General features: G+C 40.1%; 1 protein-coding gene and 1 long non-coding RNA gene across 3 annotated transcripts; one reads left to right on the top strand and one right to left on the bottom strand.

Moving 5' to 3' along the window:
• Nucleotides 1–49,495: 49,495 nt before the first annotated feature.
• On the bottom strand, nt 49,496–52,438 carry LOC110129790 (uncharacterized). Its single transcript, XR_002311612.2, has 4 exons — nt 52,270–52,438; nt 51,950–52,035; nt 51,091–51,241; nt 49,496–49,737 (listed from the first exon to the last, which is right to left on the bottom strand). It is a non-coding gene; the product is annotated as an uncharacterized lncRNA (long non-coding RNA).
• A 16,430-nt stretch (nt 52,439–68,868) lies between these two features.
• Nucleotides 68,869–259,065, top strand: ITGA8 (integrin subunit alpha 8). Of its 2 annotated transcripts, XM_020881335.2 has the most exons (30): nt 68,872–69,421; nt 70,028–70,161; nt 99,729–99,829; nt 103,028–103,151; nt 108,950–109,011; nt 110,232–110,277; nt 113,571–113,696; nt 115,133–115,177; nt 117,579–117,622; nt 119,031–119,087; nt 122,394–122,446; nt 127,523–127,728; nt 133,321–133,512; nt 160,670–160,715; nt 164,453–164,560; nt 170,861–170,916; nt 171,545–171,699; nt 174,178–174,315; nt 174,807–174,874; nt 178,218–178,365; nt 185,926–186,018; nt 191,079–191,158; nt 194,968–195,048; nt 207,647–207,752; nt 210,247–210,405; nt 226,574–226,702; nt 231,569–231,682; nt 242,363–242,464; nt 253,635–253,757; nt 255,991–259,065. In XM_020881335.2, exons 1-30 carry the CDS (start codon nt 69,216–69,218, stop codon nt 256,075–256,077), a joined length of 3,189 nt encoding a protein of 1,062 aa, XP_020736994.2. In that variant the 5' UTR covers nt 68,872–69,215; the 3' UTR covers nt 256,078–259,065. The 2 variants fall into 2 exon arrangements, with proteins under 2 accessions (XP_020736995.2, XP_020736994.2); XM_020881336.2 differs by lacking the exons at nt 242,363–242,464; nt 253,635–253,757; nt 255,991–259,065 and adding an exon at nt 238,992–239,358 and having other exon boundaries at nt 68,869–69,421.
• The last annotated feature ends 29,293 nt before the right edge of the window (nt 259,066–288,358 follow it).

The following is a 288,358-nucleotide window of genomic DNA, read 5'->3' as shown; positions in this document are numbered from 1 at the left end:
CTTACTGCAATTTAAGTCTGAATTTGGCAATAAGGAGTTCATGATCTTAGCCACAGTCAGCTCCCAGTCTTGTTTTTGCTCTATAGAGCTTTTTCCATCTTTGGCTGCAAAGAATATAATCAACCTGATTTCAGTATTGACCATCTGGTGATGTCCACATGTAGAGTCTTCTCTTGTGTTGTTGGAAGAGGGTGTTTGCTATGACCAGTGCATTCTCTTAGCAAAACTCTATTAGCCTTTGCCCTGCTTCATTCTGTACTCCAAGGCCAAATTTGCCTGTTATTCCTGGTGTTTCTTGACTTCTTACTTTTACATTCCAGTCCCCTATAATGAAAAGGACATCTTTTTTGGGTGTTAATTTTAAAAGGTCTTGTAGGTCTTCATAGCACCATTCAACTTCAGGTTCTTCAGCATTACTGGTCAGGGCATAGACTTGGATTACCATGATATTCAATGGTTTGCCTTAGAAATGAACAGAGGTCATTCTGATGTTTTTGAGATTGTACCATATTAAAAAAGTTGAAATATCACCTTGGCAATAAAGGTCTGTCAAAGCTACAGTTTTTCCAGCAGTCATGTACAGATGTGAAAGTTGAACCTTAAATAAGGCTAAGCACCACAGAACTGATGCTTTCAAATTGTGGTGCTGGAGAAGACTCTTGAGAATCCCCTGGACTGCAGGGAGATCAAACCAATCAATCCTAAAGGAGATCAACCCTGAATGTTTATTGGAAAGACTGATGCTGAAGCTCCAATACTTTGGCCACCTAATGTGAAGAGCCAAGTCATAGGAAAAGACTCTGATGATGGGAAAGATTGAAGACAAATGGAGAAAGAGGAGAGGATGAGATACTTAGCATCACCAACTCATTGAACACCAATCTGAGCAAACCCCACGAGACTGGAAGACAGAGAAGCTGAGTGTACTACAGTCCATGGGATCATAAGGAGTTGAACTGACTTAGTGATTGAACAACACTTATCATATCAGATATCTGACTTAACAATTTTCTAAGCATGAACAAAAAAAAAACCTGTTATGCTCTGCAGGTTTTTTATCTGAGTGTAAGATTGACAGTACAATTTTTTTTCACTATATTCCAAATCAGAGTTAACACTAAACATCTCTGCTGAAGAACACTAACTCATTCTATCAACACAATAGTCACATTATACAACAATATTTTCTTCCCTGTCAACTGCACTTTTTTCCTTATTCACACTAACTGATGTTGCATATTAAATCAATTGACTAATTCCAAACAAATATTTTGAGCGAAAAAGCAAATGTGAGCAATTTCCAGCTGTCTCATAGAATTAAATTGAAACATTTTGTCTATAAGCACATATAATCTTGTTAAAATTTAATAGGGAAATATGCCATGTCAAAAATCACACTGCTCTGGAAGAAAATGTTTCTTTTCATTTAATACTTATATACTTGTATTTGTTTTCTGTTACACTTATTATCTACTTGCTTTTATAAATCCTAGAAAGTCAGTGGTTAGCATTATCAACTCAATTGACATGAATTTGAGCAAACTCTGGGAGATAGTGGAGGAGAGAGGAACCTGGCGTGCTGCAGTCCATTGGGTCACAAAGAGTTGGCCATGACTTAGCGACTGAACAACAGAAGAAAGTCAGTACCATATTTTTCCCATGTGGAAAAATTCCAAAAGAAAGCAGAGACATTACTTTGCTGATAAAGGTCCAGCTAGTCAAAGCTATGTTATTTTTTTCCAGTAGTCATGTATGGATGTAAGAGTTGGACCATAAAGAAGGCTGAGTGCCAAAGAATTGCTGCTTTTGAACTGTGGTGTTAGAGAAGACTCTTGAGAGTCCCTTGGAATGCAAGGTGATCTAACCAGTCCATCCTAAAGGAAATCAGTCTTGACTATTCATTGGAAGGACTTATGCTGAAGCTTCAATACTTTGGCTACCTGATGCAAAGAGCTGACTCATTGAAATAAGACCCTGATGCTGGGAAAGATTGAAGGCAGGAGGCGAAGGGGATGACAGAGGATGAGATGGTTGGATGGCATCACTGACTCAATGAACATGAGTTTGAGTTGGTTCTAGGAGTTGGTGATGGACAGGGAAGCCTGGTGTGCTGCAGTCCATGGGGTTGCAAAGAGTTGGATATGACTTAGCGATTGAACAACAAGTAAAATACAGGTTATTTCCTTGCAAGAGGCTGGAGCCAGAAGTTGACATAATGGATGCTTCTGAAGGCAGTATAGATCCTTGACAAATGTCCTATCACTCAGCTACAAATCATTGAATTAGTTCCTTGGTTTCCATACCAGTTTCATCATCCAAGAAATGGGTTGTAAGAGTACTAAACATGAATAAATTTTCTGGCTTAAGTAAGTAGTGGTATTTTTTTTTTTTTATCCCGCATATCTCATGACTTCTTGGATCTTAGTTACCCCACTGGGGATTCAACCTGGGCCTCAGCAGTGAAATGGTCAAGTCGTAATCACTGAACCACCAGGAATTCCCAATGATGGGTATTCTAATTGTTCTTAATTGATGATCAGCTACCTCACTTGCCAACCAACAATTCAGGATCCTGATCAACCGAAAATACTAACTTTCTAAAGGAGACAGTGCACAAACCTGTTGGGAATAGACAGAAAGCCATAACTACACTTAAAATATTCCAGCTCCCAAACCAACTTTTTATGGAAAGGGGCAACAGTTTTCAGTAGAAATGGGCTTGTGACCCACCTACTTTGTTAATCAGTTCAGTTCAGTCACTCAATCATGTCCGACTCTTTGTGACATGGACTGCAGCACGCCAGGCCTCCCTGTCATCACCAACCCCCAGAGTTGACTCAAACTCATGTCCATTGAGTCAGTGATGCCATCCAACCATCTCATCCTCTGTCATCCCCTTCTCCTTCCTCCTTCAATCTTTCCCAGCATTAGGGTCTTTTCAAATGAGTCAGCTCTTTGTATTGGTGGCCAAAGTTCCTGAACACAGGAACAAATATTAAACTGAGTCTCAACACTGTATCCTAAGCCTAAAAATGACCATCTTGCACAGCCATGGTGAGCAAACAGGCCTTGATGTATGAGTGGAAATTCATTTGCCATATTGAAGAGGAAGGCAAAGAGCATATTCTGCTGACATCAAGATTACAGAACATTTTCAGAGAATGATAATAAATAATGATGAACACTATGCTAGAAAAAGATAACATTAACATCTTCATGTGTGAAATTATTATTTCGTTTAAAAGAATAAAGATATTTATCTGTGCCATGCAGCTTGCAGGATCTTAGTTCCATGAACAGGGATTGAACCTGGGACCATGGCAGTGAAAGCCCGGAATCCTAACTACTAGGCCACCAGGGAACACTCATCATGTGTAAAATTAAAGGGACTCATGCATAAGCATACTGAACATGGGATCCATCCCTCAGGAAAAAAGGATACCAAACCAAGAAAACCTAGCCAACCAAAGAGAAAGAACTGGAAAGTTAGATCTATTTATATTTTACCCCCAGCTTTCTCTAGGTATAACTGGCAAACTAAAAAACTGTTTCTATTTAAGCTGCCTCATGTGATGTTTTGATATATAGGATCTATTCTTATATAAATGAAAAGAGAGGTAAGATGATCACCCCTTCCAATGTAGGGCCATCTGGCACCACAAGAGTCCTTTGAACTAGAGACAAACCAAAGTCAACCGCAAACCAGATGTGGCAGACTTGCCACCTACCACTCAGTGAGAAGCCCACGCACCGCAACTAGAGAGTAGCCCCCAGTCACCGCAACTAGAGAAAGCCCGCACGTAGCAATGAAGCCCTAGTGCAGCCAAAAGTAAACAAACCTTTAAAAAATGATAAGAAGGTTCAAACAAATAATGACATTTCTTCACTTTAACAATAACTCAGAAACACCACCTCCTGCAGACAGAATTTCAAAAGTTAAACCTTTTTAGATTATTTTCTACCAAAATTTAAATCTGTATACCCAAATAAAAGCTGAGACTTGAAGCAATGATAAAGAAGGTGACTGATATTCAAAACCTATAATCCTGGAAAACTTACAACAAAATACGGAATTTTGGTCAGGATGGCTAGTGAAAGTGAAACTGGATATATATAATATACAACCTTGAGATTTATACAGGTGAAGGAAAGAAATTGCAAGAAGCAGTATTATTGGTCCTATGACTTTATCTTGGTTCATGGCATCATATTTACCAAGACAAATATAGCAATAATGTGTCCATGTCTGAAATATTGTTGAAAAATAAAACCAGAGTTCATGGGATTATAAGAGAGAATCGTGGTCTACCAAACCAATTACAGGAGAAATCTAAAAATCTACAGAGGGGAGATATGACAATCTTACAGAAGGGAGACATGATTCTTCTTATATGGAAAGACAAGAGTCTAGTCTGCATGGTGACAACTTTTCATGATGGCAACCCACCCCAGTATTCTTGCCTGGAAAATTCCATGGATGAAGGAGCCTGGTAGGCTACAGTCCATGGGGTCATAAAGAGTCGGACACAACTGAGCGACTTCACTTTACTTTCCATAGCATCTACAGGAAAGGAAGACAGGAGGACTGGCCATCAGATAATTGAGCCTGTTTATGTATTAGAGTATAATAAATATGTGAAAGGAGTTGACTGATCTGACAAAATTCAACATCTTTTCATGATGGAAAGTCTCAAGAAAGTGGGTATAGAGGAAATATATTGTCAACACAATAGAAGCCATATATGACAAGCCCTCAACTAACATCTTACCCAAAAAATGAAAATCACTGTTTTTTCTCTAATATCAGGACCAAGACAAGGATGTCTACTGTCACTGCTTTCCTTCAGTACAGTACTGTGAGTTCTAGTCAGAGCAGTTATGCAAGAAATAAAAGGCATTCAAATTCTAAAGGAAGTAGTAAAACTATCACTACTATACTACTTTTGCAGTATACAAAAATCAGTACAAAAATGATGTTGCATTTCTATAGACTAATAAACTATAGAAAGAGAAATTAAGACAACAATCCTATTTACAGTCACATCAGAAATAATAAAATACCCAGGAACAAATTTAACCAAGAAGGTGAAAGACTGGTACACTGAAAACCTTAAGACATTGATGAAAGAAACCTAAGACACAAATAAATGAAAAGACGTTCTGGGCTTATAAACTGTAAGACTTAACAGTATTAAAATGTCCATAAAACCCAAAGTAATCTGTACTTCAATGTAATTCCTATCAAAATTCCAATCACATTTTTCACAGACACAACAGAAAAAACAATTCTCAAAGACATATGGAACAATAGAAGACCTCAAATAGCCAAAGCAATCTTGAGAAAGAAGAACAAAACTGGAGGCTTGCTGCATCCTGATTTTAAATTATATTACAAAGCAACAGTAATCAAAACAGTAAAATATTTGCATAAAAATAGACACTTAGGTCAATGGCACAGAACAGAGAGCCCAGAAACAAATTCACATATATATGATCAACTAATTATGGCAAAGAGGCCAAGAATATATTGATACAACAGGGAAAGAACAGTCTCTTAATAAATGGTATTGGGAAATCTGAACCACTACATGCAAAAGAACAAAACTGGATCACTATTTTACACCATACACAAAATTAACTCAATAGATGAGAGATTTGCACATAAGACCTGAAACCATAAAACTCCTGGAAGAAAACATAGGCAGTAAGCACCTTGACATCAGTCTTGGCAATGATTTTTTTTTTTTTTTTTTTGGACTTGACACCAAATGCAAAGGCAACAACCAAAAAAGTGGGATTCATAAAACTAAAATCTTCTGTACAGAAAAGGAAACCAACAAAATGAAAAAGAGCAACTTATTGAATGGGAGAAAATATGTGCAAATCATATCTGATTAGAGGTTAATATCCAAAATAAATAAAGAACTCATAAAACTCAAGAGCAAAAGACCAAACAATCTGATCTGTTTAAAGAGGCAGAAGAGCCAGGTGGTCTGGTGGTTAAGAATTGACCTGCCAATCCAGGGGGACATGGGTTTCATCCCTGGTCCCGAAAGATCTCACATGCCTCAGAGCAACTAAGCCTCTAATGCCTCAACCACTGAAGCCTGTGTGCCTAGAGGCCATGATCTGCGATAAGAGAAGCCCAAACAATGCAACTAGAGAAGGACGGCACAGCAACAAGAGCCAGCACAGCCAAAAATAAATAAAAGAATAAATAAAACTGTTTAAAAAGGGCAGAAGAACTGAAGAGACATTTTTACAAAGAAAACATACAGATGACCAACGAGTACATGAAAAAGTGCTCAAGATCACTAGTCATCAGGGAGGTAGAAATCAAAATGCAATACCCCATCACAGCTGTCAAAAAGGTTATTAACAAAAAGACAAGCAGTAACAAGTGTAGGTGAGGACATATGAAAAAGCAAACACCTGTGTACTGTTGATAGGAATGTAACTTGGTGCAGCCATTATAGAAAATAGTATGGACTGTCCTCAAAAAATTAAAAATAGAATTACAGTACCATATGATTTAGCAATTCCCCTCTGGGATTTATCCAAAGAAAATGAAATCACCAAATGAAAGGATATATGCATCCCTATGTTCACACTGTAACATTGTTATAATAGCCAAGATGTGGAAACTACTCAGTGTCCATTGATGAATAATGAAAATATGGTATACATCTAGAAGGGAAAATTATTCAGCCATAAAAAAGATGTTGCCATTGTGACAGTGTGGCTGGATCTTGAGGACATTATGCTAATTGAAATAAATCAAACAAGAAATACAAATACCATATTATTTCATTTATATGTGAGTTTAAAAAAATTCAAGCTCACAGATGCAACACACAGATTGATGGTTACCATAGGCAAGTGTTGCAGGGTGGGTGAAAAGGTCAAACGGAAGAATCTTAACGAAATGAAAAGACAGCATACAGAATAGGAGAAAATATGGGCAAATGATGCGACTGACAAGGGCTTAACTTTCAAAATACAAATAGCTCATATAACTCAACAACAGAAAAAACAACCCAATCAAAAAACAGGCAGAAGGCTTAAATAGACATTTCTCTGAAGAAGATACAGAGATGGCCAATAGGCTCGTGACTAGATGCTCATCATCACTACTTAGACACACAAATCAAAACAACAACAAGGTACCACCTCACACCTGTCAGAATGGCCATCCTTGAAAAGTATATGAATAATAAATGTGGAGAAAAGGGAACCCTCTCACACTGTTGTTGGAAACATAAACTGTGCAGCCACTGTGGTAAACAGTATAGAGGTGCCTCAGAAAACTAAAAACAGAATTCCCATATGACCCAGCAATCCCACTCCTGGGATATACCCAGATAAGGTTATAATTCAAAAAGACCCATGCACCCCTATATTCATAGCAGCACTATTCACAATAGCCAAGATATGGAAGGAACCTAAATGTCTACTGACTGATGAATGGATAAACAAGACGTGATACATAAATACAATTGAGTACTACTCACCCGTAAAAAAGAACAGAAGAATGCCATTTGCAGAAGCATGGATGCAATCAGAGATTATCATACAAAATGAAATCAGAAAAATAAAGACAAATATAATATGATTTCACTTATATGAGAATCTAAAATATGTCACAAATGAACCTATATACAACACAAAAACAGGATTATGGACACAGAGAACAGACTGATGGCTGCCAAGTGGGAGAGTGTTAAAGGAGGGATGGAGTAGGAGGCTGGGGTGATATAAGCTATTTTATATAGAATGGATAAACAACAAGGTCTTACTGTATAGCACAAGGAGCCATATTCAATATCCTATGATAAACCATAATGGAAAAGAATATATAAAAATAGAAAAGTAATGTGTGCATATATATATATTTAGTTATATATACATATAACTGAATCACTTCACTGAATAGGAGAATTTAACACTGTAAATCAAGTATTCTTCAATTTAAAATTTTTTAAAGGTACAAACTTCCAGTTATAAAATACGTAAGTCTTGGGAAGTATTTACAGCATGGTGACTAAAGTTAATAATAGTGTACTGCATATCTGAAAGTATTAACATTAACAGAGTAGATCTCAAAAGTTCTCATAACACAAAAAAACTGTTATCATGTATGGTAATGGACACTAACTAGACTTACACTGTGGCGATCATTTTGCAAGATATACAAATACCGAATCATTTTGTGCATACCTGAAACTAACATGTCATAGGTCAATTATGTCTTAATTTTATTTTTTAAAATGTTTATTGGAGTATAGCTTTTCACATGTTGTGTTAGTTCCTACTGTACATCAAGGTGAATCAGTTGTATGGACACATGACTCCTCTTTTTTGGGTTTCCTTCCCATTCCCATCCCCACCGAGCACCGAGCAGGGTTCCCTGAGCTGTACAGTGGGTTCTCGTTAGTTAGTTATTTTATGCACAGTATCAGCAGCGTATATAAATTTTCAGTCTCCCAGTTCATTCCAGCCCTACTGCTTCCCCTCTTGGTGTCCATACCTTTGTTCTCTTTGTATCTTATACCTTTAAAAAAAGAAAGAAAATGAAGAGGGAAAGAAAAGGAGCAGAGAGGTTCAGTTGTCCATCCGTGTGGGAAGGTATCACTCCTGGTGAAATAGCATTCTCTCCTCACACCAAGTCTGGGAGTAGATGAAGAAGGGTCTCCCCTCCCTAAAACCAAGTAAGTGAGGCACCAGGAGAAACACATCTGACTGAGACAGTGGGTGCTTGCCAGACGAGGCACCTTCCAGACAGAAGCTACAGGGATGTGTCGATATGCTGTTCTGAACAAGAAAACGGAGCCTTGGAACAGGGGTGACGAGATGGTGGAACAGCCATCACTTCTATTTTCTGGAGGCACCAGGGGATGTAGCTGTGCTCGAGTTATCTCCAGGTGGTCCAGCTATAGTGGCACTGCAGGGTAAATACAAATGCACAGAAAGGAGCTCCTCAGCACAGTCTAAAGAACTCACCCACATGCCCTCTTGAGAGGGCAGCATTTGGGAGCCCACTGAAATGAGTGTATCAATGGATTACTGATAGCCAGGGCTTCCCTGGTGGCTCAAGATGGTAAAGAATCTGCCTACAATGCAGGAGACCTGGGTTTGATTTCTGGGTCGGGAAGATCCCCTGGAGGAGACATGGCAACCCACTCCAGTATTCTTGCCTGGAGAATCCCATGGACAGAGGAGCCTAGCAGGCCACAGTCCAAGGGGTCCCAAAAAGTTGGACATGACTGAGCAACTAACACTTTCACTTTCAGTGATAGCCAGGAAACAGGTGACAATCAACCCGGAGGGGACTGCACGACTTTCCCATGACATCCCTCCCTCTCCGCTCCTTCCTTGATCTGCACTTTCCAGCATCTTTCCGAATACTTTCCCTACCTCCAATCCGAGAGGTCTGAGTCCCCAGTTCAAGCCCATACTGGTCTAGTGAGGTTAGGGAATAGAAGGAGATGAGATTGCCACTGAGTTTGAAATTAAAGTTTGAAACTGGATTGATTTAACAACTGTAAGTGATGTGTGAGGTACCAAGAAGAGTTGAATTCATAGTGTCAGAAAGTACACTGGTAGATATTAGGGGCCTGGGCATAGAGGGTGGGGAAGGGGGATGGGGAGTTGATGTTTAATGGAGACAAGGTTTCAGTTTAGGAAGGTGAAAAACTGGGGGGATGGATGATGGAGACAGCTGTACAACCACATGAGTGTACTTATGGCCACTAAATGATACAGCTAAATGTGGCTAAAAAACATAAAATGTTTTATGTTATTTTTACCACAATAAAACTTTTTTAAACTGTAAGTGAGCTAAAAGGTAAGGAATCTTAAAAGTTATCTTTAATTCCCTTTCTTTCTCTCTATACCAGGATCAAACCAAAGGAGCCTGCTTGTTTTACCTTCAAAATATGTCCATAATTCAACCACTTCTCACCACCACCATACTACACCACACATTCTAGTACTAGGTACCATTCTCTTTTGCTTGGATTATTGTGAAAATCCTCCCCACTGTTTCCTGATTCCCAATCCTGCCCCACTACAGCCTATCTCTAACAGGGCTGACAGACATCCTACTGAAATGCAATTCTGTTCATGTCACTATCCTGTTCAACTCTCCAGTGGGTGCCCTTCTCACTCAGAATCAAATCTGAAGTCTTTGCAGCAGCTCATATAGCCACACATGATCTATACCCACACCACCCCCATTTTCTCTCTTCTTTCTTGTTCTTCAAGGTACCACACATGCCCCTGCCTCAGGGCCTTTGCACATGCTTTCCTTTTCCTTAAAACTCCCTTTACCCAGAAAACCCAAACCTCACCCCCTTCTACCCTTCAAATCTTTGCTCAAATGTCACTTTCTAAACAAGGTCTCCCTTGACCATGCTATTAAAATGCATTTCCTTTCCCAGAACCCCAGTGGGTCTCCTCCTCATTTTCTTTTTTATTTTTCAACTTAGCCCTTGTCTACATCTAACATATTTTGCTAGTTGTGGTAGGGTATGTTCCCAATCATTTGCAGTCAGGGTTGTTCATGTGTCAATAAAACATGAGAGGCAGTAATGCATGGTGCTGCTGAGCTGAAGCTGTAAGGGGCATTGGATAGTTCCACCATCTCTCATTTCCCTCTTCCACAAGATCAGTATGTCCCAGAAAGGGATTTCTCCTTGACCTTGAAGGAGGAGTGGAGCAGAGAAGCAGCCAACCTACAGAGACCATATCCAGTACGTCCCCTACATATAAACCTTCAAATGCCGACTTTCAAAAATGTGAACAAGTATTCGCATGTCAAATCACGTAATGGTGTAAGTGATATTACAGCTTGCCCTGACTCCTATTGCTGATGATCCTTCAGTCCCATCTCCTATCCCTCCTCCAGCAGTAACTCTTCCTGCCTGTTCACTCGATGCCAGCCCGTGTGTACTGTACTACTGTACTTTTCAAGGTTCTGTACGGTAAGATTAAATTTTTTTTGTTTTTTATGTATTATTTGTGTGAAACTATTATAAACCTATTACAGTATAGTACTACAGCTGACTGTGTTAGTTGGGTACCGAGGCTAACTCTGTTGGACTTAGGAACAAATTGGACTTAACAAATGCGCTCTCAGAATGGAACTAGTTTGAATGTAGAGGATTTACTGTTAACTCAGTCCCTGTTTACATTATATGCAAACTACCTTACTAAGCTAACTGATATACTTGTTTATTATCTATATTTTCCACCAAAATGTAGGTTCCATGAGAGCCAAGATTTTTACTTGCTTCATTCACTGCTGTATCACCAGTGTTTAACATACAGTGGGAACTCAATAAGCATTTGTTGAACGAATTACTCTAGCCAAGAATTTGTCATAGGATGGGAAAGACAGATTAACAAATTATGATTTTAACTGGTGATTGGGGGGAAAATACCACAGCACTGAGATCACACAATAGTAAACCAGATCACACAAAAGTAAACCAGTGTCCTTAGAGAAAGAAGGTGAAAGTGTTAGTCACTCAGTTTTGTCCGACTCTTTGCAACCCCATAGATTGTAGCCCGCCAGGCCTCTGTCCATGGAATTCTCAGGCAAGAATACTGGAGTGGGTTACCATTTTCTTCTCCAGGGGATCTTCCTGACCCAGTGATTGAACTCTGGTCTCCCTCATTGCAGGCAGATTCTTTACTGTCTGAGCCACCAGGAAAGCACATGGTGCACAGAAAATGCTGCATAAATGTTTGTTATGACGTCCACTGTTGTTACTTGCAGGTCAAGGAGTGTATCCAGTTGAAATTAGGATGCAGTATAAATGCTGAAGGTATTTTGGGATGGGAAAATTTTGTGTTGGGGCTAGAACACTGGGATGGTGCGAACTTCCAAATGGCCTTGCTCACAGCGCTGAGAGCTGGTACTGCTTACAGCTGGGAGTTCAGCTGCGGTTGCATTCAGGGCTCTCAGTTCTCTGCCATGTGGCCCTCACCTTACAGCTGCTTGCGCTTCTACATAGCATGGTAGCCAGTTTCTAAAAAGGGACATTCTGGGACCTCCCTAGTAGTCCAGTGGTTAAGAATCTGTCTTCTAACACAAGGGAACATGGGTTCAATCCCTGGTTGGGGAACTAAGATCCCACATACTGCAGGGCAACCAAGTCCATGCACCACAATTATATAGCCCATGTGCCACAACTAGAGAGATGCCCACATGCTGAAATGAAAGATCCTGAGTGCCGTAACTAAGACCTAGTGCAGCCAGGAATAGATATGTATTAAAAAGAAATTCTCTTAAAAAAAATAAAAAGGAAAGGAATATTCCAGAAGGACACATTTCAAACTGTAAGTGCCAAGCCAGTCTCCATGCATGCTTCATTTGCTGATGTTCCGCTGGCCAAGGGTAGACATGTGGCCAAGCTCAGAAGCAATGAGGGAGGCGACTACACCAGGATGTGATCACTGGGGAATACAGGTCATGGTGGGGAGCCAAGGGAACATCTCGGAGTGACTGGACCAAAGGCAGGCTGAACATCCAGCATCTCAAATTTATCACTGTATCTAAATGAGAACTAATTTGGGTGTTCACTTCACACAAACCAACTTTCCAAGAGCATGGTTTATAAGTGATAATGCCAATTCATTTTTCTTGGGAAATCTGCCTGCATCAAAACTTGGAACCACACACACAAGGGCAGCAGCAGGTCCTTGTGGTGGGAAGGGTCAACAGGAGACCAAATGGTAGTTCACACAGTAAGCAAAGAATCAGAAAAAAGCAAACCCTGCATTGTCAAAAGGGCATTTTCAGCAAACTAGTAATACCTAATGCGTTACTCTCCAAGTCCAATATTTCCATCTTGACCCATGGAACTGGCCATTAGGTTTAAAGTAATGAGCCCTCTGGATAGTGCTAGTCAGAGAAGCCAGATTTCACTCTCTAAATTTCTTCTTTAAAGACTCAGGGTGGGCCTTCCCTGGGTGGTCCAGTGGATAATCCACCTGCCACTGCAGGAGACATGGGTTCAATCCCTGGTCTGGGAAGATTCCACATGCTGCAGGGCAACTAAGCTTGCACACCACAACTACTGAGCCCAAATGCCACAACTACGAAAGCCTATGCACCCTAGAGCTTGTGCTCAGCAACAAGAAAAGCCACCACAATGAGAAGTCCGCATACCAATCAGAGAGTAACCCTCACTCACCACTAGAGAAAGCCCACTTATAGCAACAAAGACCCCACAGAGCCAAAAATAATCAATTTAAGAAAGAGTCAGCGTGACTGTATGCAATTATTATTTCAAAATTAAATAACACCAGGTTACCAAGGACACACCGCCTGCTAGTTTAAATTGCTGGTTTCTGGATGAAATTCAAGGATATTGGTATCAATGGCAAAATACATACATAATACCGCCCAGTTGATTAGTTGCCCAAATACATTCACTTCTTGATGCTTCTACTTAGCATCAGTTATGGAGACTGGAATGTGCCCTATTTGGGCACAAAATTTGGAAACAAGTGTTTAGAAACATCCATCTGGCATCACCCTCCAGAATGTTAGGAAAATATAGAAAGACAAAAGGAGGAAAAATAGATCCATGATGTGGGCCATGACTAGGTGCAGGAAAAAGGAATCTGAAAAATCAGAGGAAGGAAAGATCAACAGGTCTTGCTTTGAGGACTGCATTGGATACAGGGTACACAAAGAGAGAGCAAATAAAGATGACTCCAAAATATTGATTTAGGAGTTTGAAAAAACTGGAATTCGAGGAAGAAAATCATTTGGAATTGGATGGAAAAACACAGGATGATGACTTATTGGCAGAGGGGAGGGGCTGTGAGAGGCTGTATGTATTTACTCTACAGATATCTATTTTTAATTTTATTTATTTTTGGTTGCACTGGGCCTTCACTGCTGCATGCAGTCTTTATCTAATTGAGGCAAGCAGAGCCTACTCTCTAGTTGTGGTGTGCGGGGGCCTCTCATTGGCACCTTCTCTTGTTGCAGAGAACAGTCTCAGTAGTTGCAACATGTGGGCTGAGTTGCTCCATGACATGTGGGACCTTCCCAGACCAGGGATTGAACCTGTGTCCCCACGTTGGCAGGTGGACTCCCAACCACTGGACCACCAGTGATGTCCCTTTCATTCTACAGATTTTTTTGAGCTCCCACCATGTACTAGACACTGCCCTAAGCTCCAGGCTCCGGTGGCGAGTAGGACAAGAATCCTGTCCTCAGGGAGCTCACGTTTTACCGAAAAGTGACAGACAGCAAACATATAAGCAAATAATTTGGGGTAATAACTTATGAATGCCACAAAGAAAACAAAACCAGGAAATGGGAGAGAGAGTGGATGGGACTGTCAGGGGAGGTGGGAACCACATTACCTCGGGAGGTCAGGGAAAATCTGAGTCCTGAAGGGTGAGGATGAGCTGGCAAAGGGAGTGTTTGTGGAAAGCATTCCAGGCAGAGGGAATAGCAAGTGCAAAAGCCCTGGGTGGGAACTAGCTTTGCAAGTTTGAAAGTTGGAAATGAAGAGAGGCAAGGTAAGACACTGGTTTAGGGAAGGGAGGCAGAGGTCAGATAATATAGGGGCTTTAAGTAATGGTGAGAAAGATCAATTTTATTCTGATAGCAATGGGGCACCCCTGAAGAGTATTATGTAAGAAAGTGAAAGGATCTGCTTTTAAAAATCACTCATGTTGCAATATGCAGGTGTACGAAATCAAGATGTTGTACACATATCTCAATTATACCTGAATAAAGCTAAGGGGTAAAATATCACTCTGGTTGCTCTATGGAGGATGCATCATTAAGGAGTAAACATGATGAACTTATTTGCCAAATGGAAATAGAGACACAGTTGCAGAGAACAAAGGTATGAATACCAAGCGGGGAAGAAAGGATGGGATGAATTGGAAGCCTGGGGTTGACACACACACACACTACTATGTATAAAATGGGCTTCCCAGGTGGTGCTGATGGTAAAGAACCTGCCTGCCAATGCAGGAGACATTGGAAGATTCCCTGGAGGAGGGCCTGGCAACCCACTCCAATATTCTTGCCTGAAGAATCCCATGGATAGAGGAGCATGGTGGGCTACAGCCCATGGGGTTGCAAAGAGTGGGACATGAATGAAGTGACTTAGCACACACACATGCACGTATAACATAGATAACTAATGAGAACCTACTGTATAGCCCGGGGAACTCTACTCACTCTGTGGTGACCTGAATTGGAAAGAAACCCACGGAAGAGGGAATATATTTATACACACAGCTGTTTCACTTCGCTATACAGCAGAAACAGACACAACAACATACAGCAACAATACTCCAATTTTTTTAGAAAAAGAAGTAAAAGTGGAGGTGAGAGACCAATTTGGAAGCTACTACAGGTCTCCAGGGAAGAGGTATTGGTCTAGACGAGAGTTCCAGTAGGAGAGGAGTTGAGACATATTAATATCCTGTCAGTGGATATAGTTTGATGGAAGATGTGCTGATGGATCCAAGGTGGGGTGTGAGGGAAAGAAAGTAACCTTGCAAGACTAGCACCTGCAGAGCCCAGAGGGAGAGACACGGAAAAGGAAGGAGAGACAGTGAAAAGGATTGTAAGACGTTCAAGATGGGGCCATTCTCTAGGTACCTAGGAACACAGGGCTAGAATTTAGGTGAAAGGTTAGGACTGGAGCTATGAGTTTGAGACTTCTTAGACTAAGTAGGATGGTTGCACTGTTCACACATTCTGATAGACTAACCACAGAGTGGGAACAGGAAGTCATGGCATTCTTATTTAGAAACTAGCAGGATAGGGCTTCCCTGGTGGTCCTGTAGTTAACAGTCCATCTGCCAATGCAGGGGACACAGGTTCCATCCCTTGTCCGGGAAGATCCCACAAGCAGTGGTCAACTAAGCCTGTCATCATGACTACTGAGCCCGTGCACCCCAGAGCCTACAGTCCACAACGAGAGAAACCACCACCACGAGAAGCCCAGGCACCACAACAAGAGAGCAGGCCACACTCCCCGCGACCAGAGAAAGCCTGTGTGCAGCCATGAAGACCCAGCATAGCCAAAAAAAGACACTAGCTGGATGGCTTTGGGACAAGGATGGTGAAATAGAAGGACCTGAGCTTACCTCTTCCCATGAAAACACCAGAATCACAACTAACTGCTAAACAATGATTGACAAAAAATGACCGAAACCTACCGAAAAAGATATTCCACTTCCACAGAAACTAGTAGAATGAAGGAGAGTTAGGGGGCCAGTTCCAAGAGAGAAACGACCAGAAGAGGGAGAGTCAAGTGGACCGAAGCTGCAGGAACAGAGGTTCTGGGTGACTTTGTCCACTAGCGATGACCTTGTCTGTCAGTTTGTCTAATTTGAGATGACGCTCCAAAGGCCTTAGTGATGCAGGAGGATGATGCCGTGGAAAGGGTCAATCTATTTTTAAAAGGACTTCTTAGCAATCATTGAAAATGGAATCAGTTGAAATAGTGAGATACATGGAACATCCTAACACTGGAATATTATTCAGCACTAAAAAGAGCTGACAAGCCATGAAAAAACATTGCTGATCCTTAAATGCATACTGCTAAGTGTAAAAAGCTAATCTGGAAAAGTTACATAGTATATGGCATTCTGGAAAAGATAAAACTATAGAGACAATAAATAGATAAGTGGTTACCAGGCATTAGAAGTGAGGAAGGGACAGAGCACAGAGGATTTTTAGGGCAGTGGAACAATTCTGTAGGATACTACAAGGGGGATACACCAGTGTTTATTCTACAGCGATGTCCTAGAGGCGTTCTGCCACATAATTTTAGAACAAATGCCATATTGCACTATTTTATTAACTACAGAAGTTCTGTCCCTTTGATGATTCTGCACTGACTGACCAACCTGATATATGTTTTATGTCTTTCATATTTAAAAAGAAAAACTTTTAAGCTCATTTGCTTAACACAATCTTTAAGGACCAAATTAAGCTTTTAGAATGCATGGAACTGATTATCAACTTCAACAAAGCCTGAACTGTAGAAAACCTTTGCCATTCAGTGTGATATTTTTGGATGTTTTTACTTGAACATTGCAACAGAAATGACCACAAAACAATGCTTGTATATATTAAAACCTAATAAACTTTTCAAACTACATTTATCATTAGTCTACAGCCAAAGCAAATTGCAAACAGGCCAAGTATGCTTTTGGTAAGACATGAATTTGCTGCCACCAAGAAATTATAGCAAAATGAGAAATCACTTGTCTTTTTTTCCCCATGCTTTAAACAAGTGTAAAATAGCTTAAATTACACTTACTGAGCAAACAGATAAAACTGGCTCAAGGCATCTAACAGCACCACTAAGCAAGGGGAAATATTTATCACTGCAATTAAGCAATGCCACTAATATTTTTATCTTTAATTATTGTTAGCATCATCACTAAGGATAAAAAGGAAACCTTGGACTACTCCATTGAGACACTGGAGAATGGGACCACAATTCCAGACTGGGTGATACCCTTACAATTGCAGCTATTTCTTTTCTGTAGTTTTGATATTGCTGTTCTGTCCCCACCATCCCCTCAAGCTCCTTTGTTTAGCCATAAAATACATGGGACCTAGTAAAATAAAAACAGGTGAAAGTATCTCAGTATTCTCAATGTGAAAGAACACCAGAAGTTCAGATGTTCTGTTTGTTGGGCTGTGTAGCAATAAAACAGGCAGGCTAGAATAAAATAAATAAAACAGGCTAGAAGTTGTCTGTTATAGCTATTAAGAACGTTACAAGGTAAAATCTTATTGTAGGACTTCACAGTCTGTCTCTATGGGAACTACAAAATATCAACACATGACTTTGAAATACATAGTGTTCCTCTCACTGAACACAACAAACCACATTGGAGTTAGAAGAAATCTTTCATGGCTAAATTGTTATTTATAGTCCAAACTTACTCTCATGGTTCCTAAATTAGGGTTAGGTTTAATTTACATGTCTTGTACTCATCCGTGCTCATAAGAGAACTACAATACCTAACACAGGGTGATACAGACCCAGGCACAGAGAAACGAATAAAGCAGGATGGAACATTCAGAAATGAGCTCATCTGTGTGTGTAATACATAGTATTTCAAATCAAGGGGAAAAGGATGGTTGATTCAATTGCATGTCAATATACATATATTTAAGAAAAAATTAGATCCCTGCCTCACCCCCTGTAATAAAATATATTTCAAAGGATTTGTGACATTGGATTTCCCTGGTGGTGAAGCATCTGCCTGCCAATGCAGGGGACTTGGGTTCAATCCCTGCTCCTAGAAGATTTTACATGCTGTGGGTCACCAAGCCTGTGCCCCACAACTATTGAACCCACATGCTGCAAATATTGAAGCTCACTTGCCCTAGAGCCCATGCTTTGCAACAAGAGAAGCCGCCATAATGAGAAGCCTGCACACTGCAGCTTGATCTGCCACAGGAGACCACTCCCTTAAGACTGGGAGTGGTGACTTTTATCTAATGCACAAAAACCACACAGAGTCTAGGAAAAAGAAGAAACCGAGGAATATGTTCCAAACAAAAGAAAAAGAATTCAAGGAAAAAAATTTAATGAGACAGAGATAAGTGACTTACCTGATAATGAGCTCAAAATAATGGTCAAAAGGATGCTCACCAAGCTCAGAAGAATAATGTATGAACAGAGTAAAAATGTCAACAAAGAGGTAGAAAATATAAGAAAGTATTGAACAGAAATCATAATGCTAAAAAATATACTAATTAAGCTGAAATTTTTAATTGAGGGATTCAACAGCAGAAAAGATGAAGTAGAATGAAGATCAGGGATTTCCCTGGTGGTCCAGTGGCTAAGACTCCACATTCCAGTGCAGGAGATCTGGGTTTGATCCCTGGCTAGGAAACTAGATCCCACATGTTGCAATTAATAGTCTGCATGCCTCAACTAAAGATTCTGCACACTGCAAAGAAGACTGATGATCCTTCATGAAGCAACTAAGACCTAGTGTGGCCAAAATATCAACTATTAAAAAAAAAAAGAATGAAACATTAGCAAAATCAAAGACAGGACAGTGGAAATCACTCAACTGGAGTAGAAAAAGAAAGAAAAACAGAATTAGAAAGTGTAAAGATAGATTAAAGGACTTATGGAACAAGCAAGGACACCAATACTCACAGGAATCACAGAAGGAGAAGGGAAGGCATAAAGCTTATTTCACAAAATAATGGCTAAAATTTTCCCTAAGTTGGGGAAAGAAATAGACATATAGATCTAAGAAGCCCAAAGTATTCCAAAAAAGATTAATTCAACAAGACACACATGGAGACACATTATAATTAATACAGTAAAAGGTAAAGACAAGAAGAAAGTTTTTAAAGAAAAAAAAAGAAAAACATTATACACAATGGCATCTCCACAAGACCATCAGCAAATCTTTCAACAGAAACTTTGCAAGTTGAAGGGAACAGCACTATACATGCTAAGTGCTGAAAGGCAAAAAATTGCCAATCAAGAGTACCCTACCCAGAAAAGCTTTTCTTCAGAATTTAAGGACAGAAAATGAGTTTTCCAAACAAGAAAAACTGAAGTTCATGACCACTAGACTGATCATACCAAAAATAAGTTTTTAAAAGTAAAAGCAGGTTCTTTAAGCTAAAACAAAAAGGTACTAATTTGTAACAGAAAAACATGAAAGGATATAAATGTCCAGTGGTAAAGATAATAATAAATTCAGAATATTCTAATGTCATCATGGTGGGTAAATCACACATAAATCTAGCACAAAGCTTAAAAGATAAAAGTATTAAAATATAATACATAATTTGCTAAAGTATAACAAGATAAAAATGAAAATTGTGACATCTAAACAAGGGCGAGCATTTCAAAATGTACAGCTTCAGTACATGCATTCTAAGTCAAGTCATTATTAGCTTAAACTAGGCTGCTATAAGACGTTTTGTATAAGCTTCATGTAACACAAAGCAAAAACCTATAATAAATACACAACAGATAAACAGTGAGGAATCTAAACATACTATTAGAGAAAATCATTAAATCACAAAAGAAGAGAGTAATAGAAGAAAGGAACAAAGAACTTTTAAAACAGTGAAAGAACAATTACAAAATGGCAATAGTAAGTTCATACCTATCAATAATTACTAAGATGACGTTGTTAAAAGTGCTGTACTCAATATGCCAGCAAAATTGGAAAACTCAGCAGTGGTCACAGGAGAAGACTCTTTTTTTTTTCCATTTATTTTTATTAGTTGGAGGCTAATTACTTTACAACATTGCAGTGGTTTTTGTCATACATTGAAATGAATTAGCCATGGATTTACATGTATTCCCCATCCCGGTCCCCCCTCCCACCTCCCTCCCCACCCGATCCCTCTGGGTCTTCCCAGTGCACCAGGCCCGAGCACTTGTCTCATGCACCCAACCTGGGCTGGTGATCTGTTTCACCCTAGATAATAATACATGTTTCAATGCTGTTCTCTTGAAACATCCCACCCTCGCCTTCTTCCACAGAGTCCAAATGTCTGTTCTATACATCTGAGTCTCTTTTTCTGTTTTGCATATAGGGTTATCATTACCATCTTTCTAAATTCCATATATATGTGTTAGTATACTGTAATGTATTTATCTTTCTGGCTTACTTCGCTCTGTATAATGGGCTCCAGTTTCATCCATCTCATTAGAACTGATTCAAATGAATTCTTTTTAATGGCTGAGTAATATTCCATGGTGTATATGTACCACAACTTCCTCATCCATTCGTCTGCTGATGGGCATCTGTTGCTTCCATGTCCTGGCTATTATAAACAGTGCTGCGATGAACACTGGGGTGCACGTGTCTCTTACAGATCTGGTTTCCTCGGTGTGTATGCCCAGAAGTGGGATTGCTGGGTCATATGGCAGTTCTACTTCCAGCTTTTTAAGAAATCGCCACACTGTTTTCCATAGTGGCTGTACTAATTTGCATTCCCACCAACAGAGTGAGAGGGTTCCCTTTTCTCCACACCCTCTCCAGCATTTATTGCTTGTAGACTTTTGGATAGCAGCCATCCTGACTGGCGTGTAATGGTACCTCATTGTGGTTTTGATTTGCATTTCTCTGATAATGAGTGATGTTGAGCATCTTTTCATGTGTTTGTTAGCCATCTGTATGTCTTCTTTGGAGAAATGTCTGTTTAGTTCTTTGGCCCATTTTTTTGATTGGGTCATTTATTTTTCTGGAGTTGAGCTTGAGGAGTTGCTTGTATATTTTTGAGATTAATCCTTTGTCTGTTGCTTCGTTTGCTATTATTTTCTCCCAATCTGAGGGCTGTCTTTTCACCTTGCTTATAGTTTCCTTTGTTGTGCAAAATCTTTTAAGTTTCATTAAGTCCCATCTGTTTATTTTTGCTTTTGTTTCTAAAATTCTGGGATGTGGGTCATAGAGGATCCTGCTGTGATTTATGTCGGAGAGTGTTTTGCCTATGTTCTCCTCTAGGAGTTTTATAGTTTCTGGTCTTACATTTAGATCTTTAATCCATTTTGAGTTTATTTTTGTGTATGGTGTTAGAAAGTGTTCTAGTTTCATTCTTTTACAGGTGGTTGACCAGTTTTCCCAGCACCACTTGTTAAAGAGGTTGTCTTTTTTCCATTGTATATCCTTGCCTCCTTTGTCGAAGATAAGGTGACCATAGGTTCGTGGATTTATCTCTGGACTTTCTATTCAGTTCCATTGATCTATATTTCTGTCTTTGTGCCAGTACCATACTGTCTTGATGACTGTGGCTTTGTAGTATAGTCTGAAGTCAGGCAGGTTGATTCCTCCAGTTCCATTCTTCTTTCTCAAGGTTACTTTGGCTATTTGAGGTTTTTTGTGTTTCCATACAAATTGTGAAATTATTTGTTCTAGTTCTGTGAAAAATACCATTGGTAGTTTGATAGGGATTGCATTGAATCTATAGATTGCTTTGGATAGTATAGCCATTTTGACAATATTGATTCTTCCAATCCATGAACACGGTATATTTCTCCATCTGTTTGTGTCCTCTTTGATTTCTTTCATCAGTGTTTTATAGTTTTCTATGTATAGGTCTTTTGTTTCTTTAGGTAGATATACTCCTAAGTATTTTATTCTTTTTGTTGCAATGGTGAATGGTATTGTTTCCTTAATTTCTCTGTTTTCTCATTGTTAGTGTATAGGAATGCAAGAGATTTCTGTGTGTTAATTTTATATCCTGCAACTTTACTGTATTCATTGATTAGCTCTAGTAAGTTTCTGGTAGAGTCTTTAGGGTTTTCTATGTAGAGGATCATGTCATCTGCAAACAGAGAGAGTCTCACTTCTTCTTTTCCTATCTGGATTCCTTTTACTTCTTTTTCTGCCCTGATTGCTGTGGCCAACACTTCCAAAACTATGTTGAATAGTAGTGGTGAGAGTGGGCACCCTTGTCTTGTTCCTGATTTCAGGGGAAATGCTTTCAATTTTTCACCATTGAGGGTGATGCTTGCTGTGGGTTTGTCATATATAGCTTTTATTATGTTGAGGTATATTCCTTCTATTCCTGCTTTCTGGAGAGTTTTAATCATAAATGGATGTTGAATTTTGTCAAAGGCTTTTTCTGCATCTATTGAGATAATCATATGGTTTTTATCTTTCAATTTGTTAATGTGGTGTATGACATTGATTGATTTGCGGATATTAAAGAATCCTTGCATTCCTGGGATAAAGCCCATTTGGTCATGGTGTGTGATTTTCTTAATATGTTGTTGGATTCTGTTTGCTAGAATTTTGTTAAGGATTTTTGCATCTATGTTCATCAGTGATATTGGCCTGTAGTTTTCTTTTTTAGGAGAAGACTCTTGAGAGTCCCTTGGACAGCAAAAGATCAAACCAGTCAAATCTAAAGGAAATCAATCCTGAATGTTCACTGGAAGGACTGATGCTGAAGCTGAAGCTCCAATACTTTGGCCATCTGATGTCAAGAGCTGACTCATTGGAAAAGACCCTGATGCTGAGAAAGATTGAAGGCAGGAGGAGAAAGGGATGACAGAGGACGAAATGGTTGGATCGCATCACTGACTCAATGGACATGAGTTTGAGCAAGCTCTGGGAGTTGGTGATGGACAGGGAAGCCTGGCATGCTGCAGTCCATGGGGTTGCAAAGAGTCAGACACAAATGAGCAACTGAACTGAACTGAGACTAAATTCACCAACTGAATGTGACAGAATGGCTGAATCAATAATAATAATAAAAACCTCAACTACACATGGCCTATAAGAGTCTCACTTCACCTTTCAGGACACACTCAGACTGAAAGTGAAGGAATGAAAAAACATATTTCTTGCAAACAGAAACCAAAAGCAAACCGGGATAGCTGTACTTATATTTTAACACAAGCTATAACAAGAAAGGTCATTATATAATGATAGAGGAGTCAATTTGAAACAGAGCAGGACCCCTCCGTGGTGCCCAGCTGGTACAAGTCCTTTCTGTCCCCCATTGTTTGTAGGAAAGAGACTCCATTCGGCCTCCTTGGCAGATTCAAACAGTGGCTAATCAGAAAATGGAGGGAATACAGAAACAAAGGGAGGGCAAGCAAGTAACAATAGTGTAGGCTTGTGGCTCCTTCTCAAGGAATATATACATACTCAATATGAATTCTTTTTTTTATTTTTGATGTGGACCACTTTTTAAGTCTATTGAGTTTGCTACAAATATTGTTTCTGTTTTACCTTTTGGTTTTTGATCTCGAGGCATGTGGGATCTTGTCTCCCTGAATAAGGATCCAACCTGCACCCTCTGCATTGGAAGGCGAAGTCTTAAACAACTGGACCACCAGGGAGGTTCCTCAATATGAATTCAGTATCTCTGAATTCTTCTGCAGGAACTAAGATCCCCATCCAGGTGCAGGATGGTAACTTCAAACACGATACAAGATTTGTAGATTTTGTCATACATTGAAATGAATTAGCCATGGATTTACATGTATTCCCCATCCCAATCCCCCCTCCCACCTCCCTCTCTACCCAATCCCTCTGGGTCTTCCCAGTGCACCAGGCCCGAGCACTTGTCTCATGCACCCAACCTGGGCTGGTGATCTGTTTCACCCTAGATAATATACATGTTTCAATGCTTTTCTCTTGAAACATCCCACCCTCGCCTTCTCCCAGAGTCCACAAGTCTGTTCTATACATCTGAGTCTCTTTTTCTGTTTTGCATATAGGGTTATCGTTACCATCTTTCTAAAGTCCATATATATGTGTTAGTATACTGTAATGGTCTTTATCTTTCTGGCTTACTTTGCTCTATATAATGGGCTCCAGTTTCATCCATCTCATTAGAATTGATTCAAATGAATTGTTTTTAATGGCTGAGTAATATTCCATGGTGTATATGTACCACAGCTTCCTCATCCATTCGTCTGCTGATGGGCATCTGGGTTGCTTCCATGTCCATGGCTAATTCATTTCAATGTATGACAAAAACTACTGTAATGATGTAAAGTAATTAGCCTCCAACTAATAAAAATAAATGGGAAAAAAAAAAGAAAATAATAAAATAAAATAAAATAAATAAATAAAAAAAAAAGAAAAGAAAAAAAAAAAAAGATTTGTAGAACACCACCCTATTACCTCCCCATCAACCAATCAGAAAAAAATCTGCACATAAGGGAAAATAATGAAGACCCTGATCTCTTTCCCAAATGATTAACTGTGATTCACTTCTCCTTTCTCCCTTTAGAATTTTCATGGCCAAGTAGAATCTATGAGTAGGCTCTTGGATATGAGTCTGCCTTCTCCCCAGGCTGTTAGTCTCCTGAATAAAGCAAACTCCCAATTAATACTTGTATTGGCTTTCAAGTAGCAAGCAGCCAAACCTGAGTTTGGTAACAAATTTGACCAAAGCATATAACATGCTTTGTTATACACAACCAACAAAGGAACACCTAAATATATAAAGCAAATAATAACAAACCTGAAGGGATAAGTAGACAGCAATATAATAATAGTTGGTGGACTTCAATACCCCCACATTCAACAATAGTTAGATCATCCAGACCAAAAAATCAATTAGAAAACACTGGACTGGAACTACATGTAAGACCAGATGGAATTACAGGACATTTTATACAATATTCCATCCAAAAGCAACAGAAGACATTCTTCTCAAGTATACATGGAACAAAACCCAGGATAAATCATATGTCAGAACATAAAAGAAATCTTAATAAACTGAAGGCTGAAATTATGTCAGGCATCTTTTCTGACCACAATGGTATGAAACTAGAAATCAATTACCAGAAGAAAGACAAATGAAAACATAAATACAACATACAAAAACTCAACGGGATTCAACAAGTTCTAAGATAAATAATGATAAATACCCACATTAAGACACAAGAAAAAATCTTAAACATCCTAACTTTATGCCTCAAGAAAAAGAAATAAACTAAGCCTAAATTTTGTAGTAAGATGGAAATAATGAGATCAGAGCAATAATACATAAAATAAGACACTGAAAAGGCAACAGAAGAGATGAAATTAGGAGTTGGCTTTTTGAGAAGAAAACTGAAAGACTCTAGCTAAACTTACCAAGAGAAAGAGTGGACTCAAAATCAGTAAGAAAGGAGGAAACACTAAAAGTGATACCACAGAACTACAAAAAAAGAAAAAGAGAACATGAATAATTATGCCAACACAGTGGACAACCTAGAAGAAATGGAAAGATTCCTAGATGCACACATGATACCAAGACTCAATAATAAAGAAATAGAAAATCTCAACAGAATGATCACTAGTAATAAGATTGAATCAGTAAACAATAATCTCCCAACAAACAAAAATACAAGACCACCAACTTCATTGAATTTTATCAAACATTTAAGAATTAAACAATCCTTCTCCAACTCTTTCAAAAAAACAGAAGAGGAGGGAACACTTTCAGAATGGTTTTATAAGGCCAGTATTGCCCTGATATCAAAATGAGACAAGAACTTCCCTGGAGGTCCAGTGGTTAAGAATCTGCCTTCCAACGCAGGGGACTCCGGTCCGATCTCTGGTCTGGGAAGATCCCACATGGTGCAGAGCAACTAAGGCCATGCACAACTACTGAGCCCACGCGCCCTAGAGCCCGTGCTCCACGAGAAGAGAAACCACGGCGATGAAGACCGTGCGCTGCAACTAGAGAGCAGCCCCCGCTCGCGGCAACTAGAGAGAAGCCTGAGCAGAACAAAGTTCAGCACAGCTGAAAATAAATAAATTATTATTATTATTTTTTAAATTATAAGGTTAAAGCTTGGGGAAAATACCCCGGAAGAGACAATATCCTTTAAAGCCTAAGGCTCTGAAGGGAATTCAACCACTGCTCAGCAAATTCCTAAAACCCGATCCATTAGGCCCTGCCAGGCCCCTGCAACACCCTGACCCTCCCTGTGCAGATGCCTAGCAGGGAGTTATTGGTTTGTGCAAGACTTACGAGCAGTGAATGAGGCCGTCATCCCTGTTCACCCAGTGGTACCAAACCCTTAACATCCTCCTCACCCAAGTGCCAGGGAACACCGAGTGTTTCTCTGTTTGGACTCAGAGATGCATTTTTCTGTATTCCCCTACATCCAAACCCTCAATACTTTTCCACCTTTGAAAGGAGGGACGCTGAAACCCTGGAGGCTACCCAATATACATGCATGGTGCTTTCTCAGGGTTTTGGAAGGGCCCCCACTTTGTGGAAAAGCATGAACACGAGAATTGAGGGATCTGAGCGTTGAGAAGGGAACTCTGCTCCAATATATTGATGATTCAGTGATAAGTAGTGAAACCAAACAAAATTCGGATTAAAATACTGTTGAGTCCTAAATTGTCTAGCAAAACCAAGGCTTAGGTCTCACAGCAAAGGGTTTAATATTTAGGATTTGTTTTCACCTGGGAAGGCGGGGCGTGGCACCAGCCCTGGTCACAGATCGGAAAAATAGCAATGTGTGCATTACCAGCTCCAACCACAAGGCGGCAACTCTGAGGCTTTCTCAGGACGGCTGGGTTCTGTCCTCGTGAGTGAAAGTGGCTCAGTTGTGTCCGACTCTTTGTGACCCCATGGACTGTAGACCACCAAGCTCCTCTGTGCATGGAATTTTCCAGGCAAGAATACTGGAGTGGTTTGCCATTCCCTTCTCCAGGGGATCTTCCCGATCCAGGGATCGAACCCAGGTCTCCTGCGTTGCAGGCAGATTCTTTACCGTCGGAGCCACCAGGCAAGCCTGGGTTCTGTCCTTTCTGGATTCTAAATTATGGCCTTAGAGCCAAAAACCCTACATGAGGCTCTACAGGGAGGAGAAAAGGAGCCCCTTCAATAGAATAAGGCCCACCAGCTTGGGAGGGGGGATCTTTGAGACTCTAATGCCTGAGCTGAGTAGACACGAACACTGGGGCTTCCAAATTTGGACAAGCGCTTTACCCTCTATGTTCACCAGAGGTCAGGGATAGCAGTAGGAGTCCTGACACAAAGCCGGAACCGGATTAGAGACCAGTGGCTTACTTTTCAAAACAACCGAACTTGGTTGCCCTGGGTTGGCCAAGCTGCCTGCGGGCTGAAGCAGCCACAGTCCTGTTGGTTAGTGAGGCTTACAAGCTCCCCCGGGGCAACACTTAGATGTGTTAACCCCTCATCAGGTACAATCTGTGTTGGACACCACTGGTTGACTGGAGGAAGGTTAACAAGATATCAGGCCCTCCTAATGGATGCCCCTGAAATTACCTTAAAAGTGTGCAAAACCCTGAACCCAGCAACTCTGCTTGTAGCAGTCAAGAGAAGAGACTCGGAGCATCAGTGTGTAGAAAGCCTAGAATAAACTCGGTCCAGCAGGTCTGATCTTCTAGATGAGCCTCTTGACACCCTTAAGGTCATTTGGTTTACTGATCGAAGCAGTTTTGTAGAAATGGGACCCAAAAGGCAGGGTCTGCCATAGTTAGTCTAGATGAAGTCATAGAAACCAAGGCCCTGCCACCCTGGACATCAGTCCAGAAGGCTGAACTGACTGCATTCACAACAGTTTTGTAGTTAGGGAAAGAGAAGAAATATTTTTACTGACTCTAAATGTGGGTTTCATGTGCTATATGCTCATGCTGCCGTTTGGAAACAGAAATGTTAACCACTAGAAATTCTGCCATAAAACATCAAGATTTGGTCCTGACTGTTTCAGAAGCAGTGCAGCTCCTGAGCCGGGGAGCAGTAATTCACTGTGGGGGCCGTCAGAAGGAGGGATCCTTCGTGAGCCAAGCACATGGCAAAGTTGATCAAACTGCAAAACAGGCAGCTCGACTGCAGGAACCTGAACAAGTTATGGCTCTAGTGACGGGCCGCCCGCACACTCCCCAGCCTCCCCCAGTACTCCCCACAGGAGCACAAACATGCTGAGAAATGGGGTTCTGAGAAAGGAAGCACAGGCTGGTATAAGAAGGAGGATAAGGTTCTAATTCCTGAGGCCCAACAATGGAAACTCACTGAGAGCTTACATCTCATCCACTATGGGAGGGATTCACTATGGGACTTAACACAAAAGGATTTTTTAGGGAAGGGGCTTGAAAGAACAGTAAAACAAGTAACACGTGCCCATGATTTATGGACCCATAATAACCCACGTGTGTGTGCATGCATGCTCAGTCATGTCCAACTACTTGTGAACCCCATGGACGACAACCTGCCAGGCTCCTCTGTTCATGGAATTTTCCAGGCAAGAATACTGAAATGGGTTGCCATGCCCTCCTCCAGGGGCTCTTTGCAACTCAAGACCAAACCCACATCTCCAGTGTCTCTTGCACTGGCAGGCAGATTCTTACCACTGAGCCATCTGGGAAGCTCTGTGATAACCCACAGATCCATCTAATCCCTCCTTCATTACTCAGGTCAGTTCCATGCCAACGGCCATATCCAGGGAAAGACTGGCAGCTCGATTTCACTCAAATGCCCCCATGATCAGGATGTATTAATATCTTCTCATGTTTGTCGATATTCTCATAGGATTGGGTGAAGTCTTCCCCACCTGACCTGAAAAGGTTATGGAAGTCTGTATGTATCCCCTGGTTTTCTTTTTTTCAGATTTTTTAAATGTGGAACATTTTTTAAAAGTCTTTATTGAATTTGATACAATACTACTTCTGTTTTATGTTTTGGTTTTTTGATCACGAGGCATGTGGGATCTTAGTTCCCCAACCAGGCATCGAACCTGGATCCCCTGCATTGGAAGGTGAAGTCTTAACCACTGGACTACCAGGGAAGTTCCTGTAAGTCCCTTTTAAAAGAAAGAATTGCTTGGTTTGGACTTCCAAAGTCCTTGCAGAGTGATAGCAGGCCCTCTTTTAAACCCAAAATCACACAGAGGCTCACAACAGCCCTAGGGATAGATTCCTAGCTACACACTTGGTGGCACCCCAGTCTTCACTGAAGGCAGAGAAAATGAACCATACTTTAAGGAAAACCTCAGCAAAAGCTCTGCGAAGAAACTCACGAACCCTGGACCAACTTGCTTCCTACTGCACTCCTCAGGGTCTGTGTAGTCCCCACGAGTGAGTCTGAGACTTAGCCCATTTGAAGTGACCTATGGGAGGCTTCTTCTTAATGATATTCTACCAGATGAGGATGTGAGCCAGGCCCTGAGAGATATTATTAATCTAGGAACATCCTTTCCCAACAACACAAGAGATGACTCTGCACATGGACATCACCAGATGGTCAATACCAAAATCAGATGATTACATTCTTTGCAACTGAAGATGGAGAAGCTTTATATAGCCAGCAAAAACAAGACCTGGAACTGTCTCTGGTTCAGATTATCAGCTCCTTATAGCGAAATGCAGGCTTAAACTAAAGAAAGCCAGGAAAACCACTAGACCAGTCAGGTACAACCTAAATCAAATCTCCTATGAATAGATGGAGGTGATGGATAGATTCAAGGGATTAGATCTGCTAAACAGAGTGCCTGAAGAACTATGGACAGAGGTTCATAATATTGTATAGGAGACACTGAGCAAAACCACCCCAAAGAGAAAGAAATCCAAGAAGGTAAAGTGGTTGTCCGAAGAGGCTTTACAAATAGCTGAGGAAAGAAGAGAAGGGAAAGGTATATCCAACTGAATGCAGAGTTTCAGAGAATAGCAAGAAGAGATAAGAAGACCTTCTTCGACGAACAATGCAAAGAAATAGAGGAAAACAACAGAAGGGGAAAGACTAGAGATCTCTTCAAGAAAACTGGAGTTATCAAAGGAACATTTCATGCAAAGATGGGCACAATAAAGGACAGAAATGGTAAATACCTAATAGAAGCAGAAGAGATCAAGAAGAGGTGGCAATAATACACAGAAGAACTGTACAAAAAAGCTCTTAATGACCATGATGACCACAATGGTATTGTCACTCACCTAGAGCCAGACATCCTGGATTGTGAAGTCAAGTGGGCCCTTGGAAGCACTGCTGCCAATAAAGCTAATGGAGGTGATGGAATTTCAGCAGAGCTATTTAAAATCCTAAAAGATGCCGCTGCTAAAGTGCTGCACTCAATATGTCAGCAAATTTGGAAAATCCAGCAATGGCCACAGGACTAGAAAAAGTCAACCTTTATCCCAATTCCCAAGATGGGCAGTACTAAAGAATGTTCATACTACCAGACAATTGCACTCACTTCTCAGGCTAGTAAGGTTATGCTCAAAATCTTTCAAGTTAGTACTTGAATTGAGAAATCCCAGGAGTACAAGCTGGGTTTAGAAAAGGCAGAGGAACCAGAGATCAAATTGCCAACATTCACTGTATCATACAGAAAGCAAAGGAATTCCAGAAAAACATCTGCTACATAGACCACGCTAAAACCTTTGACTGTGTGGATCATAACGAACGGTGGAAAACCCATAAAGTGACGAAAATACCGGACCATCTTACCTATCTCCTGAGAAATCCGTATGTGGGTCAAGAAGCAACAGTTAGAACTGGACGTGAAACAATGGACTGGCTCAAAATTGAGAAAGGAGTACCACAAGGCTGTATATTGGCACCCTGTTTATTTAACTTATATGCAGAGCACATCATGTGAAATGCTGGGCTGGATGAGTTACAAGCTGGAATCAAGGTTGTCAGGAGAAATATAAATAACCTCAGATGTGCCGATGATACCAATCTAATAGCAGAAAGCGAAAAGGAACTAAAGAGTCTCTTGATGAGGGTGAAAGAAGAGAGTGAAAAAGTTGGCTTAAAACTCAATATTAAAAAACTAAGATCATGGCATCTGGGCCCCATCACTTCATGGCAAATAGGAGGGTAAAATTTAGAAGCAGTGACAGATTTCCTTTTCTTGGGCTCTAAAATCACTGCAGATGGTGACTGCAGCCATGAAATTAGAAGACGATTGTTTCTTGGAAGGAAAGCTATGACAAACCTAGACAGTGTATTAAAAAGCAAAGACACTACAATATTGTAATAATTAGCCTCCAACTAATAAAAATAAATGAAACAAAAAAAAAAAAAAGCAAAGACATCATTTTGCCAACAAAGACTCATAAGTCAAGGTATGGTCTTTCCAGTAGTCATGTGCAGATGTGAAATTTGGACCATAAAGAAGGCTAAGCACCAAAGAATTGATGCTTTTTAGTTAGTGTTAGAGAAGACTCTTGGGAGTCCCCTGGACTGCAAGGAGATCAAACTAATCAATCCTAAAGGAAATCAATCCTGAATATTCATTGGAAGGACTGATACTAAAGCTGAAGCTCCAATACTTTGGCCACATGCTGCGAAGAACCCACTCATTGGAAAAGATCCTGATGTTGGGAAAGATTGTGTTGGGCAGAAGGAGAAGAGGGTGACAGATGATGAGATGGTTGGATGGCAAAACGGACTCAATGGACATGAACTTGGGCAAGCTCTGGGAGATGGTGAGGGATAGGGAGGCCTGGCGGGCTGCAGTCCATGGGGTCACAAAAAGGCAAACATGACTTGGCAGCTGAACAACAACAGAACAAGTTCAGAAAGTTATCGAGGACCATGCCCACAAGGCATTGCCAGAGTCCACTAAAAATACAGAGAAAGGAGCAGTTCCTTTGGAAATAAACCCTGGGGACAAACTTCTTAAAACCTGGAAAGAGGGGTTTCCTGAAGATCAGTCATTGCCAAAATGGAAGGGCCCCATAATGGAACTTTAACCATTCCCTCTGTTGTCAAGTGGCAAGGGATATCGAGTTGGGTACATTTGTCCAGACTAAAAGTTTTTACCTCCAGAAGCCCCGCAGATCACAACAGAAGAACAATACACCTGTGAGCCAGTGGAAGACCTGTTACCTGTTCAGCAGACAGGCACCATCCTCATAAGTAAAATGACGCAGTGGGTGGGCTCCTTTCTGAAGCTCTATTGGGACTTGGGATGTCTCTTGTTTCCTTGGCTGATGTGGTGCTTGACAATCATCTGGCCCTTGAGTACCTTTTGGCAGAACAAGGTAGAGTTTGTGCAATAACTAATACTTCCTGCTGCACTTGGATCAAGGCAACAGGACAGGTAAAAGCTGATGTTAAAGAAATATACACCCAGGCAGAGTGGTTTCATAATTTTGGCAGGGGTGATGTCACTTTCCTTGTTTGGTCAACAGTTAAGGAAGCCCAAAATTAACCTGGTTCCTTTCCTTGCTAGGCCCTTCAATGACTATTGTTGTTATTCTCCTTTACAGCCCTTGTTTTGTTTAACCTTTTAGTTAAGTTTGTGTCTTTTAGGCTCCGACAGTTTGAAGTGAGGCTCGTGATGGCTCAAAGAACTGAGCCCAATCCAGTGGAAAATAGCCCAGATCCCTACAGGTCATTAGAACAGTCAGTGAGGGGACTTCTACACCTCTAGGGAAGGCTGGGGTCTGTGGCCCCTGTCCAGCAGAAGGAAGTTTCAGAAGGCAAGACCTTCGGCCCTTTAAGAAGGGAGAATGAGACAGGCCTAGGACCTTCTGCTGCAATGCTCTCTCTGGGCACACCTCTCCTCCAGCAACAAAATACAGAGAAACTATATGGGACTAAAAATAACTGTGCAGGCATAGTCAGGGCAAATTCTGGAAGGAAAAAAAACAAAAACATACAAAGAAACCAAAAAACCTAACTGCCACTTCTGAAGAGCCTGGGGCAAAAGCAGGGTACTGTACATGCCCCCATCCACACAATACCACCTAAGGGGTGGGCAAACCACCCCTCTGGCCTACCCCTGGACACACCCCTACCCTCAGCCCATATAAATAATAAGCTCACTGCCCTCCCCCAGGGAGCCAGTGAGCAAGGGAACCCGATGTTTTTCCTGCTCCCTTTGCTGCAGCAGGAGCCCCAGGAAAGGCTTGCCTGAATTTCTTGTCTGGCCTCTAGTCAATTTCTATTGATTAAAGAGGTCAAGAACCCTAGTTGGTAACATAATTAGCTAAGAAAAAGAAATAAAAGGCATTCACATTGAAAAGGAGGAAGTAAAACTTCTCTATTTGCACATGATACAATATATTTTATACTGAAGACTAAAGACTGCACTAAAAAATTGTTAGAACTAATAGAAGAATTTAGTAAAGTTGCAGTTACAAAATCAATTTCCAAAAATCTGTTGGGTTTCTGTACACTAACAAGCTATCAGAAAGAAATTAAAGGGGGAAAAAATCCCATTGTAATTGCATCAAAATAATAAAATATCTAAAAATAAATTTAACAAAGGAGGTAAAGACCTGTACCTGGAAAATATACAATACCAGTAAAAGAAGAAGATTCAAATAAATGTTTATAGGTTGGAAGAATTAAACTGTGAAAATTTCCATGCTACCCAGAACAATCTACAGATTCAATGAAATTCTTATCAAAATTCCAAAGAGATTTTTAATAGAAACAGAACAAATGATCCTAAAATTTGTATAGAACCACAAAGACCTTCGATAGCCAAAGTAACCTCAAGAAGAACACAGCAGGAGGTACTATGCTTCCTGATTTCCAACTATATCACTTACATTGCTATATATATTATCAGATAATATGTAATTATTTATTATACATATAATAAATATATATTATATATATTATTATAGCAATCAAAACAGGATATATTGGCATAAAAAACAGACACATAGATCAATGGGACAGAGAAAAGGGCCCAGACATAAACCCATGCATATGTAGTCAATTAATTAACAACAAAGGAACAAGAATACAGGAGAGGGGAAAGAAGAGTTTCTTCAATAAGTTATACTGGGAATACTGGACTGCCTCATGCAGAAGAATAAAACTGGACCACTCACTATCTTACACTGCACACAAATACCCACTCAAAATGAAAGACTTAACAGAAACTTTGAAATCATAAAATCCTAGAAAGAGACATAGGATAGTAAGCTCCTGGACATTGGTCTTGGCTATGATTTTTTGGGGGATTTGACACCAAAAACAAAAGAAAAATCGAAAATAAACAAGTGGAACCACATCAAACTAAAAGTTTCTGCACAGTGAAGAAAATCATCAACAAAATGAAAAGGCAGCCTATGGACTGGGAGAAAATGTTTGCTAATCATATATCTGATGGGGATTAATATCCAAAATATATAAAGAATTCATACAGCTCAATAGCCAAAAAAAAAAACCCAAAAAACAAAAACCCCCAAACAAAACAATCTGATTAAGCTATAGGCAGAGGATCTGAACAGACATTTTTTCCAAAGAAGAAGACATACAGATGGCCAATAAATATGTGAAAAGGTTCTCAACATCAATAATCATTACAGAAACACAAGTCAAAACCACAATGAGACACCACCCACACCTATTAGAATGGTTATTATCAAAATGACAAGAGGGAACAAGGGTTGGCCAAAATACAGAGAAAAGTGAACCCTTGTGCACTGTTAGTGGGAATGTTAATTGGTGCAGCCACTATGGAAAACAGTATGGAGATTCATCAAAAAATTAAAAATATAGCTACTATCTGATCCAACAACTCCACTTCTGGGTATTTATCCAAAAAAACTAAATCACTACCTCCAAAAGGTTATCTGTGTCTGCATGTTCATTGTTATTCACAATAGCCAAGACACAGAACATCTCAAGGGTCCATGGATGTATAAACAGATACAGAAAATGTGAAATATATATATATATATGTATGTATATATAAATGTTATTCAGCCATAAAAAAGGGAAATCTTGCCTTTTGTGACAACATGGATGAACTTCAGGGCATTATGCTAAGTGAAATATGTCAGCCAGAGAAAAACAAATACTGTGTTATTTCATTCACAGGTATCTAAAAACACAAACTGAACTCATATATACAGAGAACAGACTGGTGTTTATCTGAGGCAGGAGTAGAAGTGAAATGGCAGAAAGTGGTCAAAAGATGCAAACTTAACAATTATAAGATAATAAGTCTTGGGGTGTAATGTATAGTATAGTTACTATAGTTAATAATAGTGTATTGCATATTTGAAAGTTGCTAGAAGAATAATCTTAAAAGCTCTCATTAAAAAAATTGTAACCATGTGACATGATGCATCGATGATAACTAAACTTATGGTAAACATTTTGCAATACATACATATGTCAAATCATTATATTTCATATCATGGACTTATGCAATGTTATCCATCAAATATATCTCAGTAAAAAACTAGAAGAAATATTTTAAGAGTATTAGTAAAACTTCTAAGTGACTTTATATAGCCTTGGGATGGAAAGAGATTTTCTAAACATTACCTAAAGTGGGAAAATAATAGCACTGACATAAAATTTTACAATTTCTGTGTGTAGACAACCATAACTAAATTTAAAAAGGAAATGACAAACTAGGGAGAAATACACATCTGTGGCTGACCACCACCCTGCCCCAATGAGAAAACAGGCTCAGGATACAGCAGGAAAATGCCTCTCTAAGTTTTAGTTGCCCTCATGAATACTGGGAATCACGATAATGCCTGTATAGAATTCATAGCTGGTCCAACACTTGAAATTCCTAATGAAAATGATTTTATTTATTAATGCATGTGTATGGTGTGGATTTATATTTGTGTCTGTGTGGGCGCACACACATGCACATGCACAAATGCATTTACACGACCAAGGCATCTCTCATTTGGCCTAGAACTGATCATTTTGAAAACTGAAAGCCCTAAGAAATGCCTCAATCCAACTGGGACAGCTGGTCACCCTACTACAGGCATATAGAGAAAAGGGGATGGAAGAATATGCACAAAGATTTTAAAAGGACACATTTCTGGGGAGGAAGTCTTATAGATAGTTTTTCTTCTCTTTGTTATGCTTAGTTGTACATTCTAATTTTTTCATAAATGTTTTAGGATAAGAAAAAAACCACATTTATTCTAATTTGACATTTAAAAATGGAATATAGCCTCTAGAACTATTCACAGCTATGGAATAATTTCCAAAATATAGATTGGGTCAAATATGAGCAGTGCTTATAATATGGGAAAATCTTCCAGCTCCAAGACATGACATGCTATCAACTTGCCAGAACTTAGGGAATGTTCCCTGTGCATGTTTTCTGTACTTTCATGTCTTGACAATTAGCATGGAAAATACAATATAAGTGTTTCAATACAAGGCATGTTAAACAGTAATATTAGCATGCAATGCTCTTAGTGCTGTCAGTAAAAATGGAAGATTTTTCATATTTCTATCCCATTGACTGCACTGACATTTGTGATATCATCATTTCAAAGACTGACTTATATGTTAAAGCTTTATTCATTAGTTACTAAAATTATGATTATGCGATGAACTTGATATTATAAGGATAGATTTTTTAAATTTATTCTTAAGTTGAGGGGGTTTATTTTTATTTAATTTCCTTAAAATTGGAACTGTCCCTAACTTCAATACATACTTGGAATTGTCTCTCTCTCTCTCTTTTTTTTTTTTTTAATTTGGTGGAGGAGCTAGGTCCCAGAACTTTGAGGAGGGGGGAAAAAACAACAACAACAGGATATTTACATTATTCTTTTAGTACCTGGGCACTGCGAGGTGCATGGAATACAGATGTGGGAGAGCATGACAAACCATGGGGCAACCTCTTCTTGTGACCAGAAAGAGTTTCACAATCCACAAAAAATTCCCCCAGTACCAGTGGGATCGCCTTGCATTTCCTTATTTAGGGCCAGCAAGCTGTGAATGGCTCAACTCAAGTCTCTCCAGTTATTGTATTTTTTAAGTTCTTAAGTTCCACTTAAGAACTAGAATGTCTGAGTTATTAAAAGAAAAAAAAATTTTTTTGGAGCAGTGGAAGCACTCAAGACAGCCTCTGATTGCCTAACTGCTTCCTAGAACTGAACTCAAAATACAGGCACATGTAGACAGAGACACACACACACACACATCTGCTGCCAGGACCTCATGGAAACAGACCTAACCCAGTAACTCGGCCCTATTCAGGAACCCAGGCTCTCTGATTTAAACAGCTCACCTACATCACTTGAATCCTTTGAGCCATAATTCCAGATACATTTGAAATCCCATCTTTGGAATCTAGCACCATTTTCAATCAGGCCCTTATACTTAACTGCCTCAGCCCACTCTTCGGACAATTGTCTCCTCTTATCACTGCTGGCCTTCATTAGGGAGCCCAGATTACATACCTGGGATTATATTACTGCTGTATATCAACTCCTCAAGACAAAGGGTCTCTTAGCCCAAGACAAAGGGCCTCTTTTCGGCAATAGCAGTTAATCAAAACCAAATTGAGCTGCGGGCTTTCCTGCTCTTCAAAACAAAACAAAAACAAAAGCCAAGCCTGACCAGAAATTACCCCTCTTCTGTCATTCCAAATGCATCTCCCATTCCTTCTTTCTCAGTCCCTCCCCTTACCCCAGTACCCTCCATACACAAACTGTAAAAGAAAGCCACCAGGCAGACTTTCTGATGAATTCATGAAAAACTTACTTGCTGTCTACTGTTATACTTTTTAGAGGAGCTCTACCAGATGTATATGGAATACCCCTTCAAGAACAGGCAACTTTGTGTTTTCACAGAACCGCATCAGAAAGGAAGTCACTGAGTCCCTGAAGACACACACAGGCTGACAGCAAGCTGAGCTCTAAGAATGGCTGGGATCAAGTCTAGAGGAAAGTAAGCAGCAAGCAACACTTGGCCCAAAGTGAAGCTCTGGGGCTCAGGCCAACTCAAGAACTCGAGATTGAGGAAACCGTGAGCTAATGAGCATGTTGACCTCTTGTTAAAAAGGCTGTCACAAAGGCAGCTTGTTAATGCATGAAGAGTCCACTTTCACACTCTCTGGTTTCCAGGTATCGGCTGTCACAAAGGCAGCTCGTTAATGCATGAAGAGCCCACTTTCACACTCTCTGGTTTCCAAGTATCGGCAGCAGCAGTCATGGTCTTTTGGACGATGTGGTACAAAAAGCTTCTCTCCGTTCCAATCTGGTACCTGGTGGTAACCATTTCCTTTCTCCACAGTGAAGCAGCCACAGGCCTGGCTCCTGTAAGGGCTCCTTCCCAACCTTCCTGCCTCTGTCTCCCCCTATTTTATCTCATGCCTAGAAATAAGAATTAAATGTCCTTAATGCATTTTTATTTACTTGGCTGTGGTGGGTCTTTGTTGCAGCACTCGGGTTCTCTCTCTAGTTGTGGCATACAGGGGCTATTCTCTAGCTGCAGTGCCTGACTTCTCATTGCTGTGGCATCCCTTGTTGCAGAGCCCGGGCTCCAGGGTGTGGACTTTAGTAGTTGTAGCATGTGGGTTCAGTAGTTGTGGTTTACGAGCACAAGGGTCAGTAGTTGGGGCACACGGGCTCCGCTGCTCCACGGCATGTGGGATCTTCCTGGACCAGGGATCAAGTCAGTGTCCTTTGAAGTACCAGGCAGATTCTTAACCACTGGTCCACCCAGGAAGCTCCTTAATACATTTCTCTTTAACCTCTCCTGCCCCAGAATTGACTGCTGGCTCTACATTTATTAAATTTATTAAATTGTATGTGTTGTTTTGATTTTACAAAACTGTTTATGGTTTAAAGGGCTGTTCATGTTTTGACTTTACAAAGCTGTTTATGGATTAGAGGGTTATTTATGTTTATGGATTAAAGGGCTACTATGCATTCCTTCCCCCCATCATGAAGCCAGCTTCATCTCCAATTACAAACAACAGCTCACTCTCCTTCCCATCTTCTATCAACCACAGCTCCCGCAGGTCTGTCTTCAAGTCCAACCGGAGTGCATGGAGACAATGCATCGGAGCTATTGGATTCTGAGATACAGCAACAGTAGCACTGACAGAAACCCATTTTCAATTCAGACTCAAAGCAGAAAGTGATTACCCTGCCTCTCTCCCCAAAGCTGATAAAACAACCCAGAGTATGATAGTTGGACAGAGAGAACCACAGTGCCCAAAGAGAATAAAGTCTGCAAGGAGAACCCAAACAGGTTAATCCATAGAGAAAAGAAAGAGAGATGTAATGTCAATTTAATGGGTCTAGCCAGCATTTGCAGAATCCAAGAAGACAAGCAAAATCTTTTCTAAAAAAAAAAAAAAAATCAATTCATGAAGATTCATCCGTTAGAGACTATATTGGGAGCAATGACATTAGACTAGTTATTTTCTGTGTTTAGGAACTTGGAAGCCAAAAAAGGAAAAAAGTCACAGCATAGCAGGTGCAGATCAAATTGCTGGAGAAAGAAGATCCTACACAAGAGTCTTTAACCCACCTAGGTGACTGCTGTCACAGGGTCATGAATGAGGAACTAAAGTTTGTTACCATAACCCACTAGATGTTCCTTATAGCTCTGAGGGAGAGATTTGGAAAAATATATTGCTGCTTCCCAGGTGGCAGTGATAAAGAACTCACATGCCAGTGCAGGAGACGTAAGAAAAGCAGGTTCCATCCCTGGGTTGGGAAGATTCTCTGGAAAAGGAAATGGCAACCCACTCCAGTATTCTTGCCTGAGAAATCCCATGGACATAGGAGCCTGGTGGGGTAGTCCATAGGGTCACAAAGAGTCAGACATGACTGAAGTGACTTAGCACATACTCAATTGTATATAGCTCTCATTTCTGAGCCTGAGTTCAGCCATTCTTAGTAAATTCTTCTGATGGGTTTGTAAGATACCTGCTCCCCTCCTAAAAGGGCTGGATAGATTCTTATGGACTCTTCCCTAGAGGCCTCTTATTATTCAACTAGTACATTTCATCAACCTAGATGCCCATCAGCAGACGAATGGATAAGGAAGCTGTGGTGCATATACACTATGGAATATTACTCAGCCATTAAAAAGAATTCATTTGAATCAGTTCTAATGAGATGGATGAAACTGGAGCCCATTATACAGAGTGAAGTAAGCCAGAAAGATAAAGACCAATACGGTATACTAACGCATATAGATGGAATTTAAAAAGATGGTAACGATAACCCTATATGCAAAACAGAAAAAGAGACACAGATGTACAGAACAGACTTTTAGACTCTGTGGGAGAAGGCGAGGGTGGGATGTTCTGAGAGAACAGCACTGAAACAAGTATGCTATCAAGGGTGAAGCAGATCACCAGCCCAGGTTGGATGCATGAGACAAGTGCTCAGGGCTGGTGCACTGGGAAGACCCAGATGAATCAGATGGGGAGGGAGGCGGGAGGGGGGATCGGGATGGGGAACACATATAAATCCATGGCTGATTCATGTCAATGTATGGCAAAAACCACTACAATATTGTAATAATTAGCCTCCAACTAATAAAAATAAATGAAAAAAAAAATCACAGATATTCCTCTGAGCCCACCCCATTTATGTCTCCTTCTGCATATAGCAGCCGCCTGCCAAGGAAGGAGATGCAGGTTCAATCCCTGGGTCAGGAAGATCCCCTGGAGAAGAAAACAGCAACCCACTCCAGTATTTTTGCCTGGGAAATCCTACAGAGGACAAAGGAGCCTGGTGGGGCACGGCCCATGGGGTCGCAAACAGTTGGACACAACTGAGTGACTAAAAAACAACTGTATGTAGCACTAGTTATATATTTATCTGTCTGTTTCTTCTTTAAAAAAAGTTATTTTGGCTGCAGTGGGTCTTCATTGCTGCAGCATGCAGGCTTCTCATTACTACGGCTTCTCTTGCTGTGCGGCACAGGCTCTTAGGTGCTCGGGCTTTAGTAGTTGCAGTGCACGGACTCAGTAGTTTGGCATGTGGGCACACTGCCCCACAGCACGTGGGATCTTCCTAGACCTGGGATTGAACCATGTTTCCTGCATGGGCAGGTGAATTCTTTACCAATGAGCCATCAGGGAAGCCCTCTGCATATTTCTTAGTGTTTAAATATATTGACGTAATTTGGTCCCATATTCCAAGTAAAAAACTTTACCAGATACTATGGGGACACAGCATATACACATAATACATCATTCTTACCCCAAAGGGCTAAACATCTAGTAAGATGAAAGAAACAGGAAGTCAAGAGTTAAATAATGATGCAGCAATTAAACACTAGCTTGGTCCTGGTGTAGCTGCTATGGGAATCACAGGAAGAAATCCCATTGGGACTGGGTGTTCTTCTGTGGTTTCTTTCCTACATGCAGGAAGTTGTAATAATTTTATTACTAAGTCTTACAGGACATTTTGGGTGTAGCTCCTTCACCTACACCCAAAAATGGAAGTTTAGGTGTTGGGCATGAGTTGTGATGCTCCATCCTCCAAATGTGGAGAGGGTGTTGGGGAGAAGGTCACTGACCTCTAGAGACCCAAGAACTAGCACCTTTGCATGCATGTATGCTAAGTCACTTCAGTCGTGTCTGACTCTGTGTGAGCCTATGGACAGTAGCCCACCAGGCTCCTCCATCCACAGGATTCTCTAGGCAAGAATACTGGAGTGGGTTGCCATTGAGAGGAATTTAAATCAGAATCCTGTAGAATCTCAGTCCCCAACCTTTTTGACATCAGAGCTGGTTTCGTGGAAGAAATTTTTCCCACAGATGGGGTGGGGGAATGGTTTTGGGATGATTCAAGCACATTATATGTTCCATGCACTTTACTTCTATTTTTATTACATCAGTTCCACCTCAGATCATTAGGCGTTGGGTCTGAAGGTTAGGGACCCCTGCTGGAGAACATCCAATCAGAAATTCCATCCAAAGAGGCTAGAAGTAGAGAAAAAGAAGAGATGGAGAGAAAGTTTAGGTATGAGGGTGACCACTGGCTAGAATGCAAAGAAGCCAGGATAAGTGAAACCAGAGGATAGGCACAGAGTTTAGGAACATTCCCCATGTCAAAGACAACAGCTGCAGTAGCTTTTATTAAAAAGAACTGCACCTACAGGTTTTAGTGGGCTGAGTCATCAAAGGGTTCACTCAATCTAGACATCACCTCCCACCAGGTATGACACTTTCCCATCAAGAAGGACAGATGCACTCTACCCAGGGTCAACCCTAGTGTATCATAGAACATTTCTAAGGTGAGAGAGGATTTCCCATGCCTATGTCTCTGACTGATTTTAGTGCCATTGCATGCTCAGAACCTATTCCAGCACACACTCATGGATCTGAAGTGGAGAAGGGAGTCTGGGTCTTAGTGGTCTAGATGAATTTTAACAGAATGCATGGAGGTCTGAAGACCTTGAAGACAGCGTCGCCTGTTACCCTGGAGACCCAGAAGTTGCGGTCTTCTAGCAGCTGGCTCGAGCAGAATTACATTGTGTCTGGAGGCCAGCCCAGACTCACAAATCCCCCCAGCTCCTTCCCCCAGAGCCCAGCATTAGTTCTAAAACTCCTTATATGTATATGGTGACAGCTTCCTTAATACTGACCAGCTGTTAGGGTAACAGTAGTGCCAGGGATGACAAAGGACCAGCAGGAGTGAAACACTGATGGATACCAAAGGGAGGGTTCTGGCCAGTGAGCCATGGTGAGTCATTACAACTGAATTCTGTTGTGAACACAAAGAGCCCATGTCTTTTTCAGCAAGAGGTGCTACTCTAGAGTTCTCACTTGCGTAGTAACTGATGCAATCCATATGGCTGACAGTCTGTGTAGAGCGGGCAGATGGAACCAGAAGGTCTAGGACAGTCAGCTGTTTGGTCTGACCACAGAATCACCTGGGATATTAACACTACAGATGACTGGGACCCATCCTTGACCTACTGAATCAGAATATTCAGGGGTGGAGCCTTTGCGTACACACATTTTCAAACTCCACAAGTGATTCCCAGGCATAGTTTGGGTGGAGAACTACTATTTTTGAACTGTGCTCTACAAAATTAGGGTACAAAATGAGGATTGAATTCTGGTATTATGCAGTCAGCTAAACTGTGGAGATATATGGGGCCAGGTAATCCATGGTCAAATGTGGTAGCAGAAGACCTTAACAAAAAGAGTGACAGCTGTTTGATACAGTGGTAAGTAGATAAATATACCTTCACCATGTGGCTAGAAGGCAAGTACTGGGTTAGCGAAAAAGCTCACTTGGCTTATTCCATGACATGTTACAGAAAAAACCAAACGAACTTTTTGGCCAACCCAATACTTAATTCTGTTTGAGATTATCTCCCTTTAGATGGTACCAGGGAAAGAATAATAAATTTTAGTCTGTGCTCAAGCATTTCCCCAAGAATATTATTTCAATTATCTTTCTTGGAAGAGACAAGAAGGACATGGTTAAAGTTAGGTATCAATAATTTTTTGAAATATATCATTAATCAGAAAGAACCTTCTCTGGTCATCTTGAGCTAGCCAAATATATCTCTTATCCCTAAGTGTTTAATTCCCTAAGTTAAATAAGGTGGTACCAACACGATTTGAATCACTGCTCTTCTGAATGGATTTGACTGAATAAATAAGTCCATGGCTTGTACACACCCATCAGAACAAGAACCAACAGCGGAAACAAAGTTCAACTCTGATAATAATGGGAGGAGAGGGGAAGGAGGAGAAACAGAACAGCTGTAAGAAGGCAAAGCTCTTTGACAAGGGAGATGACTGCAGGGAAGATTAGCTGAGAGTCACCTTCTTCTGAAGAATATCCCCATAGGAAAGACAACGAAAAAATGTAATCTCAGCACCCAGGGTACAAGGAGATTGTTAACCTTTGCCAGCCACCTTACACCCCCACCCATGAAAACATCCTCCTTGTGAGCTTGGGTAGAAGAATAGCTCATTGACAGTTTATTGTTGCCACCACATCCTTCTTTGTCAGTAGGTCACATTTCATTTCAAAGTTCCTGATGTTGACTGCTCAATTTGATCAAGACAAGAATGGGTTCCAATGGTTCAGATTCTAACCAACTCTATCAATCAATCCATGGACTTGTCCCTGAGTTGGCAGCATAATGTAATGTCATGACAGATATAAGGCCACTCAAAAGGCTGGATCGCATTTAATGTTTTGAATGGGATCAGGGGTCAGCTGAGGTACTGCCACCACACAGGCAGAGGACATGGGCTCAGCCTCCCTAGGTGGCTGTGTGGAACAATCCTTCATCCATATTCTTTTTTTCTTTTGCACCCTCCAAATTCCATGGCTGCCTCTTCATTTCAGGGAAGGGCCATGATACATAAGCCATCACTGAGAGTTATCTCATCACAAAGATTTGGGCCTAAAAGACTCCCTGGGAGGACACTTGATAGCCCAAATATCTGTTGACTAAGTATATCAGAGTTCCTTAGAGAACAGAACCACTAGGATATACTGCAGGTGTGTGTATAGATCATGTGCACATGGGACAGTGAGAGCAGCACGGTGAGACGGAAAGAAATGTATTTTAAGGAATTGGCTCACACAATTATGGAGGTTAGCAAGACCAAAATCTGAAGGGTGGGCTCGCAGGCTGGAGACTCAAGAAAGAATCAGTGTTGCAGTTGAAGTCCAAAGGCTGTCTGCTGGCAGAATTCCCTCTTACATGGGGGAAGTCAATCTTTCATTCTATTCAGGCCTTCATCTGATTAGATGAGGCCCACCCACATGATGGAGGGCAATCTGTTTTACTCAAAGTCCACCCATTTAATGTTAATCTCATGCTTAAATACCCTCACAGACACACCCAGGTTAAGGTTTGACCAAATATCTGGGCACTACAGTCCAGCTAAATGGACACATAAAATGAACCATCACAGTGCCAAATGGATACCCTAACCAGCCTAGAAGACCATCACTCCCCAAGCATCAGAGAGTATCAGGTACAAGGAGTCAGTGGCAAGGGTGTCCTTCCCCAGGTTGTAGGGTGGTGGCTAAAAGAACTAGGTATAGATAGACCCCAATCCATTAAAACACCACCTGGCCAGAACGGGAGTCATTCTCTCTGAAAGTCATAGTGTTAGAAACAATGAGAGAGACTAACACTGCCATCTGAATAGAGTCCTTATTTCTAGCACACATTAGCACAGGGTTCTGAATAAGGATGGAGGGATATGTCATGTTCTCAATGAATTGGAGCAAGGCATCATCTCTACTAGGGTGAGGCCAAGAGTGGACTCTCACATACTTCAAACCCCACTCTGCTGGAATATTGCCTTTTTAATACTTTGAGGGCTGTATCCCAGGCTTTTGTTTACCATTTGTTTTCCCAGAAATCAAATTAAAATCTCTCTGGAAAAACTCTTAAAAGTAACATTGTGGATCATTTCCACCTTTATGAGTTTCACAGGACTACACATGAATAGGAGAGTCTATCCTGTAGAAGATTTTGGTAGAAGAAGATTATTGTGTCTCAATTTGGGGCAGTTAAGGTTACCACTGTCTCTCTACTGAAAAGTGACCCACCCAAAGCCAGTAACAGGCTTCCCAGGTGGTGCCAGTGGTAAGGAATCTGCCTGCCAATGCAGGAGACATAAGAGATGCAATTGAACCCAGGTTCAATCCCTGGGTCAGGAAGATCCCCTTGAGGAGCTAATGGCAACCCATTCCAGTATTCTTGCCTAGAAAATCCCATGGACAGAGGAGCCTGGCAGGCTACAGTCTATGGGGTTTCAAAGAGTCAGACATGACTGAAGCGACTTAGCATGCATGCACAAAGCCAGTAAAACCAACAGGAGAGCAGAGGACCCATTGTCACTGATGCAGACTGAGGGGTCTTGTCATACCCTGCAGATTTGGAAGCTCTGAGTTCCAAGTTCGCTTGCACTGAGCGAACCCAACCAGTGATCTAAAGAACTTACATGATGTGAAGTAAATCAGACCAAGCCTAAGAAAACTGAGTTCGAGGACAATATAACAGATCCCCCATCTGGCCCCCCAGCGCGTTGCAGACCCCTGAGAGCAGGGTCTTGGTTTGGTTCTCTGTGGTGTCCCCAGAATCTGGCACATAACAACCTCCTCTCAGGAAACTTTTGTAGACTGACTGATTGCTAATTAAATCAAGTCCAAAGCAATCTTTCTGTAAGCATGAACATGTATCATCACAGTGGTCAAAAAGGAATGGGACTTTTTCATAGGAAAATTGGAATGATCTCAGAGTGATAAATTTTTGAAATGAATTCATTTATAAAATAGTCACCATCTCTGCCTATCTAATTGGCCTTCTGTAAAATGAGACTGGGGGATGGCATTTTTAGTTAGTACCCATACAACACCTGGGGGCACATGCGATAGTTAAAATTTGGCAGGGGAGTGACACCTAAATTTTTCATTCACAGCAACCCTTTTCCTTCCTAGTAGAGAGACAGCATCCTAGAAGATTCTACCAGGCTGTTTAATCTATCTGGATTTTCAACTCCTTGGTAGCAGAGACTGCATCTTATCCCCAAACCTACCCCACTGCTTGACATCTATAGAGTCGATGCTCAGATGATGACCATCAAATGCTTATATAGTCAATGTTTTCTTGCCCAGTAAAGAAACTGGAGCATGGGGGAATTTCAGGAAGCCTCTGATAATAGAAAGTTGGTAAAGTGCACAAAGCTGATTACAAGGGAACATCAGAAAGAATTAAAAGGATTAACAGGATATTGACAAGGATATGCAAGGATGGGAATGATAAAGGACAGAAATGGTAAGGACCTAACAGAAGCAGAAGAGGTCAAGAAGAGGCGGCAAGAATACACAGAAGAACTGTACAAAAAAGTTCTTAATGACCTGGATAACCACAATGGTATGGTCACTCACCTCGAGTCAGACATCCTGGAGTGTGAAGTCAAATGGGCCTTAGGAAGCATTACTACAAACAAAGCTAGTGGAAGTGATGCAATTCCAGCTGAGCTATTTAAAATCCTAAAAGATGCTGCTGTCAAAGTACTGCACTCAATATTTCAGCAAATTTAGAAAACTCGGTAGTGGCCACAGCACTGGAAAGTTCAGTTTTTATTCCAACCCCAAAGAAGTGAAAGTGTTAGCTGCTCAATCATGTCCTACTCTTTGTGACCCTGTGGACTGTAGCCCACCAGGCTCCCCGTCCATGGAATTCTCCAGGTAAGAATACTGGAGTGGGTTGCCCTTCCCTCCTCCAGGCTATCTTCCTGACCTAGTGATCGAACCCATGTCTCTTTCATCTCCTGCATTGGCAGGCATATTCTTTACTGCTGTGCTTTGGAAGCCCTGCCCCCAAAGAACGGTGATGCCAAAGAATGTTCAAACTATCATACAACTGTGCTCATTTCACAGGATAGAAGGGCAATGTTCAAAATCCTTCTAGCTAGGCCTCAGCTGTACATGTACCAATAACTTTCAGATGTGCAAGTTGGATTTAGACAGGGCAAAGGAACCAGAGATCAAATTGCCAACATCCATTGGATCATAGAAAAAGCAAGGGAATTCCAAAAAAATCTACTTCTACTTTATGGACTATGCTGAAGCCTTTGACTGTGTGGATCACAAAAACCTGTGGACAATTCTTAAAGAGATGGGAATACCAGGACATTTTACCTGCCTCCTGAGAAATCTGTATGCAGGTCAAGAAGCAACAGTTAGAACAACAGACTGGTTCAAAATTGGGAAAGGAATACTTCAAGGCTGTATATCGTCACCTTACTTAATTTAACTTATATGCAGAATAAAAAGTATGAAAGTCACTCAGTCCTGTTTGACTCTTTGTGACCCCATTGACTAAACAGTCCATTGAATTCTCCAGGCCAGAACACTGGAATGGGTAGCCGGTCCCTTCTCCAGGGGATCTTCCCAACCCAGGGATCAAAACCAGGTCTCTCACATTGCAAGAGGATTGTTTATCAGCTGAGCCACCAGGGAAGCCCTATGTGTAGAGTATGTCATGCATAATTCTGGGCTTGATGAAACACAAGCTGGAATCAAAACTTCCAGGAGAAATATCAGCAACCTCAGCTATGCGGATGATATCACTCCAATGGCAGAAGGCAAAAAGGAACTAAAGAGCCTCTTGATGAAGGTGAAAGAGGAAAGTGAAAAAGCTGGCTTGAAGCTCAATATTCAAAAAACAAAGACCATGGCATCCAGTTCCATCACTTCATGGCAAACAGATGGGGGAAAAATGGAAACAGTGACAGACTTTATTTTTCGGGCTCCAAAATCACTGTGGATGGTGACTGAAAACTTGTAATTAAAAGATGCTAAAAAAATAATAAAATAAAAGATGCTTGCTCCTTGGAAGAAAAGCTATGACAAAACTAGACAGTGTTCTAAAAGAGCTGAGACATCACTTTGCCAACAAAGGTCTGTATAGTCAAAGCTTTGGTTTTTCCAAGTAGTCATGTATGGATATGAGAGTTGGACTATAAAGAAAACTGAGCACCTAAGAATTGATGCTTTCAAATTGTGCTGTTGGAGAAGACTCTTGAGATTCCCTTGGACTGGAAGGAGATCAAACCAGTCAATCCTATAGGAAATCAACCCTGAATAATCATTGGAAGGACTGATGCTGAAATTGAAGCTCCAATACTTTGGTCACTTGAGGCAAAGAGCAGACTCATTGGGAAAGACCGTGATGCTGGGAAAGATTAAAGGCAAAAGGGGAAGGGGGCAGAAGAGGATGAAATGGTTGGATAGCATCACCAACACAATGGACACGAGTTTGCACAAACTCCAGGATTTAGGGAAGAACAGGGAAGCCTGGCATGCTGCAGTCCATGGGGTCACACAGAGTTGGTCACACAACTTAGTGACCAAACAACAACAGGATATTGACAAAGAGAGCAACACCCAAGGAGAATAACTAGAACATTAAGTAGGTGCTGCTGGTTCCCTGGCAGTCCAGTGGTTAGGAATTTGAATTTTCATTACTGAAGGCCCAGGTTTGATCTCTAGTTGGCAAACAAAGATCCCACAACTCACATGGCAAAATAAATAAGCTAATGCATCCCACAACTCAAACAATTCCACAAGGACTTTGTCTTGAGGCAATTCTCATAGTTTGGGATGTGAAAAAGTACTTTATGTATACTTCTCATTAAAAAAAAAACATGTAAAGAAACGTAACCAGGCCTTGAGTAAGCACTTATACTATCAAGATGTTGAATAGATTCTGATTTATATGAAAGGATATAGAGTAAGAAGTTAGGTCTTACAGGACTTCAGAGAACACAGAAGGTAGAGCTCCCAGTTTTAAAAAGCTTACACATTATACTTTTTTTTTTTTTGGCCTGTTGAGGTACTTTATTTGCACAGATGTTTTACATCCTTAGCGAAAGAATCACAGGATTTTCCCTCCTGTGTGTTTTTGTCTTGCTTCTTCATGGTCCATGATGCAAGTCGAGGCTGTCAGTACAGTGAAACCAAACTGATACGACAGGAGCAGGTCATTCTGCCCTTTTTCTAGATCTCTGAGATGCACATCAAATCTGGGGCTGATCACTCCACATTTGCTTCGCCTGCCTGTAAGATTCCCAACAATTTTCCCAACTCTGTGATCATCAGTGATTTCAAACTCGGCAATACAACCATGCTTCACCATCATAATTAGAAACCAGATGATGACTTTGGAGGACAGACTAATAAGAACCTGGGGTTTGCCTCTCTTGCTGGCATTGTTGGTACCCTTGAGAGCATCAGCCAGACCTTCCTCCGTACCATGATGGCAGTATGGAAAGATGGCGGAAAGCTACGCTTTTTCCTTAACAATAACCTGGACCAAGTGTTATAGCAAGAAATAATAATAATCAGGGATTATTATCTGCTCAGATAACTGATATGTATAATTATATATATAGTCTTTAAATATCTAAAATATCATGTTATATACAAATATATATTACAAACATTATTTCTCTTTCATAAACCAAGTCACAGATTAAAACTCCATAGGTAAACAACAAGGTCCTACAATATAGCACAGGGAACTATACTCAATATCCTGTGATAAACCATACGGAAAATAATATGAAAAAGAATGTGTATATATATATACATATATATATATATATATATATATATATATATCACTGAATCACTCTGCTGTGCAGCAGAAATGAACACAACACTGTAAATCAATACTTGAATAAAATAAATTTTTAAAATAAAAATTCAAATAAAGGAAATCAACCTTGAATATTTACTGGAAGGGCTGAAGCTGAAGCTCCAATACTTTGGCCACCTGAGGCAAAGAGCTGACTCATTTGAAAAGACCCCGATGCTGGGAAAGATTGAAGGCAGGAGGAGAAGGGGACAACAGAGGACGATATGGTTGGATGGCATCACGGACATGAGTTTGAGCAAGCTCTGGGAAATGGTGAAGGACAGGGAAGCCTGGCATTCTGCAGTCCATGGGGTTGCAAAGAGCTGGACATGACTGAGCAACTGGACAACAACAAAAACCCACAAATATATTGTCATCTTATAATAGGAATGGAGGGATTTACTACTTTCAAATGAGTAAGGCTTAAAGTCATCATACTGAATGCTGCCAAAAAATCTCCAGCTCCTCTCAGAACCCACTCATCCCATTATAACTATAAAGTGGACCCATTATTAATGACTGTATTTTCATTCTTGTAGGGCAATGAATCTCACCTGTTGAGGTGCATGAATGCTTCAAGGAGCTCATGAAAGGTGTGGACCTTTCTCCCAAGAAAAATGCTTATATATTTTACTTCATTGTAGATGAATTTTGTTTGCAAAGATCCACTACTTCAAAGATGTATAGCTGTGTTTTTCATGCAAAAATTAATGCATACTTCCTGAAATAAAAATTGAACTAAACTAAAATTCACAAACAAAAGAAAATCTTACCTCTGCTCACATTTCAGCAAGCAGCTGAATTTTGTTTGGCCTTGAATAAGAAGATGAAATTATAATGAGGTCCTGGTTACAGTGATGTTCATGTCGAGGTAATGTTTGACGTCTATTCAATTTTGGCTTTTCTTTTTGATGGCCGTAATGACTGAAAATCCCAATACACAAAAATCTGATGAGGTGTTCAAAGTCAGAGTTCCACAGTTCATTTTGAAAAAGGCCTGGGACCTGGGATCCTTTACTGCTTTGCTGCAATGCTTGTACCTGGACAAACATCTCCTCAAGCAACAAAATGCTAAGAAATCATAAGAGACTAAAAATAATTATGTGTATGCACAGTTGGGGCAAGTTCTGGACAAAAGATACACAGAGACCAAAAAAAAAAAAACAAAACACAACTGCCAGACTGCACATGACCCCTGCACACAATGGCACCAAAGGAGCAGGCAAATCACCTAAATCACCCCTCCAGCCCGACCTCTGGACACATTCCCACCCTCACCCTATGTAAGGAATCAGCTCACCTCTCCTTGGGGAGTGAGCAAAGAAACTTGTTTTTTGTTCTTCTTCCCCCACTGCTGCAGCAGGGACCCCAAGAAAGCCTTGCCTGAACTTTTTGTCTGGTCTTTGATCAATTTCTATTGATCAAGGAGGCCAAGAATCCTGGTCAGTAACAACTGTGTCAGAAGAGCCCAGGCTTACATCAATTCCTAAGATTCCAGGAAACCCCAATTCTCTGAATTGAATTAATGCCACATCATCTCCTTTGTCTGTGAGGTGACTTTAGGAAACTCTGCATCCTTGTTATTATCCTCAATAATTTTTTTTTAAAAGGAGACAAATCATAAGCAGAGACCTTAGGGCTTAGGAGCATCTGGATTTCTCATCCCCTGGTTCTTTACTCCCCTCGTTCACAGTCCCTCAATCCTGCTGGCTTCCATACTTGAAAGTGAAAAACAGTGACAGTCAGTCATGTCTGATTCTTTGCAGCCCCATGGACTGTAGTCCACCAGGCTCCTCTGTCCGTGGGATTTCCCAGGCAAGAATACTGGAATGGGTAGCCATTTCATTCTCCCAGGGGATCTTCCCGACCCAGAGATCAAACCCCGCAATGGCAGGCGGATTCTTTACCACTGAGCCACCGTGAGTCCTTGTCTATTCCCACCCATCAACAACCTTCTCCACACAACGGTGTTTCTAAGCAACAGCCAAAGAGGATCCCAAATCTACTGCAGCCAAACAGAAGGACAACAACCCGAGTGTGGTCTGCACCATTTCCCCCGGAAGCTCCGTTAACAGCGTGGTTGGGTTTTGTAATAAATGGCTCCCTTATGAGGCCATTATGAGCACACCAGGTGGGCTGGCCTTTCGCTAATCCCGTTTGTTCCTATGAAAGAACACGTTCCAAGTTCCACACAACCCATAAACACTGGCTTTGGTAGCACCATGTGTTCAGAGCTCAGGCACTGCTTGCAGAGGAAGCCACACTTGAACCTGACATGAGTTTCACCCTCTTAAGTTTTAATAGAACAGGGCAGAGATCCAAGTATATTTTATTCCTATGGGAATAAATACATGATTTACGCCTATTCACAGCCCAATCGTCAGACACAGACGTTAACATATTTTAAAGTTTAAAATTAAAAATGGAAGGTAAGAGGAATTCACACTCTGGAAGTGCACTTAAGCCCTTCAAATATTTTATCAAAATCTTTACAAGAAATTTGACTGATCACAAAGAAATCTTAGCAGTAAGTTTTCATTTCATTTCATACTCTATTCAATACTCTGTAATGACCTATATGGGAATAGAAGCTAAAAAACAGTGGCTATGTGTATACGTACAGCTGATTCTCTTGGCCATACAGCAGAAACGAATGCAACATCGTAAATCAACTAGCGCTCAGTCACGTCTGACTCTTTGGGACCCCATGGACTGTAGTCCACCAGGCTCCTCTGTCTTAGGATTATCCCCATGAGAGTAATGGAGTGGGTTGCCATTTCCTCCTCCAGGGGATTTTCCCGACCCAGGGACTGAACCTGTGTCTTCGGCATCTCCTGGATTGCAGGTGGATTCTCTACCACTGAACCACCAAGGGAGCCTGTAAAATCAACTATACTCCAATAAAAATTAAAGAAGGAAGATAAGGGCTTCCCTGGTGACTCACTGGTGAAGAATTCACCTGTCAATGCAGGGACACAGGTTCAATCCCTGGTGCCGGGAAGATCCCACATTCCGTGGAGCAACTAAGCCTGTGTGCTAGAAATATTAAGCCTGTGGTCCAGAGTCTGGGAACTGCATCTACTGAAGCCTGAGTTGCCTGAGAGCCCATGGTCCACAACAAAGAGAAGCCACCACAATGAAAAGCCAGTGCACCACAACTGGAGAGTAATCCCCGCTTGCCGCAACTAGATAAAAGCCCACACAGCAGTGAAGAGTCAGCACAGCCAAAAATTAATTAATAAGTAAATAAGGAAGGCAAAGGCTTCTAACCATCTGTTTTTTCACTGCTAGCCAGACCTCTATTTTCTCAACATTTTGTTTTAAGAGCAGACTGGAGAGCTGCCATATTCACTGTGTTATCCTACAGGGCCCTCCTGGGCCAACCAAGCTAACAGGGAAGCTGAAAACACTGTGATTTGTCTCAGATTAGAGACAACTGCCATCTCTCCAGACTGCCATCTCCCCAATGTGGTCAAAGTTGAGCCTTGCTATGCAACAACTGATTCCTGATTAGCTTTGGCCTTGTGTCCTCAGAGGCTAAAACCTCGGTGGAACATTAAGTTGGACACAGAGAGAATGTCCTTGGAAGGGTGGGTGCACAGTCAGCCAGAATGCAACTTCCTGTGTGCTTTCAGGTCCTAATGCACAGCTAGTATCCCCACTCTTAGCAGTTAATGAGAACGAAGCCGCTGTGTCAAAACTGTCTAATGTGTGATTAATTGAAGACACACAGGCTGACGTGTTGCCTCTCGCATTATTACAATATAGTGGTGTTTTCTGGTCTCACCAGTGGCACAAATCTTCATCACAGCAAGATCTCTGTGTTTGGGGTGGCAAATCTCCAGAACAGTGTTGTTTGGCAAAAACAGGCGTGTTTTTAGCAACAAAATCCAAGACAATTGTGTACTACAACATGAACCCAGCTGAGTGAGGGCCAATTAACTGAGCATCTGGTACATCTGGGCCCAAGTTATTAACCAGTCTTGATTGCCTTCACGTGTAAAACAAATGAATCTACCACGGTCTAGGTGTATTTTACTTTATTTTTTCCCACATAAGTCAGAGATTCAAATTTGTCTGCAAATGTTCTCTGGGCATTCAAAGTCCTCTGGATAATTCAGTGGGGGAGTTGTTTGTTTCTTTTTTTTTTTTTAATCTTCTTAAATATTTAGGTTTATATGCCTAATATAAGCAATTATTTGTGTCGGATAGCATGTTTTTGAATGAAACAGAAAGAACCTACAAGTCAAAGTGACTTCAACATTAAAGAGTATTTAGGGCTCACTCACCTGAAATGTCAATGAGTGAGGATGACGTCAGACATGGTGCAGTCAGAACTTGAGCTCCATGAATCCAAGTTTTCAGTTCCTCCTCCAGAATGGGGGCCAACAGAGACTGGAGTTAGGTACCACCTCCTCCTACCCTGGAGGAGAAAGCAAGTGTCTCACCTCGCGTCTATAGTTCTATAAACCAATCACGTCAGCTATTAGAATGATAGGCACTGATTGGCTTATGCCCGAGGTATGAGCTCCTTCCCAACCTATCATGTGGCCAGAAAGATACAAGGGGGCTGTTAAATTATGCCAATCTATCCGAGGAATTCCTGCTGGGTTCATCCCACCTGAAACACCTGAATACTCTGCAGAGGGGTGGGGAGGTTCACGGTTCACTATAGAAATAGGAAAGAGAGGTAGTGCATGCTACAAAAGCAAATATTGAGTGCGAACTGCACCATTTTCTTTAAAGAAAAGAGCCGCTTTTTCTTTTTATAATTGTCATTAGACATTACAGATATTTTTTAGAAGCAGCATATTTTTTAAGAGTAGAAAGAGCAAGATAGAAATCAGACAGTATTTACGCAAAAGAACAATTTTATCAATATTATCATGGTTAGGAATCCAAGTGTTCTGGAATCTGAGAATCTCCAGGGACTACCCTGGTGGCTTAGCGGTGGAGAGTCTGCCTGCCAAAGCAGGAGACACGGATTCGATCCTTGGTCCTGGAGGATCTTACATGCCCAAGGGCAACTGAGCCTGTGCGCTTGAGCCCAGGAGCCACAACTTCTGAAGCCTGCGCACCCTAGAGCCCATGCTCCACAGCAAGAGAAGCCACTGCAATGAGAAGCCCACAGCATAGCAACTAGAGAGTGGCCCCCCACTCACCGCACCTAGAGAAAACCTTGTGCAGCAGCAAAGACCCAGCACAGCCAAAAAAAAACCATAAACAAATAAAATCACTCAAAGAAAATAATTGTATCTCCATCACTAACTAGCTGTCTGATGTTGGGTAAGTCATTTGGCATCTATGTCTCATAAGTGAGAATAACAATTAGCATCTCCATCATCAGGACTAATGAAAACATTCATTCAAGTAACTCTCCTAGCAGTAATAAGTGCGCCATGAAGCTATCCATCCTTCAGAACGTGGCTTCTATGGGCAGGGACCTCACTTGCCTTATTTACTGCTCTAAGCTCAGTGACTGGTGCTCAATAAACACTTGCAAATGAATCTCCTTTGCTCTAACTCTCAACACCAGAATAAAGGAGAGGAAAGAGTTAAAGAAGTTAGGGGCCAGTACAGCTGGAGCCAGGTCTTGGTTGGCGGCCAGCACGAAAATCCAGGAGGAATGGGGTTTGGAGTTGTAGATCCACTTTGACTGCTGTTGGAACACTGCAGCTGACAGGGTCTGGAAGAGAAGAGAGTGAAGTGTTTGCTAAATCCCACAGCACAGGCTTTTTTTTTTTTTTTTTTTTTCCTTTCTTTTTGAGCCTGAGAAGCAAAAAGTGAAACTGGATCATCTGGTTTAGTAACATAATCGTAAAATAAAATGAAAAATCTGGGAGTTTCTCTGTGGGAAAAAAAGAACAAGAGGATTCAAAGGAAAAAAAAGACAATAGAGGATTCAACCCCAATCATCTAAAAGCAAATATTGTTTTCTGGGATTTTCAGAGGTCGTCTACAGAAAGAGAAAAAAATTACAAGAGGAGGAATAAAACTGTGAAGATGTTTCAAATATGGGGACTCACATGGATCTTTAAAATATACCTACAGGAATTCCTTACTCATACAGATAAACATGCTCAATCTATGCTGGTCCTCCCCTGCCTCATCTGCTGGCTTCCTGCCAAGATGTGGCAGAATACTGACTGCAAAAAGGGGTCCCGTTTTGTGAGAAGAAACAAAACTAAGCTAAGCTCTGTTCCCAAGATAAGTGAATACTCACTTTGGAATATTCAGAGAAACAATATAAGACAGAAGTCATATGGAAGATATAACAAAAACACCGTTTTGCATATTTGTTTAAAATAGACCTTTAAAAATATTTATTTGGCTATGCCAAGTCTTAGTTGTGGCATGTGGGATCTAGTTGCCTGACCAGGGATCAAACCTGGACCCCCTGCTTTGGGAGCACAGAGTCTTAGCCACTGGACCACCAGGGAATTCCTTTAAATAGACTTTTCATTTAGGATAGTTTTATATTTACAGAAAACTTACCAAATACATAAATATCTAGGCAGTTTCCATATATATCCTGTACCTAGTATCCCCTGCTACTGATCAAGCATGAGTTTGATACATTTGTCAGGACCAATGAACCAATATTGACGCATGGTTATTAACTGAAGCTCATACCTTATTCAGATGTCTTCAGTTTTTACCTAGCCCTTTGTCTGCTACAAGATTCCATCCAGAGTGCCACATCACATTTAGTCATCAAGTCTGCTTAGGATCCATTAAACTGTGACAGTTTTAGACTTTGCTTCATTTGGGTGACCTTGACACTTTGGAGAAATCTGGTCAGGTGTTTTGTAAACTGTCCCTCAATTTGGGTTTTTCTGATGTTTTTCTTTTGATATGACAGGAATTTTAGTTTGGAGGAGGAAGACAAGTGCTGTTCTTACCAGGTCATATTGAGGATATGTTATTAGCTTGACTTACCACTGATGATGTCAATCTTCTGTACCATTACACCATTTCCATGTTATGTCTTTGGAAGAAAGTCATCAAACCATGTGTAGGGAGCTATGCTCTACCTCCTCAAGGGGACAGTGTCCATATAAATTTTTTTTTTAAAGTTTCTAATGTATAGGTGTTTGTCTCTTCTTTCCACTTATTTGTTTGCTCAATCATTTACATTGGTATGGACTTGTATTAGTCTACTAGCACTGCCTTAACAGTGCCTGGCAGCTTAAAAAAATAGGAATTCATTTTCTCACCATCCTGATGGCTAGAAGTCTAAGATCAGTAGGATTGTTTCCTAATGAGACCTCTCTCCTTGGTTTGCAGATGGCTGCCTTCTCACTGCATGCTCACGGTGCACATTCTGAGGGAGAAAGATTTCTGATATCTCCTCCTCTTAAAAGGGCACTAGTCCTTTTGGAGTAGGGCCCCATCCTTATGATCTCATTTAGGCTTATTTACTTCCTTAAAGGCCCTATTTCAAAATATAGTATCACTGGGGATTAGGGCTTCAGCAATAATTTTTCTTTGTGGGGGGGGGGATATAATTCAGGCCTCATACCTCAGGGCTCATAATGATTTACTTTACCCCTTGAGTTATAATACAATACTATATTACTTATTTTGCTTTTCAAGTCACCTTTGGGAGCTCTTTCAGTTGTTTCTTGCCTCCCCTTGATAAACTCCATTAGTTTGGTTTCTGAGTACTTCCTTATTTTCTTGTAGATATCCCAGGTTAATCTTGTCTATTACCTGCTCCCAGGATTAGCTGTTTCTCCAAACACCCTAGTTCCTTCTATTGGAGAATGGTATTAGAAACCCACATCTGCTGCCTGGGTTTGCTTGTTGCTACTGGGTATTGTTGCCTTTAGGCCCTCTCACTTCTTTTAGTGCTTCCTTGTATTGATTTTTCAAAGAATCTGATATAGTGTCTTATCCCAAACCTAGAAAAGAGAAATAGATTGATAGAAAAAGTAAGTTCTGGGGAATCAGACATCCTGTGATTTACCCTCAGGTAAATTACCCTGTGATTTTCACTACATACCTCCTGCAAGTAAATTCTTGCAAGTTACTTAACCCCATCAAATTTAGGTTTCCTTCTTTTTATTTATTTGCTTTCTTAAATATGTATTTACTTATTTTGCTGAGCTGGGTCTTAGTTGAGGCATCTGGGATTGTTAGCTATAGCATGTGGGATCTAATTCCCTGATCAGGGATTGAACCCAGGCACCTTGCATTGGGAACGTGGAGTCTTAGCCACTGACCACCAGGGAAGTCCCTAGGTTTCCTTATTTTTAAAATGGAATATTTAAAAATATGGTAAGGGAGTTCCCTGGTGCCTAGTGGTTAGGATTCCAGGCTTTTACTGCCTTGGCCTGGGTTCAATCCCTTATCAGGGAACTGAGATCCGACAAACCATGGGACCAAAATCATTAAATAATAATAATAATAATATGTTAAAAGAGATTATGTACATAAAGGGCAAGGCAAAACATAAAGCTCATGACCAATAAATATTAATAACCCCTTAGCATAAATAGGCCACTTATTATGTCTGCAATTTGGACTTCTGAGCAAGAGATAATTGTTTTGCAAAATATTTTTCTCCACATGCAGAATCCAATGCAAGAATCAGTTGACTTATTTATAAAGATTCTCTCCTGTATCTCAAACTATTGTTGTTCTTCAGTCACTAAGTTGTGTCCAACTCTTTGCAACCCCATGAACTGCAGCATGCCAGGCTTTCCTGTCCTTCACTGTCTCCCAGAGTTTCCTCAAACTCACGTCCATTGGATCAGATGCCATCCAACCATTTGTCTGACACTTCCTTCTCCTCTTGCCCTCAATCTTTCCCAGCATCAGCATCCTTCCCAAAGAATTGGTTCTTCACATCAGATGGCCAAAGTATTGGAGCTTCAGCTTCAGCATCAGTGCTTCCAATGAACACCCAGGACTGATCTCCTTTAGGATGGACTGGTTTTATCTCCTTGCTGTCCAAGGGACTCTCAAGAGTCTGCTCCAGCACCACAGTTCAAAAGCATCAGTTCTTCAGCACTCAGCCTTCTTTATAGTCCATTAACCCATTTAGTCCTCACAAATCTATATGATTTGCTGTTTGTATCTTCATTTTACAGTTGGGGAAACCTAGGCACAGAGATGGTAAGTAACTACCCACTGTTTCTACATGTATCAGCAGCACTGGTTTCTAAACAGAATCACAGTATGATTGAGCTGACAGCAATGATTAGAGTTCAAGAGAGAAATGTTAACTGTGTTTAAAGCTAATCTCTCTTCTCCCAAGAATGAGATGCAACTGAATGAGGCCACCCTGTGACTAAGGGCTAAACAGCAATCTTAATATCACTATAAAAAGAATTAAATTTTAGAGACTTTCTCTCCCTGGGATTACCAGTATTTACAGGATTTGGTATGAAAATCTGTAGTGGCACAAGTTTTTCAAGGATTTCATAGGAAATCACTCTAACATCTATTTTGAACAAGTCCTCCTTGCAAACCAGTAGAAAAATGGCTAAGTTTAATCCATTTGGTTTAGTTTTCTCCTTCCAGAAATGCTGCTTGGCATCTTTCTTTTTAACTTTATAAGAGTGTTTTAGCTTTCATCTGCTGGTTTTAATTTAACTTGTCATATTTCTATTTTTTTGTGCATGTGCCCAGAGGGCTTTGGGAAAAGGACACATTTTTTAATAAGTCAAAACAATAAGAGCCAGAAAGGTCAACTTTAGTCAATTAGTCACGTTTCAAGCAATCTAAGCAAAAGACAAGAAATTCACTTCCAACCTTCAGATTGTTCTTGCAGACTGCTAGCCCTGGAAACAGACTAGGGCACTGCTGCACAGAGAGACTTAAAGTGGTCAAGGCCATGAGCACGGATGACTCACAGTCATGGTAAGCAGGAGGCTCCCTTATGTAAGTTACACAGATGACAAAATGCACAGATACCACAGGAGGCTTGTTTTACACGGGCACCAAAAGTCTTAACTTGATTCCATATCTCAGTTACAATCTGCTAAGATTGAACTTCTCTTAGTCAGGGACACTGAGGGACACCAAGCCATAAGGTCCCATGTTTTCCAGATCTGGTGAGCAGTGGAGCAACCACATCTGTTTTAAAAAGTTACATCATGAATAGTCCATTATTCTTTGGTGGATCATGTGGCTGTGTTCTTATTTGAAGGAAAATGATCTCCTAAGAGCTTCCCTACACCCATTCTTCTTTAACCACAGCCTATTAGTTCTGCTCCTGGCACTATTCTAGTTAATTATATTCTCATCAGGTTGGCATCTCCTCACTAGAACATAAGCTTCAGGAAAGGAAGAACTATAGCTCTTAAATTCACAATTATATCTCCAGGGCTGGCACTGTAAATAAGACACAGTTGGTGCTCATATCTATTGATGGGATAAAAATAAGGAATAAGCAAATAACAAAGTTAGATAGGGCTGATGAAATTGAGCAGAATATAGTCCTTGCATGAGTGATACTGAAATCTGGTTTGGATTTTGCAGTTAGCTGGGAAAATATGAGGCCTAGTTTCTATGGGCAAATTCCTTCCCTTCCTCCCTTTTTCCTTCTTTCTTTCCTTCCATCCTCTGTGGCTCTTTTCTTCTTTTTCCCTTTCACCTGATTTGCAAAGTACCACAAGGAAATAAAGATGGTGGTAAATGTGGGGGAGACCAACTCAAATTTGGGAACTTTGTAATGAAAAGTTCATCTAAATTGTTTGAGACTAAATCATTTTCTCATAAGAAAATCCCACACACTTTAACAGGATCACAGACACTAGAGGGCAGTCCTAGACACCCTCATGACATCTTCCAGCCTTGGAATAAACATAGCAACCTACTCTAGGGTTTAAATCACGTTCAGATCACCAATCAGGTGCTCCAGCCTTCACCTCCTCCCATAGGTGGAGGACGCGTTCATGACGTCCCCACCTATTTGTAGGAGATCTTTGGAGTCCTTTGTCCTCCTCCAAAGGCTGAATGAAGAGTATTAGGAGGCCACAGCTGCTGTCTGCCCCTGAAGCCTACAACTATTATTCTTGTCCCTGGTCCATGGAGGTGCCTGTAGTACCGTGTTCACAAAAGCCTCTCGTTTCAAGTCCTGATCAATGGGGTGAAGATTTGTGTCCAGCACTCCACCCCACCTCCAAATTCACATGTTGGAATCCTAACCTCCACTGTGATAGTATTAGGAGGTGGGACTTTGGGAGGCCATGAGGGCAGAGCCCTATGATGGAATTAGTGCCTTATCAAAGGAGCCTCAGAGAACTCTCTAAACCCCTTTATGCCATATGGGAATACAATAAGAAGTTGGCAGTCTGCAACCTGGAGAGGCCTTTTGTGAGAACTCAACTGTGCGGCCATCTTGATCTTGAACTTCTGGTCTTCAGAAGTGAGAGGAATAAATTTCTGTTTTTAATAAGCCATCCAGTCTATGGTATTTACTTTCAGATACCTGAACGAATGAAGACACAAGGGAGGAGAATGCTCACTTCTCATCTTAAGTGATTCTCTTTCCCTGGGACCAGAGTAGTGAGGCCCTGCACCCCAACACCTCATTGAAATTTAATAATAATAATGCCAATCTAATATATTCCTTTGGCACTGGACTGAAACATAAGCTCTTGGGAAACTGGACTTCCCCATTGCCAGATTCCAAATTTACAACTAAGATGTTGTGAATTTCTCCCCCTGGAAGTTTGCCTTAGTCACTATGGCCAACCCATCAGATGCGTGTAGGTTTTTCAAGATTCTGGAGTGAACTGGCCCTGATTAAAATCTGTAAATCAAGATCCTTCATATAAACTCAACTGCCAGGGGTCTGTGACTCTCAGGAAGATTTATCTCCAGATGTCAGGGCTCTGGAAGAGCATCATTGGCCTCATTTACCTTCCTTTTTTTAGAGGCAGAACTGTTTTTATTTATTTTTATTTTTGTTTAAAGCAGAGTTGTATTTAAAAGGCTCATTCTAAAAAGAGATCAAGTCAGAGTCTGGTTTTGACTAGTGGGAATTTTCCTTCAGCTAAACCAACTGTTGACTGTGCTTGAAGAGCGGCCAACACGGGGGCCACGGGCTGCAGCACTTTTAACTTAAAAGTGGCTTATAAAGTCATGAAAGGAAATCATAAAGAGAATTACAAACAAAATTATCAAAAAGAAAAAAAAAGATTTTACTATACTGAGATTCACCCTCCAGGGACCAGACATAGGAAATTTGCAGACATAAGCTTATGCTAGCAGAGACACTTGACAGATTTAAGAGTTGTTTGCCCAACGTAAGTTTAATTGACCAGTTTATACTAATAGGTAGTTTCTAATACTGCACAAACACTGAGACCAGTGGGCAAAAAACAAAAACAAACCAAATAAACCTTTGAGATCACCTCAACTACCACAGATACAAGAAGAGATTGAAAACCTGCCTTCCATTGGGTGCTTCCTTTTTAAAGCTGATGGAATCTTCAAGAGCATATTATTTTTACCTGGGCTTATTTTGTAAATGGTTTAAATAACATATTGAAATTGTGGTGTATTAATGAAATAATCAGGTATGGACTCTCTTCGCCCTTGATTTAGAGGCAAGGTCACTTTTTTTTGGGGGGAGGGGAGGCTATTTTTTTAGACACGCCACACAGCATAAGGTTCCCCAACCAGGAACTGAACCCATGCCCCCTGTAGTGGAAGCATCATGACTTAAACCGCTGGACCACCAAGGAAGTCCCAGAATCATTTTTTATCATATAAGGAAATAGATTTAAACATAGTGGGGAACAGTAATTGGTTATTAAGTAACAAATATATTTGATCTTCTGTTAAGAATATGCACTAATGGTTAAATGTTACAGCATCTCTATTTTTAAATATATTGTACATGGCTACAACCCAGAGAGCATTTTTTTTTTCCTGTGGTACTCTTTACTTATTTATTTTTGGAAAGTTTGGGCCAAATCTGTTCCATCTTTGACCTTTGGGTTCTTTTCTTTTCTGTTTAGGGAAACAACTATGTATACCTTTCTCAGCATTAAATATACACACATACTCACATGCATGATAAACAATTACCAGACATGATTTTCTGATAAATAAATCAGTGCTAGAAGATCTTTAAAATGTCAAACTTCTCATTCAGTGTAAGACCTGTCATTGTCCATGTGTTCCTCTGACAGTACCCCAGGTTTTACTGATTGGCGTGGTTCCCATGTGTCAGAATAGTGAAATGTACAAGACACCTATTCAGACCTATCCTGTCCCTGAAATTATTACAGTTTTTTTTTTCTCTAGCTTCTTGAGAGATTTATTCTTCTTCCAGGTTTTTGGTCTCCTAGGGGAGGTCAAAGAGCTTCGAGTTAGATTGCTTTTCCTTCACTCTTTGAATACCAAGTGGAAACAGTGACAGACTTCATTTTCTTGGGTTCCAAAGTCACCATAGATGGTGACTGCAGCCATGAAATTAAAAGATGCTTGCTCCTTCGAAGAAAAGCTATGTCAAACCTAGACAGCATATTAAAAAGCAGGGACATCACTTTGCCAACAAAGGTCCATATCATCAAAGCTATGGTTTTTCCAGTAGTCATATACGAATGTGAGAGTTGGACCATAACAAAGGCTGAGTGCTGAAGAACTGATGCTTTTGAACTTTGGTGTTGGAGTAGATTCTTAAGAGTCTCTTGGACAGCAAGGAGATAAAACCAGTCCATCCTAAAGGAAATCAACCCTGAATATTCATTGGAAACACTGATGCTGAAGCTGAAGCTCCAATAGTTTGGCCAACCTGATTCAAAGAGCCAACTCGTTGGAAAAGATCCTGATGCTGGGAAAGACTGAAGGCAGGAGGAGAAGGGGACGACAGAGGATGAGATGGTTGGATGGCATCACTGACTCAATGGACGTGTGTTTGAACAAACTCTGGGAAACAGTGAAGGACAGGGAATCGTGTGTGCTGCAGTCCACGGGGTCACAAAGAGTAAGATATGACTGAGCGAGTGAACAACAACGACCAAACCCTTTGCCATGACCTCTTATAAAAGTACACAGCTGCTATCAGGACTCGCAAACATGCTCAAAGTGCCAGACCAGAAGAGCTTAATACTTCAGAAAGGTGACTTCTCATTTTTGCCATAATTTACAAAGATATGCTTATAGACTGAATCGCCTGAGGAACTGGTTTTAGCATCTGAGAGTTCTAGGTTCAAATCACACCACTGGGGCTTCCCTGCTGGCTCGGTGGTAAAGAATCCACCTGCTGATGCAGGAGATGTGGGTTCAATTCCTGGTCCAGGAAAATTCCACATGCTGCACAGCAACTAAGCCCCTGCACCACAACTATTGACACTGTGCTCTTGAGCCTTCAGAGCAGGTAACCCACCCACCTTCAGAGCAGGTCCACCCACCCTAGGGCCGATGCTCTGCAATGAGGAGCCCATGCTCCGCAACTAAAGAGTATCCTCTTCTTGCTACAACTAGAGAAAAACTGGTATGGCAATGAAGCCCCAGCACAGCCAAAAATAAATAAATAGAAATTATTTTTAAAAAATAACACCACTTACTTGCTCTGTAAATTTGTGTATGCTGTACTTCTCTGAACCTTAAGGCCCTCATCTGTACAGTGGAAAGTGACGCTGTATAAAATGTAGGCTTATTGTATAAATCAATAACAAGTGTGTTTTAGAAGAAAGGAACAAGTATATGAATCCAATTATGTGGTGATATAATACAATATAACTGGCTGTATTGGCAATATAATAAGGCTGTGAATTGTCACCCTGCTTATTCAACTTATATGCAGAGTACATCATGCAAAATGCCGGGCCAGATGAAGCACAAGCTGGAATCAAGAATGCCGGGAGAAATATCAATAACCTCAGATATATAGATGACACCACCCTTATGGCAGAAAGTGAAGAAGAACTAAAGAACCTCTTGATGAAGGTGAAAGAGGAGAGTGAAAAAGTTGGCTTAAAACTCAACATTCAGAAAACTAAGATCATGGCATTCGGTCCCATCACTTCATGGCAAATAGATGGGGAAACAATGCAAACAGTGACAGACTTTCTTTTCTTGGGCTCCAAAATCATTGCAGAAGGTGACTGCAGCCATGAAATTAAAAGATGCTTGCTCCTTGGAAGGAAAGCTATGACCAACCTAGATAGCATATTAAAAAGCAGAGACATTACTTTGCCAACAAAGGTCCGTCTAGTCAAGGCTATGGTTTTTCCAGTAGTCATGTACGGATGTGAGTGTTGGACTCTAAAGAAAGATGAGTGCCAAAGAATTGATGCTTTTGAACTGTGGTGTTGGGAAAGACTCTTGAGAGTCTCTTGGACTGCAAGGAAATCCAACCAGCCCATCCTAAGGGAAATCAGTCCTGAATATTCATTGGAAGGACTGATGTTGAAGCTGAAACTCCAATACTTTGGCTACCTGATGTGAAGAACTGACTCATTGGAAAAGACCCTGATGCTGAGAAAGATTGAAGGCGGGAAGAGAAGGGGGCAACAGAAGATGAGATGGTTGGATGGCATCACCAACTTGATGGACATGAGTGTGAGTAAGCTCTGGGAGTTGGTGATGGACAGGGAAGCCTGCAGTGCTGCAGTTCATGGGGTTGCAAAGATTCGGACACAATGGAGCGAACGAACTGAACTGATGTGGCAATATGTAGAACTTTCTTCCCTGACCTATGTAGGGTAAGGGAGTTAGAGAAGACGAGGTTCAGAAAAAGAACAAGACCAGCACTTTACAGGAACAGATCACCTTTAATGAGGTGAGAAGGGGCAGCAGTCAGATTAGTGAGCTGCTACACTAACCCAAGAAAAGAGTAAGTATATCCAGGCATCTATGTGGAAATCTACTGTCTTAAGAGGGCCTGTTCTTCTCCAAGGTTGTTCGGAGTAGTTATCTCTTAAATAACTGGGGCAAGGAATTCTGAAGATCCGTCAGAGGCTGGGACCTGCTGGGAGCTGGGCATAATCAACCTTAATGTCCATTTTTTTTTCCCTTTGGGTGAGAGAGTTCTTTGTTTTGCATGGAATGGTGGGGAGGACCCAGAGGGGAGTTTTAACTCCAGGCTATTTTGAGCCATGTAACTTTCCTTCAACCTACCCATATCTTGAATTAAAAGACCAGGAACATGCTGGAAATATCAAAAATCAAGAGAGTAACAAAAGGGGATACCCTGGTCATATGCTGATTTATACAAATCATTTTATAATATTGAGCTACTTCTGTCCAAAGAATTGATGCTTTTGAACTGTGATATTGGAGAAGACTCTTGAGAGTCCCTTGGACTGCAAGGAGATCCAACCAGTCCATCCTAAAGGAGATCAGTCCTGAATATTCATTGGAAGGACTGATGCTAAAGCTCCAATACTTTGGCCACCTGATGTGAAAACCTGACGCATTGGAAAAGACCCTGATGCTGGGAAAGATTGAAGGCAGGAGGAGAAGGAAACAACAGAGGATGAGATGCATCACCGACTCAATGGACATGAGCTTGAGTAAGCTCTGGGAGTTGGTGATGAACAGGGAGGCCTGGCGTGCTGTAGTCCATGGAGTCACAGAGTCAGACATGACTGAGCGACTGAACGGAACTGAACTTCTGTCCAGTAAATTGGTATGTGGACCAAGTGCATGTCTAAGATTATGCTGTTACATTCTACATACTCAGATGTTCCATTCCAACCTAAATCTTGCCTGCATTATGATGAATTTGCAAATTTCAGCATGCAGTCTCAGGAAATGATGGAGTTGGGGCTATTTCCCAGCCTGTCTCCTACAGCTCTTTTTCTGCCCATGTGTATGTTGCATGTGAATTACTCATTGAAATTTACTCCAGGGAATATCGCTTCTATTACCAACTGTAACCTGACCCAGATAGCAGACTTCGTATCCAACACAAATGGACTCTGGGACTGAGAAAAAAGTTTTCTACCCTCTGCTCTTAAGTCTTTGTCTGGGAAAGGACTATTCAGTTAGGAAATAATCCAGATGTGATGATTTGCTAGGTAATCTTCTGATAGTTTATTATTTTTTAGTATTTTTACAGGGATGAGTGAGGCAAAGAGGGAAACATAAAATTTAAATCCGTCTACCAAGTGAGTTCTGATGTAAGACCGATAAAGTCTAGCTTTGCAATGGGAGCAGAGATTTTCTGTGGGTAGACTCCCACACCTGCTCCATCAGAGTAGACCACTGCTCTGAATCACAGTTTGTGATTCCAGCTTCTTGGGGATCCCAGACTAGTAACAGATTCAATAGGTCCAGAACCTAACTCACTGCATTCCTCCCATTCTGGCCTCCTTGCCCCATTGCTACTGTCTGTGAGTCTCCTCTAAATTGATACCTGTAGGCTCACCTTGGGTTTATCCTTCACTTGCACTCTGCCATCAGTCTGCTGGCCTTTTTCCTGTTAATTAACATTGTGGGCTTCATTTCCCTTCCATCTGTTTATCATGTCGGAGTCCTCATCACTCTGGACATTTGGGCAACAGCCACTTGGCATTCTTCTGACAATTGACCTGCCCAACACACACATCCTTCACTAAACTTCCAGAATCCCTGTAGAACCCACTACCTTTGCCTCAATAATTGTTCTTGTTATTAAGATCCTTTCTTAGGAGGTCCACCCCTACCTCCCACTCCTCCACACCCCCACATTTTCATTCAACCCCCTTGCACAACCATATCATCTCAGCCTCTATGTCTTTAATACTTTGCCTCAATTACTACGCCCACAATGTCTAAAGCCAAGCCTCCTATTCAAATTTCTTCTTAAATTGCCAACGACCCATTAAAATACTGTGGACTCTACTCCACTCTCTCCTCTCTAGGCTTCATTTTCATTTAACCCCAGCGCCATCCTGTTTAACGCGTAATTGCTCTCTTTCCCTGTAAGACCGCACGTTACGAAAAGGCTTCTGGTACCACGCTTCTCCTTTGCCTTTTCCCCCTACTCATCTTTCACTCCCTCTCCCAAGCAGAAGACACAGAAAGAGATCAATAACACCCGTGGATTGGAACTGACGTTTGAACCCCTGCAGATTCCCAGATTCCAACCTACACCCCCTACGCCTACTGTGGGTAAACTGTGAATTCCAACATTCTCAATTTTGCCAGTCGTCACCACATTTAAACAAGGCCACAGAAATTTAGGACCAAGGCGTGTAACCTTCTGCACGTGTCTCTGAGAAAGACCTAAATACAATCTCCAGGATTGCTTTATTAGTCACCTCTGCGTGGAAGTGGGGTGGAGGCGGCGGAGAGGATTATTGGATTTAAACTTTACTTCTCAGTCACAGACTGCGTCGACTCTGAGGGATCTTTAGGCTGCAGAGGTAATGCCAAGATCTCGGCTTTGTCTGGCCTCTTCCCTCGTGGTGGGGTATGCTTTTACATCCTTCCATTTGGGAGAAAGCAAAGCAAACCCTCGCCCAAGGCTGAGCAGAGGCGGGCGGAGTGGCTTTTGGGGCGGGGGGGGATTGCTTCCAAAGCCAGTGGCTTGAATTGGCAAGCGGGAGGCTCGGATAGTTTTTAAGATGCAACTGAAGTAGAAAGCCAACCCACGGAAACAGGCGCCTGGCGCCGGCCGCCCGCGGGGGCGAGGACTGTCGGTGAGTTACCGGCTCCGGCCCGTACTGTGCGGGCCGGCCACTAGGAGGCGCCCCGACCGCACCGGGGCCCCCTCCCGCCGCCAGAGGAGGGCTCGCATCCCCTCCGCCTGCCCCCAGCCGCGGGATTCCGCGGCCAGCAGACCGCAGGGGACGCGCGGAGGAGCGCCCGGGGCTGTCACCGCGGACGCGTCGCGCGCATCGACCCGGGACCAGGGCTCCCGGGACCGCCGGCCGCCACGCCCGCCGTTTCTCAGCCGGGGTCCTCGGCTCGCTCTGCCCGGTGAGCACCACCCGGCCGGAGGGCGATGTCTGCCCGGCCCCGCCGAGGTCCCCGGGGCAGCCGGGCACCGCCGCTTGCGCCCCTCTGCTGCTTCTCGGCCGCTCTGGGGATGCTGTGGTCCCCCGCCTCGCAGGCGTTCAACTTGGACGTGGACAAGCTCACGGTGTACAGCGGACCCGAAGGCAGCTACTTCGGCTACGCGGTGGACTTCCACATACCTGCCGCTCGCACGTAAGTCGCCCCAGGTGCGGGTCCCTGCCCCTCTGCCGGAGGACCCAGGCCTGTCCCCGCAGCCTCCTGGCAGGCGATCCCGAGCGTCCATCCCGCTGCCCACTTAGGGTCCCGTCCGGTTCCCCGCCACCAGCCTCTACCCTCCCATTCCACGCTGGATGTGCCTTGTGAACTTTGAACCAGGGACATGTCACTTGCCTCGAATCCGAAAGTCCTGCGCAGCTCCAGGGACAAAGACTGGAGCATCGTACAAGGGAAACAGGACCGAACAGACTCAGGCCAGTTAAAACGACCACAATACGGTCTGTTTATACATAGCCTGTAACAATTAAGCGTCTGGGCTCAAGTGCTGTCTGCTATAAGCAGCTGGGCTCTGTCCTCAGCTAATTCTCACTACCTACCACCCCCCCCCGCCCCCCCCCCGCAATCTTTCAACTCACTGTATACATAGCTCCACCTAGAGAAGAATTAGGAATATTTGCACCCTCTTCCAAACCAGGTTTCAGACGCCCGTAGGTTTCCAAGAGGAAATCTAGTTTGACAGTCTGTCTCCATCATAAGTACGTTTCCGATTCCAAGGAGTGATTTTGTCCAACCTCTTCTCAGGGCGAGTGTCTTGGTGGGGGCGCCCAAAGCCAACACTAGCCAGCCAGACATCGTGGAAGGGGGAGCAGTCTACTACTGTCCTTGGCCCGCCGAGGGGTCTGCGCAGTGCAGGCAGATACCATTTGACAACACCAGTAAGTGATATTTGTCATTCTCAACTGTTGGTTCTGGTTTCAAAGTGCCAGAGCCATCGGGGGGTCAAGTCCCCACTTTCTTTGTAGAATTTGGCCTTTGTGATGGGTCGGTGTTGCGGGTGGTGCAGGTTCGGAGAGAAATCAAGCTTTTTAAAGCCCGAGTGAAGGGGAGGAAGATGTTAAGTGCACCCCAGAGAGGGAACAGTATTTTGAGCTTGGGTATTTGAATGCATCCTGGTCACTTCAGTTTCCTTACTGTTCTGAGATAAGGGTGTTCAGGGTGAGTGGATGGTTTGGAGAAACACAGATGTTACTCCCTAATCTTGATTCTGGAGAGAATTTGGTTGTTTCCCAAGAACAAATCTGGAAAAAGACACAGCCTTAGAATTTCCAGTGCCCAAACTCCGGAGGCAAGAGTCAGCTGCTGCAGACCCAGACATCACTCCATGTTGCTATTTAATTCTTTACAGAAAGAAAGCATTTTCTTTCAAAATATTGGACACTGGATGCAAACTAGTACAGGCAGAGTGTGGATGGATTACATTCATTTCCAAAATCCCTAGACAGATGTTTCTTATTTAATTAAAGGGAAAATACATTTTAAACAATTCAGGCTGGTTATGTTTCCTCTGGTGTTTTCTCCTTGGGTCTTGAGAAAATAATCTAAACTTAATGCTTTCAAAAACATTAACGCTGAATGTTTTAATTTGTACCTCCAAAACTTTATGAATTCAAAAGGTATATATTATCAGAAAGCAAATATCTCTTTTCAGAAAAATGTGAACATGTCAACTTAATGTTCTTTGATGAACAATCAATTAAAATAACTTGCACGGCGGAACTATTTTATGACATCTTTCTTCATTATTGTTATATTAGTATATATTTAGAATTTGTGTAGGATGTCAGTTTTCACAGAATTTTGATGAAATTGGATGGATATTTACCTGTTACCTCAACTGATTTGCATTTTTTATTTTAAAGGAGAAAATAATTTCCATTCTAAAAATGTGGAAGTAATGTCGCAGAGAAAAGTCCTGTGCAAGCATTACCTTGAAATATGACCAAATTAGGAGATATTTTATAAATGCACTTTAAAATTATGTTTTTTGTATGTGTCTATATATGGTCACAGTAGCTCTTTTATCATTTAATTAAATAATTCAGTTATTTCATACCAATTTTCATAAGCTTTTACTTTAAAGTTTAACTATTAGAAACTGGAAAAATTAAACCACTTGATATTAATTTGTGAAAGAAATCTTCCAGTTAGTGGTTGAATCAGGACTTCAGATGCTTCTAAAAACTGACTTCTAGCTTAATATTAAAATAAATTTCCTAAATCAGAAAAATTATACATAAAATTAATGGTATTTTACTAATCCATATCAAAATCATTTGTATTTTTAAAGTATTTTAAGTGTAAGCCTTGATAAATAAAAACATAAATTTTTGGCATTATTTGAATTTAAACTTAGCATTAGTATTTGGAGACATGTGATGTGTTTTTACCAAGAATCAGTCTATAGTCATGGACATGAAATTAATAACCTTCTAGAATAGTCCCATAACATGTCAACATATCAAATCAGGATCTGGTTAGTATATTTTTCCTTTGATAAACAAAGAATCAATGTCTGTTCAGGTAAGTCACACCTGAAGACCTAAATATTAATCCCAGGTGTCACAGATGAACAGATGAAAACCAGAGTATACAGACATGAGTATGAATTTTTAAAAACTGACCACTCCCATCCCAAAAGTTCTAATGTTACATGACAGTAGGTAACATTTTCCAAAAGTTCATTCTAAAGTAACTGGATCTTCGAATTCAGTTTCCCATAGAAAACTAATATTGAAAGATTGTGCTTTGATTTCCAGAATAACCCACAGGAATGCACTTAACCCTTACTCTAGCTGAATTATATTTGCAATGAAACAGTAGGGGACAATCTAGTACAATTCTGGCAATTAGATCAATAGGAAAATAGTAAGAATGCTGAGAAAAGATCAGGATTCCTTGGAGAAAGACAGGGGGTAGATGGCACTTTCTGGGCAGGTTCTCAGGAAGACATCTGAACATCTCAAAGGGCTTTTGAGATTAATGTTGTTGGTTCTACATTATGTCTTATTTTACTTCTAAATGGATGGAGTTTTTTTTTTTGTTTTTTTGTTTTTCTTGAGAGATGCATGCATCCTACTATCTTATATTTGCAACCATAATCACTGCAATTTGAGAATTTGTTAATGGAACAAAATGAGGGAAAGAAACAGGGAGGTAGATAAGTGTTTCTGAGATAATTGAGCAAGAAATGGAAAACACACACACACACACACACACACACACAAGGCTGAGGAGGCCAAACAACATTAGTAAGAAATGAATGGTCTGTGATGGAATGCACAAAGCAGTGACCTGTGAAAGCCTATGGGAGTTTCCAAGAGCGAAGATTAAGAATGATTGAGAAAAGGAAGTTCCTTGCGTTAGCCATCAGGGGGTACTGTGGGCCCAGGAACCTTGGCTGCTCCTGGGAATGGGCTGAGAATGGTTGGGGGAAGAGGAATCAGAGGATTGTGGCTTAGGGGTTTGCTATGAGTGGGAGCCAGTGCACTACACATCGTTTCTACCAGTGATGTTATCCATGAAGCCCAAGACAGTGGAACTGCCAGTGAATGCCATTTGAATGCCATTTGCTGCAAAACTGTGAAAGGGAGGGACAGCAGGAGCCCATAGAGCTATTTCCAGTCCGAGTGTCAGTTTTGTGGGCAGAATATGGTCTTGGAACCAAAGATAGAAGGCAGAAATAGGCATTCTGACTCTGGGTGTTGCAGTCAGCATTATCAGATGCATTGCATTTATTCATCACCTACTTTGTACCCATCACTCATCCATATTATTTCTAATCCATACAATGAAACAACCATGTAAATCCTGTTTCATGAATAAGAAAAGCGAAGTCGCTCAGTCGTGTCCAACTCTCTGGGACCCCAAGGACTGTATGTATAGCCCACCAGGCTCTTCCCAATACTGGAGTGGGGTTGCTATGTCCTTCTTCAGGGGATGTTCCCGACCCAGGGATCAAACCCAGGTCTCCTGCATTGTGGACAGATGCTTTACCCTCTGAGCCACCAGGGAAGTGGCAGACAGCAAAGGTGTTAAAACAGATACACCCAAGGTCCCGCAGTGGTAAACAGTAGATGCAGTACTGGTCCTAACAGACTGCAAATTCAAGGTCAGATCCTGTGGAGCTGAGGCACTGGTCATCTTCCTCCGCCCTCCCCCATTTTCGTTACCTTCACATGTTCCAGTTAAAGTGATCCTCCAGAGAAGATCTGAAAGGCGAAACGGTTTAGATACAGGGTTATTTAAGCCAGAGGTCATGGAGGTAGCCGTTGTCAGGGTGGGAATGATGGCTTGCGCGATACATGTCCCCTCAGAGTCCCCAGTCCCCATCCACGGTCTCTTGTCTTACTCTCTGGCCATGGGCAGCAGCGTGCATGTCCAGCATGAACCAACCCCCGCCTTCCCCCCACTGCCTGAGGAAGAAAATCCCTCTATTTGACAAAGTAGTACCTCCGAGTGTTGGACACCCACAAATTGACATGCATGTAATAGCGTATGATGTATCAGGCATCAATAAATATCACATTGCAAATATTCCTTTGTACAGAGAATCCTGACTGTCTCTGTCTTCCACCCTGTCTGCTTTTACTATTACATCTGAATTCAAGACATTCTGAGTAAATTTGACCTTTTAATGATGTAGTTTCAACTTGTTCAAGCCCCTGGGGTGCCTACAAATTAATATTCGCTGTGGTAACCTACTCAACTCTCTCAACCTAGACACTGGTGGAGACTGGCCTATAATTTAGTCCCTGAATCTGGTTGTGATCTTGAACTTTAGTTTATTTAAGGTCAACTGCCTGTTTTTTTGTAAAGTCTGCCTTTGAGTTTGAAATTTTTTTCATTAAATAGTCATTGATTTTATTTGTACTTTATCCTGTAACCGGGATTTTAAAAAAAATTACTTCTCATCATAAATGCAAAAACAGAGGAAGCTGGGAATAGCCTAACACTTCAAATGCATGAATACTATTAAAATCTGTGGTCCTTTCAAGTATGGAAAAAGGAAACTTTCGGGAAGCATATGGTGGTGGGGGAGGTGCAAAGTGCAAAGAGTAGATAATTTTCCTGCTCTGTGCAAAATCAAGTGGCTTCAGAAATCCCCTTCTCTCATCTCCCTTCTGTCTTTCCCCCTTACTTCACTAGAATAAAATTCCCCCACCCCCAAAATGATTTCTTTCCTTTTTGGTCCTAAACTGTGCCCCACGTCTTAAATGTAAAACATCGCATCTGCCAAGTTCATGCCTCTCCTTTCTAAATCTACTCCAAGGTTCATTGTTTTTCTACTTCCTACATTTTCCAAACCCATGTGTGGATTGCAGAAAAAGCCCTGAATCACAGCTCCCCAGCTAGAAGAGGGGTGAATGAAACACACTCCATCTTTGCAGTGATAAGAAGGCAAATTGCAACAATGGAAACAAAAGCATAGAAGCAAATATTTGATTGTTTTAAATACTCAAATGAAACATTTTGAGGAGAAAGATAATAGCATGAGCTAATAAATGATCATCATCACAGCATTAGTAATACAGCTGGGAACACTCCCAATTAGAGACCCACTTAAAGAAGAAACAAGAGGAAGTGGGAGGTACCGCTGAGATTTGGGAGTCATCTGAGAAAGACTACCAGAATTTGCCTGACCTTAATTTAGCATCTTATATATATATATATTTAAAGCTTAAAATGGAAGACAATTTGATTAGGATATTTCAAAGCTCTAGGAAGCTAAGATTTTTTTGGGAATTGTATTGTAGCTTGGAGACCGGAAGCCTTTGTTGGAGGGGGCAGGCAGAAGTCTGTTTTATTTTGTGTAGAGGGAGCCCACAATAAGCAGCAGCTTAAAGCATCTGGTGCTGTGATGGGTACAGGGTTGTATTTTGATAGTATTGGGTGTGCCCTTCATGTGAGAGTTGGGAAACATATTGGTCACATAAGCCTTGCTTTTCTAACTTCCTCCGAAAGAAATCAGTTTTTGTTCAGTATCAAAGCAGAGGCAAATGGAGGGCATAGCTACCTCCAGTAAATGACAGAGGAAATAACAGAAATGCGATAGAACTCAGACGGCAGAAATGTGGACTCTGGTGAATTCAATTGAAAGTGGAAAAAAAAGGTGAAAGCCCAATGATAACGTGCACCTTTGAGAATTAATAATTGCCAGAGTTAGTGTTTTACTACTTGTACACTTATATATACATACACACACGTACACATACATGCACACACATACACACATGCATACACACACACACTCTTTAGGACAGAAAGCTTACTCTGCCAAGTACTTCTCTCACTGAGTCATCAGGGGCAATTAAGCTGGAAGGCTTACTTACTCTAGAAGCAATTCATGATGGCTCTCAAATGGGCTCTGATGGGCTATCATCTCAAGCTGACAGATGCAACCAGCATCCCTCAGCTTCTCTCAATTGACTCAGACTTTCATGTGACAAAATGCAATGGCTATCAAGTCCTGATATGAGCCGGGAGGAGGCAGTGGTCCCTACAGTACACAGCCCCAGAGGAAGCAATTAGAAAAAAGGAAGTCCTTGAAACTCCAACCAGAAATGGGAAACAGATCTGCTCTATGGCTAGTTGAGTAGAAAGAGCATTAGGCGCCTGTTGCTTAATCTGCAAAATTCTTTCAAGAATCTGGAAGTGTGTGTGATGGAAGAGGCTTCCAGGCTCTTGGCAGGAAGAATCCGTGCAGCAGCTGTAGCATTCTGGGAGAAATGTAGGAAGTTGTCTTGAAACTGTTCTGAAAGCAAGAAAAACAAACTGGCACATTGGAGCCGGCTGGTTGAGATGTGAGCATTCAAACTTTACCTGTTGTGTGTAGAGTATTGTATCTATGAGTTGTGTTAATGGAAAGAGTTGCCTACATTCCTAACAAGCTGAGCTCAGCGGTGCCCTAAAGGACACCATCCAGAGACACAAACACAGATTTTTGAGGAAGAGAGATAAAAACTAATTATAGATCTTATTAAAAGTGCTCCCTTTTAAAATATCTCATTTTCAAAATTCAGTTTAAATTCATCTTCAGAAAGCATATTAGTGTATCAAGCAAGGTGTACCTGTATAATGAAACACTAAAATAGATTAAAAGTAGTTTTGATTCTGGGTTAAGTTATATGAAGATTTGAGGTAGATAAGCAAATTGTGATGCACAGAAAGGCATTTAATACTTTAAACACTGGTGTTGCTCTGTTAGGGACCTCAGCCAGGCAACTCTCAGACTAGTTGAAAAAGAAGAAGGCTTAACCCCAGCCCTGCAGAAAGGCCAGCTCCTGGATCTCTGAGATTTGAACCCAAAGGTCTGCAAGTTGAGAAACTCTTCTAGGTCCACAAACACTGGTGAAAGTGATCAGTTACCCTTTTAATTGTTTTAGTAAAAGTAAAGCATAGGTTACAAAAATAAGTCTTTGCAGAAATAGTTGGGCTTCCCCAGTGGTCATCTACCTACAGTGCAGGAGATGCAGGAGACATGGGTTTGATCACTGTGTCAGGAGGGTTCCCTGGAGGAGGATATGGCAACCCACTCCAGTATTCTTGCCTGGAGAATCCCATGAACAGAGAAGCCTGGAAGGCTACAGTCCATAGAGTTGAAAAGAGTCAGACACAACTGAGTGACTGAGCATGCACACATAGAAATGGTTGCCAGGCATTAGAAGCGAGAAGGAGGGGTGTTCTCCAAAGGGGAAGATTGAAGGAATTTGGGGAGCTAATGGAACTTCTTGTGTCTCGATTGTGATGGTGGTCCATAACTATAGGTATGTATCAAAAGTTGTTGAACTGGGAACTTTGCTGGTGGTCCAGAGGTGAAGAATCCATCTGCTAATGCAGAGGACACAGGTTAATCCCTGGTCTGGGGAGGTCCCACATGCCTCGGGGAAGCTAAGCCTGCACGCCACAACTACCAGGTCTGCACTCCGGAGCCTGTGCGCTGCAATGAGAGAAGCCACCACACTGAGAAGCCCTTACACCGCGATGAAGAGTAGTCCTGCTCCAGACAACTGGGGAAAGCCCACGTACAGCAATGAAGACCCAGCGCAACCACAAGTAAATAAATGGATACACAGAAACAGGATTGTTCAAAGAAAAAAGTCATTGAACTGTACATCTCCAAGAATGAATTTTACTGCATGTAAATAAAACCAAGAAGAGAGAAAGAAAACATTATGGAGTATGCTAGAGAGTTCTATATTTGATATGATATTAAAGCTGGTTGTATGGCCATTGCTATGATGATGTGAGTTTAAACTGTTAGACTACTATCTGATGTGATAATAGCTGGGAGTATAAGGACACAGCCCTGAAAGGCTAAGTAAGTCGCCTTACTGCCCCCAAACAGGGGAAAACAGTATGTCAGCTCATCACGTAGGACCCTCTTTACCATTCTTTAAATAAAGAATACTATGATCAGGATGTGTGTGGCAACACACCCATGTGAATGGAAACATGCTGAATCAGAATAAATCTTTGCAACGAAGCATCATATTTGGTAATTCTCATGTCGTTACTGAAATTTAGGCATGGGATCTCCCATTGATCATCACTGAACTAAGGAGCTCTCACTTCAGACACATTATTGTAGTGACCAAAATTCATGTAACTGCACTGCAGGGCATTAACTTATTTGCATTATATCAATTTTATTCTTAAACTCTGATGCTTCACCTATGGACACAGAGCTGTGTGTGATATTGCAAAATTCTCTATTATCAATCAGCCCTGATTTCAGGACAGGTTGAAATGAGAGAAAAGGATGTATACCACTGCAACAGGAATAGGTTTCTTTGAGAACCCTACACAGTCCACATTACTCACATCATCTCACTCCAGGTGGAGGTCAGAGCTAACTCTCCGCCCAACCTGCCAAAGTTATGGCTCCATCTCTAGTCTATTGTCATTCCCTGTGATTTGCCCACATGTCTCTGTCACAGGCCACCCCTGCCTCTTGGCTTCCACAGTACATCATGGCAAAGCTTACCTCTCAAGCATATGTTACATATACCCATGTCTCTACTCACTCTGAGCCTTTGTCCTGGTTCCTCTCTCATAACCAACCAGAACATTTTATTTTCCAGCAGTGATTTTTTGGTATTTTTCTGTCCTCTCTCTTCCTACAATTCCCTATGGAAAATGTGTTTCAGAAATTAATTCTGATGTTGCTGCAAATCCTAAAAATATCTTAAAATCCTAAAAAAAAAAGGATGAGGACATACACTAAAAAATAACATTTTCAAACATCCTAAATATGGATGTATATCCCATAAATGATGCTATAAATCACACAATTGGGTATTATAGAAACTTAAAAATGAAGCCCACCAGGAATCAAGATTAAAATGGGGAAATGCTTTTGTTTTAATATTAAGTTAAAAAAATTTCAAAATTGTGTCTACAGCCTGTGGAAGAACACAGAGGAGAAGGGCAATTAAACCTGTTCTTTTCTTCTTTCCCTAGTGCATTTGTTACTTATTTTTAAAAACCATGAACAGGTATTCATTTATGATCAGGAAAAATAATAATAAAACAAAACATGCAAAGATTTCTAGATGAAATTTTTGAGTTCACTGAAGTATTATGAAGATTAACAGTGGAAAACCATGACTCAGGTTTTGTGTTGACTGAAAGCAGTCTTAGTGGTTTCTTTTGTCTTGGATATACATGGTAGAGTAGTTTATAAATGTACTTATTTACATATAACTGCTTGTGTTTCAAAATATTGACAATCAAGGATGTTTTCAATGACAATTGTGTGTGTAAAAATAAGAAGACACTATTTATGACCTGTTTCTATTCTAGATTCTACATCAATAAAAACATAAGCTTGGTGGTCTGACAGTTTCTAGAGACTTTTATTTATTTATTATTATTATTTATTTATTTGACTGTACTCAGTCTTAGTTGTGGCATGTGGGATCTTAGTTGAGGCATGCCAACTTTTAGCTGCAATATGTGGGGTCTAGTTCCCTGACCAGGGATTGAACCTGGGCTCCCTGCATTGGGAACATGAAGTCTTAACTTCTGGACCACCAGAGAAGTCCTGAGACTTTTAGAATAAAGAGAGCTGTTAGCAGGGGGCAAACTGTCTCCCCGAGTCTTCCGGAAACACCCTCACAGACTCATCCAGAAATAATGTCTAGTCAAGTACCCAGACATTTCATGATCCAGTGAGGTTGACACATAAAATTAACCAGCACATCTTCTTTGTGACTCACAATATGTATTCTCCTAGAAAAGGCACTGAGAATTTGTGAACTAAAGAATAACCCATTGGATTCGTAGGGTAGAATATTTTTTTGACAGTCATTATTTCTCCTCATGTCTCTTAAGCCAAAGAATGCCCAGGGATTACTCTAGTATCAAATAACCCCGGATCTCTTGGCGTAAACCAGCCAAGGTTTATTGCTTGTTCACGCTGTCTGGTTAATATGAGTTGGAGAGGAGCCTCTGCTTGTACAAGTGACCCAAAGACCTGGGCTGATGGAGATTCCTGATGGACACATGCTTTCAAGGTCACTCTAACTGGGAAGACTTATGGCAAATTGCACCTCGTCTATTAAAGCTCCCATATGGAATTGATATTTACTGCTTCTCCTCGTGTTTAGTGGCCAGACTACTCCTAGGAAGTTGGCCATGCCATCTTATTTGAATATCTAATTATTTGAATATCTGATTATCTTTGTGTTAGATTGGTGTGTTTATGCACACCTGTCAAAGTTGTTTATAGGCAATTTTTAAAAGAATACTAGAAATGAAATGCTCTAGAATTTAATCTTTGCAAATGTTATTAAAACAGTTTTCTTCTACCTTTTTTTTTTTTGGCATGCTGTTGGCAGTATCTTAGTTCCCTGACCAGGGATTGAACCTAGGACCCGGAAGTGAAAGCACAAAGTCCTCACCACTGGACTGCTAGAGAACCCCCTAAAGTTGATTTTTTTTCCTCTTTTTTTGTTGGCTGCACCTTGCAGCCTGCAGAACTTCCCCAACCAGGGATCAAACCCATGCCCCCTGCAGTGGAAGCATAGAGTCTTAAGCACTGAACCACCAGGGAAATCCTAGTATTCTTTTATTTCTAATGGAGATACTCTGTAGGACATATTTTTTGGAGGCTCTGAAATAAAATAGTTCTTTGGGGCTATGGTTCTAATCCTTAGGTTTGTGGTAAGGAGCAGACAAGACACGTGGCAAAGAAACAAAGATGTTCCTATCAATAGATGCAAAGATAATGGGTGAAATGCATACTAACAATAAATTCTCAACTTGTTCCAACTGGCGTCCAGTCTCTGGCACAGATACTGACTAGGGAGACTGAATACCCTTCATCCTTTAAGTCAGGTTCTTTGGGTGACATATTAAATCAGAATTTTTTTCCCCTCAAAGCACCCTTTGGCTTACTTTAATTCATTTTTACTTATAAAATGCAGTTGACCCTTGAACAAATAGGGATTTGGTCTATGCCAATCCACTTAGGACACGACTTAGTGACTGAACAACAAATCCACTGAGGAGAACTTTTTTTTAAAGTAAATACCACATTATTACGGGCCTTCCCTGGTGGCTCAGATGGTAAAGAATCTACCTGCAATGTGGGAGACCTGTGTTTGATCCCTGAGTCAGAAAGATCCCCTGGAAAAGGAAATGGCTACTCACTCCAGTATTTTGGCCTAGAGAATTCCCTGGACAGAGGAGCCTGGTGAGCTACAATCCATGGGGTCGCAAAGAGTCAAACATGGCTGAGCACCTAACACATGTTATTATAGGATCCTCAGATGGTTGAGTCTGCAGATGCAGAACCTCATTATGGCAAGCAGACTATCTGCCTCCATAAGGGCATCTGGGCATCTGGAAAGGAGAACATCTGAGGTTTTGGTATCCATGGTGGGTCTCAGAACCAATCCCCAGAGTTGCCCAAGGGTCACCTATGTTCTCTTAAGAAACAGTAGTGTTGAAATTAAAGCTTAGATTTGTTGTCATTTTAGTTGCTAAGTCGTGTCCAACTGTTTTGTGACTGACTGCATGGACTGTAGCCTGTCAGGCTCCTCTGTCCGTGGGATTTCCTAGGCAACAATGTTGGAGTCTTCTGCAGGGAACCTTCCCAACTTAGGGGTCAAACCGGAGTCTCCTGCATTGGCAGGCTGAACCACCAGGGAAGCCAATAAACTTAGATTTAGCAGTAAAACCAAATTTCAGCAACAAGAGAAATATTAAGAACTCTCTACAAGCAGTTGTGGTCCTTGACCCTGCTTGTATGGCCATGAACTTACCCTTATGGAATTTACAATGAATAGCCAGTGACAAGTTGACAGAAAGTATAATAAGGCCAAAGGGAACAGAGAGTGGTGTGTGTGTGTGTGTGTGTGTACACAAAGGCACTTTTTTCTGATTCACTTGGGTGTTATTTTCCTATTGCTGCTGTAACAACTTACTGTGTACTTTGTGGCTTTGAACAACACAAGCTGATTATCACACAGTTCTGGAGGCCAAGTCTATAATATTAGGTCTCACTGGACTAAAATCAAGGTGCTGGCAGAGCTGTGCTGCTTCTGGAAGCTCTGGGGGAGGATCTGTTTCCTTGCTTTCTTCAGGTTCCAGAAGTTGCTCACATATCTTGGTTCATGGCCCTCTTCCATTTTCAAAGCCAACATGTCAGATCGAGTCCTTCTTATACTGCTCTTCTTCTGGTTCTTCTACCTCCTTCTTTCACCTTAAAAAATCTTTGTTATTACTTTGGGCCCTGCAGATAATCCAGGATCTTCTCCCTATTTTAAGTCAACTGGTTAGCAACCTTGATTCCATCCACAAACTTAATTGTCTTTTGTCATGCAGCCTAACATAGTCTCAGGTTTGGCGTACTAAGATGCAGACATCTGAACTTCCCTGGTGGTCCGGTGACTGAGACTCTGCATTCCCAATTCAAGGACCCCGGGTTCTATCCCTTAGGAGAGTTGGATCTCGTATGTTGTAACTAAGAGTTCACATGCTTCAACTAAAAGATCCTGCATGTCACAGCTAGGACTCAGAGCAGCCAAATTAAAAAAAAAAAAAAAAAAGCAAAAACACATAGACGTTTTGAGGGCTATTATTTTGTTTACTAAAGGTGGTCAGAGAAAGTTTCACTGAAAAGGTGATATTTGAACAGAGGCCTAAATTAAGTGAAGGAAGGAACCATGTAGCGGAAGGCAGGGTAGTTCTAAATTGTAGGAGAGTCAGTGTTAAGTCTGAAGAGAAGAGTGTTCTTGGGAAACGGAGAAGACCCACCGGGTTAAAGAGAAGTCAGTCCGGTAAAGAAAGATAGAAGATGAAGCAGGACTATCTAGCACCTTAACAGTCAGTAGGACTTTGGGTTTCATTCTAAGAGCGATGGGCAGTCAGTGGTGGTTTTGAGGAGGCAAGTAACAGAATTTGATTATATTTTACGAAGGATTGGTTTAGTAGAGTGTAGGCAACCACAGCAGAAGCAAGGGGATGAGGTGGGAGACATCCCCATCATCTGGTGATAGAAAAGTGTGGTTTGGGTCGGGGAATAGCAGTTAGGGTGGAGAAATGGTTGGATTTGGGATTTGTTTGGAAGTGCAGTTGGTAGAATTTTCCTTATGGATCAGATGAAGGGTACAGAAGAAAGAGAAAAATTTGATCTGAGTAACCGGAGGAATGGGACCGAGACAGGGAATAGGGGAAGCAGCAAATCTCAGAGAAAGTATCCAGTTGAGTCCAGATAGGAGAAACTGGAGATGTTTATTAGACATCAGAGTGATATCACATAGGAGGCTGGATAAATAAGCCTAAAGTTCAGGCAAGAAGCTTGGAAATTTAAATGTGGAAGTCGTAGGTGATATTGAATGCCATGACTGATGGAGTTAATGTGGATGAAGAGAAGTGAGGAGAAACAAAGTGAAGCAAAGAGAAGAGAGAAAGAGAGAGGATGGGAAAGGTCATTTTTTTATCTTCATTTTTTTTCTAAATTTATTTATTGTTTTTGGTTGCACTGGGTCTTCATTGCTATGCACAGGCTTTCTCTAGTTGCGGCAGGCGTTGGCTACTGTTCGTTGTGGTGTGCAGGCTTCTCATTGCAGTGATTTCTTTTGTTCCAGAGCATAACCTGTAAGCATGTAGACTTCAGCAGTTGCAGCACATGGGTTCACTAGCTGTGGCTCGTGGGGAGACTGGACCCCACTTCCCTGGACTATCAGGGAGGTCCTAGAGTCCCTGACATTTAAAGAACAATCAGTGTTGAGGAGGATGTATAAGCAATGCTAAGAAGAAGCTGCTGGTTAGGCAAAAGAAGTCAAGAAGCCAGTGAAGAAATTCATCTGAATACTTCCCTGTGGACCAGTGGTTAAGAATCTGCCTGCCAATTCAGGAGACAGGAGTTCGATCCCTGGTCCAGGAACTAGATCCCCCATGACTCAGAGCAGCCAAGCCTGTGTGCCACAACTGCTGAGCCTGTGCTCTAGGCCCAGGAGCGGCAACAAGAGAAGCTGCCACGACGAGAAGGTTGCGCGCTGCAGCTCGAGGGGAGCCCCTGCTCACCGCAACTAGAGAAGAGCCTACGCAGCAATGAAGACCCAGCACAGCCAAAAAAGAAAGAAAGAAATTCGTGTCAGTTGGAGTGAACTTCGAACATCTGATTTGATAATGGAAAGTAACTGACAGCTGACGAAAGCAGTTGCAGTGGTGTGTGTCGGGAAAGGATGAGAAAAGACCAGCAGGAGACAGCCAGTCTACAGAGTCATTTTTTCTCAAGGAGTTCTGCCCTAAATGGGACTCCAGAAATGTAATCACAAAGGAGACATGAGAGTGTGTTTGAGGTCTCGTAGGAGCGCTTCCATCCAATGGGAAACGATGATGCTGGTTACAGGAGGAGAGGGATGTACAAAACAGATTCCTAAGTAAGTGAAAAGGGATGAGTGGGGCTTTACATGAATGGAGGCACTGGCTTTGGCGGAGCATAAAAGTGGTCCATCCTCAGAGCAGAGAAGGCAGAGTGGGAGTAGGTTGGTGGGTTTGGTAATAGAAAGAAGAAAGTGATCCTTTTTCATTTCTTCTATGTTCTCAGTGACATAAGAAGCAAAATTATCAACTGAGAGTGGGCAGGTAGACAGAGAAGGCTGGGACAAGGAGAAAAGTTAAATAGTAATAGCCAAATGGCTGAATGAATTGAGCAACCAGGGACTGCCTGGTAGTCCTATTTAAAATCTGAATTTATTTGGGGAAGGAGGTGATTCTTTCATTTCTTGATATCTTTAATTGCTTTTGTCATACCAACAGGACTCCGAATATATTTCTAGAACAAACGTTACACATGGCCTGAGTCAAATTACATGCGAAAAACATTTCAAATGATTTTATGTGATGTAGAAACAAATGTCTGAAGAATACTGGCTAGGCCCTATTGGTTATTAAAAACAGGAAGTTGGAAATGTGATCTTTATTATCTGGAAGACAATATAGATGTGGAAATAATTGTAGCAAAAAATTTATATTCTCATCTTGATCAGGTAAACTGTAACAGCAAGATTATAATACATTTACTATTGCTATCCCAAACCCATATTTATTAATGTTATTATTAGAATTCTAAAAGCATACTTTCAACTCATTTAACTTTATTCGTTACTTGGTTATGTAAGGAACCAAATATTTAAATAGTGATATGAAAAAATAATTTAAAACAAAAGCTTCATGATTTCCAGAAATGATTTCTAGCTCATTAGACTAGAGGAATGAGTTAGAAGTCTCTTAAATTCTAACTGGCTGGGTGGATTTAGAAAACAACAGCATGGAGGAGGAATGCCAATGACCTTGCATTTACTACTTTATATATTTCTTTATGCAAGTTTTCTTACTTTATGTTGTTTGAATTTTTTAAAAACAGTAATCTCAAAGAATTTCAATTTGAAAAGAGTTTTTGGCCCTACATTCTATTGTATTCTATTCCATTCCATTTTTTTAAAGTCACAAGCATTTCTTTACTACATTTTGTCCCATATATTCTCTACTTTCTTACCTCTGTGTGAGTGACTATTTGTCATGCATGGCCCTACATTTTAAAGCAGGTTTTTAAGGAAGCAATTTGGATTATTTGGCAAATAAGGAGGAATAGAATTTTGCAAGAGCAGCTTCATGAACAGAGTCTGGGAATGAGACTCAGTAGGGATAGGAAAGGAGCTCTCTGAATGGTGGCCTATCTGAAGATCAGGTGCAGGGTCTGGGATCTACATTGTGGAGGGTGGGATATTTTGATCTGATCTAAGAAGTAAAGGCAGGAAAACATGTGTGTTTGCATATGTATGTACATGCATACACTTGTATATAGTATATATATATATATATATATATATATATGATACAAATAATAAAACTCAGTTATGTAGAATGTGTCATTGGAATAACATATTTCTATCCATCAATGGATGAATGTGTAACACGCACACAGACAGATTATTGTCGTTCTTATATAGTTGCTAAGTCATATCCAACTATTTTGCAACCCTGCGGACTGTAGCCTGCCAGGCTCCTCTGTCCATGGGATTTTCCAGGCAAGAATACTGGAGTAGGTTGCCATTTCCTTCTCCAGGGTATCTTCCTGACTCAGGGTTTGAACCCACATCTTCTGCATCAGCAGGCGGATTCTTTACCCCTGAGCCACCAGGGAAGGCATATATATATATATATATATACACACACACATATACATATATATGTATATACATACATACATATACACATATACATGTGTATATATATACACACAGTGGAATATTACTCATACATACATACATACATATACACATATACATACACACACACACACACACACACAGTGGAATATTACTCAGCCATTACAAAGGAGAGATCCCCTGCCATTTGTGTCAACAGGGATGAACCTTGAGGGCATTATGCTAAATGAAATTAAATAAGTCAGATAGAGAAAGACAAATAACTATATGATCTCTCTTATTTGTGGAATCTTAAGAAAAAATTCTCACAGAAAAAGAGATCAAACTTCCTGTTACCAGAAGTGGGGGATGGGGGGCAGGACGAGTGGGAGAAGGGGGTCAAAAGGTACAGATTCCAGTTATGAATAAGTAAGTACTAGGGATGTGGTGTGTACCATGTTGACTATAGTAACACTTTTATATGGCATGGATGAAAGTTGTTAAGAGAGTCAATCCCGAGAACTCTCATCAGGAAAATAATTTGTGTATGTATGTCTATATGAAATAATGGATTGTGGTGATCATGCGATGTTGCATGTAAGCCAAACCATTATGCCATGCACCTTAGACAGTGCGTGTGTGTGTATGAGTCGCTCAGTTGTGTCCAACTCTTTGCAACCCCATGGACTGTAGCCCACCAGGCTCCTCTGTCGATGGGATTCTCCAGGCGAGAATACTGGAGTGGATAGACATTTCCTTCTTCAAGGGATCTTCCCAACCCAGGGATTGAACCTCGTCTCCTGCATTGCAGGCAGATTCTTTTACCATCTGAGCTACCAGGCAAGACCTAATATAATGAAGCCCTACACAGTGCTGCATGTCAATTATATCTCAATACAACTGCTGGGGAAAAGAATAACACATTTTTTAATATTAAATGATAAAATGAATTAGTGATTTTCTTAAAGACTTGAAAATTCACAATAAGATGATCAAGAGTATAAAGGCTACAGAGGTATTCTTTCATGGTTTCTAATTGTGGTTTGGGGATATAAGGAAGCATTCATTTGGAAGTTTCATTTTCTCGGACATAAAAATTGACCCAGATTCTTTTCTTGGATTTGCTTCTTTTAGACACAGAGTTCTGTGGCTACCAATATTTTGTTTTGAATTTTACATAGATATATTCCTTGTTCCCCAATAGATAGTACAATTTAAATGAAACATTTATAGCATATGCTGATCAAGGGAAAGAATACAAACAAACAGTTAAAGACTTCCTTTCCCCTTTTCCTGATTAAAAATGCCTGGACAGCTCCTGCAACAGCTTGAAGAAAATCACTAGTGTGAAATATTGAAGGTGATAACTAGAAGTTACAGGGAAACTTACTGTTTTTCTGGGACAAGGCTGAGGACTTTATAACAGTTTTCAAAAACCCCCCACCTGCCACAGGGTTTGGTTGCACCTGTGCTGGTTTCAGTTCTGTCTACAGTTGTGATCTCTCCTCACTTTGTGTAATTCCCCCCGTTCTACTCAAGGAGAAGTTTAGAAAAATCTGCTTGTGGCCCATGTGTGCACCATATCTACACTCCCTCACTCCTGCTCAGAAATTAATATTCCCATGAAAAAAGAGCCAGACATTAGTAGGTTTGCCACCCACTGGCAAACCTTGATTGCCCAGAGACCAAAGCTATCAGTTTAGAGAGAGAGCTTCAAAGCCCAGAAATGTCAAACAAATCAAATCTACTTTATTGCCACCACCCATCACTCAGATTAGCCTACAGATCTGATTGTTTTTTCTTTTCTTTTTTTGCCACATGCCACAGCATGCAGGATCTTAGTTCCTAGACCAGGGATCAAACCTGCACCCCCCGCCCCGCATTGGAAGCTTGACCACCTGGGAAGTCCCCAAATCTCTAGGTTTTGACCTTTAGGTTTTCTTTTTTTAGATCAAAGATGTAACAGTGTTCATTGTAACAACTCAGATAGTACAGAAATATACACAATTGAAATATAAAAAGTCAATAAAATATGTACACTCCTTGCCTTCAAGAAAACCACCAGAAACAGTTCTATGTCTATACATTTACACACCCACACACAGAACATTTTGAATTTAAAGGATTATACTGAACAATATGCTATACAAGCTTCTGAATGAATAGATGGGAGTTTGGTAATTCATTCAATATCACGGAGGTCCCACTACGTGTTAGGCACTGTTTTAGAAGTGGAGCGTACAGAGGTGAAGCAGAAGACGTCTCTGTTCATGGGATTCTTGTATATCTGGAAGGGAATGGATAGCCAGTAAACAGGCAAACTAATAAATAAAACCATCTCAATGAATGGTAAGTGCTATGAAGAAAAGTCTAAAGGGTAACAGGAGAGAATGACTTAGGGTAGGATGAACTAGCTGCTTAGGGAGGGATTCTCCAAGGAAGTGGCATTTGAGCTAAAACCTGAGCGACAGGAGGGAAGCAGCCTTGCAGAAAACAGTGGGAAGAATATTTCAGGCAGTGGGAGTGAGGAGACAGTCATATGCCATAGGGAGACTGAAAAGCCTGGGCATGTTTAGGAAAAGTGGTGTGTCTAAAGCTTAATGAGCTGGGAAAATGGGAGGAGATGAGGATGGAGAGGCAGGTGGGGGCCAGGTCATGCTGGACCCCTCCAGCCATGTCAAGAGGTACCGTTGCAGAGGTGCTATGACAACAATTCAGGGGAAAAAAGATGGATTTTTCCATTAGTGTGCTGAGGCAATAGGCCTTTCAAACTGAAAATAAGACACCCATGCCACATCCTATATAAAAACAAATTCTGGGTGGACAACAATCCACATAAACAAAGTTGAAACACTAGCAAAGATTGAGAAGATACTGGCAACATATATGTGGGGAAATAAATTAGTACTCAGAATATATGTTGAATTCTTCCAATCAATGAGACTGAAATTAAACCAGGAAATGAGGAAAGGATATGAACTAGCAATTCGCAGAAGAAAAAAGTGTATGGTCCATAAGCATAAAAAGATGATCAACTGTACTGATAATCAGGGAAATGCAAGTGAAAACAGAAAAAATGAAAGACCATTTCATAGTCCTGCAGATTGACAAAAACTTTAAAGTCCTGCAGTGGCTAGAGTTGACAGTCCCTCTTTCATGCCTTGCTAGTGGGAGTGGAAATTGGGCTACTTTGGAGGTCAGTTGCCACAGCTGATAAACAGATATGATAATTGTCTATGACCTGGCAACATTATTTCTAGTCTGGTGTGAGAGAAACTCTTCTGCATATGCAGAAGATGGGTGTAAGGACTCACAGGGCACATGTTTGTTATAGTAGAAAAACTGAAAAACCTAATGTTCATACGTAAATGGAATGGATAAATGCAGAAGGCTATTCAATGCAATACAATACTACTCAGGAATTTAAAAGAATGAGTTGGATCTGTTACCTATCTAATCATCAAAACATGGATTATCTCCCCAAAACATAAAATTGAATGGTAAGCAACTACACACTCTTCTATTACAGATAGTATAATACCACCTTTTTCTGTTAAAAAGAACACACAAAAGAATAGTTTGTCAATCGTAAATTGTTGACTCACTACAACAAAATCTGATCCACCACCTGCTTGTGTCTATCTGTAAGTGAAGGATAGTTTCTACATTTTGTAATGATTGGGGGAAAATTTTTTTAAAGAGTAATATGTAAATGACACATGAAAATTACATGGAATTCACCTTTCTTTGTCCCTCAGTCAAGTTTTACTGGAACACAGCCAAGCTCATTTTTTAAAAAACATATCGTCACCTATATGGGTGGGATGGGGAAGGAGGTGGGAGGGATGTTCAAGTGGGAGGGGACATGGGTAAACCTATGGCTGATTCATGTTGGTGTTTGATAGAAACCAGTGCAATACTGTAAAGCAATTATCCTTCAATTAAAAATAAATTTTAAAAAATATTGTCTGTGGCTGCTTTTGCCTCAAAGGCAGAGGTGAGTAGTTCTGACAGACCATAGAGAGTACAAAGCCTGAAGTGTTGATCCTCACTCCTTTATGGAAGATATCTGCAGACCTCTGTTCTGTGTTTTTCTTGGACATTACTTTTTAAGTGTTTGGGAGTATACACATCACATTCATGATGGTGGCTACCTCTGGAGAAGGAGGGGGAGGGGAGTAGAACTGGAGATAGATGTCAAAGGGTATTGTGATGTCTGTGAATGTGAAAAAACTTTAGTTTTCAATTCTTCCCAGTGGGAATACAAGTGTTTGTTTCATGAAGACCTTGTATCTTCCTGTACTTTTTTTTTAAAGGCTCAGAAAAGCTAAACAAGAAAATATATTTTATAGACAATATTTGATATTAATGCATCTAAATTTGTCATATATATACATATACTTTAAATTTTAGATTGAAGTAGAGTTAATTTTACAATGTTGTGTTTGTTTCAGTTATCAATGTTGTTAATTATTCAACAATGATTCAGTTGTACATATTCCTGTATCCTTTTTCAAATTCTTTTACAGGATATTGAGCAGTTTCCTGTGCTATGGAGTAGGTCCTTGTTGGTTATCTGTTTTAAATATAGCAGTGTGTTCATGTCAATTCCAAACTCCCAATATATGTTTTAATAGTTGAACAGTAGTCTTACTTTGTAGATAACAGGAATTTCTTTTTCTGATGGTTTTAATTTGAGAGTCAGGATCTCTCCATGAATTTATGAGGTATCTGATTTCTTCTTCCCTACAATGCCTGTTTACGTCCTAAGACCAATTTTCTACTGAAATTTAGTCTTTTTCTCTTATTGATTTGGGGACTTTTTTACATATGAAATCTACTGATTCTTCCTTTGAAAAAAAAATCATCTGGATTTTCATTTATTTACTTTGTTAATAATCTCCTGTCACTTCAGTACATTTCAGTTGCTCAGTCGTGCCTGACACTTTGCGACCCCGTGGACTGCAGCACGCAAGGCCTCCCTGTCCATCACCAACTCCTAGTTTACTCAAACTCATGTTCATTGAGTCGGTGATGCCATCCAGCCATCTTATCCTCTGTCATCCCCTTCTCCTCTCGTCTTCCATCTTTCCCAGCATAAGGGTCTTTTCAAATGAGTCAGCTCTTCGCATTAGGTGGCCAAAGTATTGGAGTTTTACCTTCAACATCAGTCCTTCCAGTGAACACCCAGGACTGATCTCCTTTAGGATGGACTGGTTGGGTCTCCTTGCAGTCCAAGGGACTCTCAAGAGTCTTCTCCAACACTACAGTTCAAAAGCATCAATTCTTTGGCGCTCAGCTTTCTTTATAGTTCAACTCTCACATCTACACATGACTACTGGAAAAACCATAGCCTTGACCAGACAGACCTTTGTTGGCAAAGTAATGTCTCTGATTTTTAATATACTGTCTAGGTTGGTCATAACTTTTCTTCCAAGGAGTAACTTCTTATTTCGTAGCTGCAGTCACCAGCTGCAGTGATTTTGGAGGCCAAAAAAAAAATAAAGTCTGACACTGTTTCCACTGTTTTTCCATCTATTTTCCATGAAGTGATGGGACCAGATGCCATGATCTTTGTTTTCTGAATGTTGAGCTTTAAGTCAACTTTTTCACTCTCCTCTTTCACTTTCATCAAGAGGCTCTTTAGTTCTTCTTCACTTTCTGCCATAAGGGTGGTGTCATTTGCATATCTGAGGTTATTGATATGTCTCCCAGCAATCTTGATTCCAGCTTGTGCTTCTTCCAGCCGAGTGTTTCTCATGATGTACTCTGCATATAAGTTAAATAAGCATGGTGACAATATATAGCCTTGATGTAACTCATTTTCCTATTTGGAAACAGTCTGTTGTTCCATGTCCAGTTCTGACTGTTGTTTCCTGACTTGCATACAGATTTCTCAGGAGGCAGATCAGGTGGTCTGGTATTCCCATCTCTTTCAGAATTTTCCACAGTTTATTGTGATCCAAAGCATCAAAGGCTTTGGCATAGTCAATAAAGCAGAAATAGATGTTTTTCTGGAACTCTCTTGCTTTTTCGATGATCAGGTGGATGTTGGCAATTTGATCTCTGGTTCCTCTGCCTTTTCTAAAACCAGCTTGAACATCTGGAAGTTCACAGTCCACGTATTGCTGAAGCCTGGCTTGGAGAATTTTGAGCATTACTTTGCTAGCGTGTGAGATGAGTGCAATTGTGTGGTAGTTTGAGCATTCTTTGGCATTGCCTTTCTTTGGGATTGGAATGAAATCTGACCTTTTCCAGTCCTGTGGACACTGCTGAGTTTTCCAAATTTGCTGGCATATTGACTGCAGCACTTTCACAGCATCATCTTGTAGGATTTGAAATAGCTCAACTGGAATTCCATCACCTCCACTAGCTTTGTTCGTAGTGATGCTTCCTAAGGCCCACTTGACTTCACATTCCAGGATGTCTGGCTCTAAGTGAGTGATCACACCATTGTGAATATCTGAGTTGTGAAGATCTTTTTTATACAGTTCTTTCATGTATTCTTGCCACCTCTTCTTAATATCTTCTGCTTCTGTTAGGTCCATACCATTTCTGTCCTTTATTGAGCCCATCTTTGCATGAAATGTTCCGTTGGTATCTCTAACTTTCTTGAAGAGATCTCTAGTCTTTCCCATTCTGTTGTTTTCCTCTATTTCTTTGCATTGATTGCTGAGGAAGGCTTTCTTATCGCTCCTTGCTATTCTTTGGAACTCTGCACTCAAATGGGTATATCTTTCCTTTTCTCCTTTGCTTTTGGCTTCTCTTCTTTTCACAGCTATTTGTAAGGCCTCCTTAGATAGCCATTTTGCTTTTCTTTTTCTTGGGGATGGTCTTGCTCCCTGTCTCCTGTACAGTGTCACAAACCACTGTTCATCAGGTACTCTGTCTATCAGATCTAGTCCCTTAAATCTATTTCTCACTTCCACTGTATAATCATTAGGGGTTTGATTTAGGTCATACCTGGATGGTCTAGTGATTTTCCCTACTTTCTTCAATTTAAGTCTGAATTTGGCAATAAGGAGTTCATGATGTGAGCCACAGTCAGCTCCCAGTCTTGTTTTTGCTGACTGTGTAGAGCTTCTCCATCTTTGGCTGCAAAGAATATAATCAATCAGATTTCGGTGTTGACCATCTGGTGATGTCCATGTGTAGAGTCTTCTCTTGTGTTGTTGGAAGATGGTGTTTGCCATGACCAGTGAATTCTTTTGGCAGAACTTTTTTAGTCTTTACCCTGCTTAATTCTGTACTCCAAGGCTAAATTTGCCTGTTATTCCAGGTGTTTCTTGACTTCCTGCTTTTGCATTCCAGTCCCCTATAATGAAAAGGACATATTTTTTGGGTGTTAGTTCTAGAAGGTCTTGTAAGTCTTCAACTTCAGCTTTTTCAGCATTACTGGTTGGGGCATAGACTTGGATTACCGTGATATTGAATGGTTTGCCTTGGAAACGAACAGAGATCATTCTGTCATTTTTGAGACTGCATCCAAGTACTGCATTTCGGACTCCTTTGTTGACTGTGACGGTTCCTCCATTTCTTCTAAGAGGTTCTTGCCCACAGTAGTAGATGTAATGGTCATCTGAGTTAAATTCACCCATTCCAGTCCATTTTAGTTCATTGATTCCTAAAATGTTGACGTCCACTCTTGCCATCTCCTGTTTGATCACTTCCAATTTACCCTGATTCATAGACCCAACATTCCAGGTTCCTATGTAATATTGCACTTTATAGCATCAGACCTTGCTTCTATCACCAGTCCCATCCACAACTGGGTGTTGTTTTTGCTTTGGCTCCGTCTCTTCTTTCTGGAGTTATTTCTCCACTGATCTCCAGTAGCATATTGGGCACCTACTGACCTGGGGGGTTCATCTTTCAGTGTCCTATCCTTTTGCCTTCATATTGTTCATGGGGTTCTCAAGGCAGGACTACTGAAGTGGTTTGCCATTCCCTTCTCTAGTGGACCACATTTTTTCAGAACTCTCCGCCATGACCCATCCGTCTTGGGTGGCCCCACACGGCATGGCTCTTAGTTTCTATGAGTTAGACAAGACTGTGGTCCATGTTATTAGATTGGTTAGTTTTCTGTGATTGTGGTTTTCATTCTGTCTGCCCTCTGATGGAGAAGGATAAGAGGCTTATGAAAGCTTCCTGATGGGATAGACTGACTGAGGGGGATACTGGGTCTTGTTCTGATGGGTGGGGCCATGCTCAGTAAATCTTTAATCCAATTTTCTGTTGATGGGTGGAGTGTGTTCCATCCCTGCTATTTACCTGGGGCCAAACTATAGTGAAGGTAATGAAGGTAGTGATGACCACCCTCAGAAGATTCCATACATGTACTGCTACAGTCTGTGTCCCCAACCCTGCGGCAGGCCACCACCAACCCAGGCCTTTTCTGGAGACTTCCGGACACCCACAGGCAAGTCTCCTATGGGATCACTGTTCCTTTCTCCTGGATCCTGGTGCACAAGGTTCTGCTGTGCCCTCCAAGGGTCAATTTTCCATCCTGTGTGAGTTCTGGCAGCTCTGTGGTGGGGTTAATGGTGACCTCCTCCAAGAGCACTTATGCTATATCCACACCAGAGCCCCTGTCCCTGCGGCAGACCACTGCCGACCCACACCTCCACAGGAGGTGCTCAAAGACAGTTTTGTCTCAGTCTCTGTGGGGTCCCTGGGTCCTGGTGTGCACAAGGTTTGTTTGAGCATCTCTGGTGGGAATGGGGTTTGATTCTAAATGCAAATTCACCCCTCCTGGCATGTAAGAAGCTGTAAATCACATGCAGTCACTATAAAACTTTCCTTGAACTTTTGGCTTAGTTTGGGATATACCAAGGAGAGAATTGCTTTGGTAACTAATGGCTCCACCATCTCCCACTGGCCCTTCCAAGGGTTCTCTGGAGTTGACAGTGTACTTTGGGTAACCTGCGCCATCCTTCTGCTCCAGAGGGATGTGTGGTTCTATCCAAAATGCATTGCTTCATGTCACAGGAGTTTGGTCAGCAAATAGAAACCACTTTGGGCTTCCCTGGTGGTTAAAATGGTGAAGAATCTGCCCGCAATGCAGGAGACCTGGGTTCAATTCCTGGGTTGGGAGGATCCCTTGGAGGAGGACACGGCAACCCTCTCCAGTATACTTGCCTGGAGAATTCTGCAGACAGAGGAGCCTAGTGGGCTTCAGTCCACAGGGTCACAAAGAGTCGGACATGACTGAGTGACTAGGCACAGAGTATTATAGCCAGGAAGGAATTTCTTGCAGACTGAGAAGTGTATGTTGGATCATTGGAAAGACTGGGGCAGGGAAGGTCAGAAAGGTCACTGCCTGCAGATCAAGGCATCAGAAAGAGAAGAACAAGTATCCTATACTAATACACATATGTGGAATCTAGAAAAATGGTCTGACAGTGAAAGTCACTCAGTTGTGTCCGACTTTGAAACCCCATGGACTGTAGCCCACCAGGCTCTTCTGTCCATGGAATTCTCCAGGCAAGAATACTAGAGTGATTAGCCATTCCCTTCTCCAGGGATGATCTTTCTTGCCTAGACACAAATAGAAATGTTTATATTTTCTTTTTATAATATTTGGTTGCATTGGATCTTCATGGTGACATGTGGGATGTTTTGTTGAGGTGCACAGATTCTCTAGTTGTTCAGTGTTCAGACACACGTGTTCAGTAGTTGAGGCACACAGGTTTGTTTTCTCCATGGCATGTGGGATCTTAGTTCCCTGACCAGAGATCAAACCTGCATCTCCTACATTACAACGAGGATTCTTAACCACTTGACCACCAGGGAAGTCCCAGAAATGTTTATGTTTTCAACGTTATGCTCTAATCTGTAAGATGCTCCAGTTGTGTGCATTTTAGATAAGGATTTTCAGAACTTGCTTTTTAATTTTTAAAAGTTCAGAAACATCTAAAGCATAATATTTTAAAGGAGGAAATTCACAATTTTATTCTTACATATTCAAGTGTCAATATTTGGTTAAGACCTAAATATATACAGTTAGAACTGGACATGGACCAACAGACTGGTTCCAAATAGGAAAAGGAGTACATCAAGGCTGTATATTGTCACCCTGCTTATTTAACTTATATGCAGAGTACATCATGAGAAATGCTGGGCTGGAAGAAGCACAAGCTGGAATCAAGATTGCTGGGAGACATATCAATAACCTCAGATATGCAGATGACACCACCCTTATGGTAGAAAGTGAAGAGGAACTAAAAAGCCTCTTGATGAAAGTGAAAGAGGAGAGTGAAAAAGTTGGCTTAAAGCTCACCATTCAGAAAACTAAGATCATGGCATCTGGTCCCATCACTTCATGGAAAATAGATGGGCAAAAGTGGAAGCAGTGTCAGACTTTATTTTTTGGGGCTCCAAAATCACTGCAGATGGTGATTGCAGCCATGAAATTAAAAGACGCTTACTCCTTGGAAGGAAAGTTGTGACCAACCTAGACAGCATATTACAAACCAGAGACATTACTTTTTCAACAAAGGTCCGTCTGGTCAAGGCTATGGTTGTCCCAGGGTCATGTATGGATGTGAGAGCTGGACGGTGAAGAAAGCTGAACACGGAAAAATTGATGCTTTTTTTTTTCTTGCTTTTTTTTTCTTTCTTTTTTTTTTATATTTCTGATTATTTTTTTTTTCATTTATTTTTATTAGTTGGAGGCTAATTACTTTACAATATTGTAGTGGGTTTTATCATTCATTGACATGAATCAGCCATGGATTTACATGTATTCCCCATCCCGATCCCCCCTCCCACCTCCATCTCTACCCAATCCCTCTGAGTCTTCCCAGTGCACCAGGCCCGAGCACTTGTCTCATGTATCCAGCCTGGGCTGGTGATCTGTTTCACCCTCGATAATATACATGTTTTGAGGCTGTTCTCTCGAAACATCCCACCCTCACCTTCTCCCACAGAGTCCAAAAGTCTGTTCTGTACATCTGTGTCTCTTTTTCTGTTTTGCATATAGGGTTATCATTACCATCTTTCTAAAGTCCATGTATATGTGTTAGTATGCTGTAATGTTCTTTATCTTTCTGGCTTACTTCACTCTGTATAATGGGCTCCAGTTTCATCCATCTCATTAGAACTGATTCAAATGAATTCTTTTTAATGGCTGAGTAATATTCCATGGTGTGTATGTACCACAGCTTCCTTATCCATTCGTCTGCTGATGGGCATCTAGGTTGCTTCCATGTCCTGGCTATGATAAACAGTGCTGCGATGAACATTGGGGTGCATGTGTCTCTTTCAGATCTGGTTTCCTCGGTGTGTATGCCCAGCAGTGGTATTGCTGGGTCATATGGCAGTTCTATTTCCAGTTTTTTAAGAAATCTCCACACTGTTCTCCATAGTAGCTGTACTGGTTTGCATTCCCACCAACAGTGTAAGAGGGTTCCCTTTTCTCCACACCCTCTCCAGTATTTATTGCTTGTAGACTTTTGGATAGCAGCCATCCTGACTGGCATGTAATGGTACCTCATTGTGGTTTTGATTTGCATTTCTCTGATAATGAGTGATGTTGAGCATCTTTTCATGTGTTTGTTAGCCATCTGTATGTCTTCTTTGGAGAAATGTCTGTTTAGTTCTTTGGCCCATTTTTTGATTGGGTCATTTATTTTTCTGGAACTGACCTGCAGGAGTTGCTTGTATATTTTTGAGATTAGTCCTTTGTCTGTTGCTTCATTTGCTATTATTTTCTCCCAATCTGAAGGGCTGTCTTTTCACCTTGCTTATAGTTTCCTTTGTTGTGCAAAAGCTTTTAAGTTTCATTAGGTCCCATTTGTTTATTTTTGCTTTTATTTCCAATATTCTGGGAGGTTGGTCATAGAGGATCCTGCTGTGATTTATGTCGGAGAGGGTTTTGCCTATGTTCTCCTCTAGGAGTTTTATAGTTTCTGGTCTTACATTTAGATCTGTAATCCATTTTGAGTTTATTTTTGTGTATGGTGTTAGAAAGTGTTCTAGTTTCATTCTTTTACAAATGGTTGACTAGTTTTCCCAAATACTTAGGAGTATATCTACCTAAAGAAATAAAAGACCTATACATAGAGAACTATAAAACACTGATGAAATAAATCAAAGAGGACACAAACAGATGGAGAAACATACTGTGTTCATGGATTGGAAGAATCAATATTGTCAAAATGGCTATTCTACCCAAAGCAATCTATAGATTCAATGCAATCCCTATTAAGCTACCAACGGTATTTTTCACGGAACTAGAACAAATAATTTCTCAATTTGTATGGAAATACAAAAAGCCTCAAATAGCCAAAGTAATCTTGAGAAAGAAGAATGGAATTGGAGGAATCAACCTGCCTGCCTGACTTCAGGCTCTACTACAAAGCCACAGTCATCAAGACAGTATGGTACTGGCACAAAGACAGAAATATAGATCAATGGAACAGAATAGAAAGCCCAGAGATAAATCCACAAACCTATGGACACCTTATCTTTGACAAAGGAGGCAAGGATATACAATGGAACTTGATGCTTTTGAACTGTGGTGTTGGAGAAGACTCTTGAGAGTCCCTTGGACTGCAAGGAGATCCAACCAGTCCATCCTAAAGGAGGTCAGTCCTGGGTGTTCATTGGAAGGACTGATGCTAAAGCTGACACTCCAATACTTTGGCCACCTCATGCGAAGAGTTGACTCATTAGAAAAGACCCTGATACTGGGAGGGATTGGGGGCAGGAGGAGAAGGGGACGACAGAGGATGAGATGGCTGGATGGCATCACTGACTCAATGGATATGAGTTTGAGTAAACTCCGGGAGTTGGTGATGGACAGGGAGGCCTAGTATGCTGCGATTCATGGGGTCGCAAAGAGTTGGACACGACTGAACGACTGAACGGAACTGAACTGAAATATATATATAGTTTCCTTCTTTGAAAAGTCTGTAATATGTAAAATCAACTGAATATTAATTACCTTTATACTTTGGCCTCACTTAATAGAAGTTAAAAGTTCATTTGTAATGCATTCATTATAGAGTCAAGGAGGGAAAAGCAAAATGCATACCAAAGAGAATACATACTAGTACGATGCTCTATTATAAATGTCTTTTGAAATTCATTAACCATTACCTGAGGAAGTTCAGTTAGAACCATGTGGTTAGAACCATGTGGGAAATATGTCGATTGGCAACAGGAGTGAAAGAAAAGATATTTGCTTTTTATTAAGACCTGAAGTGTGTCATAATTGGGTTGAGTTTTTACTCAGATGGTCCCCTGGTGCTGACATCTGCCAAGTGTGGATAAAGCTGTGTTGAGGTGTTATTTTCTGTGGCCGCATAGACATATGTTACTCAGTTAAAAACCAGGAACCTGGAGTCCTTCAGGTTTCCAGCTAATCCATGCCTAGAAAGCTGTGCTTCCTGGACCTAAGGGATTCCAGGTAGTTTTTCTTTCAGAAAAGATTTGGAATTCCTCAGAGTAGTTATGAATGTTTGGTCTTCCATCTGATATGAATCAACGACCAGATTCCAGACTGTCAGAGTCTACATCAAGTTTGCAGTACCCTTAACCTTGAAAATGTAAATCATTTAAAAAAAATGCTTTAAGTTGTGAACTGTCATGTTCAAATATGTATTTCCATGTAACTAGTATTTTTCTAAGTGAAAAGTCTAGGTTAGACTTAAATAGATGCCCCCCCCCCCGACTATGTGTATGAAAATTGTTTTCCAATGGGCAGATTCATTATCATGTATTTTAATTGGCTGCCGAGTTTTACAAATGATTAATGATCTATATGTCCTCCTTGCCAGACAACAGAAAGATAAGAGTAAATGGAACCAAGGAACCTATAGAATTTAAATCAAATCAGTGGTTTGGAGCAACAGTGAGAGCTCATAACGGAAAAGTGGTGGTGAGTATCAGCTGTGTGCTCTTGGGGCTGCTGTGGAGTGATACGTACATGGAGATGTTTTAAGACTCATATGTGCAAAAATCCATTCATGTGAGAAGTATCAGATTTTCAAAGATAAGCTTATCAGCATTACCAAAAATATTAGTGCTTAAAATTAAAGAATCTATTTTAGTCTTTAAAGCAATAGGAAATAAGGCTGGTTTTCCAGAAAATTGGGTAGATCTTTTCAAATATTTAAAAAAAATAATAAGGAAGATAGAAAAATAAAAGCTAAATCCTAAAAAAGTAAATATTTTATTGCTTCAGATTGATTTAAAAGGCTGATAGAAATTTGACCTGAAAAATAGTATTACTACCATTAGGATTGTTTTAAAGTTAATCTCCTGTGATATCATTGATCCTCTTTAGAATGATCAGAAAGTTTTCTTTAAAAACCCAGCTACCATAGAGGATCCTACTGTGATTTATGTCACAGTGTCCTGCCTATGTTTTCCTCTAAGAGTTTTATAGTTTCTGGTCTTATGTTGATGTCTTTAAATTCATTTTGAGCTTATTTTGCATATTTTGTTAGCAAGTGTTCTAATTTCATTGTTACACATCGTTCACCAGTTTTCCCAGCACCACTTGAAGAGGCTGTCCTTTCTCCATTGTATATTTTTGCCTCCTTTGTCAAAGATAAGGTGAACACCTTATAGGTGTGTGGATTTATCTCCAGGCTTTCTATTTTGTTCCATTGATCTATATTTCTGTTTTTGTGCCAGTACCATACTCATGTATGGCAAAAAACATCACAATATTGTAATTATCCTCCTATTAAAATAAATATATAAAAATATATAACTACCAATTGCATGGTTCTCTGAGTTCACTGATACTTTTTAAAGATTTCTCATTCCCAGATAGAGATCCTTTGGCTTTAAAATGCTGTGACTTTATGATTCTCTTCTCTGTAGTTCTAAGTGATAATACATATCTAATTTATTGAGAAAAAATGATATTAAGCTGATCTGAAAATATATTTTCTTGGGGAATTTTTTTACTGTTGGCTCTAATTTACAAAAGAAAGCAACAACTTTGGCTTTTAGGATTTGTTTAAAGCTCTTTGAATTATGATTTAATAAGAATAAGTATCTAAAGAAAATGCTTTGCTTTATTTGACATAAAACAGGTATCAAATATAGATAACCCTCTTGAGTTACAAATACAGCATTTATATATAGTAGGTTCTCTGTAGAATTGTTATTTGCTTTAATATAGTTCTCAAATTCCAGAATTGGTTAAAAAAAAAAAAAGCAAACTCTTTAATCCTTTAGTGATTTACGATGTATGTGAATAACTCTTGAAAAGCTAATTCCATCTGTAACTACTTGGGGTTAAAAAAAATCTTTGGATACCGTACTGATTTTAAGTCTTCAAAATTTATCTGTAACATTATTGTGCATTTATTCAATATTTGTAAAAGTGTTCAGAATAATTGAAAATAAAAATGACACACTATGTTCATAATAAAAATGTTTAATTTGGAAGCATGCTTGCAATTTCAAAATTATCCGGTAGGAAATAGAAGACTATAAAGTCCCTTTTCAGTTTTAATAAATAATTAAATTCTACCCTATGTGACAATTGTTAGAACATCAAATTGCTATGAACAGAAGTATAGTTCTGAATATTCAGGAATCTTATGTGTACATGTTAAATCTGGGTCAAAGCCTGAATATTGTCATATCATTGTGCTTCACGTCTGTGTGAAACTGAGCTGGTATAAAAAAGATAACTTTTTAGGACAGAAAGCAGGCAAGCACTGGAAAGTATTTTCATGGCATTGAAATATTCTATGGTGATGTGGAAAGTGAGGTGAATTGGCTTATACTGAGTCACATAGGTAGTGCTTTTCCTGTTTAAACTCCTTTTTAGCATTCCACATTAAAATGTCTTAACCATATACCTTCTCAGATCACTAATAGGGCCCTAACTTAAGAAACTTAGATGAGTCAGAGAGTTTTTCAGTATTGACCAAGACATTACAATCTAGAAGGAGACAAAAAACACAAACAAAAAACCCAAACTTAAAGTTTTTGAGCAAAGATAATTTATATTCTCAAGTAAGAAGGGTGCTACTTTGTAAAGTAATCTTTACTAAAAGTCATTACACATTAGACTGATTACCAATGATGTGTTTGGAATCATGAAAAGACTTTAAAATTGGGATCTGCCTTCCATTTTCTGGCATTGTTTCAAGTGTGATGTCATCAAATTTGGAGAGGAGCTAGTGGTTCCATATTCTAGAAAAATATGTATTTCTGTATCCTTAGAAGTGAGTGCTTGAATATTCAGAAAAGAACACACTTATGTAGGATTCAAGTTGGCAAAACAGAAGTCATAAAGGTGCATGTGTTTTTTATTGCTTCTCTTGTTCCTAGCACAGTGTTCTCTGCTTAAAAAGGCTTTCATGTATCATCTTTTATATCTGATAATCTTTCCAAATAGCATGCTGTTGTTATAATCCAAGCTTCTGAAGAAGCAACCAGAGGTTTTCACTCAAGAATCATATTTTTCTTACTATTATTTAATTTTTGTTTTGTCATGGATAAAAATCATTAAATGAAAAATAAGCCCACTGTGATAAGGTGGTATCAGTCCAAATGTAAGTCATTGTTTAAAAAATATCATCAGATACACCCTCACTGATAAACCAGGGGAATCCACAAAACAGGTTTATAAACTCATCATCATCTTTTGACTTGAAAAGAGTTTTCTTCAAGTAAAAATTAGACAAAAAAAGGAACTAGTTCTCATTTTAAGATATTGCACTAATTCATTCACTATTTGAATGGTCATTTGCCTTTATGCAGGTTCAATTAAAAAAAAAAAGAAAATATGAGTTCTTTACCATTCATAAATATTTACTTTTGTCAGGCTACTTTTATTTGATTTAAAATCCTGTGGGACAAAATCTCATTCTTTTGTATATGTTTAATTTGTTCCAATTCTATCGTGTATTAATGTTGAGAAATTAACTTAGGAAGTTTAATTAATCCTGACTACCAAGGTACTCATTAGCATACTGGAGGCCAGTTAAGCCATCTAATAATTTAGCATTGTTTGTTACAAATTTAGGTCCATTCAACAAGCCAAATCAAAGCATAGTATGTGGAATCTACATTTAAAAAAGTATTTACTGTCTTTGATGTTTCACAGGCTTGTGCTCCATTATATCACTGGAGAACTCTTAAACCAACACCAGAAAAGGACCCAGTTGGCACTTGCTATGTAGCAATTCAGAATTTTAGTGCATATGCGGAGTACTCTCCTTGTCGGAACAGTAAGTTATTTTTATTCTTGAAACTGAACTTAGCTCACTAGTTTTTCTGCCATAGCCATTGCAGGTGATTCCAAAACACCACTGCTAAGGAAAAAAGCAATGGCGTAAAAGACTGACAGTCTTACAGGAGGCTTTGCTGTGACATGAGAACCAGGACATGGAATTCTGCTGATCCTCTTCTGTATTTTAGAAATTTTCTGTTTCTAAGTATTCTGCAGTCAAATTGATTGGCTTCTTATTTTAGGCCTTAAGCTCTCCGTCTTTATTCAAAACTCACTCTGCGTTTGAAAAATGCTAACTGTCCACTTGTTAATTGCAGGAATGGTGTTAGTTAGCATGGTTGGACCTAGAGACACACGAACAGGTCTCCATCCAGCCTGTGTTCTCACTGGCTGTTGTGTTCTTTGACATCTGTTTATTCAGGTTGTCAGCATGATATACCTTCCTTCTTTATGTGTTTAATCCCATTTTTCAAAATATTCTGTACATTTGGAGTCCACACCTCATCTGGCAGCTCTGGGAATCTCCTGGTGAAGTATCCTTTAAAGCAAGCCTGTAAGTGCCCTTTTTGGAGCACCGCTGTTCCACCACTTCCTCTGGGAATATTACGCAAGGACCGTGGGACAGCACTCTGGAGTCATGGATCTAGTGAGAGTCCTTTTGTGAATTCTTCCACTTTTCTGTCATGTAGAGCATTGGGGTTTACCAGCAAGAAACCAACGGATTTTTATTCTTATTCTTGATAATTCACAAGACCATGTTAGAGAAAGAAATGGCATTGAAAAGAACATTCTGATGACTGATTTCAGGATACTGATTTTAAAAAACTCAACCCAAATTAGATCCCCAAAACCATAAGTAAAGTTTACCTATTTCATGTGAATATTTTTAAATTTCAAGATTAGTTGGTAGGCCAGATAATGAGAAAATTGATATCAGAGATCAAACAGTGAAGTAAAGAGTGGATCAGGGATATTAGAAGGTTCTTAAAGAGGCCTCTAAAATGTAGAAATCAAAAGGGCTGGGAATGAAATAGTTAATCCTGGGGGCTTGCGGTGAGGATTTTGGTAAGAAGAAGATTATACCTTCCTGTTTTAAAATACTGAAATAAACCAGGCATTTTCTCACATCTTGGCAAATGTCAGCTGAATTGAATAATTAGTCAACTCAGAATTTTACTTTGAATGGCTTTAAAAGAGGTGTTGCTTATAGGTAATAGACTCAACGATATCTATAGGTAATAAATTCAATGATGTCTGTGGTCTCAATGATAAGCACAAATTAGACTATTGTTAAGGGAATAAAGCAGAGAACAAGAGAAAGCAAATTTCTGCCTTCAAAAAACATATTCTAGTTCAGAAGAGAGATAGCATATGTGTAAATAAGTAAGTTCAGGTCCAGCAATTCAACTTCTAGGTATTTATCCAAAAGAAATGAAATCACTGTCTTGAAAGAGTATCTGTACCAACATGTCCATTGCAGCATTATTTATGATAGCCAAGATATGGAAACCACCAAAGTGTCCATCAGTGGATGAGTGGATAAAGGAAATGTGGAATAGAAATTGGATATAGATATATACACAATGGAATATTATTCAGCCATAAAAAATAATAATAAAATCTTGCCATTGACAACAACATGTATGGGCATTACACTAAGTGAAATAAGTCAGATAGAGAAAGAAAAACATTCTGTATGAATATGCAGAATCTTTAAAAAAAGAACAAACTCACAAAAAAAGAATACAGATTGGTGGTTGACAAGGTAGGGGTGTGGGTGTGGGCTAAATGGGTGAAGGTGGTCAAAAAGCACAAACTTTCAGTTACAAGATAGATCCTGGGGATGTAATGTATAGCATGGGACCTATAGTTAATGATACCGTATTGTACAGTTGAAAGTTGCTATGAAAACAGATCTTAAGCGCTTTATAAGACTGTAACTATGTGGTGGTGGATGTTAACTGCATTTACCATAGTAATCATTTCACAGTATATCCATATTATTGTTGTTGTACACTTTGGACTAATATAATGTTAATTATATCTCAACAAAAAGTTTTAAAAATAAATGTTTCTAATAAAACGTCAGGTAGTGAAAACTGCTACAAAGAAAAATATAGCAAAGCAAGAGAGTACCGAGTGAGGTGGGGAGAGGAGCCTGTTTGGACAGGACAGTGGGAAGGGCTTCTCTGAGCAGTTATTACAGCAGGGAAGCAGGGGCTTTCCAAGCACAAGCAACAGTCAGTAAGAGGGATATTTTGTGTCATGTTCCACTCAAGGTGTTGTGCCCCTGGGTTCAATAAGAGGTCGTTGTAGTAAGTCTCCTACATATGAACCTTCAAGTTGCAAACTTTCTAAAATGTGAATGTGGGTTTGTCTGTCCAGTCACGTGAGTTAGTTCGCACGTCTGGCATTCATTGCCACATGCATGCATGCTCTATACGTGGTTGTGCGTTTGTGTACTTTACTGTACAATATCTTTATTTCAAGCCCATGATGTCTGGAAGCAGGTGTAAAAGCAGTGATGATGTAGCTGGTACTACTGTATTGTTAGATTGAAAATGTTTTATTTTTTGTGTTTGTTTTTTATGTATTATTTGTGTGAAAAGTTTTATAAACCTATGACAATGCAGTATTATATAGCCGATTGTTTTAGTTCAGTATCTAGGCTGTCTTTGTTGGACTTAGACCTTACAAACAAATTGGGCTTAACAACACTGAGAACTGAACTTGTTAGATGTAGGGGACTTACTGTATTATTATGCTTAAGATGAAAGTCAGGTAGAGCAATAAATAAATTCTGAATTTATTCATACAATTGATGATAGAGCTTAGATTCAAACCTGAACTTGTTTCATTGAGTTTTACACCTATCCATATCATATTTCTCATGATTTACTAAAAATACCTCCCCATAGCAGTAAACTGTTATGGCTGAAATGACAAGTCCATCCTTTGCATGCCTCCTGCCTCGATGATATATCTTATTCCAACCACCATCAAGGATGACTGTTTAGAAAACTTGTTACTGCTTTTTGTTCTGCCTTTTATCTGACTGCCCATGTGATGGGAGAGCTCAGATTAAAATACTGCACAAGGCATCTAAACCTGTGGGATAAGAGTTTCAGGAGGAGTTTGAATTATTATCTAAAAATTTAAATTATAGTATGCTTGCATTTTGAATTACATGTGTACATTATGTTGCCAATTTATTTAGCACTTACTTTCCTAAAAAAAGAATAGCTTGACAAAAGTAGTAGTGAAGTTTATGTTGAATTGAAGAATAACCAAACAAATGGCCGGAATTCTTTCCTCTCTAGCACACAACTCCAGTGTTCACATCCTCCCGATCTCTCTCTTACTGGGAGTACTTCCTCTTCAAAGGCACTCAAGGAGCCCACTTCCTGTGTTCTCTGAGGAGTTCACAGTTCATTAACACAAAGCAGCTTGTTCATGAGCGTGTGGTCAGTATTACAGAACAGAAATATTACTTTCAAAAGAGGATTCCAAGAAGCCGCTCATGTTCATTTCATACCACAAAGCCCTGCTACTGACACTTTGAGCATTTTGGGTGGTAGTCTGCTCATTCATATTAATGACATGCCTGTCACTTTATGGTCATTCATAATTCAGGTGGCGATGGTTTACATACACCCTTCCAATCTCCTTGGAAAGCCAACACATGAGAGCATCATTCCCTGAATTCCTGAGTTTACTCTGGGACAAAATTGTAAAGTTCACAGATGCTCTGAAGTTCTGGGAAGAAAGATTCCTTCAGCTCTCATAAACTATAATTCTAAGAGAAAACCTTACTTTACAAAGGAAATAACCTCCCATTTCTATCATAATCACCACTTCAGCGTTTGAAGTTAGTTATTTTCTTAATGAATTTTGTGAAAAATTATTCTTTTTTCAATTTTTTTAGTTTCCTATTTTGAAGCAAAGTGATTTCAAAGAATGGTCCTGTTTCTTCCTTTCTGAATAATTTACAATATTGAAAAAGTCAGAGTTGATTTTCAAAAGGGTTTCTAAAAAGGTTTATGCATTAAAATCTACTTCTTAAGTATAGTCAAGATTACACATGTGTATTCACATAATCATATATCATGTATTCATCTATATTTCTGAGTACATACAAGTATTTACACACATGGACTTCTAGAAGAATGGTACCTGGACATTTGAGGTTATACAGATGAGACTTTAAGAAACTCTGCAACATTCATAATTATGAACCAGAAATATAGTTGTAAAATAAAATATATTGTAAGTAAATATATTGTAAGTAAATATATTGAAAGTAATATAAGTAAATATATTGTAAGTAAAAATATATTGTGCAGTAAACATCTGTTATGAGGATAGATCTGTTAACTGTTTTCACCACAAAAAACAAACAAAAAAGCAATAGTTGTTTGGTAGGGGGTGCACAGGAAACTTTTGGAGGTAATGAATATGTTTATTCCCTTGATTGTGGTAGTGGTATCATGCTATCAGGCATATGTCTAAATTCATCAAAATGTACACATTAAGATGTGCATTTTTGTATATTAAATATACCTCAGCAAAGCTGGAAAAATAGAACTTAGCCTAAAAGAGCCCACTAAACATCAATTGACATTTGAATTAAAAACAGACTGCCAAAAAAAAAAAAACAGAGTTTATGAGGTAAAAAAGTATTTTAAAATATAAAAGGAGCATCTGGAAAGAATGGCTGATGACAGTGCTAAAATTAGCTAAGAACTAACCAAAGAAAAGAAAAAACAGAAGACATTCTAGGAAAAGCTGCAAAGGCCAGATCCATTTCAGAAATCGTCTGCAACAAGCACGTGTCCAGCCTATAAATTCTTCCTGTGATGATATGCATTTCCTTTCCTGCCCTCTTATTTTAGTTTCCATTCAGGAGTATCCTTGATAAGAAAGGGGTAATTATTTTCATGTTTGAATCTAACAGTATAATAATTGAGATTCCTTCCACTGAACTGTATTTTGGTTTTAAGTGCTTGAGAAATTGTAGATGGTCTTTTAAAGTACAATTGACAAGTAGTACATTCTTCATTCTGATGCTCCAGGATTCTAATATGCTGGGAATCCACATGTTGACCTGCTTATGGTTTAAAAAGCTGTGTAATAAAATCCAATTGGACATTCACTTAGTGAATTGCATTGCAGAGAGTGTAAAATTAGCCATTGCTAGAGAGTGTTCTCTTTTGTGAACGCTAGTGTCCCTGTGAGACGCCTTGTGATCAGAAATGCAATGTCCAAATTTACCTAATGATAATAGAATAATTTGAAGTTAATTTTGTAGGAGAGATCATGAAAATTAAAACTCTCATCTGTGCTCCTAGCAGAAAGTATCCACCCATGTGAGCCAGTTTAGCTGTCTCTTTCTTGTAGCATTGCTTCGGTCAGAACACATGGGTGCCCTGGAAACACATTGCTGCCATTTGGGCAACTTGGAACATAATTGAGAGATGGACATATTATTTCTTCAAATAAACATGAGTTGTAAAACCTAGTATCATAACTTCGAGGAGCAGTAATCCTATTGATCTTAGTATAAAATGACAGTGCCATTTGGGATAAGAAAACAGATTGAACTCTTTAAGAAATTACTTAGAATAAATTTTTAAATAAGTAAAAGAACACATACTGATCATTTTAAATTTAGAAGTCTATAGGGAAAACAAGAGAGTATCCTTGTTGTTAAAAATATAAAATATATTAAAATTTAATTATTAAAAATATATCTTAGGAATGATAGCATTATATATTTGTATCTTGTAATCATTCCAGGCAATGCTGATCCTGAAGGCCAGGGTTACTGCCAAGCAGGATTTAGTCTGGATTTTTATAAGGTAAATTCTTTTGGTCTTATAGCTTCTAAAATTTATTTTATCTGTTTGATTTTTTTTTCCCCCTGCCTCTCATTCCCACCTCTATCTACCCCCTAATAACTGCCACCATCAAAATAACATTTAGGTATATACCTAACCTGTTTTGGCAATTTCTTTGAATTTTTTTGTTTGTAATAATCTGTGCATGTGATAATCTGTTAATAGAAAAGAAATACATAGGAAAGCAAGTCTGTTTTTAAATGAAAATCACAAATACTTAGTAAAGAAATATGTTTCTAAAAAAATCACAAGAATCTATAATTTTTATGTCAGCAGTAATTGAATGATTAGATTTCACATTACTGTTAAAATTCACATATCGTTTCACAAAATTAAAAACAGAGATATCTAGTAATACTATAGGAGGCAAAGATGCCATGGTTTTGAAAAAAATATAAATCTCAACATCTAAAATCTTACTTTCTTTGTCTTGTGTGTTTTTCCCCACTGAAAGCTAAGGATGTAGGATATGGAAGGTGGAGTGATAAGTAAAATGGAAAATTTTTATCTGGAGTTTTCACACTCTCTCTTGGGAAAGGATGGGTTTCAGATGTGTAGGAAAAGATAGGCATTACTGTGACCTTGAAATAAACAGGAACCAAATTTTCTTTTCATTGCTATAGTCTTGAAAGACCATGCCTGCAGAACTGTGCATCATGAAACATGTCGATCTTTTGCTTACCTGAAAGTGTTAGCTGCTTCAATCATGTCCGACTCTTTTGTGACCCCATGGACTGTAGCCCACCAGACTCCTCTGTCCATGGAATTCTCCAGGCAAGAATACTGGAATGGGTTGTCATTTCCTTCTCCAGGGGATCTTTCCAACCCAGGAATCATACCCAGGTCTCCCACATTGCAGGAGAATTTTTGACCATCTGAGGCACCAAGAAAGCCCTTTGCTTACCTGAGGCAGTGCCAAAAGCCTGAATATATATATTCTCAGGGGAGAAAATTTTCCTTACCTAATTGAATCTAATTAACATTATTTAATGTGATAACACATAAATAACAAAGCTATACAAGGAAAGAAAATGACTTGCATAACTCAGGTATAAGAGCCTCTTTTAAAAATTATTTTAGGTATGCAAATTGTTTGGGCAATGCTTATGAACAGTGACTTCTCACCCTTTAAAAAAAAAAATCTCAGTTTTTCTATTGTTGTTGCTGTTTCTGTTTTGTAGAATGGAGACCTTATAGTTGGAGGCCCTGGAAGTTTTTATTGGCAAGGTATGTCCTGTTAGCAGAGAAGAAATCCCCTTGGTTGTTTCTAACAAGGAGATGAAACAGAAGTAACATCAAGTGCTGACTTCTTATTATGTTAATTTTATCTCCAAATTGTTAAGTTTCTCCAGTGAAGGAAGCATCCTTTCAGTTTGCATTGATACTTTGTGATATAAATGCTACTTTACAATACTGTGACAACTACATTCCTTTATTCATCAAGTGCATATTGAGGCCATGCCAGACTTTGTGCTGGATGCTGAGGATACAGTAATGAGTAGGAACTTGCAGAGGTTACCATCTGGAACTTTTTGGCCAGCCTAATTCTTGAGAAACTCCAGGCATGATACTAGCAAGGAAAGGTATGTCAAGACAGGGCTGTGAGAACATAGGAGGCTTCTCTGGGGTGGTCCTGTGCAGGGCATCATGTCCTCTGAATGCTGGCTGCCAGATGAAATGTAACCTGTGCTCTGTGGGGAAAGCACCAAGTCCTAACCACTGGACCACCGGAGAAGTCCCATGAATATGTTTATATCTTTTGTAACTGAATAGGTGTAGGTGGGTCCTAGTCCCTGAGATGGAGAACACTGGAAGATGGAAGACGACGGGTTGCGAGGGGGCTGGGGAAGGCAGATGATGAGGTTTTTTTTCGGTTATGTTGAATATGAACATGTTTGAGATGTCCAAGACTTTTCATGTAAGTATTTAGATGTGTGAGCTTAAACTCAGAGAAGATATCTAGGCTAAAATAAGAACTAGCATACTGGTGATAACTGAAGCCAGGAATGTGAATGGGATGCCTAAGAGAGATTACAGAGACTACAGACAATTTTGGCTGTCAAGTTTAGAATAAAGATAGAGTAGAATATGAGAGAGATGAATAGCTGAGTGAAGTGGTTTTTGTTTTTTAATGGAAGACACCTAATCATGTTTAAAAAGCCAATGTGAAAGATACATGTGAGATCGATTTACGGTAAAATTTTACATGAAATTACTATACTGTTTAGCTTAACTTGTAACTATACAGCTATGAACATCAAAGAATTAACCTTTGAAGCCTTTAAACATTATTTTGTAAACTGGAAGGTAATATATTTTATGCAGTGGTTGAATAAAACGTGTGTGTTTGAAAAGATTTCGTTTTAAATCACTTGATTAATTTCACATAATTCTTTCTTTACATTGATGAAAGGGTATGATACCAATGATAGACTGAAAATCAGCCATGTCAGGGGCACAGGGATTTGTCTGAGACAGATACTTTAAATTTTTACTCAGTCTTAAGATTATATCTATAGAAGCAACTAAAGGAAACAAGCAAAGACAGTGTGTTCATGGAAGGAGGGAGAGGGTGTTCAACTTTTACCCACAGAAAATTGGCTCATTCTACAGATATTGTTCAGAAATGCATGTGAAAATACAATCATCTTAATATAAGAGCAGTCATTTCAGTCACGGCCACTTGGAGATAGTTATGGCCTGGTTTAACAGTTTTATTCTTTGGGAACTTCAAACAGAACGACTGTGGGAATGGGTGAATTCCCAAGGAATAATTTGGCTTTAAATTTAATATTCAGTGTTAGTTTCTTGAAAGCAGTCCTCCAGTTTTCTCCCAAAGAACATGAGATCACACTTTTCCCTTAGATGTCCATAATAAATATGGGAATGCATAAAAGTTTTAGTAGAACATTGCTGGCCGTCTTTTTGATTCATGTCTATCTCAGTACAATCATGTTTCAAGACTTCTGATAGTGACTTTATTTGGGGAGACTAGCCAGTGTTCTTATCATATCAATGTTGGTGGCCATGGATTCTCTTTTGCTAAAACTCTGTATCTTACTGGGCCTCATTGTTTTCCATTGTCTTACTTTTATGTTTTGTGCATGTATTTTAGCATAAAGTGTGAGTGACTGAGAGATTATGTAATTTCTTCCTTTAGCTTAAGCTGGTATGTTTTACAATCTTTTAAATTAGCAAGTGATTTCGAGCTAATACATCTGTACTCTGAGAGAGCACAGAAAGTATTACTAGAAGGCCAAAAAGGACCTTGTTTGTAATGCAGAATTTTCCAACAGCAAAACCACATGACCTTAGTGGATGTACTCAAACTCCTTGCAGAGGTCCCCAACATTTTTTAACGCCAAGGACCGGTTTCATGGAAGACAATTTTTCCACAGACTGGGGGTAGGAGATGGTTTCAGGATGATTCAGCACAACAGAGTTCAAGTGGCCACTGATCGGACAAGAGGCAGAGCTCAATTGGTAATGTGAGCTATGGGGAGCAGCTTTGAATACAGATGAAGCTTCACTTGCTATCCTGCCTCTTACCTCATGCTGTTCGGTCTGGTTCCTAACAGGCCACAGCCTGCTACACGGGCTCAGAGACCCCTACTTTAGGTCACAGTTTCCCCATCTGTAACAAGATACATTTTGGCTAGATGATCTCAAAGCTAGAGGATGTTTCCTATAGCCAGAATAGTCTAGAATAAAAATTTAGCCACGTAAATTTTTCCTATAGGTGTCTTCACTCTTAGATATGTTTATCATTTGGATGTGGAAGAAGTATGTAAAGGCAGGAGGACAACAGATACAATTAAAGGGTACAGGATTAACAGATACAGACTATTATATGTGAAAAAAGTAACAAGGATATACTGCTTAGCACAGGAAATTATACCCATTATCTTGTACTGATCTCTGAAATATTGAATCACTATGCTGCATGCCTGTAACTAACATAGTATTGTAAATCAACAAAATTTTGATAGAAAGAAGGGGAAGGTGAGACGAATCGGGAGATTAGGATTGACATTCACACCCTACTATGTGTAAAACAGATAGCTAGTGGGAAGCTGCTGGGTAGCACAGGAAGCTCAGATCAGTGATGTGATGATGACCTAGAGGGGTGGGATGGCGGGGGGGGGGGTGGGGGGGGGGTGGGAAGGAGGTCCTGGAGGGGAGGGGATATCTGTATACACATAGCTGTTTCACTTCATTGTACAGCAGAAACTAACACAACATTGAAAACAATTATTCTCCAAGAAGAAAACAGAAAAAAATGTTATATAAAAAAATTACATAGTTCATCTTTGGGTCTTCTGTCAGCATGGAAAGCTCTAAGCAACTGTTAGTGACTTTACCTTGCAATTCTAGAGCAAGGCAGGGAAATTCACTGTCAAAAAGGCAAAGCAATCTCATGATCATTTTCAGGAGCATGAATGTTGTTCAAATGCCTTGTGTCTGCGTGGGGAGGGCCTGACTCGCGCATTCATTCAGTTAACCTATCTGTTCGAGCGCAGGTCAGGTGATCACAGCCAGTATTGCTGATATCATTGCAAACTACTCATTCAAGGATATCCTAAGGAAATTGGCTGGAGAAAAGCAGACAGACGTGGCTCCAGCTTCCTACGATGACAGTTATCTTGGTGAGATGCATTCCTTGAGATATTTGTGATTTCTCAAAAGACAAGCATATGAAATGTTGAGGCAAATTTTATCCCTCACTTATCTGACAATATATGACACCTTACGAAATTTTCTTTTTTTTTTTTTTTTTTGGAAATTTTCTTACTAGCTTGAAGTGGACTCTTAACTTTCTCGTCTTTTGATTCAGCTCTTATGTATAATCGACATAGTTTGATAGCTATTTTATAGGCTCCCTGACACTCTATTGCACATAAAATATTTTGCCAGTTGTAGATATTGTGTATCAGTGAGGATGCCCTGTGCTACCTGGGCAAAATGATGGTAGTCTTTTCCAGTTTCTAGAAAGAACACAAAACTTTCCAGTTGCTGAAATGTTCTCAAAATGTGCAGCCATACAATGTCATTTCATCACTATTGTTTCTTTGGTATTGTATTGGCATTTTGATTCCTTAGTGAACTTTAAAGAAGTGTAGCTCTCTTTTATCACCTTACCTCATTTTAGAGCCAAGTAAAATTCGTGCGGAATTATCATCGAGGGTTCAAGTACAAATTGACACTTTCCACGGGCACTTGTCATCCACCTCTGCAAGGCTTAAATCATGTGCTGCTGCCGTTGCTGACCTTCAACACCCCCCTGAAAGGAGTTCAGGGTGGAGAGCAGAAATGAGGCACTCTATACTCTGGGAAAACTGGCAGAACAAGTCTTCAGATAGTTAGATATTCTCGGGAGATGATTTTATGAGCCCCAGTTCCTGTATCTCCTCATATCTAGAAAAGCACGAAATTCCTTCATGGTGACGACTGCTCCTTTTGACTAGCAGAAACCTTCAGTGAAAAATTATGTGCTTGATTGCATACACTCCCCCTTCACCAAAATCGCATATATACTGACCTTCCTTCCTAGCTCGTTGGAGCAGTTGCTTAGAGCTATCTGACATGCTGTCTCCTGAGCTATAGTCCTCATTTTGCCCCAAATAAAAATTTGCAGCTCTCACATTGTGCATTTTTCTTAGGTCAGCAAAGGTATTAAGAAGTAGGCCTTGTTGGTGATCAGAAATAGCAAAACCTTAGCATAAGAGTTAACCTTTTAGAATAATGATATCTGATTATGATGAATCAGCAGCTCTTAAAATGCAAAGACCACCATTCACACCTAAAGATGAGCAATGGAACATTCCTACTTCTAAAAGGGACCTCAGAATCCAATTATGTAGCCACACTCCGAAGGTGCAGGTCTCTTATACTTCTGAGATTTAGTGTACATCTTGGCTTGATTAGTTTTTCTCTTTATAGAATTCTAGACTTTTATATTACAGTATTTGTCAGGATTTCTGCACAGAGCAGTGCTAATGATAGTTCCTTCATGTTTCTAGATTATAGATCGTTTGTAAAGGCATCAAACGTCTGATTCTATTGTCTCTTTTCTTTAAAACAGGATATTCAGTTGCTGCTGGGGAATTTACTGGGGACTCTCAGCAAGGTGAGAGACATGGTTGAAATCAAGCCATGGGGGAAAGTAGAGTGACCTGAGAAGTTCTTTTAGGAATGTGATTTTTAAATGATTCTTAAACTTTTAATCAACATTACATTTAAATAACTTGATAGCATTGTAGCCATATGAGGCTGCAGGCTCCAAAGTTCCTAGTATGATGGTTGGTTTCTATTTTTTCCCCCAAACTTACTTATTTTTTATTGAAGGAAAATTACTTCACAATACATTTCTGTTTTTTTAACAAAATTCTGAATGTTTATGGGATGTGAGAAGCTGTGGTGGCCATGTATCTCAGCTAGCATAATACCCCTTCATCTTTATTATTTGACAAGCCCGATCCTGAAATAAGTCAACTCTGTTTTCTCTGACCATGGTGTCTTTAGGTGCCCATCGTAAACATCCATACATGTATATCTATACATGTACCCATGAAGCTGGAATGAAGTGTAAGACCTAGAATCTCTACTCAACACTCAACATCACTATTTGAATGGCTTTTGCAAACTTAATGTGCTTATACCTGAACTCCTGATCGTTCCATTTAAATGTGCTCTCCCTTCCATCAGCTCCATCTCAGCAAGTGACAATGCCATCCTCCAAACTGCTCAAGCAAAATACTTTGCAAGTCCGCCTTGGATTGTGCCCTTTCCTCCACTCCCCACCCTTATCCAGTCCGTGAGCCAGTTCTGCTAACTAAACTCAAAAGACAGCCAGAATCTGACTCTCACTTCCTCCACAGCCCCCACTCTCAGGTCTCCATCAACACTTTTGCAGTAGCTTCCTAACTGGTCTTCCTGCTGTTGTCTTTGCCCTACTGTAGTCTAGATCCAGTAGGCAACTAGTCCTTTAGGAACAGAAGTCACATTGTGTTACTTCTTTGCTGAATGGTTCCCCAATTCATTCAGTGTACATCCTGAGTCTTCACAATGACCTAAAAGACTCTGTTCATGAGATCCTATTTACTGTAACCTCATCTCCTTGGCCTTTACTCCTCACCCCAGCCATCCTGCCCTCCTTGCTGTTCTTTGAATTCTCCAGACACACATCTACCTCAGGACCTTTGCACATGCTGTTTCTTCTAATTAGAATATATGTCTCCCAGATCTCCATAATATTTACTCCCTCACTTTCTTCAGTTTTCACTAACCTGTCATCTTCTTGCCAAGATCTCCCCAACCACCAGGTAAATCATAATTCCTTCCTCCTCCCAATTTGAGCACTCCCAGTACCATTTTACCTGCTTAGTTCTTCTACTCTACACTCATCCCCTTCTAACATGACATTTAATGGCCTCTACTTTTCAAATTAACTGCCTCTTCCAGCTCAAGTATAAACTTTATGAGAGTAGAGAATTTTGTCTTCATTCCCTGCTGCAGCCTATGGTTGCCTGTCAATGCTGACTGAATGAGTGAATTTATTGATACTACTTAAAAGTCCAACATCTAAACCCAAATGAATCTTCTCTGATTATTAACACTCCCAGAGCATGAATGCCCAACTTTGCTAGAGTTAAGTATGTGGGGTAGAATTAATGCTAGAATTTGTGCTATACATTTAGGAGCAGGTTTGAGGACAGGGAAATTTGAATGGAAGGGGACTTTTTTCCCCAGGCTCCCTTTCTTTAAATTAAACTAACATTTTAACCCCAAATGAATCAAAGGATAGTTTAGATTTACAAAACTGAGAACTGGAAAGATCTTTAATAATCAGTCAGTTCCAACTCCTGTCTTTTGTAGGTGACTAGAAAAAGTTAGGTTCAAGGATTGATTCTGGGTTTATGGAAGACCCAAGGACTAAAACCATTGCTTTCAGAATCTAGAGCCATATCATGGTGCATTGGAACATGCAGCCCCCTTTTCACCAGAGTTACTTCTTTTACCTCTATTATCAAAGCTTCCTTCTTTGCATACTCTTGGCTACGAGGATTCCCTAGAATTCTGTTCCAGGGTGGCCAGGCTCAGTCATTTATGATATGTGGTTTCTCCTTAGGTAACGGAAGTTGCTTCAACATTGTCCCTGAGTGGGACACGAGATGTTATTTTGTACCTAGTACAGGAGACTACTTCAGAAGACAGTGAAAGCTGGAGAAACCAGAGTAAGAGGTTTAGCTGACAAATCACACACAGATCTGAGAAGACAGGCTTATGTTCTAGAGGCTGAAACATGGAGGCTTTGGTGGAGACAGGTGATTCTCAAAGTACAACTTTGAGTCCCCTGTTTCCTTTTTCTGTAGCAGAGGCAAAAGCCAGTGTAAAACTAACTTCAAACTTCCAGCTGTCTAAGTGATCCATGATAGTTACTTATTCAAAAAGTACCGTCTTTGGCTGATTTGTTGAATAGCTTTAAAGTAGACCATGTAATTTACCTTCTAAATGACTTCTCATCACAGAATTGGTTGCTGGAGTTCCAAGAGGCGCACAGAATTTTGGATATGTGAGTACTGAGATTGTGTTACAGGATATTTTGCATTTGTGCAAAGAATCATTTTTTGTAATCATTTTAAAGATTTAAAGCTTTGAAATCATTTAAAGTGCTCTTAAAGATCCACACGTGTTTGCTTATGAAAAGGGAGACTAGATTCTTTTCTGATCCATGTATAGGGTCAACTCCATCATTTGTGGGACCCAGTGTGAAGTGAAAATGCCTGGCCCCTTGTTTGAAATTCTTAAGGATTTCAGGACCATGACAGCTGGGCTATCCAAAGGATAGGGCTCATCTGAGTGTAGGGCCCTGCCTGACTGCACAGGTCACATACCCATGAAGTTAGCCCTGTCCTTGTGCATAATTTGGGAGTAATTGCAGAGGATCCCATTGTTGACATGATCAGCAGTTTAATATGCTTCACACAGTAAACACAATAAGGTCTATTGTTTTGTCCCTAGTGTATTAGTTTTCAAGGGCTGTCATAAGAAATGACCCCAAATTGGGTGGCTGATAACAACATAAATTTGTTCTCTCCCAGTTCAGGAGTGGGATGGCAAGGTCATGCTCCCTCCCACACACACACGGGAGAGGACTCTTCCTGCCTCTTCCAGCTTCAGGTGGCTCTGCCTTCCCTTGGCGTGTGGCAGCTTCCCCATCTCTGCCCTGGCCTCCGTGTGGTCTTCCTCCATCTGTGTCTGTGTGTCCTCTCCTCCTTGTATAAGGACACCTGTCATTGGACACAGGGCCCACCCTAAATCCACTGTGATTTCATTTCAAGATCCTTAACTTTACTTATTTCATATACTCATAAGCTCATCTTCCGAAGTTCTGGAAAGATACGAATTTTGGAGAGCTACTATTCACACCTATTACACTAGTTGCCATAAACATAGGAAAGGAACATAAGTAGATCTTGTGAAAAGAAAAGCATTTAAAATAATTTTTTAAAGTCTGGTCAGCTTGTAATAACTATAGATTGTAGGCTGGCTGGATAGAATTTAAAAGGAATATTTTTGCTATATGTATAACACTTTCAATTTTTTTTTTTTAGCAAGAAGCCATAATCATAAATTTCCCATAATAGCATATGTACAGAAATGAAATTTAGACTAAATTTTTGATTAGATTAACTGACCATTAGATTAGTTGCTCTCAACATTCTTGAATTCAAATATCATTTCTTTACATCCAATTAGTGAGTGTGCATTCTGTCTGAAAGAATTCCAGAAACCATAAACAAAAAGTTCAACTGAATTTTTTTTAAGATCATTCTATGGGCTTACTTATTTTTTTTACATATACAGCCAACCATTTATGACTTTTCACAAACATTTATAAAGGATTTAAGTTATACTTTTGAAAAACTTCTCCAGTTCTATGCCAAATGAAATAACCTATCTAATTTCTCTGATTTCAGGTTTCAATCATTAACTCTACAGATATGACCTTTATTCAGAATTTCACTGGTGAACAGGTAAAGACATTTTAATGCCAAATAGTGAATGTCACTCTGCACTGTTATAATATTCATATTATTCATTTATAAAATAAATATTTACCTAGTACTTACTATGTTCTAGAAACTCTTCTAAGCACTAGGAGTATGACCATGTATCAGACAAGATCCCAACTCTAACCCAGCAGTACAGGGTAGGCAGTTGAGGAGATAACAGTTAATTAATAAACGAGTATGTGCCCATGATGATTTCAGACACTGCTAGGTGACGTAAAGGCAGAATATGCTCCCTAAAAGCTAGTGGGAAGCTGCCATATAGCACAGAGAGCTTTGTGGTGACCTAAATGGATGAGACGGGGCGTGGAGTGGAAAGGTGGTCTAAGAGGGAGGAGATATATGTATACATACAGCTGATTTACTTCATCATACAACAAAGACTAACATAATACTGTGAAACAGCTATACCCTAATTAATTTTCCAAAAAGGCACTAACTGCTGAAATCCTAGAACAGTCCTGTTATGTTGCAGTCCTGTATGTAGTCTGCCTGGTGATTAGTTCTGGGTACCCACCTTCCCTCTGAAAAGACACAAGCTTCTTCTAGGTTCCACATATTGGTCAGAGTCAACGGGTCTGGACTGTCCTCCTGCCCTCATAGTAAATGGAACCCTCCCCAACCCCAAAATGTATGGAAGATGACAAAGTCTCTGGTTCTGGTCCCTTCCTCCCAGGGACTAGATTTTTTTCCCCTTACCCACTGTCACTGGCTAGGGTCTTATTATCAATGGGTCAATTCTCTGAAAGCAGGCTGCTGGTATCCTGATAACCTGGGGTCATGCTTTATTCCCTACTCTGGGTTATCCTGGGTCTTATGACCTGTTGAAATTTGTCACACTTTTTTAAAGGATGAATGTGGCCCTGTTGTGTAAGGGAGGCAATTCTAAACTGAGTTAGTCTCTCTAGGCCACCAACTTTCTCTCTTAACCACTAACCCAGGTTCTAGAAGCCTCACATTTGAATCTGGCCAAGTGACCGTCTTGGCCTGCTGAATCCTAGGAGGATCCAGGTTTGTTTTTTTTTTTTACCTTTTATTTTTTTTTTTCCCATTTATTTTTATTAGTTGGAGGCTAATTACTTTACATCATTACAGTAGTTTTTGTCATACATTGAAATGAATTAGCCATGGATTTACATGTATTCCCCATCCCGGTCCCCCCTCCCACCTCCCTCTCCACCCGATCCCTCTGGGTCTCTGATTAAAGTTTCGATTTCCTTGCTTGTGATCGTTTTGTTAAGATCTTCTATTTCTTCCTGGTTCAGTTTTGGAATGTTACACTTCTCTAAGAACTTGTCCATTTCTTCCAAGTTGTCCATTTTATTGGCATAGAGCTGCTGGTAGTAGTCTCTTATGATCCTTTGTATTTCAGTGTTGTCTGTTGTGATCTAGATCCTGAAATGCTCAGCTCTTAGCTAGACACAGAAATTTGGAATCATGTATTTGTCAAGCAATTTTGATAGTTTTTTTTAAGAATACAGAGCATTTTTGACATTTCTGCCCCAATTGGGGCTTTACTCTATCCATCACTGTGCAGTTTTCAACAAAGCATTTAACAGTGTCTCTAATGAGACTCTTGTGGTAAATACAGAAATATAAGGCTGCGATGATTGTGCAGTTGGGTGAATTTATACATTTTGAACAACTATTCTCAAGTGGCAATAATTAATGGTGTATGAAAACATGGCAAGACTTCTCTCTTGTCTTTTTGTTTTACATTTTTACCATTAAAAACTCCTTAAACATTGTTAAATTTGGCCTTTCTGTAACTTTTCATCCTCAATACCACCTAGCTCTTCAATCTTGAACCTCAGAACTTAATACGTAAATGATGAAATTCCTCTGAGTGAGGTCACACAGTACCACACAGGAATTAAGAATTTCACTATATGTGTGCAGAATAAAGAAAAGACGTGGGAGAACTGAATTACTTCATGACACAATCAAATGAGGCATTCATTTGCTCAACAAAGAGAATTTTGCACCTGGTACCCGGGGCTTAGTCCATAAAATTACTGTAGACTGGATGGCTAAAGCAACAAACATTTATTTCTCATGGTTCTGGAGTCTGAGAAGTCCAAGATCAAAGGGTAGTCAGATTTTGTGTCTGGTGAGAGCCTGCTTCCTGGTTCACAGCCATCTTCTCACTTCGTCCTCACTTGGAGGAAGAGACAAGGCAGCTGTGTGGGGTTCCTTTTCTGTGGACACGCATCCCTTTCATGAGGGCTCCACCCTCATGACCTAATTACCTCCCGAAGGCCCCACCTCCTATAACAACTGTATATGTTTGGAATAGAGAAAAGAGGTGGCAGAATTAACTTACTGTGTTACACTTGTTAACTCATCTGTTTATTTCTTCTGCAAAGAGTACCTGGCACCTACCCTGAGTTACACCTGGTCAGACAATGCAGATACAAGAATGAACAACACACACCAAGATCTCTGCCTTCCGTGGAGCACACTTCACAGTAGACTATAGGCTGATTAAATTTGGAGGCGATCGGAGGCTAAATAAGCTAAGGCATTAGATGGCAGATGCGGAAATGAGAAACCCTGGCCATCAAAAACTATGAGCCAAATCTGAAAAGATTATAAATCTTGAATGCATAAGTTGAAAAACAGAAACATAAGAGCTTGAATGTGGAAAGATTAGGTATACTGGTTACACTCACAAAAGTCTTAGAAACCTTAACAGATGATAAACTCAGTTTGAATTGATACTGAGACATGGTTTAGCCCCAGATGAAAACCTTTTTATGCTTCAGTGGTACAAAGAGACCAAAGTAGAGAGTGTCTGTCCTACTTAACTTCTGTCAGTGTGCTCATGGGGTGTCATCTTTTCTTTGGTATCACATCTCTGTAAGCAAGATGGTGAGCTGCAATCATTTCCATGTGAGATTTCATATGGAAATGGAATTAGATTTATTCTATGATGTTCAAGATCATAGAACTAGGCAGGAGGATTAAGGACTAGATATTATAGAAGGACCAGTTTTAGCAAAGAGTATTCTAGAAGTTGTATCTGCAAATTGAATGGATTAATTGTTGAACATCTCCAGGGGTTGTCCGAGCAGATGTCCGGGGCTGTTGTGAGGAACATTATGCGTTAGGTCAGGGGTTAAACTAAATGACTCTTTAGACTCTGTCCACGTCTAAGGGTCTATGAATTTAAATGCAACAAATGTGCTGCAATGTGGCTAATCTTTTCAGGGAAAATTGAGAGATGACTTTTTGAACACGAAATATGTTATTTATGGTTTTCCTTTGCAGATGGCATCTTATTTTGGATATACAGTTGCAGTATCAGATGTTAACAATGATGGGTAAGTTTATAAGAACTTCCTCACTCACTGAATATTATATTCATCTTTGAAGATATTATATTTTTTTCTTCATGAAATACATCCTTCTATATTTCCTCAGCAAGATAGAGGCTCTCTTGTTTTTGTTTTTTTTTTTTGTTTTTTTTTAGTTCAAGGCAAGAGGATATAACTACCGAAGAACTCTATCATCCGTTTTAATGTCTTTACCACATCTGCACTTCTAAGAAAACTCTATTTTACTTAGTTTTATCTTTAATTTCATGAATTGAATAGTCCTTGGCCCTTTGAAATCCATAGCCATTGAGGAATTTGCTCATCTCTCTTCAGCATATGATTCATTCATAAAACATTTGCACATAAATATTGTTTCTCCTGTTATTGCATACTAGTGACATCCATGCAGAAGGTAAAATAAGAATGTTATGTTTTCAGATTATGGCAGTAAATTACAATTGAACTTGGATCAAACAGCATGATAAATTATGGTTGTGTTTAAGTCATTATTTCAAAGAAACTTATTATTAAGCATTTCTCTGATCCACTAAAAGCACCCAACAGATTAAACAAATGATTAAATAAGAAAACCAATAAATTGAGATGAACTGATTATCCATCCAACAAGTATTGTTGGAGCACCTACTGTATGCCAGACATAGTTCTTGGATGCTCAGAATGTAGCGATGAATAAGGAAGAATAGAGCTCTGCTTCCATGGAGCTTACATTTTCATAAGAAGCACATCTATGAAAAATCTTAACTGTGTTCCCAGATCTGGGCTAAGCACTTTAGATACATCATTGATAGACATTAGCTATGACCTCGGTATAGCTAGAAATGAACTTTATTTATTATGTGATGGCCTATGATTGGAGATAAGTTTGGTAACTTTTGTATCTTTTGGAAAATATCTTTTTCTTTATTCTTTCATTCAACATATATCTGTTGAGCATCCTTTAAACCCCAGCACTGTTCTAGCACTTAAACCTGTGTTTAAGTCTTTACTCTGTGTTGGCTTTAATGAGAATCTGTTTATTAAATGTGCATTTTATTAGTTTCCATTAATTTCATAAAGAAATTCAGACTTCTACTTTACTAAAACATAAAATCGTAATTTCAGTTATTTTCACCCAAAGAACTTTAATATTGTCCTTAATGATGCTAAAAAAATTGGTTATCAATGGTTTTTAATGTCATGGCCTATAAGAAAAATCAGTTTGTTGGATTATATTAAAACTAGGCATATTAGGCTGCTGTATTTCACTGTCATTAGTTTAACTCATAAATAATTTTAGAGAGTCTGTAATTCCTACAATTTTTTAAATTCACAAAGCCCTTTCTAGCTTTCCCAGCATTTATCAGTGATTAAAGAATGCTAAGTGAACATTATTTAGCAGAGATCCATACTAGAATTGAAATTTAATTCTTATTCTTTACCCAATTTCTAATTTTCAAAAAGTCTTTTTTTAAAAAATATAACCCAAATCTTTCAAGTCCTAGACCCGAGTGAATGTTGTGCAGTGACGCAGAGTAGGGTTAAGAACATCACTGAGCTAACTGATCATTCACAGTTCAGAAGTTAGGACCCAGTTCTGTGGGATTGAAGCAGACTTTCCTTCTTCCATCCGAGGGATGATTAAGTACTAGTGTACGTGAGATCACCTAGTAAACTCGTCATCCTGTCTATCCACTGTGCAACAAAAGCAAAGTCCCTACAAATGCTCCAATACCCACCACTGGGGAAAAAAGGCGGTGTCATTAACTAATGTGACCAAATTAATAAACTGGTGAGGATTTCCCCAGTTTCTTTTTTATTTAAAGAAACACCCAGGTATCAGAAGTGGACTTCAAAAATTTAGACTAAACAGTTGCGTGCATGCTGATTGGTCATTGATAGGGTCCAGCCTGAGACTGTTTTGAAAATATTCACAAGCTGCTGAAATTAATTTCAGTTTAGTTATCTTAAGACAGCCAGAGCAGTGAAGTCTTTCTATGTAAACTCTGTTAGGAATTTCTGGACAAACTTAACAACAAAGGGAGATAGTATTTTCCTCTTGAACTTAAGCAGATCTGTTTTTTATTTTCTTATGGCTTTTTGACCCTTTTAGTATTTATGCTATTTCAGAAATTCACAGAAATACAATTTAATCCACTTGGATTGTTCTAGCCTCAGCAGATCTCAAAGGAACTAAATTTAGAGATTCTTAGCAATTGGTTAACTTGAGAGCATTTTAGAGAAAATTTATTTGAAAGGAAGCAGCTTTGAGTAGCTGTGTTTTGGTGCCAGATTTAGTCCAAGTGGATTCTCTCATAGAGGAGAAATCGTTATGACATGATTAAGTAGAAAATCTAGAAACTTAAAGCATAAAGAAGCTGCAGATTAAATTGATTTCTGTAATGTAATTGATAAGCCATATTAGTTTTTGCCTGTCATAAAATAATTATATTGATTAGATATCAATTCTAATATAAAGCCTCCTAACCTGCCTTCTTTTGATAAATAACTACATTCTGAAAATCAGTCGTCTTGGGTATTAGCGTACACTAAACTGTTGAGAAAGAAGAAGAAATGGAAAATTTTATGGGTTAAAGTTAAATTAACATATTAAATACTATTTGGCTGTAGAAGACTTAAATTCAGATTTTTCATAATGAATATTCTCATTGATGGGTTCCCTCATCCCCCCTCTCTCACTATATTTATGCTTTGCTCTTCAGGAAAGTATTTATAATGTTTTGTCTCTGAGAACACGTGAAAGGATGAGAACCCGCTCCTTACATCATATTACTAGAGTGGACATAATACATTTTTAGACATAAAAAAGAGACACAAATGAATACATAGAAACTGAAAGAAAACTATGCTCAGATATTAGACAATTCAATAAGATGAAGTTTAGTGTATATATCCTACTTTTATACCTTAGATCTCATCCAAACCACCAACATGACCCAAGCAGAGAAGGTGGCTTTTAGTGAAAACCTCACCATAAATATTATTTCTTCATCATTGTTCTTTTTTGAGATTATGTATTATTATATATATTATATACTTTTAGAATAATACCCAGCTATTATACTACTGCTTTTTCAGAAGTTCAGTGAAAAGCATCCTTACTAATAAATATTATTAAACTTTAAACTTGAATTGAGTATATTCAAATAAAGGATTTGAAAAATTTTTAAATAGCCTAATAGCATGCATGGCCTACTGCAGTAGTTTTTCAGTGGCTTTTTGGCCTGTGGGTTCATAATTAGAAATACATTTGACATTGCAACCCAGTGTACACACACAACTGAAACAAAAGGTTTCATGGAAGAATACTCTTATTATGTGCAATGCATTCACTCATATTTTCTATTCTATTTCATTTTTTAAAAGTGCTTGTCAAGACCCATTAAATTGATTTCACAATTCACTAATGAGTTGTAAATCAAGATTTTAAAATACCAGCCTAAACAATAATATATATTGTGATGGTTAAGTAGTATTATTGCTAACATAAAATAATATTGACACTAAGTGCAAAATATTCTACAAGGCACATTGAACCAATTGAATTCAAGACAGTTATTGTCTCTCAGCTTTATGAAAACACAATTATAAATTGAGAACAAATGTCTTTCTCCTTTTTTGCATTTAGAACATTTTAGAAGACATACACATAAATATCTAGGGAACTGTATCTCTATGAAAATAAATCAATGTTGTCATAATCCTCCAAGAATCCAAAGATTGCATGGATGTGCTAATCTTTCACAATGACAGGTCGATAATTTTGCATTTCTAGAACTCCTCCCCGGTGTTGGCAGTGGGAAACAGTGAGGCGATGTGTCAGTCCCGTCATGTTTATATCCTCAGGGACCAATTGTTCCTTCTTTGGAGAATGGGAAAATGGTCCCCATCAATCTCTGCACTAGAGAACCAGTGGATTTAGATGTCTTTTAACTACAAGGCAGCAGCACACACAATTAGGTATTTAACAAATACCTGTTTATCCTGGCAATAATAATAACAGAAATACGAAAAATAACAAATAGCTCTTCATCCTGGCAATAATAACAACAGAAATTTTAAAAATAAATAAATGAATAAGAAAATAAAGATTTCCTCCAAGGAAAATCCCGAGGCTTGGAATAGCCCCAATTCCTACCTCCCTCTAGGCCCAGACTATGGAAGCAGAGTGAGAAAATGCATTTGGAATATTTTTAAGAAAATATTTTAGCTAGTGGCTCAGTTGGTAAAGAATCCACCTGCAGTGCAGGAGATGCAGGTTCAATCCCTGGAAAAGGAAAATGGCAGCCCACTGGGCAGATCCCCTGGAAAAGAAAAACAGCAACCCACTCCACCGTTCTTGCCTGGGAAATCCTGCGGACAGAGAATCCTGCCAGGCTATACTCTGGGGGGTCACAAGAGTCAGACGCGACTGAGTGACTAAACCACCACCACCAGCAACCAACTGCTATTTCTTTCTTGGAATGTTATCAATCTGAAAAATTATCTACTAGTTTTCTGTGATAATATCTACTTTCACAAAGAAAAAAACCTAAATTTGCATTTGGGAGGAAAATTTTGTTTTCTGCCTTTCCAGCCAGTATGAGAACCTTCTCTGGCCTCTGTTTTATTTAAATGGAGGTGCCAAAAGAAAAGAGGAGGACAGCCTTTATTTTAAACCTTATCACTGCAAGAAAACTTCATAATATAAATGCATAAATAAATAAATTGTGGACAAATTCTCATCCAGGTTTTCAAAAACCTAGTTAGGTCTTTCTGATATGTGTTACTTGTGTAAGTACTTTTCCTGGAAATAAGCTAAAAAGCTGAAAAGTGAAATATCTGTGGTTTTCTTAAAGTAGTCATTTTTAACATAGTTTGAAAGGTTCAATGTGATAATTCAGCAACTCTTATTTTCTTACGGCATTCTATTCTGAAAACATAACAGAGCGATGAAAGAAATATGACTGTAAAATGTCTCCTGGAAAAGGAAATAAACCAGTGGAAATGTACTCGTCTCATTGATTAGAAGTCCACCCAAAAGCAGCTCATGTCTGTGCTGTTCTCTCTCTCTGTTCCCTGCAGGATGGATGACGTACTGATTGGGGCACCTCTCTTTATGGAACGTGAATTTGAGAGCAGCCCCAGAGAAGTAGGGCAAGTTTATCTGTATCTGCAAGAGAGTGCTCTCGTCTTCAGAGACCCACAGGTGCTTGCAGGCACCGAGGTTTTCGGGAGATTCGGCAGTGCTGTGGCACATTTAGGAGACCTGAACCAAGATGGATACAATGGTAATGTACACCACTGCATGGAAATTACGTATGTGCCATAATATCATGTTACTGTTACATGAAGTAAGCAACAGACTTCACAGTGCTGTATGTGAAACAGTTCTTAAGATGGGTCTTTAATAAATTATCTAAAATTTCAAGATAATTTAAACTTTATTTAGTTTGGGCTATTATAGATGTTGGGACTTCCCAGATGGCGCAGTGGTAAAGAATCCCCCTGCCAATGCAGGAGATACAAGAGATGTGGGTTTGATCCCTGGGTCAGGAAGATCCTCTGGTGGGGGAAATGGCAACCCAATCCAGTATTCTTGCCTGGAAAATTCCATGGATAGAGGAGCCTGGCCCAGGGATCAAACACAGAATGCCTTCTAAGTACCCTCTTCTCAGTAAAACATGGCAGCTCACACAAAATTTTGCATACATTTTCAGGACCTTTAAATTAAGGACCAAGGCATAATGGATTTCTTGACATTCAAGGGAGTAACAGGATTTTGCTCCAACAAAAGAGCTTAGGGAGTATTCTCATCAAATCAAAGTATTAATACCTTTGGCACATGGTCGTGTACTTTTATGATTTGTTTGAAAAAACATGTCTCAGCAATGTATGGTAACTTTTAAAGTACCATAAAACATAAAGGTATATTAAAAGCTCATGGTTCCAGGGAAATTTTTTTTAAAAAGACAAGTTCATCTTCAACTGATTTGTTGCTTTCAAAAACTGCCCTATTCCTGAACACCACATGAAATAAATAATGCTAAGTTATTGGTGGAATCATCTTTTTCATTATCTTCTATTCTTTTTGTCTTTTCTCTCAAGCCTTTAATGATACTTTCAAGAGCTAAGAGAGACATTTGTAATGACCTAAAAGGGGTTCTGCCTCTCTGAGCTTTGACATCTTTAAAATGATGCCAAAATGGGATGAAACCAGGGGACAGATGTCAACTCATGGGTTCAGAGGACATGAGAAAAGTACCCCTTTCCATCTACCATGTGAGAATATATTTATTTTCTGCAACAGGCTGAGTTTTTTGAGTTTATCCTTAACCTGTTAAGTGAAAGTGGATTTATGATCCTTGTTATATAGTAAAAATCAATTTACGATTTATTTAGTCTTATCAGACTTACTTAGGAACAAAGATAAATGGACGAATGACAAAATAAGGACATACAGTGATGTCCGTGGCATAGCATTGTTATGTCATCATGTTATTGGTACTCTTTTTCACGTAAACCTCAGTAGTTAGGTGCATTGTTTAGAACAATCCTGTTGAATTCACAGAAGGTCATTTTCATTTAGTGCTAAGTTTACGTGGGAGACAGTTGATAGGACTCTCACAGTTTCTCAGAGGCCTTGACTATGAAATGAATCTTGCCTATATCATGGGATGATGTCATCATTCAAGAATATAATCTTTGTGAAAGAAGATGTTTATTTCTTTTTTTTATTAGTTGGAGGCTAATTACTTTACAGTATTGTAGTGGGTTTTGTCATACATTGACATGAATTAGCCATGGAGTTACATGTATTCCCCATCCCGATCCCCCCTCCCACCTCCCTCTCCACCCGATTCCTCTGGGTCTTCCCAGTGCCCCAGGCCCGAGCACTTGTCTCATGCATCCCACCAGGGCTGGTGATCTGTTTCACTATAGATAATATGCATGTTTCGATGCTGTTCTCTCAAAACATCCCACCCTCACCTTCTCCCACAGAGTCCAAAAGCCAGTTCTGTACATCTGTGTCTCTTTTTCTGTTTTGCATATAGGGTTATTGTTACCATCTTTCTAAATTCCATATATGTGTGTTAGTATGGTGTAATGTTCTTTATCTTTCTGGCTTACTTCACTCTGTATAATGGGCTCCAGTTTCATCCATCTCATTAGAACTGATTCAAATGAATTCTTTTTAATGGCTGAGTCATATTCCATGGTGTATATGTACCACAGCTTCCTTATCCATTTGTCTGCTGATGGGCATCTAGGTTGCTTCCATGTCCTGGCTATGATAAACAGTGCTGCGATGAACATTGGGGTGCACGTGTCTCTTTCAGATCTGGTTTCCTCAGTGTGTATGCCCAGCAGTGGGATTGCTGGGTCATATGGCAGTTCTTAAGAAATCTCCACACTGTTCTCCATAGCGGCTGTACTAGTTTGCATTCCAACCAACAGTGTAAGAGGGTTCCCTTTTCTCCACACCCTCTCCAGCATTTATTGCTTATAGACTTTTGGATAGCAGCCATCCTGACTGGCGTGTAATGGTACCTCGTTGTGGTTTTGATTTGCATTTCTCTGATAATGAGTGATGTTGAGCATCTTTTCATGTGTTTGTTAGCCATCTGTATGTCTTCTTTGGAGAAATGTCTGTTTAGTTCTTTGGCCCATTTTTTGATTGGGTCATTTATTTTTCTGGAATTGAGCTGAAGGAGTTGCTTGTATATTTTTGAGATTAATCCTTTGTCTGTTGCTTCATTTGCTATTATTTTCTCCCAATCTGAGGGCTGTCTTTTCACATTGCTTATAGTTTCCTTTGTTGTGAAAAAGCTTTTAAGTTTCATTAGGTCCCATTTGTTTACTTTTGCTTTTATTTCCAATATTCTGGGAGGTGGGTCATAGAGGATCCTGCTGTGATTCATGTCGGAGAGTGTTTTGCCTATGTTCTCCTCTTGGAGTTTTATAGTTTCTGTTCTTAGGTTTAGATCTTTAATCCATTTTGAGTTTATTTTTGTGTATGGTGTTAGAAAGTGTTCTAGTTTCATTCTTTTACAAGTGGTTGACCAGTTTTCCCAGCACCACTTGTTAAAGAGGTTGTCTTTTTTCCATTGTATATCCTTGCCTCCTTTGTAGAAGATAAGGTGTCCATAGGTTCGTGGACTTATCTCTGGGCTTTGTATTCTGTTCCATTGATCTATATTTCTGTCTTTGTGCCAGTACCATACTGTCCTGATGATTGTGGCTTTGTAGTAGAGTCTGAAGTCAGGCACGTTGATTCCTCCAGTTCCATTCTTCTTTCTCAAGGTTACTTTGGCTATTGGAGGTTTTTTGTATTTCCATACAAATTGTGAAATTATTTGTTCTAGTTCTGTGAAAAATACCGTTGGTAGCTTGATAGGGATTGCATTGAATCTATAGATTGCTTTGGGTAGTATAGCCATTTTGACAATATTGATTTTTCCAATCCATGAACACGGTATATTTCTCTATCTGTTTGTGTCCTCTTTGATTTCTTTCATCAGTGTTTTATAGTTTTCTATGTATAGGTCTTTTGTTTCTTTAGGTAGATATACTCCTAAGTATTTTATTCTTTTTGTTGCAATGGTGAATAGTATTGTTTCTTTAATTTCTCTTTCTGTTTTCTCATTGTTAGTGTATAGGAATGCAAGGGATTTCTGTGTGTTAATTTTATATCCTGCAACTTTACTATATTCGTTGATTAGCTCTAGTAATTTTCTGGTAGAGTCTTTAGGGTTTTCTATGTAGAGGATCATGTCATCTGCAAACAGCGAGAGTTTCACTTCTTCTTTTCCTATCTGGATTCCTTTGACTTCTTTTTCTGCTCTGATTGCTGTGGCCAAAACTTCCAAAACTATGTTGAATAGTAGTGGTGAGAGTGGGCACCCTTGTCTTGTTCCTGATTTCAGGGGAAATGCTTTCAATTTTTCACCACTGAGGGTGATGCTTGCTGTGGGTTTGTCATATATAGCTTTTATTATGTTGAGGTATGTTCCTTCTATTCCTGCTTTCTGGAGAGTTTTAATCATAAATGGATGTTGAATTTTGTCAAAGGCTTTCTCTGAATCTATTAAGATAATATGATTTTTATCTTTCAATTTGTTAATGTGGTGTATTACATTGATTGATTTGTGGATATTAAAGAATCCTTGCATTCCTGGGATAAAGCCCACTTGGTCATGGTGTATGATTTTTTTAATATGTTGTTGGATTCTGTTTGCTAGAATTTTGTTAAGGATTTTTGCATCTATGTTCATCAGTGATATTGGCCTGTAGTTTTCTTTTTTTGTGGCATCTTTGTCTGGTTTTGGAATTAGGGTGATGGTGGCCTCATAGAATGAGTTTGGAAGTTTTACCTTCTGCAATTTTCTGGAAAAGTTTGAGTAAGATAGGTGTTAGCTCTTCTCTAAATTTTTGGTAGAATTCAGCTGTGAAGCCATCTGATCCTGGGCTTTTGTTTGCTGGAAGATTTCTGATTACAGTTTCGATTTCCTTGCTTGTGATGGCTCTGTTAAGATCTTCTATTTCTTCCTGGTTCAGTTTTGGAAAGTTATACTTTTCTAAGAACTTGTCCATTTCTTCCAAGTTGTGCATTTTATTTGCATAGAGCTTCTGGTAGTAGTCTCTTATGATCCTTTGTATTTCAGTGTTGTCTGTTGTAATCTCTCCGTTTTTATTTCTAATTTGGTTAATTTGGTTCTTCTCTCTTTGTTTCTTAACGAGTCTTGCTAATGGTTTGTCAATTTTGTTTATTTTTTCAAAAAACCAGCTTTTAGCTTTGTTGTTTTTTGCTATGGTCTCCTTAGTTTCTTTTGCATTTATTTCTGCCCTAATTTTTAAGATTTCTTTCCTTCTACTAACCCTGGGGTTCTTCATTTCTTCCTTCTCTCATTGCTTTAGGTGTAGAGTTAGGTTATTTATTTGACTTTTTTCTTGTTTCTTGAGGTAAGCCTGTAATGCTATGAACCGTCCCCTTAGCACTGCTTTTACGGTGGTTTTGGGTTGTTGTGTTTTCATTTTCATTCATTTCTATGCATATTTTGATTTCTTTTTTTTATTTCTTCTATGATGTTTATTTCTTTTAATAAGAAACTCTAAGTACCCTGCAAAGGTGCCTCAACTGGTCTATGCAGCCCAGTGCTCTGACCCAGCTCTTCCCCATCCCTCACTCAGTTTCCACGTTGACCACCCTCTGGCTGCTCTTCAGGTGGGCCAAGCTCTTTGCATCCCTGGGCTTATGCACAGTCTTCCCTTCTTCTTGGACTGCTTTTCCTTCCGATTCCACAGTCAGTTTCATCTTGTCCCCAGATTTCAGTTTCTAGGTTAATCTTACAGACACTTGTCTGAACACTTCATCTAAAATAAGAATCCAGTCACTCTCCATCACATCAGTATTTTTAAGATCCTCTACAGAGCATTTGTCACTTTTCCATCTTTCCTTGATTCTGTGTGTGTGTGTGTGTGTGTGTGTGTGTGTTTTCAACCATGCAGCACAACAAATGGGATCTTTGTTTCCCAAACAGGGATTGAACCCGTGCCCTGTACATTGGAAGCATGGAGTTGTAACCACTAGACGGCCAGGGAAGTCCCCCCTGATTATTTCTCTGTTCAAATTGTCTATTCCCCACACTAGAGTATAAACTTCTGAAAATCAGTGTCTGGTTCACCATTGAATCCACTGTACCTGACACATAATAGGCACTTGGTAAATATTTTTTGAATGGATGAAAGGCAACAATAATTTCCTCTTGCTATAGTCCTTCACATTTTTCTGGAAAACTGAAGAAGCCCTTTGGATTGTTGCTCTTTGTACTGAATTCTCTAACATTCTTCCTTAATGAGAAATAATGTGTCTCTGTCTGCAGACATTGCCATTGGTGCGCCTTTCGCAGGCAAGGATCAAAGAGGCAAAGTGCTCATTTACAACGGGAACAAGAATGGCTTAAACACCAAGCCTTCCCAGATTCTGCAAGGAGTGTGGGCCTCCCAGGCCGTCCCTTCTGGATTCGGCTTTACTTTAAGAGGAGATTCAGACATAGACAAGAATGATTACCCTGGTAAGTTTTTCTTTCTTTTCACATGATAAAGTCTGCTTCCTAGAAAGGGTCATTCTCTGGACCATGCAGCGTGTTTAAGCAGCTCTCTTGTGCAGGCTAAGCTTGCCCATGGCACAGGTTGTTTGGGTACCATTTTAGAGCAACTTTCAGGAGAGTCTGAAGACAGACAAAACAAACACTCCTTTTCCTGTCAAGAGATGATGTTAGAAAAGCAAGATGGCTTTTAAAAAACTGCATTGGACATAAAACTTATTAACTTTGTAGCAAAAATTTTTATTTGAAACCCGGCAGTAATCTGGTCTGCATCGACCAAGACAGCTTATGTCAGAGACCTTTTTAGAGTGATTTATTTTAACCCTATAATTCCCTGTTGAGCTCATAGTTCCTATGAATTGACTTATGAACCTCAACATTTCTGTCCTAAAACTCATGGTTTGGGAGTGTAAATATTTTCCACCTATGTTTGGGGGTTGTCCAAAGATAGGCTGTTTTAAAGCAAAGCAAAAGGAACTGGCTCTTAATACAGATCGTAAACAATTCTTGATTGCTTAATTCATTGTCAGGATTCATCAGAAATCGTTATAGCACAGCAAGATAATTCATGTTTTATGCATGCTGTTAGAAAGTATGGATTTGTCTTAAAGGATTGTTTCAGTAATCAGAGTTATTAGCAGAGAACATTAGACTTCTTGGTTTTGTGGTTCAGTTTCCCCTTTTATATTGGTTATTTTAAGATGGTTTCATTAATAGTTCACTGACAGCTTTGACCATTTATTGAGACCTTGTCTCTTTCCATCACTTCTATCCTCATTGAGTATTTTCCATATGTAGAGCTTTTTTCTGGTTTGGGGCAGCATTCCAAGAAACTGGTTGCTGAAATATACGTCACTAATTTTAATCCTTCAACTTTCTTCTCCCCTATGGATTGGGCAGAAAGGATACTACAACAAATTCTTATAAATTTGCCAGAAATGTTTCATGGCACTAACATAAACATTGTAGTGGGCTCATAGCAGATGTAGAATTATATTGTATATCAATGTGTTCTAGCTGAGGCAATTTCAAGAGCATCTAGTGAAATTTATTTTCCTAGGTTTTATTATACTAGTCAAATCAATGATGGTTAGATTTTCTTTGCGGGAGGGGAGTCTCATATATATTTTATTTTAAATAATCCCCAAATTAGATTCCCTATGTGATTTCTTCCCAAACTATGTCATCTCTTAATTACATCTTTTTTCATCCCTCCTTAACAATCAGCAAATGGTCATTTGAGGCCATTCACTGGTCAGTAACTTTGTCCGCTGAGGCTGATTCACTTTAGAGTGATTAATGCTATTAATGCAGTGTATTCATCTGTCTATAAGTAAATATCCTGTCCTAAGACAGGACCATTGATGCTGCTTAGGTGAATTCTTAACCTCAAGATAGTCTTGAGGGTTTCAGAGTTCATCGGTACTTCTCAGTTAGTAGACCCGAGTTCTGGTCCCAGTTCTCTCTCTCAGCTATAGATGGCTTGCTTATGCTTCATGATCTTGTAACATTTTCCTTCATCCTCATCCTCTTGCAAACATCCTCTCACAAAATGAATGCCATTCAAAGAAGCCTTTTTGTCTTGACACCAAGTCCCCAGGGACCTAGGGAGAGGAAGACTGCCTTATGGGCAGGGACTAGATCCTATTAGCTAGTGGAGCAGATTTGAAATTTGCAGGCATAATTCAGGAATCAGACATGGAACTTTCCTCATTTTTCTATAAAAAATGCCCTTTAACCCTCAAGCCTCCATTCCCACTATGGTATTGGAAAAACCTCAATCTTGCAGTTACGTCTAGATTCAGACTTAATATCACTTGGGTAAATATGTGTTTGGATTCAAGACTCTCTCTTTCCTCCCTCTGCAGCAACTCTGCCAAGGAATGGAACAGCGGAGGTGGGGAGCCTTTTGTCCAGGGGTGGAGAAAGGGGTCCCTGGACCAAGGACATAAACTGTAGTTGTTGGCCTCTGGCTGAAGGATGGCTCAGTCTCTCAGTGTTTGACATGTTGCTCAAGCTTCGGTGACTAATCCAGTGGTTTACACAGTGGCCACTGCTCAGAAGTTCCACGTGTCCTGGTTCCTCCTTGTCCTGTTTTGGCCTCTTCTGGTTCCCCCTCAGCAGGAGCTTCTGTGCCACCACTGGGACTCATTGGTTAGGGTCTTCAGGTTTCAGAGATTGCCTTTAAGCTTATTCTTCCTTTGGCCATTGGTAGTTTTCCACCCAAGCACTTGTTATTCCAGTATCTAAGAGGGCTGCAATCTTCTTGGGTTTTGCTTGAGAAGTATTGTAGCAAAAACCCTCTTTTCAAAAGGTTATTGGGTGGCATGCTTTCTAGACTCTAGTTCATTTTGCAAACTCTATGTTCTCCTTCTCCATGATCTGTCTTGTGATTTTCCAAACCAGTCAGTCTTTTCAGAAAATTATAAAGAAGTGCAGTTTTCTTTCTGGGGTCTTGCTCCTTCAAATCAAAAGAAATCTGTCTTCAGATCCTTGTCCCTTCTATTAGCTTCAAAATCCATTTGACAAATTGAATTTCTTCTCCTAGGGCATATCTACTCATACCTGCTAAGCAGTGGTTCTCAATCTTGGCTACACATTAGGATCCTCTGGGGAAATTTTAAAAATCCTTATACTCAGGTCACCCTGCAGAGCAGTTAATTCAGAGTCTCCGGGGAGTGGAACTCAGACCACAGTCATGTGTTTAAATGACCTGGGTCTTTCTAGTGTCCAACCAGACAGGGAACTAATGATCTTAAGCCAGATTTCCCCCACTTGAATAACATCTGTATCACCCGGGCATCTTGTTCAACTGCAGATCCTGATTCAGTAGATCAAGAAGGTAGGAGAGACTCTTCATTTTCAGCACGTTCCCTGGTGACACCATCACTGCTGGTCTTCACTCCACATCCTGAGTAGCAGATTCTGAAACAGCATGATGCCAGTTACCTGTCGTGCGTGTTACATGCATGAGTGCTGTTGCCTTCATCATGCCCAACTCTTTGTGACCCCCTGGGCCACAGCTTGCCGGGTTCCTCTATCCATGGGATTCTGCAGCTGAATGCATTGCACCCATTCAGATGTTTTGACTTCCTGGGTCTGGAATGGGGTTCAGGGATTTGTGCTTTTACCCAGGACTGTACTTTGAGAAACGCTGCTCAGGAGTGCCTGTTTCCCATGCTCACAACAGAGAGACGTGAACCCTGACCCTAACGTATTCGCTGAGCTCCAGCATTTTATTTACTTTTCACTCAGCCATCAAACCAACCTGAGGCTCTTTTCTATGGATTGCCTCTGGGTGGTGATGCCAGGGCACACCTATGCAGTTGCCCCATCTGAGGACATTAAGGACATCCCACTGAAACTATTTTTTGCACTGCTCAACGTTTCCTGAAAGTTATCTGTGCATTTAAAACAATGCCTCACCGCTTTTCATTTAAAATATATTGTCACATTTGTTAGGAACTGACCCACTTAACCTGGCTTAAGCCATAAAAGGAGCTGTTTATATTAAGGCTACAGAAATAACTCAAGGGAACCTAAGGACAAGGATTCTGCCCCGACGTTGGAAGGGACTGACTGGGATCCACGCCTGTCAGGACTTACTTTCTCTGGTCTCTCTCTGTGTGCATCTGTTCTGCTCTCCAGCATACTGTATTTCTGTGAGCACCAAGTGCTGTTTTGGTGCCAGAATTTGCATGTTGCAGTTGTGCTCACACAAAGAGACTGTCTGTAATTTACCTCAGTCCCAAGTCGTGGGGAAAGAAATCTCATAGGCTCTGAGGCAAACGGTGACGTTTTCCAAAGGAAGTCAGAGTTGACTTGGGGATTGTGCAAGCATCAAAATAGATAACCATTATGACTCCCCTATAATGTAATATAGGGGAGTAAATATAAAGTAAAACAGAATTACCCCCAAGATATCAGTGCTGTGTCAAGAAATGATGAAAGTATTTTAAAAGAAAAAAAATTACTTTTAAATGAAGGAATAAAAATTATTTTTAAACTGCTCATCAAAATTTTTGTATTTGTCCCTTTAGTTCAAGATCTAAAAGGAAAATAAGTGAGAAATTCTGTCATTCATTTAGAAAATATGTAGTAGTGTTTATTACTGGCTAGACACTGTGCTCTGTGGATTTGAGGGAGGGGTACTGTGCAAGGAAGACAGACAGTTAATTATAACTGAGTGGTAGCTTAGTTGGTAATGAATCCACCTGCAATGCAAGAGACCCCAGTTTGATTCCTGGGTCAGGAAGATCCACTGGAGAGGGGATAGGTTACCCACTCCAGTATTCTTGGACTTCCCTTGTCGCTCAGCTGGTAAAGAATCCACCTTCAATGTGGGAGACCTGGGTTCAATCCCTGGGTTGGGAAGATCCCCTGGAGAAGGAAAAAGCTACCCACTCCAGTATTCTGGCCTGGAGAATCTTATGGAGCTGTACAATCCATGGAGTCACAAAAGACTTAGACATGACTGAGCGACTTTCAGTCACTCACTCACTCATTCACATGGCTGTTTCATCCCCCAGACTGATTAAAAATCAGATCTCTTAGTACCTTGAAATAATCAAAAGCATAGACATGCAAAGGTGGTTTCATTGACATCTGTCTGCAGGTTATAGACATTCTGTGTTTGGGCATGACCAGATACTTAGTCTTCTTGTCTTGGGGAAAGAAAGAATGCTGGCAAAAATTAGGCATGGGCCAGTTATGTTGCTAACATTATTGCAATTACAGCCAGTGTTACTCCTGATAATTAAGAGCCCAAACTATGCCAGCCACTGCATAGATAAATATAGTTCATATATTAAGATAAATATAGTTCATATTCCTTGGAATATTATTTCTGAATCTCTCTCCTCTGTATACCTGGGTTCAGTCTCTGGGTTGGGAAGATCCCCTGGAGAAGGGAACAGTTACCCACTCCAGTATTCTTGTCTGGAAAATCCCATGGACAGAGGAGCCTGGCAGGCTACAGTCCATGGGGTTGCAAAGAGTCAAACATGACTGAGTGACTTTCACTTTCACACTTATATGTGTGTGTGTATGTGTGTACACACATATAGCAGGAGAGTGCATGGAGTAAAGTTGGATGACACTACTTCTTTTGGGGAAACATCAAACCAATATAACAATGTTAAAATTGGCAAGATGGCTGTGAAGGGGAAAGGAAATCAGACTGTCTGGGTTCAGATTCCTATGTGTCACTGATAAACTGTGTGATAATGGACAAGTTAATTGATTTCTCTGAGCTTCCATTTCCTGGAAGTGCTCAGTCACTTGGTTGAGTCTGACTCTTTGTGACCCCATGGACTATAGTAGCCCACCAGGCTCCTCTGTCCCTGGTATTTTCCAGGCAAGAATACTGGAGTGGGTTGCCATTTCCTTCTCCAGGGGATCTTCCTGACCAAGGGATAGAACCCGCTTCTCCTGAATTGCAGGCAGATTCTTTACCACCGTGCCACCTGGGAAGCCTCCTTATCTGGTATTATGGGGCCAATAATACCGATTTCACTGGGCTGTGTTTGCTATTACCTTCTAGGATGGGAGAGGAATTTTACAACATGTTGTAAAATGGCTTAGAGTAGGAATGATGACTTGTTTGATTAACATAAACAGAATAAAGCTACTGTACTTCCAGACATGTTGGACCACACAAGACGCTGAAAAACTCCATTCTAGGATTCTAGAGATGGACAGTATGGGTTTAAAACTTGATTCTGCTATCTTCTAGCTATATAAGAATAAGACAATTCCTTAACCTCTCTGAACTTGAATTTCCTTATCTGTAAACTCAAATAGTATGTTGGTATAGGATGAAATGAGATCATCTATGGCAAATAGATGGGGAAACAGTGGAAACAGTGGCTGACTATTTTTGGGGGCTCCAAAATCACTGCAGATGGTAACTGCAGCCATGAAATTAAAAGATGCTTACTCCTTGGAAGGAAAATTATGACCAACCTAGACAGCATATTAAAAACAGAGACATTACTTTGCCAACAAAGGTCCGTCTAGTCAAGGCTATGGTTTTTCCAGTAGTCATGTAGGGATGTGAGAGTTGGACTGTAAAGAAAGCTGAGCACTGAAGAATTGATGCTTTTGAACTGTGGTGTTAAGAAGGCTCTTGAGAGTCCCTTGGACTACTAGGAGATCCAACCAGTCCATCCTAAAGGAGATCAATCCTGGGTTTTCATTGGAAGGACTGATGCTGAAGCTGAAAGTCCAATACTTTGGCCACCTGCTGCAAAGGGCTGACTCATTTGAAAAGACTCCGATGCTGGGAAAGACTGAGGGCAGGAGGAGAAGGGGATGTCACAGGATGAGATGGTTGGATGGCATCACCGACTCAATGGACATGAGTTTGGGTAAACTCTGGGAGTTGGTGATGGACAGGGAGGGCTGGTGTGCTGCAGTCCATGGGGTCGCAAAGAGTCAGACACAACTGAGCGACTTAGCTGAACTGATGTAATATTAAATGAAGTTTAAATTACTCTGAGATTATATAGAGCACAGTTTAATAAACAGTAGCTTTCAATCATGTCTTTAAAACAAGACAATATTTTGGATATATTCTTTTTCTTTTTTTAAAATTAATTTTTACTGGAATATAGTTGCTTTACAATGTCATGTTAGTTTCTGCTGTATAGCGAAGTGAATCAGTCATACATGTACATACATCCCCCTTTTTTGGATTTCCTTCCCATTTAGGCCACCACAGAGCACTGAGTGGGGTTCCCTGTGCCATGCAGTAGCTGCTCGTTAGTAACCTGTTTTAAGTATGTTAATAGTATCAGTAGTGGATAAACGTCAGTCCCACTCTCCCAATTCATCCCACTCCCCTGGAGGATCTTTTTCTTACACACATTAGCTGATATTATTTTCTTTTGCTTATTCAATGTCCATGGTCCCCAGTCTTAATTTGCACTACTTCACTTGCTTCCCATGCCCCTGACAAACAGGAATATGAGAACAAGAACATAGTTATTGGGACTCTGCCAAGTTGAGAACCATATATCAAATTCCTGTTATGCCAGTGTTATGTGGCAGACTGGATGGGAGGGGAGTTTGTGGGAGAATGGATACATATATATGTATGGCTGAGTCACTCTGCTGTCCACCTAAACTATTACAACATTGTTAATTGTCCGTGTGCATGCGTGCTAAGTTGCTGCTGTTGTGTCTAACTCTGTGCGACCCTATGGACTGTAGCCTTCCAGGCTCCTCTGTCCATGGAATTCTCCAGACAAGAATACTGGAGTGGGTTGCCATGCCCTCCTCCAGGGGATCTTCCCAGCATAGGAATTGAACCCACCTCTTTTATATATCCAGCATTGGCAATATCAATTGGGGTTGAACTGGGGTGATGATAGTGGCAACTAAAAGGAAGGAACTGAGGAAATCATGTAAATAGAAAATGGGCAAGATTTGGTAAAGACTGGCTCTGATGGAACATAGAGGAGGTGAGGGTGAATAAGCAGTGATGTTAAAGATGACTCTGGGGACTTCCCTGCTGGTCCAGTGGCTAAGAATGTGCTCCCAAAGCAGGTGTCCTGGTTTCAATCCCTGGTTGGGGAACTAGATCCCACATGCAGCAGCTGAGTTCACGTGCTGCAACTAAAGATCCCACATGACACAAGTAAGACCCAGCACAGCCAAATAAATAAATATATATATTTTTAAAAAGATGACTGTGGAATTTTGATCCAGTGTACCTGAGAAAAGTAGAGTATAATAAACCAGCCTGGGGAGATTCAGCTATAGAGACATAGAAGTTCTACTCTAGAAATATTTGGAATAATCTTCCTAACATCTTGCTTAACCACACAGTATTTTTTTTAGATGTCTTCCAATAAATATTGTCATCACACACATACATAAATAGTAGTCCTAAGTGCTTTCATTTCTGGCACCTGAATTATTTTTTTGGAAAAAGAAAATGCAAATATATTCAGGTATCTATGTTAGTGCTTTTTGGAAAACTTGAGTTGACAAGAAGAATATCTTGTATACATTATTTGAGTGACAGCATTTCAGAAAAGAAATAGCTATGGTAGTGAAGAATCTCTAAAATTCAGTGATCTGGTCTAATCCTATTAAACTTGATTGTGTAACAAGGCCATCTAGTAGATGCATAGTCCAGACTTTGTAGGGTGGAAAAGGTTTGTTGAGAAATAGAAATCTTACCGGCAATAAAAACTGAAGGTAAACGTGGGCTGAGTGCCAAGACCATCATTGTCTTGCTCTGGCCCCTAATACACATGATTATATCATGGAGCCATCTCAGACAATAATACCAAATGACATAAAATGACCTATCATATTTCATATTTTAATGAATGCTGTGTGTGTATGTGAATGTGAGCAAACACCCAAGCAAGAACTTACATGCAAGAAGAAATGAAAGGGTGGCTTTAACCAAAGGGAATAATGAATTTTAATCAAACCCTGAGCTCCTTGAAATTGATTTGTAGTTTGAACTAAATTCAAATCTTACAAAGTTTATTTTTACTTCTCAAAGTGCTACTCAAGGTTTTATGAAAAGCAAAACATTGTGTTCTTCTTGAGCAAGATTTTCATAATTTCATTATAAATATATTAGACATTGGAATATTATGTTTCTTGTAAAATATCTTTATGAATTTAGATTAAATTGAATTAATTAAATAAAGTGAAAGTTCTTGGATTTCAATCCAGCAGTGTCATACAGTAGATGTAAAAATGAATAGACAGATGAAAGTCTTGAGTTCTAGAACAAAGACTTTAGTAATTCAGTGCCTCTGGGTCTTACTCTCCACACCAGAAAGTGATGTGGAACTGTGGAACGCTTATCCAAGGGTCTTTTTAAACTCTAAAATCTGATTCTGTAATCCAAGGGCTAGGCTTACTCACTTCCAGATTTCTCTGTAATATTGAGTAGATTATTAAGGACCCATCTTTGAAAAAAAATCATTTAATAAAATCATACAAGATTTTTTCCTTAACTTTTTCTTGAAAATAATTTTTGACTGGCAGACAAGTTGAAAAAATAGCACAGAGAGTCCTTCACCCAGCCTCCCTTAATATTAGCATCTTGTATGACTATCAAGATGTGATCACCTAGAGCCAAACATCAAGGAACCTTTTGGGTTACAGTCCATGGGGTCACAAAGAATTGGACACAACTGAAGTGACTTAGGACACACATAACTCTAGCTGACACTTTTGAAAAGTATGACTAGACATTTTGAAGAATGTCCTTGAATTTAAGTTTGCTTGATATTTGCTCATGATTAGATTGAGGTTCTGTATTTTTAGCAAATGTGTGTGTGCATGTGTGTGTGTGTGTGTGTGTGTGCATGCTCAGTCATGTCCTGCTCTTTGCAACCCCATGGACTGTAGCCTGCCAGGTGCCTCTGTCCATGGAATTTTTTGTAAGAATACTGGAGTGGGCTGCCATTTCCTCCTCCAGGGGATCTTCCTGACCTAGAGATAGAACCCATGTCTCTTGCATTTCCTGCATTGGCCGGCAGATTCTTCACCACTGAACCACCTGGGAAGTCCATTTTTGCAGGAATACCACAAAAATGCGATGCCCTTCCCAGTGTATCCCAGCAGAAGGCACATGATGTCTGTTGTCCTTTTGTACTCTGATCACTTGTTTGTAGTGATGTCTATCAACCAGGTTTCCCAGTGTAAAGTTACTATTTTTCCCTTTGCATAATAATTACTTTTGGAGAAATACCATGAGACTATGCAAATATTCTATTTCTCCTCATGCATTTGCCCACTAATCTCAGCATCCATTGTTGATGCTTGCCTACAACCATTACTATTATTGCATTGTGACTTTCTGTTTCCATCATACCTTCTACACTTATTAATTGAAATTCTAATATAATAATAAGACATCTCTTCTTTTATGTATTTATTCAATTTTTAAAAATATCTGTGCTAACTTGTATATATTTCATGGGCTATAATCCATTACTATATTTATTTTTGTTGCTTGAATTGTCCTATATTTGGCCATTGGTAATTCCATCCAGTTGGTTCCTGTGTTCTTCACCATTCGCCATTCTTTTATGAGCATATTCCTTACTTTCTAACATAAGATACTGCAAGCTCATTTTAATTTGCCCTGGAATCAACCATTCTTCAAAGAGTGCTAGTTCTTTTTATTGAAGAATGGTATCTAGAAACCAAGGTCTGGATACTAGGTGTTCTTACGGCTTAGGTTGTCAGGATAAGACTTGTAATGCACTGAATTCTATAGATTGCCGTATTCCCATACATTATACTGAATTTCAAACCATGAGTATTAACTTGAAATCAACAACTTACATTTTTATTTTTCAGCCTGTATCTTGTAAGTTAGCATTTTTGCATTTGTCAACAACAGGTTATTTTGGCAAAGTTAATATTATTCAGCTAATGTTGAGAACAGCTACTAGTTTTCTTCATTTTAAATATAATAGAATATTTTCTGATTATATGGTGGCTCAGAGGTAAAGAATCCATCTGCTAATACAGAGACACAAAAGCCACAGGTTTTTTCATATTGCTTTTTAGTACGTTCTGTAATTCTTTTGATAGCCAGGCATGATGTACTCAGTAAAAGGAACTGCTGTAAATAGACCTAAAGTAATATGGCAGTAGGTGTTGGCTGGGAGTTGGGGCAGGTGGATGTTTTATGGTGTATGATTAGATCTCAGTCTTTTTTCCTGTATCATTTTTTACTAAAGTTTTTCAAAACAATTTGTATATGTTATAATATTTTATTATTATTTTTTATTGGGGTATAGTTGTTTTAAAATGCTGTGCTAGTTTCTGCTGCCCAATGAAGTGAACCAGCTGTGTATATATACTTACATCTCATCCCTCTTGGACTTCCCTCCCACCCACCCCTCATCCAGCCCCTCTGGGTCAGCACAGACTGCTGAGCTGAGCTCCCTGCACTATGCGGCAGATTCCCACGAGCTGTCTGAGCTCTCAGTCTTTTAGTGAGCCTGTTCTTCTGGACTATGAGCTTCACACATGCTTCTGAGTTGGGACAGGATGGCTAGAGTGGGCTGAGGTTGGGTATTTTTCCTTCCTCCAGGTTAGACTCTAATAATAACCCAGTTATCTCTGGTTGACTAGGTTCTCCTGAGGGCAGACCTTGTTAGGGAGAAGAGTGCTCTGGTATACTTCTGATTGGTTTCTTCTCTCCTCGGGGCTGCCAGAGGCAGGAGAAAACTGTTTTCTGATGTTCACTGTGGAGATCCCAGAAGAAAAAACTCATAAACATGGCCCTGCTCCCACCCCCTAGTGACTGGATCTCTAGAGGGTTTAATTGTCAGTGTGGTCCACACTGAGTTGCCTGTTCTTCACTGATACAGTCTGGGTTTCCGTGCCCCCTGCTCTGGTTCCTATGGAGGCTGCTGCTCTGAGAAGTTGTGTTTCTCTGCATTTGCCTGAGAGTCTGTCCAATGTGGGGGCAGCACTGTGCCCTGTGACCTCACTGCTCTCATGGATCTAAGGAGAGTTGTTGATTTTTCAGTTTGTTCAGCATTTTACTTGCTCGGATGAAATGGCGACTTCCAGACTTTTTACATGCCAGACCAGAAGTCGGAGAGTTTAAATCCCAACTACTTTCCAAGCTTTCAACTGTAGGAGCTGGCTTCTTTCTGAAACCCAAGGCACCATTAATAAGCAGGATATCATGTATCCTTGATCTTTGTTGTGTTTAGTTAATAAAAACTCTGTGGCCAGCCATGGCTCCTTGTTTTTTTTTTTTAGAGGGGTGGGGTGAGTGGGAGGAAGTTCTTCTGTACTCAGAATCTCTCCTTATTTCTGACCTCCCAGTGTGTGTTCTTCATATAAGTCATTTTAAAATTTATGAATATACAATTTAAAAACTGTAGTTTAGTGTCATTCACTGAAGCATCCCTTCTATTTTTGCACGCCCTGGACATCTTCCCGGGAGTTCATGTCCACTTAGGAACCCAGTTCAAATGTCACTTGCTCGGAAACCCTCTCCTGACCCTTGTCCTTCCTCTGAAAACACTTCTTTCAGATTGAAATGACACATTTTTTGTGGTCTTTTGATAAATGCCTCTTTTGCCCCTTGAGACTGGACACTTTATTAGTTGAGAGCAAGCCGTGGACTTAATTTTTCTCGTTATGGAAGCCTAGTGTCCCAAGCAGTGGCTGGCACTGGAGGCAGCTAGTAAATGTTTGTTGAATGAATGAATGAATAAGTGAATGAATAAACCCATTTCCTCACAGCCACATACGTTGGCATATAAACTCCTCCCTCATCTCTTTGCCTGGCAACTATCTTACAACTCTGAGTCCAGTGAGCTGTCTTATTCTTGTGTAAAATAAGAACAGACACGGATAGAAAGATAATTACCATATGATATCACTTACATGTGGAATCTGAAATATGACACAAATGAAGCTATCTGTGAAACAGAAACAGACTCACAGAGATAGAGAACAGAGTTGTGTTGCCAAGGGGGAGAGGGATGGGGAAGGTATGGAGTTTGGGATTAGCAGATGCAAACTATTAAATACAGGACAGTTAAACAATAAGAGGTTTAGTGTACAACAAAGGGAACCACATTCAGTATCCTGCGATTAAACCATAACAGGAAAGAATATGAGAAAAGAATATTCATATCTGTATAACTAAATCTCTTCATTGGGCTTTCCAGGTGGCTCAGTGATAAAGAATCCACCTGCCAATGCAGGAGACATGGGTTCAGTCCCTTCGTTGGGAAGATCCCCTGGAGAAGGCAATGGCAACCCACTCCAGGATTCTTGCCTGGGAAATCCCATGAACAGAGGAACCTGGTGAGCTACAATCCATGGGGTCGCAAATGAGTCTGACATGACTTAGCAACAAACAACAGAAATTAATGCAACATTGTTAATCAGCTATACTTCAATAAAGTAAGTTTTAAAAAATAGACATGGAAGTCAAGACAGTGATGATCCTTTAAATAAACTTGGGTTTCTTCTCCTGGGACTATGGGAGGTGCCACTCAAGATGGTGCACTTATTCTTGGCAAGCAGAACCCTTGACCTCAATTCTATAAGCACTGGGCATTTAAATGCCAGATTTCTAGACCAAGAGAACCAGTATCCAGATTGATAGAAATAGCACCAATAGCATATGGGAGTCGGGGCCCACATTCTCATTTCTTCACCCATCATTTTCAGCTCTGTAACCCTGCACGTAACACTTATATCTCTGAACTTAGCATCTCTAGCCATAAAAGGAGGGTCATCAGAGCAATGCCCTATGGCTCAAGATTGTTATGAAGACAACTTGCAAACCATAAAGAACTCTAGACAGTCAATATATGTTATTTCTTAACCTCACCCCCTAAAGGGAGGTGAGAGGGACCTGAAAGAAGCTCTAATGCTTTGCACCAGACCTATGCCTTAAGGTAACTCAGGTAACATTCCCAGATGTTCCTTCCTGTGAGAAGAGGGCGAGTGACTTCCAGGATAACTAACACAGCAGCAAAATCCTCTTTAGTATTTCCAATCTGCAAGCCCTGTTCATGTGACACTCTCCTTTCTGTATATGGCCATCGTCTTTTATTTTTTGTTCACATTTCCCTGGGGTGACATTAGTAATAGCCACTTGCCTAAAAATGGCCAACCCTAATAGAGATTCATGAGAGCTTGAGTGTACAACAGAATGTGTGGGGTCTGGCCAGCATTCTGGCTAAACTGTGATTAGGTGAAGCTCATTTGAGGGGTGCTCAGCCCCTCCCATCTCCAGCTTTCTTTTCTTTCTCTCCTTGACAGCTCCTTTATATCAGCTGCAGAAGCTGACACTATTTCCTCTCCTCAAATGTGCAGTGGAGAAGGATCTAACGTCCTTGTTCCCATCCAAATATAAATGATGGGGGTAGGGAGGGGGGTGGAGAATAGGTTGCACCCAGGGACTCTGATCCAGTGAGTGCTGGCCTGCATCTTTAACAAGCCCCCTGACTGACAGACTATCAGTGCTTGAAGGACAGAAAATGTGTCACTTTGCTCACTGCTGAATCCTTGGCAGCTGGGACAGGACTTGGCTCATGCTGGGAGTTCAATCACAAGTTGCTGAATGAGGGTGTTCAGTATAGGGAACCCTTGCACATATCTTTTCTTCCTCTCCTCCCTCTCTGGCAACTCTATACGTTTGTATCTTAGTCTATCTGTTTTTTTGGGCTGCCATAACAAAGTACCATACACTGGATGGCTCAAACAACAAAAATGTATTTCCTTGTATTTCTGGAGGCCACCAGTCCAAGTTTGAGATGTAGGCAGGATTGGTTTCTCCTGAGGCCTCTTTCTTTGGTTTGTAGACAGCATTTTATTTTTGTGTCTGCATGTTGTCATCCCTCTGTGTGTCTGTGTCCAAATTTCCTCTTCTTACAGGACAGCAGCCAGATGAAATGAGGGTCCACTCTAATAACCTCACTTTAACTTACCTCTTTAAAGACAATTTCTATAAATAGAGTCACATTCCAAGGTACCAGAGATTAAGACTTCAACGTCAAACTTTGGGGGGTGGGGAGATTCAATTCAGTTCATAACCCTTAGCAGAATTTTAAAGTCCCACACGGTTTTTAATCATAGGATTTTCTCTGTCAGGATGGATGTGAGAGTAGTGTCTTAATAGGACAGTGAAACCAGCAGGACCTCCTGGGGCTCCTGGCCATGAAAGCGTTTCTAGGTCCCCCTCTTTCTCGTTTGTAGGGAATAGACTTCCCCCTCCACGATCTGTCCTGAGTTCCAAAGGGCAGGTTCAAATAGTTGTTGATCAGGGAGGGGAGGGGATCCAAAGACAAGGGAGGAGAAGCCAAGAAGCAATAGTGCAGCCTTGGGGCAGGGTCCTCATTCCACCTCAAGGGATGTACACAGCAGTATCTTTGAGGTCTTCGACAGAACTGAAACTCCCAACATTTAGAAAGTGTTCATTCATGAAGCATTCTTAATTTTAGAGAAGGTCACAGATTGATAATCTCTAGAACCTGAGACGCTCCTCAGGAGACCACCTGGGGCCGGATTAAAGGGATGCAGGCCCTGCACACACCTGCATCCTTATCAGCAACCCCGCCCTTGAAACATTTCACCTCCCTGCACCCCCTCCCCTGCCCCGGTTGGGACACAGTCTTGAATGGCATGAGCCCCTGTGTCCCCCTTTGCCTGGCAGAGCAATAAAGTTATTCTTTTCTATTTCACCTAAAACTCTGTCTCCAAGATTCAAGTCTGCACTGGTTTTCAGAGGCTGAGTCTTCAGCATCAATACCAGACTCTTCTGGAGACTGTGAAATCATTCCCAATAGGCAGCCACTTATAAATGAGAATGGTCCTAAAGAAATAAACTTTTCTTCAAAATGGTTTTAGCGACTGACTGGACAGTACACATGTTATAAGTGTGACCACAACAAGGATAAAGTGAAATGCCTTTGATCCAGTGACATGGACCACAACTAGCAAAGCATCAATCAGTGGTGGAGAAAGGGCAATGCTTACAGCCACAGGATGCTAATAACATGTAGAAAACGATTTTCGTAAGGCAGACTCATCATTTGATAGTTCACTTTTATTTTTGTGGGATTTTTTTAAAAAGAAAATAAAACCCTCAGTAAATTAGAATGTTGCAACCTAATACCACAGTCCAGCTCATAAATGTTTTCCTTCAGAGTTCATTTGGAAGCATTTCAGACAGATTGTTAGGATTATTACTTTCTGGGATAAAATCACGCATTTTTTTTTTCAAACATTTCTTCCTCTACTCGTAACCCTCCTCTCAGTAATATTTTGCATGTTGCAATAAAAAAAGCAAGAAAAAAATCTGTCTATTTTTAGATGAACACATTTGCCAAACTCAAGGAGACTTATCTAAATGCCTGCTTCCCACAGACATGGGCGGTTTTTCCAGTGCCAAACTCATAAGCCAATTTTTAACCCGCTTAAGAGTCAACAAGGCCATGTCTCCAGCCATCATTCTACGCATCAAGCCCATCATTTTACACATTAAGCCCATCATTTTACACATTTTCTTTAATCCCATCATTTCTCTTAAAATCATCCTTGTATGAAAGTGAGCAGATCCCAGGTGGGTCCAGGTAGACATCTTTACTTGACAACCCTCATTCATGCTGCGGGAAGGGGCTTAACAAAGATGGAGCCAAGATGGTGATGAAGAGTGTCTGGAGGAGATGCTGTGGGCTGTGAGCATCAGCAGTGCCAAGACAGGAGCCAGAAGTCTATGGATGATGAACCCCGGGAGCTGAGTCTTAGAGGTGGGCCAGTGGGATGTCCAAGTCTGGCTGAACCAGGGAGAAAGCCAAACACTGTTCCATAAAGGAAGTGAGATGAAACACAAACTGTGCAGAAGCCCAGCTGACTCAAAGAGACAAAAGACAGTCCTGGATTGTATATCAGAGCCGAGAAAGTGGTCATGTGACCCCCAACAAATTCTACTGAGTTCTTGGCTCTCTTGGCTGGAGAACCTTGAAGACTTCACCAGACTTTTAGCAATCAAGAGTGACTTGTCCAAAGTTGATAGGAAGCCAGTGGCAAAGTGAACTGGAATTTACAATTGCTAAATTTTTACCCTCTATTCAGAAATTTTTCACTTGGAATTGAACACTGCATTTAAAAAAGGACTCTAAAGACATTATAGAGATTCAATAAGATACAATTTACAAGTCAAAATCAGCCTATAGGTACAAAAATCTGTACACAAATATTTATAGTGACTTTCCAAAAATCGGAAGCAATGCAGGTTTTCCTTAGCCAGGGATGGATAAAGAAACCATGAGTGAGTGAAATACAGCTCAGCAATAAAAATGAATGAATTACTGACACATGCAAGATCATGGATGAATCTCAAATGCACTAAGCTCAGTGAAAGAAGCCAATTCCAAGAGGCTACATACTATTGGTACAGCCACTACAGAAAACTATGGAGATTCCTCGAAAAGCTAAAAATAGAGTTGCCATATGATCCAGCAGTCCCACTCCTGGGCACATACCCAGACAAAACTAATTCAAAAAGATACATTCTCCCCTATGTTCATTGCAGCACTTTTTATAGTAGCCGAGACATGAAAGCAACCTAAATGTCCATCGACATGTGAATGGGTAATGAAGATGTGGTATTTGTGTGTGTGTGTGTGTGTGTGTGTGTGTATTATTCAGCCTTAAAAGAATAAAATAATGCTATTTGCAGCAACATGGATGGACCTAGGGATTATCATACTTAGTGAAGTCAGAAAGACAAATACCATATGATATCACTTATATGTAGAATCTAAAATATGACACAAATGGACTTATATATAAAACAGATATACAAACAGACTTCTAGTTGCCAAGGTCAGGGGGAAGGTGGGAGAGGGATGAATTGGGAGTTTTGGATTAACAGATGTAAACTATTGTATCGATAATGAATAAACAACAAGGTCCTACTGTATAGCACAGGAACTATATTCAATAACCTGTAATAAACCATAGTGAAAAAGAATATGAAAAAGAGTATGTGTGTGTGTGTATATATATATATATATGAATCACTTTGCTGTACAGTAGAAATTAATACAACATTGGAAGTTGTATTTCCATAAAATAAATTTAAAACAATTAAAAGGCCAGATAAGATGAAAAAAAGCCTACTTGCTGTATACCTCCATCTATGCGACATTCTGGAAAACAGAATAGAGAATACAGGAGGCTAAGAAGGGAGTGGGGGCAGGCTTGACAGCAATGTGCAGGGGAACATTTGGCGATGATAGAGTTGTTCTGTATCTTGATTGTGTTGGTAGTTCATAACCAGATGAATTTATCAAAGCTCTGAGAGTAGTATATTTATGTATTTTCTTAATTTATGGAGTATAGTTGATTTACAATGCTGTATTAGTTTCAGGTGTCCAGCAAAATGATTCCGCTATACATATATAGATGTATATATATGTGTGTGTGTATACACACACACACACACACACACACACACATATATATATATATCTGCCCTTTTTGAAGAGTCTTTTCTGATGTCTCCCTCTCACAGGGGAGACCCGGGTTCGATCTCTGGGTCAGAAAGATTCCCTGGAGAAGGGAATGGCTACCCACTCCAGTGTTCTTGCCTGGAGAATTCCATGGACAGAGGAGCCTGGTGGGCTACAGTCCATGGGTCGCAAAGAGTCGGCCACACACACTCATACAGGGCATTGCAGAGTGTTGAGTAGAGTTCCCTGCGCTATGTAGTAGTTTCTTAGTAATTATTTATATAAAGTGGTGTGTATGTGTCAGCCCCCATCTCCCAATTTATGCCCACTCCTCCCCTACCCTGGTAACAAAAGACAAGTTTGCTTTCTACATCTTAACTCTTATTTCTGTTTTGTAGATGTTTCATTTGTACCTTTTTTTTTTTTTTAAGACTCCACATATTAGGATACTTTTTAAGGCTGACATTTACTTTATGTAAAAACATCTGAATTTTAAGATTTTTTTTTTTCAGAGAGAAAAGTAGCCTGTAGCTATGTTCCTGGGAAGCACTGGGATGAAAATAGGTTACAGCCAGACTGCCTCTTTAAAACTTGGCCTGGCCATTTACTTTATTTAGCTTTTCTGAACCTTATTTTCCCTATTTTAAAATGAGGATAATTATGGTATCTACCTCACAGGATCGTCATAACAAAGAAATGCATATAATTAAAATGTTTAGGAAGTTAGCTTTTATTTGATATGTCTCTGCATATTGTCCAGTTTATCCTCAGGATAAATTCATAGAAGTGTAAATTCTGAGTCAAACATTTGCATTGTTATAGATAGATAGTGTTAATCACTCAGTTGTGTCTGATTCTTTGTGACCCTGTGGACTGCAGCCCACCAGGCTCCAATGTCCATGGGATTATCCAGGCAAGACTACTGGAGTGGGTAACCATTTCCTTCTCCGGGGGATCTTCCTGACCCAGAAATTGAACCCAGGTCTCTTGCATTGCAGGCAGATTCTTTGCCATCTGAGCCACAACTGACATAGCACCTTCTAAGAAAATTGTGCCAATTTATATTCCCTCCAACAGAGGATACATGAGTTTTCGATCCTCTATTATGCCTAATACTAAACTTTTCAAACTTCAGAAGTCAAAAATGGTATCTCATTGTTTCTTCCATTTGTAATTCTTTGATGACAAATGAGGTTGAACATCTTTTCCTGTATTTATTGGTCACAGCTATTTATTTTTATGTGAATTGCCTATTTATTATCTTTTATTGGACTATTTATAGTTTTATTGGCTTCCCTGGTGGCTCAGATGGTAAGAAATCTGCCTGCCATGCAGGAGACCCAGGTTCAATCCCTGGGTTGGGAAGATCCCCTAGAGAAGGGAATAGCAACCCACTCCAGTATTCTTGCCTGGAGAATTCTGTGGACAGAGGCGCCTTGTAGGCTACAGTCTGTGGGGTTGCAAAGAGTAGGACACAACTGAGCTACTAACACATACACTCATAGTTTTATTATTAATGTGTATGAGTCTGTCATAATAGGGTTATTAATAATAATTAACATTTATATTTTCATAGGTGCCCAACATTCTTGAGAGCATTGACAAATATTCCCATCTGATCAGGGGGCTACATTGTAAACATCTACTACTATTTCTTTCACTTCTCTTTACAACTTGAATTTTTTAAAGTTTCAATTTTAAAATTCCTTAGTGATTTCTACATTTGGAGGGGGTTGTGTTTAGGCGTGGGGGCTTCCCTTTGGAAGGGAACTTTTCATACAATTCTTAGTTTCTCGTTCCCATGTTTCTCATTCATTTGGAAGCTCTTTATGGCAGTTCTCACTGTCCAGAATTATTCTGAAATAATAAATGTCTTTTAACTCCAAAATTTAAAAGGAGGTGTTTGGTGGCATTTTAAGCAAGAGATTTCAGAATGTGTCTATTTCTTAGGAAGATGGGAGAGTTAGAACTAGGAAGAAAGAAAGTATCAGAGAAGGTGGCCGCAGCTGATGATGCTCTGGGAGCCGGGGAGTCGTCCCTCCAGGAAACACCTCTGGGAGGCTTCCTCATCTAATCCTGTCCGCACTCTTCCTGTTCTCTTCCCCTTCCCTCTGTCCCCCATCTCAGAAGTTTCCATTCTCTCTTTCTGCCCCCTGCACACCTAGGCCCAGACTTCAAATCCACACTCAAAATAACACTGATGTTTTCCTATTGAACTTCTTCTAATTCTAAAATTTCCTTCAGAGATTAATGAAATCAGACCCTATAGTCCCAGCACCACTTTAAAGACTTGGCTCTTTAGTGCTTTCTTGTTTAAAAACAACAATTTTGGAGAAATAAAATACAAAATAGAGGTGTAGTATGTCTCCTATGACCTCACATTTTTTAGGGTTATTTTTTTCTTGCCAACTGATCCTGCATTCATACTAATGTCTCCTTTTTTATCCTTAAAAGTACTTGGTTCCATCAAAAACCAAAAGGAAAATAAACTATGTTTCTCCGGCACTGTGAGGTGATAAAAAAGGACTCTAGCATTTTTAGAACCATTTTTGATTAAGGGGAAAGAACCAATTTTAGTTGCCAAGTGTTTCTTCAAGGGGGAATAAAAGGCTAAATGTCTTTGCATAAAGAAAGGCAAAGTTTTTTGTTTGTTTTCAGAATGTGCTTTTAAGAGCTTTCAATAAGAAAGGAAAATAGATAAACACTAGATAAAGGTATAAGATCTGTTGTCTCAAAGTGAGGGGAAAAAGTCCGCTGAGTTATGACCCAGTTATTAATTGCATAATCAGTTACTGAATTATGCAAATACTAGAACCAAAATTTGTCATCAGGTTATCACTGAAATTCCTTGGGATTAACATACACACACCACTATATATAAGGTAGATAGCCATCAAGAGCCTACTATATAGCACAGGGAACTCTACTCAATATTTTGTGATAACTTAGATGAGAAAAAAAATCTAAAAAAAGAATGAATAGGTATATGTATAATTGAATCACTGCTGTATATCTGAAACTAACACAAGACTAAATCAACTATACACCAATAAATAAAAATTTTAAAAAAATAGTGAAAGTCCTGAAGGGAAGGAGGAAATTCCTAAGCATGACAGAATTATGCAAAAAAAATTAATTGGGTGTCTATGTATATATGTATATATATGCACACATATATAAACGTGTGTATATACATATATAGATACATCCATATACACAAACATAAATATAGGTGTGTATGTATGTTTTGAACACATCTATAATAGCATATGAATGTTTGGAAATCACATAATACTTATCAAAACAAGTCACATATTTTGGAAAGACAGATTAGTTAGAAACGCAAATGAGCAGATCCATTCTCCTCCCCTAGAGAAATCTGATAATTTTAAGATCCTGAGCACAGATGCTTCTGGCCTTTTCCAGCAGGCACAATACCAAGGTAGTGTCTCAGAAGACAAGCATACTTTAGTGGCAGATAACTGTTTTCTCAGCCTCTGAATAACTGTGGCCGCATTCTCATGAAAAAGAAAACAAAAAAAAAACATGGCCTGTTTTGCCAGTTACTTGAGTTTTCCCAAGTAGGAAAATTCCCACCCTGAGGCCTAGGAATCAAAGTTCCCCAAGAAAAAACGCTCCTGCCCATGATGGTCAGGAGTGTGCCTCTCAGCTTCTCCTCTATAGTGACAACCTGATCATGATGCAAACTCTAAAATGTATGTGTGTGTGTGTGGGGGGGGGGGGGGGGGGACGGGAGGGGGGAGTCTCCTAACACTTTCAAGTGCACATGCAAAAATTCAGCAGAATTATAGTTGATATTAGCCTGTCTTAATAATTGCTCCATTTCCTTCATCTCTCTCTTTGTTAGTATGTTATCTCATGATTACTTTTCCTCCCGTTTCATAGGAGGATAAAGTCCCTGCCCTGTTTCTGGCACTATGCCTGGTGCTGTGGATGCAAAGATTCTTTCTTTCTTCCTTTATTTCAGCCCTTACCGTTCTATAAAATCTTTGTGATATGCAAACCCGAAGAAAGATTCCTGCCCTGGAAGAGCTTATAGTCTTTTTTCTTGGTCATTTCCAAAGAGTCAATGCTTACGATTTGTCTGTTATTTATAAAGTGTCCAATCTCAAGATATAAGCATTTCTCCTTATTTGGAGACAAAAACAAAGCGCATGATCCCTTGGAATCAGTTTTCGTAATGGAACTTTCCTGTCTGGTGTTGTGTCAACAGACGCAGATCAGACCGAGTTCAACCTGTACTACACTTGTCTAAATATTGGAGTTCAGATTACACAGGAAGAACAGAGTCCATGTTTCTTCAAATCAGTAGCTCTTTTTTCCTCTGACATAGCAAAAATGCACTGTTGTGCAGGGAGAGACAAATGTCAACAGAAAAAAATGTAAAAATTATTGAAAGTGGTGAAATTCTGATATGTTTTCAAAACTGGTAGACTTGGAAACTTTGCTTTCTGACTTCCTAGATTTGAACCCTTGGAAAAGAGCATTTTATTCCATGAGTCAGAGATACTCAAGTTGTAGCCCTTGACTTACTGTCTCCCTTAATCTCACAGACAGAGCCCCCTTCAGTAGTCACCAACCTTTCTGGCACCAGGGACTGGTTTCGTGGAAGAAACTTTTTCCACAGACCAGGAGTGGGGGCAGGGATGACTTGGGGATGGTTCAGGGGCCTTACATTTATTGTAAACTTTATTTCTATTATTACATCAGCTCCACCTCAGATCATCTGGCATTAGATCCTGGAGGTCGGAGACCCCTACTAGATGACCTTCATTTGACTTGCTGAACATTGTTGTTTAGTCACTCAATTTTGTCCGACCATTTGAAATCCCATGGACGATAGCCTGCCAGGTTCCACTATCCATAGAATTCTCCAAGCTAGAATATTGGAGTGGCTTGCCATTTCCTTCTCCAATTAAACATTAGCATGCACATCTTTTTTTTTCCCCCATTTATTTTTATTAGTTGGAGGCTAATTATAATATTGTAGTGGTTTTTGTCAAACACTGACATGAATTAGCCATAGATTTACATGTATTCCCCATCCCGATCCCACCCTCCCACCCCCCTCCCCACCCGATACCTCCGGGTCTTCCCAGTGCACCAGGCCCGAGCACTTGTCTTATGCATGCAGCCTGGGCTGGTGATCTGTTTCATCCTAGATAATATACATGTTTTGATGCTGTTCTCTCGAAACATCCCACCCTCGCCTTCTCCCACAGAGTCCAAAATTCTATTCTGTACATCTGTGTTTCTTTTTCTGTTTTGCATATAGGGTTATCATTACACATCTTTTAAAACATGGATCTTTGGAGTCCAGTCCTGAGTCTATCATCTGAATCTGATGCTGTGTCTATATAACAAGCAACTTTCAACTTTTAAAATTGAAGTATAGTTGATTTACAATATTGTGTTAGTTTCAGCTATATAACCAAGTGACTCAGTTATATGGATATATATACATATATATATATATATGTTCTGATTATTTCATTTATAGTTCATTCAAAAATGTTTAATATGGTTCCCTGTGCTATACAGTATATTCTTGTTTATCTATTTTATGTATAATGATGTATATCTGTTAATCCCACACTACAAATTTATTCCTCCCCCTTTCCTTTCCCCTTTGATAATAAGGTGTTTCTTTTCTATGTCTGTAAGCCTATTTCTGTTTTGTATATACATTCATTTGTATAATTTTTTAGATATCAGTAAGATCGTATAATATTTATCTTTCTCTGACTTCACTCAGTATAATGATCTCTAGGTCCATCCATGTTGCTGCAAATGGCAATATTTCATTTTTTTAATGACCAAGTAATAGTCCTGTGTGTGTGTGTTGTGGGTATCCATCTTCTTTACCCATTCATCTGTTGATGGACACAGTTCTTCCCTGTAACCAGAGATATTTTGACTGATTTTAATCCTGAAGATATGAGTCTATTTTTTTAAAAAAACAAACATTTTTCACAAGAATTATTGTCTTTGGTTGGGTTCTTTAAGAGCAGACATTAAGCATTAAAACACAAGTAGTTTATTTGAGGAATAAGCCCCAGAAATCATTGCTAAGAAAGTAGGGAAGAGAGATGTAAAAAGGAAAGATTATTATCACGAGGCTGACTGGGTGGGCAACTAGGGCTTTGTCTCACTGGGGAAGTCTGGAGACAGGAAGTACATGCCTTATAGTCACCCTAAGAAAGAAGCCTTGCTAGCTCGTGGACCTAGCTATCCATCCAGTCCCCATCCATCATGGGCTGAGTGTAATGCCCTGGCCCAGCCAAGAGAAGCCCCTAGAGAAGAATCTTAGTTGCTTGCAGTCTGACCATTCCTTTGTCTGGAAAGGTGAATGCCAAGGGCATGTGGCTACAAATCATTTTCCTGTACAAACTCCATCAAACCAATTTAATTCCTTGATTGATTTTCCATATGGCATGGCCAAAGAAGTTTCCCCATCTTTTTTTCTTTTCATTTTTCACCTCAGTTCTACTGGAATTAACCAATTATGGTTTCAGCTATTGTAAGTTTTCTTCTGTGGCTGTTAATTCTGCCAAGTCCAATTTTCCCATTTCTGCATCTACATTTTACTTTGCAGATACAGCCATGATAATTTTCATTTTCATTTGGCTGTACCTCTTGACAAAAAATAAGCATCATACATGAGATTAAGAAAAATGGAGAGTTCTGCCTGTGTATTAGCCAGTCACTGAGATTGTTGTAAACATTACTCCTCAAAGAGTCTAAGATTTCTCTGTTGCCCAGTCCTGCTGTAACCCAGCTTCACCTCTTATGTATGTGTGTGAAAATGAAATTATCTCAATCATGTCTGACTCTCTGCGACTCATCAGTGAATTTATACGCGAGTCTCCTCCCTAAGCCTCAAGTTCCTCTTCTGCCAAAACACAGATGGAGAGAACAAACGTACAGATACCAAGGGGGGAAGGTAGGGGGGAGGAGTGGATTGGAAGATTGGGATTGATATGTATATACTCTGTGTATAAAATAGAAGACTAATAAGAACCTATTGTATAGCACATGGCATTCTACTCAATACTCTGAGCTGACTTAGTGGGAAGGGAATCCAGAAAGAGGGGATATGTGTATACATACAGCTGGTTCACTTTGTTTTGCAGCAGAAACTGGCACAACTTGGTAAAGCAACTCTCCTCCAACAAAATAAATAAAAACAAAAAGCAAGTTCCTCTTCTGCAACATTGTGCTAATAATAAAGACTTCTTAACTTGCTGGGAATCAGTTAAAGTAAATTCATTAAAAGGATTCCTGTCCTAGAATAAGTGTTCAATATGTGTTATTATTAGCATTGTTGTTGTTGTTATTTAATATTATTATAGTCTCCCTGCTTATCCCTGGGGGCACATGTTCCAGGACTCTCAGTGGATGCCTGAAACCTCGTAGAGTACTGAACCCTTAGATACTGTGTTTTCTCCCTATACATTAAGATGAATTTATTAATTAGGTACAGAGATTAACAACAATAACTAAGAATAAAGTAGAACAATTATAACTGTATACTATAATAAAGGTTATGTGAATCTGGTCTCTCTCTCACTCAAAACATCTTATTGTACAAATTCAATGTCTTTTCAATCTTAGCTACTTACTTCTCACCTGCTGTGGTTTTTAACTTTTGCAGCTTGTGGTGTGACCACAAAACTAGCATGAGTTTTTTTTCCTTCTTCACAGTTTCGCATATACAAGATTTGTTCTTACTGTAGATCTTAGCGACTTTAGTGTAGGCTTTTGTTTATTACTAAGTGGAGAATGTTCCCCTTTTCACTTAAAGGAATCACTTAGGGCTTCTCTTCAGCACATTTTAATTGCTAGCATCACTCCTTTTAAATGTTTTTTGGTCATACGCTGCAGTATGCAGGATCTTAGTTCCCCTGACCAGGGATCGAACCCACACCCCCTGCATTGGAAGAGTGGAGTATTAACCACTGGAACACCAAGGAAGTCCCTAGCATCACTCCTCTCGCACTTTAGAGCCATTATTAAGTAAAATAAGTGTCACTTGAAGAAGCACTGAGACACCAAGTTGGCTACTAAGCGACTACAGATAGGACATGCTGGACCAAGAGGTCATTCACATCCCAGGCAGGATGGCGTGAGATTTCATCACGCTGCTCAGAACAGCGTGCAATTGAAAAGTTTGATGATGAGTTATTTCTGGAATTTTCCACTTAATATTTTCAGACTGTGGTTGACCACAGGCAACTGAAACCAAAGAAGCAAAACTATTAATAAGGAGAGACTGCCATAATGATATGTCAGTTATTTCATATACTACCAGTCACTGTGCCAAAACCATACTTGCCACCCACATGTTTGTAAGAGCAAAAGGCTGAGCTAAGATGGCAGCCAAAATGCTCCACTTCACTGGTGAAACACTTGCCTTGTAGGATTGTTGCTCATAGGGGGATGATAAAACAATATGTGTGATGAGCCTGGTACATAGTAGGCACTTAGCATATGCTTCCCTCCCCCTTTTTTTCTATTTATTTATTTAGTTGCAGCATGTGGGATCTAGTTCCCAGACCAGAGATTGAACCCAGGCCACCTGCATTGGGAGTGCAGTCTTAGCCACTGGACCACCAGGGAAGCCCTTTTTTCTTTTTAAATTAGTTTTTCATTGGAGTATAGTTGCTTTACAATCTTATGTTAGTTTCTACTGTACAGCAAAGTGAATCAGACATACATATACATATATCCCTTCCCTTTTGGACTTCCTTCCTATTCAGGTCACCACTATGATCTTATTTACAAAGCAGAAATAGAGACACTCCCCTTATGATTTAAGGTGTGTGCCTTGGGTCTGGAGGACATGGCATTATGACAAATATCTGAAGCATTTCTAGAAGGCTGGCCTTCCTGAGTCCAGTAGGGTTTGAGATCTGTTGATTTATGTGTCATATTGAGTTACATTGAAGTTCCTATATCCTTTCCAAAATGCCTTAAGAAAGCCGTGATTTGCTGTTCTTATTTGTATGACTCTCATTCTGCAATCGGCATGTCAGGTTGCTCTCTGTGCTATTTATAATTAATTATGAGTTTTGATCAATTCTATAAAATTTGTGCTTATTTTGTGTTTTTTTCTTTTGTAGATTTAATTGTGGGTGCATTTGGAACAGGAAAAGTAGCAGTTTACAGGTATGTGGTTGATGGTCTGCAAATGTTCTTTTTTTCAATTATAACATATTAACTTCAGGTGTATGACATTCAATATTTGTATATATTGCAAAATGATTACCATGATAAGTCTCATTAATTACATCTATCACCACATGGTTACAACTTTTTTTGGCCTGTGATAAGAACTTGTAAGATCTACTGTCTTAGCAACTTTTCAATATACTGTATATATAAAAATAACACAGTATTATTAACTATAAGCTTCATGCTGTATGACTTATTTTATAAATAATAAATCCCCATGACTTACTTATAACTAGACATTTGTACTTTTGACCACTTTCACTCATTTCCATCACCCCCTCTCGCTTCTGTCTCTGGCAACCACCAATCTGTTCCCTGTATCTGTATGTTCATCTTGTGGTTTTGAGTTTTGTTTTTAGATTGTACATGTAAGTGAGATTGTATGATATTTGTCTTTTTCTGAATTTTTCACTTAGCATGATACTCTCAAGGTCCTTCTGTGTTGTCACAAAAGGCAAGATTTCCCTTTTTGTGCTGAATAGTATTCTGTTGAATATGTATACCACATTTTATGTCTTCATTGATGGACATGTTCTTCTAGTTGTTTCAGATGCATTTCCTCTTTTAGTTTTGTCTTAAAGAGTATATCCCAATTATTTATTTTGGAAAACATTTAGATGCTCTTTTTAAAGTTTGGAGGAATATTTTCCCCTCAGTATTTTTCCTTTTCTTTCAACCTTTCTGTTTTTGTTCTCATATCTCATGACCAAATTTCCAGCCTCTACTAACATAATGTCAAGTAAGATATGAATCTTAGTGGAACTTACAAAATGACACACTTTTTGGATGGCCCTCCATTTAAATACTTCTCTTTGCTTTGGAAATGCATTGAAATGTGCTTATACATAAGGAAGGTGGGGTGGGGGAATGTTATTATGGACCCTGGCCTCTGTAGTCAAGTGTGGACACTAAATTAGGGACTAGAAATACTACCCAAGAATCGGTAGTCTCCAAAAGCAAGCATTGAACAATTCAAATATGACAGATGATCTGGTTAAAATACCTAACCATTGCACCTCTGATCCAATTTGACTGTTGTTCTTATAAAAAGAATGAACTGTGACAGACATGCATACAAGGAGAAGACCATGTGAAGACTGGAGTTAGGCTGCCCCAAGTGAAGAACTGTCAGAAGCTAGTAGACAACCTGAATGAATCCTTCCTTAGAGCTTTCAGATAAAACATGCTTCTCCTGATCCCTTGGTGTCAATAAATTTGTGTTGCTTTAAAAAAAAGAAAAACCTGGCCATTCCAGACACTCACCCGTTTCTAATCTTGGGCAAGTTTCTATAACTTTCTGAGCCTCAGATTTTTTTTCATATGTCAAATGGGCATAATACTCACATTATAAAGTTATTTTGTTAAAAAGATTGAGACTCTGCATGTGAAATACATAGAATAATAAGTTAACCAGTAGGCAGTGATCGAAAATTTAGATTCTGTTTTCTTGTTTAAAAAAGTGTTACAGGAATGTAAGACACCAGGTTAGGATATCGAAAGGCAGAGAGCTGACCCAGGTGATCTGGGCACATAGGACAAACCTAGGTCCAGCTCCCCAAGGGATTCTAAAGTTGGTTTCCTCAAGGAGGTAAGATTATCTCCATCAGTACTAAGACATCCTCAGAGGGCTGATGTATACCAGCCACTCTCCATTTCAGCGAGTGGAGAATCAGGTGACTGAAATGCTGCAAGTGCAGGAAGGCTTGGGGCTGTGTGTGTGGCCCTGAAGCAGCAGCACTCGGAGCTGATGGAGTGCAGTCGGCTCGTGGTCCGGCCGCTGTGCTCTGAATCTACATTTGCAACAAGGCCCTGTCTCCCGTAAACGGCTCCCAGCTGATTACTGGACCCAGTAGCGCCAAACATAGGCCCATCTGGAGCTCCACAAACAGGCAGCTTTGGCTCAAGACCCTCCTCCCCGAGGGTCCCAGCTGGAGCTTCTTTCCCAGGTTTCCTTGTTCATTCCCAGGGATCAGACCTACATCACACTCTGACTCCTAGCCTCCTCCCTCCCCTTTTTCCTTCATAGGTATTTACCTTAATAAATGTCTTGTGTGTCTAATCCTGTCTAACCTGCTTTTCCAAGGACTGGAGCTCACACAATATTGAAAATAAAAATCACTTAACAGAATACAGATAAATAGTGTAAAGGAGTTTAGGAAAATTCCCATTAAGCGCCATTATGGTAATCATGAAATCCTTTAAAGCAGTGCCCTAAACAACACATTGCCCCATGGCCCAGCCCTCCCACATGTCAGAGGAAAACTTAAGCAGCATGGCATCATCTCACATTGTCATCTGGAAATCTGGCCCCCAGCTCTCCTGTCTTGGCACCAAGCTTTAAAAATTTGCCCCGTTCCCTTTCCCAGTGATTTACTTTCTTGTCTGGTTTATCCTCACCTGGGTGGTTGGAATTGAGTTTACTCTGTATTAGTCCCTCTCCTCCAGCTTGGCTGCATAACAGAATCACCTGGAGGGTGTGTTTGACATTTCAGTGCCTGACCTTGACCCCCAGGGGTTCTGATTCAGTTGATTTGTAGTAGGCCTGGGCCTGGTTTCTGTTTTAAAGCTGTTGGCTGCTTCTGTTGTGCAATCAGGATTGAGAACATTGCTCTGTGTGAAGCGCAGAATGAGTCCACCCACCCTCATGGGTTTAGGTCAATCTGCGAAGCTTGGCTAGAAAATTGCCAATCAACATTTAAAAATCCCCACTGGCTATCTGTTTTACATATGGTAGTGTGTATGTTTGCATATTACTCTCTCCATTTGTCCCACCTTCTCCTTCCCGCTGTGTCAAGTATATTCTCTCTGTCTGCATCTCCATTGCTACCCTGCAAATAGGTTCATCAGTGCCATCTATCTAGAGTCCATATACATGCGTTTATATATGATACTTGTTTTTATGTGACTTACTTCACTCTGTATAATAGGCTGTAGGGAATTCGCTCTATGAGTCAGGGAGCTCAAACTGGTGCTCCGTGACAACCTAGAGAGTGGGATGGGGTGGGGGGGTGGGAGGTAGGCTCAAGAGGAGGGGACACGTACATACCTATGACTTGATTCATGATGATATATGGCAGAAGCCAACACAACATTGTAAAGCCATTATCCTTCAATTAAAAGTAAGTAAATTTTTTTTTAAAGTAAAAAATATAACAAAGCAAAAACCATTTAAAAGTCCCTATCCAGGGATTTCCCTGGTGGTCCAGTGGCTAAGACACCACGCTACCAATTCAGGGAACCCAGGTTCAATCCCTAGTCAGGGAACTAGATCCCATATGCCACAACTAAGACCTGGCACCTCCAAATAAATAAAATAAATTCAAGTACTTACAGATGTGATGCAAGTGACTGTAGGATGATGTATTTCTTCATATTCAGATGTGAATGTGGATAGACTAGTAGATCCCAGGGGAGTATTTCATAGCCATGTCACCAAAATACCATGAGCACTCCATAGACAGAGCAGGTCCATGAATGCGGCTTTGCTCCACGGTCTCACAGCTCCATAATATTCATGAGCAACCAGAGGTGTCTGAAGATAGCTGGTTGAGTCTGGAGCCCACCTATTCACGCAGTCAGGGGAACTCTTGGCACCAGGGCTGGAAATGTTGGCAGTGGCTTCTGCCTGCTGCTCACGGGACTGGTTAAAGCCGTGCATCTCCTCCCTGCAGAGCGAGGCCTGTTGTGACGGTGGGGGCCCAACTTATCCTGCAGCCAGTGATCATCAATCTGGAAAACAAAACCTGCCTGATTCCAGAATCAGTGGCACCTGTGGCCTGGTGAGTTTCTAGTGCTTCTTGCCCTCTTGTGTGAACTCAGATCACCTGGGAATCTCGTGAACCTGCATTTTGGGGACCATAAATCTGGGAAGGGACCTAAGACTACGTTTCTGAAGATGCCCCAAGGTGGTGCTGATGCTGCAGGTCTGGGCACCATATCCAAGTAGCCAGGAGTTAGTCTATTAAAAAAAAGTAATTGACACAATGCTGATCTTTCGCTGTCAATTTATGTGAAGGGTATGTCTCCATCTATAGGCGCCACATGAGATGAGAAGCAAAACTAACCTGAGAAAATTCCCAGCCAAGCAAATCTTGGAGTTCTTTTAGAATCTTGGCATACTAAAATCAACATTAAACAAACTGAAAATATAATTTTAAAAAAGTCTTGATGCTTGTATTTGCATATGCTTATAGACACTTTCCAGACATATGTATTGTCTTTTTTAAAAAATAGTCAAACTTGGGTCAGATTACTCACTTTCTGTGCTAAAGACATATGTAAGTTTTATAACTTCACGTGTACAATGAGATGGAAGGTAAATGGTATAGAGATTTTTGTGTCCTCAGCTATATTTTGGGGGCCATGATCTCATCATCAGAAACAGCAGTAAAATTATGGTTCCTTAGCCTGTACTGTAGGAGAACACAGCTTAGACATCTTCTGAGAATTTTCCTTCTGAATCTGGCCAGTCACCTGAAAGGACCAAGAAATAGAACCTGAGTGTAACACAGCTCAAGGAACTGCCACTTTGCTTCTCGGTATGTTAGGTCCTCCAGGGTCAGAAGTCTGTCCTTTTGGGTAATGCTTTAGGGTAATATTCTCTGATATAGATATGAGCTTGGCCCAGTGTCTCAGCCTATGCAATTGCCCAGCTTGACCCCAGAACCACAACTTTTGGGCCTGACTATATAGGATCCTTCTTTCTCCAGATTTTAAAAGAATGTATAGAACTCATTCCTGGCCACTTATCAAACCCACAACCTGAGCATGTTATAACCAGTTTAACAGAGGCTATTAACATACCTCTCTGCTTTGAAAGCAGACACCCCCTGGGGTATCCCATTGGTAACATCTCCACACAATTCAACCATACCATCACCCTGACTCATCCTCTGACATTAGAACAAAACTGGAACACAGCCAAAACCACTGTCCAAACTGAGATCAAGAAATACAAAAAAAGCTACTCCCCATCCCAAGGATCATGACTTTTTGGTCTCTAAAATACAGGTACCACATAAGACCCTCTTTACTATAGATGCCAATAGTTCCTCAGCCCCTACCATCTACACAGGATAGGACACAGTAAACATCTCCAGTCGCTCCATACTTCTCACACGTGTGGTCACTAGTCTGCGGCAACAAACCCACTTTTTAAAGTTCTGTGCAACATCCAGGGCTTCCCAGGTGGCGCTAGTGGTAAAGAATCCACTTGCAATGCAGGAGATGCCAGAGACATCTTAATCCCTGGGTGGTGGTGGTTTAGTCACAAAATCATGTCCGACTCTTATGACCCCATGGACTATATAGCCCACCAGGCTCCTCTGTCCATGGGATTCTCCAGGGAAGAATACTCATTTCCTTCTCCAGAGGATTGTCCCAACCCAGGAATCGAACCTGGGTCTCGACCTGTGTTGTAGACAGATTCTTTACAGATTGAGCTTCAAGGGAAACCCCAATCTCTGGGTTGGAGAGTTCAATCCTTGGGTTGGGAAGATTCCCTTTAGGAGGAAATGGCAACCCACTCCAGTATTCTTGCCTGGAGAATCCCATGGACAGAGGAGCCTGGTGGTTTATAGTGCACGGGGTCACAAAGAGTCGGCCACGACTGAGCACACACACACTCTGAAAAATCAACAAATATTTGGAGTGTTTGAGATTTTCCCCCATTTTCTAGATGATATGGCATAACTCAGATGATACGGTCAGTTCCTGAGAAAGTCAGAATGCAGAACACAGCCTAGACCCTTAGAACAGGGGTACCCAACCTCCAGACTGTGGACCAGTACCTCCTGTCAAACCAGAGTCAGCATTAGATTAGAAGTAAAGTTCACAGTAAAGGTAAAGCACTCGAATCATCCTGAAACCATCTCCCCCAACCCCTGGTCTATGGAAAAATTGTCTTCCATGAAATCAGTCCCTTGTGCCAAAAAAGTTGGGGACCGCTGTTATAGAATGTATTCCTAGCCAGTTTCAGCATGTTGCTCATAGCCTCTGGACAGGGATTCATACTGGAATCAGAGCCTTTAAGGGTGGAGGATAAGGGTTGTGGAGGACCCTGAAAAATTCCTTGAAGAACTTCCTTTGCTGGGACCTCTCAATTTGGGGAGGACTGTCTTCCCCTTAACCAGCTTCTGAAAGTAACTGGGAAATGCCCTGGGCACACTTTAAAAGGGTATGAAACCATAAAATATTATAATGAAAACCTGATCTGAGAAAATATCTGAAAAAGCCAGCATCTCTCTGAACCCTGGATGAAATGAACATGAAAGGAAAGAATGAGTGCTACTTGAGCATGTGTCCCCACGTCCTCTGCACGTTCATGACTGAATGGACTTCTAGACCGAGTTCTTTAAAGCATATTGTGTAGGGCACACTCTGGTGTAAACTCTTCCTATCAACTAGATTGTCTTTTCTAAGGATTTTTTGGTTTTTGAATTTTTTTTTTAAGTTTTGGTGTTTTCAACGGATCATAGGATCTGTTTGGTCTTGTGGAAAGAATATTACTTTTTAACAAGAATTTTTTTTTCATGAACTCTTATTGCATTAAATCAGATTACTTAGATAAAATACAATTTGTTATGTGGGCAAATAACATTTATTTGATTCTGTTGCATCCATTTTGTGAAAGATGTTTCATTTTCACATGAGAGTATTAGAAGATGCGAAATTAACAGTGGGTTCAGTCTCAAATGTGTTTCTCGAATACTTTCTAAGATTTATTATAGGAATTTAGTTCAGTATTTCCAAAATGATTGGAAGGTATTTGTTGATTTTCTTTTCTGTGATTTTTGTCTGTATTTGATATAATTTTATATTGTACATATGAAAGCTATTAAGTCAAGCTCTAACTGGGAAAAGTTCTCCATTTCCCTCAGTGTGAATTTCTGTGCCTTTCAAACAGCTATGTAGGCTTACAAAGTTTCTGCTACTTGTATTTCTAAGTGAGAAAACAAAATAAAGCCAGCCTATAAATATTCATATAATTGTTATTGAATGAGAAAAAGTAAAATTAATAAAAAAATATTTTACAGATGTTCATAAACTGTCCTCTTTTCAAATTTGAAAAAAACTTTCCAGTTACACCTAACTTTATGTAAAATCTATTATCAGCTATCATTGAAAGAGTATTGAATTAGCTCAACTGAAAACTGAAGTGCTTTGTATTTTTAAGTCCCATTTCACATTTATTTCATTCTTCCTCCTCCATATGTGCCTATGAACACCATTATGTCACAGAATCATTATTCCAACCATTATTGCATCAGGTTAGGACTAGTGTTAAAGGATTTGTGATATACTGTCCTGCTTTCTGACACACCAGAAATATAGCCCAACAGTTTAAAATTTTAATTCTAATAATAATTCACAGCTTTCCCTGACAACTCCAGTGTTTATTGTAATTAGATGAAGACCTGTAAGTGTACTTAATAATCTGTTTCATAAAACATATGGTGGGGACTTCCTGGCAGTCCAGTGGTTAAGACTATACACATTTCCACTGCAGGGGATGTAAGTTCGATCCCTGTTCGGGGAACTAAGATCCTACATGCTGTGTGGCCAAAAAACAATACACATATGCTGTATATGTGTGTGTTTATAGAGAAGAGAAATATTTTTCTCAATTCAGAATGAATATTTCAGTGAGGTTTTCTTTTTCCATCAGAACAGAGTGCTGTGAAAGTTATAACTTGGCAACTCTTTTTTTTTTTTTTTTTGGCTTAAAAACATCTGTAAACAAAATGTTCACATTGGATGGCTGTTATCAATAATTCAGTATGAAAAAGCTAAAATCGTCCACTTAATGATATAAAGGTAACAGAGGGGGAACTAAGAAGTTTAGAGTAACGCTGATGCAGCTTCCCACGTGGCACTAGTGTAATGTAGGAGACACAGAGACTCAGGTTCAGTCCCAGGGTTGGGAAGATTCCCTGGAAAAGGAAATGGCAACCCGCTCCAGTACTCTTGCCTGGTAAACCCCATGGACAGAGGAACTTAGCAGACTCTGGTCCATGGGGTCACAAAAGAGTGGGATGTGACTGAGCACACACACACACACACACACACACACACAATTCGTAAATCAAAAGTAACCCTTCGGCTGATAACATCATTTCTCAATCAAGTTCTTCTCCCAAAGAGGAGATAATGTTCACATTCATAACTTTATTTTGCAAAAGTTTTTCTGTTTCTTGTGTTAAACAAAATAGTGTACGTAAAATTATTTCAAGCTACATATAGATCATTTTATTACAAATAGGAATTTATCTTATACAAGCTAATGAGTTTTGTCTATTTGGTGTAAGGATGAACAGAGGAAAGAAAAAGCCAATGGACAATTTTAACACATAACCAAGTACTTCCAAAAAAAGTCAGACACAGAAAAAAATTCCAGCTTTGAAAGCCAGACCTGCTACAGAATTTAAAGATGTGATTCACTATTCGTCTTTCTTGAGTAATTCCAACTGAAGTAGAAGTGGGCTGGAATTTGTGATTTCTCTGGGGAAGTGGTACAAACACTTGAAATAGCAGAGACGGCTCGGGAAACGTTTGGCTTAATGGTATGTGGCAAATTATTTACCCTGAAGGGAGACATTGACGGAGGTCACGGGAGCTCGATGAATCCCAGATGTGACACATCTTCATTATATTTGACACAGGAAGCTGACACATAATTAAAGCACGACAAGGGATTATTTACTCCTTTTGGATTCTGTAGAAATGTTCAAATCATACTATAGTATTTACTAATAAAAAATGTTAAGGCTGTCATTAAATCATACTGAAGTATTTTCATTTCCTTAGAAATGTGAAAAAGCCCCCTCATGAATGCTGGCTCTTAGAGCTTGACATTCTTCCCTAGAGAGTTTAGCACAAGCAACAGGCAGGCAGAGACCACTGGCCAGTCCTCATTCCCTCCATGGCCAGATCCAAGTGCAGGCCATCCTACAAGCCACAGCAGGCCCCTCCCTGGGTTGGGTTTAAGACACGTTCAAGGAAAAACTATAAAGATCTCTCTTGCCTATCTATCTTCTCTTTTCTTTTGGCCATGCCAGGCAGCATGTGGGATCTTAGTTCCCCGACCAGGGATCGAACCGAGGCCCCCTGCGCTGGGCGCACAGTCTTAACCACTAGATCCCCAGGGAAGTCCCCTCCATCCTCTATTGTCCTTACACACAGTATCATTGTGCCTACAGAGCCTGAGACAGCCATTCTCCTCTCCCCGTTTTCTTTCTTTTTCCCTTCCTCTTCTTGTATCTCTGTCTCAAATTATATCCCAACCCTGGCAAGTAGCTGCCGAGTCCCCATCTGCTTCCAAGGAAAGTAGATTCTGGTTCATTATACTGTGATGCTCCATGCCTCTCAGAATTAAGTACAAATTCTTTTTTTTTTTAATTGAAGTGTAGTGGATGTATAATGTTATATAAATCACAGGTATACAGTATAGTGATTCGCAATTCATTTATAGTTATTATAAAACAGTGGCTATGTTTCCCATGTTGTACAATATGTCCTTGTAGCTTATTTTTTACCTACAAGTTGGCACCTCTTAATCCAAATTCTTTAATGTGATTTTCAAAGTCCTGTTCCCTGCTGATTGACCATGCCTCACTTTCTTTATCTTCCTGGTCCTGCTCTAATGCACCAGACATGCCAGATTCCTTCAGATTCCTCAAATTGGGGTCACCTCCAGGCTGTATCACTAGCTGCTCTCTTACTATTCTGCCCAATTCTTTACTTCCTGGCACATGGAAGATATTTATATGTATTTCTTGAACAAAGATAGCAAGTAATTGATTAATGAATCCACTGATTAAATTAGTTGACCTTTAGTAATATTTCCAAGTATTACCTTCCTATGTAATAATATCACCTTTCTTAATTTATTAGACTTGTGAGATATATATGTATATAAATAAATAAATATGTGCATATTTATTTGTTTAATTGTGTGTGTACTAAGAGAAGTATAGAGGAAAAATAACAGATTTGCTTATCTGGGGTGAGGAAAAGAAAGATTGCTGCTTCAGACTGTTAAGTTTATTAACCAGAAAACTATTGACTATTATTTTCTCTAGCTTTTCTTTAAAAGTGTGCGCATCTGTGGCAGGCCAGAACATTGCAAACACAATAGGTGAGCATATTTTCATTTTCTACTCCTCTACCATATTAAGAAAATTCACTAGTAAGTGGATTTCCCCTATGGCTCAGTGAGTAAAGAATTCACCTGCAATGCAGAGGTGCAGGTTTGATTCCTGGGTCAGGAAGATCCCCTGGAGGAGGAAATTGCAACCCACTCCAGTATTCTTGCCTGGAAAATCCCATGGACAAAGGAGCCTGGCAGGCTACAGTCCGTGGGGTTGCAAAGAGTCAGATGTAATGAGCGACTAACCTCAAGCACTTCACTGCATAGACCATATGAAACTCTAAAAGAGCTCTTTATTCACACAAAAATTTCTATTATATATATATGGGAACTTCTACCTAAATATTCCTTGAATAATTGGTGTTGTCTGTAAAAACAGATACAATTATGGGGAAAAAATGACTTTTTGTGTAAAACCATCATAAAGCAAATTTTTAAGTTTGGGGAGTATTTTATCAAATCTACACAGCTCATGTATTATTTTTGATCCCAACTATGGCAAAAATGTTTCCTGAATAAGCAAGTCGAAATAGGAATTCTCTCTGTTAAAGCATTGCATTCACTGAATACTTTTCCTTTCTGGATTATATTTGCTTTACATCTTTCTGTCCTTTAGGCCTGACCGCTGAAGTGCAGTTAGACACCCTGAAACAGAAAGGAGCCATTAAACGTACGCTCTTCCTTGATAACCATCAGTCACATCTCGTCTTCCCTCTCATGATAAAGGGGCAGAAATCCCCCCAGTGCCAGGATTTTATCGTTTACCTTCGAGTAAGTATTCCAGAATCAAACCTTTCTGGTCTCTCACATTTAAATCCAAACTCCAATCATTTTTCTCCATTTAAACCATCACAGTGGTTCTCATGGGCTTCCCTGGTGACTCAATGGTAAAGAATCTGCCTGCAATGCAGGAGACCTGGGTTCGATCCCTGGGTAGGGAAGATCCCCTGGAGGAGGGCATGGCAACCCACTCTAGTACTCTTGCCTAGAGAATCCCACGGACAGAGGAACCTGGCAGACTGCAGTCCATAGGGTGCACGGAGTCGGACACGACTGAAATGACTAAGCAGCAGCGATTCTCATAGACTCACACCTACTTTCACTTGATTGGAGGAAACTTGGGGGCCACACAATGTTGAGCCTGACTTCAGTCAACCTAATAATGTATTGCCATTACTTCCTAAGCTGCTTCTTTTTCTTTTTCCTTTTAATTTTTATTATAGTTGATTTACAATGTTGCATTAATTTCTGCTAAGCTGCTTCTTGTTCTGAATATACTCTTAGTCTTAATACTAACTCAGGTGGTTTTCATTTCTTCCTCCCCCTCCCTAAAACACGAAAGTCAGACACAATTTATTTGAACTTTTATCCTACATGAGGATGTTTGGCCAGATTTTATCAAGGTGCATCTCTGAGCCAACTCAGGAAAAGGGTGAGGCAGTCAAAGGCTTTCTTAAAAGTAAGTTATAATTATATTTTTAAAGCAATGTATTTTTTTTAAAGACTTTTTATTTTGTATTGGGGTATAACAATGTTGTGATAGTCGCAGGTGAACACCAAAGGGACTCAGGCATACCTATACATGTATCCATTCTCCCCCAAACTCTCCTCCCATCCAGGCTTCCACAGAACATTGAGCAGAGCATAACATAGCATAACATTGTGCTATACAGTAGGTCCTTGTTGGTTATCCATTTTTAAATATAGCAGTGTGTACAGGCAACTATTAGTTCCTTCTCTGAGTCTGCAAGTCTCTTTCTGTTTCGTGAGTAAGTTCATTTGCATCCTTTCTTTTCAGATTCCACCTATAAGAGATGTCACACAGGTGTTTCTCCTCTGACTTGATGTCACTCAGTGTGACCACCTCTAGGTCATCCATGTCACTACAGATGGCATGATTTCATTCTTTTTAATGGCTGCATAATATTCCACTGTATAAACGCACCACATTTATCCACTTCTTTATCCATTCCTCTGTCGATGGACATTTAGATTGTAAGGAAATGTATTTTTACAATAGCTCCTAAACCTCCACGAAATTAAAAAGCCAAAATGTGTATGATACAGTTATTTCATCTTCTTACCAGCTGTAAGGTGGTAAAGACTCTCTTCAGTTGGTCTTCTCCTTGAGGGGACATAATAACAGAAAACCCACAGAAAGCAGAGTTTACAAATAAAGTAGATAACTAACGAGAACCTACTGTATAGCTCAGGGAACCCCACTTAGTCCTCTTTGGTGACCTAAATGAGGAGGATATCCAAAAAGAAGGGGTCTATGTATATGTATCGCTGATTCACTTTGCTATACAGCAGAGACTAACACAACATTGTAAAACAACTATACTCCAATAAAAGTTAACTTTAAAAAGCACATTCTGGAATGAAAAGCCAGCGTGACCCTTGTGTCTCCTTATGACTGATGCTGGCATGCATCTGAAGGCTGGCATGCCCACTCCACAGTTTGGGAGCTCCTGTGTGCCCAGACCTTATTGCTGGAGCTACCACCTCACTCCCAGGAAAGCTCTGGTTCTTTCCTAAGGGAACTTCAGATGTGCTGAAGGTGTTTTGAAATTCATACAAATGAGGACTTTAAAGAAATGAGGAGAAAGGAAGAGAATCAAGAGGTTTTCTTCCTCTGAGCACAAGTGGGCTTATAAATTCTGCCGACCTCATCAAAATAAAAATCCCAGTTCATGAAACTCTCCGGGACTTTGACTGTGCATCTATTTTTTACATATAGAGCTTCTGTGGTGGCTCAGTGGTGAAGAGTCCGCCTATAATGTAGGAAACCCGGGTTCCATCCTTGGGTTGGGAAGATGCCCTGGAGAAGGAAATGGCAACCCACTCCAATATTCTTGCCTGGGAAATCCTATGGGCAGAGGAGCTTGGCAGGCTACAGTCCATGGGGTCACAAAGAGACAGACATGTCTGAGCACGAACATAAGCTTTTAACTATGTGATTTGACCCATTCATGTGAGTTGTTGAAGATCTGGAGAACCTAAAGATTGCCACTGGAAGCATGTATTTCATCAAAGGCACAGCTCTAAATGATCCCATCTCTGAATATAGATTCATGAGGCTGGCTCTTCTGTGCTACATCCATCAGCATGTGCCTAAGCCTACTGGGGTGGTAATTACTTCATCATTCACTTTCATTGAGCGAACTCAAATGTTGCCTGCCTTTCACCAGCTAACATCTTGTAGCCATTTTACAGAGCTTTTCTTGAGTTTGTGATTATTTTCTCTAGGATGAGACTGAATTCCGAGACAAATTATCTCCAATCAACATCAGTGTGAATTACAGTTTGGATGAATCCACTTTTCAAGAAGGTCTGGAGGTGAAACCAATATTGAACTACTACAGGGACAATGTTGTTACTGAACAGGTAGGTCCTGGACCATCTCGGATGGCATAATCTCAGGCAGGCCTTGGGCACTGCTCCCATGACCTTCAGACAAAATCCATCCCATTTTGTTTTCATTCCTGCACACATGTTTGTAACATTTGGGAGATTTTCTGAACACGTTTCTTGAAACACTGTATCCCTGTGTTTTCGGAAGCCCTTCCCCTTGTGCAACCAAGATTTAATTTGTTCAAAATGTGACTGTAATAGAAGCAATACAGCCTGTAATCCTCAAAACACTGCCAGAGTAGCATTCTTTACAGACATTTCAGATTGAATTGGAATCAGGCTGTTAAGTAAACTAACCTATATGGGAAGGTCATTGCCAAACACAGAGTTTTCTAGCCGGGCGGACTCATGCAGAGTGCAAGGAAAGCTTTGGCTTAACTTGTGGGATCATTCATAATTTTCAAGAAAAAGGATGGGATGTGGGTTTTCTCAGATTCTTTCTGATACATGTTTGCACAACTCAGGCTCACATCCTGGTCGACTGTGGAGAAGATAACATGTGCATTCCTGACTTGAAGCTGTCAGCTAGACCGTAAGTTTAAATAAATAAACTTGTCCATTTTATCTAATGGAATACAGGTGTTTATTTAAAGCTTCCCTGGAGAAAGTATACACTTCCAACTACTACCCAAAATGTGCTGCCTGAAATTCTTGAGCTTAGCTACCCTTTGGGCTAGCCTGTGGTTTGGGTCAGTTCTTTGTCATTGGTGTCAAGTGACACACCCTAAGACATTGCCTGGGCTGTTTCATCTTTCAGCAAAAGTAGCGGGAAATGTTTTTGTTCGAAGTTAACTCATCTCTGGGTGGTTCCGGTTGTATTTACTTGCCTCCGTCTTGTGGGCAAAGGATTCAGACAGGCTGGTTCCATCAATACCTTTGCTGAACCTGTTTTTATAGCTCCCCGTGACTCAGAGGCATCTTTAAAATGGTCAAAACAAAAGTAATTTTGATTTACTAGAAAAAAAAAATGTTAATGTGATTCGATGAAGTAAAGCTGAAGATATCACAAATCAAATAGAAATCAAAGGGCAGTATCCTGGGACTTCCCTGGTAGTCTAGTGGTAAAGAATCCACCTTTCAATGCAGGGAACGCATTGTTAGTCACTCGGTCATGTCCGACTCTGTGACCCTTTGGGCTGTAGCCTGCCAGCCTCCTCTGTCCATGGAATTCTCCAGGCAAGAATACTGGAGTGGGTTGCCATTTCCTTCTCCAGGGGATCTTCCTGACCCAGGGATTGAACCTGGGTCTCCTGCATCACAGGCAGAGTCTTTACCATCTGAGCCACCAGGGAAGCCCTCCCTACATTGGCAGGCCAAAACAAAAGCAATTTTGATTTACTAGGAAAAAAGTGTTAATGTCACTTAATTAAAGTAAAGCTGAAGATGTCCCCAAATCAAATAGGAATCAAAGGGCAGTGTCCTGGAACTTCCCTGATGGTTCAGTAGTTAAGAATCCTCCTTGCAATGCAGGGAACCTGGGTTCGATCCCTGGTGGGGAAACCAAGATCCCACATGCTGTGGAGCAACTAAACCCAGGCACCACAGTGAGAAAGTCCCTGTGTGGTGATGAAAAATCCTGCTCTCTACCACTCAACCCAATACAGCCAAGTAAATAGTAAATAAATGCATTTTTTTAAAATGGCCATATGCTGTTAATAGGATTCATTATAGTTTTCAAGATGTTACCTTTGGGGGCAACTGAGGAAAGGGCACATGGGATTTCAGTGTTATTTCTGACAAGTGCATGTGAATCAATAATTGTCTTAAAATAAAAAGTGTTTTTTATGTCACACACACAAAAGTATGTTTTTTAATAAGGAAGTGAAATTGTTTCGATTGTGAATAAACCTTGACTATCAAAAATTCTAGCGTTTTCCCCAGTTGATTCATATAACTCATCATTTAAGACTTCTATATTTAATTAAAAGTTTATAGCTTCCCTTGTGACTCAGTGATAAACAATCCGCCTGCCAATGCAGGAGATGTGGGTTAGATGCCTGGGTCAGAAAGAGCCCCTGGAGAAGGAAATGGAAACCCACTCTAGTATTCTTGCCTGGGAAATCCCACAAACAGAGGAACCAGGTGGGCCACAGTCCACAGGATCACAAAGAGTTGGATATGACTTAGGGACTAAACAGCAAAGAAATAAAATCTACATTTTCACTTAGAAGCATTCAGGGGGCACATAGAAGCATTCAGGGGGCACATTACAGATAATGTGATTACTTCTTGCAGTAAAAATATCTTAATTTATTAAATTTAAATGTTATACTTTCTAATAATTAAAAAGGAATGGCAATTAGACAAGGTAGTACTTTCTGAATTCTGACATTATAATACTGTACCCTTTGTAAAGTCTTGTTTAATTTTCACCTTATTTAGCCATGCCCAGGGTATGTATGCAAACTAGCTTGTCACAGATATCTGCTTGTCATCAGATGGAATCATATCCTTTTTTATGTTACAATACCATGAAAAATCTCTGTATCAAAAAGTTTAAATAAAACATTCTTATCCAAGAAATGTACTATTGGAATAGTCTAAAGAATAAATTACAAGGTATTTCATTAAAAAAAAAAGAATCAAAGGACTTCTCAGTGGCTTGTGATGGAAACACAGCAGTCCAGAACTGGTTCTGACTGCATTGTATTAGGGAAAGAAATAGGTCTAAGGGGTAAAATATCCCATGGCAGAAAAAGCATAGAAAGAAACTTTATTTGCCTCTGTCTTGTGGACGAAAGATTCAGACAAGCCGGTTCCATCCACATCTTTGCTGAACCCATTTCTGCAGCACTCTGTGACTTAGTGGCATGTTTAAGACTCTCAAAACAAAAGCAGTTTTGATTTGCTGGAGAAAAAAATGTCAGTGGCACTTGGTGAAGTAAAGCTGAAGATGTCACAGAATCAAATAGGAATCAAAGAGCACCCAGTAAAAATGTGCTCCTCCCCACCTCCTTCAACCCAGACCCACCCCAGGAACTATCTCACTGCCAGTGTGGAATAACTGCTCATGGGGACCTTTTCCAAATTTCATAATTTAGCGAGTGTCCAAAGCAGTATCTTCAATTAAGGGTCAAAAGTAGACTTTTCCAAATGCTGGTTTGATTAGAAGTTTGGAGGGAATTAAATTTCTTCAGAATACCCCCAAATCTTCCAATAGTTATTTGAGACCTTCTTTTGTCTGCCTCTCTCTTCCCTCTTAGTTTCCACTTTGTGTTACCCATGCCTCCTCCTACTTTCTAAATCATCTCTCTCCTTCTCTTCCTGCTGTCCGTCTTCCTCCCATGGGATGTTTTCAGGGATGGGCTGAAGCTCCCTCCTTCTGGCTTGTGAGCCGAATAATTTTCAGTTTTTGCTGGTAGACTGTTAAGTATGTGGGTAGCTGAAAATTGATCACAATGGGAGGATTTATACCACTGGAACCAGCAAATGCTGTAGGTCGTAGTTTTAACTTTTTTTTTTTTTTGAGAACTGGTTGTTTATTTATTATACAGGTTTTAAAGGTTACTTTCCATTTATAGTTGTTACAAGATACAGGCTATCTTGTACAATATCCCACATTGTACAATACAATCCTTGAGTGTAACTTAATAGCTAGTAGTTTGTGCCTCCCACTCCCTGACCTCAATATTGCCCTCCCCCCTGCACCAGTAACCACTAGTTTGGAGAACTGGTGGTTAATCATTTACCCTGGGGTGTTTTCCTACCCTTCCAGTCCAGACAGTTTTAATTCTTCTGATCACCCCCTCAGGACAATGCATCTTGTTTTTTTCTCAGTCTTGCATGTTCACATCTTCCTCTAAGTCCTTAAATAAAATATCTATGCATCTAGAGAGATATCATACATAATGATTCTTTTTAAACTGCCTTTTTAGAGATAAGCCCCAGGTCATCATTGGAGATGAAAACCACCTTATGCTCATAATCAACGCGAGAAATGAAGGGGAAGGTGCCTACGAAGCCGAGCTCTTTGTGCTCATTCCAGAAGAGGCCGATTATGTTGGGATTGAACGCAGCAACAAGGTAATGCCAGGAGGTCATCTGGAGGAGGAAAGAGCTAGGTGTATTTTGAAATCAAATCCATGTTAAGTCATCTTAGCTGAGAGTTTCTTCATTAGTAAAAGGAAACAAGATGGCACCTCATTTTGTTAAGCACGATAGCAATGGCCCAGGAAAAGTGATGGTCTTAAGCAGTATTCATATCTTTCTTGGCCACAGTGCAAAGATAAAGTGACCAAAGAGTGGGAGCTGAAATGAGGAAGACCACTGTCTGAAAGAGGCAGTCCATCAGTGTGATCCATCACTCCTACCCCAAGCTGACTTCCACCCACCCCAGCTGTTTCTGGCCTTGAACTTTGAGTTCCTTTATGCTTCAAGCCGGTCCCAGGAGGTCTGGTTTTCATTACTGCTTTTGGAGGAAGGTCCTGCCAATTCCAGCTGGGCACTGAAAAGAGCCTAGACAGGAACTGGAAACGAAATGCATTCATTTTTTTTTTTTTCTTTCTTCCTAGTCTACCTTTTCAGGACCGGGACCAAGAAAAAGCCAAGCTTTTGTCATTTGCCAACCCTGCAGTGCTACTATTTGTTGAACTGACCCTGACACTCTTTATAGAATTTCCTTTCTTTATCAGAATATGAACCTTCCCATGCAAAATATCTTTGGGTTCTGGTAGAAAATCGTTATAAACACACCAAAGGATAACAGAGAGAGTCCCTTGGTTTCAGAGATATACAGACTCACATCTAAGGGCAGAGGCCAAGTTTCACACTTGCATAGTCTTGCCTGCAGTTCTCATGGAAGTCTGTACAATGAGTATTATTTAACTTCTTGCTGATGGGTGTGGTTCGTTTAACTGAAGTTTATTAAAATTCTGCTACTTTCCAAAAACTGAACCATCTTGGGAACATGCACATTCTAATGATTATATCATCTAATGAAATATAATTCCTTTAAAGAAATACTAACAATGGTTGCGATGTGGGTATTTAAAGACATTTACAAATGTGAGGAATACAAAATTCTCTATGGACACCTCTAGTCTCATGATTAATGTTTTGGTTAAATTATCTTCTCAGTAAAAAAAATAAACCCAGAGGAACAATAATCAACTATATTCGACAGTCCTAAAGTCATCACAAATTTCTGTTGTTTCTAGGGAACATATCATCCAGGAACACTTACAAGCAAATAATATGTAAACAAACAAACAATGAAGCCCAAGTATGTTATTTTAAAAGCTGTTCCAGGGCTCTTCTTATGTTTTTATTTCAATGCCCTTTCTGTCACTCCACCCCTGACTTAGTTACACAAAGCATCTATTCAAAATATTCTTCTTTTAGCAAAGCATTCAGTTTACTGTCCACTTTATTGCATGGAAAACATAGGTAACACTTATCATTTCTATCTTTGGGGCTTTAGACATTACAACAGACATTATCCATAATCTCCAACGAGTCCTTAACTGTTTTCCTCCATCAATTTCCCTTGGGCTGAATTTGAATTTGACATGACTAAGCCACATTCTAATTCCTCCTTTGTTTTTAAGCAGTTTGAGGTTTGTGTCCCTTTTTCTTTATACTCAGTTCAAGTTTGGGGCTTTTTTAAAGCAATTTTCTCTCAAGAGGAAAAATATAAGGGATTATCTGATTGTTGGTTTTGTTGTTCTTTGATTAAAATCATTTTTTTATTTGAGCATAATTGCTTTACAATGTTGTGTTAGTTTTTGCTATACAACAAAGTGAATCAGCTATATGTGTATATATGTCCCTTTCCTCTGGAGCCTCCCTCTCACCAGCCCATCCCACCCCTCTAGGTCTTCGTAGAATACTGAGCTGAGCTCCATGTGCTATATGGCAGATTCCCAATAGCTACCTATTTTACACATGGTAGTGTATATATATATATATATATATATATATATATATCAATCCTAATTAAAAAAACTAAAAATAGGGATAAAAAACTAAAAATGAAGCTACCATATGACCCAGCAATTCCACCACTGGGCATTTATCCTGAGAAAACCATAATTACAAAAGGAATAGCACCCTAATGTTCATTGCGGCACTATTTACAATAGCCAGGACATGGAAGCAACCTAGATGTCCATAACAGAGGAATGGATAAAGAAGATATGGTACATATATACAATGGAAAGCATACATCTTTTTTGAAAATGTAGATGCTGGTCATCTCCTGCTCTAGAGATCTTAATGGAGTCAGCCTTTATACTTTTTTTCAGCGACTTTCTTCTGAATGTTTCCAGAAATAAAAGCCTATATGCTTTATCTTTTTATTATTGTGGTAAAATGTATGTAACATAAAAGTTACCATTTTAACCCCTTCGAAGTGTACAGTTCAGTGACATGAAGTATAATGACATTACTGTGTCATTACTGACCATCTCCAGAACATTTTAATCATCCCAGAAAGAAACTCTGTACCCAGGAAACACGGGCTCCCTCTTACCCCTTTCCTGGCCTCTAGGACTCAGCATTCCACATTCTGTCTCTATGAACCTGTCTATTCAAGGGACCTCATATACACTCCACTCTTTTGTCTCCACCCACTTCACACTCAGGGTGTCCAGAATTGGATTTCATGGGACCATTATTCAGTTCATCACAGGTATATAGTTGAATATAGGTGTCAGATTTTAACCTACCTCAATTTCCCCCCAGCTCCAATAATAAAATGTTTCTAAACATCCCAATACTCCGGTCCCTAAACCTATGATCTTTTTCTTTAACAGCTTTGCTGAGGTTCAATGTGTATCCTGTAAAAACCACCCATTGTAATTACATAAGTTCAATACACACACAATTCAGTTATTTTAGTAGATTTATAGAGGAATGCAACTATCACAGCAATACAGACTTAGAACATTTCCATCACCTCAAAAAGTTGCCATGTGCTTATTTGCAGTCAATCACTACCCCTAAATCCAGCCAAGGCAGCCACTAATTCACTTCCATCTCTGTAAATTTACCTTTTCTGTACACTTCATATTAATGGGGCCGTTACCATAAACAGTCATTTGTGTCTAGCTTTCACTTAGTACAATGTTTTTGAGGTTCATCTATGTCATAGTCTGTATAAGTCATCAGTAGTTATTCCTGTATATTGCTGAGTAATATTCCATTGTAAGAACAAATCTTGTTTATCCACACACACACACACACACATACAAAAAGAACTAGGCTTCATCTTTCCACGCTCCTCTCCATAGCCTATCTCGGGGAACCTCACTAGTCTCCGCTCAGTTTCTAAAACTTAAGTCAGCGTACGCCTGTCCAGCCGAACCCTCTCTCCATCTCACTGCTTTTCTCCAGACCTACCCAGTCTTCTCCTGAGATGACTACAACAGTCTCCTAAGTCGTCTCCCCATCTCCCAGCCTCTTCCCTACACTGGAAGCCTTCTTTCTAAAATGCAAATCTGACCCTGTCACTCTCTTACTCAAAGCATATATGTGGAATCTAGAAAAATGGTACAGATGAAGCCATTTGCAGGGCAGAAATAGAGACACAGACGTGGAGACTGGACTTGTGGACACAGGAGGGAAGGAGCGTGCGGGACAAACTGGAGAGTAGCACCGACATACCTCCACTACCGTGTGTAAGACAGACAGCTGGCGGGAGCTCAGCTCGGCGCTCTGTGCTGACCTGGAGGGGTGGGCTGGAGCGTGGGAGAGGGAGGTCCATTCGGGAGGGGATGTATGTATACATACAGCTGATTCATACTGTGTGCAGGGGAAATTGACACAACATTGTAAAGCAACTGTACCCCAATTAAAAAAACACACAAAAAAACCCCTCTCTAGCTCCCCATTGCTTGCAGGGTAAAGTGCAAATCCCAAGATGACTTATAAGGCCCTTAATTACACCCTGCTGATCTCCTCTTGGGTTTCCCAGGTTGCTCAATGATCAAGAACCTGCCTGCCAATGCAGAAGACACAGGAGACTCGGGTTTGATCCCTGGGTCAGGAGGACCCCCTGGAGGAGGTAAAGGCAACCCACTCCAGTACTCTTGCCTGGAAAATCCCATGGACGGAGGAGCCTGGAGAGCTGTGGTCCATGGAGTTGCAAAGAATCATATACACACATGCACGCTAATCTCCTCAGCCGCATCACAGGTTTTTTAGTCTTTCCTTTACCCCCACCCTAATCCTAGAGGGATGGAATTTCTTTTCAGTTTCTGTATTACCCATGAGCCCTCCCACCACAGAGGGCTCACATGTCCTGCTCCCTCAGTAACTCCACTCTCTCTCCCTTTTTTCCAGCTTACTTCTTACTGCTCACCCTTCAGGCCTCAGTCTAATAGTGATGGAGGCTGCTGACATTCATGGAGCAATTGCTGTGAGCTGTGCTCTGCTCTGAGCTCTTGCAAGTATTCAACTTACTTAATCCTCCTAGCAGCCTGATAGAGACACAGCAAGGCTATCATAGATAAGAAGAAACAGAAGCATGCCCAAAGTCACACAGCTATTATGTAGCAGAACCAAGATTGACACCTGAGCTGGCAGGTCAGGCCTGTCCTCTTAACCTCTGAGCTGCCCTGCCCCCCGCAAACTTTAGATGTCACTTCCTCCAGGGTGTCTTCTTTGACTGCTTACTTTTTTTTCTTTTTTTTTTAAATATCTTTTTATTTTGTATTGGAGTATAGCCAATTAACAAACAATATTGTGATAGTTTCAGGGGAACATGAAGGAACCCAGCCATACATATATATGTATCTGAAAGTGAAAGTGAACATCGTTCAGTCTTGTCTGACTCTTTGCAACCCCATGGACTATACAGTCCATGGAATTCTCCAGACCAGAATACTGGAGTGGGTAGCCTTTCCCCTCTCCAGAGGATCTTCCCAACTCAGGGATCGAACCCAGGTCTCCCGCATTGCAGATGGATTCTTTACCAGCTGAGCCACCAGGGAAACCCATGTACCTATTCTCCCCCAAACTCCCATCCCATCCAGGTCACCACATGACCTTGAGCAGAGTTCTGCATGCTATACAGTAGGTCCTTGTTGGTTATCCATTTTAAACATATCAGTGTGTATATGTCTATCCCAAACTCCCCAACTATGTTTTCCCTCCTTCTTTCCTCTGGCAACCGTAAGCTTGTTCTCCAAGTCTGTGAGTCTCTTTCTATCTTGTAAGTCAGTTCTGATGGCTTATTTCTATGTACATGTGCTCCTCCATCACTGTGAATTTCTCCTATCATGAAACTTAGCAAACTGTATGTCTCCATTGCTTGCTACGATTGCTTGTGATTCCTTATTACAATTCTTTTCATAATAGGAAGTTTAAGGAAGACAAGGTTTTGTTTTGTTGTTGTTGTTGTTGTTTATCAGTGCCTGGTAAGTGGCAGGTACACAGTAAATATTTTCCGTGAATGAATAATGATCTAAGAGCTATAAATAGATGAGAACAAGATAGTCTCAGGAACAGCTGAGGAGAATAGTCTAGAAATATCTAGAAAAACAATCATTGTTTCTCCCACACAGAGAGAGGAAATAAAGGTTAAAAAAAGAAAAAGGGTGGGATTCTGGGGAGGAAGAAAGATCTTTGATTGATATGAAAAAGCTATTTCTAGAAAGTTGGGGAAAATGTACATATGACTTTCAACCTTCAGATAAGATAAAAATATTTACTATAGAAACCAAATCCTTGAATTATGTTCAAGGGACACGTGGGTATTTTGGAAAGCTTTTGCTGAGCTCTTTGTTTTTTTTCCCCCCCTGTTTTCAGGATTGAGTTAGTAATTCCAGCAAAAAAAAAATCTCTTACAATTACGGTTAGTTTTGTATCCTTCAGAACTTAAATAGATACAAAAGCTAAACTTGAGAAGCAAAAATATTACCAACTTTTAAAAAATATGTTTCTTACTTCCTTAGGATACTAACATGTCACTCAGGTTATTTGGAAAGAGTAAGATATTAAATGCTTCCTCTGGACATCAGAAATTTTGCTTCTTTCTCATGAATTGGAACAGACCTTTCAATGGCTGGTGGCAGGAAAAGGGTTTTATACTTAAGTATGTGCTTGTCCATGGGGCTTTCCTGGCACACAGCAGTAAAGAATCCACCTGCCAATGTAGGAGACACAAGTTCGATCCCTGGTTGGGAAGATCCCCTGAAAAAGTAAATGATAACCCACTCCATTATGCTTGTCTGGAGAATCTGGAAAGAGGAGCCTGGCAGGCTACAGTCCATAGGGTCACAGAGTTGGACCCTTAGCAACTGAATAACAACAACATGAGTTTGTCCATTTTATTTCAGGCTCCTCATAGGAGAGATTATGAGCTACTTATGCTCTGTATCTCCAGACACCATCTACTGCTTTGTGCTAGACATTGTTCTAGCCTCTGGGAACAGAACAGATACAAAAACCCCTGCCCTCTTAAACTTATTTTCTTAAAGTGTATGATTTACCCACGGAAATCTTGGCTTAGATGTCTGAGATTTTTTTGCCTTTTCTTTGTTTTGGTTCTTGGTTTTTCTCAATGACATGGGAAGAATGGAAAGGGGATGGTTTTTGAAACTTCTACTTGAAAATTCCCATGACTTTCTTAAATGAAATTTCAGTAGAGCTGACAGATGGATAAGTGGTCCTCATATTTGGATCCCTTTTCCGTGGTCCTCTCATGGGGTCTTTTGTCAAAGTCCTCATTTTGCAAGCTTATCTTTGGCAATGAGGCTGACAGGTAATATATCAGTGGCACTTAACAAGTTAGAGTGAAATAATGGATGAAAATGTCTAGCTGCTCAAGGCATGAGCAGGGCCATAGAGGCATTAGGTTTTGAAAGATGGAAAGCAGCTCTGGGTGTAGACCCAGCTGTGGACTTCCAGACAAATGGGAGTAGCCTGAAGACACAAGAGGAGCTATGAGCAGAGGATAGGAATCCAGTGATAAACCTCCTTTACTTTCCCCTCCATTGAGTGTAACCTTGAGACCTTCTCCAGCACATAATTCTAAGCATCTCTTTGAACTTGACTTTATATATATTCTAATCAGAATAGGATGTGGGGCACAAAGGAAGATGAAAAGCAGGGGGTAAACATAAATGTGCTCTCTTGTCATCTTAAGTATTTATAAGATTGAACTAAGATTGGGTGTGTAATCTCAACATGGAACCAATGTATGGAGAAATGTGTGTTCAAAGCAATTCTCTTGCAAATGGTCATCATTGGGTTATATGATAACCTATATATCTTGCTGTTATTTCATTTTTGCAAGAATTGGCTTAGTCATGTTTAATCATCTGTAATATTCATGCCCCGCATTAAACAGTAGTGCAAATCATTTCAAAAGTGTGCATACAAATATTCTGCACAGCATTTTCTTCCTAGATGAAACACAAAAGATGTGTTTACCCATCCAGCACATTTCTTCTTAAAATTAAACTTTGGTCTTTTCTCACACACTTCTTTTCCAAATTGACGGTCAGACATGAATCTCTGGGCTCAGGCACTCACACAGGTGTTTGAAATCAAGAGAAGCTTCCCGGCTGCCCCATTACTTTTGTGACAGGATGTCGTTTATTCTGTCCCCTGACTCCACACTGGTGTTCTTCCTTGTTGCAGGCTTTGCGCCCACTGAGTTGTGAGTACAAGATGGACAATGTCACCCGAATGGTGGTGTGTGACCTTGGGAACCCTATGGTGGCTGGAACAAATGTAAGGAAAAACCAGATGCCCTTAACTGATTTCTGTCTAATTGAATTGTAAAGAGAACTAGTGGAAAGCCGCCCCCCTCCCCCACCACCAATTAGCACTCAGCAACTTAGCACCTGGCAACTAAAACCAATTTGTCAGGAAATTCCCAGGATGGTTGGATTTTGCATCATAACCCATGCCAACTGGATAAACTAAGCTTAAATACACAAAATGATGAATGCTTTCACATGCCTTCTCTTTTGACGTCACTCTTACATAGCTTCAGTCTCAACAAATTTCTAAAGGCTATTTTTTTTTACTACAGATTTTTTTTTAATATTCTTTCTTTGAATTTCCCTACAATTTTTTTCCTTTGAGTCCAAGAACTATGATGCAAAGGGTTTAAGAAATAACAGAATTAAGAATTTTAGCAATGATGATTAAACTTTTATTTTAGCTATACCTCCGATATGAATATATTCACAGTATTTTCACATTAAAATATGACTATAATCCAGGTTTTAAAGCAACTTTACCAGGTCCGTATTTTCCATGCACCTTACTTGATGAAGAATAATGCAGAAAATTGTAGCAAGAAAAAAGAAGGGGTTAACCATGATCTGTAACAGGCTTATAAAAAAATAAGGAGTCCTTTTTTTTCCCTTTGTTTCCAGATTTAGGAACTTCCCATTCAGGATTACTTGTGGGCAATAAATTCATTTTATGCCATTGCAGTTTAAGTATATACAGAGTAACTTCTTGTAATAAATATTGTAGCAAATGTCATTATTTTATGGAGTCATAAATCAAGGGGGAAAAACTGAAATCTACAAATGCTGCGTAATTAAGTGTTACAAGTTAAACGTATGTATTTCTCTGTTTTAAAATAGATGTTTATGATTCATTGATAATGAAATGACTTGTTTGGAAAAAATCCTTCCTGGAAATGTGTAAGTGTGTAGGTTTGTATTAAAACAGCTTCCCAAAGTGTCTTCCAGAGAGTGTTATTCCTTTGAGATGAGCCTTTTAAAGGGAGTCCTGTAGTCACTGCTAAGAATCATATCCTCTCTGGGACCTTCAGGTGCCTGAATTTTAAAGTGCTGAGGAGTTCCGCAGTAAGGAAGCCTTCTAGCCCAGTGTTTCTCACGTTTATTTGAGTGTTTAAAACTTTCTATCAAGTAATGCTTATTCCCAGCTTATACTCTAGGATACTGTGCTAGAATAATATGTTTACTTTTTCACATTCTAAATTGATTATCCTTCCATTGATCTCGGGTATTTAAAAGATAAGCCAAGCTGTAGTCTAGTAAATTCACTTCTTGAGTCAAAAAAAGTAAATATTTAAATGAAAGATAAACATTTATAATAAATTTTTATTAACTAACATGTATTGATTGCCCTCTGTGTTGTAAACCCTTCACCGGGTGGTTTGTGTGTGTTATCTCATTTAATTTTTACAGCAACTGTCAATCCTATGAGTCAGGTGTTTCTCCTATATTACAGATGAGGAAACGGAGACTTAAAGAAATTAAATGAATTGCCCAAAGTTGCATGTAATGAAGAACAGAACCCAGATTCGAACCAGGTCTCAACAGAAAGCCTGCATTCTAGTGGGTCTACAAAAATTGGATAAAAATTAATGAATAACAGATGAGATGTTTCAAGCAAGCCATGAAAGATAGAATAGGATGTCTAAGCAGAGATAGTAGAACAGTTTTCATTAGAATCCTCTTATCTCGAAGCTTATAAATCCTTTGGCTAGTTTTCAAGAAAAATCTAACCACCCAATTTGATAGGAAAAGGTCTACCTAAGGTCAGAGTGAAATGAATTGACATGGTATTAATGGTATTAGCTTCTATAGGTGGCTGAGCACTCATCCTTTTTTTAGTATTAAAAGTGTTAAATCCAGACTAGAGATCATATAAGTTCATCAATAACCAAGAATAGTCTCAGAACAAAAACTGGACACCAGTGCTGTTCAAAGCGGAGGGTAAAACTGGCAGTGTGGTCTTAGTCACAGTTGTGTTTTTGTGAAAAGACATCAATCCATTTTACCAGCAAATAATCTTTAGAAGTCAAGGAAGTAAATTGTTTGTATTCATTTATCTCTGAGGTCTATAGGAGAGGAAACCTAATAGCTTTCTTATCTCACCCTTGAATGCCCTTAAACACATCAAATTTTATTGCGTTCTCTTTTGTTATAAAACACTTTGATTTATTTACTTCTTCATCTTGTACTTCTAAAAGAATACTCTCAATGGGTTTTAATAAAATTCCAAATGTAAAAGCAGTCCTCAATATTAAAAAGCATCACAAACCGCTAGGATTAATTATTCCAGTCCCAGTATTTTTTAGAAAATAGTTTTCAAGTGACTTTTTAACAGAACATTCAAGGTTGTATTTAGAAGTTTCACCTCTGATTTGTAAGCTGATCATTTTTATATATTAGCTTTAATAATATAAAAATATTTATATACCAATAAGATTTGTAAAAATTCTCAAAACCTCTCAAGTAGAATAAAAAAACAAAAAAAGTTTCTCAACAAAGACTCTTTAGAATCAATGCCCAGAGATATGACTTTTGGTTCTAGTTAAGATGATATGTGTCTCTTATCAGTATGAAATTGTCACATCTTCATTGTATCTTCATCTTGTGTTATATAATAAAAGACCAACATCAAACAGGCCTCACCACGATATAGTGAGCACCCACCACTGGAAGTGTGCAAACAAAAGCACACTTTTTCACCATTCTGTCAACTGTTTTTAATTACACCCCTTCTATATGCCTGGTATTAAACTAGAGTCTGAAAATATCAAGAAAAAATGTATAATCCCCACTTGATAAGAAACTTAAAATTTGAGGACTTCCCTGGTGGTCCAGTGACTAAGATTCCACGCTCCCAATGCAGGGGACCCAGATTTGATCACTGGTCAGGGAGCTAGATTCTACACGCCACAACTAAGAGTCCGCATGCCTCAACAAGTGATCCCTCGTGCCACAGTGGAGACCCAGTGCAACCAAATAAATCATTTTTAAAAAGAAACTTAAAATTTTTCAATACCATAGGTTGAGTCCTGGGAAAGTAGCAAAGAAGGAGACAAAGAATAAAGAGAACGTTTCTGCCTGACTTGGCCTGGAAGATTGGAGGACGTGCTGCAGGGGGATCGCGTGTCCTGAACTTTGAAGCATTAGTAGGAGTTCTCCAAGTAGGAAGCCACAGGCAAAGACTTTAAAAGTTTCTAAAGAAGAGAGAAGAACATGTGCAAAGTCCTAGAGGTCTGATAGAAAGTTGCATCTCTGGAATTTTAAAGGAATTCCTCCTGGTTGGAGCATAAGGACCCATAGTTTTGATAATTAGGCACACCTGGGTTAAAGTCCCAGTTTCTTCCGTGACAAGCAGTGATCCCTTGGGCAAGTCAGACTGAAGTGGGTGAATACCTACTGTAGGAATATTTGGAGCGATCAATGATGTGATCTAAAGCCACCGGGGCAGTTAGGGCTTCCCTGGTGGCTCAGAGCGTAAAGAATCTGCCTGCAAGGCAAGAGACCCAGGCTTGATCCCTGGGTCAGGAAGATTACCTGGAGAAGGGAATGGCAACCCACTCCAGTATTTTTACCTTCAGAGCCCCATGGACAGAGGAGCCTGGCGGGCTATGGTCCATGGGGTTGCAAAGAGTTGGACATGACTGAGCGACTAACACACCACGGCATACCTGACTTGCAGCTCATTCAGTACAGGCTAATGAAATCATGATGATTTATGACAAAAATGATGATTTATTATCATAACAATATGAGTTTTGATTGCTGGTTTGATTCTCACAGTGTAGTGGCTATGAGTTTCAGGTTCTTGAGTTGGCTTGTAGCGATTTCAGTTCCAACGCTAGAGTTCATTTGCTCTACACCTGGAACAAGACACTTAATCTCCTGAATCCTCAGATGGCTTGGTTATGGACAGTAAAATGTCAACAATCAGGGTTCCTATTTTGTAGTGTGGTTGCTGTGACTATGTGAGACTTTGCATGTAAGTCTTACAGACTTAGACTTTGCACTTAGAAGTGCATTGGAAAGTAAGTAATATGTGTCTTAGCTTTTATTTTTTACTTCCTTTTTATATTATCATTGGATTCATTTTTCTTAAGGTTTTTAAAAATCTGTTTTCAAACTGTAAAAATAATAAGGACAGTTTTAAAACTTTGGAAAAGAAAGGTGGAAAATATAATCCATACACTTACAACCTTAACTGTAAAATATTATCCTGGTATTTTCTAACAAGACACCCTCACTCCCGTACATTAATTTTTCCACTGGCAGCCTTTTAAAACTGTAGCGAAACCCATGGTACTTGTAACTTTTTTTCTTTATTGAAAATCATTACATTAGAAGTGTTTTCTACATTGCATAGGCTTCACAGATATAAGTTCAACGATGACATGAATTTCCATCAGACAGAATCACTACAGTATTCTAAATCAATCTCCTCTCATATATTTAGGTTGTTTTAATTTAGCACGTAAAGAAGGTGGCAGGAAAAGAGAAATAAGAGGCTAAATGAAAAAAGGGACAATGTATAGGCACTTCCATGCTCTGGAGGGAGTTCCCTGGTAGCTCAGCTGGTAAAGAATCCACCTGCAATGCAGGAGACCCCAGTTCAATTCCTGGGTGGGGAAGATCCCCTGGAGAAGGGATAGGTTACCTGCTCCAGTATTCTTGGACTTCCCTGGTGGCACAGATGGTAAAGAATCTGCTTGCAATGTGGGAGACTTTCGATCCCTGGGTTGGGAAGATGCCCTGGAGGAGGGCATGGCAACCCACTCCAATATTCTTGCCTGGAGAATCCCATGGACAGAGGAGCCTGGCAGGCTACAATCCATGGGGTCACAATGAGTCGGACATGACAGAGCGACTAAGCACAGCACAGCCCTGCATGGCCTGGGCCCTGGAGTCTCAGCTACCCCAGGGTAGAAGCAACAGCAGTCTAGGATGGGGATTCGCAGGGATGACATAAAAAGATTTTTAAGCTGTATATAAGGCTCCTTTCATGTAATAAACTTAATGTCTTGTGATTTTTTTTAGTTTTCTCTGGGCCTCCGATTTACAGTTCCACGTCTTGAGAAAACAAACATGAGCATTAACTTCGATCTTCAAATCAGAAGGTGAGACCTTTATATGCATAAATTATTGTCAGTGTTCAGTATTAATGAGATCCATGGTGAAATGAATGCTCCTTCACCTTAACAGGTCTTCTAAAATTAGAACCCAGATGTTCATGGGCCATTTTCCTTTGTTTCTATTATCCCAGTTCTTTCTTTCTTTACTTTTTTTTTTGTTTGTTTGTTTGCTTTTGAAGAAGAGATCCATTCTGCAGGCCATGGAGTGAGAGTAAAATCACTTTTTTGAATCTACATAGATGTATATTTTTCAAAAGGTTCAGGTGGTTCTAAATATTCTCATTTGGGAAAACTTCTGTTTATATTTTTAAGTTTTCAGGGTGGGTAAAAAAAGGAAAAGGTAAAGAACTGCATAAGGAAGGACCACCATCACTCCAGACAATAATATGTTTCTCACCATCATTGTCTGTGACACTGATCCTACATTAGCATGAAGCTTTGTATAGCTCCAGAAAAAGATTCCTAACTTATAAAAGTCACAGTATTTAAAATCTGGTACAAAGATGCAAAGCAAATTCCTGACATTTGCTTCTTACTCTTGTTTGCAGTTTCGAATAATAGAATGGATGTAACTAGTAGTTGAATCAAGGAACAAAGAACACTGAATAATACTGTTAATGCCTTCCCCCAAACTGTCTTATAGATAATCATTCAAATAATGAATTCAGGGACTTCCCTGGTGGTCCAGTGGCTAAAGTTCCTTACTCCCAGTGCAGTGGGGCCCAGGTTCAGTCCCTGGTCAGGGGACTAGATCCCACATGCTGCAACTAAGACTGAAGATTCTGAGTGCTTCAACTAAGACCCATTGTAGCCAAATAAATAAATATATTTTTTAATGATGAATTCAGTGAGGAAGTGCTGAATTTGATGGAAAATAGAAATGGTCACATTTTAAACATCCCTCTTCATCTAAAAGAACAATCCATGATTATATTCCATCCCTATGTGCTATAGAAACTCATAATTATTTTAACATTATTCTGAAAATGCAGAAATAATGAGAGAGTTTTAGTAGCCATCAAATTCCAAAAACATATGTTATAGAAATAAAAGTATTTGAGAATACTTTTAATACTTAAATATGCTACTATGTGAGTGGCGAGCATTTATCAGCATGCTTTGCTAGCAGACTCCAACAACATAAATAAGTGTTTAATGGATGGTTTGTATTCAGCTTAAACCAAAGATAAATTAAACCAAGTGCTCTGAAGTCTGAACTCAAACTTTTTACCATATTGACCACGGGTACCCACATTTAATACCTCTTTCCACAAACAGAATCCCAAAGAGAAGAGGGCTGTGTAAATTAATAAACTTTAAATATTTTGTGTCACCAAATATTTGAATTAACTGGTCTCTCCATGCCCCGGCTCTGGGTGACATGTAAACATCTTCCTCCCTGTTTAGAGCAGGTCTCAGTTTGCGATTCCCACAGGAAAACAGATCTTTATGATCATCCTTGAAGCTGATCCTGGTAATGGTGAAATGAACACTGTATTGTTTTGCCGACATTCTAGAGATCACAGAACACATAGAGGGAATGTTAGAAAATAGAAATAGGAAACAATAAGGAAGAAGAAAATAGCATCAGAGTAATAAGTGAAAGACGTGTTTATCCTTGGTTCCTGACAATAGGTTATAGTCATGGAGAGGAAATTCATCATTCTTTGAGAAGAACTAGCACCGACAGTATAAATAGTTGAACATCCAGGGCAATGATGAATTGCTTGTTTGAATGGAGCAGTGGTGTTAGTGAGGGAGGGTTCCTTCCAGGAAAGAGGTGAAAGATGCCTCTAAGTTATATATCCAGCCTGGCGTCTTTCTTAGCAGGAGATTTGCTGACTCCACTGGTTGCTGACACCACCACTGGTGCCTGCAGGCATGTGTGTGGAGGATGATTTAAATTAGCCATCCAGGTCCAGCCTCTGATTCCACCATTGCTACTGCAACTTTTCAAAACAGCCTCTGTTATCCTCGTATTAGACTCCTGTCCCAAGACAATTTAATCTTGACATCTATTTATATTTTTAGGATGCTGCCATGAAAATTGTTTTCATTAAACTACTTGGAAGCAAAATGCAATAGAATTATAGGATAACTTAAATGAAACTTTTTTTTTTTCATAATTCTAATTTCTACTGTTGTAAAGCAGTAGTGGCCTAGAAACTAGAAATAAGGTCTGGATTAAAATGTGGAACAAGCAGACTTAAGCTTCCAAACAGCAGTGTTCCCTGTAATGCATTTGGAACCGCAAAATCTGTAACAAGTGGAATTACTTAATGACTTCTTAGTGGTAAGTCAGAATCCTGCCTTTAAAAAAACAAAAACCTTTCTAGTTGGCTGATCTTCCCCAGATGTGACAAAAATAAAGTGGCCTGGAAATTGGGGTTCAAACTTTGGTGAACAAGTCCCTCTAGCCTCCTCACAAGCTTAGCAGTGATACCCGTTTGCAGGAAATGAGCCTGACATTTGCCTATTTATATCTTTTATGTGTGTTTGCCATTTAAGTTGCCTTATCAGTGTATACAATCGAACAGGACTTTTCAAAAGCGTTGTGGGAACAATCCTGTCTCCTGCTTTGAAAGCAGACTTTATCATATCTTTTCCAGCTCCCACATTTGGAAAGCTTCAAAAGCTAGTCAGGACATGCCCCATTAGCATCATCAGTATGAGAGCTTGTTCATTGCATCTGTGTGAGATTTGATGATGAAAAAAGGGGAGGCTTTCTCTTCTTAATGAGACCTGAATATAAACATGACCTGTTAGCAATAGTGTCACATCCCGGTTTGCTGTTTGCTAAGAGCTGCATGAGCTTTTGGGGTAATAGGGTGACTTCAATGACATCCCAGTAAGACAGAGAACACAAATGGCAGCTGCATCAAAAGCCCACCTACTGGTCCAGCCTTTTAAGAGACCACGTATCTTTACAGCAATGGTGGTTTAATACATGCATTTTTAAGTTAAATTTTATATCTATTTATATTTCCTTGAGAGAAAGAAACAGAAAACTTAAAAATATTTTTGCCACTGTTCAAAGAACTATTATTAAACATGGATCTTCTATCTTGAGTGTCTTGATGTACTTGGTGAACATCTATTTTCTCTCCTAACTGCCCAACTTCCTTGGGTCTTGCTTCTTCACACCATTGACCATGCTTCTAATGCACTCCTCACCTCTCATCTCAGGTAGCCAGTGAACATGTAGTAAAGTTCACTTATTTTAATGTTACTCAAAAAATAAACCATAAGGAAGATAAATTTGCTGCCAAAACAATGTATGGTATGATACATTCCAGAGCCAAACAGAAATGCTTTTCCCATTATGTGCTGCTCTTGGATTATTCATGCCAGTTCTCCTTTCATTAGCATGGAAAATCAGGAGTTGACTGTGCTGTCCTTTCCCATTTGATGGGCAATGAACTTGGCCCACAGAGAAGTTAAGGAATGTGTTCCTCGTAGAAGCCGGACAATGAACTCAGCTCATTGCCTTTTGAGCTTAGTCATTGAAAGGAAAAAGTGTTGGCTTCTCTAGAAATCTGTTATGTTTTTGGATAAGGTGTCTCATCTTGGAAAGTTATGACTTTCAAAAGTTATTACTTTTGATCATAGAGGGTCTTAGCATTTCCATTTACAAATGGTTATGATTTTGTAGAATGGATATGCCTTTGTTTTCTGAATGATCGTATTGGTAAAACATGGTGCTCCTTCGATATATAAAAGGTTTTTTATGATCACCTATTGTAGTTAACATATCTGAGAAAATATATTTAAATCATTTTGTCACTGTGTTTTAGTTCCAACAAGGACAACCCAGACAGCAATTTTGTGAGCCTGCAAATCAACATCACTGCTGTAGCACAAGTTGAAATAAGAGGGTAAGTAATAAACAAGGTATTATAGTAATTATATTTTAATAATAACTTTCTGTATATGAGTTATGATAAAATACTAGTAAAAACAATATGGAATTTTCCTAATGTATTAGAGATCACAATTCCCTTTGGTTATAAAGTTTCATTCTTTTCAACCCATCATTAGCTTTCCATTGGAAAGTGGAGTCAACCCTGTTATCACTTTACCCCCATACCCCACAAACTGATAGTTCAGTATTCAAACTATAAAAGCTAGTGATAAGAAGCCAAATAAAACAGGCAATGTGATTGCCTGGAAGTCTCACTTCTCCAGTAATTATTTTGGCATAACGAAAATTCAGCCTCACCATAGCACATCTTGAGTTTAAGAAATGGCTAAGTCTTAGATGTGAGGGTTGATGGGCTCCATACTTGGTGTCTTTTTCCTCCTGTCCCACTCTTTGAAGAAGCTGCCAATAAGCAATCAGTTGAGAGACAGGAAGAAAGTGGTCAAGCAAAAGGCTTGGAATAAATACCATCTGGGAAATCTGTGCCTGGGGGGAAAAGAAATCGGAAATGGACTACATGTAGTTCTTATCTTGTACCAAGTGTGGACTTGATTGATTTTATTCTAATTCTTGTTTTATCAGAACCATCAAGGACTTGGCTACAAATGTCAACTGGTATTTTAGGCTGAACTGTCCCTGGGGCTCCAGAAATCTCAGTTCCCCTTCCTCTTCCATAGGTCCTGAGACCTAGGAGTTCACACTCCTCCATGACGCCGACTGTAGATTTCCCCACTAAGGCCGCTGTCATTGTGCCTTCTTTTCCTGCTTCCCCGGGTGCTCAATGGCGTCAGGGCAGGGGTGGGGCTTCCCGGATGCCATCCTGGCACCACTGAAGTTCTGCCTAGTGGGTGAGGTAATGATAAAAATGCCTGCATTTGTGGATCCTTTCACACGCTACCCTAGCACGTTAGCATCTCTTAATATGTTCTAGTACCCTCACTGTGCAAGTGAGGGAATTCTGGTATAAGGAATTGAAGGTTACACAGCTAGGAAGTGAGCAGCTGGAGTGTAAATATAGGCAGCTTATGTCCAGCTACATGTTTTTAAAATAATGGTGATCTACAGCCTATGAGAGAGAGGTTTTTGAACCTTGTCAGCACAAATTTTGTGTGTGCTTCTGTGATTTCTTTTCATGGTAGTGAATGTTTTTGACATTTGCTCAATTTAATGCATGTGCCTCTGGTTCATTCATTTTAATTGCAGAAGAATAATAGCATTATAAAGCTACTATAAACCTATAATTTAACTTATGTCTCTATTCTACTTTTGGGGTTGTATTTTTGCTTTTTTACAAATGCTTTTAATTTTTTTGTGGAAAAATCACATAATATAAAATATACTATTTTAACCATATTTAACTGTATAGCTCAGTGACACTAAGTACATTCACATTGTTGTACAACTGTCACCATCATCCATCTCCTAAAATTTTTACTTTCCCTAAGCTGAAACTCTGTCCCCATCAAACAGTAAATCCCCATTCCTCCTCCCCACACCTCATCCTCCCAGTCCTGGCCCCTGGCATCCATCAATGCACCCTGCAACTCTATGAATTTGACTACTCCAAGTACGTTGTGTAAGTGGAATCAAAAAGTATTTATCTGCACCTACTGTATGTTGGAATGCATTTTAAGGTTAACTTAAAATTTTCCCTACCAACAACTTGACCCTTCTTTCCTCCCACCCCCCATGCTATATAGTAGGTTTTCATTAGTTATCTACTACTATATGTATCTTCAAGTACACTCATGGCAGAATGTCAGAAAGGTATATGCTTCGAGGTGGAATTTCAGGATCAGAGAGTATATACTATTTAACTTTACTGAGAATACCAAATTGTTTTCCAAAGTAGTTTTACCAGATTACAGTCCTGAAAGAAGTGGATTGACATTTCCATTGCTCCTCATTAACTAGCTTTCAAAATGACCTAGTTTTACATTTTGAGCCAATCTGATGGATAGGAAATAGTATTCAATTGAAGGTTTAATTGGCTATTCCTTGATTTTTAAATGAGATTAAGCAGCTTTTTTATGTTTGCTTGCTTTTTAATGTTTGTTAACTTTTATTCTTCCTATCAGGCAATTTCTGTTCATTCTTTTACACCTATTTCTGTTGAGAGACTTGACTTTTTATTAGTTCATAGGTGTTCTTTCATATTCTAGAGTTGAGACACTATTTCTTTATTGGTTACACATACTGCAAATGTCTTTTTACAGTCTGTGGGGTTTGTGATATTTTTTAAGTCGAGTTTATTGAAATATATATTATATAAAGTAAAACTCACACTTTTTCAGGTATCTAGTTTGAAGAGTTATGATACCACAAGAGCATTCACTATAAAACAGTTCCAAAACCCCAAATAGTTTCTTCATGTACTTTTTAGGCAATCCTTCCCCGACTCCCAGGCTCTGGCAGCCTTGGTCTATTTTCTGTGACTGTGTTTCTAGAAAGCCATATAAATATACTCATGTAGAATGTAACCTTTTGAGACTGACTTCTTTCACTTAGCCTAATGCATTTGAAAAAAAATTCCATGTTCTTACATGTATCAATATTTTGGTGTTTTGTTTTTTTTTTTAAGAAAATCAATATTCTGCAATTCTTTTTCTGAGAGGTATTCCACTATCTGGACTTCCCATACATTGTTCATCCATTCACCAGTTGGTGAACATTTGGGTTATTTCCTGTTTGGGACTATTAATACTAAGTCTGCTATAGGCATTCACATATGGCTCTTGGGACGTTTGTTTTCACAAACGGTGGTACTGACTCACATGGCAAGTGTGTATTTAGCTTTATAGAAACTGCTGAACTGTTTTTCAGAGTGGCTGTACCATTTCTATTTTGCATTCCCACCAGCAAAGCACAGAAGTTCCAGCTGGTCTGTATGGTTGCCAGAGTGTGCTTGAGATTCTTTTATTTGTTTTTAGCCATTTTGGTGTGTCAGTGAGAAGTATCTCACTGAGTCTTTAATTAATATTGTCTTATGACTAATGATATTAAGCATATTTTCACTGGTTATTTGCCATCCATGTCCCCCTTTTTTGGTAAAGTGGCTTTTAAATTTTTTACCCATTTATTTACCCATTTATTACTGAGCTTTCTGTCCTGCTGTCAAGTTGTAAAAGTTCCTTACACATTCTGGATACAAAATCACTTATCAGAACAGTGTCCTACAAATATTCCCTCCCAGTTCATGGTCTGGCTTGTCACTTTCTTAACAGTGATGTTCAAAGAGCAAACATTTTAAATTTTGATGAAATCCAACTTTTAAATATTTTGCAGTTTGTGGTTTTTGTTTCCTATGTAAATCTTTGCTTTATCCAAAGTCATAAGATTTTCTCCTGTGTTTTCTTCTACAAGTTTGATAGTTTTACATTTTGGTCTATGATTCCTTTTAAGCTAATTTTTATACCTGGAGTGAGGTTAGGGCTAAGGTTCACTTTTGCATGCGAATATCCACTTGTTGTGCCATTTGTTCAAAAGACTGTCCTTTCCCCCACTGAATTACTTGGCACTTTTGTTGAACAAAAGCTTCCCTGGTAGCTCAGCTGTTAAAGAATCCGCCTGCATTGCAGGAGACCGTTTCAATTCCTGGGTCAGGAAGATCCGCTGGAGAAGGGCTAGGCTACCGACTCCAGTATTCTTGGGCTTCCCTGGCGACTCAGACAGTAAAGAATCTGCCTGCAATGCGGAAGACCTGGGTTTGATCCCTGGGTTGGGAAGATACCGTGGAGAAGGGAATGGCTACCCACTCCAATATTCTGGCCTGGAGAATCCCACTGACACAGGAGCCTGGCTGGCTAGAGTCCATAGGATCACAGACTCAGACATGACTGAGCGACTTTCACTTTCTTTGTTAAACAATCTGTTGTCCATCTGAGAGTCTTTGTCTGTACCTCCTATTCTGTCTCACGAAGCTATGTATATACATAGATAACACGTCTTAAAATGAAGTAGTGTATTCTGAGATCTTGAACTCACTAAACAATTTAGAAGCGTTTTGTTTGATGATTTCCTAGAATTTTCTACAGAATTATCATATGACCTGCAAATAAAGACAGTTTTCTTTCTTCCTTTCTAATCTGTATGTTCAAAAGTTTAACCAGATACAAAATTAGAGAGCAGAGATCACCCTTGCCTCTGACATGAACTGCAGATTTGGGTGGTTCCCATCCACCCACAGGTTCAATAATTCACTTAGAAGGACGCACCAAACTCTGACAGCTATTATACTCATGGGAACAGTTTATCACAGGGAGAAGATGTAGATTACAATCAGCTAGGGGCCAAAAGTGCACAGTTGAAGTCTGGGGAAGTACCAAACACAGGGCTTCTATTATTCTCGTCTGCAGAGGCAGGATGGGTTACTTTCCTGGTATTGATGTGTAATAGAATGCTGTGACCAGAGAAACTCACTCAAGTCTCAGTGTTCAGTTGTGGGTTTTTTGGAGGACAGTGCTCCATAAAATAGGCATGACTGACTGACCACTTACATTTTTTGGTAAATATTTATATTTATTTATTTGTAGCATGACTGCTTTGCACTGCGGTGTCAGTTTCTGCTGTGAAGCAAAGTGAATCAGCCATACATATACTTTTATTTCCTCCTTTTGGAATTTCCTTCCCATTTAGGTTGTCACAGAGCACTGAGTAGGTTGGGTTCCCAGTGCTACATAGCAGTCTCCTTAGTTTTCTATTTTATACATAGCAGTGTGGATTATGCACACTATATGTATGCACACGTAATTGATCTCAGTCTCCAGGATGACTGAGATGATGTGATCGAGCCTCCCATTGTGAGTCACTCTGTTGGTCTTCCTGATGTGAGCAACTCCAAAAATTATGTCTTTAGAATATCCAGTGTGACCTCCGCCCCCTCACGCTCCCGCCAAAAGCAAAGATATTTCTTCTCTCAGGCATAAAATTTTGAGAGCTTATCTCTCAGAAGTTGAGGGCAAAGACCAGACCTCTTTGTGGCAAGGTTAAACCATTTGCTATGTTCCATTCAGTGCAGTCTTTCAGTCGTGTCTGACTCTTTGCCACCCCACAGATGGCAGCACGCCAGGCTTCCCTTTCCTTCACCATCTCCCAGAGCTTGCTCAAAGTCATGTCCATTGAGTCAGTGATGCCATCCAACCATCTCATCCTCTGTCATCCCCTTCTCCTCCTGCCTTCAATCTTTCCCAGCATTAGGGTCTTTTCCAGTGAGTCAGCTCTTCACATCAGGTGGCCTAAGTATTGGAGCTTCAGCTTCAGTATCAGTCCCTTCAATGAATATTCAGGACTGATTTCCTTTAGGATTGACTGGTTTGACCTCCTTGCAGTCCAAGGGACTCTCAAGAGTCTTCTCCAACACCACAATTCAAAAGCATCAATTCTTCGGTGCTCATCCTTCTTTATGGTCCAACTCTCACATCCATACATGACTACTGGAAAGACCATAGCTTTGACTATATGGACCTTTGTCAGCAAACTGATGTCTCTTGTCTCTGCTTTTTAATACACTGTCTAGGTTTGTCATAGTTTTTCTTCCAAGGAGCAAACATCTTTTAATTTCCTTGCTGCAGTCACCATCCACAGTGATTTTGGAGCCCGAGAAAATAAAGTCTGTCACTGTTGCCATTGTTTTTCCATTGTTTCCCCATCTATTTGCCATGAAGTGATAGGACCAGGTGCCATGATCTTCATTTCTTGAATGTTGAGTTTTAAGCCAGACTTTTCACTTTCCTCTTTCACCTTCAAGAGGTTCTTTAGTTTGCTATGTAATTATGCCTTTTTCTTTTTCTTCTCTTACTGCCAGTAGAGACTGCCAGTGCAAAAGTGAGTAAAAGAGGTAAAAGCAAAATGTAAAACTGCCTTGTTGAGAGACCCTGATTTGATCTTAAGGAGAATATATTCAGTCTTTTACCATTAGGTCTGATGTTAGCTGCAGTTTTTATAGTCGCCTTTATTAGGTTGAGAATGTTGCCTTCTTCCTAATTGTCTTAACAGTTTCTGACATGAATGTGTATTCAGTTTTGTCAAATGTGTTTTCTGTGTCTATGAAGAGGAAGTCTGGGGAAGTACCAAACACAGGGCTTCTATTATTCTTGTCTGCAGAGGCAGGATAAGTTAAATGATTTCCCCCTTTTTGCCCACGAAAGTGGTGACTTGGTTAACTTCTGTTTCTGAATTTTCAACCAAAATTGCACTCTGAGCAAGAAGCACACTTAAGCATGATGATTATCATTTTTATATATTGTAGGATTTAACTTGCTAAAATTTTGCTATTGACTTTTGCATACATGTTCATGGGAAATATTGATCTGTTTTCTTTTCATCCAATTTTTGTTCTGATTTTGGTGTTAGGAGGATGCTAGCTCCTTAAAATGAGATGGAAGAATTCAACCATCTTTTCTTTTTTTCTGAAAGACTGTGTGTAGACTTGGTATTATTTCTAACTTAAATATATAGTAAGATTCACCAGTGAAATCATCTCAGACTGGAGTTTTGGGCTTGGTTTATTTATTTATTTTTTTTATGAGGAGGGGATTTGTTTTTGTAGGAAGGTCCTTTAACAATTCCATTTCATCCTTAGATATAAGGCTATTCAGATTATCTATTTCTACTTTAGTGCATTTTGGTGGTATTTCAAGGAATTTGTCTCTCATTCATCTAAGTTGTCACACATTTTGACTTAATTTTCTCTCGCTGTCCTTTAAGTGTCTGTAGGACCTCTAATAGTGTCCCTTCATTATTTCTAATATTGGCAACTTGTAACTTCTGTTCCCTATATTTTTCTCTGATCAGTCTCACTAGTGTTTGGTGATCTTTTCAAAGAACTAGGGTGTTTTTTTTTGTTTCATTGATTTTTCTTTCTTTCCTCTTTATTCGTTTATTTTGCTTTTGTTTTTGTTTTCTATTCCATTGGTTTCTACTTTTGTCATTATTTTTTTCCTTTTGTTCATTTTAAGTTGGATTTTCTCTTCTTTTTCTAGTTCCTCTATGTAAAATTAAAGACTTTCTTCCAGTTTTTCTTACATAAGCATTTAGTGCTATAAATTTTCCTCTAAAGCTATTTTAGCAGCATACCAAAATTTTAATATGTTGGGTGTTCATTATAACTCAGCTCAAGATGTTTCTCCATTTTGTTTGTAATTTATTTTTTAACTCATGAGGTGACTCATGGGAAGTGACTTGTTTGATTTAGAGATATTTGGAACTAATCTAGATGTTTCATTTTTGTGCATTTCTAATTTAACTCTGCTGTCCCTCTCTTGATGAGATAAACACTGTATAAAAAAATCAGAGACAAAAAGCACAAACATTATTTTTACCGTCTTATTTTTATATCTTTTTAAAATTTACAGCTAGTATATATGAAATTTTATCTCTTTAAGCTTAGCTTATCTTTGTTTTGCTAACCAAAAATAAATTGAAACTGTTTCTTAATTCCAAAATTCATTTTAGTCCAAGTAAGCTAAGTGCTTAATTTAACTGGATATCCCTGGTAGCTCAGATGGTAAAGTGCCTGCCTGCAACATGGAAGACTCAGGTTCAATTCCTGGGTCAGGAAGACCCCCTGGAGAAGGAAATGGCAACCCACTCCAGTACACTTGCCTGGAAAATCCTATGGATGGAGAAGCCTGGTAGGCCATGTCCAAGGAGTCGCAAAAAGTCGGACGCAACTGAGCGACTTCACTTTTTTTATTCTCACATATCCATTTAAAGAGATTAATATTTTTAATTATATTTATGCCATCATTTATGACACCAGTGTTTCTAAGTAAAAAAGGAAGTAAACTTTCTATTTGCTTTAGCAATGATCAAAATAGGTAATTAAAATTCAGTTTCTCATGTGTATGCAGTTATTTTCATTGCTAGATTAATATCCAACAATTGACCACAGTTTATTCTCTAAGATAGTGTTAAAGTTTTTTGAAACCATTTTTCTAAGTAAAGCTCTTTCCTCCAAACAGTTGGCAAAAATATCTGTTCCAGTGTTTAATTTTTCAAGGAGCAAACAGCTAATGTGTTGATAATCTTCCATGTTCAGTCTTTAGGAAAATCTAATTTTCTTTTTGGTCAATGGTGTTTATTCCAATGTATTTTAATTATTAAATTCTTTACATTTTACTGTCATTTTTATAATTTGAAGAATAAACTAAAATGGATTTATTTCTCCAAATGGAAAAAAAAATGTATTGAGAATTGTCCTATTTGTTTCAAAATCAGATAATGTCAACACTGTCTTTAAGCAGATTTACATGTCATTTGTTGGTACAAAGGATTAATTCAGCATACAACTATAGAGAAGTAAATTTGGCTATAAGAGCAACATGCACAGTATTAAGCTCATGAAGAGTAATTAAATTATATCCTTGATAAACAACAAGGTCCTAGTGTATATAGCACAGATTATGTTCAATATCCTGCAATAAGCTATGATGGAAAAATATGAAAAACACATATATTGCAATATATATGTTGCTGTTGTTCAGTTGCTAAGTCATGTCTGACTCTTTGTGACCCTATAAACTGTAGCTCGCCAGGCTCCTCTGTCCTCCAATATCTCCAGAAGTTTGCTCAGATTCATGTCCATTGAGTTGGTGATGCTATCTAACAATCTCATCCTTTGCCACTCCCTTCTTCTTTTGCCTTCAAACTTTCCCAGCATCAGTGTCTTTTCCAGTGAGTAAGCTCTTCACATCACGTGGCCAAAGTATTGGAGCTTCAGCTTTAGCATCAGTCTTCCCAATGAATATTCAGGGTTGATTTCCTTTAAGATTGACTGGTTTGATCTCCTTGCAGTCCAAGGGATTCTCAAGCGTCTTCTGCAGCACCACAATTAAAAAGCAAGCATCTTTTAATTTAATGGCTGCAGTCACCATCCGCAGTGATTTTGGAGCACAGGAAAATAAAATCTGTCACTGCTTCCTCTTTTTCCCCTTCTCTTTGCCACAGTAGTAGATATAGTGGTCATCTGAATTAAATTCAGCCATTCCTCTCCATTTTAGTTCACTGATTCATAAGATGTCAATGTTCAATCTTCTGCTTGACTATGTCCAATTTACTTTGGTTCAGGGACCTAATATTCCAGGTTCCTATGAAATATTGTTCTTTACATCATTGCACTTTACTTTCACCACCAGACACATCCACAACTGAGAGGCATTTCTGCTTTAGCCCCAGTCTCTTCATTCTTTCTGGAGCTATTAGCAATTGCCCTCCATTCTTCCCTAATAGCATATTGGACACCTTCTGATCTAGGGGGATCTTTCAGTGTCATATCTTTTTGCCATTTCATTCTGTCCGTGGGGTTCTCCAACAAGAATACTGGAGTGATTTGCCATTCCCTCCTCCAGTGAACCACGTTTTGTCAGAACTCTTCGCTATGACCCATCCATCTTGGGCGGCTGTGCAGAGCATGCCTCATAGCTTCTTTGAGTTACACAGCCCATTTGCCATGACAAGGCTGTGATATCCACGAAGGGGGCAATATATATACATACATGCATATATGTATAACTGAATCACTATGCTGTACACAACATTATGAATCAGCTATACTGAAATTTTCAAAAATTCTTAAAAGCAAAACTGTATTGTTGACAAATTAATCAGGATTGAGTGGGTTTATGTTAAGAGAGACTGCAATCATGGATAACCGTGGTCTACATAGGGCTGTTCCATACAATAAAGGATAATCTTTGTTATTTGGGACTAATGGGGGTTGGAAATGGGATGATGAAAATAGGACTCACTACCAAATCATCAGATCTGAACTCCCTGATAACATACAGACTTTTCAAAAGTAGAATTCCTTACCTCCTCTTACATCCCCTCCTCATGTCCAGGGTTACCACCGAGTACCACAGTCTTATTACTGAGGGGTCTCCGTGGAATAACACTCTCAGAATGTGAGGACCTTTCAGTACGGGTTGTTCGATTACTGCACTGGCTGTACATCCTAGGCTAGGTAATTGCTCATATTCTTTTTTCTTCCTCACTTGCTACCTTCTTAGCAACTTTGAAAACAGTAAACAGTGTTTCATGTATTTAGCTGGGAATCTTTAGGGAGCTATTCTTTGTCCTTGGTTTCCCTAGATTTGCAAGGGTCTTAGAGGGTAGATAACTTGATTTTTGTGAGACATGGTTTTTAATTTTTCCCATGCCCTGTGATAGATTGTATATTTCTTTATAGATTTCTATTTGATTTTGCTACACAAATGGACCAGGGAGTTTCTTTAAGTTGTATTTACTAAAACCACTGCCATTTAATGGCCCCTGTAGTGTACAGTGTATTGGAAATACAGTGAATAGTGCTTAGTGAATCTGAGCTCTCATCTTCACCTGCAACCAACTCCCTACTTTTCTGGACATCAGTTTTTCTTTCATTGAGGGGATTTGAGCACATTGTCTTCACAGTACCTGCCAAGGTCTATATTTATGACTTTCTAGTCCAAGGAAATTTATGACCAGTCCTACAGGATTGATGAACACAGGAACAAGGTTTTTCAGAGAAAATGGGCTCAGCTTCTATTCCATATTTTTTTTCTTGATGCCAAAATAAATAAAAAGTTTCCCTAGAGCCTCACAATGGATGTAGATCTTTTAGAATCAACTGTTACTAAACTGAGAGCTGAGTGAAAATGTGGGTGGTGAGGTTGTCAAGATCCCTTGGGAATGGGAGCCCAAGCTCTTGGGCAGTCCTGTGATGAAAGCATCCTGCCATCTTCTCTCCTCTTCTCACTGGGTCTGCTATGCAGCTGACACTTGGTTTAATCAAATCCAGTCAGAAAGGGGAGTGTGGCATAATACAAACTGATCTACAGGTATAAAATATTAAGTCCAGGAGGCTGTGCTACACACTTTTTATTTAATAGTGGTATATGAAGGGTGAATGCAAAGGGCTTTACAGTTTAGAAACTTTTTTGTGGGTAGTCAGCTTAAAAAATATACTTGTCCCACCAACCCCTAGAAGACAATGCAGCATAATTAACTTTGACCAAAATGCAGTTGACACGTTTCCCAAGCCTTTGTGGTACAGAGCCCAGAGTTTTATCATAATTTTCCAGATAAAGAAATGGAGACAAATAGAAATTAAGTTATTTGCCCTGCAGTCAGAATTTAACCCAATATATTTTGCTTTCTGCTTTAGAAAGAGATTACCCAAAGAAGAGAAAAGATAACATTTGAAGTTACTAAAGGCTGTGCTAATTACTGGGTATTCTTAGAAGGGCTTTTAAGACTTCAATTGCCTAAAGAGAGGTTTTCTATTGAAGTTAGCTGAAGGTCTAAGAATTCTTTGAAAGATAACTTTTACCTAAAAACTGCTAGGAAGCATTGTTTTGGGGGAATTATCATTTTTAAGATTATAAAACAATAACAATTTGGTTTGCAATCAACTTTTGCTATAGAATAATGCCACATGCTGTATTTCATTCATCCAATGCTCACTTTCTAGGTGTAAATTGCAGGCAAAACTACCTATATATCCAATTAATAGGGCTTCCCAGGTGGCACTTGTGGTAAAGAATCCACCTGCAGATGTAGCAGACATAAGAGACATGTGTTCAATCCCTGGGTCAGGAAAATCCCCTGGAGGAGGCCATGGCAACCCTCTCTAGTATTCTTGCCTGGAGAATCCCATGGACAGAATAGCCTGGCTAGATCCTACTTACACAATTCCACCACTTAACTCTCCTTCTCTCTCTGTCTCATGCTTTAGTACTATATAAAATAACTCTAGAATTTGATCAGGCTTTATGTTGGCTCTGGGCCTGGCCTCATAAGAGGTATGGCTGCATTCATGGAAAGCTAAAGAAATCTAAGAAGGAGAAATATACAAGTGACCACTTTTCTACTCTGAAGTATTTAACAAGAAACAGTATTTTGTTACAACTGGACATTTCACATATCCCACAGAATTCTAGATTTTTTATCCACAAAAATGTCCCTTTTCTTAATATGACTTAAAGCATGGATTGTACGCACACTTATACTTACACAGGATCTATGGAGAGATGTGTATTTATGTATGTATATGTGAAATTATCCACCTCAATTCAGGAATGCGCTCTGCTCTGTCCCCTAGTGCCTAAGAGAGGAGATGCTATAAAATAAGTCAATCTGAGTTGAGACCAGTTAATTAAGAGATGTTTCAGACCCTTGAAGGCTTCCCTGGTGGTTTAGACGGTTAAGAATCTGCCAACAATGCAGGAGACCGGGGTTTGATCCCTGGATCGGGAAAATCCCCTGGAGAAGGGAATGGCAACCCACTCCAGTATTCTTGCCTGGAGAAACCAATGGACAGAGGGCTTGGTGGGCTACAGTCCATGGGGTCACACAGAGTCGGACACGACTGAGTGACTAACACTGTCACTCAGACCCTTACCTGTTCCTTTAGTGATTCTGCTGAACAAAAACTTTCAGTACTTTTTCCTTGTGGACGATGTCTATTCAAATAAATTGACAGTCACTTTTGCCACTGCTGTTAATGTACGCCATACGAGTGAGACATTCTTTACACGTGCCAGCACCAGCGACTGACGTCAAGTTCCATGTTTCAGGGTGTCCCACCCTCCGCAGATCGTCCTGCCCATTCAGAACTGGGAACCGGAAGAGGAGCCTCGCAAGGAGGAGGGAGTTGGACCATTGGTGGAACATATTTATGAGGTAGTCATTGTCTCTGTTGAAGCTGCATTCAGGGTTTATTCTTATGCTCTTTGCTAATAAGCTTTTCGCAGCATTTTAAAAGATACCAATCCAAGATCCAGCCTAGATTTGTGCTGTTTTGCTCTCATATTGCAGTGGGTGGTGGAAGGGTGTCCTACTAAGTAACCACTAGAGGATCACTGGCTTTTTACTGGCCAGAGCCATTATACAGTGAGAAACATTTTATCTTGTTCCTACTCATTTTTAAGCTTTCTTTTTGTTGTAGTTCAGTTGCTCTGTCATGTCCAACTCTTTGAGACCCCATGGACTGCAGCACGCCAGGCTTCCCTGTCCTTCACTATCTTCCAGAGCTTGCTCAAACTCATGTCTTTTGAGTCAATGATGCCATCCAGTCATCTCATCCTCTGTTGCCCCCTTCTCCTCTTGCCCTCAATCTTTCCAGTATTCCAGTCTTTTCCAATGAGTCGGCTCTCTGCATCAGGTGGCCAAAGTTCTTTATTTCCTCTCTTTTAATGTTTGGACAGCCTAAGTCTAGAAATGACAAACTCCCTAGACTTTATTTCACTTCTTCCTACATTTTCAGCTATTTTTAAAACCCATCTACCTTTTAAATTAAAAGTCACCAGCCAGAAGGTACTAGACAAAACTGTATGGATTGTCTGCTATTTTATATTCCCCAAATGGGTGTATAGCATGGGTGGATGTTTGACAGATAAGAATAATTTTACTGTTCATTCGACTAACCTCAATCAGATGTGTATGTTATTCTGAGATTTGAAATAGTCCATTTACTTTTCAGAAGCAAACCAGCACCCTGTGATAAAGACCTATTGATCTGTTTCCACTTCAAGTGTTAAACTGTTCATAGAGAGGAGCTCTGTTGGCACATTATCGGAAACATTAAAAAAAATTTTACAGCTAGAAACCAAGATATGGTAAATGATTAGTTTAGTAGTTCTTTTTTTTTTCTTAATAAACTGTTGGGCTGGCCAAAACGTTCGTGTGAAAAACCCAAATGAACATTTTGGCCAACCCAGTACATGCTGTCAGTGAAGAAGTTATTCCTGATCATCTTCAAGGAGACAGCAAAATGATGTTCCCAGGCATTTTCTATTTGAGGTTCCTTCTTGGTTAATGGCCCCTGTCCCTTTCTTGTGTCATGCATGTCACTGACCTAATAATTCTGACTATATCTTTCATCTTAAGCTACAAGGGACATGAGTAGCATTCTCTAAGAATAACAGTTAAAGCCAATTCAGAGCTGATGAGATGTTTACATATATGAGAAAGAAGCTTTAACTCCTGTGTAGTGTCAACATGAAAGCCTGCTATCTTCCCAGCCTGTGGTCCAGAATCAGAAACCCTTTCCAAAGCTGGATCAAGGCTTTGGCTTAAGCTCTCTTGATAACAAAATGATAATGCAGTCCCAAGGCCACTCTGATCAAGAACCTCACTGGGAAAAAAATGCTGTCAAGTAATTTATTAAACCTTGTGTGCACTAGTCTCTCCTTAGAATGGTGAAACTTTTAAGTTTGAAGACATTCAAACTCAATCATTCTCAAGGCAACCCTTCTTCTAATCTGAGCAACAATGGATCATAAAATTTAAGGGTAATACCCAGTAGTGCCAAAAGCAATCACCAACATAGCTTACAGGCTAGTTTCATGTCTCAAAATATACTTTTATCAATGGATGGCATGTTGCTTTGATAATGTGAATGAAATGAGCCACCTAATAAGCAAAACCAATTATAAATTGTTTTATGGATCATTATAATTGTCAGAACTGTGAAAAAAGAAAAGGGCAAAAGGTCCCGGCTAACTTTGAAGTGAATTTTCAAAACCACAGTAAATTTAAATCCACTTAGTGGTGTTCCCAGGCTGTTTTGGGTCCTGCAAGTACAGGATTCTTGTGTTCAAAGAGTTCATCTCTTTATGCAACATGGCCTTTCTTTCCTTGAGATTCACTGATTAAAACAGAAGGAGCTCAGCTTTGAAATGCACACTTGAAGTGAACTGTGGTGAGCCTGGGCCATCTCTGGTATTTGATGGATAGCCATTTTTCCAGGGGGTGAGAGAAAGTGCATCGCATATGGTTACAATCGACAAGTCAGTAGTCAGGAAAGAGGCCAATTTCAATGTAAAGAAAGAATAACCAAGTTTAGAAAGCAGATAATTAAAGTGACATTTCTCTCACTGTGATTAGATTAACATAAACGTAACGTAAATGGCACAGTTTCAAACACAGTGAAGGTGGCCTTTGCAAAGGAATTCTGCACCGAGAGCGGCACAGATTGAATTGGCTTCTCTATGCATCAGCCCATCTTGCTTTCAGGATTCCTCTTGCTTAAGAGACTCTTCCTATTGTCACAGTCCTAGTGCAGATGACTTAAAACCAAATCCATGCTTTTTTAGAATGGGTTCTGAGTCTATGAAGTTTGATTTCAACTTGCTGCCTTGTGCTGACCATTCCATGACATGTTCCCTGCTTGTAGCTGCACAATATTGGACCAAGCACCATCAGTGACACCCTACTGGAGGTGGGCTGGCCCTTCTCTGCCCGGGACGAATTTCTCCTCTACATTTTTCATATTCAAACTCTGGGACCTCTGCGATGTCAAACAAATCCTGATATCAACCCACAGGATATAAAGGTAAGGAGTCTGCTCTAATCAGCAACTTTGTTTATTTTTTCATAGTAAGGAGAAAATAACAGTGGCTAATTTTTTTAAAAAGTGAAATAATTATGTGACTTCAGTGAAAATTGATCAGGTCTTTGCTTTTAGTTTTATAGTTAAAATGCCAGGCCTGGGACTTCCCTGGTGGTCTAGTGGTTAAGACTCCATGCTTCCAATACAGGCGATGTGAGTTCAATCGCTAGTTGGGGAACTAAGATCCCACATGCTATGTGGCCAAGAAAATATTAAAAATAAAATAAGAAAAGTCAGACCTAACTTAAAATATCACTCCAAAAAACATCAGTTTCTCCTGGTTTTATAGCTCATGGCAACCTGTCATTCATTTAGCCTCTTTCAGTGCATTAATTTTTACATATGGTTTGACTACAACCCAACCCAAATCAGAAATCGACTCCTTGTCTTGTTTTGGAGAATGTGTCTAAAATGCTGTTTTAAAGTCTCTCTTTTTTTGGTATATTGCCAAAAGGCATAAGGATCTTTGCAAAAATGGGGTTTTCCAGATGTTGCCAATAGCAAGTGATAAAATGCGATTACTTGCTAAAGGCCATCTCAATGCCCTTGAGAACCCCGAGCCTGGAGTTTTCAGGACCCCGGTTTTCAGAGGTGCCTAGGGCAGGGCTTCTCAAACTCTGAACATATTGGAATCACCTGGAGGTCTCTATAAAACACAGGGTCTGTCTGGGGTGGGGTCTGAGATTCTGCCTCCCTGCAGACCCCCACTCAATCACCATGTGAGTCACTCTTTAATCAGAAACTCAAGCTTCCACAGAGCTGATTCTGTCCAGATTAAGACCCAAATCTGGCTTTGGGGTCCTTCTGGAAAGGAAAGAAATTAACGAGTGTAAGCCCTTGAAAATGTCACATATGAATGAAAAAAAAAAATTCTTGTTAAAGTGATGTTGTCCTCAAAAGAAGACTTCATTGAGGAGTGAACACTCTCCAGTGCTGGCAGGGACAGAATATCTCCATAATCAACCCGGCAGAGGCAGACTTCGGGAAATGCTAATTCGGCCATCCCGGGTGCAGGTCCGCCTCTTACTGTCAGCGAGGGGCACCGGGGCACTGACGTGATGAAAGGATTTTCTCTTCAACCCAACATGCCTTCTATTCAGAGAGAGGAAGGCTAAAAGGAGGTCCAGTGTTCATGGATTTATGGGGCATCAAGACTTCTTCCTTCTTTGGGGGGAAATAATAAGGCCACTTGTCTTCCACAAAATGATTTAAAATATACCCTCCTTGCCATCCTTCACCCCTGCCCCACTTCCTCTCTCTTCACTCTTCACTGAGATGATTTAACATCTTCAAGGACAGTAGCTTATTATAAAATAATATCTTCAAATGTTAATGGATAACATCTAAGCAATTAAGACATTCACATGTCCCGTTCTCAGCTACCTTAGACCCTGTTTCCGTCCTTAGCTTCTTGGAGCGAGTGGTTATGCAGATAGTTTCTAAACCTCTTTGAGTGTTCTGCTTTGTTCGTGTCTGACATTATTTATATATGTTTGTATATATTATGTAACTTGTTTAATACCCCATAAGAAACTGATCCAGACATGCCCATGAGTGTCCAGGGGTCTCTGGTGGAGGCGTGGGTCGGCAGTGGCCTGCTTCAGGGCCTGAGGTACTGACTGCAACAGTGCCTCCGTGGGACCTTTTGAAGGAGGTCGCCATTATCTTCCTTACCTCCACCACGGTTTGGCCTCAGGTCAAGCAACAGGAAGGAAACACAGCCCCACTCATCATCAGAAAATTGGATTCAAGATTTACTGCGCATGGCCCCGCCCATCAGAACAAGACCCAGTTTCCCCCTCAGTTAGTCTCTCCCATCAGGAAGCTTCCAAAAGCCTGTTATCCCTCTCCATCAGAGGGCAGACAGAATGAAAACCACAATCACAGAAAACTTACCAAACTGATCACATGGACCACAGCCTTGTCTAGCTCAATGAAACTATGAGCCATGCCATGTAGGACCACCCAAGACGGATGGGTCATGGTGGAGAGTTATGACAAAATGTGGTCCACTGGAGAAAGGTATGGCAAATAACTTCGGTATTCTTGCCTTGAGAACACCATGAACAGTATGAAAAGGCAAAAAGGTATGACACTGAAAGATGAACTCCCCAGATTGGTAGGTGCCCAATATGCTACTGAAGAAGAGTGGAAGAATAACTCCAGAAAGAATGAAGAGATGGAGCCAAAGCAAAAACAACACCCAGTTGTGGATGTGACAGGTGATGGAAATAAAGTCTGATGCTGTAAAGAGCAATATTGCATAGGAACCTGGAATGTTGGGTCCATGAATCAAGGCAAATTGGAAGTGGTCAAACAGGAGATGGCAAGAGTGAACATCTTAGGAATCAGTGAACTAAAATGGACTGGAATGGGTGAATTTAATTGAAACGACCATTACATCTACTACTGTGGGCAAGAATCCCTTAGAAGAAATGGAGTAGCCATCATAGTCAACAAGAGTCCAAAATGCAGTACTTGGATGCAGTCTCAAAAATGACAGAATAATCTCAGTTTGTTTCCAAGAAAAACCATTCATATTCACAGTATCCAAGTCTATGCCCTGATGAGTAATACTGAAGAAGTTGAAGTTGAATGATTCTATGAAGACCTGCAAGACCTTCTAGAACTAACACCCAAAAAAGATGTCCTCTTCATTATAGGGGACGGGAATGCAAAAGTAGGAAGTCAAGAGATACCTGAAATAACAGGCAAATTTGACCTTGGAGTACAAATCAAAGCAGGTCAAAGGCTAACAGAGTTTTGCCAAGAGAATGCACTGGTCATAGCAAACACCCTCTTCCAACAGCACAAGAGCAGACTCTACACATGGACATCACCAGATGGTCAATACTGAAATCAGATTGATTATATTCTTTGCAGCCAAAGATGGAGAAGCTCTATACAATCAACAAAAACAAGATGAGGAGCTGACTGTGGCTCAGATCATGAACTCTTTATTGCCAAATTCAGACTTAAATTGAAGAAAGTAGGGAAAATCACTAGACCATTCAGATACGACCTAAATCAAATCCCTTACAATTATACAGTGGAGATGAGAAATAGATTCAAGGGATTAGATCTGATAGACAGAGTGTCTGAAGAACTATGGACGGAGATTTGTGACACTCTGGGAGGCAATGGTCAAGACCATCCCCGAGGAGAAGAAATGCAAAAAGGCAAAATGGTTGTCTGAGGAGGCCTTACAAATAGCTGAGAAAAGAAGAGAAGCTAAAGGCAAGGAGAAAAGGAAAGATATACCCATTTGAATGCAGAGTTCCAAAGAATAACAAGGAGAGATAAGAAAGCCTTTCTCAGTGATAATGCAAAGAAATAGAGGAAAACAATAGAATGGGAAAGACTAGAGATCTCTTCAAGAAAATTAGAGATACCAAGTGAACATTTCAGGCAAAGATGAGCACAATAAAGGACAGAAATGGTATGGAACTAATAGAAGCAGAAGATATTAAGAAGAGGTGGCAAGAATACACAGAAGTACTGTACAAAAAAGATCTTCATGACCCAGATAACCACCATGGTGTGATCACTCACCTAGAGCCAGACATCCTGGAATGCAAAGTCAAGTGGGCCTTAGGAGGCATGACTACGAACAAAGTTAGTGGAGGTGATGGAATTCCAGTTGAACTATTTCAAATCCTAAAAGATGATGCTGTGAAAGTGCTGCATTCAATATGCCAGCAAATTTGGAAAACTCAGCAGTGGCCACAGGACTAGAAAAGGTCAGATTTCATTCCAATTCCAAAGAAAGCAAAATCAAAGGATGTTCAAACTACCACACAATTACACTCATCTCATACGCTAGCAAAGTAATGCTCAAAATTCTCTAAGCCAGGCTTCAACAGTATGTGAACTGTGAACTTACAAGCTGTATTTAGAAAAGGCAGAGGAACCAGAGATCAAATCACCAACATTTGTTGGATCATCGAAAAAAAACAAGAGAGTTCCAGAAAAACATCTACTTCTGCTTTATTGAATATGCCAAAGCCTTTCACTGTGTGGATCACAACAACTGTGGAAAATTCTTAAAGAGATGAGAATACCAGACTACCTGACCTGCCTCCTGAGAAATCTGTATGCAGGTCAAAAAGCAACAGTTAGAACTGGACATGGAACAGACTTGTTCCAAATCGGGAACGGAGTATGTCAAGGCTGTATATTGTCACCCTACTTATTTAATTTCTATGCAGAGTATACCATGAGAAATGCCAGGCTGGATGAAGCACAAGCTGGAATCAAGATTGCTGGGAGAAATATCAATAACCTCAGATATGCAGATGACACCACCCTTATGGCAGAAAGCAAAGAAGAACTAAAATGCCTCTTGATGAATGTCAAAAGGGAGAGTGAAAAAGTTGGCTTAAAACTCAACATTCAGAAAACTAACATCATGGCATCTGGTCCCATCACTTCATGGCAAATAGATGAGGAAACAATGGAAACAGTGAGAGACTTTATTTTGGGGGCTCCAAAATCACTGCACATGGTGATTGCAGCCATGAAATAAAAAGACACTTGCTCCTTGGAAGAAAAGCTATGACCAACCTAGACAGCATATTAAAAAGCAGAGACATTGCTTTACCAACAAAGGTCCATCTAGTCAAGGCTATGGTTTTTCCAGTAGTCACGTATGGATGTGAATGTTGGACTATAGAGAAAGCTGAGCGCTGAAGAATTGATGCTTTTGACCTGTGGTGCTGGAGAAGACTCTTGAGAGTCCATGGGACTGCAAGGAGATCCAGGCAGTCCATCCTAAAGGAAATCAGTCCTGAATATTCATTGGAAGGACTGATGCTGAAGCTGAAACTCCAATACTTTGGCCACCTGATGCGAAGAACTGACTCATTGGAAAAGACCCTGATGCTGGGAAAGATTGAAGGCAGGAGAAGAGGACGACAGAGGATGAAATGGTTGTATGGCATCACCGACGCGATGCCTATGAGTTTTAGCAGGCTCCAGGAGTTGGTGATGGACAGGGAAGCCTGGCGTGCTGCAGTCCATGGGGTCACAAAGAGTTGGACATGACTGAGCAACTGAACTGAACTGAATTGTGTTGGTTGTGAGTTATTTTTTCTTTGTTGCAATTTAATGATCATTTACACTGGCTGGAACTGTACCAATAGATAACTAGTCTTAAACCTTCACAAGTTGGTACAAGCTAGGTGGGAGTATATTCCCATTACCTACATTCCCTGCTACCCAGTTGTTCCTTAAAGTGTAGATTTTGATCAAAAATCTTTCCAAGGCTAGTGCAAAATGCAACTTAGTTATGCTCATTTTATAAAACCTTTTCTATAGAAACATAATACAAGATTTGTTTACAGATACTTCTCTGGTGGTCCAGTGGCTAAGACTCTGTCCTCCCAATGCAGGGGTCCCAGGTTCGATCCCTAACCAAGGAACTAGATCCTGCATGTGCAACTAAAAATTCTAATGCCACAATTAAAGATCCTATGTGCAGTAACTAAGATCCGGCTCAGCCAAATAAATAAATATATACGTGTATTTTAAAAAACCATATCATTAAAAAATAAGATTTGATTACAATAGAAAGTAAGACCACAATAAAATAACTAATTATAACAAGTCATGAGTTCTTAAAATTTTGAATTCATGAAAAACTTGAAATATTATTACTTTCAGGTTCTCAAAGTACTTTTACCTCTATTTAACAAGTATGACCCAAAGAATCTAAATGACCTTTTATCAGTAAATAGATTTTAAAATTTTATAATCAGCATATTTTTTACATGAATAGCTATAAACAATTGAGAATATTTGAAAATTACTTTCCTTTTAAGATAGTAAATAATTTCTTGTTGAAGTCACTATTAATTTACTTGGCAATTTCTTTCTGGGTAATGCAAAGCTAAACAGTCTACTCACTGACTTAAATATAAATTGGAAATTAGCAAATTATTTGTTATATCTTATTACCATCAAAAGAATAGGCTGGGTAAATTTTTAAGTCTAATATCGATTTCAGATTCTTGCAACAAAGCTAATTGCAAGGGTATTTTTTATTGGAGTACTGATAGTTTTATCTTAAAGTAGCTAATTTTTTTAACTTAGCTCTTTAACTGAGAAGCAGAGAGATGGTAGATCTGTAATAATGAAAAGGGAGGCAGAAATATATTTGTATAGGCAAAATTAAATCACAGCATTACATCTTGTGGCTTCCTAGGTGGCTCAGTGGTAAAACATCTGCCTGCAATGCAGGAGATGCAGGTTCGATCCCTGGGTCTGGAATATCCTCTGGAGGAGGAAATAGCAATGCACTCCAGTATTCTTGCCTGGAAAATCCCATGGACAGAGGAGCTGGATGGGTTATAGTCCATAGGGTTGAAAAGAGTAGGATTATAACTGAGCAACTGAGCACGCACATGCACATTCAATCTTACCACTGGCTGGACTAAGGTAAATTTCCTTACTATATGGTTCTATGATTCCTTTGTAAGTAGAGCCATAGGAAGTGAGTGCCTCTTGAAACCTCTGCATCTGCAAGTCTTTCTGAGGATGCTCCAGTCTCCACTGGATGAGCCACCAAAATGTCCCGACCATGGACCTGTCAGAGGAGGAACTGTCTACTTTTTGAAGTTTCCTCCAGAGGATTTCCAAAGTTTCCCATCATATTTTCCTCTCCAGACAGTCTGTTGATTTCCCTTCAGAAAAATCTCTTTCTCTTGTGTTCACATACAATTTTTAGTCAGCTTCTCCTCCTGTATAATATATAAATATCTCATTTTTATTCATTTCACTCCTTCACTGACTCCAACTCTCACATATTTTAAGGAAATTGGCTTATGAATTAGAAACCATCAGATTTCCTTTGAAACATTTTCTAGGCCACTCACTTTAAGGAATCAGTGCCACCAACCCTGAAACTTAAAATTCCCCAGATGTCCTCTGCAGAATCTCCATAAGGCTTACTCTGTTTAAATCTATCAGTATTTAATATAATGTACTTAACACAATCATTTTTTTATTTTAAAAATTACACCTGGAGTAACCTCTCTAACTTTATTTTTTATTGCAAATACTTAGTTGTATGCATCAAAGCCATATTGTGGGTAAAGTAGGTTTTCCTGTGGGTTGGCCCGATTTCCAAAGAGAAAGGTATTTGGAGTGCCAAACTTCTAGCTGAAAATCTTCTGAAATATAACCTGCCTATAAATTGAATATGCATTCCAAATGCTACTGTGCTCACATAAGCCTCAAAGTCTGAATAGGCCTGATGGGACTCAGTTGTAACAAGAAGTATTACTGTCTGGTTATCCCATCAGTTACCTGAATGTCCACAAGGTTTGATGAACAGACATTGACCATGTTGGAAAGCCACCATCCTATTCACTTTCTCCTAAGACCTGTGACTGTCTCAGGAGACACTGGGCACAAGACCTCACCCACATGCACCTCATTTGTTGCCCAAATACAGACCATCAACAACTAAGGGTTGGGGGAGATGGAGGATGCAAGCAGAAGTCAGTGAGGTTTTTAAGTGTCAGTACTTGCTTTATATTAGGCTTCGTGGGGATTCACTCAGTCTTCTCCGTGGCCCTGTTCAAACATCTGAGTACAGGGGTGGATGGATGCCCCGGGGAGATGGTGGCGTTCAGGAAAAGCTTGAGTGAGCTGAGGTGCACAACCGCTTGTGGTGCACAGCTCAAGCAAGCGTGAGGCGTGGCACCTGGGGGTGTCACTGTCACCCCTGCTTTTACCCCTGCCTCCCAATGAAAAGGTTGCAGTCTTTGGTTTTCTGTTCCTCCCATGATGGCTCCACTTTATCAGTCTTCTATAATCCCAGGGGCAGAAGCAGGTTCTGCCTGCTTTGGGCAGAAGCAATCATAAAGGTTCTGCCTCCAGACTTCACGGTCCAGGGCAGGGACACGGGATTTGAATGTGATTTCCCCATATTCTACCATTTAAAGCATTTTGAAACAAACTGTCTGCAACACTCAGACCAATCCATTAAATCTAATTTGTTCCAGATCCTTCTTGGAATAGAATTTTGGAGTTGGATAAAGTATTTTTAAAATATTCTAAAGGCAGTAAAATAATGACTTCAAACTACCAAATTTCTTATGTTGGTGGACTCTCTCCTGGGGTCAGTAAGGTCCTTCAGATAGGCTATGATCTCTCGATACAATGAAGCTAAGTAAGCAAACATGATTAAGGAACCAAAGTTGCACAAAGAGACAAGGCCTTTTTTTTTTTTTTTAATTGGCAAGATTTCATCAGTAACAGCCAAGTATGAGATGCTGGGAGACAGGGCGACAGACAAGGTGGTCAGATCCAACCTGTGTTAAGATCATGATTGAATCTTCTGGGGCTAAATTCAAGAGAGGGAAATCCTGAGGAGAAAATAATCTGACAGGGACTAGACTAGGATGACCAATAGCAAGAGAAAAAGCCAAGGTGTAAAGAACTGTCCTCGGAGCTGTGGAAAGCAGAAAGTTACAACTGAGAACTGATCTCTTGAACAAGACTGTTCCCACAGGAAGTCCAAATTACAACCAGATAGCGCAGACATGGAAAGCAGAAACCCAGAAACTGTTCAGCAGGGATTATAGCCCGGCAAATTGTTTTTTTAAAATCAGCGGGCCGCAGACAGTGGCTTGGCAAACTTGCATAGTTTTGTTTTATCCTTAAGAGAGTTTTCTTCCTTCATCATTGCCTCCATTTATAGTACTCACTGCTGCTTGTTGCTTCAGAATGCAGGATACTTGTTGCTTCCTAGGTCAGCAGCTCTCTCAGACCAAACTCTCTCTCCCTTTCTCCTCCCTCCTTTTTTCTTTCTTTCCTCCTCCTTGCCTCCTTTCTTTTTTCCTCTCTCTTTCTCCCACTCTCCTGTTCCCTCTGATACAGGAATTTCATCCACCTCTTACCTCAAACACTAGCTGTCAGTAGTCTTACTTACAACATTACCTTCAGCCACCAAAGACAATATACTTTCTGGGGTCTGTTTCTCTTTGCCTTATCTTCTCTTTAAGATGGTTTCCAAATTCTCATCTATACTTCAAAATTTTAAAAATACATGTCCAGCAGCTAAGCTTCAAAATCACCAGGAGAGTGAATTGCTTCTTTCAGTTCTGCTTTGCTGTACTGTTCAGGAGGTTAAAAGACAATTGTGGCTTTTATTCTCTCCCAGCAAATCCTGAACATTTACGTCTTAAAGAAAATGACATGGTGGACCGACCCCCTGGTCTCATCTCTGTTTCGATTTAATTACAGACACAGAGTAACATGAGAAAAAGGCAACTGCCTTTTATGGATGAGAAATACCTGGAATCCAAAGACAAGTGACAAATAGCCTGAAAAAATACTATGTGCTGAGTTTATTTGGATTCACGGACTTTAATCTAATGTCACCCAACTCTTTTCTTCCAGAGCTGCATTTCCAACTATATTGCACGTTCCAGCCACACACTATCCCTTTAATCCATAAATTTAAACCTATAACAGAGTGAAGAGTTTGTGAAGATTTATGAAAATAGAAAACTCCTGTTGGGGTCAGAATCTGACTAACAGCTGGGGAGAGAACCCTATTTACTAACAATTGTTTCCTTATTGCAGAAAGAAGCAATTTTCATGATGTTCTGAAGAAATATGTTAGTGTTTACCACTAGCTTCCCATAGCACATAGCAAACGTTACCCTGAACCTGAAAGTCTGCCTAACCTGGGCGCTAAGAGGCCAGCATCCCTCAGCCCAAAGGATTTCAGCTTGAGGAAAAACTTTACCTGTGGGTTTGTGATCCATGGTGAAACAGGCTAACAAAGTTCATCTGGAAAATAGCCTTTAACTGTTGTTTACATTTCTTGGATAACTTCTACCTTGTTTGGGGGGGTTGTATTTTTGTTTCGTTTTGTTTTTTTGAAATAATTTCTGGAATGCCATTTGAGAAAACTGGGTTGCGAGCCATTGGACTTTGATGATGGTACTTGAGAGCAGCGTTCCTCTATTTGTAAAACACTGTCACTAAAAGGAAGAAATACATTTTATCAACCCCTGCTGTGTGATACATTCATTCTGTATCTCAGAGCAAGTCCTGGGTCTTATGGAGAAACCACTTAGAAATACTTGTGAGTAATGGTACACCAGGGCGCATCACAATAGGATGTGTCCTAACTTTCCCTCTACACAGCGGCATCCAGTATAAACACATAGGAAGGTGAAGGGTTTTCTTCTCTTTGGGCTGTTGTTTTACCACAGCTGTTATATACTACAGCTACTGCTTTGCTGCTGCTACTGACAGTAATAGTAGACTGAAAGTGTTAGTTGCTCATCTGTGTCCAACTCTGTGACCCCATGGACTGTAGCCTGCCAGGCTCCTCTAGTCCATGGAATTCTCCAGGCAAGGATACTAGAGTGGGTTGCCATTCCCTTCTCTAGGGTATCTTTCCCGACCCAGAGACCAAACCCAGGTCTCCTGCATTGCAGACAGATTCCTTACCTTCTGAGCCACCATGGAAGCCCAATAGTAGGCTATACCTTGAGAATTAAAAATATATATATATTCACTAGTTCTTTGCAGCATCTCTGCTCTATAATTTGGTTACCTACAGGGTTAACATACCTTCCAGTGGCCTATCAAAAGAAGAAATTGCACATGCTAAATCTCAAAAACTATACACATAACACACACCACATGTACACACACAAACACCTGAGCATATGATGGAAAACATATAAGGGAATCTTAAAGATTTCCACAATTCTGAATTTTCTGTCTCAGCTCAAGTTTTAATCTTACACTATAAAACAGCGGTCCCCAACCTTTTTGGCAACAGGGACTGGTTTAGTGGAAGATAATTTTTCCACAGACTAGGATATGGACTGATGATTTGGGGATGATTCAAGCACATTACATTTATTATGGACTTTATTTCTATTATTATTACATCAGTTCCACCTCAGATCATCAGGCATTAGATCCCGGAAGTTGGAGACCCCCGCAAAGACTTCTCTACCAGATTCTCCATCCATGAGTCTCCCTGAGCTAATGCATCGCCCACCTGCCATTGTCCTGAAATATTGCAAAGCCCATATGGCTGACCCTTGCTCTCACTCCCATGCATCCCATTATCCCAGTGCTTTGAACATCCCCTCCAAGTCCTTACCTCTGAAATAGTTCAGCATCCAAGACTCTAATAAATCACTCTCCTATCTTTCTATTTTTCTCACTTCCTTCCTCCACTAGCCCTTTTCTTTCTTGATACAAAAACTTTCTCTGAGTCAGTTAACCCACCCCACCCTCAAGACTGCCTTTGGCTATACTTTCTTTCCTGCCAAGCCTGGAACCTATGATGAGTTGGTTACAGCATCCTTTTACAAGCTCCCTTATGCCACCTCCCTTGTCCTCTGTGCTTTCCGAGTCCCTGGCCTGACCATCTCCCTCCTGCTGGATCCCAGATTCTGGCTTCTCGACCACTTGGCCTGTGGGCATGTTACACGTGGATGGGGCCTGGTGCTCACTGGGCAGCAGCATCTGCTGTCTCCTCAGCCGGCTGATGGCCACTCCCTCTCATTCTCCTCAGCGGCTTCTCCAGACCTTCAGACATTCCCTGTATCTTCTATCTTATCTCTCAAACATCATTACCATTGGCCAATGGCCTTAAAGCAAGACAGTCTTCAAATGACCCCTTTCCCATCCCCGCCAATTTCTAATCCTCTCTCCCTCATCCTTAGCTCCTCTCCAGCACTTCCAGAGGAGAGTCCTTCTCCCAATTCGGAGTTTAACTTTGCTGTCTCAAGTATTCCCCGTTTCCAGTATCTGCAACCTGTTCCTCTCTACTCCTTCCTTCCTCAGAGCAAATTAAAGTTACTTAAATTGCCTCTGTCTTCAAAACAAACTAGAAGCAAATAACTTGCCTCTGTATCCTCTTTCAAGAATGGATTGTTTCTCCCTCCATTTGTTAGCCAAGCTGTATTGCTGTCCCTACTTCCTTAGTTCTCTTTTACTCTTATTATAATCTTCTTGGTTGTCATATTGAGAGATACTAAATGTCCATCAAAGGAGTGTATCAGGCAAGATGCAAAAACATAAAGAAGAAAATATTTGATTTCTAGTAATGTCATTGCCCATTTACTGTTCTATTTTCTATTTATCTATTAGCTTATGTTTTTGTTTCACCCATAAACATTTTGTTGTATGTTGCCAATAATTAAGGATGCTTTTTAGAAATCCATAATACCATTGTCACACCTAAAAAGTAATTAGCAAAACTTCTTTAATATCATTAAAACTCCACCACTGGTGGTAACAATTAGACGGCTATTCTAAATAGTCCTATTTTTGATACACAATGTAAGTAAACATTCATTTTTTAAAATCTTATATGCGATTTTATAATCTGCCTTTTCCTCTAAGATTGTGTATCTTTCTAAATTACTGTGTAGCTCTCCCTCATTTTAAAAAGCTGTCAATAATCTTTTCTATAATGGTCATAAGTTTTTTCACCAGTATCCTCTATATGCCCTTAAAGTTTTGTTACTATCTTTTGTCTCCTTACAAGCAGCTACTAAGAATATTCATGTTTTATTTTGTTTTGTTGCTTTCATATTTGGAGGATGAAGCTGTATCTCTTCTCTTCACCATTAGGCATTAGTTCATATGAGAAGAAGACTGAGATTTAATTTCATACTTCTTGAAATAATTATCCACTTCTCTAAATCCATTCATTCTTTTGTTTTGTGGTTCGGTTTCCATCTCTCCCAGTCTTCTGCTCAGGAGAGGGCCTCCATAACTTCTTGTTGTTTTTGTTATTGTTCTTTAGTTGAGAATTAATTGACATGCAACATTTTATTGGATTCAGATGTACAATGTATTCAATATCTATATATATTGCAAAATGATCACAATGTCTAGTTAACATCCATCACTTTACATTGTTACAAATTTCTTTTTCCTTGGAATGGGAACTTCTAGATCCACTCTCTTAGGAAGTTTCAAATATACAATACAGTATTATTACCTATAGTCACCATCTATACATTAGCTCCCCAGAACTTACTTATTTTATAACTGAAATTTGTGCCCACCCGTTTGCAGCCACCAGTCTATTCTCTGTATGCTGCTCTGCTGAGTCACTTCAGTCGTGTCCGACTGTGCGACCCCATAGACGGCAGCCCACAGACTCCTCCGGCCCTGGGATTCTCCAGGCAAGAATACTGGAGTGGGTTGCCATTTCCTTCTCCAATTCTCTGTATAGATATGTTTGTTTCATAGATTTTTTGGGGGAGGGGTTGTTTGTTAGTTTAAGAATTCACATGTATGTGAGATCATAAGGTCTTTCTCTGTCTGATTTATTTCAGTTAGCATAATGCCCTCAAGGTCCATCCATTTTGTCTCAAATGGCAGAGTTTCCTCCTTTTTTCTGGCTGAATATCATTGTATATGTATACCACACTCTCTTTGTCCATTCATCTGTGGACACAGAGGTTACTTCCAGGTTTGGCTATTGGATATAATGCTGCAGTCAATGTGAATGCAGATAACTTTTCTAGTTAGCATTTTTGTTTTCTTCAGGTAACTATCCAGAAGTGGAGTTGCTGGATCATATTCCATAATTTCTTAGGTGACAGATTCAATGAATCCTTTTAGTCCTAACCTTTCTTTATTCTTCTGCAGGATTTACATTCTTAGTCACATATTTTTTATTTACTTTTCTTTTCTGCTACACTCTTATGGTCAAGCAAGTTCCTGAGACCAACCAAGGATTAAGTGGGGTGATTAGAGTCCACCTCTCCTTGGGAGAAATAGCAAAGAAGGAATTGTCACTTATTTTTGCAACTTTCTTTTACTTAGGTTTCTATAGAATCACGCTTCTCCCAGGTGGTCTCCTATGTCTGATATCCCCGCCTCTGACTTTTCCCTGCCAGTCTCCTTCCTCTCTGGCTTTTTGTGGTTGGTTGGTTGATTCGTTGGTTTGGAGTTTTGGTTTCTTTTCTATGTTTGCTGAGAAATATTATTCTATGAGAAATATTTTCCTCATGGGGCAACTCAGACCAGTTGGCAGGCAATGACTGTGCAGGTGGAGAACAGAGCCATCACCCAGAACATCAAACAGACTCAGGGAATCAGCCTGCTGCAGGGCAGGAGTGTGACATGGTTCTACCTGCTGGGGAGCAGGATGCTCTGGGCTCTTGGTGAAAAAGGATACTGGAGCACAGGTGGAGGCCAACACACATGGCTGAGCAGTCTTGCTAAGAGGCCTGGACTTTATCTTTCTGTTTATCCAGGAGATTTTTCTAGGTTCTTAGGATGTACTGAGCACTATCGTTTCAGCTGCAGTGTAGGAATATCTTGTTTTCATCCCACAGAGATGAGCATACTAGGATTGCTTTTGTGACTACAAAAAGAGACCAGGTAGAAAAAGATGTGCTGGTGGGAAGGGGTAGCAGGAAGCCAAAAATTCAGGCTTTATACTCAGTCAGTCTAAAATAAAATATTTTAATCGGATAATATTTGTCATTTATTGGGATTCCCAAAATGTTTATTTGGTGAGCAGATATGGCCAGCATGGAGCCTGAGATAACATTGTAAGTTCTAGAACACTTGCCAAACAAACTTAGGGCTGAAAACAAGCTCCATTACAACACAGTGCACACATGGGGTGCTAGGGAAGAGTCATTTTCATTAGAATATGGTTCATCAGAGGGGGAAGAAGGGTGGGAAGAACTGGGAGTTGGGATTGACATATGGATACTATTTATCATGCTCATGCTCAGTTGCAAAGTTCTGACCAACTCTTTGTGACCCAATGGACTGCATCTCAGACAGGCTCCTCTGTCTATGGAATTTCCCAGGCAAGAACAGTGGAGTGGTTTTCCATTTCCTTCTCCAGGGGATCTTCCCGACCCAGGGATCGAAGCTGCGTCTCCTGCTTGGTAGGTGGTTGCTTTACCACTGAGCCACCTGGGAAGCCCATACACTATTGATGCTATGTGAGAAGGGAATGGCAGCCCGTTCCAGCATTCTTGCCTGGAGAATCCCATGGACAGAAGAGCCTGCCAGGCTTCAGCCGTGGGGTTGCACAGAGTGGGACACAGCTGAGCAACTAACACATAAAATAGATAACTAATGGAAGCTACTGTATAGCATAGGGAACTCTACTCAAATGTCTGTAGTGACCTAAATGGGAAAGAAATCTTTAAAGGGGGCGTGTGTATATACACACACACACACACACACACACACACATACATACATACATATAGGTGATTCACTTTGCTGTGCAGTAGAAACCAACACAACATTGTAAAGCAACTATACTCCAAGAAAAATTAATTTAAAAAAAAGAATATGGTTCTCTCCTGAGGGAGTTCTTCTTACAGTTACAGGGCGTGGGGCTCAGACATGCCCAGGTTGGTCCTTGACCACATCTGGCTGTTTTCCCACCATCAGCCCCTCTCTTTTCTGCCACCTCAGAATCCATCTCACTGTACAGAATGCTCCTCAGTTCCCTGCCAGACAGCGAGAGGAAAGTAACGAGAAACTGATGGCTCACACTTACCAAGTCACTTCCACATTCTCTCTGTCCTTACAAGGAAATAACTCCCACTTAAAATTTTATCCTTGCAAGATAAGTGTTCCAGCAGCGCATTCCCCAGGCTTTAGGAATTCCTATTATTGGACAATATCGAGGCTTGTTTCTCACCAGTGTAGCTCATCTTTTGTTTTGTTTTGTCTGCCATGTGGCATGTAGGATCTTAGTTCCCTGACCAGGCAGCGAACCTTCGCCCCCTACAGTGGAAGCACAGAGTCTTAACCAGAGGACCGCCAGGGAAAGAAAGAGAAGTAGCTCAGTCATGTCTGACTCTTTGCAACCCTATGGACTCCTCCATCCATGGATGGCTCCTCCATCCATGGGATTTTCCAGGCAAGAATACTGGAGTGGGTTGCCATTTCCTGGACTGCCAGGGACGCCCAGTGTAGTTCATCTTGCTGATGGAGATGCTGCTGGTTAGTGAGAATGTGTCTGAATTCTTAGGTGAATCATAGTCAATAAAATAAACCGCCTGGTGTTCAAGGTTAATGAAAAAGCTAACAAGTGTTCTTATACCTGATGTAATGTCTCTGGCTCTCTGTGCAGCCGGCTGCCCCCTGGGAGGACACCCCTGAGCTGAGTGCATTTTTGCGAAACTCCACCATCCCTCATCTGGTCAGGAGGAGAGACGTGCCTCAACTGGAGCCTCACAGACAGAGCCCCGCAAAGATCCTGGTGAGTCATCTCAGAGCATGGAGATCTGAGAGGGGAGGTTGGACAGGACAGAATTCCCAAGGGCAGGAGCTTTCAATTTTCAACTTTAAGTACCATTTTTCAGTCACCTACCAAACTCAAATATGACCAATTTTTTTGGCAGTACATATTTCAGACGCAAAAGGGACTTTTTTTTTTTTTTTTTTTTTTTTGCAATATAACCTTTTCACTCCTCTGAACCTGCCCTGGAGGCTATATGGGAGAAGTAATGATGGAAACATAAAATGTGACCTTGATCGTGCATTTTAAGAAGACAAAGATTCAGTCGTCAGCCAGTCCCCAGATACTGAGCTGGTGAGAGTTTGGAGTGAGCCTTGAGAAACACTGCCCGTGCAGTGGGTCTTGAGGTGTCTTACCCCATCCCTGGATCTCACAATCCTCTGCTCCACGGGAGGAGTCAAGAATGGTGTTTGCAAATGTTCTGGGCCCAAAGCATTGGGGTCTGCGGTAGATCTAGCCTGAGCTTAGTCAGCCGTTTGTAAAACTGTGGATGGCATTCGTGACACAGCACTTTCTTTTTTTTTTTTTTAAATTATTTATTTTTGGCTGCACTGAGTCTTCATCTCTGCTCAGGCTTTCTCTAGTTGCAGCAAGCAGGGGCTACTCATGGGTGTGGTACATGAGCTTCTCATAGCTGTGACTTCTCTTGTTGCAGCACACGGGCCTAGGTGCTTTGCAGCATATGGAATCTTCCTGGACCAGGGATTAAACCAGTGTCCCCGGAACTGGCAGACAGATTCTTATCCACTGTAGTACCAGGGAATTCTGTGACTCAGCATTTTCAATTCTGTTTTCCCACTCATTCCACTGTGAATATTAATGCCATTAGCTGTATGCTTGCGTGCGTGCATGCTTCAGTTGTGTCCAACTCTTTTCGACCCCATGGACTGTAGCCCGCTAAGCTGCTCTGTCTGTGGGATTCTCCAGGCAAGAATGCTGAAGTGGGTTGCCATGCCCTTCTCCAGGGGATCTTCCTGACACAGGGATTGAACTTATGTTTCTTATGTCTCCTGCACTGGCAGGCAAGTTCTTTGGGACCAGTGCCACCTGAGAAGCCCAGCTGTATGCTTTAAAAGGGTTAAAATATTGTTTTGTTTAATACTTGTGTTTTAAAATTTTTATTTTTAAAAAGATGTTTGACTATGCTATACAGCATGTGGGATCTTAGTTCACAAATGAGAGATTGAACCCACATCCCCTGCAGTAGAAGTACAGTCTTAACCACTGGACCACCAGGGACCTAAATGTATGTGTTTTTAAAAAAATATATGCCAGGCCTGACAAATAATGAGGGTGCTGCCCCAAGAATCTTTGATCACTGCAACAAATGATGATAAAACCTCCATACTCTTAACACTTCAGAAGTTGAGACACATAGGGATGGATAGGGCAAAAAGTAAACAAATATATATCAAAAGAACAGTATAAAACAGAATTTTTCAAGTCAGGGTAACAGACTGAACACTTGTATTTGCCTATTTTTTCTCCCCCAGACCCCACAGAAAAGACAATAAACATTTAATTAGTTAAAATGTATGTCTTGGACATACTCTGATATTCATTTATTTTATCCCAACCACATAAAAGGTTTCAAACATGAAAAATGGACACAAAAGTGCAGGGAGTGAGTCTGATGTAATCAGTTAAATGAAGAGAGGAGCATTTATTATAAAAGAAGTATCTGTAGTTACATAGCAAAAAGCTGTAGCAGTTGTCAGATATGACTCAACTTTCTGTACATCTTTATGGCACTGTAATGTTTTTCAGACTATAAGAGTAGGGAATCTATGTGCTATTAGGATAAAATAATGGAATTAGTATGATTATTTTCAAAAAGCTTCCAGGAAGAATGAATGAACAGAAAACAGTGATTTAAGTTGAAAAGGGTGTAATATACATCCTGGTGACTACAATTAACAATACCACATTGCATATTTGAAAGTTGCTGAGAGTATAGATCTCTAAAGCTCTCATCACAAGGAAAAAAAATTTGTAACTATGCGTGGTGATGGATGTTAACTAGACTGACTATGGTACTCATTTCACAATACGTACAAGTGTCAAATCAATACATTGTATACCTGAAAGTAATAATGGTATATATCAATTATGTTAGTTGCTCAGTTGCATCCCATTCTTTGTGACCCCATGGACTGTAGCCCACCAGGTTCCTCTGTCCATGGAATTCTCCAGGCAAGAGTACTGGAGTGGGTAGCTATTCCTTTCTCCAAGGTATCTTCCTGACTCAAGAATCAAGCCCAGGTCTCCTGCATTGCAGACAGATTCTTTACCCACTGAGCCACCAGGGAAGCCCAATTATGTATTTTAATTATAACTCAATTTAAAATTTAATAAATAATACATTTTTAAAGAAAGAAAACAAGGATCGACGGCGATAGAATTCTCATATTCAGTAGCAATAAGAAAGCCCTCTGGCAAACCAATGTCCCAAACTATGAGGATCAACAATTTAGAAAATTGAGATCTGAATATATTGTACATTTTCCACTTTAGCATATTTCTCACGAATATACCAAGGCAATAAAGATCAAAAACTAAAATTCATTTGAAAATTATATACATTTCTGTTGTAGGGTCAGATTTTTCCTTCCTATTTTTTCTCATTAAAGATTTTTATTTCAAGACAAATTTTTAACTTCTGAACATCATAGAAACTTATTACTTACAGATGAGAGCAAGGTGATCTTTGATTTCCATATCTGAAACTCAAGTTTTATTCCCTTTCTCTCTTATTGGTTCAACAATTGTAAATCATCCACCTCCCCATGTCCTCGAGTCAAAGCATTTCTGGATAGGGAGTGATTATGCAAAGTTTATTCTAAAATCAAAAGCTAAATAAGACCTCCTACAGTTTTTGTTTAGTTAAAAACAACTTACTGAATCCCATTTCTGATTAGGAATTTGAAAGTGCAGAATGCCAGCATCCTGTATGGGGATCATAATTTCCAATTTGCATAGGAAAAACTTTGTGTCTGTTAACACGGAGCTATAATTTCTTCTCCGCCTGAGAACATCCTAGCCTTCCTCATCTTGGCCCCCGCTGGTTTTGTATAATAGTTATCATCCCCTCTCCCGAAGCTCTCTTCTCCCTTTTGCTACTCAGCTTACAGAAACCTTATCTTTCTAACCCTCCTTGGCATGTGATACTCTTGATCACTTCTTGAAATCATCACATCCCTTGCCATCCCCAAAACATTCTCTCCTGGTTCTCTTCCTACCTTTTGAACTGCCCCTTCTTAGCCTTTTGCACAGACTTTTCTTTCCATCCCCAAGTGTTCCTTTACCTCAGGATTCTATCCTCAGCCTTTCCTCTTCTCTCCCACTGAGTCTGCTGTTTCAGAGAAATTCTTGCCTGACCCTAACTCCAGTCATGCCTAAGTGCCTCCTGCCATCTCAGCCCCCAGACTGCCTATACTCTAGACCAGGGGTCCCCAACTCCAGGATCTAATGCCTGATGATCTTAAGTGGAGATGATGTAATAATAATAGAAATAAAGTGCACAATAAATGCAATGTGCTTGAATCATCCAGAAACCATCACTCCAGACACACACACACATATACCCCTCATCCATGGAAAAGTTGTCTTCCATGAAACTGGTCCCAGGTGCCAAAAATGTTGGGGACCGCTGCCCTGTTTTGTATCATCTTTCTGGATGTCTGATCAACACACCAGATCCAACATGTGCACAACTCTCTGTCTCCATGAACCCCCTCACCCCCCACCATTAGAATTCCTAATCTCAGTAAAGCCAGTACCTATCCACTCTATCACCAAGCCAAAAGAGCTCTCCCATTTCTCTCTCTCCTTTGTCCCAGTCTTAAGTTGGCTACCATGGATTTATTCTACTTCCTAAACTTCTCTAAAATTCATCTTCTTCTCTCCATTCCCATTGTACCAGGGTCCCATCATCTCTTACTTGGACTTTATCAACCTCCCTGTATCCCACCCTCCTCCTTCTCTTCTTCCTCACCTACCACCTCTCTCCTGAAATACACACATGATCAGACCCCTTGCTTAAAATGCTTCACAGGCTTCCTCAGGACCTTCTGAATCAAAGGGAAACTTCTTAGCACAAATAGGACGATTCTTTACCACCATTCTTTACCTCCTTTCCATCTGCCCACCCAACTCCCAAACACCCTTCTCTCCATGCTTCTGAACATGCATGCAACTTATACAGAAGAACTAATTCCTCATTCATTTTAATGGACAACAGAAACTAACACAACATTGTAAGTCAACTATGCTCCAATAAAAGTATTAAAAATTAATGCCACCAGCTTAATGGCTGGAACTTGCAGAAGATTCTGCTCTATAACTAGAAAGTAATTTAGCCAGAAGAATGTTATGGAACAAAGACTTGTCAGTGGGTTAATATCACTGGGTCTCTGAGATAATATGGACTCATGGACCTTCCTCTGAAGCTGCTTCAGGATTTGCTTAGTTCAGGGTCAGGTGCTTTGCTTGTCTGTAAGTAATATCTTCCTGAGTTCTGAGAAAATAAAATGAGGCGGTTCAATCACTGTGGTGGAATGATTGTTTTGAAGACCTTAGAACGGAGCTTAAATTTCACGTTGTATTTTATGATCCGTTTTAGCTCTACAGTACCACCAATGTGGATGCGTCTTTCCTACCAAACCGTGTTTTTTCTTGATCATTTCAGTGCATTTGTTCTTTATTTAAAGTTTATGGATTAAGCAAGGACTTCTGAGGACACAGAATGTAGAGAAACTGAGTCTAGTGTTGATTCTCTGCTGAGATTTAAAGACACTGATTCACCACCGCTGCTGCTGTTTTTTGCAGAATTGTACAAACATTGAGTGCTTGCAGATCTCCTGTGCAGTGGGACGACTGGGAGGAGGAGAAAGCGCCGTCCTGAAAGTCAGGTCACGGCTGTGGGCCAAGACATTTCTCCAGGTAAGAAGACCCTGAAGCACTGATGTGCCACCCACAGGAAACCTCTTTTCAAAAGCTCAGAGGGAAGCGTTTTTTAAAAGGATTTTTAAATGTTTTAACTTTTAAAATGTTTTAATTTTCAAATTTTTTCCATTAAATTTTTTAATTTTTAGATTAATTTTTAAATTTTTAAAAAATTTACTTCTTTAATGTTTAAAAAATTTTAAAGAAATTTCTGTGGCGGAATTGAGCCAAGGACAGCTGATCATCTTTCCCACTGCATGAAGTTGATATTTTTCCAGATTTATTGAGATCTTATTGACATGTAAGCTATGTAAGCTTAAGGTATACAACATGATGATTTGATCCTATGTATTGTGAAATGTTTATCACAGTGAGGTCAGCTAATACCTCTGTCCCCTCACATAATTACCTTGCGTGTGTGTATGTTGAGAACTTTTATGATCTAATCTGTTAACAGCTTTGGTCTATACTACCATGCTGTTGGCTAGAATTTCTGTGTTATGCATTAGATCTCCAGGACTAATCGATGTACTAACTGCAAGTTTGTACCTCAAACATCATCTCTCCGTTTCCCCGACCCACAGACCCTGATAACCATTGTTCTCTATTTCTGTAAGTTTAGCTTTGTTTTAGATTCACATGTAAGTGGGATCACACCCTACTTTTTTTTGTCTGACGTATCTCACTTAGCATAATGTTCTCAGGGTACATCCTTGGTGTTGCAAAAGGCAGATTTCTTTCTTTTTTATGACTAAATGATACTCCATTGTGTGTGTGTACATGTGTGGTATGTTGGGTGAAGATAGTTTAAATATCCTGAGTCCCTGAGTTCTTCAGATAGTGACTTAGATTTAAACAGATCTATTTAACTCACCACTATCTAGTAGTTCCCTGGTAGATAGTAGTTAGTGAAATGAGGTGAGTACAAGAACATAATTCAAGCCATATGCCCAGAAAAATTAAAATATAATCAACTTAGAAGGGCAAAGAGAGACTGTCCTAAGTCTTTCTTGTCTGGTAATACCATATCCTGGGCTTCAGCTAGATGAGCTTCTCAGTAAAGTGTCAGGTACATTGATTTTTAGACTCCTCACTGCTTTGGCTTGTCTGGACTATAGCATCCCACACTTCTAGAGATGACTAATTGATTATGTGCATTTTAAAGGTTTAAAATCTCTTTTACACTAAGCAGATTAATTTTTTTCCATGTGGAAGGAGCTATTTATTTAAATGGTATTATTGTGTTGTGACCTTGTTGTTTGGGGACAATCTGGGGGTGGGGAGCTAAATTTAAAACCCTACCAAATCTATGCATTCTTGCCCCTATTTTAACTACTCAAAAATCCATTTGGCTCATTGTGCCATAGAAAAATCCAATGGTAAATCCTTTTGAATCTAGTTAAAAATCCAGAATTTTTTAGCTCTAGATTCTTATGTTTTCTATGATTCAGAATGTTTCTGTAGTCTTACAAATCTTATATAATTTTGTTTCTATAATAAACAGGAGGGAAATTAAAGGTATTTTTAAAAATGTTTTTATGAAACCTTTTTTTTAAAAAAAAGACCTAAGGCAGGATCATTCAAACTCAAACTCAGCACTATTAATATTCGGATTCATATAATTCTTTGTTGTGAGGAGTGGTTCTGGGCATGGCAGGATGTTTATTAGCGTCCCAGGCCCCTCCCCTCTACATGCCAATAAAAACCTTCAGCCCAGTTGTGACAACAAAAAATGTCTCCAGACATTGCCAATGTCCCCCAGGGGCAAAATTATCTCCAGCTTTGAACAAGTGACCTAAAGAAAAGACCAGTGCACAGTGTCTTTCTGCTGTTGTTAAACCATTATTTATTCATTCACTCAGCAAATATTTATGAAGTGCTGACTGCCAACTATGTGCCAAGCACTGCTTCAGGTACCACTTGGATGTGAACAATTTGCTCATTGCCATTCTGCTTTTTTGGCTGTTACTTTTTATCTAAGAGTTGGGAAACATGGGTGTTACTGAATTCCCAAGCCCACACAATGTGAATGATAACCATCTACCCCTCGTATTACTTTGGGCATCACATCCTACTGAAATGAAGAAGCATAACTCTTTAATAAAGCAGGACTAAAATCATTACGACCCTATGGTCAAGGGGGGAATGACTATCCTAAATGACATCCATCAGTTCTGTGCATGACATGCTATTCCAGTAGAGGAACTTTGGAGTGAAAATTGCCTCTCTAACGAAGACAAATACCATATGTCCCTTACATGTGGAATCTAAAATATGACACAAATGAACTTATCTACGAAACAGAAACAGACTCACAGACATAGAGAACAGCCTGGTGGTTGCTTGGGGAGTAGGAGGTGGGGGAGGGGTAGACTGCAAGTTTGGGGTTAGCAGATGCAAACTAGTATATATAGGATGGATAAACAACAAGGTCTTACTGTGTAGCACAGGGAGCTATATTCAATATCCTGTGATAAATCATAATAAAAAAAGTATGAAAAAAGAAATACATATATATATATATATATATATATATGTATAACTGAATCACTTTGCTGTATAGCAGAAATTAACACACAATTGTAAGTCAACTATACTTCAATAAAATAAATCTTTGAAAAAATGTTAAGGACTTCCCTGATGGCCCAGTGGTTATGAATCCACCTGCCCATACAGTGGACATGGGTTTGATCCCTGGTCCAGGAAGATCCCACATGCAGTAGGGCCCCTAAGTCCATGTACCACAACTACTGAACCCCGAATGCCCTAGAGTCTGTGCTATACAACAAGGGAAGCCACTGCAACGAGGCGCCTCACACTGCAGGTAAAGAGGAGCCCTTGCTCACCACAACTGGAGAAAGCCCACATACAGCAAAGAAGAACCAGCACAGCCAAAAATAATTTTAAAAAGTTGTATACAAAGTACTTCCACCATATATAGAAGTTAAAAAAGAAAAGAAAATTGCATCTTTATCTACCTGTTGAAGACCCAGTGGATGTGGAAGAAATCAATAGCAACTGAGGGATCTTCTAAACAATAAGTATTTAGCACAAGTAGAGTCAGACCAGAACAACCTTCAGGCACGTTCTGAGGTTTTGCCAGATCAAAGTTAACACTTCCAAAGATCCTGGAGAGCCTGACACAAGTCACTTCATGTCTACTCACAGCTGGAGCCCAGACTTCTGTACTTCCACAGTTTCTGCTTATTCCAGTCTCAGAGGCTGATGGCCAGAGAGGAGAGCATTACTGCAAACTGCCCCCCAACTGCCGGTCAAAGGACATACTAGATCCTGGAAGTCTAACAGTTTTATCCCACATCCCAGAAGAAGGCAAACATTTTCTGCCCTCCTAACCCAGGGGAGAAAGTTGACAACTCTCAGCTGATATATTTGCTGCATTATTTTTTGTTTTACCCACTGGTAAACATGCATGTGCTTAGTCACTCAGTCATGTCCAACTCTCCCACGGACTGTAGACCACCAGGCTCCTCTGTCCATGGGGATTCTTCAGGCAAAAATACTGGAGTGGGTTGCCATTCCTTTCTTCAGGGGATCTTCCCAACCCAGGGATTGAACCCAGGTCTCCCGCATTACAGACGGATTCTTTACTGACTGAGCCACCCTGGAAGCCCAAGAATAAGCAGGCATGCTGGTCAGAAAAATATCTTCTTCAATTCTAAATGATGCCCTGTGCTGAGATTGTTACTTGAAAGAGCGACCTCTTTAAGAGCTTAAAGTTTGACCAATAATTATTTAGGTTTTGTTGCCCCACACAGCTTTGTTTCTGGTAGATGTTGAGTATTTAAACAAAGGCTTTATAAAATGGATGTGTGGTTAAAAATAATTCTTGAGAAGCAATTAAACAGCAGGGAAGGTGGGAGTGGGGGAAATTCTTGATGGTCCCGGTCACCCTCACACTCCATTCAACTCAGCTCAAAAGCCTCACTCCCCACTCTCTTGGTGCCCAACTCTGTATTTTTTACTGGTACCGTGGCCACAAGCCAATCATTGTGTACTAGTACATAATTGAGGCAGCTGGTGGGCTGCAACCCACAGTTTAAATGATGTGGCAGGGAATTCCCTGATGGTCCAGTAGCTAAGACTCCTCACTTCTAACGCAGGAGGCCTGGGTTCAATCCCTGGTCGAGGAATTAGATCACACATGAGGCAGCTAAGAGTTCTCATGCCTAAGCAAAAAAAAAAAAAAAGAAAGATCCCACATGCCACAACTAAGACCCAGTGCAGCCAAACAAATATATAGATAAAAATAAATATAAAAAATTAATGACATGGCAATGACAGAAGGATAGGGCATTCTCTAAGGTTTGGTAGCTACCTGGGGTAGGTTAAAAGTTCAACGTATCATCAATGGATATTAACTCCAGCTGCTTTTTCAATCCTAACTTGGCTACAATAAGACAATGATGGCTCTTACCGGAGTAGATAGCCACAAAAAAGAAGAGACGAGTTTTTAACGTAAGAATAATATCATTGTTATGTAAAGAGCATGGCTGAAAACATTCAACTTTGAACATGAAATCAATAAAAGGACTCTGCTCATGATTATTTTTCATAAATTAAATACTTAACCTGTGCCAGGTTTTTGACTTGCAGACAGAGGACTCCTGTACCTTTGGTGCCAATCCTGCCAATCACAGCATAATAACTCACGTTTCCCATTTCCCAAGGGGGCTCCAGAGCATCTTGGAAAAATGAGAAAAAAATTTTTTTACTGAAACTGGAAGAAATGCTGCTTTTGGAGAATCATTTAAAATAAAGAACAGATGAATAAAGAACAACGAATTCCATTGTTTACAGGCTGTTGCCTACCACTGGGTCTGTTCAGGTCCCAGATGGTGCCCTTTTGCATCAATGAATTAGGTAGCAGAGGTGAAAGCATGTCCACAGCCCCTTGTCATGAACAACAGCCTTCATCTTATGTTACAGCCTTCTCTTATAACTTCCTGAACTTCCTAATCTCATCGATAAGAGCAGAGGTCCAATTCAGTAATTGAAAGAATTAAACTTTTTATAAGGTGCTATCAAATGAGTGACAGATTTTATTTTCTTGGGGTTCAGAATCACTGTGGATGGTGACTGCAGCCAGGAAATTAAAAGATGCTTGCTCCTTGAAAGAAAAGTTATGACAAGCCTAGACAGCATATTAAAAGCAGAGATATCACTTTGCCAACAAAGGTCCTTATAGTCAAAGCTATGGTTTTTCCAGTAGTCGTGTATGGATGTAGAGTTGGGCCATAAAAAGACTGAGTGCTAAAGAATTAATGCTTTTGAATTGTAATGCTGTAGAAGACTCTCAAGAGTCCCTTGGACAGCAAGGAGATCAAACCAATCAATATTAAAGGAAATTAACCCTGAATATCCATTGGAAGGACTGATGCTGATGCTCCAATACTTTGACCACCTGATGTGAAGAGCCGACTCATTGGAAAAGACCCTGATGCTAAGAAAGATTGAAGGCAAGAGGAGAATCTGGCAACAGAGGATGAGATAGTTCAATAGCATCGTCAACTCAAAGGACATAAGTTTGAGCAAACTCCAAGAATCAGTGAAGGACAGGGAAGCCCAGTGTGCTGCAGTCCATGGCAAAGAGTCAAACGTGACTTATGACTGAACAGCAACAATAATAATCAAATGGGTGGATATGGGATAACCACTGAATAACCCAACTATTGGATGTGTTCGTTCACCATCCATTCACACTGTCAGTCCAGGAGGATTGATGAAACCCTCCTGAGCATGTTGTTCTAGGTGCTATGGAAGGTATAAGCTTCATATTCCATGCTCTATGCCTTCTAGTTTTCTATGATCATGGTGGGGAGAAAGTAATCAAGAAAGATAAAAAGTTAAACAACAATGTGGAAATTCCAAACAACGTAGGGCATCTATCATCTCATTCCAGATATACTAAATCACAATCTCTAGGTCCGATCCCAGATGTTTCTGAGGTTCAGCAAAGCACAAAGCAAAGTGGCTTGTGAGCCATCAGAAATGGTGGTGATGAGTGGAAATGTAAGGAGGAGTCAAGCTGGCCAAGAGCAGAGAGGGTAAAGAGAGGAGAGAAGCCGGCCACAGGGACACAGGTTTCCCCACATTCTCGACGTCAAATCCCACCTCTTTTTTAAAATTTCTCTTGGAGGGCAGCTGATGTGTAATGTTTTACTAGTTTCTACTGCATAGCAAAGTGAATCAGTTGTACAAATACATATATTCCCATATCGGTCAGTACAGAGTATTGAGTAGCATTCCTTGTCCTTGCTAGTTATCTGTTTTATATTTGATAATGTGTGTATGTCAACCCCAATCTTCCACTTTATCCCTTGCCCACCCCTTTACATTTGTTGTTAAAACTTAGTAACTAAACAGCAACAGCAACGATACCCCTTTACTTCCTGACAACTATGTTTGTTTTCTACATGTGTGACTCTATTTCTGTTTTGTTAACAAGTACATTTGTTATTCATTAAGAAATTTCCATGTTCATAAATGCAGAATGAAGTTGGAGAAAAACTTTCCATCTAGAGTTGATTCAGAGATAAGTTCTCCCATGATTTGTTTCCCAAAGATATTACTTCAAGACCAAGGGAATTATTTTCTATCAGTGTTTTTTTTTAATGTTGAATGTGGAGACAAAAGAAAATTTACTCTTTGAAGATTTGGGAGCCTGGATTCACATTGGAGTATGTGATTATAACTCTTATGCACAGAATCTCATTACTAGTGTTTGTCATTTCTCTTCTGTATCTACCAGCTAGGGTAGTAACAAAAGTAGATTTAAAACACCAAGTATACACAAGATTTTATGAGCAAGAATTTTTAAATTTTTTAAAAAAACACTTCTCACGCAAACAAAACTCCAGCTTTCAATTAAAATGGAAATGCCAGGAGACAAGAGAACATAGAAAAAAATAACAACTAAAAAAGAATTTTTCCAAATGAACAAAGTTCCTTACCCTAGAATGTCAGGATAGGAAAAGAAAACAAAAAGACCAAAGATGTAGTGACTTTAAGTATATATAAAAGTTTTGCATACTCTAACTTGTTCTCATCACATAGAAGAAATGGGGTTTATTGAAGGGAGGAAAAATTCAACTACAGGGACAAAAATACCTTGTAAAAATATGTAAGTTATTATAATACAACCTGCCAAATTGGCCTCAAGAAACCCAACACTGGATTCTAGATGGTGAAAATGTTAGTAAGTGTTTAACAAAACCACTTTCTAGGAGGAAAATAACTTTGATATGTAGCACTTGCTGATTCCTGTGATGTGACTATCCCCATTAAGGTCAACTTCAAGCTGCAACCTAATGTCACAGAGTACCGAGTTGGCCAGAGATGCAGAGCCGCGCACCATCCTACAGTGTTTTCCCTACAGATGCAGTAGAGCTAAATAATATCAAGGGCATGTGTGTGCATGTGTGCGGAGTTGCTTCAGTTGGGTTACAACTCTTTGCGACCCCATGGACTGCAGTCCTCCAGGCTCCTCTGTCCATGGAATTCTCCAGGCAAGAATGTTGGAGTGGGTTGTCATGGCCTTTTCCAGGGGATCTTCCTGGCTCAGGGATTGAACCTGCGTCTCTTATGTCTCCTGCACTAGTGCCACCTGGGAAGACCATCAAGAGCATAAAATGCAATAAAATTATTACTCAGTACTGAGGTTTGAGTGTTTTATTATCTTTTTAGAAATACAATTTACTTAAGTTTACATGTATATATAATTTGTTTTAATAATGGCTCTGTTTAACAATGGATACTCAAAGGTCTTCAAATTTTAGTGGTGTGTTCACAAGAGCCACTGTGAGCCAGCTATATCCCACCACTGGTTAGATCGCATCACTGTCTCAAGCTAAATGGAGGAAAATCACAGAAGCTTAAGTTCTCAGAGTGGTTTTCCTTGATTTACTCTTACATACTCTCCTTTGACCTTCAGTTAAGTTCAGTCACTCAGTCATGTCTGACTCTTTGTGACCGCACTGATTCCTGTGATGTAACTATCCCCATTATGGTCAACTTCAAGCTGCAACATGATGTCACAGAGTACAGAGTTGGCCAGAGATGCAGAGCATCTCTGTAGCACGCCAGACCTCCCTGTCCATCACCAACTCCCAGAGTTTACTCAAACTCATGTCTATTGAGTTGGTGATGCCATCCAACCATCTCAACCTCTGTTGTCCCCTTCTCCTCCAGTCTTCAATCTTTCCCAATGAGTCTTTTCAAATGAGTCAGTTCTTCACATCAGGTGGCCAAAGTACTGGAGTTTAAGCTTCAGCATCAGTCCTTCCAATGAATATTCAGGACTGATTTCCTTTAGGATGGATTGGTTGGATCTCCTTGCAGTCCAAGGGACTCTCGAGAGTCTTCTCCAACACCACAGTTCAAAAGCATCAATTCTTTGGTGCTCAGCTTTCTTTATAGTCCAACTCTCACATCCATACCTGACTAGTGGAAAAACCATAGCTTTGACTAGACAGACCTTTGTTGGCAAAGTAATGTCTCTGCTTTTTAATATGCTATCTATTTGATCATAGCTTTTTTTCCAAGGAGCAAATGTCTTTTAATTTCATGGCTGCAATCACCATGTGCAGTGATTTTGGAGCCCCCCAAAATAAAGTCTGTCACTGTTTTCACTGTTTCCCCATCTATTTGCCATGAAATGATGGGACCAGATGCCATGATCTTAGTTTCCTGAATGTTGAGTTTTAAGCCAACTTTTTCACACTCCTCTTTCACTTTCATCAAGAGGCTTTTTAGTTCCTCATCACTTTCTGCCATAAGGGTGGTGTCATCTGCATATCTGAGGTTATTGATATTTCTCCCAGCATCTTGAGTCCATCTTGTGCTTCATCCAGTCCAGCATTTGTCATGATGTACTCTGCATATAAGTTAAATAAGCTGGGTGACAATATACAGCCTTGACATACTCCTTTCCCGATTTGGAACCAGTCTGTTGTTCCTTGTCCGGTTCTAACTGTTGCTTCTTGACCTGCATACAGATTTCTCAGGAGGCAGGTCAGGTGGTCTGGTATTCCCATATCTTTCAGAATTTTCCACAGTTTGTGGTGATCCACACAGTCAAAGGCTTTGGCATATTTAACAAAGCAGAAGTAAATGTTTTTCTGGAACTCTCTTGTTTTTTCAATGATCCAACGGATGTTGGCAATTTGATCTCTGGTTCCTCTGCCTTTTCTAAATCCAGTTTGAACATCTGGAAGTTCACAGTTCACATACTGTTGAAGCCTGGCTTGGAGAATTTTCAACATTACTTTACTAGCGTGTGAGATGAGTGCAATTGTGCGGTAGTTTGAGCATTCTTCGGCATTGACCTTAATCAACAGTTAACATGAGAACCGATTAAACAAAAGAATGTGCTGAAATGTTCTGTCAAAAATGCCTTACAGCTCTAGGTCAGTGGTGCTTAACTGGGGGGATTTTGCTCCCCAGAAGACCTTGGCGGTTACTTGGAGACATTGTTGGTTGTTACAGCTGGGTGAGGGGTGCTACTGGCATCTGTGGGTAGATGCCAGGGATGCTGCTAAATCCTACAACGCACAGGACAGTTCCTTAACCAACCCCACATCCCAATAGTGCCAGGAGTATCTGAGCGCTCCTGCTCTGGTCTTCTGTACAAGAGGAAGTTCAGTTCAGTCGCTCCCTCATGTCTGACTCTTTGCCACCCCATGGACTGCAGCACGCCAGGCTCCCTGTCCATCACCAACTCTTGGAGCTTGCTCAAACTCATGTCCATTGAGTCGGTGGTGCCGTCCAACCGTCTCATCCTCTGCTGTCCCCTTTGCCTCCTGCCTTCAATCTTTCCCAGTATCAGGGTCTTTTCCAGTGAGTCAGTTCTTCACATCAGGTGGCCAAAGTATTGGAGTTTCAGCATCAGTCCTTCCAGTGAATATTCAGGACTGATTTCCTTTAGGATGGACGGGTTGGATCTCCTTGCTGTCCAGGGGACTCTTGAGAGTCTTCTCCAACACCACAGTTCAAATTCTTCGGTGTTCAGCTTAATTTATAGTCCAACTGTCACATCCATACATGACTACTGGAAAAACCATAGCTTTGATTAGATGGACCTTTGTTGTCTATAAGAGGAATTATGATTAATTTCTTTGTAACTTAGCAGCAGTCTCTCTCCTAAAATATTTCGTTCTATCAGACAACAACAATTTGTAGTCACGATGTCTCCCCACTATGTTCTTCAGTAAGAGCACTTGTGCTTACTCCTTTAAGGATGTCTGATTTTCTGTTTTTATTTTAACCTTATTGTACCAAATCTTTTAGTAATAAGATAGATTATCTTTAGAAATAAGAAGATGAATGATTGGATGGATGGTTGGATGGATGTCTAGACAGATGATGGATGGGTGATGGATGAATGAATGATGAATAGATAGATGGATGGATAGATAGTAGATAACTGGATGGATAGATGAATGATGAATGGATGATGAACAGATGGATGGAATGATGGATGAATAAGTCAATGGGTCATGAAAGGATAGATGGATAGCAAAAAAAGTAAAAGAGAAAAGGAAGAAAGAAGGAGGGAATTTTTCTTTGGAAATGGAAAACATTGAAAACAACTGGATAACTGCCAATATAATTTAAAAGTTTTACATGGAGTATATTTTAAATAAATACTTTTAATTTCAGAGGAAAAATGATCCCTATTCTCTTGCATCCCTGGTGTCCTTTGAAGTTAAGAAGATGCCTTATAAAGATCAGCCAGCAAAACTCCCAGAAGGCCACATAGCAGTGAGTATCTTACAATATATAGGTACAAATAATTTCACTGAAATTATTTTTTAAAACCCTGTTTTGCTTGTGTTAGGTTTATGTGCCTGTTACATTGACTTGAGAAAAGTTTCCCTCTTAAGATTAATGTTTTCTTATTTCAGTCTGGAAATTCTTCAGTGCCATTTGATCAGATTTTTAAACCCTCAATGTAAATTTCTACTCCACCCCACTAAAAAAAAAATCACAGGGCAGGACTAATACCATTTTTTAAAATTATGTTCTTCTGTTTAAAAGGAGTTCAGATGCTAATTATGATCATAATGAAATCATACTTATTGTTAATTTTAAAGACAGCCTGGTGAGTGAGGTGAGAAGGGAAGACTGTCTTCCTTAGGGACAGTTGCCACAGACCAGCTGTGTGGATGGTGATTTTTCCTTTCTAAGCAAAGACCAGGCTTCCCTGGTGGCTCAGACTGTAAAGAATCTACCTACAATGCGGGAGACCTGGGTTCATTCCCTGGGTTGGGAAGATCCCCTGGAAGAGGGAATGGCTATCCATTCCAGTATTCTTGCCTGGAAAAATCCATGCGGACAGAGCAGCCTGGCGGGCCACAGTCCACGGGGTCGCAAGAGTGGGACATGACTAACGACTAACACATGCACACACACACCCCCATTCCCACACAAGCAAAGACCAGGAGTACTTGGAGGAAAAGTACACTGGGAGCATGATCTGAATTGAATCAATCACTAGCTCGTGTCTGACTCTTGAGACCCCGTGGACTGTAGCCTGCCAGGCTCCTCTATCCATGGGATTTCCCAGGTAAGAGTACTGGAGTGGTTGCCATTTCCTTCTCCAGGAGATCTTCCAGACCCAGGGATCGAACCCGTGTCTCCTGCATTGGCAGGCAGATTCTGTACCACTGAGTACTAAGGAACATTACTGATACCCAGATATATCACAGCACAACTGTTGGCATCCTCAGCAACCTGGCAAGGCCATGCAGAGCAGAGAGGAGGGTGAGTAACAGTGGATGAACAGACCCCATCACCAAAACGCTGCCTTTACAGTGAATATGACCACAGCCAGAATTCTGGGTCAGGATTTAAATACTGAGGTTTCAACCTTCATCTCTTGGTCACCTCATAGATATTTACAACCTCGACTTGGATTCTGGTCCCCAGGTCCTTGTTACTCAAAATATGTTTTTGCAGACCATCAGCATCAATAACACCTAAGAAATTATTCAAAATTCAGAAACAGACCTCACCCCAGACCTGCTGAGTCAGAATCATCAGGGCAGCAGGTACACTGTCATCTTTGAGGAGGGTTGCTTTGGATGGTGTAGAGGTCACCACTCTCATACTTTCTCATCAGCCTAGGACTTAAAATGGAGCTATTACTCTTTCCATCCTAATCTACTTTTAGTAATTGAATTTCATCCATTAGTGATTTCCAACCCTGAGCATGCAAAAAATCACCATTCATATGATTTTAAAGGTTTATACATGCTGGGTGCTCAGTTGCTAAATTATGTCCAACTCTTTGCAACCCCATGGACACTAGCCCACCAGGCTCCTCTGTCCATGAGATTTCCCGGGCAAGAATATGGAGGTGGATTGCCATTTCCTCCTCCAGAGGATCTTCCCATCCTGGGGATCGCACCCGAGTCTCCTGCGTCTCCTGCATTGACAAGTGTATTCTTTACAACTGAGCCACCTACAAAGCCCCATACATGTCAAGACCCTATCCAAAATATCAGGATTGAGTCTGGCATGGGCCCCTGGCACTGTGCTTTTGAGGCTCTACAAGTGATGCTTCTGCAGTGAAATTGGCATTGGGCACCTCTGACACAGGCAGCAGTGTAAAAGAAAATCTGCAGATTCCAGAACAGGTTCATTGCAGGCTTCACAAACCTTCAGGAGATCACTCTGTGTACCTTGCTGATGCTCTTAACCACGTTTACCTGAAAGCATTGTTAAGAAAAGTATTTACGTTATGTACAAAAAGCTTCATCATTTTACCTAAAATGAGATAAGTCTCAGGTGTCGATAACAGTAACCTTCCCAAAATGTCCTACCTTCTCCAGCAAAGTTCAATAAGCCCAATTAGAAGCATCCATAGGTTCAAAATATTTCAGTAGACTTTGGTGGTGTTTAAAGCAAGCACTGCATATCTTTCTCCACTTAGCACGCCTCTCTTTCTCTCACGAGATGTCTGCCAGAGTTTGAATTTATGTTCAACCTAGAAGACAGAGGCTTTGGGTTTTAATATAGAATATTCATCCAAGGAGGTTCAAAGGCTTGTAACTCCAAGGGAGATAAATTTGGGTCCTTTGTTTTCTCTGAGCACGTGCTCCATAACAGAAACATATGTGACAGTTGGTTGCATCCACAGGATTGTGTCTTTCTGTCCTGGCCACAGGTGCCAGCCTGCTGTTCTCAACTCATCTCAAAAGATTCACAGGATGATGAGATACAGGCTTCCCTCCTCCCCACCTCCCTTGTTCCTGCGTCTTTGAAAAAGTCTTGTTATCTGATGTAGATGATTCACTGCATCATTTATGGAGAGGTCATGGGAAAACCTTTTAGGTCTCCCAGTCTCTGACGGCCTGAAGGAGATGTGGCCAGTAGGAAGTCAGCTGTGCCCTACAGGCTTGGTTTGAGAGGACTGTGCTTGGAACTGGCAGATGTGTCTTAGAGTGAGTTCTTATCCTTACCTTGAAAAGGACCCAGCAGGAGAGAAGTGCTTTCAGAGAGAAGAATCAGCTGGACTAGGTGGCTGGAGGATCTTCAGAGCTCCAGTCCACAGTCTGCCATTGGGGAAAGGGTCTCAGTTCCGTCCTTGGTAATAAGACAAGAATATTGGCTTGTTTTCCTAGTTCCTTGTAGGCGATGAGGCGTCTGCTGTGCTTCCTTTTCAGCATGGTCATAACGCAGCCATTTCTTGAGCCCTAGATAAGTTTTCCATATTGAAAAAAATAGTAATCCCCAGCTGCTACTTGAATAGTGTCTGGGTTTGTAACAAATGAACTTTCCGTGCCACGTGACACTTATCATGTTCAGAAGCAAGGGGAAGGTTTCATGATGAGAGGGGCTATGACTAAATGCTATATCATTACAGCAGAAAAAATTATTCAGTTATTGGAACACTTTTTTGCCTGTTCATAAACTTTGGTGTTTGTATTGTGTGACTAAAGCCAAATCCCATAATTTACATCTAGAAGAGCCTATTATTGTCTCGTGTAACTCAAAGTTCAGTTCGGTCACTCAGTCGTGGCTGACTCTCTGTGACCCCATGGACTGCAGCACGCCAAGCTTCCTTGTCCATCACCAACTCCTGGAGCTTGCTCAAACTCATGTCCATCGAGTTAGTGATGCCATTCAACCATCTCATCCTCTATCGTCCCCTTCTCCTCCTGCCTTCAATCTTTCCCAGCATCAGGGTCTTTTCCAATGAGTCAGTTCTTCTCATCAGGTGGCCCAAGTATTGGAGCTTCAGCATCAGTCCTTCCAATGAAAATTCAGGACTGATTTCCTTCAGGATTGACCAGTTTGATCTCTTTCCAGTTCAAGGTACTCTCAAGAGTCTTCTCCAACACCACAGTTCAACAGAGACAGTTATTATAAAGTATTTCAGTGAAATCCTTAATTAAGAACTCACATGCATATTGGGAGTCCGTTTGACTTTTTTGAATTGTTAGCAAAACTTCAGGATCTTAAAATGGAATTGTGATATTAAACAATTATCTGGAGTTCAAACCTATCACAGGAACTTCTTATCTCATAAGGGCTGTTTGAATTTTGTTAAAATGTGTTCAGCTGGTCCACTTCATGTTATTATTTTGTCCTAAATGGCACTGTCGGTAGAGTGTCTTGGTACATTTATATAAAACATTCTCGTGACCCCACTGAAGTATGTTTACACAAGATTTTGAGATGCATAAATACAGATGTCAACTTTAATTACCTTTGCAAATCCGAGGGAGTTTTATCTTCTACCTTGGTATTTTGTCAAAATATACAAAAACATATCATAAATGTCAGTGATAAAATGTAGGCATATTAAAGATTTATTTATGGTCTTTCCACCATAATAAAGAACAATAAGATTTACGACATGATGAAGGTAAGATTAAATGTTCCCTACTTAGCATCACTTTAAGAACATCTGAACTGCTTACAATTCATGGACCCTACTTCCTAAAATTACAGATAGTTATATAAGTGGAGTGTTAAAATTTTATACTATTTTATAAAATAGTTACAGGTTCTTGGTACATTAAAAAATGAAAAACAGTTTGTTGATTAGTTTGCATGTAATTGAGTTTCTCTCCCTATGTTTTAAGTACTTAGGTTGCTCAGTATGAACCTTTCTTAGAGCAGTTGAAATATGTAGTCAAAACCCAAGTTCTTAAAGTAAAGCTTTAGTCCTAAATATACCCCATCATTGGCCTTGGGACCGCCTTCTTTATGAATGAATTTACTAAAGAGGGTCTTGGGTAATTTGGCTTATCACACTACTGTGTGAAATTATACAAAAGTTGTCAGGCTGTGCAGTTCAATATGGTACCCACTCGCCACATTACCATGGATGGTGAGGACCTGAGATGTGGGTGGAGTGACTGAAGAACTGAAGTCATTTTACTTCATTTTAACTTACTTAAATGTAAACTTAAAACTATAGCAGTATAAGGTATTTTTTTTTCTTTAATGCAGCTCTATTTTTTGGGTAAGACAACATTTCACTTTAATTAATGAAAATCTTGTGGTTGTCACTTGCTGCAAGTATAAAATAAACACTGGATTTTGGAGACAGTAAAAACAAAAGAGGAATAATATTTTTATATCAGTTATACTTTGAATAATAATTTTGATGTTTAGTGTTAAATAAAATACATTGTTAAAATTTATGCCCCATGTTTCATTTTACTCTTTTTAATTTGACTATGATAAAACTTTAAATGACATGCATCACTTGCCTTATATTTCTGTTGGACAACACTGATCTACAGCAAAGTCATAGCTGTTGGTAATACCTATAGAACTTCAGAGAATATGAGTGTTTAATAAATCTTATTTGAAATGAATGAAAAATTCTTCCTATAAATCAATGTTTATTCATTAGAAACTGTATAAATTAAGATCTGTTTTTCACATATTTATTATTCAATAGATAAGCTTCTTGTGGGTTTGTCAAAATGAGCTACCAGACAAATATAAACATTAGAAATAACAAAGTTTGGGTACTTTTCAACATGTTATCTCTTAGCCAAGCTTCCCCTAAACCATCCTAGGGTTTCTACAGGGCTAAAACAAATTTAAATAAACATTGGTCCTATAAAAGTGATCAATTAAGTGTTTTCTCTTAAGCTTGCCTGTAGGGTTCAAGTTTCTTGTCTATACAGAGTACTGAGTTTCAAGAAAAGCTTGGCTTTATCTGTTTCCACTCGCAGAGGAAACGCTCCGTTTCCATTTACAGACCTGAACATGTCTCCTGACTCCCTAACCAACGTGTTCTCAGAAAGACCTCTCTTTTCAAGACCAGGATGACTCTTCCAAAGATGTGACATATCCACCCTTTTCTAGCAACAGCCATCTAGCTCCTCAGGCCTGGAAATCTGAAGAAATGCTTCAGGGCACCATTGTTGTTCCTATTTTTACTGTCCCTAGTCTAGCGGCTTCCCAACTATGCAGTGAAAAACCTGAAAACCACCAGCGGCAACGGAAGATCTCTGTAGCTGCCCTGGTTTAGGGGCTTCCCTGGTAGTCCACATGGTAGAGAATCTGCCTGCAAAGCAGGAGACCCGGGTTCGATCCCTTGTTGGGGAAGATTCCCCTGGAGAAGGGAATGGCAACCCACTGCAGTATTCTTGCCTGGAGAACTCCGTGGACAGACTCCCCAGTTGAGATCAAGAATATCGGGCAGCCTCCGTGCCATGTAGACACCTTAAAGGCAGCAGGTTAGGAGAGCAGAATGCAGGTGTGGGAGCAAAGTCACTGAGCTTGTCTTCCTCTAAAACTGAAGTCCCTTCCTCTTAGTTAGTTACAGGCGGTATATGACATGCTTAATCCTTTCATTCAAAGTGCTCACAGAAAGGATGTGAAATGGTATTTTTCAAATAAAAATAATGTTGCCAGGAGCAAACTGACAACAGTTTTGGTGATGAGAATTTCAGGTTTTGGAATGGATAGGATAGCAGTGATCATCTATCTGCTCTGAGACTGTTTAAAGACTTTTGTCAAAATCTTTGGAAGTGAATGCAGACAAAAAGCCAGTAGGTTTCGTAATTATACCTGATAAAGCTGCTTCTAGAGACCCTAATAAGCATATCCTGTCCAGTTTCATGTTTTATTGGTACTTTTCCATCCCTGCTGTGGAAAATCCTTCAGATATCATTATTAGATCTTTCTGAGTGAATTGCACTGCTTATTTCTACAGATGGACTGGTTTCATAGATGATACATCAAAACCTGCAATACCGCTCTCCACCCACTTCCTATATCCAAAAATCAGTTGTCCCCTACAATCCATTTATTAAGAAGCAGGCATTTTATAAAAAGATTTAAAAGGCACACACACTGGAAATGAAGATATAAAACTGTCCCTGTTTGAAAAAAAACAAAACCCTGTAACATCCAAGTGGCAGAGAAACCCAGGAAAACCTCAGTACTGTTCTTCCATTTCTTTTTATTAAACCAACAATTTGAACAGTCCATGGTCTGTGGCCCTTATTTCAACTCCTTTAGTTTAGCTTTATTTTGACTTACGAAACTAGAACTGTTTCCTATGTTATAATAAAACATAGGGAGGTAACTTCAGATATTAATTAGGCCAACTGGAAGAGGGAACATGGAAAAGTATTGTCCGTCTTCCTAAATTACCTATTAGTCAGTTTCGATGGTCTCTAACACATGCACAAAGTACAGACCAAAACTACGTTGTTTCTTCAGTGAACTTAGAGCTTAAGGGGAAAAAACAGTTACAAGAAACCTCAGAATAGCCTGTGGCTTCAGATTTTCTTTTCTAGGTCACTGTATCTGGCTTGTGAGTGCGCGACCACTACTACCCTTGATAGTTCCAAAATTCTGAAATTCTCATTATTAAAACTGTACTGGTCTACTTCCAGTAATATTAGGGTCATTTTATTTTTATTTATTTGGCTGTGCTGAACCTTTGTTGCAGCATCAGAGCTCTTAGTTGCAGCATGTGGGAGCTAGTTCCCTGACCAGGGATCAAACCCAGGCCCCCTACATTGGGAGCAAAGTCCTAGCCACTGAACCATGAGGGAAGTCCCTTGGGTCATTTCATTTTTTAAATTTTTTTTCCATTTGTTTTAATTAGTTGGAGGCTAATTACAATATTGTAGTGGGTTTTGTCATACATTGACATGAATCAGCCATGGATTTACATGTATTTCCCATCCTGATCCCCCCTCCCACCTCCCTCTCCACCTGATTCCTCTGGGTCTTCCCAGTGCACCAGGCCCGAGCACTTGTCTCATGCACCCAGCCTGGGCTGGTGATCTGTTTCACCCTAGATAATATACATGTTTCGATGCTGTTCTCTTGAAACATCCCACCCTCGCCTTCTCCCACAGAGTCCAAAAGTCTGTTCTGTACATCTGTGTCTCTTTTTCTGTTTTGCATATAGGGTTATTGTTACCATCTTTCTAAATTCCATATATATGTGTTAGTATACTGTATTGGACTTTATCTTTCTGGCTTACTTCACTCTGTATAACGGGCTCCAGTTTCATCCATCTCATTAGAACTGATTCAAATGAATTCTTTTTAATGGCTGAGTAATATTCCATGGTGTATATGTACCACAGCTTCCTTATCCATTCATCTGCTGATGGGCATCTAGGTTGCTTCGATGTCTTGGCTATTATAAACAGTGCTGCAATGAATATTGAAGTGCATGTTTCTCTTTCAGATCTGGTTTCCTAGGTGTGTATACCCAGCAGTGGGATTGCTGGGTCATATGGCAGTTCTATTTCCAGTTTTTTAAGGAATCTCCACACTGTTCTCCATAGCAGCTGTACTAGTTTGCATTCCCACCAACAGTGTAAGAGGGCTCCCTTTTCTCCACACCCTCTCCAGCATTTATTGCTTGTAGACTTTTGGATAGCAGCCATCCTGACTGGTGTGTAATGGTACCTCATTGTGGTTTTGATTTGCATTTCTCTGATAATGAGTGATGTTGAGCATCTTTTCATGTGTTTGTTAGCCATCTGTATGTCTTCCTTGGAGAAATGTCTGTTTAGTTCTTTGGCCCATTTTTTGATTGGGCCATTTATTTTTCTGGAATTGAGCTGCAGGAGTTGCTTGTATATTTTTGAGATTAATCCTTTGTCTGTTGCTTCATTTGCTATTATTTTCTCCCAATCTGAGGGCTGTCTTTTCACCTTGCTTATAGTTTCCTTTGTTGTGCAAAAGCTTTTAAGTTTAATTAGGTCCCATTTGTTTATTTTTGCTTTTATTTCCAATATTCTGGGAGGTGGGTCATAGAGGATCCTGCTGTGATTTATGTCAGAGAGTGTTTTGCCTATGTTCTCCTCTAGGAGTTTGATAGTTTCTGGTCTTACATTTAGATCTTTAATCCATTTTGAGTTTATTTTTGTGTATGGTGTTAGAAAGTGTTCTAGTTTCATTCCTTGGGTCATTTTAAATGATCACTTCATGCTGTTTCTCTGAGCACCGTAAGATGCAGGATTGAGCACTGATTTCACACATTATCCAATATAATTCACCCAGGGAGAGAGATGTGAAGAGAAATGATCCAGAAGTGATCTCATCCTCCACTGACTCGTGTAGCCACATTGTGCAGAGGATCACTTCAGAGGGAATTACTTGGGCAGCAGAATTCAACTGACATGATGATGCTGTGAGTCCTCTCAATGCATTTCACCAGCGCATGTACCACCTGTTCTGTTTTTAAACCGTGGCACGTGCAGAGAGTGTGACCCCATCGTGGTCATGGAATGTTGCACTTCTTTTCGATATGTTGGACGAATAAGTGCAGTGCCAGGAAGGGAAGCAAGGAGGAAGGTAAAAGGGCAAGTAGGTTACACTAGCCTTTCTCTCACTGAAAGCATCGGTCAGGTCCCTGGCATTCCTAACCACGTGGAACCACTAACAGCTTCACTATCATCAACGTCATTGTGTAGCCTGTATATAAGTGATATTTGGGGCTGGAGGATCAAGTGAAGTAAGTTGTCAGGATGTCTGCTGCACAGGGGACGTGGACCAAAATGAAGGAGTTACAAAGACCTTGGCAGGTTAAGAACAGCATAGGCAGGATGCTCAGATCTAGTTAAGAAGGCAGAAGGAAAGATGTGAGCAGTGGCAGGACCCAGCACCAGGGCACAGGCTATGAAAACACCAGGGGTTTCCAGCCAGGGGAACACCAGAGCCACCAACCCACCCTGAGTTCACCCTCAACTCCTGGTGGGTTAGAGAAGCATGGCCCAGAGTTTCTGTATGGGAGTCAGGATGGGCTCAGGATTCTTTCAACCAGCACAGTTAAGGAACGTGTGGACCAGCTTAACTGGGGTGATACTTGCATATGTACATGTTCAGTCTCTTCAGTCATGTCCAGCTCTTTGCAGCCCTGTGGACTATAGCCCACCAGCCTCCTCTGTCCATGGGATTTCCCAGGCAAGAATAGTGGAGTGAGTTGCCATGCCCTCCTCCAGAGATCTTCCCAACCCAGGGATTAAACCAGCATCTCCTGCATCTAGTGCATTAAAGGCAGATTCTTTACCCACTGAGCCACTGGGAAACCCCCAGAAGTAAGGGTGATGCTTCAGTTCAGTTCAGTTGCTCAGTCATGTCTGACTCTTTGTGACCCCATGAACCACAGCATGCCAGGCCTCCCTGTCCATCACCAACTCCCGGAGTTCACCCAAACCCACATCCATTGAGTCGGTGATGCCATCCAACCATCTCATCCTCTGTTGTCCCCTTCTCCTCCTGCCCTCAATCTTTCCCAACATCAGGGTCTTTTCAAATGAGTCAGCTCAGGTGGCCAAAGTATTGGAGTATCAGCTTCAGCCTCAGTCCTTCCAATGAATATTCAGGACTGATTTCCTTTAGGATGGACTTGTTGGATCTCCTTGCAGTCCAAGGGACTCTCAAGAGTCTTATCCAGGGTGATGCTTACTTCTCTCTAAAACCAGATAAGCCTGCTTTGGTGAATAACATTTTAGATCCAAAAATATTTTTCGTTCTCTTTTCTTTGACAGAGGGTGTGAGCGGCAGGGCTGGGTCTCTGCTTGTTTTTTTTTTTTTTTTCGTTTGGGTGTCTCCAGAGGCTGTGCCTGCATGTGACAAGAGAGCTTCTCCTGCATACGTGGGAGGCAGGGGTGGTTCACACACAAGGAGTGTGCAGTCCTGCTGGAGAGGTCTCTTTTCTCCTCCAAGTTTCCTTGCAACAGTGGGGCATTCAGTGAGGTCCAACAGCAACTGAAAATGGGGTCTAAGACTGAAAGTAGCCCCAGCACATTGAGACAATTAATGCTCACATCAGTGACTGCCATTACTTTCATAAAATGGGAGATGGTTGGTCTTACCTGACTGTAATTAGTAGAGCAACCTTGGGCTCCTTGTTAATAGAACACAGAGACAGAGCCTGGGGCTAAAGAGGTGGTGATACTGATTAGATCTGGGGATCACTTACCCCTCTGAGACTCAATTTTCTCATCTGCAAAATAGGGACTTAGGTGATGTCTACCCTCTTGCACGTCCAGCAGATTGTTTGCAAGTTCACTTCTCAGTGAGGTGAGCTCAGTTCTGTGGAGAAACGTGTGGGCGGGCTTGGCTCTTTGTTGGGTTTACTTTGCCAGAAAAGGTCCATCCCAATTCAACATCATTCCTTTCCACCTTGTTGCTTTGTGCTCCACCTCAATTCTATTTTAGGCTTTCTGGGTTGGTGTAAACCAAACACCCACCAAGTGTCTGTAGTTGGACTTGCATCCAACTTGAGAAGCCTGAGAATGTGTTAATGGTTAAAATTCCAAGTTCAAGTGCTGTAAACGCTCAAATCTTCCCCCAGGGTGACTTCAGCTAATGTATGGATCCTTTCAGAAGTACCCACTGCCCCCAATATTATATTGGTAGTTACTGTTTTATGTCACTGAATAGTTTTTAAATTTGAGCTCATTTCCTTTATTTTCCATTCCAGATTAAAACATCGGTTATTTGGGCCACCCCAAATGTTTCCTTCTCAATTCCATTATGGGTAATAATACTAGCAATACTTCTTGGATTATTGGTTCTGGCCATTTTAACCTTGGCTTTATGGAAGGTAAGTGTATTTGCTTTCTTTTCCTTTTTGAGGAGAGAGGCCACTGGGAGGATTTAGAAGGATATACCTAGGATTTCAAAGAGCCAAAGCTAGAGGCATGATCTGGGAATTTCCAACACAGGGACCTGAAGGGAAAGCTGGGTCTTGTTTGCTTTGGCAAACTTAATATGCTTGTGTAACTGACATTTAAGAAGATTGAGGGTGTTTAATGCTGCTTTTATCTTGCAATTTCTTATAAATAAATATAGAGTTAGAATTTATTAACAAAGACCTATGATCTTCTTTCCAATATGCTTAGAGTGATCATGTTATGATGAAGACTTCTCTTTCTTGTTTAATTAATCAGGATCTTAAGCTTTTTGTTGACACAATCCTATCAGCAATACTTGAGAGTTTTGTAAGCACTACACAGATGCAATTAATATAGTATTTAGTTGATACATGGGCTTTCAATGACACCACATATATTATGCATGTTCTAATATTTTTTTTTTATGTTGCCAACTAGTCCATCTCCATTAAGAAGCCTTAACTTCCTCTTTCCTGTGTTTTGCTGAAGTTTCTGCTGAAAGTCTGCAATGGGAATTAATTTCTGGTCCCCAAACCAACAGGACTGCCAAGTTTCACAGAGCTTTCCATTCCAAAATAGAAACAATGTCACAATGACATGACCATAACAGTAATTAATCCAGTCACATCTTCAGTTCAGTTCAGTTCAGTGCTCAGTCGTGTCTGACTCTTTGCGACCCCATGGACTGTAGCACACCAGGCCTCCCTGTCCATCACCAACTCCCGGAGTTTACATCTTAGTTTAGTACTATTGTTGTCATTCTCCAAAATAATAATGTATTTTTATTTTGAAACAACATGAGACATGCTTAATAAACTGAGAAAACCTTGCCTTTTGAGTTAAGTAATGGCTTTTCTGATCTTCATCAGCAGTTTTGTGCTATCCTGAGCCCACACAGGTCTAATGCATGGTCCATCTTTAGAAATAGACTTCTGTCTTAGTCTGTTATTCATAGTAACTTTACGTCCATAAATGATGCAATGGTATGTAGCAATTGATAGAGTAATGCACTAGTCCTACGAGAGAAAGATGACTCAATGGCTATAAGTGAAAGCCAATGAATTGGGCTTCCAGCCTAAGAAACAATAAGAATTAAGATTTTAGGTTTCTAGGGAAAGTGGTACTCTCCAAGACCAAATCCTCATTTGAAGCTCAGGAGAGTGAAGATTCAAGAATTACCTCTTCCCCAAGTTGCTGATTGATCTCTGGAAAGTCTCTGGAAAGTCTCTGGAAAGCTGTTGAGATGGAAATAAGGGACCCATCTAATTGTCCTCTGTGTACTAGATATTCTACCAAGTGCAGAGAGAGAGATAAGCATCTCTCCACCTCCTCCTTTAGTCCATCTTTAGGTAGCCCATAGTACACTTCAGGAATCTGCTTCCCCTGGTCAGGAATTCACATTGCTGTTGGCTCCAGAAACATGCAGAAAAGCAGAGAAAAAAATCCTTGGGCCAGGTTGCTATAAGCCCAGAAAAATATACAAAATCCATAAACGGTTTATACATAATGAAAATTCTCAGGACTTCCCTGGTGGTCTAGTGGTTAAGACTTCCCCTTTCAATGCAGGGGGTGCAGCCTGGAACACTGATCAGGGAGCTAAGATCTCACATGCCCTGAGGCCAGAAAACCAAAATATAAGACAGAAACAATATTGTAATAAATTCAAAAAAGACTTTAAAAAATGGTCTACATCAAAAAGAAAAAAAATCTTTCAAAGAGAAAGAACATTCTCCCACCACCACAGGCATGGAAGGAAGGACGTGGATACTCTGCATAGGCAATGAATTCCTCTCTGCAGGTAAACAACACACTGTTCTCACCTCCTAATTTGGAGAACTGGGCAGATTATAGTCTCAGAGCACCAGATTCCTTAGACAACATATAAAGCGGGGTAGTTATTTTTTTAAGACATTTTCTGTGGACCATTTTAAAATTTTTATTTGTTACAATGTTGCCTCTGTTGTATGTTTTGTTTTTTTGGCCTTGAGGCATGTGGAATCTCAGCTCCTCAACCAGGGATCAAACCCGCACCCCTACATTGGAAGGTGAAGCCTTACCACTGGACCACTAGGGAAGTCCTGACAAAGGGAATACTCTTAGAATGAGGGGTTTCATGAGTTCTCAGGATGACCTGACTGGCTGGCCCATTTCTCTCTTTCCTAGTGCGGATTCTTTGACCGAGCAAGACCACCCCAGGATGATATGAATGACCGGGAACAGCTGACCAATGAGAAAACCCCTGAGGCATGAAAAGGAAAGCCAAAGACAAAAACAACTCCAATACTAGTCCAGTTCAAAGCAAAGAAGGATCATGAGGGTTTAACCCAGATTGTCCTGCACCTGCCAGCGTCCTCAGACATCACCTCATCTACACTGTACTCTGGAGAAGCTTCCATGGATCCTGGTCATCCTGTGGGGAAAGGAAGCCTCCTCAACACTGCAGAAACGCTGGGCAGCTGTGGAAGATGTCTTTGGCTTGAGTCATTTTGTATTTGGCAGACACTTTGAAATGGGTATGGGAACGTGAGGTTACTTTCCAGGTAAATCCATCTGAAGTCTCGAAAACGCAGTCTCTGAGTTAGGATGGATTTAGAAGGTGAACTCGGACCAAACCTTCCAACACTACTGTATACAACGGAATATTTGAAACCTCCCTCTGGAAAAGAAATACTTCTAGTGATGTTACAGCTCAGGGAGACCAGCCTATGCTGTTGGGACTGTAAAAGGACCTTGGAAATGGCAGAGATCATCTTTGTGAGCGAGGATAATGATTTATTTATTTATTTTCCATGACTCTAGGCTGACACTCTAGAGGATGTGGAAATTAAAGATTTGGTTTGCTGGTTTTTTAAATCCCTCACCAAATTTCCCTCCGAGATGTCCATTTTGTGCAGAATACACAACTTAACAGGACTTAGGACTTAGATAGGGTTAAGGAAAAGTGAATTGGTATTAGAAGACTGTCTCACTTTCATGACTTCTACATGAAATTACTTTTATTCATGCTTTCAGGGACTCACATCTGCTTAATTTAGCCTTGCAAAAAGTTGCATTGATATCTACTTTTACCTAAAAAAAAAATCATCTTTCCATTAACTTAATTAGCATTTCAAGGGACTCTCAACCTTGAGTGGTACTTAAAAATAATGGTAAAACTTCTAGAGTCCATTCACAAAATAGCAATTGGGCAGGCATATTATTTTTAATATCTATAAGAGGCAATAGCAATATTTTAATTTGGGATTAAATACCTATTTTTTTTTACCCTACGTCAAACTTACATTCACAGAAAAGACACGTTAAACATAAATAGGAAGAAGCGTAAAGTTAGGCATATGGGTGATGAACCTAGAAAACAGATTCCTATGGATTTTATTTAGAACTGCCTGTTTCAACTTTACTTTTCATTTTTCCTGTTAATCGTTATAGTACGTGACTTTGGAAAATAATTTTTACTTAAGCTATTTTCCCATCATCTTGAATTTAATCATCACAGAAACTTGATGTTTAAGACTCTTGTAAATAATCCATAATCATATGTAACAGTATCATTTTAAGTAAAAGTGACCAGCCAAATTTATATAGTCTGCACAACTTTGTATCCTTTTTATGATAATGAAAAATTATTATGAAGACGTGCTGAACAAATTTTATATTTATGTGCAATATTTTATAGACCTATGTATCAAAAAGCATGTTTACACTGGCATTAGTTATTTTTTAAATTAATATCCTGAATATTAAGTGTGATAAAACCAGCAGACCCCAATCCTTCAGTTTACAAAGCAGTTGGAAAATTTATGTCCCAATTTCAACAATCACACTTGATTCGAAAGATGAGCCAAACTCACAGACACTAAATTTTTGGTCATGCCTTAACCTGGAGACAAGCCATCTGGCTCCAGCTGCAGAATTTCTTTGGAAACCAAATCAAAGGCACATGGGTGAATACACTGAACAGTTCATACTCTGCCTGCTCGTGAATTAAATCCTGTCATGGTAGCAGTTTCAAGGCTGTCAGGAACTGAAATCTGGCTCCCAGCGTGTGTGGCTGACTTGGGAGTGAAAACTGCACATGTTTCAAAGAGTTTGAGGGTCTCATGTCAGCCTCGGGGGGTCTTAGGTGGTCACTGTCTGGGTGGAAGTGGTTCTACAGGCAGTGGCTATCTCTGAGATGAGCGGAAGGAGGGCTCTCTGCCTCTAAAGTGACACCCCAACTCTTGTCATCATGCCTGACTTTTGGCCAAGAGAGAATAGCTCCTCAAGATTTGGGGTCACAGAAGAGCCCTGAGAAAACACACCTGTTGTCTTTTAAGCTAACCTTCATAAAGGAACTTGGAACTCTTAGGGCTGGGACCATCAAAGCCAGGTCATACAGACACCTGGAGGAAGCTTGAGATGCCAGGAACAAGGCTGGGATCCAGAACAGAGCAAGGTGTGAGGACTTCAAAAGCAAACTACAGCATCCTCACAGTCTCAGCCCAAAGTGATCCCCATCTAGAAGGACAGGCACTGCTATCTATAGGCAGTTTGCAGAAGGCCATCAATGCACACTGAGGTCAGGTGAACCCTCCACCCCTCAGTTCTTGAGTGTCCCTCCATGTGGAAAATATTCTAAAAATGCACTGAGCAAATCTGCTTCTCATCATATAAAGCCAATCACTTTCATCATTTGTAATATGCTGTTGCTTCTCTTAGAATCTATCTATATATTTCAGATATATCTTTTGAAATACTTGCAGCTTATTTTCAAGACATGGGAAAAAATGGACAAATCAAGTTTTATAAACTTGGAGATTTTTATACACTAAATAAACAACATGGACCAGTTGCCCACTGAAACCCCACTTCTTTGAACTCAACCCTTTTCTTGTTTTATTTAAATATATGTGTAGAATCTGTGAAGATTTTCATGTACCTATTTACCTTGCCACTAATAAAATTAAAAACTAAAGACCTGATGACATATTTGTCGGTTTTTTTGCAAGCAATGTAAAACTTTCCCATGATGGCAGACATCAAAGGTCTGTGTCTTCACACTTTGATTCTTTACTATAAAAACATTTAACATTGAAAGAAATTTGAAAGAGCAAAGGACATGACCCTTCTTTGGATAACGAACATGTTCTAAATTTAGATTGTGGTGATGTTTGCATGAATACACTAAGAAGGACTGGATTGTATGCATTAAATGGATGAGTTTTATGGGAATTAAATCTCAATACATGTGTTTAAAAATGTGAGTCATTTCTGATAGCTACACTTTCATATAATTGGTATCTTTTTCTTTACGTTTCCTTTACTTTTTAAGATATTTGTTTACTTGTTTGGCTATATTGAGTCTTGGTTGCAGCATGCAGGATCTTTGTCACATTATTCAGGACTCTCTAGGTGTGGCATGTAATCAATAGTTGCAACACAGACTTAGTTGTTCTGTGGCATGTGGGATCTTAGTTTCCCAACCAGGGATCAAACCCAAGTCCCCTGAATTGCAAGGCAAGTTCTTAACCACTGGACCACCAGGGAAGTCCCTATATTGTCTTCCAAACTGTGTCCATATGAAAACTTCACATTTTAATGAAGCCTTCCTTTGGCTCTTCGACCAATTCAAAAGCTGCTCCTAGTCTCCAATGGCATTTTGTGAATTACTACACTTTTCCAATTGTTCTCATGACTATTTTCCAGCTGGGCCAATCCTCTGTGCAAGCAGGAATATCTTTTCACCTTTGTGTTCCCTACATTAAGCACCATCATCTGTTATATAGTCAGTGCTCAAAAACCATTCTAAAGTGAATGAATATGTGCACAGTAATAATCATGTGATATGCACTTTTGTAATCTTTGCTCCTATTACAAAGCCTGGAGGTACAGGCCTTTTTATATCCTATTTATAGTGTTCATATAATGTTGTTATAATAGTTACCCAATGTTTTATCCAATTAGCAGATCATCATTTATTTAACAATACTTCTTATTGGAAATATTTCTTCATAAATTCATTTATTAAGAATAGCATGAAATTGAATACTTTCATACATGAGGCTTCTTTTTGGTTATTTCAATAAATGAACTTCACAAGAGTGAGGTAGTTTGGTTAAAGTAGATGAAGATTTTTGTACTTTTTGATAATGTTTCTTAAGGGGACTAGATCAATTTACATTAAATACAACACTTCCTTCATAACTCAGTCAGTATTCTAAAATATTTTGGTAATGATTTTCAAATATTACTTTAATTTGTGTTTCATTAGTTATTGTTGGTCACAGTCACTCAGTCATGTCCAACTCTTTGCAACTCCATGGACTGCAGCACATCAGGCTTCCCTGTCCTTCACTATCTCCTGGGGTTTGCTCAAACTTATGTCCATTGAGTCAATGATGCCATCCAACCATCTTGTCCTCTGTCGAATTCAGTACATTTAATGTATACACTTAACTTTGATTTCTAATATTATTGAATATTCAATATAGACCAATTTATTGGTTGTATATTTAAAAACTTACCACTTCTCTGGTTGGTATTCATGAATTCCAGTGAAAAAAATCCCTCTTATCGCCAAAAACAAGAAGTAAGATGAACTCTTCACTTCACACTATATATTACTCAGATTTTAAAGGCTACACATATCAAAAAGCTCAGGATGGTCCAGAGGCACTTATGTGTCCAAGGCAAGAAGATACAAAACCAAATCTTTGTCGCTCTGGAAAATAGTTATCTGTCTGCTATGGAGAATGAGCATAAATACAATCAAGATTGTACTGATGTGTCAATAAATAACTTGGTGATAACAACAAAAAAAACCCCAAATCTAAGATTTATAAACATTGGTGCTGAAGATCAATGCATCTTCCTAGTAGAAACTATCTGAGAGGGGCAAGACTTTCTGGCACACACTCAGAATGGCCTATAGTGGGCGAGCCCACCCGTGACAGCCTGTGCATGCTCATAGTTGGAAATAAAAGAACTCTTACCATGTCTTATAGAGTAGTAAAGTGCTTTGTAACTGGATGTATGCAGCCAGAGCTCAGTCTTCTCACCAAATTCTGTTGACAGCATTTTATATGTAGATACTGAGCTGCACCAATAGTTTCTAAAAGTTGAGTTGACGTTTGGGTACCTAGAGTGGGCAAAATAAGATCAGGATCACTCCTTGCAGAATCCTGAGACAAAGTAGAAGTCCCTCCGGAGTTGCACAAGTCCTCTGTGAAAGTTGCACCCTACTCCTAGGTTACCTCTATTAGACACAGCATCCTGGTGACCTCAGGAAGTGCCCAAACATGAAAACCTTCTGTTGCTATCCATGAACGCCAAGACAGCACCTCCCTAGAATCTAATGTTCCTTTCCCCATGTATAGCAGGTTTTCTCATTCAGAACTCTGTTGACACTAAAAGGTTGATTGCTTTTAAACATTTTTTTTAAGAAGTCTGGACTTTTTTTTTTTTTTTGGCTGTTCTGGATCTTTGCTGTGGTTTGCTGACTCAGTAGTTGTGATGTGTGGGCTTATTTTTCCCAAGACATATGAGATCTTAGTTCTCTGACCAGGGATTGAACCTGCACTCCCTGCATTGGAAGGTGACTTCTTAACCACTGAACCACCAGAGAAGTCCCTAAACTCATTTTGGAGCTAAGTAAAATCTAAAGGCTGCCCTCCTAGTGATGCTTAAGTCAATGGCAAGTTGAGAATGGCCAGAGTACATATGGCACAATTCTGATTGTCAAGTTAAGCACTCCCCCCTTCAATGCACCCCACAAATACCATCTGCCTGACACTCTTCCTTTTGGAATTGTTTATAAGTTCTCTGTTATTTAGGGTTGTTGGCCAGCATCCACATGGAAATATAACCTGATACTAGTGCCTCTTAACACTAAAAAGCCTTGACTTTAACTTCTATATGTGCCACAACATGATGCAATAGGAATGTTCTTAATATCTCCATGCTGCTGCTCACTTTGACTGTGTACTATTTTGCAGGAACAACCAAGTCTTCAGCAGGTTGTCCTGCTGTCCAGCTTTTAGGCTGGATGTTTTCTTAAGCAGTAACAATGGACCTTCCTGGTTTTCAGTTTTTAGATTACACCTTTCATTCACTGAGTCAACTTTAGGGTATGAGCAAATTTAACAATTTTTATTTCTATATGCATAGTCACTTCATTCGTGTCTGACTCTTGGCTCAGCCCACCAAGCTCCTCTGTCCATGGGATTTTCCTAGCAAGAATACTGGAGTAGATTGCTGTGCCCTCCTCCAGAGTATCTTCCCCACTGAGCCACCTGGAAGCCCTTTTATTTCTATAAGAATTTTTAATTTTTGAAAATATATACATTTCTTCTTAGTTTCCTAGGGCTGCCATTATAAGCTACCATATATTGGGCGGATTATAAGCAATAGAAATTTGTTGTCACAGAGTTCTCCAGGTCAGAAGTCCAAGCCAGGCTGTCAGCAGGGCCATGCTCCCTCCCAAGGGGACAGGGAAGGGATTGTTTTCATGCCTCTCCTGTAGCTTCTGCCAATTTCAAGCACTCCTTGGTTTGCGAAGGCATCGCTCCACTCCTTCCTCCTCACCTGTTATTCCTTCTCCCTCCCTGCCTGTCTTGCGTCTTCTTCCCTCTGTCTCTGTGCCCATGAGTCCCTCCACTTTTTCTTGTTTTCATGTTTTGTTCTAATGAAAAAATGGATTTTTATGCTTCTCGAGAGTAGTGAACCCTATTCCATTTTATGTTCCCCCAACTAGAATGCAGACATCCTAAGGGCAAGTATTCTGTACCAGTTTGATATGCTCTCTTTTTTTCCTTCTTTAGAAAAATTAGTTTTATTTTCCCTAGCATTCTTTTTTTGCATATGTTTTTATTTATTTAAATTGGAGGATAATTGCTTTACAATGTTGTGTTGGTTTCTTCACAACAATGTGAATCAGCCTGATGTATATATATATATACATATAGACAGATCGATGTCTATATGTACGTGTCTATCTATCTGTATAGATAGACAGGTATCCCTCCCTGTTTAGCCTCCCTCCCTCCCCCCACGCCCCCCTCCCCCATCACCACGCCCCCTCCCTCTCACCACGCCCCCCTCCCCCATCACCACGCCCCCTCCCTCTCACCACGCCCCCCTCCCCCATCACCACGCCCCCTCCCTCTCACCACGCCCCCCCCATCCCACCCCTCTGGGTCATCACAGAGCCCGAGCTGAGCTCCCTGCGCTATGCCGCAGCCTCCTACCAGCTCTCTGCCTTACACGTGGTAGTGTACATATGTCAGTTCTACTCGCTCAGTTCGTCCCACCCTCTCCTTCCCCTGCTGTGCATGCATCCCCTTTTTTATAAGGACACCATGCATATTAGATTAGGGTCCAACCTAATGACCTCATTTAACTTGCTCCCCTCTGTAAAGACCCTGTCTCTAATCCAGTCACATTCTGAGTCAAGTTAGAACCTCATCATGTCTTTGGAGGAGGATACAATCACATCCTCCTTCAACAGTTTCTCTTGTGTAGAACAGTTTGACAAGTGAACCCAAGATGACGAAGCACATGTGAATTAAGGAAAAGCCTGAGGAATTTAAAGAGAGTATCTTTCTATCAGTCTTTTGATTTCTCCTCACTCAGGTAATGTACTAGTATTGCTGAGTATATAATAAACTCATAAATATTTGGATGTCTTTCCCTCACTTACTGCCTTCACACACAGAAGATGAAGACAACTGCATTTTTTTCTATTTATTTTTATTAGTTGGAGGCTAATTACTTTACAACTGCATTTTTTAAATTTTTATTTATTTATTTTTGGCTGCACTGAGTCTTCATTGTTGTGCATGGGCTTTCTCTAGTTGCAGCAAGTGGGGGCTACTCTCTAGTTGCAGTGCCGCAGGCTTCTAACTACTGCGGAGCATGGGCTTTAGAGCACAGGCTCTGTAGTTGTGACACATGGGCTTAGTTGCCATGGGCTCAATCCCGGACCAGAGTTGAACCCATGTCCCCTGGATTGGCAGGCTGACTCTTAACCACAGGACCTTCAGGGAAATCCACCAACTGCATTTTTATATAATTCACTTATCTGCTCTACTCTTCCATTTCTTTCCACCAGCACCCACATCCTCATTCTCTTTTCTTCTCCCTTGAAATAACCATCTTATTCTCATGGATTCTATGGATAAATGCGCATTTTGTGATAGGAGGGAGGAGGCCGCTGGTCACTGAGTAAGTGGGGAACTGAAGGAAGTCCTTCAAGGGACTGTAAGGTTTGCTCCCCATCCCTACTGCCCAGCACAGGGAGAGTGTGGCTTAGATCTGCAATGACTCAGAGCTGAGAAAAACAGCTACTGTAATGGAAGACAGAACCAAGAAAATAAAACAAGGGTGACTAGCCTACCCTGGACCACACACTTGCTGGTAGGAAGGCATTTACGCCCCAAGAGAAGGCCCCTCAGTGCACAGATGGATGACGTGTTCACAGTGGACATCGGTCTCACAGGCTTGGCCAATAGGCAGAGTCAGGCCAGGAAGCCAGCCTTCTCTCTTTCTTCCTCTCCACTGTATCTGCTCTTCCCACCATCATCTTTCCCAGTCCTTATCTGGGAATCCCACCCATTGACAAGTGGGATGACTTCTGATCCGGATGGAGGACATTGAATATTTCCTTTTGGCTGGTGGCCTTTCACCCCACTCAGCTTCAGGAGTTTATCCAAGCCGACAAGCTCCAGGTGTCAGCTGCACTGTCTGTGTTTCATTACTGAAAGAAAACCCACAAGAATAGGTGCCTCCAGCTTTCTGTGTGAGGAAAGGTCGAGCAACCTGGGATTATTAAACTTGGAGAAGACAATGTTGGGGAGGTGCATATTACCCGACAGTAACTGTCTGAAGGGTTATTATGAGCAAGACAAAGTAGAAGGGGTTGAGGATGGAATAATATAAATGATCATAATAAAAATGAAATGTATTAAAAGCGTTCACTGTGTTAGTCCTCAGCTAAGTGCTGTATGTGCAGTTTTCATTTGATCCTCACAACCACTGTATGGGAGCAGATTCTAGGATTATCCCTGTTTTGTGGATGAATTGAGGTCAACAGAGTAAGTGGTTTGATGGTTTACACCACAGCTGATGGCAGAACTGACATTCAAACCAAGGTCTGCCCAATTCTACAGGCCAGGACTGTACATTTTCAAGAAGTTGAAAGTAACTACTCTATTCCATGTTGAATGTATAAAAGGAACCACTTAAGAAAAATGGGGTTAAAATAGTTTTCCATAAGCTTGATGATCCTTTTCAGATTCTCCAAGAGCCAGAAAATTTAAAATATGTGGGCTTTTAGTAAAAAAGTACAAAGCAGAATCATTCATCTAGTTTACAGAGAGACAGGAATCAGAACCACAGAACTTTTGTCCCCTTTTACTTTCTGAATTCTATTTAGATTCATGCACGTAATGAAATATTCTCAACATTTTTCAACCCCTAAAGTTATATACAGGCTATTTGACGACAGAGGATGAGATGGCTGGATGGCATCACTAACTCAATGGAGGTGAATTTGAGCAAGCTCCGGGAGTTGGTGATGGACAGGGAGGCCTGGTGTGCGACAGTCCATGGGGTTGCAAAGAGTCGGACACAACTGAGTATCTGAACTGAACTGATTTTAATTATTAGAATATGTTGATAGAGAAACACATTCTTTAGGTCATTTGCCAAGACTGAAGCTAACTTGCAAAATCTAAGGGATTTCTGAGTTTAAGAACAGCGTATCTTAACTAGTTCTCTTCACACCAAAAAGCTATTGGTTAGAAACCTAAATGACACTATTTCCCAGATCAAAAAAGTATAGATTTTTTGGTTTTATTTCGGAAAACTGTGACCTCATATAATATTCTGCCAAAGCTTCAAACGATAACTGTCTACCAATCTCATTACTTGGGAGACTAATCTGATATTTTCTTTTCATCTTTTGGAAACCAGAGCTAATGAAGGACTGGTGGTGGTGATGGCTGAGGTACTAAGTCATGACCAACTCTTGCGGCTCCATGGACCATAGCCCACCAGGTGCCTCTGTCCATGGGATTCTCCAGACAAGAATACTGCAGTGGGTTGCCATTCCCTCCTCCAGGGGATCTTCCCAATTCAAGGATCAAATCCACGTCTCTTGCAGAATAAATAGATACAGAAGGTATTTTACTTCCTCCTTGAGTGTTTGGATCACACTGTCTTACGAATTCGTATCTGTCCTTAGGAGTAGGAAGGGATGTGTGTGTGTGTGTGTGTATGTGTGTGTGTGTGTGTGTGTGTGAGAGAGAGAGAGAGAGAGAGAGAGAGAGAGAGAGAGAGAGGAGAGTCTACAATGAATGCTGGTGGACGATATGGGAAGGAACCACACATGGAGACCCAGAAGGTGCTGCACAGCATCCCGAGGTGCATTCCTCCAGTGTGGATGCTCAGACTTGAGAAATGTGCTCTGGAGCAGGATGGGCACCGTGGGGAGGTCCAGTGACTGAGAAAGGTTCCAGTGAGGTATCTGAGACTGGCAACATGGAGATTAGAACAGGGAAGGAGATTAGATTAGATTAGAACTGAGGACGAGGGAGTGAGGAAGGAAACAGGAATCCCGAAAAGGAACTTCCTGGATGCTATTCCTGTGGACAGTGGGGAAGTAAGAATCTATATGAGGTTTATCACTCCCTTTCCTCCTCCACTGCAGTGCCTGTCGGGGACCCCATCTCAGAGGGACTTAACCTGCCCTTCAATGACAGACTGCAAAAATGGTTCCAGTTCTTCACTCTGCCCTCTACCTGTGCTCTTTGACATGTAGCTTTAAGGCCCCCTCTCCTTCTCTACGTCTGATTCTGAGTTCACCATGTGACATGCCTTGGTCCCTGGGATGTTACCAGATGGGCAGCTAGCAGAGGCCTGAAAAATACCACATGCATGATAAGACTTGCTCTCCATTAACTCAGCCATTCCCATGAGAAGGACATGTCAGGGTTAACCTCCCCATCTCAGGAGGAGGGGAGAGGTGAATGGACCAGAACCACCCCCACCCAAGTTTAGTGTGAATCAACTTATTTCCTGCCAACCTGTAGATTCATGAGAAATACTGGGTTGACCAGTATTTTTCCATAGATGTTTCCCATAACATCTTATGGAAAGACTCAAATGAAATTTTTGGCCAAGCCAGTAATATATATAATAATGTAAGTAGCTCATCTGAAAGCAGGACAAGCTTGCAGGAAACCACAGTCCACTCTCAACCTTGATTCTATTCAGTTTCCCTGAAATCCTCCAAGGTACAGGGCCAAAAAAGAGAGGTGGGACATGCCCTGACGCCCAGCCCCACCACAACTTGTGAGAAAGGAGCAATGTCCCACGGAAGGGGCCTGGCCAGGAATCCCCTGGGGTAGAAGAGGCCGCAGTCACCTGGAGGCAGAGCAGGGAAGAGATTCTCTTCATTCCCCGCCGGCCGCCGGCCCCCCACCGCTGGTTATGTGCCAGGTCTGGAGAAAATCCTAGGATAATTCTCCATAATATACATATATACTAGAGAAGGGTTCCAGGCAGAAGAGGGAAAAATACCTCTTGGGCTACACAATATGACTTAAGTATAATGAAGTATTACATATAATATAGACATACACACACATACACACACATACACACACACACACACACACACACACGCTTCCCCAGCAGCTCAGTTGTAAAAGAATCCTTCCTCAATGCAGGAGCCGCAGGAAATGCAGGTTCAATCCCTGGGTCGGGAAGATCCCCTGGAGGAGGGCACGGCAACCCTTTCCAGTATTCTTGTCTGGAGAATCCAATGGACAGAGGAGACTGGCAAGCTACAATCCATAAGGTTGCAAAGAGTCAGACCCGACTGAAGCAACTGAGCATGCACAAATATACACAGACACACATAAATGAATGGAGCATTTTTTTTGAAATTTGTATGGGCAAGTATCAGGAGTACATATGAATAGGACTATAAACAAGGAAGCTAGCATAAAAGTGGGCTTCCCTGGTAGCTCAGTTGGTAAAGAATCCACCTGCAATGCAGGAGACCCCAGTTCGATTCCTGGGTCAGGAAGATCCCCTGGAGAAGGGACAGGCTACCCACTCCAGTATTCTTGGGCTTCCCTTGTGGCTCAGCTGGTAAAGAATCCACCTTCCTTGCGGGAGACTGGGTTTGATCTCTGGGTTGGGAAGATCCCCTGGAGAAGGGAAAAGCTACCCACTCCAGTATTCTGGCCTAGAGAATTCCAAGGACTGTATAGACAATAGGGTCGCAGAGTCGGACATGACTAAGAAACTTTCACTTTCACCTTCAGCATAAAAATAACCCTTCACATTCTTTAAAATGTTGTCATCTTCAGAGGACCTTTCTTTCAGAACTATTACTATAACTGTTACTATAACTACAGTATTACAAGACTGAAGTTGCTCCATTAATTGTAAAAGAAACTCCTGCTTTCGACTTCAGACCTTCCTCCAGTCAAGTAAACATGTCTATTTATAAGCTACGTCCCACAGAGACACAATGACACCTTGTGCTTTTTTTGACCAAGATTTTCCTGTGATAATAGTACAAGTTTTTCTGATCTAGTGTTTTTGAGGACTTCAAGTCTTCTTTTTCCCTCATAATACTTCTTTTTCCCCCTTATGTATCTATCCAAGGAGCAGAAGAGAAACTGCACTCAGCAAGTGTGCTATCCCTGCAGCTGTAATTCAGTGTCTCCTGCTTCTGAGGTCACATGAGGAAAAAAAAAAATTCTCTTTTAGTTGTGTTTTAGTCGAGACAAAAATTATGAGGAGGGAGAAGGAGTGAAGGGTTACATCTGGAGAGAGTTAAGTTCCGTGGCTGGAGAAGCAGCTGGGACTATGTAACACAGCCGCTTCCATCATGCAGCCATTGTGCTGTTTGAAAATGCGTGGGTTTTCGGATGGTGTGGGTTTTATTTGGAAAGAAAGAATCCTGGGTGTTTTCAGAGAGGAAATTCAACGGCTGATTCATGCTCTTAAAACTTTTTGCCCTAAATTTATTGACCAGGAAGATGCTGTTAACTAAAGTTGGAAGATCTTGGGGACACTAAATCTTGCACAGCAGTTAACTATTGGAAACTATTAGAGCTTCTGATAAGATTTTGTGGAGTGCCTTTTTTAAACGGTTCAAAAACATCAGGTCTTTTTATCTGTTCCTCTTTGATGTCTGTGCTGCTCTCGCTTTAATAACTTCAGGGACCGGCAGCCTGATAATCCAAGCTGAGGTCACCCAGGGATGGTGGCTCACGGCTGTGAGTGTGGCCAGCATTAATGCTCCTCAAACAGCCATACCTTTGCTGGAATCATCAGAGGATTTGTCATCCCTTCTCTTCCTCTCTTATCTGTCTACCTGCACTGTTTGATGAATGGTAAAGAATTATTCTGGCACGTAAAGTCATTTTGAAATGGAAAAGTTTCAACCTGAGTATAAAACAGTATCTTAACTGGGCTAAAACATGATCTACTATCCAATTTACTGCCCAGGTTGCTTAGAGGAAAACGAATGGGCTTTTACTATGTATAATCCTTAAGTTCAACAAATTGCTAGCCTTCTCCTGGAAAGTTTTAGGTTAATAGATATCTATTTTGTAGGTTGAATCCCATAGCCAACGCTCAAAACTTTTCCTATTTTATCTATTTTTTAAATTTTGCTAATGTTGAAGGTTGTATATCATAGACTTTTCACATGTTTTAGGAGTCTTTCTCCTTCAGAATCACATTTACTCCCAAATAATTCATCCACAACATAGGTGCAACTTTTGTCCTTTTCTCCCCATTTCCTTGTGTGGCCTTCTTTTCTCTAATATCCTCCCATCATAACATTACCAGCTTTGGGTATTCCGCTTGATGTGTTGAACTCTCACTGGTCATCTGTGTCACATGTGGTAATGTATATGTTTCAATGCTATTCTCTCAAATCATTCCACCCTCACCTTCTCCCTGAGTCAGAAGTCTGTTCTCTACATCTGTGTCTCCTTTGCTGCCCTGCACACAGGATTGTTGGTACCATCTTTCTAAATGCCATTTATATGTGTTTATACACAGTATTTGTCTTTCTGACTTACTTCACTCTGTAAAATAATTATTCTCCAATTAAAATAAATTAATTAATTTAAAAAAAAAAAACACTACCAGACCAGGTTCATTGAGCTAGATGTTCGGTGAGCAAAATGCTAACATGCTAAGGTTTGCACTGAGGGTTTGTTCATAAGGCACTCAAGAAAGAACAGGTCTCAGATCTACCTCCCTGAAGACCAGAGGCTCAGGGCATCCCTCGGATAAGGCAGCAGAGAAGTGTGAGGTGTGGGAAATGTGAGGAAAGGTGACTGGGAGAAGGTGTGGTCATCATCATGGTTCTGTGCAGGTATAACTAAGCTACAGGGTTCTCCACATTCAGAACTGGAGTTTGCAATTAGTAAATGCAAACTATTCTATACAGGATGGATAAACAACAAAATCCTACTAAATAGCACAGGGAACTCTATACTATACCCTGTGACAAACTAATGGAAAAGAATATGAAAAAGAATGTGTATATACATATAACTGAATTACTGTTGTACAGCAGAAATCAACACAACACTGTAAATCAACTATTCTTGAATTTTAAAAATGGAGGTGCTTAGCATGATCTGAGGGTGGAGTTTTCAGCCCTCTGAGGACAAAAGGATGCTCACACAGGTCCAAGTGGAGGGTTAGTGGTCCCAATCAGTATTAACCAGCTCAGCTCCAATTATATGCAGCTGACTTCAAGTTTCTAGACAACACCTCAGGCAAATACCTTATTGTATAGGCTACATGCTGCTTAGAGGACACAGGAATCTTAAACGACCTTGAGTATTGGAGGTAGGTGACATGGATTTGACTAACAATTATCCACGCTAAACAATGTTCAAAATACCAGATGATTGCACTCACTTTCCTTGTTAGTAAGGTTATGCTCAAAATCCTTCAAGTTAGGCTTCAGGAGTACTTGAATCAAGAACTTCCAGATGTACAACATGGGTTTAGAAAAGGTAGAGGAACCAGAGATCAAACTGCCAACTTTCACTGGGTCATAGCGAAAGCACGGAAATTCCAGGAAAACATCTACATCTGTTTCATTGACTACTCAAAAGCATTCGTGTATATCACAACAAATTGTGGGAAATTCTTAAAGAGATGGGAATACCAAACCATCTTACCCATCTCCTGAGAAATGTATATGCAGGTCAAGAAGCAACAGTTAGAACCTTACATTGAACAACTGACTGGTTCAAAATCAGGAAAGAAGTATGACAAGGTTGTATATTGTCACCCTGCTTATTTAACTTATATCCAGGGTACATCATGTGAAATACCAGGCTGGATGAGATGCAAGCTGGAATCAAGGCTGCCGGGGAAATATCAACAATCTCAGATATGCAGGTGATACCACTCCACTGGCAGAAAGTGAAGAGGAACTAAAGAGCCTCTTGATGAAGGTGAAGGAGGAGACTGAAAAAGCTGGCTTAAAACTCAACATGCAAAAAACCAAGATCATGGCATCTGGTCTCAAAACTTCATGGCAAATAAATGGGGAAAAGGGGGAAGCAGTGACAGATTTTTCTCTTCTTGGATTCCAAAATCACTGTGGATGGTGACTGCAGCCGTGAATTTTGAAGATGCTTGTTTCTTGGAAGGAAGGATATGACAAACCTAGACAGTGTATTAAAAATCAAAGAAATCACTTTGCTGACAAAGGTCCATATAGTCAAATCTATGGTTTTTCCAGCAGTCATGTACAGATGTGAGAGTTGGACCATAAAGAAGGCTAAATGCTAAATAACTGATGCTTTTGAATTGTGGTGCTGGAGAAGATTCTTGAGAGTCCCTTGGACAGCAAGGAGATCAAACCAGTCAATCCTAAGGAAAATAAACTGAATATTCACTGAAAGGACTAAAGCTGAAGCTGAAACTCCTATGCTTTGGCCACCAGATGCAAAGAGCTGACTCATTGGAAAAAACTGGTGCTGGGAAAGATTGAAAGCAAAAGGAGAAGAGGATGGCAGAGGACAAGATGGTTGGATGCCATCACTGATTTAATGGACATAAACTTGGGAGAATTCTGGGAGATGGTGAGGGACAGGGAAGCCTGGCATGCTATAGTCCATGGAGTCACAAAGAGTTGGACACAACTTAGGGACTGAACAACATCACCAATGATTACCCAGGGTTTCAGCAATTACTAGTGTTTTTTAACAGTGTCATAACCTTTGTACTTATTGGTCATGTCAGGGTTAATAATATCCCAAAGCGTCTGAAAATGAAACACCAGCACAGTGAACACAACTGGATTGATGATCGACTGAAGCTGATGCCACCTCTTGATGCAGGAGACCAATCAGTGTATTCTGGAAAGACGAGCTTGTGGTCTGGGAGACACGATGTAGCCTATGGACTTGACTTCTCTTGTTAGGGACTGACTCAGTCCATAAAGTATTTTTTTTATATTGTAATTTGATTCCTATATGCAAAGCTTTGGGGCTGCACAAAAATATCCAAATTTATGGCCTCTTGAAAAGCTAGAAGATCAACAACTGGGTCTACATCCTGCAGTAACAAGCAGCTGGTCTTTAGCAGCAGGGCCCCTTCAGAAACCAAGGGCTGGCAGAGTTGGACACAACTTAACGGCTTAACAACAATGTATAAGATCATGTTCACGAGTTTTTAAGAAATATGTTAGTTAAATATGGATGAACCATAAGAAAACCAAGCAAAATTACTTAGTGAAGACAAATCATTTTTTTTAAGTATTGCACTTTAAAAATGACCTCCTGGTAATATTAAAAATGTTTATTAGCCAATGTTTTCAAATAATGAAGAGTTTAATTATGCTAGTCAATAGCATCATGAGGAACACACAAAGATGGAAGATTTGTTACAGCAAAATTCCATGATAGAGTCCTGCCTTCCTGATACAATCTTGACACTAAGGGTCACACAGATTCAGGCTGACCACCTGTCTACAAAGAGCTACTATCAGTGGTGCTTGGAAAAGGGGTGCTTTAAGTCAAACCAGTCAATTCTAAAGGAAAACAACATTGAATATTCATTGGAAGGACCCATGGTGAAGCTGAAACTCCAATACTTTGGCCACCTGATGCAGAGAGCTAACCAATTGTAAAAAGGCCCTGATGCTGGGAAAGATTTAAGGCAAATGGAGAAGGGGACAGCAGAGGATGAGATGGTTAAATAGCATCACCAATTCAGTGGACATGCATCTGAGCAAACTCTGGGAGATAGTGAAGGACAGGGGAGCTTGGCATGCTGTAGTCCATGGGGTCACAAAGAGTCAGATATGACTTAGCAACCAAACAACAACAACAACAAAGCTCAGATCTTTATAAAAATGAAAAAGTGACTGGTTGGTACTGGCTGAACATACACTCTATGATGAGAATATATGCATGTATACATAAAAACTATAAAAGACTTAGAATTCATTTCTCTCACTTTGCTATGCCTCTTCACTAAAAACTCACTAACAGAATTGGAAAACCCAATTTAAAGCCAGAACCCAATTCTGGCTTATGCAAAAAATATTTCTTGGCTCATGTCATGGAAAAAGTCAGGAGCAGCTTGACCTGGATATCCAATCTTGGCTCTGAGCTCCTCATGTTGCCTTCAGTTTCTGGCTCTCCGTGGTGATAAGACGGCTCCCCATATCTTTAGGGTTCAAGCCCATAAGCCTCTCTCCCAAAGGTCCCAGAAAAATACTTTTCCTTTCATTGACTCAGATTAAGTCCCACCCTTCACTAATAATGATGACCAGACAAATGCAATGGTCTAGTTGGCCAGGTCTGAATCACATGCTCATATCTGATATAAAGGAAGAAATCCCTAAGTTCTGCAGGTCAGAAGTCTGAAAGGGGTCTCACTGGGTTAAAATCAGTGTTAGAAGGATTGTGTTCTTCCGGAAGCTCCACAGGAAAACCTGCTACCCTTTATTTTCCAGCTGCTGGAGGTGGCCTGTGCTCCTTGAACCATGGCCCCTTTCTTCATCTTTAAAGTCAGCAGCACAGCATATTCAAATCTCTCTGACTCCGACCTCCTCTTCTGCCTCCCTGTGTCACTTTAAAGGACACTTATGATTACTTTAAAGGCCCATTCGGAAAACCCAGAATTATCTCCTTACTTTGGATCTGACTGTTTACAACAGTGATTTCATTATCCCATGGCCAACTGAACAAGGAAATGAAGATTAAACTGTAATTACTGTTTTTAAAAAAATCACTTAATTAGCATCCTTAGTTCCATCTGCAACCTTATTATCCATTGGCATGTAACATGGTACATTCATAGCTTCCACGGATTTGAACATGGACATCTTTGCGGGGAGGGGTAATATTTTATCTATCCTGAAATCCAAACTGAATTATCTTTGGTGATCTCAAGGTGATCTAACTCTACACTATCTGCTCAGGATTTCTTCATTCTTCAGAATCCTTTTTGCTAAGCCACTGTTGGTGAATTCATTCACTCATTCAATTAACAAATGGTAGCATTGAGTAGCTACCATAGCAAAGCATTGTTTAGGCACTGAATATACAGTGATAAGACACAAATCTGATCCCTGGGGAGGGGAAGATCCCCTGGAGAAGGAAATGGCAACCCACTGCAGTATTCTTGCCTGGAGAATTCCATGGACAGAGGAACCTGGTGGGCTACAGTCCATGGGGTCCCAAGAGTGGGTCATGAATTAGCAACAAAACCACCACCACCATACAATAATAAACAAAATATTTCCTCCCTTCATGGAGTATGAGTCTCATGGATGAACAGACCACAAATAAACCAACAAATAATATTTAAATTTAAATAGTTATTATATATCTATTTCTATGGGGGCTTTTTAAATCTCCAAAGTGGTTTGGAAAACACTGGCTATGTCAGAGATTCTACTGCTCTCTGTTTTTCTCACTAGACTCTTATTAGCCCCTTAGTCATTATATCACTGGCAAATATTTTCTCCCGTTCAGTAGGCTGTCTTTTTGTTTTGTCAGTGGTTTCCTTTGCTGTGCGAAAGCTTTTAAGTTTTATTAGATCCCATTTGTTTATTTATGCTTTTGTTTTTTTCGCCTTAAGAGACAGATCCCAAAAATTATTGCTATGATTTATGTCAAAGACTGTTCTGCCTATGTTCTCTTTTAGGAATTTTATGGTTTCAGGTCTTATACTTAGGTCTTTAATCCATTTTGAGTTTATTTTTGTATGAGGTGTGAGGAAATGTTCTAATTTTATTCCTTTCCATGGAGCCATCCAGTTTTCCCAGCACTACTTATTGAAGAGACTGTCTTTTCTCCATTGTATATTCTTGTCTCCTTTGTCATAGATTAATTGTCCATATGTGCATGGGTTTCCATATAACACCTTTAAATGACAACACTTACCCAACCCATGCTCCCCATCTCTGCCAGATTAGCAGTTCAAGGGTTAGTTACATTTCAATCACTTGACATCTGACATCATGTTAGTTAAGTAAGTAGGAAGTACTTAGAACAAATTAAAGGGGAGAAAGAGGACAGTTTTCATAAGTCAAGTTAATGAGCAATAAGGAGATAATCAGAATTAGGCAGGATGGATTCCCACTCTTTAAATATTATCTGCCAATACTTAATATACCATTACATCAGGAACTTGCAAGTTTTTTTTTAATAGATAAAGCTAAGCTTTATTGTCATCTCAAAATAAACCAAGACATACAAGCTTTGATACATTTTAGACCTGAATGTGAAATTATTTAATAATTATACAAAATAAATATCTTTATCATTTTTTGTTGGTTTTGATTTTATTATTTTAACTTTTTACTTTGTAACGGGATATGGCTGATTAACCAATGTTGTGATAGTTTCAGGTGAACATTGAAGGGACTCAGCCATCTCTGTACATGTATCCAGTCTCACCCAAACTCCCCTCTCATCCAGGCTGCCACATAACATTGAACAGAGTTCCCTGTGCTATACAGTAGGTCCTTGTTGATTATCCATTTTAAATATACCAGTGTGTACTTGAATATATATATGAATAAATATACATAGTAAATTACATGTGAAAATTGTAGGATATTTTAACACAGTATTTTGGGTTTAATAGATAGATAGATAGTTCAGTCACTCAGTCATGTCCGACTCTTTGCCACCATATGGACTGCAGCATGCCAAGCTTCCCTGTCCATCACCAACTCCCAGAGCTTATTCAAACCGACTCCATTGAGTCAGTAATGCCATCCATCTCATCCTTTGTCATCCTCTTCTCCTCCTGCTTTCAATCTTTCCCCACATCAGGGTCTTTTCCAGTGACTCAGTTCTTCGCATCAGGTAGCCAAAGAATTGGAGTTTCAGCTTCAGCATCAGTCCTTCCAATGAATATTCAGGACTGATTTCCTTTAGGATGGACTGGTTGGAACTCCTTGCTGTCTCCTTTGCTCCTTGCTATATTCTGATGGGTTTAATTCCATCAGAATATAATGGCTGTATTGAGGAAAGTATTTTTAATTAAACTTCCTTATTTAAGGGAGCTTTACGTTTTTAGCTTAATCTTTTGCTATGTCATTGTGACCAAGTCCATGCCATACTGTCCTTATTTATAAGAAGTGGGTAAAGTTGGGGCAATCCTTCACACAGTTATAATGAGGTTATTTTTAAAGGAGTTTTAAAGCTCAGAGAAAGTCTCAGTGCACAGGTCAGAGGGTTTTGTATACAGTCACTAAAAATTCTTTCAATGCCTCCATAGCTCAAGCTGCATTTCATCCTTGTTATCTCATGAGAATCATAGGTCCCTAAAAAACATGACCTTGAAAAAATCCTTTTAATTATGTGTTGACAGCAGCACTATCTACTCCCTCCCTTTTTAGTTCACTTTCCTTCCCCAACAAAAATAACACAAATATTCACCCTGAAAGATAGTTTTATGCTAGGACACAAGACCACAAATTTTAAATCTCAACTGAGCACCTCATATTGTTGAAACAGTTAGTTAACCTTTGCCCAGATGACCATCATCATAAGAGTGGCCATCAGCTGTAGACTTTATTCAGTGTATTTCCTTACAGTAATCAGATTCCCTCTCCCAGCATGAGGATCCACATTCTGCTTTTATTTTTAATATTACAAGACAGTGCATTTTTGCTAAAATATTTCAAAAGTAATACACAGAATTATAAGGGAGTAAAAATTCCATCAGCCAAAAATAATCACCTTTAATATTTACAAAAATAACTTCAGACATGAATGAGTATCTGTGCATTCATACCAGTACAGACACACACTATTCAAAATTATATATAATTTATATATGAACATCATCATATGATAGCTTCTATTCTGTAAGTTCTTTTCCCGCAAAGACAAAGCCCATTTTCAAGGGAATATGTGGAGTTGGGTGCAGAAATGAAGCAACCATGTAGAGAAGGAAGGACATCATTTGGAAGCTGGATGGACACAGTTTAAGTCCAAGCTTGGCAATTAACTAGCTGGATGGCTTTGCGCTCAATGATAGTGCTCAAATGTTTGAGGGGCTTGCTAACCAGTTCTATTGCCTGTGTCAGACTTAAAGCCTTCCTCTTTTGTGGTTTCACATTTTCACTCATTTCATTTCCATCGCTATATTAAGCAAAGTTCCAGAAGGACACTTACGGAACTTTCAAAGGGTTGAACTGAGGAACATTCAATGAAGAATTACTTACAGAGGGCAAATCTGTGACTGGACAGGGGAAGAAGAAGAGGAATGAATAAATAATCCAATCTCTCTTTAATCTATCTTTTGATCTCTCAACAATATTTCTCATTGGCCAGCCCCAGACAGAAGCCAAAAGGGCAAGCAGCCTGGGGCCGTGAAAATCTTAGACAGCAGCATCCTGGAACACAGACAAGATGTGTGCCATCAACTGTTGGCCCTGAGATGATCTGTGGCCCAATATTGATTTTCCCTCACCTACCACTCAGGGTGCCCCCCCCCCCAGCCCACAGCAGAGACCCCACTCAGTCCCCAAGAAGGGGACTGGCCAGCCTGAGGGCAGACAATCCACATGAACAGCCTCTTCCACACAGTGGGTAGATTTCTATCTTGCACTAGACACAAACATAAACTCCAGATGGATTCGTGAGAAAATACATGCTCTATCAATGTTAAAATAAACAGAATTTGTCCATAACCTTAGGCTAGAGAAGCTTGCTTCAGAAAAGACATGAAATGCAAGCTCTTGCAGAGAAGAGTTTTATTCAAAAATGTTTAATTTGCTCCTCACAAAAGACAGCACAAAGTTAAAGAAGAGAACCAGGTAGGAAAATATTTGCAGCAAATAAGAATAACAACTGCTTCATATGGAGCTTTTTGTTAGGTGCCAGATATGACTATTTTACTGTGTCCTAATTTGTTGAATCCTATGGCAATGTGAGATAGACACTATTATCATCTTTCCCATTTTTCAAACAAGGAAACAGCTCAGAGAGGTCAGGTAACTTGTCCTCGATCACAGAGCTAGTAAGTGGTAGATCCAAATTATGAATGCAGCCAGCCTGGCTTCAGATCCAAATTGTGAATGCAGCCAGCCTAGCTTCAGAGCCCAATTTCTTAACTTGTACCCTAGCTCATTCTTTTTAATGTTTCCTGAAATGAATGATGAATTTCTACCCAAAATACATAAAGGAATCCTGAGATTAATTAGAGAAAAAATTAAAAACTCCATAGAAAAATGAGAAAAGACTATTAATAGGTGATTCACAGAAGAGAAAATTAAAGTACCCGACAAACATACCTGTACTAATAATAAAGCAGATGCAAACTTATAATGAGTTTTTTTCACCCATTATGCTAAGCAAAAGTTAAAGATTGTTGATGTATATTGGCAAGAAAACAGGTATTCTCAGAGGACAGGTTGGAATACAAATTGGCCGAGCTTTCTTTTGTGGCAGTACACTGAAGATGTATTAATTGGTGATTCAGCAATGTACATGGTTTGATATCATTTTTAGAGAAATATGTATGTGTCTACTGAGATATATCTGTCATATTATCTGTAATAGTAAAATGTTGAAAAGTACCTAAATATCAATTAGTATTGTTAGCTTAAAAGAAAAGAAAAAAAAAAAAAACCCTGTATTACAGACTATGTGACACTACTGAAGTTTAGAAGCCTGGAAGGCAGAACCACATGGTGTGAAGCTTGCAGAGTCTGGATTCAGATTGGCAAATACCTGGTTCCAATCACACCTCTTTGTGTGAACAGCAAGCCCTGAACTTCTCTGTGCCCTGAAGTCTTTGAAAACTGGACTTCATAACAGCACTCACTTCATCATGAGAATTGAATACCATGGTCCATGCAAAATTCTCAGAACAACAGCATCTGATACATAGCAAGGGTTCTATCCATGTTCCTGTTACTGTTACAAGGAACAAAATGGAAAGTTATCTTAGACATGTGGCTTTAAAAAAACACATACATGCACTCATGTATACACACAATATGATTGCAATTATATAAATATATATATCTGCATAAATACAGATGAATAAAACAATCACTTATAAGTGATTTTTTTAGTTGTCTTTAATCCTTTTTGGAACAAGATGGAGTTTAAAAAGTAAATTATTTTTCAAAGTCTCTATGGGAAGAAAAGCTGGAAGAAAATACATCAAAATGTTAACAGTGTTAACTTTTGGATGGAGAAATGATTGATTAATTTTGCTTATGTTGTCTTTCTTTTCCCCAAATTTTCCTTCAGGCTTAATGAAAATACTTAAATATTCAAGGTTCTAAACAAACACATTGCTAATCTATATTAATGGAAATGATGACATTTAAAAACAAAGAGTCAATCAATTATACTTCAATTGAAAAGAAAAAAAGAAAAAGGGACTTTCCTGGTGGTCCAGTGATTATGACTTCATCTTCCAATGACGGCGATGTGGGTTCAATCCGTAGTCGGGTGGCTAGGACCTCACATGCCTTGTGTTTGCATGCTGTCACTCAGTCGTGTCCACTATTTGCGACCCCGTAGACTGCAACCTGCCAGGCTCCTCTGTCCATGGGATTTTCTAGGCAAGAATACTGGAGTAGGTTGCCATTCCCTTCTCCAGAGGGTCATCCTGACCCAGGGATCAAACCCGTGTCTCCTGCATTATAAGCAGATTCTTTCCACTGAGCCCCCCAGGCATGCCTCATGGTCAAAAAAACAAAAACCATGAAGTAGAAACAAAATTGTAACACATTCAGTAGAGATTTTAAAAATGGTCAACATAAAAAAAAATCTTTAAAAAGAAAAACCTTTTCACAGCACTAATGGTTTTCATGTTATAAGATGATCTTCGGGAGAACTTCCTTCTCTACCTTCTTTAAGAGACAGAAGGATCTGAAAACAAGTAGCAAAACAACCCCTAGTGAAGAGGTCATGTGAATAAAGAGGAAAGGAATTGGAATCATTTTATCTGGATGGAAGAAGAGATTACTTATCAAAGATTCCAAACTCACAGCCTCTATTGTTAAATATGGCCTTGAGACACGTTCTTTTGTCTGGCCATGGCAGTGACCACAGCTATCAGTACGGAAGCCTTAACCAGGGCACATATGTCCCATTTTCTCATGGATCCCATATTTCTAATTGCTGAAATCTGTCTGTGGCTTTTACTTACAATACCTGCCCAGTTCCTCAAACCACTGTAGCTTGCAATGCCCAACTAAATCCTTAGAACATGACCACAAATGAACTGAAAGCACTTCAAGAAATTCTGGTTAAATATTAAAAAACAGTATACAGTTTTAAATCAAAGAGAGCTTTTGCAGGCCCCATTTCTTGTGACCTTTCACAGGAGGATTTCTAACTCTTTGTCTCAATCTTTGAGACAAAGATCTTTGTATAAATGTTTGTCAAGATCAGGCATTAAAACACCATTGAGAGGGCTAGAATACAGTGGTTCTCCAATTTCAGAGAGCATCAGCATCACCTGGCCTGTTGTCAAACATGCAGATTTCTGGAGTCACCTCACTCCTTCCAGCCCTGAGAGTCTGATTCCTTAGGTGACACTCAATGAGGGAAACATTGACCACATTTTAAGAAACAGAGTTGTGGTAGATACTGGTAGAGGTGCACGTGAGGCCCACAACTCCCTTTTATGCTGGGTGGGCCCACGTTAGCCCCCAACTTATAGACAATGGTCCTGATGAGTGGTCCTAGCAGACTGGCACAGGGGAGGATATCTGCCTCAAGTGGGACCTCTCAGATTCTCTGTCTCCAGAGCTTGCTCGTGGAATTCAGTTATACTAATAATCTCCACTAATTACAAAACTGGAAGCAATGATGGAACATGCAAATTTAGAGGTGGCTATCTTCTCTCTTTTTGTAAAATTATTTGTTTGTTTGTTTTTGGCTTCTCTGGGTCTTTGTTCCTGCATGTGGGCTTTCTCTAGTTGCAGCAAGTGGGGGCTACTCTGTTGCTGTGTATGGATTTCTCACTGTGGAAGCTTCTCTTGTTGTGGAGGACAGGCTCTGGGTGTGAGGGCTTCAGTATTTGTGGCACGTGGGCTCAGTAGTTGCAATTCCTGGGCCCTCAAATTTGGGCTCAGCAGTTGTGAGGGGCTTAGTTGCCCTGAGGCATGTGGAATCTTTCCACAGCAGGGATTGAACCCGTGTTCCCTGCATTGACAGGTGAATTCTTAGCACTAGACCACCAGGGAAATCCAAGAGGTGGCTGTCTTCTGCCTCAGGTATGCAGAAGCTAAGAAAGCTAATCCTCCAAGGAAATGAAGCAGATGAGCCAAGAAAAACAAAATTGAGAGATTGTGCAGCCCTGCATTAGAGTCTGGTAACAACTATAACAAATATCCCCAAATTTTAGTGGCTTGATAGAATTTTCTTTCCTGCACATGCAAAGTCTGCCATGGGATTTCTTGGTCAGTACCAGATTTCTTTTCTGATGGCTTCCAATTCCTTTTGTGGCTCTGCCCTCCCATGGGTCCTTGGAGTCTTTTCCATTTAGCTAATGGATGGTACACGAAAAGTAAGAAGTTTTTATGAGCCAGGCCTAGGAGAAGCAGATATACTCTGTTGGCCAGAAGTCAGCCACAAGGCCCTGCTTACAACACGTGTTACTTGGAAATGTCATCTAGCTGTGTACCCGAAGAAAAAGGGAAGGCGGAAATCGTTTGGTGAATATCCAACAACCTCTGCCACAAGCTCCAAAGAGAGAAAAGTTAAAATTCATTGTTATTTAGTCACTCAGTCACTTCCAACTTTTTGATCCCACGGACTGTAGTGTGCCTGGCTCCTCTGTCCTCCATTATCTGCTAGAGTTTGCTCAAATTCATGTCCATGGAGTCGGTGATGCTATCTAACCAGCTCATCCTCTGCCGCCCTCTTCTCCTTTTGCCTTCAATCTTTCCCATCATCAGAGTCTTTTCCAATGAGTTGGCTCTTCACATCAGGTGGCCAAGGTATTGGAGCTTCAGCTACAGCATTGATTTCCTTTAGGATTGACTTCTTTGATACCCTTATTGTCCAAGGGACTCTCAAGAGTCTTTTCCGAGCACCACAATTTGACAGCATCAATTCTTCAGTGCTCATTCTTCTTTATGTTATTTATAAAATAACAGTTGCCAAAAAAATCATTCAGTTGTGTCCAACTCTTTGTGAGTCCATGAGATGGGAACTGTAGCCCACCAGGCTCCTCTGTCCATGGAAATTCTCCAGGCAAGAATACTGGAGTAGATAGCCATTCCATTCTCCAAGGGATCTCCCCAACCCAGGGATCAAACTTGGGTCTCCTGCATTGTAGGCAGATTCTTTACCATCTGAGTCACTGGAGAAGCCCAAGAGTTGCCAAACTATTATCAAATCAAAAACCAAAACTGAGTATTGGTGAGAATGTGGGGAAATCAGAATCTTTGTGCATAGTTGATGGGAATGTAAAATAGCGTGGTCACTCTGGAAAACAGTATGGCAGTTCCACAAACAGTTAAACATAGACCCAGAAGAATTGAAAGCAGGAGATCAGATACTTGCACATGAATATTCATAGCAGCAGTGTGTTCACAAGAGCCAAAAGGTGAAAATCTTAATGTCCATCAACTAAACGATGGAGAAACACAATGGTACATCTATACAATGAAATATTCTGCCTTAAAAAGGAAGGAAATTCTGATATGTGCCACATGACAAAGGGACAAATACTGTGTGCTTCCACTAATATGAAATATCTAGAGTAGTCAAATCCATAGAGACAGAAAGTGGAATAGTGGTTACTGGGGGCAGGAGAGAGGGAGGAGTTCTCTACATCAGAGTTCATTCCTAAGCTACAGACACAAATACAAAAGTTGTTTATACTTAGACCCCATGCACCCAAGGCAGACCCACTCTACCCTACTCACTCTTCTCTGTCTCAACCAACAATTCTGCTTTCACGCAAACTGCCCAAACACCTGAGAAGTCATTCTAGACCCTTCTCTCTCTCCATCCTCACCATCAGTGAAGCTTACTGAGTCAAAAGCATCCTCTAAATCCTCTGTCACTGTCTGGTCCAGGCCTGCTTTAGTTTTCACATTCATCACTACAACAGCCTGCTAATCACCTTCATCACCTTCAAACCCTTTTTGTCCTTCTTCCACCCTTTGGCCAAACTGTTCATTTCAAAGTGTCAGTTTGATCATGAGTCTCCCTGTCACCCCAACTTCATTGCCTACTTCTTAGAGGCTCTGCTTATTCCTCAAGAAAATGGGACGTGAGGTCCTTCACAACACCAGCATGCCTACTTCCCACAAGCACCAACTTTCTCTCCATGCTGGGTTCCTGATTGTGTCTCCCTGACTTTGTGAGGTGCTTCCTCCTGCCTGGAGCACCTTTCTCAGCCCCTCCATCCCTTGGCCCAAACCCACTTCTCTGTCGAGTCAGTGCAGACATAACTGCATCCCCATCCGTAATCCTGTGTTTTCTCACAGCCTCCCAGAAGGTCATTCTGTCTTCATCTCTCTATCTACCCACTTACTCAGGAATTCTGCCTTTGTCTGTGAACCACCAGAGCCCATCTCTGTGTCTGGCAGGCCTAAACCCTCAATAACCTCTTGTGGTCACCATGAAGGAGGTACCCTTTCTTCCAGAGATAGTTATTAAGAACAAGCTGCCAGTCAAAAACTGAAACCAAATCAGCAAACCCCAGTTGTACATTGATGGTTTCTTTGCATATTCAGTTGCATTTCAATTTGGGAAGAATGGTTTTCTGGACTATTAATTGTCAAGCAAAATATTTCCCTTTACTAGAAACATTAAACTGAAAGTATCTTTCTTTTTCTTTTTTTCTCTCTGAGGGCTGATTGGATTCAAGAATGCAGACAAAGGAAAATAATATTAACACAATTGACAGTTAAGTAAGTAGTCATTTTTATGCATCCTGGCCAGGCTTGTACATGGGAATAATTCCGTCTGTATCTCTAGAAGGAAAGTCTGGGTTTCATTTTGCAAACTCAGAGCAGAAATCAGATGCCTGGAGACATCCTGACATTCTAGCAACATTTTGGAGAAATCCCATGTATCGTACATTTCCTGATGACACCACATTGACAAAACGTGTCATTTTCTAAGGAAAGAGAAAGCACACTCCGTCCACAATCTTACAAGTCACCTCTGAAGGCCGAGTTTAAGGCTGATTTGCTCCTCATTCCCAGAAGAACATATCCATGCAATTTCTATTTGTATGTTAAATCTAGTCACCACAAAAATGCAGGGTAACAAAAGATTGTTATAGCCCAAGGGGATAATCTACTTAAAGGAAAATCATTGATCACTGGGAAAGCACAGACCAGGGAAGATTGAACCCAAGCCTTGCTTCAGTGGAATTTGACCTGTGTAACCCCTTCCCTTCCTCACGTAACTGCTCTACAACAGAGCTTCTTGGCAGGTTTAATCCAAACCTGGCCTGCTGCTTTCCCTGCTGTTTCTGGCAGATGGCATTTTGCAGGACTGGACTGAGTTAAGATAGCAAGACAGTTTCAGTGGCCAGAAGCATGAATACGTGAATGAAGGCATGGTGAATTCAAGCATTCTCTTTCAGGAAAGGTTAGAACAGAACCCATATAAGGCAGTGGGTTAAACTCTCTCCCCTCTTGGCCCTAAAAATATTAAAAGAACTTCATGGTATGAATAAACAACACCTCATTCCTTCCATGAATGAACATTTCACACAATGTTCTAGTCCCCAGTGTTCATGTTTGCAATCCATCCTCTCCCACATTCTTATTTGAAGAGTAATAGATCCACTTCAGTGTCCCAAGTTTCTGAATGTGGAAAATAATATTTTCTAGAGATCATGTTGTTACTAAGTATAAATCAGAATGACAACAGAGTTCAAAATCAGATCATTCTTTTTCTGGCCCTCCTTCACCTCTATCCTTACCTTCTACCATCATCAATCTCCAGAAGATACACACCTAGTTTCTAGAACCACCATTGTTACAGAAGTAGCCTAAACTTACACAGGCCCACCTGGAGGTTCAGGCCTCAGGTCTGAGGCCATCTCCCAGTGATGAGGATTTCTAAAAGAACTCACTAATCTAGGACATGGATCTGTGGAGGTTGCCAGTGTCCCAATCAACTTCTGGGACTGAAGAGAGTTAGGAGTCTTTTCCTCACTCTAGGATGATAAGGCCATAGGAAAATTACAGAAAATAAGCTGGCTTAGGGTCAACTTGCCAGATATCAAAATATATTATCAGGCCACATTAACTGAAAGAGTATAAATCTCATAAAGAAACAGAAAGACAGACCAACAGATAAGAATGAAGAGTCCAGGAACTAGATGCCAAGAACTAGATGAGAACACACACACACGCACACAAGAATTTGTTACATGATATAAATATCTTAAATTGATAATTCATGGAGAAAAGACCCAACACTGTTGAAATAACATACTATGCATTTTTCAGAAAAATAAAGATTGATCCCTATCTTACATCCTCTATCCAAATAAACTGTGAATAGGCCAAGGATTGACTGTAAAAAAATTCCATAAAAATATTCTAAGAAAATTGGATACAATACTTTTAAAAATCCTACAGTGAGGGATGTCTTTCTAAGTACAAAACAGACAAACCTCAGAAATGCAAAGGAAAAGATTGATAGGTCTTAAACTTTCTCATGGTAAAAAAAAAAAGACATACAATGTAAGTTTATAGGTAAATAATAAATGAGGGGAAATAGTTGCAATACATCTTTGTAAAGGTAAATATAGAAGCTCATTGTACAAATCAACAAGGGAAAGAGGAATTTTCCACTTGAAAAATGAGCAAAAAGCAAAGAAACAATTCACAAAGGTAGAACTACAGATACCACAAAGTGTTAGCTATACCAGGAAGTGTTAGCAATCAAAGAAAGTCCAATTAAACAACAATGATATATCAAATTTCACCTATCAGACTCAGTTCAGTTCAATTCAGTCACTCAGTCATGTCTGACTCTTTGAGACCCCATGAATCGCAGCACGCCAGGCCTCCCTGTCTATCACCAACTCCCGGAGTTTACTCAAACTCATGTCCATTGAGTCGCTGATGCCATCTAGCCATCTCATCCTCTGTCATCCCCTTCTCCTCCTGCCCCCAATCCCTCCCAGCATCAGGGTCTTTTCCAATGAGTCAACTCTTCACATGAGGTGGCCAAAGTATTGGGAGTTTCAGCTTCAGCATCAGTCCTTCCAATGAACACTCAGGACTGATCTCCTTTAGGATGGACTGGTTGGATCTCCTTGCAGTCCAAGGGGCTCTCAAGAGTCTTCTCCAACACCACAGTTCAAAAGCATCAATTTTTCAGTGCTCAGCTTTGTTCACAGTCCAACTCTCTCATCCATACATGACTACTGGAAAAACCATAGCCTTGACTAGCAAAGACTAAAAAGAGTGGCCCTACCCAGGGTTAGTGAGGCTGAGGGAAATAAGGTCATTTTATCCAGTCCTTATGGAAATGGAAATTGATACTCCTTTCATGAGCATAATCTGGCCCTTGGTATCTAAATTCAAAATACAAGTATCATTTGACCTGTGATCCCACTTTGGAAAATCTATCCTGAGAAACAGTTAGCTAGGTATGGGAAGAGGGAGGGACACACCCTGGAAGATTAGTGCTGGGAGGGATGAGGACACAGAAAAGGGATGCACAGTAGGCCCTCAGGACCAGGGAGGATTGGGGCAGGTTTCTAAGAGAAGGGGATGCTGGAGGTGGGTCTTGAAGGATAAACTGGAAGGAGGCACAAAAGAGGAAGAGGAAACAGAGGTTAGGTTGAGAGAGAACATCCTGCAGTTGGAAACAACAGCAGTGCCTGGAAGCTGGGCTCAGGACGCAGGGTGGCAAGAGGGATAACCCTAATAAGAATGCAATGATGGTTTGCTAATGGTGTTGCTTTCCAGATGAGAACACTAAGGTTTGTTTGCAACATCTCAGGTGAACACGGCTGGTCCAAAACTTGTAAAGACAGAGCAAGAATTGGAGCCCACGTTTATGTGACCATGGAGCGTAGGTCATGGTTAGGAATTTGGACTCTATCTCCATGGCCATGGGCCTCTGAGGAAGGCATGTGGGAGAGTTTTTGTTGTTCAGTCACTAAGTCATGCCTGACTCTTTGCCACCCTGTGGACTGCAGCACACCAGGCTCCTCTGTCCTCTATTATCATCCAAAATTTGCTCAAATTCATGTCCATTGAGTTAGTGATGTAATCCAACCATTTCATCCTCTGTTGCCCCCCTTTTTCTCCTGCCCTCAATCTTTTCCAGCACCAGGGTCTTTTCCAAAGAGTTGGCTCTTCGCAATGGGTGGCCAAAGTATTGGAGCTTCAGCTGCAGCATCAGTCCTTCCAGTGAATATTCAGAGTTGATTTCCTTTAGAATTGACTGGTTTGATCTCCTTACTGTCCAAGGGACTCTCAAGAGTCTTCTCCAACACCACAGTTCGAAAGAATCAATTTTTTGGCACTTAGTCTTCTTTATGGTCCAACTCTCACATCTGTGCATGGCTACTGGGAAAACCATAGCTTTCACTATATGGACCTTTGTCAGCAAAATGATGTCTCTGCTTTTTAATACCCTGTCTAGGTTTGTTATAGCTTTTCTTCCAAGGAACAAGCATCTTTTGTGGCTGCAGTCACCATCTGATTTTGGAAACCAAGAAAATAAAATCTCTCATTTGTCTACTTTTCCCCCATCTATTTGCCATAAACTGATGGGACCAGATGCCATGATCTTAGTTATCTGAATGCTGAGTTTTCACTCTCCTCTTTCACCTTCATTAAGAGACTCTTTAGTTCCTCTTCACTTACTGCTGTTAGAGTGCTATCATCTGCATATCTGAGGTTATTGATATTTCTCGCTGCAATCTTGATTCCAGTTTGTGGGTCATCCAGCCCAGCATTTCGCATGATGTACTCTGCATAGAAGTTACATAAGCAGGGTGACGATATACAGCCTTGACGTACTCCTCTCCCAGTTTTGTTGTTGTTGTTCCAGTCTATTGTTCC

The sequence above is a fragment of the Odocoileus virginianus genome, chromosome 9 (genome assembly GCF_023699985.2).
Source record: "Odocoileus virginianus isolate 20LAN1187 ecotype Illinois chromosome 9, Ovbor_1.2, whole genome shotgun sequence".
Lineage (NCBI taxonomy): Eukaryota > Metazoa > Chordata > Mammalia > Artiodactyla > Cervidae > Odocoileus > Odocoileus virginianus.
This window is presented reverse-complemented; position numbering and strand designations above follow the sequence as displayed.

Bases quoted from the DNA above. Each gene is read 5' to 3' on its own strand.
- ITGA8 (XM_020881335.2), top strand. From the start codon at position 69,216: ATGTCTGCCCGGCCCCGCCGAGGTCCCCGGGGCAGCCGGGCACCGCCG. The intron at 70,162-99,728 runs GTAAGTGATATT...CCTCCTTGCCAG, and splicing joins GATACCATTTGACAACACCA to ACAACAGAAAGATAAGAGTA. The intron at 117,623-119,030 runs GTGAGTACTGAG...CTCTGATTTCAG, and splicing joins GCGCACAGAATTTTGGATAT to GTTTCAATCATTAACTCTAC.